The sequence below is a fragment of the Staurois parvus genome, unplaced genomic scaffold, assembly GCF_062004578.1.
Source record: "Staurois parvus isolate SC_StPar_1 unplaced genomic scaffold, SC_StPar_1.0 ptg000250l, whole genome shotgun sequence".
In the NCBI taxonomy this organism is placed as follows: Eukaryota; Metazoa; Chordata; class Amphibia; order Anura; family Ranidae; genus Staurois; species Staurois parvus.
This window is the reverse complement of record NW_028318046.1, coordinates 481512-710000: the sequence shown is the minus strand read 5'-3', so window position 1 is coordinate 710000 and position 228489 is coordinate 481512. Positions and strand designations below refer to the sequence as shown.

The window sequence follows — 228489 nt, the reverse complement described above, 5'->3', positions numbered from 1 at the left end:
GTTACATGTTACAAAAAGCAGCGATTTTGCTACAATAGAGTTGAAAGGAGAATCTGCTGAAATGTGTGGTAGTACGTTTTGCCCAGCAAAAAAAAAATTCCACTTTAAACAAAAAAAAGAAAAAAGTTGAACAAAATGCAAAATGCGTCAAAAATGCATGTAGGAAAACGCAAAATGAACTGCGAAAAGGAAACTGAAAAGGAGAATCTGCTGAAATGCCTGGTAGTGCAATTTACATTGTAGTGCGTTGCACTAAAAAACGCATCAGTGTGAACGGAGCCTTATTTTATCACATTTGATAGGTGGCTTGACATGCGTCTACATGCGGTTTTTGACGCATGTTTCCAATTCATTTTTTAATTTACAATTTGGAGTGGATGGGGTTAACAGCCATTTGGGCTTGTTAAAGGGGAACTCCCTGCGACTGCGTAGATGTGCGTGTCGCAGCATGTCTGGACCTGGGCACGGGGTTCCCATGCATGCGCACGGGGTTCCCTCTGCGAACTCCCAGAGAAAGCAGGATCTGCGCACATGTGCAGGGATTTCCTGCAACTTGGGAAGACATGCTTCAGGTTCTTTGTCAGGTTCCAAATACCTGGCATGAAGCGCAGTCATGTGTGCACATGCGCAGATGTCGCAGCACGGGCGTGCCCCTGTGTAGCACGCTGCCTCCTGGAATGTGGTGTGGGGGCTGCAGGTAATCCTCACCGAGGCAAAAATATTTAACATTCACCAATTTTGTAAGGCTGCGTTTACGCGTGCCCATTCGCTGAAAAGCGATCTGTGGGGGATCGCTTTTCAGAAGGAGGCTAAGCAGCTTTCAGGCGATCCGGCTGCCTCCTAAATGCCTGTTTGTTTGGGTTTTTTTTTTTTTTTTTTGCAATGGGATTGTGCCACATGTAGCAATAGCAGGGGCGGACTGACCATTTGGAAGTGGATGGGGCCCCCGGGCAATAGGGGATCATGGGGCCCGTGTCCTTGCCCAAACTCAAAAAAGCCTATGAAAAAGGTACCAGGGGCATCTCATGGGGCCCTCTACTGACCCCGGGCCCTCGGGCAGTGCCAGAGTTTCCAAATGGTCAGTCCGCCCCTGTTCCCGTGATATGTGTATTGATGCACTGCCATTGACTTCTATGGTCCTTCCCATGATATGCGTTTTGATGCACTGCCATTGACTTCTATGGGCCTTTCTATTATATGCGTTTGGATGCATTGTCATTGACTTCTATGGGCCTTCCCATGATATGCGTTTTGATGCACTGCCATTGACTTCTACGGTCCTTCCCATGATATGCATTTGGATGCACTGCCATTGACTTCTATGGTCCTTCCCATTATATGCGTTTTGATGCACTGCCATTGACTTCTGCGGTCCTTCCCATGATATGCATTTGGATGCACTGCCATTGACTTCTATGGTCCTTCCCATTATATGCGTTTTGATACACTGCCATTGACTTCTGTGGTCCTTCCCATTATATGCGTTTTGATAGACTGCCATTGACTTCTGTGGTCCTTCCCATGATATGCGTTTTGATACACTGCCATTGACCTCTATGGGCCTTCAAAATCATTTAAATGCAGAAAAAAGTAGTATTTTTCCAAAAAATGCAGCATTGAGATGGGAACACACTATTTTTATTATAGGAAGGTTGAACATATGCGTTTTACCATGTTGCATACAAGTGATAAAACACAAAGGTGTAAATTGGCCCCTGGAGGAAGAAATTGTAAGGTATGAGGACAGCTATTAGGACTTATGTAGATCTCTGCATGTGCGTAGATGTGCATTTTTCCCATGCCAGGCAGGTACGCTGACTTACATCAACGAGCATTTTCTTTGTGTGCTGACATGCATTTTGATGCAGGTTTTTAATGCGTTTTTTAATTTGGAATTTGTCTGTTGCCAATGCATGAAAGCACATGTCATATCCCACTACATCCATGAGTGCCTATTGGAATCCCACAGCAAAAAGGAACGTGAAAGGAGATTCACAAAGAAGCGGTTACATTATCGACAGAAAGAGATACTTAATAAAATTATGCTTTATTCAGGGGCGGACTGACAACTCATGGGGCCCCCGGGAAATAGGGGATCATGGGGCCCCTGTGTCCTTGCCCAAACTCAAAAAAGCCTATGAAAAAGGTACCAGGGGCATCTCATGGGGCCCCCTACTGACCCCGGGCCCTCGGCGGTGCCCGAGTTTCCAAATGGTCAGTCCGCTCCTGGCTTTATTACACAATACACATGTGGACATCTAAGGTAAATACCTCAGTTAGTCATCACCTCAGCGTGAGATAATACATCGAAATTGACCTAAAATCACCTAAAAACAGACGTCATGACGGGTCAAAGTAATGAAGTGCTGCAAATTTAGTGACAGTTGGTCTAATACATATGCAGCACTGACACAATGGTTACACGGCCATGCGGGGGTGTATCAAAAAATTGTTCCAAAAATGGCATAACAAACAACGCAGTATATGGCTGATCATAAGTACCAGATAATGGATATAGTTGCCCAAAAAAACCTAAACAGGTATATATAGATATATAAATATCACCCAAACCGTACACTCCGCCCCTCGCAAGATCTCTTACTCTCTAGCTCCCTTATCGCCTTCTCCCATGTTCGTCTCCAAGACTTCTCCAGGGCGTCTCCCATCCTCTGGAACTCCCTACCCCAATCTATCAGATTATCACCTACTCTACTTGCCTTTCGGCGTTCACTGAAAACCTTTCCCTTCAGGGAAGCCTATCCTGCCCTCTGCTAATTCTGGTATCCTCTACTCTTCCAGCCACTCCATCCCCCACGGTGACTACCTACTTTACCATTCACCCCTCCCTCCTAGATTGTAAGCTCCAAGGATCAGGGCCATCTAATCTCTCTTGTATTGAACTGTATTGTTGCTGTATTGTCTCCTGTTATATTGTAAAGCGCTCAGCAAACCGCTGGCGCCATAAATCCTGTATAATAATAATAATATAGACTGTAGAGAGATATATAAAGACAATCTGCCTCCACAACCAGGGGCGGACTGACCATTTGGAAACTCGGGCCCTGCCCAAGGGCCTGGGGTCAGTAGGGGCCCCTATGAGATGCCCCTGGTAACTTTTTCATAGGCTTTTTTGAGTTTGGGCAAGGAAACAGCGGCCCCATGATCCCCTATTGCCCGGGGGCCCCATGAGTTGTCAGTCCGCCCCTGTCCACAACCACTAACTGGGTAATAACCAGAACAGGTAGTAGTGATGGTAGGGTTAGTATGGCAAAAGTAGGTGGTGGGGTATCAAACAGCAGCAGTCATGTCCAGGATACGTGATAAGATGAACTTGATAGCCGTAGTATTGTCACCATGTGACTTCCACAGTGTTGTAGACAGGGGCGGACTGACAAATCATGGGGCCCCTGGGCAATAGGGGATCATGGGGCCCCTGTGTCCTCGCCCACACGCAAATCACACCCAGAAAAGCCTATGAAAGGTACCAGGGACATCTCATGTGGCCCCCTACTGACCCCGGACCCTTGGGCAGAGCCCGAGTTCCCCAATGGTCAGTCCACCCCTGGTTGTAGAAATGGCAGGGCCCTGCCGTAAAGGGATTCTTCACCGCCACGTGTGGGCTACACACCTCCTTCATAATAATACTGTTATGTTGAATACAGGAGCATCCGTGCCTTTTAGTAAACATAGTGTGCTGTGCGCCTTTAGATAGTGTAACACGGGTGGACTGACAACTCATGGGGCCCCCAGGCAATAGCGGATCATGGGGCCCCTGTGTCCTTGCCCACACTCAAAAAAGCCTATAGAAAAGGTACCAGGGGCATCTCATGGGGCCCCCTACTGACCTCGGGCAGTGCCCGAGTTTCCAAATGGTCAGTCCATCCCTGTGTTACATGATGTCCCCATCCTGAAATAAATAGGTGACATATGGGAAGTCAATAAGTGAGTCACTTAAAGTGGACAGGCAATGGCGTTTATATGCCGTATTCCCGTTTACATGTATTGCATATCACTCACCACCCATGCCTTAGGTGATATTCTTGCAGAGTTTCCCTCGTCAGGATAACCACCCATGGTCCTGGAGGAAGCCGCCACTATCGGGACTAGAAGCAGACGGGCTCCGTTCCCATCCTGGTACTCGTCCAGCCTGACACCGCTAAACGCCGGCGTGTATTACCGCCTCCCCTGAAGGACTACGTGGGTGGCGCTAAGGCGTCCGACTGGAAGTGACGTATCTGACGTATGACGTCAACGCGTTTCGCCGATGGGCATATCTTACTCAGCTTACTCAGGGCTAATGAGATCCTACCTTACATGCATTATTTATACTAGGCTTGTGACCTCCCATATACAGGTGAAACTCGAAAAATTAGAATATCGTGCAAAAGTTCATTTATTTCAGTGCAGCAACTTAAAAGGTGAAACTAATATATGAGATAGACTTATTACATGCAAAGCAAGATAGTTCAAGCCGTGATTTGTCATCATTGTGATGATTATGGCTTACAGCTCATGAAAACCCCAAATCCACAATCTCAGAAAATGAGAATATTGTGAAAAGGCGCAATATTCTCAACTCAAAGTGTCCCACTCTAATCAGCTGATTAGGCCAGAACACCTGCAAAGGGTTCCTGAGCCTTTAAATGGTCTCTCAGTTTGGTTCAGTAGGAATCACAATCATGGGAAAGACTGCTGACCTGACAGTTGTGCAGAAAACCATCATTGACACCCTCCATAAGGAGGGAAAGCCTCAAAAGGTAATTGCAAAAGAAGTTGGATGTTCCCAAAGTGCTGTATCAAAGCACATTAATAGAAAGTTATGTGGAAGGGAAAAGTGTGGAAGAAAAAGGTGCACAAGCAGCAGGGATGACCACAGCCTGGAGAGGATTGTCAGGAAAAGGCCATTCACAAGTGTTGTGGACTTTCACAAGGAGTGGACTGAGGCTGGAGTCAGTGCATCAAGAGCCACCACACACAGACGGATCCTGGACATGGGCTTCAAATGCCGTATTCCTCTTGTCAAGCAGCTCCTGAACAACAAACAAAGTCAGAAGCGTCTTACCTGGGCTAAAGAAAAACAGACCTGGTCTGTTGCTCAGTGGTCCAAAGTCCTCTTTTCTGATGACAGCAACTTTTGCATCTCATTTGGAAACCAAGGACCCAGAGTATGGAGGAAGAATGGAGAGGCCCAAGGACCCCGAGTATGGAGGAAGAATGGAGAGGCCCAAGGACCCCGAGTATGGAGGAAGAATGGAGAGGCCTAAGGACCCAGTGTATGGAGGAAGGATGGAGAGGCACACACTGCACAATGCTTGAAGTCCAATGTGAAGTTTCCACAGTCTGTGTTGATTTGGGGAGCCATGTCATCTGCTGGTGTTGGTCCACTGTGCTTCATTAAGTCCAGGGTCAATGCAGCCATCTACCAGGAGATTTTTGAGCACTTCATGCTTCCTTCTGCAGATGAGCTTTATGGGGATGCTGACTTCATTTTCCAGCAGGACCTGGCACCTGCCCACACTGCCAAAAGCACCAAAACCTGGTTCAATGACCGTGGGATTACTGTGCTTGATTGGCCAGCAAACTCGCCTGATCTGAACCCCATAGAGAATCTTTGGGGCATTGCCAAGAGAAATATGAGAGACATGAGACCGAACAATGCAGAAGAGCTGAAGGCCGCTATTGAAGCATCCTGGTCTTCCATAACACCTCAGCAGTGCCACAGGCTGATAGCTTCCATGCCATGCCGCATTGAGGCAATAATTGCTGCAAAAGGGGCCCAAACCAAGTACTGAGTACATATGCAGCTTCTACTTTTCAGAGGTCCGATATTGTTCTATGTACAATCCTTGTTTTATTGATTGCATGGAATATTCTCATTTTCTGAGATTGTGGATTTGGGGTTTTCATGAGCTGTAAGCCATAATCATCACAATGATGACAAATCACGGCTTGAACTATCTTGCTTTGCATGTAATGAGTCTATCTCATATATTAGTTTCACCTTTTAACCACTTGCCGTCCGCCTGCTGTTTATAAACAGCAGGGCGGTGGCACTCCAGTGGCGGGTTGCCGTTCATAAACGGCACCCACCTTTTCTAGCTGTGCGCGCTCCCTGGGAGCGCGCAGCACTGCGATCCGGTGCCCGCTGTGTCCTTCGGACACAGTGAAACACCGATCATCGGACGGGACCTCTGTGCGAGGTCCTGATGATGTGATCACTGATTGGCCAATCAGTGATCACATGCAAAGTAGTAAGCAAGATGTCACTTGTGACATCATTGCTTACTATGTGTGAAATCTGTGAATGATCACAGAGGTCACATGGTACAAGGCTATTCACAACAGCCTTGTACCATGTGACAAGGTTTGACCAATCACAGCTCACTCAGTATTTCTCAATGGCTGCAAGAATGCAGAGAGAAAGAGAAATTATTGCTTTTACATCCTATATGGGTGTAAAAGCAATCACTGTAAAAAAAAAAAAAAAAAAAATCTTCATCACCCCCCACAAGTAGTACAGTGTCACCATGGTGACACTGTACTGCTAGGGTGACAGTATTTAAAAAAAAACAAAAAACCCATAAATAATAATATAAAAAAAATAAAATAAAAATGTAAAAAAAAGTTTAAAAATTATAATTTTTGGTTATAAACTAATTTGGCTTATTTTTTTTTTTTACTAAAAATATAACGGAATACATTTTGGTCAAGATTTATGATAAAAGATTATTTATTTGCAAAATTTTATAAGAAAAACACTTTTTTTCAAAATTTTTGGACATTTTCATTTACATAGCAAAAAAAATAAAAATCCCAGCGGTGAATAAATACCACCAAAATAAAGCTTTATCTGTCTCAAAAAAATGGTAAAAAATTCATATGGGTACAGTGTTGCATGACCACGCAATTGTCATTCAAAGTGTGATAGCGCTGAAAGCTGAAAATTGCCCTGGAAAGGAAGGGGGTGAAAGTGTCCGGACTGGAAGTGGTTAAGTTGCATTAATGAAATAATTGAACTTTTGCACGATATTCTCATTTTTAGAGTTTCACCTGTATATGTAAATCAGCTGATGGCAATTACACTCAATGGGATAAGAACTAAAATAATTATCAAATAACTGGTCATAGAACACAGATAGATATACAGAAACCCGGCTACACAGTGGGAAGAGAATATTCTTAAGTTCACACAATGTCATTTATGTGGAGTTCTTAATAACTATCTTCATCACCTACAGGTGTCAGGGGACAGACGCTGCAAGTCTTCTGATTTTTGCACTTGGAGGTCAAATTCAACATTTAACCCTATAATCCCTATTGGAATCCCCCCTAAGGCTCCATTCACATTCTGCAAATGTGCGTGTTCATGGAGTGCGTTGAAAATGCATTCATTGTTATTAGCACTCCAAGGGCGGCCAGCTTGGTAAAACGCATGGTAAAAAAATGCACAAAGCTCAACATTCAGATAGGTAGAGGAGTGTCTGCTGTGCGGGTGCGGGCCCCCAAATGCAGACAGTGTGCGTTCGGGGTGCATGGCTGTCAGATTGAGAGCAGCAGCTGTGTCCATGCAGCTGATACATCTCCATTGAAATGAATGGGACTGCCTGCATGTGGATGCATGGAAAACCTGTGCGTTCCTGCGCGGGCAAACATGGCGTCCACATGGGCATACACTAAGGCTCAGTTCAGTGTTACGTTTTGTGGGGCTTGCGATTGTGCGGGAACAGCAGTCCATACATTTGAAGAGGCTGCTGTAGCTGCGGGAAAACGCAGGAAAAAGATCTCTGCACATTTTCAAAATCACAGCTGCTTTGAAATCGCGTGCTGCTTTTTTACCATGTGGTTTCATGCATCCGAAAACGCACTGTGCTCAGGTGTGTGTGGGTTAGGGATGAATGGCATCCTCTGTGTGTCTGCAAGAAGTAGGACGCTGTGGCAGCAGGTGCTTCTGGGAGCGGCAACATGTGCCATTACACGCTGCCCTGCAACCTCCTGAAACAGTGTCAACCTAGCCTTTAGTATGCCCATGTGAATGAAACATTACACCCAGCACAGCCCCCCCCCCCCCACCCTTACATCTAAGAGCACCTATCAGAGTCCCCCCTTACATCCAGGGGTGCCCAGCAGAGTCCCCCCCTTACATCCAGGAGTGCCCAGCAGAGTCCCCCCCTTACATCCAGGAGTGCCCAGCAGAGTCCCCCCCCTTACATCCAGGGGTGCCCAGCAGAGTCCCCCCCCTTACATCCAGGAGTGCCCAGCAGAATCCCCCCCCCCTTACATCCAGGAGTGCCCAGCAGAGTCCCCCCCCTTACATCCAGGAGTGCCCAGCAGAGTCCCCCACCTTACATCCAGGAGTTCCTAGCAGAGTTCCCCCCCCCTTACATCCAGGACTGCCCAGCAGAGTTCCCCCCCTTACATCCAGGAGTGCCCAGCAGAGTCCCCCCCCCCTTACATCCAGGAGTGCCCAGCAGAGTCCCTCCATCCTTACATCCAGGAGTGCCCAGCAGAGTCCCTCCCCCTTTACATCCAGGAGTGCCCAGCAGAGTCCCCCCCCCCTTACATCCAGGAGTGCCCAGCAGAGCCCCCCCCCTTACATCCAGGAGTGCCCAGCAGAGCCCCCCCCTTACATCCAGGAGTGCCCAGCAGAGTCCCCCCCCCTTACATCCAGGAGTGCCCAGCAGAGTCCCCCCCCCTTACATCCAGGAGTGCCCAGCAGAGTCCCCCCCCCTTACATCCAGGAGTGCCCAGCAGAGTCCCCCCCCCCCCTTACATCCAGGAGTGCCCAGCAGAGTCCCCCCCCCTTACATCCAGGAGTGCCCAGCAGAGTCCCCCCCCCCCCTTACATCCAGGAGTGCCCAGCAGAGTCCCCCCCCCCCCTTACATCCAGGAGTGCCCAGCAGAGTCCCCCCCCCCTTACATCCAGGAGTGCCCAGCAGAGTCCTCCCCCCCTTACATCCAGGAGTGCCCAGCAGAGTCCCCCCTCACATCCAGGGGTGCCCAGCCAGTCCCTCTTGACATCCAAGCATGCCCCCCCCCCCTTACATCCAGTATCATCCAGCACAGTATTCCCCTTACATGCAGGAGTCCCCCCCCTTACATCCAGGAGCAGCCAGCACAGGAGCATGACAGGATGTGGGGTGTTTGATGGAAGGAGGTTCTTATGGTTGTCTCCACACAGTGATTGGCGGAAGGAGGTCTTTATGGTTGTGACCACACAGTGTTTGGTGGAAGGAGGTCCCTATGGTTGTCACCACACAGTGTTTGGTGGAAGAAGGTCCCTATGGTTGTCACCACACAATGTTTAATGAAAGGAGATCTTTATGGTTGTCACCACACAGTGTTTGGTGGAAGGAGGTCCTTATGGTTGTCACTACACAGTGATTGATGGAAGGAGGTCCCTATGGTTGTCACCACACAGTGTTTGCTGGAAGGAGGTCCTTATGGTTGTCACCACACAGTGTTTGGTGGAAGGAGGTCCTTATGGTTGTCACCACACAGTGTTTGGTGGAAGGAGGTCCTTATGGTTGTCACCACACAGTGTTTGCTGGAAGGAGGTCCTTATGGTTGTCATCACACAGTGGTGGAAGGAGGTCTTTATGGTTGTCACCACACAGTGACTGGTGGAAGGAGGTACTTATGGTTGTCACCAGTGCTTGGTAGAAGGAGGTCCTTATGGTTGTCACCACACAGTGGTGGAAGGAGGTCTTTATGGCTGTCAGCACACAGTGATTGGTGGAAGGAGGTCCTTATGGTTGTCACCACACAATGATTGATGGAAGGAGGTTGTTATGGTTGTCACCACACAGTTATTGATGGAAAGAGGTCCTTATGGTTGTCACCACACAGTGTTTGCTGGAAAGAGGTCCTTATGGTTGTCACCACACAGTGTTTGGTAGAAGGAGGTCCTTATGGTTGTCACCACACATCCTGTTCTCCGGGTTGGTCTGATCCTGGAGGAATCACTTCTCCCATTTCTTGTATGAACTTGTATCATCTCCTTGTCATTCTGGAACAATGTGCCTGAGATCCTCCATGGACGGGGAATTCCGATCAGAACGCCTTCTCTGCCAAAATCACAGCTTTGTACTGCAGGTGCTCCGGGCAAAACTTTGATTTTGGACAAAGAGGGGGGGAGGGGTCGGAACTTCTGGCAAACTTTTTATTGTTATCGGAAGAGAAAATGTTTTTTTCGATCAAACTTTATTGTGTGCGTAGAATTGTATTCATTTTGCAAATTCATCCAAATAAATCCATTCATCATAGAATGCATGAAGGTAAAAAAGCCTTGAGCCTTTAGAAGCACTTTAGGGCCTGGTTCACACCAATGCGTTTTTTACTGCTTTTTGCAGAAACGCACTACATTCCATTTAACATGGTTTCCTGTAGGACACGTTCACATCTAGGCATTTTTGAACCGCTGCGTTTTTGGAAACGGTCAGGGACTTTTTAAAATGCAAAATTTTGTATTTTTGGTTCAATAGACTTTAATGGAGGTGCTGCAGAAAACACATGTAGTGCGTTTATGACGTGCTTTGGTGTTCTGCTTTTGTAATCTGCCCAGCAACAACCCCAACCCCCCCTCCCCAAAATAAAAAAAACCCAAAACGCATCAAAAAATGCCTGTGAAAAAAAACTGCAAAACCCACCACAAAAGCACTGCAAAATGGACAAACTTCAAACTACATTGGTGTGAACCAGGCCTAAGCCACAGACAAGCATGCAGCGCATGGAAGTCAGAATTTCATATCCCTATACTCACCGATCAGTGGCAGATCACATACAGTAAATTCACATAGGGAAACAGTTTCCAAATCAAGATAATAACAATAATAAAATATTTACATTGAAAAACACATATATTAATTTTATTATATATATAAAAAAAATTAAAAACAAATACACTGTATATAAAATAATGACATTGATAAATACACTCTTTTATTTTATAAATTATAAATTAGTTTGCAATGCCAATCAAACAAAAACTTTTATTTATTTTCTTTCTCAATGTATTTTGTGTTCATTATATATATATATATATATATATATATATATATATATATATATGTGTGTGTGTGTATGTATATATGTGTATATATATATATTCAAACTGGTATTGATAAATACGTATATATGTTTATATATATATATATATATATATATATATATATATATATATATAGTACATACACATCACAATGAACAAATGTACATGCAGTTTTGATGGAGGAACAACTATGTATATTTTCTTTATAAATGCGATCTCTACTCACTAGCGGAAATCCTGTTTATACCAATTACAATGTAACAAAATAAATATTTTTGTGTATGGTAATAGCAGACTTTTTTTAACTTTTTTTTTTTTTGTGGAAAAAGTTTTTTTTTTTAAAAAAGCTTTGTTTATTGATTTCTCCCCATAGAGGAGATTCGCCTTTTTTTTTTTTTGGTCCAGGTGATCGTTTTCACCCGGAGAGAAAGTAAAAGAAAATTCCAAAATGTCACCAGAACATATGGTACAGTGACGTCTTCCCATGAGCACACCGTTCTAACAGCAAGTGTCAGAGAGGCGATTTCTCACTATTATCCGTCTCCAAAACAGGAAGTGAGGGTAAATTCCACCAATGGGAGGCAGCAGAAAGAATAATTATACTTAAAAAAAAAATAACGGGTTTACCCATTCCCTGCTCTTTCCAAAACAACATACAAGCTTTGACTAGGCATGCTTTCCACAGATATCTCTCGCATTCATTAACATATTTGACATTTTCTATTGACAGATGCAAAGACAACAGATTGCTGGATTTTGTACTAATTTGTGTGATAAGGGCGCCACCTTCTGGTTAGAGTTGGAATTAATCTTTCTCCTTGTTTAAACTGTTACTAAACCCCCAACAGTACAATCAGTCTGTATCAGGGTTGGACTGACCATTCGGGCACTGCCCGAGGGTCCGGGGTCAGTAGAGGGCCTCATGAAATGCCCCTGGTACCTTTTATAGGCTTTTTTGGGTGTTCTTTGAGTGTGGGCAAGGACACAGGGGCCCCATGATGCCCTATTGCCTGGGGGCCCCATGAGTTGTCAGTCCGTCCCTGGTCTGTATATGCAGTAAAGCATGCTTGTTATACTCACTGTGGAACCTAAGCGGTTAATCATCTGCATTGGGTAAAAAGGCCATTGGATCCTGACGTCTCTGTTCCTCCCCTTGTTCAAGTGACCACCACTTATCTCCTGATAAGACAGATGGATCGTAGGCATTTTGCACATGCTCAGTTTGGTGTGTGTATGTACTCTCCAGCGCCTCAGGATATGCACAGCCAAAAGGGAAGCCAAGGGTACCAGGACAGCGACAACCAAAAGGAAATGTTCCAGGGGTGCAGCCCTCCTCAGACGGGGAAATCAGCCACTGGATAGAGAGAAAACACAGGTGGCGCACACACCTAGTGCATTATCCAAGGTTTATTGTAGGAATTAAATCATAAAAACATACTCACAGACGAAGCATGTATCTAAAAAGCATAGAAAAATGACAATGGCCACAACGGCGGGCAAGGTGTTCTCACAGTCAGTGCGGTCAAATGGCTGACGCGTTTCGGGGACGAATCCCTTTCCTCAGAGCTGATGACCAACCTCTGATGCTGATGCACGATGAATGGAAAGTAAAGTAAGAGCCTCGCTGTTGATGCCTCAACAGCGAGGCTCTTACTTTACTTTCCACTTTGGCCATTGTCATTTTTCTATGCTTTTTAGATACATGCTTCGTCTGTGAGTATGTTTTTATGATTTAAATATATTCAGATATAGTGAATGCAGGGTCCGGGGAGACCAGATATAGTGAATGCAGGGTCCGGGGAGACCGGATATGGTGAATGCAGGGTCCTGGGAGACCGGATATAGTGAATGCAGGTTCCAGGGAGACCGGATATAGTGAATGCGGGGTCCGGGGAGACCAGATATAGTGAATGCAGGGTCTGGGGAGACCAGATATAGTGAATGCAGGGTCCGGGGAGAGCGGATATAGTGAATGCAGGGTCTGGGGAGACCAGATGTAGTGAATGCAGGGTCCGGGAAGACCAGATATAGTGAATGCAGGGTCCTGTGAGAGCAGATATAGTGAATGCAGGGTCTGGGAAGACCGGATATAGTGAATGCAGGGTCCGGGGAGACCAGATATAGTGAATGCAGGGTCCGGGGAGACCGGATATAGTGAATGCAGGGTCTGGGAAGACCGGATATAGTGAATGCAGGGTCCGGGGAGACCGGATATAGTGAATACAGGGTCCGGGGAGACCGGATATAGTGAATGCAGGGTCCGGGGAGAGCGGATATAGTGAGTGCAGGGTCCGGGGAGACCGGATATAGTGAGTGCAGGGTCCGGGGAGACCAGATATAGTGAATGCAGGGTCCGGGGAGACCGGATATAGTGAATGCAGGGTCCTGGGAGACCAGATATAGTGAATGCAGGTTCCGGGGAGACCGGATATAGTGAATGCAGGTTCCGGGGAGACCGGATATAGTGAATGCAGGGTCCGGGGAGACCAGATATAGTGAATGCAGGGTCTGGGGAGACCAGATATAGTGAATGCAGGGTCCGGGGAGAGCAGATATAGTGAATGCAGGGTCCGGGGAGACCGGATATAGTGAATGCAGGGTCTGGGGAGACCAGATGTAGTGAATGCAGGGTCCGGGAAGACCAGATATAGTGAATGCAGGGTCCTGTGAGAGCAGATATAGTGAATGCAGGGTCTGGGAAGACCGGATATAGTGAATGCAGGGTCTGGGGAGACCAGATGTAGTGAATGCAGGGTCCGGGAAGACCAGATATAGTGAATGCAGGGTCCTGTGAGAGCAGATATAGTGAATGCAGGGTCTGGGAAGACCGGATATAGTGAATGCAGGGTCCGGGGAGACCAGATATAGTGAATGCAGGGTCCGGGGAGACCGGATATAGTGAATGCAGGGTCTGGGAAGACCGGATATAGTGAATGCAGGGTCCGGGGAGACCGGATATAGTGAATACAGGGTCCGGGGAGACCGGATATAGTGAATGCAGGGTCCGGGGTTTAGTAACACTTTAATGCTCTTTTTTATCTCCCCATTAAAAAAAAAAAAGTAGCAAATATTGGACCTCAGCCCATGGATTTATAGGAACCTCATCAAGCTATCTATAAAATTATACAATCTTTATTAATTAAAAATAAATTTACATGAGTTTGTACTTAGAACATAATAGCATCCTGCACCCTTGTGTTGATTGAGGAGGTGGCCATACACAATGGGTATAGAACAGCATCACCCCCCCCCTTTAAAATAATCACATTTTGTTGCTTTGAAATGAAGACAGACACAGTTTTTGTTTTATCCACCTGTATTTACTCTTATAACATCCAAGCGAAAGATATAACACCAAGAGAGAAAAAAAATGTGAGAGAAAGAAAAAACACACAATCCAAAAACGGAATCACTGAGTTGGAAAAAGGACCCCCCTCCCCTTGTGTCAGTATTTTGTGGAACCAACTTTTTCTTTAATTCCAGCCTTTAGGGCCAGTTCACACCACATGCAGTCCAGTGCATTTTTTTCTGCATGAAAAACCCATGGAAAGTAGGTGATATGGTTTGCAATGGTATAGTTCACACCAGTGTGGTCAGTTCCAGTATTTTCCAGTATCAGAAATAAAAAGTAGAACATGCTGCCTTTTTGTTTGTACTGAACTGGACTGGAATACAGTAAAATGCATCAAAAAAGCACCAAAAACGCACTGGAACGCACATGTCCTTATTTAAGTTGAAGAAAAAGAGAAGAGAAACATGAACAGGAATGCATCAAGAATGCACCGGAACACATCACAAATGTGGCAAAAATGTGCATACAGAGATGCATCAGAAACGCATCTGGACTGCGTTTCTAAGGACGGGTTCACAACATAGAAACACAATCCGGATGCGTTCCAGATGCAGTTTTGTATGTGCGTTTTTGATGTGTTCCTGTTCATTTTTTCCCCTCTCTTTTTCTTCAACTTAAATAAGGACATGTTAATTTTTGATGTGTTTTACTGAGTTCCAGTACAGTTCACTGTAGAAAAAATGCAGCATGTTCTACTTTTTTTTCTGGAATGCATTGGAACTGACTGCACTGGTGTGAACTATACCATTGGAAACCATGTAACCTACTATCAATGCATTTTTGATGCAGAAAGAAAACGCACTGGACTGCATGTGGTGTGAACTGGTCCTAAGTCTGATGGGATTTGTCTTTACTAACTGCACATCCAGACTTTGCAATATTTGCCCTCTCTGATATTATGTGGCTCTCATAGCACTCTCTCCGATAATGTTTGGCTCTCATAGCACTCTCTCTGATAATACATGGTTCTCATAGCACTCTCTCTGATATTATGTGGCTCTCATAGCACTCTCTCTGATAATATGAGCTCTCATAGCACTCTCTCTGATAATACGTGGTTCTCATAGCACTCTCTCTGATATTATGTGGCTCCCGTAGCATTCTCTCTGATAGTGTTTGGCTCTCATAGCACTCTCTCTGATATTATGTGGCTCCTGTAGTACTCTCTCTGATATTATGTGGCTCTCATAGCACTCTCTCTGATAATATGTGGTTCTCATAGCACTCTCTCTGATATTATGTGGCTCTCATAGCACTCTCTCTGATATTATGTGGCTCTCATAGCACTCTCTCTGATAATATGAGCTTTCATAGCACTCTCTCTGATAATATGAGCTCTCATAGCACTCTCTCTGATAATGTTTGGCTCTCATAGCACTCTCTCTGATAATATGAGCTCTCATAGCACTTTCTCTGATATTAGGTGGTTCTCGTAGCACTCTCTCTGATATTATGTGGTTCTTGTAGCACTCTCTCTGATATTATGTGGCTCTCATAGCACTCTCTCTGATAATATGAGCTCTCATACCACTTTCTCTGATATTATGTGGTTCTTGTAGCACTCTCTCTGATATTATGTGGTTCTCATAGCACTCTCTCTGATATTATGTGGCTCTCATAGCACTCTCTCTGATAATATGAGCTCTCATAGCACTCTCTCTGATAATGTTTGGCTCTCATAGCACTCTCTCTGATAATATGAGCTCTCATAGCACTCTCTCTGATATTATGTGGTTCTCATAGCACTCTCTCTGATAATATGAGCTCTCATAGCACTCTCTCTGATATTATGTGGCTCTCATAACACTCTCTCTGATAATATGAGCTCTCATAGCACTCTCTCTGATAATGTTTGGCTCTCATAGCACTCTCTCTGATAATATGAGCTCTCATAGCACTTTCTCTGATATTATGTGGTTCTCGTAGCACTCTCTCTGATATTATGTGGCTTTCATAGCACTCTCTCTGATATGAGCTCTCATTATGCTCTTTTCTGAGTAATTCTGAATCTGAAAACAAATAATATGTCAATATATATTGGTGTGTTGGGGGTTGATACTTATCTCAGGCTCCGTTCAGACCTGTGTGGCTGCGTTCTTCAAGTGGGGCAGCCAATTGATTTCAGTGTTCTGCCCTACCCGCAGAATCGCAGGGAAAAAAAGTCCTCAACCCTTTTTTTGAAATCGCTTCACACTGAGATGCATGGTGCTGCGGCACCATGCGGTTTGGCTTGTCTGCTAATGTGCAGCGTGTTTTCCTGCAGGTCGGGAACCTACTGTAAGATTACCTTCTTCACTCAATTAACAGGTAATATATATATTACTTGTTATATATTATATAGTAAATATTTCATTAAATAAAAAAAGGGAGGTAACAATCCGCTGACATTTGTACTGCTCCACATTGGCAGGGAGTGGTAAAGGCTTGTCTTAAGAACAATATAAATAGAAAGGCTACAGTGAGCGCTCCAAAATGTCAGCAGCTGAACATTCAAGGAAAACACATAGGAAGTCCCAAGATAAATGTAGAAATATAAAATGCAGCGCTGTGTGGTGTTGCCCTAATATAGGCAACAATAATGATATAGAAATAAAACCAAACATGAAATGATGGAATTTAAATCATAAATGAATGCAGTCCTGTAATAGTGCTCGCTGTTCTCCAGTGCAAATGATAGAAATGCACACTAACCAGAAGCGTATTGGTAATACGCATGTGTATAAAATATCCTGAAGAATCCCCTCTCTTTCTGGTCAGAAAATGGATAGGAGCTGGAAAATGTGGAGATGAAGCGCCCTCATGTGGTGAAGATGAAGTCCCACAGGCCAGAGATATCCTTGCAGAGATGTGTGGAGTAGGTAATTCCCCTTCTCTGGAGCTGGTACAAGGGTCACTCTGAGGCTTCCTCTCGGCCCTCCTTCAAATCCATCTTTACCGAATGAGGAGCAGAACGCAAGGCCCACACCAGCAGTCTTCTCTGCCAAACATGCCCCAAAGATGCTGCAAGCAGGAGTTTTAACACCGCACCGCAAGCGTAACGCCTCTATTTCTGTGATGTACACAACTTTCCAGAATCCGTCTGCGAAGCACGTTCTAGATAAGATCTCTCCACAGTGCGCCTGTGGAGTAGTAATGTTGGCAAACCAGAGAGCTCCGGACACGGACTTGAGGAATACAAGTGATTTATTAACAACAGAGCTGTTTTGACCCAACAGATGGCTCATGCTCTCATCTGCTAAGTGAGTTATAGAAAACTTCTTACAAGAGTATATACCAGGGCTTAAAATTTCAAGTCCTGAGCTACTAGCCAGGCCTTAAGAGTTACTCGCCACCAACAAACACACACAAACAGAGACACGTGTACACACACACAGACATGTACATACACGCCTGACTATTACCCAGGCTGCTGCTCAGCCTTTCTAATTAAAAAATAAATTAGCTAGCTCCCCCTAGCTAACTAGGAAGGTGCTTCCATACAGGTTCACTTTTCACATTGACACAGACAAACAGCTATTTCTTCAGGATAACAAAAGGTAGGACTTTAACCCCCGGTTCACATATGTGCGGCCGTGCGGGCAGCATTTTGCACAGGTACGAGAGCCCATTCATTTGAATGGACTCCCGTGCCCGTGACACGCAGGGAAGAAGTCCCTGCACTTCTTTTGAAAACACGGCCCGCACGGGGACCTCGATTCCCAGTACGGTTGCGTTTTCCAGTGCGGGCGGTGTGCCATTAGAACTAATGGCACCCGTCCGCGGGTCCGCATACCTCTGTGCGGGTGGTGCACGGATTTTCCTGCGGATCCGCATCGACTGCAATCTTTCTTGGTCTACCTGACCTTGGCTTGGTATCAAGAGATCCCCGAACTTTCCACATCTTAAAAGGTGCTTTAACAGTACTGATTGGCATATTCAAGGCTTTGGACATCTTTTTATGTCCTTTTCCATCTTTATAAAGTTCCATTACCTTGTTACGCAGGACTTTTGACAGTTCTTTTCTGATCCCCATGGCTCAGTATCTAGCCTAGTCAGTGCATTCACATAAGAGCTAACAAACTCATTGACTATTTATACACTGACACTAATTGCAATTTAAAAAGCCACAGATGTGGGACATTAACCTCTAACTGGCATTTTAACCCGAGTGTGTCACTTTGTGTGTCTGTACCAAGGCCAAACATTCCAGGTGGCGGAGACTTCTGATTCGGGCCATTTGGGGGATTTTTGTTATCATTATGATTTAAAAAGGAGCCAAACAACTATTTGATAATAAATGGCTTCATTTGATCATCATCCTTCAATAAAAGAACATTTTTTGGCACGATCAGTCATATTTTCAATATCAATGCCAAAATTTCACAATTTCTGCCAGGGTGTGCAAACTTTTGAGCACAACTGTACATAGATCACCCATAGGAGAAGGTTTTTTCTTTTTTCCAACAAAGGTGGAGTTACTCTTTAAGCCCATTCATTTCAATGGTCTGCCCTACACGCAAGAAATGAGAAAAAGAAGTCACTGTCTCCTTTCCAAAATACGACACACCGAACCGGAGAGTGATGCGGCATCATGCAGTTTGGCGTGCGCAAAAACGTGTGTTTGCAGATGTGTGTTGGAGCCGTTAACAATTAATAGCACCACCACATGTTTACTAAAGTGCAGCGCGTTTATCTGCATGTTGGGAAAGCGCGCAATTTTGCACGGCACTCATAAATGTGAACCTATGGGATTCCTATTTTTTGGACGCCATCGCTGTTCTTGTGAGTCCCCTGTATATAATCCAGCAGCTTCCATACCTCTAATAAAAGGGATTTCTTCCACTCGTCACGAGGAAGCGGTGTAGCGTCCTATGCTGAAGGCGTCAGACTGGTTTTATGGGGATTAGCTGGTGAGATCAGACTTTATAGAAGTATTTTTGGATGTTGATATAAAGCAACCCGGGGTTAGTTATATAAATTGGTATAATTATATTATTAAATAAAACACAATATGCGTAATTGGAAAGTAAGGTGACCGCGTGACGTAACCCTTTCCATACCAATAATGCTTCACAAGCAGCTGCGGTCTCATTCAGCTCTTGTAGAAAAAGGCTGTTTATATGACTTCAGGTTATAAAAAAATCAGATTGCCATACACACTGCAATCTCACCATACAATCTTTGTGCAATCAACTTTAGATTTATCAAAAACGATATAATATGATGGGCTACCTAAACCTGGCATATTAAGAGTCCCCAAATTTTTCAGTATGTGGGCCACGCTGTATATAATACAAAGATTTTATAAATTAATGATTGAACACATTCCAAGGAATATATTTACATTAGGAGCCCCCCCCCTTCACATTAGGAGTCATCTTTTCACATTAGGAGCCCCCCCCATCACATCAAGAGTCCTTTCTTTACAACAGAAATCTTCCCTTCACATCAGAAGCCCCCCATCACATCAGAAGCCCCCCATCACATCAGAACTCCCCCATCACATCAGAACTCCCCAATCACATCAGAAGCCCCCCATCACATCAGAAGTCCTCAATCACATCAGGCCTCCCCCATCACATCAGAAGCCCCCCATCACATCAGAAGTCCTCCATCACATCAGAAGTCCTCCATCACATCAGACGCTCCCCATCACATCAGAAGTTCCCCATCACATCAGAAGTCCTCCCTTTACAACAGAAATCCTCCCTTCACACCAGAAGCCCCCCCCTAATCACATCAGAAGCCCCCCATCACATCATAACCCCTCCCCCCCCATCACATCAGAAAATTTCTCCATCACATCAGAAGCCCTCTGTTACATCAGAAGCCCCCCATCACATCAGAAGTCCCCATCACATCAGAAGCCTCTCCATTACATCAGAAAATCTCTCCAATACATCAGAGGGCCCCCATCAAAGCAGAACTCCCTCATCACATCAAAAAATCTCTCCATCACATCAGAAGCCCCCCATTACATCAGAAAATCTCTCCATCACATCAGAAGCCCCCCATTACATCAGAAAATCTCTGCATCACATCAGAAGCCCCCCGCTACATCAGAAAATCTCTCTATCACATCAGAAGCCCCCATTACATCATTAAATCTCTCCATCACATCAGAAGCCCCCCATTACATCAAAAAACCTCTCCATCACATCAGAAGCCCCCCATTACATCATTAAATCTCTCCATCACATCAGTAGCCCCCCATTACATCATTAAATCTCTCCATCACATCAGAAGCCCCCCATTACATCATTAAATCTCTCCATCACATCAGTAGCCCCCCATTACATCAAAAAACCTCTCCATCACATCAGAAGCCCCCCATTACATCATTAAATCTCTCCATCACATCAGAAGCCCCCCATTACATCATTAAATCTCTCCATCACATCAGTAGCCCCCCATTACATCAAAAAAATCTCTCCATCACATCAGAAGCCCCACATTACATCAAAACATCTCTCCATCACATCAGAAGCCCCCATTACATCAAAACATCTCTCCATCATATCAGAAGCCCCCCATTACATCAGAAAATCTCTCCATCATATCAGAAGCCCCCCATTACATCAGAAAATCTCTCCATCACATCAGAAGCCCCCCATTACATCAACAAATCTCTCCATCACATCAGAAGTCCCCCATAACATCAGAAAATCTCTCCATCACATCAGAAGCCCCCATTACATCAAAACATCTCTCCATCACATCAGAAGCCCCCCATTACATCAAAAAATCTCTCCATCACATCAGAAGCCCCCCATTACATCAAAAAAATCTCTCCATCACATCAGAAGCCCCCCATTACATCAAAAAAATCTCTCCATCACATCAGAAGCCCCCCATTACATCAGAAAACCTTTCCATCACATCAGAGGCCCCTCATCACATCTGAACCCCCCATCCTATCAGAAGCCCCCCCATCACATCAGAAGTCCTGCATTAAATCAGAAGCCCTCTCTTTACATATCAGGGTCCTTACATCAAGGTCCCCATCCAGAGTAGAGACAAACTGATCTGAATCCTCAGTCTCTGCCACTATCTGTGGGCTGGGTAAAATCAGGCAGCGGGTCAGATGTTCTCCACTAGTAGTAGTTCTGGAGACTCCTGCCTTACATAGTTGTTGGAAGATGAAGTTGTTGGTGGCTCTGCAGGCTTCCATAGGTATAGATTGCATCTCCGCTTCCACCATGTCATCTCATAATCTGATTGTAAAACAATTGATAATATTCCGCTCTAGCCAATCAACTCAGTTTGATCGTATACAATGGTAAACAAGTGTAAATCGATCAAAAGGGATGGTATGGCTAATTGATAGTTTGTGGATTTGATCATTTTGATCAAATTGTTCATTGATCAGATACAAGAATTGAAGAAAAGAAGCTTATACAGTCAGATTGTAATATGTGTGTTGAGCTTAACCCCCGGTTCATATCTCTGTATTCCTGTGGGCCGCGTTTTGCACGGGCACGAGAGCCTATTCATTTGAATGGACTCCTGTGACCCGGGACACGCAGGGAAGAAGTCCCTGCACTTCTTCGGAAAATGCAGCCCACACGGGAGCCTCGGTTCCCAGTACGGTTGCAATTTCCAGTGCGGGCGACATGCCATTACAATTAATGGCACCCACACGCGGGTCCGCATTCTTCTTTGCAGGTGGTGCAGCTGAACAGATTTTTGTGTGGATCCGCAGTGGCACCACCCGCACAGATGTGAACCAGGGGTTAGGCTTGGTTCCCATATATGCATTTTGCATTTGATGCTTTCTTTAGTGCCTTTTGCAGTTTGTTTTGCATTTTTCTATACGTGTTTTAGATACTTTTTTATTTATTGCATTTTGTTCAGCTCTTTTTTTTTTTGTTAAAGTGGAGTTTTTGTGTTGCTGGGCAGAATAAAAATACAAAATTTAAAACACATCAAAAACGCACTACCATGCATTTCAGCAGCTTCTTCACTGAACTCTATTGTAGCAAAATTGCTGCTTTTTGCTTTTAAAAAAGTCCCTTACCTTTTCCAAAAACGCAGCAGCTTAAAAAAGCATAGAGGTGGACATGTTCCATAGGAAATGGTTAAACCGTGCAAATACCCAAACCCAATTGTGTACAAAGCAGCAAACACGTGTCACCCTACTCCGTGCTCAAAGAAGGCTTACCAGATATATTTGACCATCATATTATAGAGTGGTCAAAATGGGCACAAGGGCAATCAGCACTACCACTGAACACACTCTCCCGCCCAGCACTGGCAGGAGATCCCAGGAGTCCTAAGAGTTTTCTACCTTGGTGGGTTCCCTAACCTTCTCAGTCCATGGTGTGCAGGCAGTGAGGAGATGATGTGCTGTAACCTTCAGCAACCAATTACTGAGACATAATTAAGTGCTGTAACCTCTAGCGACCAATCAGTGAGTGATAAGAATGTGCAGTAACTTCTAGCAACCAATATGTGAGCAGTAATGATGTGCAGTAACCTCTAACAACCAATCAGTGAGCGGTAATAATGTGCAGTAGTGCTTTATAAATAGCCCCTAAGATTGGTGGCACTCTCATCCTTTGTCTACTCTTTATTTATTATGAGAAAGAGGACCCACTGCATCACATGCATGACCGGCCTGATGACTTCTGAAAAAAGGTAAGTACAGAAAAATTGACTACGAGTGAATAGTAGAAAATTACATAAGCAGAGATTACCGTAAATCACTTGTTCTACAATAAAGTCTAAAATAAAGAAGGTAATGAAAAGGAAAGGTTTTATTTAAAATTCATGAACATGTTTATGAGGGAGAGACAGAAACCGGGGAAGGAAAAATATAATGTTCATCACTTACCGAGAGGATCGCTTTACCTGAACATCGATCTCTCTGATTCCCGCCCCATAGAGACATTGTGTACAAATATACCAGAATCTTTTGGGAGCAGGGGCGGACTGACCATTTGGAAACTCGGGCACTGCCTGAGGGCCCGGGGTCAGTAGGGGGCCCCATGAGATGCCCCTGGTGCCTTTTTCATAGGCTTTTTTGAGTTTGGGCAAGGACACAGGGGCCCCATGATCCCCTATTGCCCGGGGGCCCCATGAGTTGTCAGTCCGCCCCTGTTTGGGAGCATTAAGGCCTCACTCACACGACTGTGACTATATGCATTACAGGGTTGATTTACTAAAGGCAAATAGACTGTGGACTTTGCAAGTGCAGTTGCTCCAAAACTTCACTTTGCAAAGAATACCCAATCACATGCAAGGAAAATAAAAAAAACAAAACAGCATTTTTGCTTGCACATGATTGGATGATGGAAGTCAGCAGAGCCTCCTCTCATTTACTAAGCTGTGGAGCAACTGCGCCTGCAGCATGCTTTGCAAAGTGCACAGTCTATTTGCCTTTAGTAAATCAACTCCTATGCGAGCTTATAGGACATTTCTAAATGCAGGTAATGATGTCAATGGTCTTTTGTACATTGAACGTTTACTTGTGTTCAAGTGCATTCAGTCTAGCTGCAGTAATAAAAAAATTAAAATTGCACATCCAGGGGCAGATTAGATACTCGGAAGATGTGTAAATGCATGTAAAGCCCAACTCCAAGCAATTTTTTTTTTCCCATGCAGTGGAGCTGTGCCTGCACTACCCAGGTCAACTGCACATTTTTTTGTGGGGTTGAGCAGAAAGCTTATACTTACCCGATCCCTCAATCCTCTTGAAAATGGTGCTCCCCCACGGTCCAGCAGTGGACTGTTCCTGGTCTAGGGAATCTGCTCTGGGCATGATGACATCAGGAGCAGTCCACTACTCAAGACTACTGGAGTGCAGGAGTGCCGGACCTGTACTGCACTGGGAGGATCAGGTAAGTATATCTGCACTCTCCTCTCCCACAAAAAGAAAATGAGCAGATAACCCGTGCAATGCGGGTACAGCCCCACTGCATAGGAAAACTTCTTTTTTGAGTTGGGCTCTAAATACAGGAGAAAGTACACCCAGATATTCCTATGGACCTGGGCCACATGCTTGTCACTGATTATGACAAAGCTGTCTGTGTTCCTTTTTACTTGTTTAAGTGATATGAAATACCAAAGGAAGATTTTCTTTAAACAACCTAATCGCAAAACTGCAACACTGAAATATATCTGGGTAGTCTAAGTCAGTGGTTCTCAACTAGCAGGCGATGGCATGCTGCCTCCCTCCTACCAGGTCTCTAGCCAGCTGCAGATCCCCTAACCTATCAGAGGGACTCTCAGCAACTATAGTGCCCACCAACCTCCCACAGTGGACCGCAGTGCCCTTCAGCACTCAAAGTGCTCACCAACCCTCCCACAGTGCCCCCAGTCCCCTGCAGATCCTCCAGCCTCCCACAGTCCCTCCAGCAATGTCTCACACTTCCCCCCCCCCAACCCTCACACAGTTCCCCCCAGCCCTTGCATCACCCTCCAATCTCTCACCATGCCCCTGTAAAGTCCCCGTGCTCCTGGAGAGATTCCCAGCTCATCCTGAGACCCCCAACTCCCACAGTTTCCTTCAACCCCCTCCAGAAATCTCATCCCCTAGAGGGCCACAAAGCCTGCTACAGAGACCCCTAACGCCCTCTTCCTGTCTCACAGTGACACTCAGTCCCGGCTAGAGCGTTCCATAATTTGAAGACATATTCTGTATTCCCATACTTTCATTTAGAGAGAATAAACATTATTTTTACAGTTGGGAATGTTTAGGAAGAATATATTGGGCTCTGGTCTCAATAAGGCTGAGAACCCCTAGACTAAAACATTAAATTTCCTGAGTATTGGTAAATTGTTAGTCTTCATTATAACCAAAAGATGAATATTTTGTACAGCAGATGTAAGAACATATAAATAGCCCCTGCAATGATATTTCATAACACTAGTAAAACCAGAACATCTGTTCTTAATGGAATTGGCAGAGCTAAGTTGGCTTATCCAAATCCCAGATTTTTCTAGTCCAGCATTCAACTCCACAACATGTTTTGAAATTCTTACAAAATACACCATGAGTGTTGCTAATGGGAGTTTTTGTTGGACGGCCCTGTAGGAAGGTGAAAGCTGTATTCATTGATTACAACAGTTGCATTCTTCAACATCTCATAAAACATGGACAAGGTTTTTTGGTAAAGGTCTCTGTTTAGAACAAATGATCGGAAAAGATTAAGAGGTTCTGCTGTGCGGAAGTGTGCCGGGAGACTGACTGTCTCTGGAAGTTTGGAGTTTCCAATCATAAAGTGGTGGAGTCTCTTCTCCAGCAGACATTTCTCCAGGCTCTTAAACATGTCCCGTAATCGGTCTTCTAGCATGATGTTACTCCAGTCATAATATGACTGTTTCAGTAGAAGATGCAAGAGGACTGTCTTTAGGTGGTAACTTGTCAGGCCGCTTGGGCCAGTTATGTGACATTGCTTGGAATGTAGAAAAGTCATAATTTGTAGGCAACTGAGGTGGCATGAATTTCCTGGGAGATGTTTGGCAATATCCTTGAGAAACCTCCTCTCGTAAACGGCAAAAGACAAGTTCCAGTGAACGCCGGAGACCAAGTTGGTTGCTCGGTCCATGCTGGGGAACTGTGAAATAAAATACAGATCAGAGTCTTCATACTGAATCACTGGGCTGATGTTGAAGCTGATAACTTTTCCTGATTTGAATTTGACTCTCAAAGCTCCTGGATAATCTAAGTGGTTGAAAGTGAGTTCAAACTCATACTTGTGTGATATCCTGCCCCAGGCTTTTGTTATGGCTGTTTGGAACCATTTCATGACCTGGTCTGTGTCTAGATAGTTGGATTCCTTTGAACATAATAAATTGACATCCTTGGTGACCTTCTTCTTGATGCTCGGGCTGTGAAGAAGACAAAGCATGTCTTCCCCAAGTTTCTTCCTGTCGCAGACACAACCTGATGAATCTTCAGGTCCACAAACAAGAATTGTTCCATAGCTTTGTTGGTTGGGAGCAATGGATTTGCTAGTAATCCATGGTTGGCCGCGGAAATAGTAGGGTTCTGGAGGAGCAAATGGTACCAGCAGGTCACATATCAGTGGTTTATTGACTCTCCAGTTTTCGTACATACTTCCCACACAGATGCTGTCCTCAACTTCCATGTCTGCATCACGGTTACAAACACTTCTTAGTGCTTCTAGCAAATCATCTGCAAAGCCCTCAACGAACTCCTTGGTCCGAGCCGCGTCATGGGTTGTTGTTCGAATATACTGGTCATGAAAAATAGCCAACATTGTCTTGCTTGGAAAAGGGACACCATGGCAGCTGCTTCCATTGAACACAAGGTCATCCTCCTCTTTGCTTTGCTCCTGTGAACTGTTATCTAGGAAATCTTGCCTCCACACTTCGATCATCAGGAAGATAATCATTGACATTACACTCCAGAAATCCCATAATGACTCATGTTCGGTGGGCTTGCTCTCGGTTTCAGTGTTGTCTTCTGGGGATGGCTCTCGGTGAGATAAAAGCTGCTCAAGTTCCAGCTGCTGGAGCTTCAGGTTCTCTTCTCTTTCCTTCAGTTTTTGGGCAATGAGGTCATCGGTGGCAGGAACAGCAGAATCGTTACTGGGGAAAAGAAGCGGGTGATTGACAATGGCCGTGATGACCACAAGGCACACCTTAAAAATCCCAGCTTGCATTTTGTTTCTGAAAGATAAAAGAGAAAAGCGCAATTAAAATGATTATGTTTGTATGCCTGCAAACGAGAGTTTTACCAACCTGGCTTGGAAAGATTTTTAGATAGTTGTTAGTTTTATATTGTATTTTATTTTTCACTTTTACAACTACAGATAAGTCTGGTGAAACAGCACAAGAGATCAAAAATAATCTGAACCTCTCTCACTATTCTGATTGCATTTATATATTTTATATAATGAACTCATGTGAAGGCTTTGGGTATATCTAAAGCCAAACATTTGTTTTTTGATAGTGTGAGGATTGGTTAGAATCACTATTGGGTTTTTATTACTGTTTGCGCCCTTTTTAGGGAGGTTCATCTTTCTCTTTTTGTCTTGGTGACTACTATCACCAGACATTGAAGGTGAGGAAAAATCCTCCATTTTTGGGTGTCAGCAGAAGAAGATTAAAGGGGAATTCTTCCAATTAAAAATAAAACATCCACCAGGGGTTTAAACCACTCCCTACTTGAACCAAAATTAAAACAAATGTAGATATATTTTATATGCTCATTTCGAATAAACATCATCTAGCTTCTCCAGGACCGCCATGGGATCCTCAGAAATCAAATACATGCATTGGGCCCAGCCATAAAGAACTGTGTTCATCCCAGGTGCCAAGACATTTAGGACAAAGCAACAGGTTGCTTCAGTTCTCCCCCTCAGCATATACTTACCTCTCCTTTTCTCTCCTGATGCTCCATTCAGCATAAGCCAAGCCCCTATTTGTGAGAGCCAGCTGTCATGGACACACCGCATGTGGATACAACATCATGTTGGTCTAGGTCAGTGTTTCTCAGCCAGGGTTTTGTGGAACTGTAGGGTTTCTCTAGAGCACATGTTTCAAACACATGGCTCACAGGTCAAATCTGGCCCATTAGGACATTTCATGTGGCACCTATCCTGCAGCTGTGGCCTCCCCCTTGTTCCTGCCCCCACCTTGTCTCAGCAGTTGGCAGCAGAAAGGAGGACAGAACTCCTTCACCAGATCCTGTGCTTCTCTGTAAAGCCGCAATGGGCTTGTCTCTGTCCCTTCCCTGTTTCAGCAGTCAGCAGAATACTGGAGGACTGAACTCCTCCTACAGATCCTGTGCCTCTCTGTGCAGCCGCAGCACCCCCTCATCTCCACCTCCCCTAGTCTCACCATTCAGCAGAATCCAGTAGCTGACTGCAGCCCTCCTCTGGTCCTCTTCCAGACCCTGCACTTTTGCTTTCCGGTCCCACCCCCAGCTTCTTCCCGGAATCAGCACAAGGTAAGAGGGGTGTGCTGTGAAGTAAGGGAGGGTAGGGGACTCTTGATTCTGATGGTGGGGGGCGGCTCTTGACATCTGAAGTAAAGGGGAGGTGCTCTGGACATATATTCTTACAAATACAACCGGCCCTTTGAGGGCAACCATATCGCTGATGTGAAATTGAGTTTGACACCTGTGCTCTAGAGGTTGCTAGGGGTTCCTTGAGCAAAGAGCAATTTTTGCCTCTCCGATATCTGACCACTTACACCAATGGTGTTTCTAGTCATCTCTAAGGAGGCCATTCTTCACACTGACCACCAATGTAAGAAGCATTTCTCCTACTGACCACCACATTAATGTACCGTGAGCTGTAAATATAATAATTATTGAATGGGTTGCCTGAGACCTTCACCTGAAAGTAATTTCAAGGTTCCTACATATTTAAAAAAATGTTGAGAAAGACTGGTTCACAGTACTATTACAATAAACTGCACTAATGCAAGGCCACCCACTGCTGCCTCCAGAGAAGATGAGGAAGGATCACCAGGCCAGCCAGAAGACTCTTGGGCTTCCAGGTTTCCTGCCTCCACCCCTTGAAGGTCCTCTGCCCCATTTATATTTCTTTGAATTTGTACATATGTCTTTTTTTATGGGTTTTTGGTCTTGTCATGTGCCGTCATTGGTTCTTCTTCTGTCTTGGGACGTGGGCAGGTCCTAAATGCTGCAGATCAGCGGCATTCCCCTGCAAACCATGTGTGGCCTGATAATGATTCCCCAGGCAGCTGGACCTTGTTGCCGGTTGTCATTCAACCCGGATGAGGGTAGACATCTGAGTAGTGAGTCTGCAGGGGACAACTCCAGAAAGGAGTGGAGTAGTGCATCAAGATCTGCTTTTGTATTATAACAAGGATAGAGCTATTTATTTTTTATACTTTTTTTTCGGATTTTTTTATATTTATATATTTTTTTAAATTTATAAGTGGAGTTGGACTTTAATCTTGTCTCCTGTCTCAGCAGCCTCAGGAAACCACTCTACACCCAGCGCTTCCTAAATGTCGGCTGTACACAAAACAACAAGTTCATGCCGTGTCTCCAGGAAGGGTGAGGCCTCGGCTCCTGCACCTGACACACAGAGAGGGGAGGGTGGCGGTAAGAAGACACGGATGAATGATATCTTTCCTGGCAGAGCTTAAATTTTTTTTCATATGCATGACAGCAATTGTTACCATTCAGACTGTCATTCTGTGCAACCATAGCTTAAAGGGAAACCATAATGGTTTCAAGTCAATTTTCTTTTTTGGTGATACATTTTTAAACTTTTTGCTTGCAGGCTGGGCTTCATTTTAGTTTTTTAAAACAGACCATCACCAGAAACAAACTTTAATTTTGTCCTGTCCCTTCCCCTTACTCTCACATTTTCATGTTTATTAATATATTCGTTTTGTGATGAATTGATTTTTTGTGCTGCAAAGCTGTATTTCTATCCTAGGTAAGAACGATGTTAGTGTCCCCTGCCCCCTCCTGAATTCTGAGCGTGCTCCGATGTGCTGCAGCGCTTTGGGTCCTGACAAAGCACTGTGGCAGATCTACACATGCGCGGCTTTCCCACACATCCGAGGCTTTCCCACACTTTAAAGCTTTCAAATACATGCACAAAAGATTGCTATTATAGACGTTCCAAAACCTTTCGTATTTTCTAATGTGTGGGAAATCCCCTGGATGTACACAGATGTGCTGAAGGACTCTGCAGGGACCTGAAGGCCAGGCAGATTTCTCCAACACATCTGCGCATGCGCCATAATAATGAAAGTGGTGGTGCTGGAATAGACAGAATTCCACAAAAGAGGGCTGAAGTTCCTCTATAAAGAGGATCTTAAACATTGCCCCCAGGCCCGGTGCTTCCACTAGGCAAACTAGGCGGCCACCTAGGGCACATTGCCACCTAGGAGCGCCCTAGGGGAGCCTAGGCACAGCACAGCACAGGCTGGCACTCTGTGTGGGAAGCATGGTCATGAATGATCCTTCAGCTGAGGGGAGGAAGAAAGGACAGAGGAAGATGCCGAGTGTCTGGGGCCAGTGCAGCAGCTGAGCTGCAGCTCCTGCCAGTGTTCCTCTCAGATTCAGTCCCATGCTGCAAGCCACCTGGTGGCTGCTGATCACTGTGGAGTTCCAGCCCCTCTCTTTCCATTCATCAGTGGAGGTGGAGCTGCGCCTACAGAGGAAGGTAATGTCCGACTGATGTCTCGTGTCTGTGTGAGTGTGACCCAGCCGGCCGGCCAGCCATCCATCACATGTGCAAAGTGTCAGTGAGTGCTGACATCATCACGATCTCACAGCCTGCTCTTCTAGTGCCTGCTGGGCCTGCTGATCTGTGTCGGTGTTGGAAGTGGTGTGTTGTGTCAGATCTGTCACTTTGTGCGATCACTCAGTTCAGGTGTTCTATGTGTGTGTGTGTGGGCTGGTCTGCCTGCTGTCACTGCATTTTATCTCCCCCCATTGCCTGGGGAATTGCAGCCTGGGATCTATCAGTGTGGATCCATCATCCTCCACTCACTGCAACTGTCACCCTGCCACTGCCAGCCACAGATACAGTCCGTTCATGACACAAATTTTGTCTTTAATGTTGGTGCTGGTGGCATCTTATGGCACTTCTTTTTGCAAATTAAAAGAAATTTAGCAGTTTCATGTTTTGTTGATTGAATACTTTCTACTGTTTTTAACAATTTGTATTTTTTTTGGGGGGGGTGCGCAAGTAGCTGGTCTTTCCTAGGGTGCAAAATAGTCTAGCACCGGCCGTGATTACCACCCATTTTTTTTTAACCCCTGCTTACTGGGGGTTGTCTTCTGCACAATCTAGATTTCTTTTTTTTCCCTCTCTTTTGTTGTTTGACGTGCGTCGCCCTTCCATGTGCTCCTTGCTGTGAAGGCCAGTTATAGGCTGGGGCAGCGGCCATTTTTTGTACTGTTGAATTGTTGGTCGAGGGGAGCACTGGACACCTTAGCTGCAATTGTGCTACATTCTGGGTGTCAAGTGTGCTCCTGTACCTTTAAGGAGGGGTCGGCTCCCTCAGGTCCATCTGCCCTTGGTCTATCAATTAAATACATGTGCCTCTACTATGGGGGCTCTCAAAAATTTGTAGAGTTAGGAACTACAGAATATCGGGGTGCCGTGACGAGGCTCTGTAGCTTACATATGTATTTGCAAAAGTGTGCTAACTAAACCCCTGTTTTTAACGCATATTATTAGACAGGTTATTTCGGTTTGTTTGCAGGTTGGTTGGCAAGTGGAGCTGGGAATTTTTCTCTTTTGTCGTTTTTTACATGCATCGCCCCTCCTTGTGCTCCTTGCTGTGAAGGCCAGTTATAGACTGGGGCAGCGGCCATTTTTTGTACAATTCAGATACTTACCTGCCTAGCAGATCCACCATTGTCCTACTGAGATCGTTTTCTGTTTTGCCATCGCTCGGTCCCGCGCCGCCGTGTTTTTCGGTGATGTCATTGGTAGGTGCCGGATTTTCTGAGTTCAGCTGGGGGGCCGATGACATGCCAATAGGCCCTCCCCCCACCTCTGACAATGACAATTCCACCTGGGATATGTGATGTGCATATCCCAGGAGGCAAAGGGCGCACAGTGCATGTCATTCGCCTAGGCAAATGATGTGCACCGGGGAAGGGGTGGCGGCCCAAACAAAAAATTAAAAAAAATTAAATAAATACACAGCATTATTTTATGAGAGGAGGGGTGTATAGGAGTGAAGATTGCCTCAAGGGTAAACATACACTTTAACTAGACACAGAGCTTAACACATAAATATAGAAGAGTGACATCGGAAAAAAAGACCAAGCACTCCATTGAGTCCTTCCTTTCCTTTTCCTTTTTTGAATCCACTTACTGTTGACTGACTGACATCTACTAGAATTCTCCACCAAGCATCACCTACTCTTCCAGCATCATCATACTTTCTAAGGTTTGTTTGGAACTTTCCTCCTACTATTCTGAAGTCAAACATTAATGGTGCCTTACTCAAGGACTCCAAGATTGAGCACTAACTCCTGTAGTTCCTTTCGCTGTTGCTGCACTCCTGAGAATTTGGGGACTTCCTGCTCCTACTGATACATCCTCCGCAATATAACATAAATGACTGGTACAGCAGGATGGAGTGGGACTCTCTATAACAGCCTTTCCTAACTTTTTTTTACTTGAAGAAACCCTTAAACTACATTTCAAGGCTCAAGGAACCTTGCTAATGATTGCTATATCTAAAACTCACAGTACATTAGTGTGATGGTCAGTGGGGAGAAAGATCTTTACGATGGTGGTCGTTGGAAAGAATTTTACCCCCTTACCAATAGCTAAAATGATCAGTGATGTCAGTGGGAACCTGTCTGAAAGGCAGAGATTGCTCATTGCTGAAGGAACCCCTAGCAACCTCTGGAGGAACCCTAGAGTTCCATGGAACCAGGGGCGGACTGATAACTCATGGGGCCACCGGGAAATAGGGGATTATGGGGCCCCTGTGTTCTTGCCCACACTCAAAAAAGCCTATAAAAAGATACCAGGGGCATTTCATGGGGCCCCCTACTGACCCCGGGCCCTTGGTCAGTCCGCCCCTGCATGGAACCCTGGTTAGGAAGCCCTGCTCTAAATGATTACAGCAGCTGTGCAGGATGGAGATGCTCCATGTACTGGAGAACCCAAAAACTTTCTGGACACAGTGGTTTAGTGGTTAACATCTCTGCCTTGCAGCACTAAGATCTTCGGTTCAGATCCTGGCTAAGTTACTGTCTTAATGGAGTTTGCATGTCCTCCCTGTGCTTGCTAGTGTTTTCTCCAACACTCCAAAGACTTGCTGGTAGGTTAATTGTCTCCTGTCTAAACTAGCCCTGGTATATGTGTGCATAAGAGATAGGGAGCTTAAATCAGCCTTTCTCAACCAGGGTTCCTCTAAAGGTTGCTAGGGGTTCCTTGACAAATGAGCAATTTCTGCCTCTTAGATGAGTTCCCACTGACACCATTGATCTTTTTAGCTATTTGTAAGAGGAAGTTTCTTCCCAATGACCACAAGTGTAAGGAGTATTCTTCCAACTGGCAATCACACTACTGTAGCCTGAGCTGTAGATATAGTAAATATTACAAGGGTTCCCTGAGGCCAGAAAGTTATTTGAAGGGTTCCATTGTGCAGCACTAAGATCTTCTGTTCAGATTGTGGCTAGGTTACTATCTTATTGGAGTTTGCATGTTCTCCCTGTGCTTGCTAGGGATTTCTCCAACACTCCAAAGACTTGCTGGTGGGTTAATTGTCTTCTGTCTAAACTAGCCCTGGTATATGTGTGCATAGGAGATAGCTTAGATCATTAAGGGAGCTTAGATCAGCCTTTCTCAACCAGGGTTCCTCTAAAGGTTGCTAGCCCTGGTATATAGCCCTGGTATATGTGTGCATAGGAGATAGGCGAGCTTAGATCATTAAGGGAGCTTAGATCAGCCTTTCTCAACCAGAGTTCCTCTAAAGGTTGCTAGGGGTTCCTTGAGCAATGAGCAATTTCTGCCTCTTAGATGAATTCCCACTGACACCATTGATCATTTTAGCTATTTTTAAGAGAGAGGTTCTTCCCAATGACCACAAGTGTAAGGAGCATTCTTCCAACTGACCATCACACTACTGTACCCTACGCTGTATATATAGTAATTATTACAAGGGTTTCCTGAGGCTGGAAAATTATTTTGAGGGTTCCTCTGTGCAGCACTAAGATCTTCAGTTCAGATCCTGGCTAGGTTACTATCTTAATGGAGTTTCCATGTCCTCCCTGTGCTTGCTAGGGTTTTCTCCAACACTCCAAAGACTTGCTGGTAGGTTAATTGTCTCCTGTCTAAACTAGCCCTGGTATATGTGTGCATAGGAGATAGGGAGCTTAGATCATTAAGGGAGCTTAGATCAGCTTTTCACAACCAGGGTTCCTCTAAAGGTTGCTAGCCCTGGTATATGTGTGCATAGGAAATAGGGAGTTTAGATCAGCCTTTCTCAACCAGGGTTCCTCTAAAAGTTGCTAGGGGTTCCTTGAGCAATGAGCAATTTCTGCCTCTTAGATGACTTCCCATTGACACCATTGATCTTTTTAGCTATTTGTAAGAGGGGGGTTCTTCCCAATGACCACAAGTGTAAGGAGCATTCTTCCAACTGACAGCCACACTACTGTACCCTGAGCTGTAGATATAGTAATTATTACAAGGGTTCCCTGAGGCCAGAAAGTTATTTTAAGGGTTCCTCTGTGTCAAAAAGGTTGAGAAAAGCTGCCTTAGATTGTAAGTTCCTTGAGGGAGGGGAGTGATGTAAATATACAGTACAATCTGTAAATTGTTATATAAATTGAAAGCAGTGTCTTCAATGAGATGGACAAAGGTCGGCTTCCACAGTGCAGGGCTGTTGTAGGCCACATGACTTAATGTCAGGATTGATTACATGACCTAGACCCAGAATGCCAAGGAGTCATAAAACGATCATACATTTTGGTCGCTGGCATCTAGCAAATGCAAAAACATACAGGAGTTTGGTTTCATGGCGGTATCCATTTAAAGTACCAGGCATAAAGCTGAACTCCAAGCAAACAGCTAAATACATAAAAGGTATGCAGCTAAACTATTTGCATGTCTCTCCATTCAGTTCTGAGATTTTCACAACTCTACCACAGAATGTAGCTCTGTCTGGCAGGGCAGGAGACCTCTGCTGCTGTTCAGTAACACTTACAGGTCTTGTTCCTCCCCCAGCCTGTGACTGGGCAGTGAAAGGAGAAGCAGCACAGTGATGAGCTCATCTCTTTGCTCTCTCCTACTATGAGCAGGCTCCTTGCACAGCGACACAGAAGACAGGCTCCTTGCGCTGCTTCTCCCTTCACCTTGTCTGAGCTCTGACTGCACAGGCCTGCAAGAGGCTGATACTAATTCAAATTCAGGAACTTACACGGTTGCATTTAAAAAATACAATTAATAATAATAATGGTATTAATGATTGCAGAGCTGCATTCGTGTGTGCCTTTGATGTTATTATTATTCAGGATTTATAGAGCACCTACAGACAGTAGCCAGAGGCAGGGGCGGACTGACAACTCATGGGGCCCCTGTGTCCTTATCCAAACCTAAAAAAACCTATGAAAAAGGTACCAGGGGCATCTCATGGGGCCCCCTACTGACCCCGGGCCCTCGGGCAGTGCCGGAGTTTCCAAATGGTCAGTCCGCCCCTGGCCAGAGGGGTCAAATTGTGGTCAGGGCTTAGAGACTCTGCAGGCCAGCCCTAAAATTTCCCTCTGCTCCGAGGCTTTCAGCAGAGGGCCTTGGAGGCAGTGGGTGGATCTTAGGAGTGGCTGCTTGCAATCTTGAGGGAACTCAGCCAATCCCCAACAGAAGGCTTGGCAAAGGGTTGGGACTCCCTTAAAAGTGCTAGGCAGCATGAGTGGATAGCAGGAGTGTGAGAGAGGAAGAGGTGAGGCCGTGAAGAAGGAGGATGCCAGGAGGTCTAGTGGGATGAGGCCTGCCTGCTACCATGGAGCTGGAGAGGAAGAAAACTCAGTACTCACTGGCCCCCTGAGTGAGGACCATCTGTATGGCAGGATAGGAGCGGCCCAGCTGATAGGCCTGGTAGCAGCAGCCAACCTGCAAGGGGTACAGGAGAGGATCTGAGTGAGAATACCTGCACCCCCTGAGTGAATAAGGGAAGGAGCACCCTGGTGGGAAACCGCATTAACCCCCTACTAGTGACTGTTCACCTCATTTAAAGGACAGGAGCCAGATCCCCTGCTCAGGATAAGTCCTCAGATTGCTGGGTGAAGAGGAGTATTTCATCTAGGGTCTGGGGTGGTAAAACTAGGAGACACTGGCTAGCTCTCCAACAGAGACTGTGTTGCTGAAGAGAAGCTTGTGAATAGTTCCAGGAAGTTTGTCCTCAGTTATCGGTTCCCTTGGGCATCCTATACCCCCCTTACCCTATCCCAGTTCTAAATCCCTTCAATAAACTACAAAACAAAAGCTCAAGGACTGATTTTCTGACTCCAGATGCAAGCTTGTGTAGAGAATGCAGATTGACTGTGCTGTGCAGGACTATAGGGGGACCCAAATTCATCAGCAATCCCTAAGGGGGTAGTGCTACATAGATAAATACATTTCACTACTGCAGTATCTGATAGACATAAGAGGGAAGTATGTTATTAAAAAGTATCCACCCATAACTAATATACCAGTTTAGGAGGACTGCCCCTTTAGGAAGGACAGGCAATCCTGCCGGCACTGTCCTGAGTCTCCAGCTGAGCTCCCTATTTCTTTTAATGTTCAATCTTACCTCCACCACGCTCGCTCCTCTGCAGAAAATCCACATTTGACATTCCGACTTCTCCTCAATGCAGAGCAATTATCAGGGTGGAGCCCTGTCACCTCCACCCAGATCCAAACATAATGTTCAGCCGATTTGGATCTGGTACATCCAGCTGAACACACCTTCCCAACCCCAGCCTGTGCTCTGCTGGAGAAAGTCATTTCTACTTTGCAGAAACAATGTCACTGTCCATTTATAGCATGAAGTGATCCTATACATTTTTTTCTATACTTATTTAAATGCATATACTGATAGGAACATTTTTATTATGTATTGGGGGGGGGGATGAAAGGGTTTTGATCCCCCCCCCCCAAAAAAAAATATATATATATAAATTATTTTTTATGTAATTATTCTGATTTTTTTTGCTATTCTATATTTATATGTGAATATCTATATTTATTTAATTTATTTGGTATTTAATATTTTGAATTAATATTTATATGTATTTATTTAAATGTTTATTTCACAATATTTTTATGATTGCATTACTGAGTGATGCAATCATTTGTTTCTGTATTCTCATGAGTAAATTGTATATACAAGCTTTTATTTTTATTATGTTTTATATGTACTTTGTAGCCCCGATGAAGGGTTGTTTGACCCACAAAATATATATCTTTTAATTTCTATGTTTTTATGGGGTTTTTTTTTTTGCTATTTTATATTCGTATTTGAATATTTAGACGTATTTATTTAAATATTTATTTCTGATACATTTTTATGAGTTATTGAGTGATGCAACCATTAGTTTCTATATTCATATATTTAAATGCAGATGAAAGTTTTTTGTTCAATATTTATTATATTTTATATTTATTTTGTAGCCTTGAGGAAGGGGGGGGGGGTTGAACCACAAAATGTATTGGCAGTTTTATATTTTCAATTAAAAGCGTCTTGCGCTCTCTCAACTTTTGCCCTCCATTCTACACTTTGGTGGTTTCACTCTATGTCATTGTGATAGTTCACAGCTTTCGGACCACCACTCTTTTTTTGTCAGTTCCCGTTTTAGTCTTTACCAGCATCAAAGTTGAGCTCCTTAAAGTAGAGCGCCACCCAAAATGTTTGCTCCCTCCCCCTTACAGGTTTTTTTTTTTTTTTGGGGGGGGGGGTGAGTTTTTATTGTTACCCACTCCCATTTCCATAATCCTCACCTAGGCAAGGATGGGGGCCCCTTCCTCTCCTGCAGCCTCCTGGGACATGTCACATATACCAGGAGGCTGCAGGACCATTCACAAGGTGCCTTACAGGCTCACCCATGCATAGTGGGGAGCCGGCTTTCTTTCCTTAGGAAGCTACAGCCAGCCCCCGTTTCCAAGATGGTGGCACCAGGGACCCATAGCAGTAAGAAGAACCGGCTGCCGGAAGACACCACTGGACTCCAGGCACTCGTAAGTAGCTGATTTTTAAAAGATTTTTAATTGTATCTTCTGACTTTTAAAAAAAGAAAAAGCAAACTGAAGTTCCTCCTTAAAGGGGATTTCCAACTCTCATCTATGCCATGTGGAGCCTGATCTACTTGTATCTGTTTAAAGTCCGACTCCAAAACCAACCTTTTGTCTATCAGATACAGCCAAGCCACCCTTTTTTTATTTTCAGTCTTAGTAGAGTAGAGATGGGTCAGGTTTTCAGTTTTTTATTGCTTACTATGTCCTTGTTACACTTCCTGTGTGGTCAATGAGACAGTAAGCGAGGGGAAATGAGTCACAGAACCAGAGAGTCTAACTTTTTCCTACTTTACAACTTTACTGAAAACGAAAAGAGATTTGGTTGGGCTGGGCTTTAAACCCAACTTTGGGCTATTTTTTGTTGTCCCTAGCTGGCTTAAAAGTTCTCAACCTGGAGCTGTCCTCTGCAATACTTCATTTTTGCCACCGGATGTCCTCAGTCTTCCAGGTTTATTGATGGTGGAAGGAAGACTGAGGACATCTGGTGAGTACGGATAATCTCGGATATGATTGGATCCTAGTAAGAACTGACCTGAACATGTCTGCCAGGAAGCTGTCACTTGTATAGGGCCAATCATCCGTGGGTGGGGTATTGCTTGCCCTGCATATACAAGGGTGTATTCATGCAGCCTGGGAATGCCTTGGCCCAGTACAGGTGACAGCTTCTTGGCAGGCTTGTGCAAGTGGGTTCTTACTAGGGTCCAATATAGGGTCCTTGTGGTGACACCTTACTAGGTGTCACCACAACTTCCTATATTCACAGGATGAAAAGAGCGATACTGATGGCACCAGGCTTCATTTAGACATGCGATTGATGGGGGGGGGGGGGGTAAAAATACACTATGTTTATGCTGCCCGCCAACCGCCCCCCTTAAGCTGCAATGGCAGCAGATGGGGATGTTTACATGCTGTAGTCGCGATGCTTTGTGTCTGCGGCAAAATCTGCCCAACACCTAGCTATCAACGAGTGGCTTGCTGGCCACACACTCAACCAAATGGGGGAGCACTCTAAACACCCCACAGCGACGTGCAATGCATATAGTTGCGGCACATCTGCCTGCAAAAAATGGGATTAAAACAGACAGTAAGGCGGCGTCACATTGCTTCCTCACCGCCTGTCAGTAGCCTCTGAAGTGTGATTTGAATGTGGATTGGGCTTCAGAGGAAAGGGAGATTTAGATGCATGTCTACATCTACCCTTAGGCTAGGTACACACATATGCAGGTTGCGTTTGAGCCGTTTCTGCATTGTGTTTTGCGTTTTGTTTTTGATGCATTTTGTGTTTTTTTCACTTTTTTGCTATTCTATATTTATATGTGAATATCTATATTTATTTTGTTTTTTGCAAAGCATACTAGCACATTACACCTTTACCTTGCAGGGTTTTTTAAATTCTTTTTTTTTTTTTTTGGATGAGGTTTTCTACCGCTTTAAAATGACACTAAACAATCTCCTTATATTCCAAAAATAATCCATAAACATCCACTACTTAATGGCCCTGTCATCTATTTTTCATTAAATTATTTCTCACTATATTTTTCTGCCTTCATTTAACTTCCTCTGTAAGCTCCAGAACCTCTCCTTTTCCCTCCTCACTTCCATTTAGTTACATAGTTCCATAGTTAGTCCAGTTCAACCATTAAAAAAAAAAAAAGTTATATTCCTACACCCATCATTGATCCAGAGGAAGGCAAAAAACCCAGCAAAGCATGATCCAATTTGCTCCTGCAAGAAAAAAAATTCCTTCCTGATCCCCTGAGAGGCAATCAGATATTCCCTGGATTAACTTTCCCTATAAATGTTATATCCAGTTATATTCTGTGTATCCAAGAAAGAATCCAGGACTTTCCTACAGCAATCCACTGAGCTGGTCAGAACCAACTCTTGAGGGAGTTGTTTTGGAACGAGCAGTACACGTTAGTTGTGGTCATGTACAGGGGCGGACTGACAACTTATGGGGCCCCCGGGCAATAGGGGATAATGGGGCCCCTGTGTCCTCACCCACACTGAAACCACACCCAAAAAAGCCTATGAAAGGTACTAGGGGCATCTCGTGGGGCCCCCTACTGACCCTGGGCCCTCAGGCAGTGCCCGAGTGCCCGAATGATCAGTTTGCCCCTGGTCATGTACACTGCTCTATGCACACTACTAATCCCATAGACCATAGTCCATCCCAAGAGTGAGCAAGAGAGGATGGCTACCTTCCTACATACAGTGGGAGCATGGAGAACCAACGTAGCCACCAACAACTGGGAAGTCGGATCACAACAGCAAAAAGGAATTTGGAGAATTGAAGGAGCTTGAGAGCAATAGAAGGAAGTAAGAAATACATACCTGAATAGAATTTTTTCTTTTCAAAGCAGAGATTGTGACACTAAAAAAATCCTAATACCTGAATGCAGTTTTGCAACTTTCGATATGTGTTATTAAAACTTCACATATCATTGCAACTACTTCATTGAAAAAACAACTTCCCAGCAACTACTACTATGTCGACCCAGCATGCCCCAATCGATGATGTATGGGCAGCACAGTGGCTGAATGGTTAGCACTTCCGCCTGGCAGTACTAGGGTCGCTGGTTTGAATCCCAACCACGGCACCGCCTGCCTGGAGTTTGCCTGTTCTCCCTGTGCCTGAGTGGGTTTGCTCCGGGTACTCCGGTTTCCTCCCACACTCCAAAGACATGCTGGTAGGTTAATTGGCTCCTGTCTAAATTGGCCCTAGTATGTGTATGTATGAATGTGAGTTAGGGACCTTAGATTGTACACCCCTTGAGGGTTAGGGACTGATGTGAATGTACAATATATATATAAAGCGCTGCGTAAATTGACAGTGCCTGAAATAAATAAATACATGTCACAAGGGGCCAGGGGTCATCTGGTGATGTCATCTGGGGGGCCCACCCCTTAGTTTATTTAGGAGCTGTCAGACAGCGGGAACCATCGTCAGGTGTAGAGCGCTTGGTTTTTTTTTTTTTTGGCGGCCGGAGTTCATTGAAATTTGAAATATAGCGCCAAGTTGGCACAGCACTGATCTTAGTCGCAAAATCATTTTCAGTGTCTGATGATGAATTTCCCCCACGAATCATTATCACTCAATTCTGCAAGTGGTTCTGATTTACTATCTCTGTTCTCTAGCCGGTCTAAAACCGCTTTTGACCTAAAGGGACGCTTTTTGGACGTTTCTCAGTTTCCAGGCAGAAAGAACAGTATAAATGCAGGCAGGGCGCCGGACAAAGCACTCGGGACAAAATGTATGTGAAATGGTTTGATACAGGAATGTTATACTATGTGATTTTAGTGTATTTAGTGAATGTCACTTTTTAGCATTTTCAAATTTCCCGCCAGGTTACGTTCCCCATACGTCCCGTACATCCGGACGCTCGCAGGGAACAGAACCCGAAAGACAAATGCCGGCATCGGCTGGAGAAGATGGCCGGGGACGCTGAAGGGGGGACATCGCGGGAGTGCAGGACAAGGTAAGTGCTGGAGGGATCCCAGAGCAACACTGCAGGGTAATCTCGAGTGTAGCTCGGGGTTATCGCTTTTGGTACTGAGAGTTTACCCCAAGCTACACTCGGGAATACAGCAAAGGGGAGTAAGGACACTAGCGAGCGCCCACTCCCTAACAACAAGCTAAAGTAACCCAAAAGGACAAAAATCAAAATGCATAAAAAACAGGTGTGAAAAAATGCAAAATGAACCCAGAAAATGCATCAACCACAATCTGCATAGATGTGCACCTAGCCATAAGAAGGAGAGAGCACAGGGGTGGGCTTTACCAAGTTATTCTTGTGGTAGCTAATCACAGCAATCATGTGATTGGGAGCTGGTCCTCCTGACCTTCTTTTTTAACTAATCTCAGAGCAGTACTTTCATGTTTCTCACCTGGACAAGAATTACGTTTCTCTCCTCCCTGTCCCGTGTGGGCTTAGGGTTCCATCTTTGCATGCGCAAAGTTTCCCGCACATGCGCAAAGCCATTTGTCAAAGAGGTCCCAGATCTTCCCCCACCTTTGCATATGTGCATAAAATCACCTGCGTGAAAGTCTCGGCTAAAGGCCAGGCAGAACCCTTTGGTGTATCTAACCATGTACCTTAATGGCGCAACTCAGGAGGGGGGCAGAGCTATTACAAAGCGGGACTAAAGTTAGTTCACCTTTACAGAAAAAAATGAAAAAGTGAATCACACACCCTCCCCATCCCCCCTGTACTTACCTCCATGGGTCAACTGTCAGTGCCCACACAGCCGGTCCAGCGAATCAGGGATCTGTCATTCTCGCTATTCTTCCCTTTCCCTGTGCAGGGCTTCTGGGATGAATCAGAGCGCATCTGATTGGTCAGCACCTGCACAGTAAATCATCCTGATCTGTCCTGGAAGAGACATAGGAACTGCTAGCTCATCACCCAGGGAGGTAAGTACAGCGGGGACCAGGGGGGATGTAGGGTGTTATGCTAAGGCACCATATTTGGGGGTGTTGTGCTGATCAGGAAACCCATGGATTTATATGCTGTTTATTGTGATCAATAGGGATATATTCCCATAGTGGAACCGATCGGGACTTGTATGGCCCTATATTCATACTGGGTTTTTATTTGAGTCCCCTGTTAATTACAGGCAACTTAATGTGTTGTCAATGCCATGAAGGCCTTAGTTTGTTTGGTGAGTCCATTTTCCAGAGTTCTGTCACTTGCCCATGTGGCTGAACACGGGTGTTCTCGATGTATGAGACTGTGGATATAATTGACTGCTTTGCTTTGGTTTTTGAGGACCCCACCATGTCAAAATAAGGTGATTCAGTGATGACAATAGCAACCATCTTTTGGCTCCCTAGTTAGGGAGAGGTAATAATATACTATATTTTTGATTTTAGTATTTGACTATTCTACAAAGCTGTTTTGATCCCCTTTGGATCTTTCCCATTTTTTGAAGTAGGACCCAATTGCAGTTGTGTGCAAAAAGATCCTCCATTTACAGTCTGTGATAGGTTGGGTAAACTATATTCTACATTTGAGTTTAGTTGGTTTAGGGTGGTTTAATTTCAATGGCATTTCCACTGGGTGAAGACATTAAGCAGGAAATTAGGACGACCTTTAGCCAGAATACCTGTGAACAAGATCCACCTGAGGGTGATATTATTAAAGTCCTCTTTAGAGAACATAGAAAATTAACGACTAAGTCACTGAATAGAAAATGGGATATTCTCTCCCTGGAATCCTATGTGGATCAAAAGATTATCCCTAGGGGCCTAAGGGAGAGGATAATACTAGCAACTCACTTACAGACTGATAGATTACTGGAGAAGTGGAAACAAATATGTATTAATCATGGATTGGAACTTATGCGCCTGATAGTTGATGAGAAAAAATAACAAATTACTTGACTTTCAGGTCCAGATTGAGGAAAGTAAAATCAAGTTAGAGCCATATAAGGATAAACCTGATTTTGTTAAGTTTAATGATCTACTTAAAAAAGAAATAGAAAAAGTCCAAAAAAATCTTAAAGTCACAAAACAATCCAAGTTTAAAAGAGACATTGAGGACTGGGCAAGGGGGAGAAATCTGATCTTACCCCTAAGGGTAGAAGTAGATCCAAAAGGAGGAAAAGTTGCTCAAGATCTAGATCTCAAGCGGGCGTTACCTAATCCGAAAGTGAAGGTGAAGAATTAAGATCAGTGGGTTTTTTAGACGTAACATCCACAATTGTGGAGGATTCACCAATACCAAAGGGAATTTTCAAAGGAGTAGCAACCCTAGGAATAGAAGGAGAAAGAGGAAGAGGGAGTTTGAAAGAAGTCAACAATATCAATTAGAGAGAACACGTACTCAGAGTCAAAGAGGCCTATAATGGTAAATATGATGGAGTCCCAATTGGGGCCACCACAAATGGATTTGAAAGTTAACAACCTCTCTGATTTTTTACTTGAAAAGAGACATTTGAATTTACTCAATAAAGTCCTTAGTTTTTCACCAGCTAATAAGATGGATCATTTTGAAGTTTACAAAGATCTTTGTCTGTTTCTGAGGAAGGTCTTCTTAAAATTAACTCATTTGGAGAAATCTAAAAGCACTGATCCAGAATTTAATCTGGGGACCAGGGGCGGACTGACAACTCATGGGGCCCCCGGGCAATAGGGGATCATAGGGCCCCTGTGTCCTTGCCCAAACTCAAAAAAGCCTATGAAAAAGGTACCAAGGGCATCTCATGGGGCCCCCTATTGACCCGGGCCCTCGGGCAGTGCTCGAGTTTCCAAATGGTCAGTCTACCCCTGCTGGGGACTGAAGATCAACAGACACTAGATAATCTGGTGTCTTTACTTGAGGAGAATATAGACAGCAGTGAAAATGAGGACACTTCCCAGGAAGGACACTGGAGGAGGAAGACCAATCTTAAAAGTAAATCCACCTATATGCCACAATTCAGGAAAAATAAATGGCTAGGTGTCTTCCTGGACTTAGTTCAGGAAGATCTCTCTAAGCTTGACTGGGATAGTCTTATCCCGGATAATCTTTCTACAGAGGAAAGAAAAGCTCTGAAAGAATTAAAAGAAGCCCCAAATTTAGTTATCAAGAAAAGTGACAAGGGTGGTAATTTGGTCCTTATGATAGAAATACTTTATGAGAAAGAGGTGCTTAGACAGTTGAATGATAGCTGTACAAGATTTTCATGTAATCCATTTCCACATCGTATAGCCTTACTAAATGAAAAGCTGTCCTTTGCATGTGAAGCAGGGTCATTTCTAACAAAGAGATGGAATTTTTGAGTGTGAAAGAATTTAATACCCCACCTTCTACATTATTCCAAAGATTCATAAAAAGGTAAAAGTAATGGTCCGCTGAGACATAGAAGTGCTGCTCTTTAAATTGGGACCACCCCCGGCCATTTCAATTGGTCTGTCCCGTTAAAAGACCGGGAGCACGTACATCCCGACGTCCTGACGAAGCTGCCGGTCACGTTGGTGAAACACGTTGACGTAGGCAGTGTCAGCTAGTCCCTGGGCCACGCCTACACAGGTGGTAACATGTGGATCCGCCTCACGCTGAGTTGAGCATGGCGGTAACCCACACACCACCTCCGCTACATTACTGAAGACTACCACTTTGAGCTCTTACAACCAGAGGGTCATCTACTTCAACCCGTCCAGGTTTTCGGAGGCTATCACGGTCTGCTCACTCGGATGAAAGTAAAGACATCACCTAATTTGCCAAACTATGTGAAGTTTGTTACATCGTCAGCAGATGCCTATATCGTTTGCAGTGGTGAGAGCCTGCGGGCATGTTCTATGCGGCAGCAATTGATTTCAATGCAGTTAGCTCTACACCCCTGTATGGTCTAAAGCTTCACTCCAATTCAACTTTCACGACATCTACAACTATTAAACTGGTTTTGGATGCCATTACTTGCTATGCATTTGTGATTAAGTTGGGCCGGTCTTATTTAGCTGTACTGGCTAATTAGCCTCCAAGCCTCATGATTATTAAGCTGTGAGCTTTTCACTTCACCTGAACTTTAATGACATTGACAGTATTTAACTGGCTTCAGATGCCATTATTCTTCATGTATCTGTGACCAAGCTTGGCCAGTCCTATTTGGCTGTATTGGCTAATCAGCCTTCAATCTTCATCACCACTAAGCTGCGAGCTTCTCTAAAACCGCCTATATTGAAGTACCTTTATCGTGATCAATAGGGATATATTCCCATAGTGCAGTGTTTCTCAACTCCAGTCCTCATGGACCCCCAACAGGTCATGTTTTCAGGATTTCCCTCAGATGAAACAGCTGTGGTAATTACTAAGGCAGTGAAACTGATCAAATCACCTGTGCAAAATAATGGAAATCCTGAAAACATGACCTGTTGGGGGTCCATGAGGACTGGAGTTGAGAAACACTGCCATAGTGGAACCGATCGGGACTTGTATGGTCCTATATTCTTACTGGGTTTTTATTTGAGTCCCCTGTTAATTACAGGCAACTTAATGTGTTGTTAATGCCACGAAGGTCTTGGTTTGTTTGGTGAGCCAATTTCCAGAGTTCTGTCACTTACCCATGTGGCTGAACACAGGTGTTCCGAATGTATGAGACTCTGGATATAATTGACTCATTAGCTTTGCTCGTATAAGACGGAGGGTAGCTGTATAGCACTTAATTCATGTTGTGTGTGACCCGGGTCATTATAAGGTGATGACGTTTTCATACCTCATTTTAATGTGAATAGAGGATCTATTGGCCTAATAGGTCTATTACCTTTTTGTGAATTTAATAAAGCTGTTGGTTTTATTCATACCGCTGTTGCTTCTCTTTTAAAACCTCTTTTTTGAGGGGGTCTCTTGGATCCCCCTATATCCTTTTGACTTTGCTTTGGTTTTTCAGGACCCCACCATGCCAAATAAGGTGAGTCGGTGATGACAATAGCAACCATCTTTTGGCTCCCTAGTTAGGGAGAGGTAATAATGTACAATATTTTTTATTTTATTATTTGACTATTCTACAGGGATGTAGGGTGCTATCCTAAGGCCCCATGTTTGGGGGTGTTGTGCTGCTCAGGAAACCCATGGATGCTTGTATGAGGTTTCTGGTCTGTGCTGATGGAGAAAGTAATATTTGATGCTGGATACTAAGAATGTCTCCCCTGCAGGGGCAGACTGACCATTTGGACACTTGGGCACTGCTCGAGGGCCAGGGGTCAGTAGGGGGCCCCATGAGATGCCCCTGGTACCTTTCATAGGCTTTTTTGGGAGTGGTTTGAGTGTGGGCAAGGACACAGGGGCCCAATGATCCCCTATTGTCTGGTGGGCCCCATGAGTTCTGGAGCCCTCCCACCCTTCCAGAAACTAGAGAATTTTCTGGAATAGGGGAGGAGGATGGGAGGAGGCCCAGATCTGCATGTGTAAGGGACCTTGGCAGGAGGCTGGGCATGGTGACCTGCCACCCCTATAAAATATGACAGAGCCTGGGGAGAGAGGGGAGTTGGGTGAAAGATGGACTGAGAGGAAGGCTGGAGTGTGGAGCCTGGGATGGGGGCCCAGGGACGGAAATCTACCTATAGGCTGGTTGCTGGACAGGCGGATCTCCACTGCCTAATGTCTCCCAAGGAGAACATCCTGAGCAGCAGGGAAGGAGCCAGCCCAGTGGAAGGCCTGAAGGCAGCCACCAACCCACCATGCTGGCAGGACAGGACAATGTGAGTACTTCTGCATCTTCCGGGCCAGATAAGTGGAGAGGGTGGTCAGGTGCAAGGCCCAACTAGTTCTCATCTGGGACTATCTAATTGTAAGCTCTTGGGTCAGGATTACCCTCAGTGCAGTTGAAGGAAGAGGAGGAATCATCCAGGGTCTGAGGAGGTACAGCGAAGGGGCATTAGTGCTCCTTAATAGAAACTGTTGCTAATCCACATTTTTGTACATAGTTGCTGAGAAGTTGTCTTCAAGTTCTACAGTTCCTTGGGCATCCCATATACCCCTAGACCCCATCCTAGTTCCTAACCCTTAATAGTAACTATAAAACCAAGTTTAAGGGATGTTTTATGATTCTGAAAGTGCAAGTGTGGAAAATGCATGTTGCCTGGCCGTGCAAAACTTGGGGAGACCCAATCAAATCCACCAGCCCTTACGAGGGTAATGTTACATATATAATAGAATGTCCTCTCAGTGGTACGTTTAAAGTCTCACCTTCTTCTCTCCTTCTTGCCACCCACTGTGGACCAGGGGAGACCTACTTTCTGTGGTGTACGGAGTTAGTTCACCTCACCAGAAAAAAATGAAAAGGTGAACTAACACTTTAAACATTCGAAATAAGGACACCATATTCTGAAAAACAGATCTTCTTCACCCATCCTTACTTTCTGAGTGTCTACAGTTCTTCAACTCCTTTCCTGCCAATAATTTCCCAGCAGGAAAGCGATCATCAATTATCAGTTTTTCCTTAGACACATCAATTCTTTTGTCATGAGAAGTAAAAATAAAAAAAGAGATGATTTAACTTAAAACGGAATCTGTTCACAAGTAAAGACTAGAAGATGTGCAGCAGATTGCCAATAGGATAAAGTATCGTGCTTCCGCTGCATCTGTCAGTATGTAACAATGTTACAACATGACACCGAGTTTCCTCTGCGTTTGGCCATAGCAGTGACCGGGGCTCTTAACCACATCCGCCTTTTTAGGTCAGAAATTAATACAAAATTACATAAATTATTATAATCAAATGCGTCTTCACTAACTTATGTTTTTTTTTTATTTTTATTTTTAATTTTTAAGTACCTTATTTTTTATTAAATCTGAACGCCAAGTACAAACAATTTACATTTAAATATACTGCTCACTAACTGCAAAGGTTGTAAATCCACTCTAAAGTGTTACTAAACCCCGGACCCTGCATTCACTATATCTGCTCTCCCCGGACCCTGCATTCACTATATCCGCTCTCCCCGGATCCTGCATTCACTATATCTTGTCTCCCATGACCCTGCATTCACTATATCCGGTCTCCCCGGACCCTGCATTCACTATATCCGGTCTCCCCGGACCCAGCATTCACTATATCCGGTCTCCCCGGACCCTGCATTCACTATATCCGGTCTCCCTGGACCCTGCATTCACTATATCCGGTCTCCCCATATCCTGCATTCACTATATTCGGTCTCCCCGGACCCTGCATTCACTATACCTGGTCTCCCCTGACCCTGCATTCACTATATCCAGTTTCCCCGGACCCTGCATTCACTATACCTGGTCTCCCCTGACCCTGCATTCACTATATCAAGTCTCCCCAGACCCTGCATTCACTATATCCGGTCTCCCCGGACCCTGCATTCACTATATCCGGTCTCCCCGGACCCTGCATTCACTATATCCGCTCTCCCCGGACCCCGCATTCACTATATCCGGTCTCCCCGGACCCTGCATTCACTATATCCGCTCTCCCCGGACCCTGCATTCACTATATCTGGTCTCTCCGGACCCAGCATTCACTATATCCAGTCTCCCCGGACCCTGCATTCACTATATCCGGTCTCCCCGCACCCTGCATTCACTATATCAGGTCTTCTCAGACCCTGCATTCACTATATCTGGTCTCCCAGGACCCTGCATTCACTATATCTGGTCTCCCCGGACCCTGCATTCACTATATCTGGTCTCCCCGGACCCTGCATTCACTATATCCGGTCTCCCAGGACTCTGCATTCACTATATCTTGTCTCCCACAGTACACACAACATGGAAATGCAATTATTTTAGTAAATGTAAACTGCTAAATATTTTTTCTCATCAGCAGTATCTAGCAGTCTTATGACTTTTATCAGTGTCCAGCAGAGCACTGGTTAAAGCTTGTAGGAGGAGTTTTCATTCTGCTCTGACTGTCCTATGAGGATCTTCAGTCCTCTCTACATCTGTTCAAAGTGTTCAATTTATAAAGCTTGTCTGAGAGTTCAGAAAAGAGGAGGAGGAGAGCTAAACTCTGCAGAGTTCAATGAGGAGAGTTCTGGGAGCTGATTGGAGGAACACCCCTCCCCTTTCACACATCGCACAGGAACAGAGCTGAGGATGTCACATCTGCTGGAGCTCTCCTCCCCCCCCCCCCCCCCCATCACCATTTTTCTCTTGGTGTTAGGAAAACTGTCTGAGAGTTAAAAAAGGGGGGCAGAGAGCTGAAACTACAGACTGCGGAGCTCAGTGAGAAGAGCTCTGAGAGCTATTTGGAGGAAAGAGATACAGCCCCTTCACACAGCTCACAGGAATAGAGCTGAGGATGTCACATCTGCTGGAGCTCTCCCACCCAATACCCACAACACTTAGTGCTCTGGACTGAGACAAGTGCACACTATAGAGGGGTATGCTTTGTTCATATTTCATAGTCTGAGGTTTGCAACCAACTTAAAGAGCACCTGGTGATCCTGCCCTGAAAGTCCGTTTTCAGACACTTCCTGTCATAGGGTGACAACCACCTCCTACATGTGCTACTGCATTGCCACCCTGTCACAAGCATCCTTGGTGAAGGCTTGGTGAATCCCAGCCACAGCATCACCTGCCTGGAGTTTGCATGTTCTCCCTGTGCCTGTGTGGGTTTCCTCCGGGTACTCTGGTTTCCTCCCACACTCCAAAGACATGCTGGTAGGTTAATTGGCTCCTGTCTAAATTGGCCCTAGTATGTGTATGTATGAATGTGAGTTAGGGACCTTAGATTGTACACCCCTTGAGGGTTAGGGACTGATGTGAATGTACAATATATATGTAAAGCGCGGTGTAAATTGACGGCGCAATATAAGTACCTGAAATAAAAAATAAATGGGCAGCACAGTGTCTAAATGGTTAGCACTTCCGCCTGGCAGTACTCGGGTCATTGGTTCAAATCCCAACCATGGCACCACCTGCCTGGAGTTTGCATGTTCTCCCTGTGCCTGTGTGGGTTTCCTCCGGGTACTCCAAAGACATGCTGGTAGGTGAATGGGCTCCTGTCTAAATTAGCTCTAGTATGTGTATGTATGAATGTGAGTTATGCAGGCCCAGGGGCAGACTGACAACTCATGGGGCCCCCGGGCAATAGGGGATCATGGGGCCCCTGTGTCCTTGCCCAAACTCAAAAAAGCCTATGAAAAAGGTACCAGGGGCATCTCATGGGGCCCCCTACTGACCCCTGGCCCTCAGGCAGTGCCCGAGTTTCCAAATGGTCAGTCCGCCCCTGTGCAGGCCATACATGGTTCGAATTCCAAACGATTTTTCGTCCGAAAATCGAAAATTTCATTCTTTCGGTAATCCGATGGTGCCATCACTGATTTCAAAAATCGGCCAACCAAGTCATAAAGTTCACCCCATATAACAGGCAAAACTTCTGTTCCTTCCAGACCACGGCTCATGCAAATATTCTTTTCAGAAACACAATCGTATAATTTGACCATCATTGAGTCGAAAATCAGTAGTTTTTCACAAATTTTCCAACATGCCCGATCACCAAAAAGGGGAGGAGCCACAAAAATTGGCCAGTGCCATTGACCCACTAACAGAGCGAAAATTGGCCGATTATTCTTAGGTCTGATTTTCGGATGAAAAATCGGTCGAATTTTGACCCATGTATGGCCAGCCTTAGGGACCTTAGACTGTACACCCCTTGAGGGTTAGGGACTGATGTGAATGTACAATATATATATGTAAAGCGCTGCGTAAATTGATGTCGCTGTAATAAATAAATGAATGGGTCATTGGTTCGAATCCCAGCCACGGCACCACCTGCCTGGAGTTTGCATGTTCTCCCTGTGCCTGCGTGGGTTTCCTCCAGGTACTCCGGTTTCCTCCCACACTCCATAGACATGCTGGTAGGTTAATTGGCTCCTGTCTAAATTGTCCCTAGTATGTGTATGTATGAATGTAAGTTAGGGACCTTAGATTGTACACCCCTTGAGGGTTAGGGACTGATGTGAATGTACAATATATATGTAAAGTGCTGAGTAAAGTGACGGCGCTATACAAGTACCTGAAATAAATAAATAAATAAAGGCTACAAGCGACCACGCCAGAACAGATTGAGCAGGCATGATCTGTCGTTGTCACTACCAAAGCAATGATGTGCAACCCACACTGGAGCGAGCGCATGGCTATAGGAAGTGGCTGAAAGAAGATGCAGGAGATCAGCAGCAGCAAACATGAAAAAATAGATGATTCTGACATTCACTGCGGGCAAATCTTCACGGTACATGTATTCTAAACAGTGATGAATTCACCACCACTGGTGAAAGTTCCATCAAAGTTGCATTCGCTGCTTTATAAATACTCCCCTAAATGTCAATAAATTCGATCTAAGAGTAAGAGCAAGCTCGGTGTTGTGTGGGTTCTCTCTGTCACACTGGGATCTTGCTGCACATGTGACACATGCAGTCTTTTAAAGAGACAGAATGTAGTTTGAAGACAGTAGAAGGTTAGTGATGGAAGGGGGTTCCCTTACCTGGGGAGGGTGTCCCTCCTGTCCCGGGGCTCAGTCCATGTCCCAGATGTTGGGTGGGAGCGGTGGCAGGGTGCTGGGTCCTGCACAGACTGGGTTCCCCTCTCCGCCCGCTCTCTCTCCGAATTCTTGCTGTTTCCTGGATGTCATCACTGATGAAAAAAAAAAAAAGTAGCTGAGCAGTCTGCCTGGTCCTTCTTAAGGTGGACCGGAGGAGATATCAATGTCATACTTTCCAATACTCTACGCCTGGACGCAGTTTTACAACTTTTATTAAATTGTACAACTACTTCTTGTGTCCAGGTGAATTACACCGCATTTTTTAAAAACTGCGTCTTCACTTGGTGGCAAATGTTGATGGTTATATTATGATTTTTGAATGTATGAATGTTGATTTTTATATTATCGAATAAAGACTGGCCCAAAATAGTTACTTTTTTTTTTTTTTTAATTAAAATTTTTTTTTTTAACTTTAGCTGTATATTTCTTGTCATTGCCCTGACCCACCTCCAAAATAAAAAATAAAACAAAATAAAATGAAAAATAAAAAAAAATCCTTCAGCTCCTGGTGAGGTGTTATCACATACAGTATGTGTATAATAGGGTCCAGAAACATCCAGCGTTTTCTTTTCTTTTTTTTTTTTTGTCTTACCTAAAACACACTGACACTAAATAAAAAAAGTTTTATTTTTAATCCTACCTAAAGAATACTGACACTGACCTTTGACCCTGACATTAACCTAGATCAAGCCAAAATCTAGCTTTTTTTAATCTTTATTTATTATTATTTTTATTGTTATTATTGTCTCCTGACATTACCTGGACTAAGCCCAGATTTAGCCATTTATCGTTATTTATTATTATTAATATTATTATTATTATCATCTTTATTTTTATTTCCTCACATTAACCTAGATCAAGCCCAGATCTAGCTACTTACATTTATTATTATTTCCTGAAATTAACCAAGATCAAGCCCAGATCTAGCTATTTATCTTAATTTATTATTATTATTATTATTATTATCATCATTATTATTATTTTCTCACATTAACTTAGATCAAGTCCAGATCTAGCTACTTATATTAATTATTATTTCCTGAAATTAACAAAGATCAATCCCAGATCTAGCTATTTATCTTTATTATTATTATTATTTCCATTATTAGTAATAATAATAATAATCTAATTCTTATTATTAGTATTATTATTTCCATTATTATTATCATTAATAATAATAATAATAATAATAATAATAATAATAATAATTATACTATTTTTTGCTAACATTAACCTAGATCAAGATTATTATTAATATTTCCTGACATTAACCTAGATCAAGCCCAGATCTAGCTATTTAACCTAATTTATTATTATTAATATTATTAGTATTATTATCATCATTATTATTTCCTCACATTAACTTAGATCAAGCCCAGATCTAGCTACTTATATTAATTATTATTTCCTGAAATTAACAAAGATCAAGCCCAGATCTAGCTATTTATCTTTATTATTATTATTATTTCCATTATTAGTAATAATAATAATAATCTAATTCTTATTATTAGTATTATTATTTCCATTATTATTATCATTAACAATAATAATCATACTATTTTTTGCTAACATTAACCTAGATCACGATTATTATTAATATTTCCTGACATTAACCTAAATCAAGCCCAGATCTAGCTATTTAACTTAATTTATTATTATTAATATTAATAATATTATTCTCATAATTATTATTTCCTCACATTAACTTAGATCAAGTCCAGATCTAGCTACTTATATTAATTATTATTTCCTGAAATTAACAAAGATCAAGCCCAGATCTAGCTATTTATCTTTATTATTATTATTTACATTATTAGTAATAATAATAATAATAATCTAATTCTTATTATTAGTATTATTATTTCCATTATTTTTATCATTATTAATAATAATAATAATAATAATAATAATCATACTATTTTTTGCTAACATTAACCTAGATCAAGATTATTATTAATATTTCCTGACATTAACCTAGATCAAGCCCAGATCTAGCTATTTATCTTAATTTATTATTATTATTATTAATATTATTATCATCATTATTATTATTTCCTCACATTAACTTAGATCAAGTCCAGATCTAGCTACTTATATTAACTATTATTTCCTGAAATTAACAAAGATCAAGCCCAGATCTAGCTATTTATCTTTATTATTATTATTTCCATTATTAGTAATAATAATAATCTAATTATTAATATTTTTATTTCCATTATTATTATCATTATTAATAATAATAATCATACTATTTTTCGCTAACATTAACCTAGATCAAGATTATTATTAATATTTCCTGACATTAACCTAGATCAAGCCCAGAACTAGCAATTTCATCTTTATTATTATTATTATTATAATTATTTCTATTATTATTATTCTTATATATTGATTATCATTATTATTCCTACTACTAATCTTATTATTACTATTACTGTTGTTATTAGTTTACATTCTTCCCCTCCGGCTTGATAAAATGTTTCCTTTTCTCTATTCTGAGGAGAGAGTAGAGGGGCAGGTTTTACTGTGCACTGTGTCCACCCTTCATATGATCGGAGCTGTCAGTGAAACCTCGGTTTCTTTGCTGGAAGTCCACTATGGATGTGCTTACAGCACAAACACTGGTGCACATATATGACGCTCCTCGGAAGAAGGCCCACCACCATGATGCAGCTTACACGTGACGCTGTTGTCAACAGATTAATCAACTTTTAACTCCTTAAGGAGGAAGGTCCAACTAAATCCTAATGCCTACAGGTCCTTGAAAAAGTATTCATACCCCATTTTCCACATTTTCTCATGTTACAACCAAAAATGTAAATGTATTTTATTGGGATTTTATGTGATAGACCAACACAAAGTGGCACATAATTGGGAAGTGAAAGGAAAATTATAAATGGTGTTCAAATTTTTTTTCCAATAAATATCTGAAAAGTTCGGTGTGCATTTGTATTCAGCTCCTCTATACTCTGATACCCCTAACTAAAATCTAGTGGAACCAATTGCCTTCAGAAGTCACCTAATTAGTAAATAGAGTCCACCTGTGTGTAATGTAATCTCAGTATAAATACAGCTGTTCTGTGAAGCCCTCAGAGGTTTGTTAGAGAACATTAGTGAACAAAAAACCTCAAGAAGGCTAAGGAACACACCAGACAGGTCACAGATAAAGTTGTGGGGAAGTATAAAGCAGGATTAGATTATCTAAAAAACATATCCCGAGCTTTGAACATCTCGCGGAGCACTGTTCAATCCATCATCCGAAAATGGAAAGAGTATGGCACATGTTCTGTCTCTCCAATCTAAGCAATGATAGTGTGATCTCTGTAACTTACAGTTGTGATGAGATAGCGATAACTCCAATCTTAGTTGAATTACACAGGCAGTGACTTGATCAGATGACACCTTGTAGATCTTGTGAAGTTTATTCCATAAACTGAGAGAATCTTACAACGATGAACATGGGATAGGTCAAAAATCATAATGTGATCTACTTCTTGAGACATGAGGCTTGAAGCTAAGGTGCATTACTGGGAACATGAACAAAAGGGGTGGAGCGATCTATACTGCATGAAGTAAACCAAAGGAAAGGGAGGAGTAGAGACAAAATACAAAGAACACTTAAAGGCATATGACGGTCATGTGAAACATGACAGCACAACTGCAAACCTACCAAGACATCAGCCAAGAGGCCCATGGGAACTCTGGAGGAGCTGCAGAGATCCCTAGCTCAGGTAGGAGAATCTGTCCACAGGACAACTATTAGTCGTGCATTCCACAAATCTGGCCTTTATGGAAGAGTGGCAAGAAGAAAGAAAACCATAAGACGTCCTGTTTGCAGTTTGCGAGAAGCCATATGGGGGACACAGCAAACATGTGGAAGAAGGGGCTCTGGTCAGATGAGACCAAAATTGAACCTTTTGGCCTAAAATAAAAACACTATTTGTGGCAGAAAACTAACACTGCACATCACCCTGAACACACCATCCCTACCGTGAAACATGGTGGTGGCGGCATCATGTGGTCGGGATGCTTTTCTTCAGCAGGGACAGGGAAGCTGGTCAGAGTGGATGGGAAGATGGATGGAGCCAAATACAGGGCAATCTTGGAAGTCTGAAAAAGAGACTTGAAACTGGCGGAGGTTCCCCTTCCAGCAGGACAACGACCCCAAACATCCAGCCAGAGCTACAATGGAATGCTTTACATCAAAGCATCTTCAGGTGTTAGAATGGCCCAGTCACAGTCCAGACCGAAATCCAATGGAGAATCTGTGGCAAGACTTGAAAATTGCTGTTCTCAGACGTTCTCCATCCAATCTGACAGAGCTTGAAGGTTCTGCAAAGAAGAATGGGCAGAAATGTCCCTCTCTAGATGTGCAAAGCTGGTGGTGACATCTCCAAAAAGACTTGCAGCTGAAATTGCAGCCAAAGAGGGTCCTACAAAGTATTGACTCCGGGGTGCCGAATACAAATGCCGCCACACTTTTCACAGATTTATTTGTAAAACATTTTGAAACCCATTTCTCATTTTCCTTCCACTTCACAATGATGTGCCACTTTGTGTCGGTCTATCACATCCAATTCCAATAAAATACATTGACGTTTTTGGCTGTAACGTGACAAAATGTGGAAAATTTCAAGGGGTGTGAAGACTTTTTCAAGGCACTGTGCATGCAGTTTTGCAACTTTGGCATGTGTTATTAAAACTGTACATTGCAACTACTAGTCTATCCAAGTGAATGATACTGTTTATTTTTCAGGATAAATTGGGCATTTATTTGGCGGTAAATGGAAATGGATATTTCTTGCTTTTTTCTTGTTTTTTTTTATATTATTATCAAAGGATAACTGGCCCAAAATAGTAAAAAAAATAATTTTTAAAACATTAAGCCGTATGTTTTCTTGCCATTAACATAACCACCACCAAACAAAACAACAAAATTATTTCTGACTCCTGCCGTTTGTGGTGATTGTATATATGATGAATGTATATTTCTTGTCATTGCCCTGACCCACCCCCAAAATAAAAAATAAAACAAAATAAAATAAAAAAAATCCTTCAACTCCTGGTGTTCACGATGATGCCACATACAGTAGGTGTATATTATTTGTTGTTTGTACCCATAGTAGGACCAGAAACACGGGTACTAAGGGGTCTAGTTATAATCATTTTGGTTAGCAATTTACTGTCAAAAGGTACATAAAACCAATGTTATTTGGACATTTCCTGTGCTGGACGAATGTTCATCATTGATTTAAAAGCTGAAAATATCGTAGGTGGCCACTAGGCAGCGCTAATTATCATAGGAAATTCATATGATTATTAGTGTCATCTAGTGGCCAAATTAGGTATTTTCTGTTTTTAAATCAATGAGAAACATTCGTCCAGCACAGGAAATGTCCAAATAACATTTGTTTTGTTTTGTTTCTTTTTGTCCCGTTCGCACACAATCAATGTACATGGAATTTAAGTGAATTGCTATGCAATTTTTTATAAATACATCCTGAAATAAAAAAGGTTTTTTTTTTAACCCACCAAAAAAATCCTGACCCTGACATTTGACCTCAACCATGATCTGCGACTCTGACACAAAGCTAGACCAAGCCATGATCTAGCTATTAATATTTGTTTTTTTTTTATTATTACATTTTCCCCTCTGATTAGATACAATGTATCTTTTTCTCCATTCTGGGGAGAAAGAGAGTATGGGGGCAAATTTTACAGAGTGATCACTGTAATAGCCAATCACAGGCTATCATACTGACATGTGATCTGGAGCCTGTATTCCTGACTCCGGATTGTTAGTACAAGACCTGGAACAGTTGGTGACAGCTCAGTCTCCGTTCTGGGAGTGCGCTTCCAGCACATATACAGATGTGCGCATATGCAGCACCTTGGGGGAGGTTTTACATAAATAAAGCTGAACATTGTAAGCACCCTGCCAGTGGTAAATGGTTTGTCTCTCTAAATCTATCTCTATAACTGCAAGAGAGCTTTTCTGTTAAAAAAACAACGGACCTACTGGCTGGATCACTAGATGAAAATAAAGGAAAGAAAGCCTAACAAAAGGAAACAAATGTAACCATTACATCTAAGAATCGGTAAGCTGCAATATAATGAATGTTTGCTTTCGGGTTTAATACGGCTTTAGGGCCTATTTACACTATAGAAACACAGTCTGGATGCGTTCCGGATGCGTTTTTGCATGTGCGCTTTCAACTCATTTTTGGGGCGTTCCAGTGTGCTTTTTATGCATTTATTAAGCATTCTAGTTCATCCCCCCCTCTCTTTATCTTCAATTTAAATAGAACATGTGCATTCCGGGGTGTTTTTGGTGTGTTTCAGTACACTTTTAATGCGTTTTTGACACGTTCCAGTGCGTTTATTATCATTTCATTTTTTTTAAATTTATCATATCATTTTTTTTCCCCTCTCTTTATCTTCAATTTAAATAGGGACATGTGCCTTCCAGTGCGTTTTTTACGTGTTCCGGAGCGTTTATTATTCCAGGTCATTTTCCCCCCTCTCTTTATCTTCAATTTAAATAGGGACATGTGCATTCCAGTGTGTTTTTGGTGAGTTTCAGTGCACTTGTAATGCGTTTTTGACACGTTCCAGTGCGTTTATTATGCATTCCAGTTCATTTGTTCCCCCCTCTCTTTCTCTTCAATATAGATAGGAACATGTGCATTCCAGTGTGTTTTTGGTGCGTTTCAGTGCACTTTTAATGCGTTTTTGACACGTTCCAGTGCGTTTATTATACATTCCAGGTCATTTTCCCCCCTCTCTTTATCTTCAATTTAAATAGGGACATGTGCGTTCCGGTGTGTTTTTGGTGAGTTTCAGTGCACTTTTGATGCGTTTTTGACACGTTCCGGTGCGTTTATTATGCATTCCAGTTAATTTTTTCCACCCTCTCTTAATCTTCAATTTAAATAGGAACATGTGCGTTCCGGTGCGTTTTTGGTGCATTTCAGTACACTTTTTATACGTTGTTGATGCATTCCAGTGCGTTTATTATGCATCCAGTTAATTTTTCCCCCCTCTCTTTTTTTCAATTTAAATAGGGACATGTGCATTCCAGTGCGTTTTTTGGTGCATTTCAGTGCATTTTCGATGCGTTTTATCATGTTCCAGTACAGTTCTGTGCAGAAAAAAATGCAGCCTGTTCTACTTTTTTTTCTGCATCCAGAACGCACTGGAACTGCAAGCACTGATGTGAACTATGACATTGACCACCATAGAACCTATTTTCTGCTTTTGATGCAGAAAAAAAAACAACTGAAATGCATGGAGTGTGAACCGGCCCTTAATGTTCATGATGACTATGAGCAGCCTTTTCTGTGACACAGTTCATGAAGATCTCATAGTCATTATTGAATTCAGGCACATAGGCGTCCCCGGGGTGATTCAGCAGCTGGCAGTAGTCTGGCGCCACCTTAACTGGCAACTCTCATAGCAACATCTGTATTTCTCTCCAAAAACAAGCAGAGCCTGTGCCCAGACAATCCTCCCTCTGTGCTCCCTTCAGCTGCACCCAACCATGAGAACCTCCTGGGTTCAGAGTCTGAAGAGTTAAAGCCGTATTAAACCCAAAAAATCAAACATTTTTTATATTGCAGCTTACTAATTCTTAAATGTGATGGCTGCTATTAGATTTCTTTTTTAGGCTTTCTTTCTTTTATTTTCATCTTTAGAGCCAGCCAGTAAGTCTGTTGTTTTTCAAAAGAAGAAGCTCTCCAGCAGAATGCATCACTTACTGAAATGAGAAAAACCATTTGCCACTGACAGGGGTGCTTACAGTGATCGGTTTTTATTATTTATGTAAAACCTTTATTCCCAAAAAGGAAAAACTGTTTGCTGTAATTATAAAGTGTGAGCTGGGGTTTGGATTCAATATGTTAGTGTATCTAAATACGCTAGCCCATCTAAGACTCCCCTCCCCCCAGAATGACAATGCTGCTGTCCAGTGGTGTCCCGAGGCAGGTGTGGGGGGTGCGCGCAGCACCGGGTGACACCTACCACACGGAGTGACACCGGACTGGCTCCACGAAAAGGTAAGTTGTAAAGTAAGCCGACGATCCCAGCAGGATACATTATGCTCAATCCGCAAATCCGAACCATCCTGCGGGGATCATCAGTAGAGATGAGCGAATTATTCAAAAATTCGATTCGGCTGATTCGCCGAATTCGCAGAATAAATTCGATTCGAGGCGAATATATTCGCTGCGAATTTAACTTATGAAAAGGGTGTTTCTAGGCTTCAGAGAGCCTTTATATTAGTGCAGAACACTGTACCTTTAATTTAAATGCCCTTGGAGTCTGCTGGGGAAGAGAACTAAGGGCTCGTTCACACTAGGCTGTTTTGCCAACGCTTGCCAAACGCCCCTATAGCGTTTGGCAAGCGTTGGTCCGGCGTTTGCCGAGCGTTATTAACGCTCGGCAAACGCTCGGCAAACGCCGCATGCGCGGTTTAGCGGAGGTTGCTAGGCGTTTGCCGAGCGTTAATAACGCCCCACAAACGCCTATAATGCAGTTTGAGTGGTGTTACCGCTCCGCAAACGCCCCGCAACCGCGTCACAACCGCACCGCAAACGCCGGCCGGGCGTTTGCGGAGCGGCACCATAGACAAGAATAGGAGGCTTCAAAGCCTCCTGACTCGTCCAGAGGCGTCCGTTTTGCCGAGACGCAACGCGACGCGACGCAAACGCTCCCGTTAGAACAGCACCATGTGCTGTAATGTGCAGAATTGGCAGAGGCATTTGGGAAGCGGTAAAAACGCTTACCAAACGCCTCTCTGCCGCCTGCACACAAGGCTAGTGTGAACGTAGCCTAATACTGTCAGTCAGTATGACATGCAGATGAGTGCCGTCGATCTTAGAATCACCGCACACTTCAGTCATTTGGGCAGTCACGGGGCCAAAACCAGAGTGTGGAGCCACAGTGTGGCGGTGGAGGCAGCAGCAATGGGAGGCCATACAGCACCCTATGACAAAATGGAACCCACCAGCAGTGTGAGGAGACCTGAAAGTGGCACATGGCAGAGTGTGGCGATGGAGACAGCAGCAATGGGAGGCCATACAGGGACCCATGACACACTCTGGACCTGGCAGCAGCATGAGGAGGCGGTACAGGGGCCCATGACAGATTACGGGCCTGGCAGCAGCAGTGGGCGGGCGGTGGATGCAGCAGTATTCGGAAGCCAAACACAGGCCTCGGTTAAAAAGCGGAAGCCGTCAGCAGCGTGAGCAGACGACAGAGGCACATGGCGCAGGGTGGCGGTGGAGGCAGCAGTATTCGGAATCCAAACACAGGCCTCGGTTAAAAAGCGGAAGCCGTCAGCAGCGTGAGCAGACGACAGAGGCACATGGCGCAGGGTGGCGGTGGAGGCAGCAGCAATGGAAGGCCATACAGCACCCTATCACAAAATGGAACCCACCAACAGTGTAAGGAGACCTGAAAGTGGCACATGGTGCAGGGTGGCGGTGGAGGCAGCAGTATTCGGAAGCCATACACAGGCCTAGGTTAAAAAGCGGAAGCCGTCAGCAGCGTGAGCAGACGACAGAGGCACATGACGCAGGGTGGCGGTGGAGGCAGCAGCAATGGAAGGCCATACAGCACCCTATCACAAAATGGAACCCACCAACAGTGTAAGGAGACCTGAAAGTGGCACATGGCGCAGGGTGGCGGTGGAGGCAGCAGTATTCGGAAGACATACCCAGGACTAGGTTAAAAAGCGGAAGCCGTCAGCAGCGTGAGCAGACGACAGAGGCACATGGCGCAGGGTGGCGGTGGATGCAGCAGTATTCGGAAGCCAAACACAGGCCTCGGTTAAAAAGCGGAAGCCGTCAGCAGCGTGGGGAGACGACTATCAAGAGTCCAATGGCAGAGTGGTGGAGCAGAAGCAGCTTCAATTGAAGGCCATACACAGGCCTAGGTTTAAAAGTCCCTCACAGTTAATTCCAATAACGAACTCTACTCCTCCGTGCAATCTACTTACGAGACCCTGGGCAGGTCTGGGTCCAATTTGTGGTAGAGACTGGTTTTGTTCAGCCATGCTTGAGCGAGTAATAACAGGTCTGTGCTGCCCTTTGGTGTCTGGCTTAATGCGCACAACACTGAACGTCCCAGCGTTTGTCAACGATTTGCCGTTAAGTGATGCAAACCCGCTGAACCACGTTCATGAGGAGCCGGTACAGGGGGCCATGAATCAGTATGGACCTGGCAGCAGCGTGAGCAGACGACAGAGGCACATGGCGCAGGGTGGCGGTGTAGGCAGCATTATTCTGAAGCCATACACAGGCCTAGGTTAAAAAGCGGAAGCCGTCAGCAGCGTGAGCAGACGACAGAGACACATGGCGCAGGGTGGCGGTGGATGCAGCAGTATTCGGAAGCCAAACACAGGCCTCGGTTAAAAAGCGGAAGCCGTCAGCAGCGTGAGCAGACGACAGAGGCACATGGCGCAGGGTGGCGGTGGAGGCAGCAGCAATGGAAGGCCATACAGCACCCTATCACAAAATGGAACCCACCAACAGTGTAAGGAGACCTGAAAGTGGCACATGGCAGAGTCTGGCGATGAAGTCAGCAGCCAGACACACTCTGGACCTGGCAGCAGCAAGAGGAGGCGGTACAACGGCCCATGGCAGAGTGGCGAAGCGTAAGCAGCTTAAATTGAAGGCCATACAGAGGCCTATGTTAAAAATAATAACATGTTTGGGGCATGATTCATGGCGGATTTAGTCAGTTGTGTCAGGAACTGGTGGTTTGAAATCCAGACTAATCCACGCCTGATTCATTTTCACAAACGTAAGTCTCTCCACACTTTGGGTGGACAGTCGTGTCCTCCGCGGAGTTACAATACCTCCTGCCGCACTAAACACGCGCTCTGATGCCACGCTACTGGCCGGGCATGACAGCCTTTCAAGGGCAAATTCAGCTAGTTGGGGCCAAAGGTCAAGTTTCGTTGCCCAGTAGTCAAGGGGATTGTCTACCTCGGTTGGCAGGGTGCTGTCCAAGTAGGCCCGAGCCTGTTGTTTGAGGTCCTGCTCCAGGTCCACCTGATGCTGCTGCTGCTGCGGCTGGTTAGTAGTTTCCTCACTGCGCTGGTGAAGAAAGCTACTCATCATCGACTGCAGACTGAGGCAGCCGCTGCTGGTGGAGCTGCCACTGCTCCTACCACCCCACCCCTCCCCTGCTGCCATGGCAGCGGAACGCGAGCGCACAGGGCCCACAGTGTCTGAGGATGGACGTTGGCGCAGAAAGGCAGAGACCAACTGACTACATAGGTGGTTTTTATAGTACTTTATTTTGGCCTCCCTCTCAGCAGGTGTGAAAAAGGCCACCATTTTTGAACGGTAGCGAGGGTCCAACAAGGTGGACAGCCAAAAGTCATCCCTCTGTCTGATGGTTATTATTCGGCTGTCGCTACGCAAGCAACCGAGCATGCTATGGGCCATTTGTGCCAAGGAATGCGAGGGACTCCCTGCCTCCATCTCCACAGCATACTGCCACGGTGCGTCTGGGTCCTCTGTCTCCTCCTCCTCCTCTACCAGATGCTCCTGCTCCTCCACTCCTGTCCGCTGAGTGGAAAAACCACCCATTTCACTCAATAATTCCTGAGCACCAATGTCCTCCTCTACCTCCTCCTCTTCTTCCTGTCCTGCCCCCACAGGGGTCATGTGGCGTTGAGATCTGTGCGCCACGTCTACCGCACCCTGACCAGCCATTGTTAACAGCATTTGTTCCAGGACGTGCAACAGAGGAATGACGTCGTTCATCCCATAGTCCTGCCGACTCACGAATAGCGTGGCCTCCTCAAAGGGCCTGAGCAAGCGGCAGGTGTCACGCATGAGCTGCCAATTGCTGACATCTAAGTTACACAGGGGAGTACCTTTATCCGCTTGTAACATCAGGAAATCGGTGATGGCCTTTCGCTGTTCGTAAAGGCGGTCTAACATATGTAGGGTTGAATTCCACCTTGTTGCAACGTCGCAGATCAGGCGATGCTGTGGAATTCCGTTCTGCCGCTGCAGCTCAAGGAGGGTGTGCTTTGCGGTGTAGGAATGGCTGAAATGCATGCAAAGTTTACGTGACATTTTAAGGATGTCTTGCAGTGGGATGGTGGATTTTAGGAACCGCTTGACAACCAGATTGAACACGTGAGCCATGCATGGCGCATGGCACAACCTTCCTTGACGCAGAGCAGACACCATGTTCTTTCCGTTGTCGGTCAACATGGTTCCGATTTTCAGTTTGCGCGGAGACAGCCATCTGTCGATTTCTCTGTTCATTACACTCAGAAGTTTCTCCCCTGTGTGACTACGTTCGCCAAGGCATACCAGGTGCAGCACAGCGTGACACCGTTGCGCCCTGCACATGTGATATGCCGGTCGGGTAATGGGACTTGGCACGGGGGTGGCGGCTGAGGACACGGCGGAAGAAGAGGTGGTAGAGGCGGACATCTTTGCTGGACCAAGGACGTGCAAACGTGGAGGCAAAAGCGGCGTGACCTGTCCAAGTTGCTGGTGCGGCTGTGCCGGCACCACGTTCACACAGTGGGCCGTAAATGACATGTACTGTCCCTGACCGTAGTTACAGCTCCACACGTCGGCGCTGCCGTGCACTTTGGCAGAGACCGACATGCTCAAAGACTGGCCCACCATCTCTTCTACATGTGAATGCAGGGCTGGCACTGCCTTTTTGGCGAAGAAATGCCGGCTTGGCACTCTCCACCGCGGCTCGGCACAAGCCATCATTTCTCGGAAAGGTGCTGAGTCCACCACTTGGAAAGGGAGGGACTGCAGCACCAGCAACTTGGACAGGAGGACGTTCAGCTTCTGCACCGTCGGGTGCGTGCTCGCAAACTGTTGTCTCTTGGAAACGGATTCCAAGAAAGACTGCTGACGGAATCCGTGAAGAGGAGTAGCAGGAGAAGGAGCATCTGAACGAGCGGAAGATGCCAACGAGCGACAACTCCCCTCAGCAGAGGTGTTGGAGCCTTGACTGGCTGATAGAGGGCGATTGACGTCGGGTGACGGAGCAAGTAACGGAGCGGGTGATGGAGCGGGGGCTGGGGCAGGCAGAACCGCCGTATCTTTATCACGGTTTTCCCAGGCCACCGAATGGCGACGCTGCATATGCTGACGCAACATTGTAGTCCCAACATGGGCCCCCTGGCCACGCTTGACTTTCTGGCCACATAGTCGACATACGGCTACGTTTACTTCCTCGGGCGGCTTGACGAAAAATTGCCACACCGCCGAGTAGGAAACTTTGCCCCCGCTACTCCTCACTGGCTGACTGCTACTTCCTCCGTGCACACCGGCACCACTACTGGCCGTGGTGGTGGGCTGCAGTGGAGCTGGTGCTCTACTCCGTGGCCGTTTGCCTCCACTGACACTGCTGCGACCCTGCTGCCTCCTGGGCAACCCACCGACTGTTTTGCTCGCTGGCAAGCTGGCACCCTCTTCTCCTGATGATGCGGAAGCAATAGCCTGATGACGACGAGGCTGCCAAGTGCGATCAGCCTCATCATCATCAATTAGGGTCTTCGCCTCACTACTAGCCCCCTCGGCTGCGTGTGGGTCAGGAGACAGACCTGTCTCTAGACCGGCTACCGAGCCACTCTCCTCGCCAGTACTTCTTCGCCTGGCTGCTGAAGAGGCGGATGTCTCCCCCCGTTCCTGACCGCCCTCTGTTAGCTCTTCCTCACTGTACAGTGGGGCTGAGCCCACAGCATGCGATACTTCGCTTGGTGAGGGAACACCAAAGGACAGGGGCAGGTAGAGGACACGTGATTTCAGTGGGCTTGCTCCCGGGAAATGCCAACTAACGGTTGTGTCTGACGTACCCACCGACCGTTGGCTGTAGGTGTCAGAGGTGACCTGGGAAGAGGAAGACGACCGAGTCAACCAATCGATGACGGCAGGGTTGTCGGTGGAGACACGACCGCTGGATGACACCGGGAGCACTGGCCTCTGGCTGCGACTAGTGCTGCCTCGACCCCTTCCTCTGCTGCCACGTCTGCTCGCTCCTGAAACATTGCCTCCTCTGCCACTCCTCTGCGTGTTGTCTGACATACTCTTTAATTCAATAAGCACCCCAAACATAAAACAGGATTTAACTCTTTGAATGTACAATAGTGGTTGTGAAGCAGAAAATAGCGATTCTGTGTCCCTGAGTAACAATTCTGTGTCCCTGAGTAACGATTCTGTGTCCCTGAGTAACAATTCTGTGTCCCTGAGTAACGATTCTGTGTCCCTGAGTAACGTTTCTGTGTCCCTGAGTAACGATTCTGTGTCCCTCAGTAACGATTCTGTGTCCCTGAGTAACGATTCTGTGTCCCTGAGTAACGATTCTGTGTCCCTCAGTAACGATTCTGTGTCCCTGAGTAACAATTCTGTGTCCCTGAGTAACAATTCTGTGTCCCTGAGTAACAATTCTGTGTCCCTGAGTAACGATTCTGTGTCCCTGATTAACAATTCTGTGTCTGTCCCTGAGTAACGATTCTGTGTCCCTGAGTAACGATTCTGTGTCCCTGAGTAACGATTCTGTGTCCCTGAGTAACAATTCTGTGTCCCTGAGTAACGATTCTGTGTCCCTCAATAACAATTCTGTGTCCCTGAGTAACAATTCTGTGTCCCTGAGTAACAATTCTGTGTCTCTGAGTAACGATTCTGTGTCCCTGAGTAACGATTCTGTGTCCCTGAGTAACAATTCTGTGTCTGTCCCTGAGTAACGATTCTGTGTCCCTGAGTAACAATTCTGTGTCCCTGAGTAATGATTCTGTGTCCCTGAGTAACGATTCTGTGTCCCTGAGTAACGATTCTGTGGCCCTAAAGTCTCTGTGGCCCTAACTCTGTCCCTAATACAGACAGGTCTGTCTCTCTTGAATGACCGGAGGCTAATGGAGAATTCTAAGATGGCCGCGATTTATAGCTCCACCATTACACAGTGCTGGCTGGCTAGCTGCTGATTGGCTATTGCGATCACATGTCATGAATGAATGCATTATGGGTCAGCGCGCCTTGTCTGCGCGCCTTCCCAGAGATCCCCGCTCCGTCGCCACACATGTCGCCGCCATTTTTGGGAAAATTCGATTCGTGCATCCGAAGTTTGCTAATTTTCGGATTCGGCGCGAATCAAATTTTTCCTAATCTTCGAAACGAATTCCACTTCGTCATGTTCGATTCGCTCATCTCTAATCATCAGCATGCAACCTATACGGGGTGACACCGGACCCGCTCGTCGAAATGGTAAGTTGTAAAGCAAGCCGACGATCCCCGCAGGATGGATCGAATCTGTGGATTGGGGAGCGTAATGGATTGGAGTCCGATCCATTATGCTCAATACACAGATCCGATCCATTCTGTGGGGATCGTCAGAGGGGGTGTCACCAAGTGTTATCCCACCGGGTGACACCAACCCTACGGACGACCCTACTGCTGTCCAAAGGTGCCCCTGTGCTCCTTCATCCAGAGTGGGGGCTCTACCATGAGATGCCCTTGGTACCTTTTTCATAGGCTTTTTTGAGTTTGGGCAAGGACACAGGGGCCCTATGATCCTCTATTGCCCGGGGGCCCCATGAGTTGTCAGTCCGCCCCTGATTATTATCATTATTATTATTTGTTTCCATTTTTCCCCTCTAGCCTGATACAATGTATCTTTTTCTCTATCCCAAAGATAGCATACAGGGACAGGTTTTACTGAGTGATCACTGTGATAGCCAACCTCCGGATCAACTGTGGGTATAGGATAACTATTTTTTTTTTTTAATAGTTGAACTGGATGAACTTTTGTCTTTTTTCAGCCAGACTAACTATCTAACTATGTAACCAGCAATCATTTGATTTGGAGACCTCCAGGAAAGGACTCCCCCCTCCATCAACATACTCACTAGACCAGATGCAGTTCAGTGCAGGAAGTCCTCCTGTTGTTTCTGTCATATGATCAGAGCAGGAAAGGAGGCTTCCCCTCACCTTGAACTGCTGCTGTCAGGCGATCGCTGGTTGCTGCCCACGTGCAACACATAAAAAGAATGTCAGGCGGCTGCTGCACTACAGAAAATTGGTGCCTAGTGAGGTCAGCACCCCCTGCAGCCCCCTTAGTACACCACCGGTGCTTTGTGTCCAGATCTGTGCAGTAATCCAGTGTGCGACTTTTCCTGTAATAAAGACCGCTCACTGCTGCTCACTCTCCTTGTGCAGGGTGACTGGTCTTGTCTCCGCCCCCTCCTGTAGTTTTCTGCAGGCAGCCTGTAGTGGGTGGAGCCTGTTGGGCCCCTCCCACAGCTCTGCTCTCTGCACATTCTATGTACAGCACAGTGATGACATCACGGCTACAAGGTAATATATGGATTTGCAAGCGTATTTGTTAAATACAAAGTGGATTTATGTCCCTTGTGGCCATCGCTTTTCTTTGGCATTTTTCCCCCTCTACTTTCACTGGGTAATCTGGCCAGTAACACACCTCCTGTATAGTGGGACACAATTCTGGATCAATGAGCACAGGAGACACAACATACAGCAGCATTATCAGCCTGGGGGGAGGGGAGTGTCAAATGTATCCAAATACTCAAACTCCAACTCATGCTTTATAATCTGTTACAGCAAACAGTTGTTTTCCTTTTGGGATAAAGGTTTTACAGGAATACATAAAAGCTGATCAATATAAGCACCCCTGTCAGTATTAAATGGTTTGTCTCATCCCTGTACACTGATACATTCCACTGGAGAGCAGAGATGGGCCGAACACCCCCCTGTTCTGTTCGCGGTCTAACATTCCAACCTAACAAAAGTTTGACCGCGAACTTCGAACCCAGGGAACAATTCACTAAGCGGAATCTTACCGCATCTGAGTACGCAGCAAGATACCGCACAGCTACTAAAATACTGCAGGAGCTATATTATTAAGTCATTCGGTATAAAAAAAGTGTGGGGTCCCCCCTTTCATTCATACCAAGCTCTTTGGGTCTGGTATGGATTTTGAGGGGAACCCCCATGCTAATTTAAAAAAAAAAAAAATGGCGTTGGGGTCCCCCTAAAATCCATACCAGACCCTTATCTGAGCATGCAGCCCAACAGGTCAGGAAAGGAGGGGTGAGTGAGCGCCCCCCCCACCTGAACCATACTAGGCCACATGCCCCCCCCAAAACACCTTGTCCCCATGTTGATGGCTACTAGTTGTGGGGTCTGCAGGCGGCATATTGGAATCTGGAAGCCCCCTTTAACAACGGAGCCCCCAGATCTCGCCCCCCCCATGTGAATGAGTATGCGGTACATGGTACCACTACTCATTCACAAAAAAAAAGTCTAGTGTAAAAAAAAAGTCTAGTGTAAAACAAGTCCTTTATTAACCCCTTGCCCTCCAGAGGATTTACCCCCCTTCCTGACCAGGCCATTTTTTGCGATACGGCGCTGCGTTATTTTAACTGACAATTGCGCGGTCACGCAATGCTGCACCCAAAGAAAATGTATGTCCTGTTTTTCCCCACAAATGGAGCTTTCTTTTGGTGGTATTTGATTGCTCGTGCGGTTTTATTTTCTGCGCTATAAGCAAAAAAAGACTGGCAATTTTGGAAAAAAAAACATTTTTTTTACTAGAAAACATATCGAGTAAAAAAAATTTTAAAAATCAACATTCGTCATAAATGTAGGCCAAAATGTATTCTGTGACATGTAAAAAAATCCCAATACGTGTAAATGAATTGGTTTTTGTGAAAGTTATAGCGTTTACAAATGGCGGTATAGATACTGGAGTGTTTATATATATATATATATATATATATATTATATATATATATACACTAGTAATGGCGGCGATCAGTGACTTATAGCGGGACTGCGGTGGGCATTCTGACACTGGGGGGGAACTGACTAACTGCCACTGACATCCCCAGTGATACTAATACAGTGATCAGTGCTAATAAAAAGCACCGACACTGTACTAATGGCACTGAGCAGGAAGAGGTTAACATCTGGGGCCATCAAAGGGTTAACTGTGTGCTGTTTTACTATATAAGCATGCTGCTTTGTATTGCTCTGCTATTCTGGAGCTGACGGGAGAGATATGTATTGTTTACATACAAACCTCTCCCCTGTCAGTGTTCCTTGGCGATCGCCGGGTGTCAGTGGGGAATCTCCAGGTGATCGACAACTGTAGCCGCCAATGGTGGCATGGGCACGGCGGTGCGCCCCCTACACAGTAATACAAAATCATGTATATATACGTGATTTTGCACAGCCCTACCGTTATGTAGCAGTAGTTCTGCTATAGGGCAGTCAGAAAGTGGTTAAAAACAAAAATAAAAAAAATGTTCCTCGAAGTAAAAAAAAAAAAAAAAGCACTCTGCTCTTGATGGTGACTCCCGCTGTCTGCCAGCTGTGCAGGAAAGACATTTTTTAAATACTGTGATGATCTCACAAGGGGGCGGGGTCATCATGCGCTGTGATTGGCCAAAGCATTGCACCTGACCTGTGCTCAGTAGCATTGCTTTGGCCAATCACAATGCACTGTCAGGGCGCAGTGCATTGTGGGGTATGGCCGGTGAACAGCCCGAACACCCTGTAGCAGTAGTTCTGTTATAGGGCAGTCGGGAAGCAGTTAAAAACAAAAATAAAAAAAAATGTCCCCCGAAGTAAAAGAAAAAAAAAACACTCCGCTCTCAACGGTGGCTCCTGCTGTCTGCTAGCTGTGCAGGAATGACGTTTTCTAAATACTGTGCTGACGTCACAAGGGAATGGGGTCATCATGCGCTCTGATTGGCCAAAGCATTGCACTGACCTATGCTCAGGAGCATTTCTTTGGCCAATCACAATGCACTGTCAGGGCGCAGTGAATTGTGGGGTACGGCGGGTGAACAGCCCAAACACCCTTACCACGAACGGCCGATGTTCAACTCAAACATCAAGCCCAACTCTACAGGAGAGCTTGTTCTTTAAAAAAAAAAAAAAACAACAGACTTACTGGCTGGATCACATGAAGTAAATAGAAGAAAGAAAACCTAACAAAAGGAAAACAGATGCAGCCATCCCATGTAAGAATTGGTAAGCTGCAATATAATGTTTGCTTTTTGGGTTTAATACTGCTTTCAATGACAGTTGTTGTGCCCGGAGTTCAGGTTTAAACAATTAATTTCCGTATGGGACCTTAAACTGGGATGAATGGCTCACGGATGGACTATGTTCCAGAATTGGACCTTATCTAGAAATGATCGTCTCACAAAGGAAGGTCCTGTGTACTGTAAGAGACAATGTTTTATACAGGCAGGAAACAAGATAAATAGCTGTGTATAAATATATATATATATCCTTCAGTGGGATTGGATGTCAGTATCTCCGGGTCCTTGTGACCTTCCTGAGACTCTGCTGTACAATACACCCAGCACTACTACGGAATGTCCTCCTATCACACAGCTATCTATGGAATGCCACCCGCAGACAAGTCAATGGAGAGCCCAGTCACATGGACATATATAGAAGTGTATACTGGATGTGTGTCCGTCCAATCACTGCTCCTCCCGGGTCACATCCCTGCGGGGGGGTTATAAAGTAAAACTAGACTGGATTTTCAGTATTTACATATTTAGAGTGTATGTATAGTCACTGCAGAGGAATGCGGAGGGATTAGAAGCCTTGTCAAGCTTTCAATGGGAAATGTGTCCTCTCTATGTCCTGGTATGAACAAGCTGCTAACCACTGTCACAGATATAGGGAGTATGAATACACTACAGGAGATGGTCAGAGACTGCAGACACACTACAGGAGATGGTCAGAGACTGCAGACACACTACAGGAGATGGTCAGAGACTGCAGACACACTACAGGAGATGGTCAGAGACTGCAGACACAGTACAGGAGATGACCAGAGACTGCAGACATGATACAGGAGATGGTCAGAGACTGCAGACATGATACAGGAGATGGTCAGAGACTGCAGACACACTACAGAAGATGGTCAGAGACTGCAGACATGATACAGGAGATGGTCAGAGACTGCAGACACACTACAGGAGATGGTCAGAGACTGCAGACATGATACAGGAGATGACCAGAGACTGCAGACATAGTACAGGAGATGGTCAGAGACTGCAGACATACTACAGGAGATGGTCAGAGACTGCAGGCATACTACATGAGATGATCAGAGACTGCAGGCATACTGCAGGAGATGGTCAGAGACTGCAGGCATACTGCAGGAGATGGTCAGAGACTGCAGACATGCTATAGGAGATGGTCAGAGACTGCAGGCATACTACAGGAGATGGTCAGAGACTGCAGATATACTACATGAGATGGTCAGGGACTGCAGACATACTACATGAGATGGTCAGAGACTGCAGACATATTACAGGAGATGGGCAGAGACTGCAGACATGATACAGGAGATGGGCAGAGACTGCAGACATGATACAGGAGATGGGCAGAGACTGCAGACATAGTACCTCTTCCTGTCCACCCATAGACTATAGACAGCGGATTGGAAGCTTTGCCGATGTGGGCTAACGTACCTGTACGTCAGCATGCATTAATGGCTCCTGCACGGCTCACAGACAGTACCCCCGGGAACCCAGCGATCCCAATGTAGCCTGGACACAGTGGATCACATTACTGCTGTGTGTGGGCGATCAAAAGGTGTTTTACCAGGTGACTGCTGTGACCAATCACAACACTCACATGGAAAACATTGAAAGTGAAAGTAAAGATCAGTTCTCTGTGCTTTCAGTGTGAAAGATTGTAAGCTCCCAGGATTAGTCCTTCCTAACCCTCTTGTATTGAACTGTATTGTTGCTGTATTGTCTCACTTTATATTGTAAAGCACTGAGCAAACTGTTGGCGCTGTATAAATCCTGTATAATAATAATAATAATATATCAGAGAGAAGTAATGCTGTAATGTGTGAGTGTACAGCAGCCTGTCAGTGTCCCTGATCAATGCCCATTTTAGTAAACATTTCAGCCAGCCCTGTCACCTGTCCCAATGCACACAATAACATGGCCATAAACCATACCAGCGTCCTGATCACTTCCATATCCCATACCAATGTCCTAATCACTACCATACCTCATACCAGCACCCGGATCACCGCCATACCCCATACCAGTGTCCTGATCACCACCATACCCCATACCAGCATCCTGATCACTGCCATACTCCATACTAGTGTCCTGATCGCCACCATACCCCATACTAGTGTCCTGATCACCACTATACCCCATACTAGTGTCCTGATCACCGCCATAAACCATATTAGTGTCCTAATCACCACCATACCCCATACCAGCGTCCTAATCACCACCATACCCCATACTAGTGTCCTGATCAGCACCATACCCCATACCAGCGTCCTAATCACCACCATACCCCATACCAGCGTCCTGATCACCACCATACCTCATACCAGCGTCCTGATCACCACCATACCCCATACTAGTGTCCTGATCACCACCATACCCCATACCAGCATCCTAATCACCACCATACCCCATACCAGCGTCCTGATCACCACCATACCCCATACTAGAGTCCTGATCACCGCCATACCCCATACCAGCATCCTGATCACCACCATACTTCATACCAGCATCTTGATCACTTCCATATCCCATACCAGCGTCCTGATCACCACCATACCCCATACCAGCGTCCTGATCACCGCCATACCCCATACCAGCGTCCTGATCACCACCATACCCCATACTAGTGTCCTGATCACCACCATACCCCATACTAGTGTCCTGATCACCACCATACCTTATACCGGCGTCCTGATCACCTCCATACCCCATACCAGCATCCTGATCACTGCCATACCCCAAAACAGCGTCCTGATCACCGCCATATGCCATATCTGTGTCCTGATCACGCCATACTTCATACCAGTGTCCTGATCAGCGCCATACTTCATACCAGCGTCCTGATCACCGCCATATGCCATATCAGTGTCCTGACCACCGCCATAACCCATAGCAGCACCCTTATCACCACCATATCCCATAGCAGCATCTTGATCACCACCCTACCCCATACCAGCATCCTGATCACCGCCATACCCCATACCAGCATCCTGATCACCGCCATACCCCATACCAGCATCCTGATCACCACCATACCCCATAGCAGCATCTTGATCACCACCATACCCCATACCAGCATCCTGATCACCGCCATACCCCATACCAGCATTCTGATCACTGCTCTACCCATACCAGTGTCCTGATCACTGCCATACCCCATACAAGCGTCCTGATCACTGCCATACCCCATACCAGTGTCCTGATCACTGCCATACCCCATACCAGCGTCCTGATCACCGCCATATCCCATAGCAGCGTCCTGATCACCGCCATATCCCATAGCAGTATCTTGATCACCACCATACCCCATACCAGCATCCTGATCACCGCCATACCCCATACCAGCGTCCTGATCACTGCTCTACCCATACCAGTGTCCTGATCACTGCCATACCCCATACCAGCGTCCTGATCACTGCCATACCCCATACCAGTGTCCTGATCACCGCCATACCCCATACCAGCGTCCTGATCACCACTATACCTCATACCAGCGTCCTGATCACTGCTCTACCCATATCAGCGTCCTGATCACCACCATACCCCATACCAGCGTCCTGATCACCACCATACCCCATACCAGCATCCTGATCACCACCATACCCAATACCAGTGTCCTGATCACAGCCATACCCCATACCGGCACCCTGATCACTGTCATGCCCCATATCAGCATCCTGATCACCACCATACCAGCGTCCTGATCACTGCCATATCCCATACCAGCGTCCTGATCACGCCATACCCCATACCTGTGTCCTGATTCCTGCCATGCCCCATATCAGTGCCCTGGTCACTGTCATACCCCGTACCAGTGTCCTGATCACCGCCATACCAGCGTCCTGATCACCGCCATATCCCATATCAGCGTCCTGATCACCAACATATGCCATACCAGTGTCCTGATCACTGTCATACCCCATACCAGCATCCTGATCACCGCCATGTCATACCAGCGTCCTGATCACCCCCATACCAGCGTCCTAATCAACGTCATACCCCATACCAGTTTCCTGATCACCGCCATATGTCATACCAGCGTCCTGATCAACGCCATACCCCATACCAGCGTCCTGATCAACGCCATACCCCATACCAGCGTCCTGATCACCTCCATAAGTCTTACCTGTGTCCATCATTTTAGGGTTTCAACTGATCAGTTTTCAAATATTTTTTTAGTTTTCATATATCCCATAGTTTGTAGACTCTATAGCTTTCACACAGACTAATTAATATACACTGTTTTGGGTTATTTTGCTCCACAAAATGCAGCAGAATACATTTTGGCTTACATTTATGAAGAAAATTTATTGATTTTCAAAATGTTATAACAAAAACTAAGCAAAAATTATTATTTTTTTAATTTTCTGTACTTTTTCATTTATATAGCAAAACATAACAAACCAAGTGGTGGTCAAATACCACCAAAAGAAAGCTCTATCTGTCTAAAAAAAAATGCTAAAACTTTCATATGACAATTGTCACTCAAAGTGTGATAGTGTTGAAAGCTGAAGATTAGCCTGGACTGGAGGGGGGTGAAAGTGTCCGGACTTGAAGTGGTTAATCCCTGGGATAAAGGTTCATTTTTTCTTGTGAAATAAATCAGTCCCCAAATAGAATCCTGGAGTCCTGGTCCTCTGGTTTGCGGGCACACCTCTAGCACTGGTGGAGTCCGTGACCTCTTGTTCTCACAGTCTGCCCTGGCTCTGCTGGTACCTCCCTCACTTCCCGCTCGTCACTTTGTCTTCCTGTGGTTAAGGCCTCCAGCCTGCAGAACACACTAAATATTTGTTCTTTCCTCTTTTGCTATTTCTGTCTTAACTCTGCAGATGGAAGCAGTTGCACATGCTCTAGTCCAGTGTTTCTCAATCTTTTTTCACTCAAGGCCTGCTTTAAAATTATGGACACTCCAGAGGAATCCTTTATAATTATGGACAGTCCCGAGGCACCCTTTAAAATTATGGACAGTCCCGAGGCACCCTCTAAAATCATGGACAGTCCCGAGGCACCCTTTATAATTATGGACAGTCCCGAGGAACCGTTTATAATTATGAACAGTTCCGAGGCACCCTCTAATATTATGGAAAGTCCCGAAGCACCCTTTAAAATTATGGACAGTCGCGAAGCACCCTTTATAATTACGGACAGTCCCGAGGCACCCTTTAAAATTATGGACAGTCGCGAAGCACCCTTTATAATTATGGACGGTCCCGAGGCACCCTTTATAATTATGGACGGTCCCGAGGAACCCTTTATAATTATGGACGGTCCCGAGGAACCCTTTATAATTATGGACGGTCCCGAGGAACCCTTTATAATTATGGACAGTCCCGAAGCACCCTTTATAATTATGGACAGTCCCGAGGCACCCTTTATAATTATGGACAGTCCCGAAGCACCCTTTATAATTATGGACAGTCCCGAGGCACCCTTTATAATTATGGACAGTCCCGAGGAACCCTTTAAAATTATGGACAGTCCCGAGGCACCCTTTATAATTATGGACAGTCCCGAGGCACCCTTTATAATTATGGACAGTCCCGAGGAACCCTTTAAAATTATGGACAGTCCCGAGGCACCCTTTATAATTATGGACAGTCCCGAGGAACCCTTTATAATTATGAACAGTTCCGAGGCACCCTCTAAAATTATGGAAAGTCCTGAGGCACCCTTTAAAATTATGGACAGTCGCGAAGCACCCTTTATAATTACGGACAGTCCCGAGGCACCCTTTATAATTATGGACAGTCCCGAGGCACCCTTTAAAATTATGGACAGTCGCGAAGCACCCTTTATAATTATGGACAGTCCCGAAGCACCCTTTATAATTATGGACAGTCCCGAGGCACCCTTTATAATTATGGACGGTCCCGAGGAACCCTTTATAATTATGGACGGTCCCGAAGAATCCTTTATAATTATGGACGGTCCCGAGGAACCCTTTATAATTATGGACAGTCCCGAGGCACCCTTTATAATTATGGACGGTCCCGAGGAACCCTTTATAATTATGGACGGTCCCGAGGAACCCTTTATAATTATGGACGGTCCCGAGGAACCCTTTATAATTATGGACGGTCCCGAGGAACCCTTTATAATTATGGACGGTCCCGAGGAACCCTTTATAATTATGGACAGTCCCGAAGCACCCTTTATAATTATGGACAGTCCCGAGGAATCCTTTAAAATTATGGACAGTCCCGAGGCACCCTTTATAATTATGGACATTTCCGAAGCACCCTTTATAATTATGGACAGTCCCGAGGCACTCTTTAAAATTATGGACAGTCCCGAAGCACCCTTTATAATTTTGGACAGTCCCGAAGCACCCTTTATAATTTTGGACAGTCCTGAGGCACCCTTTAAAATTATGGACAGTCCCGGGGAACCCTTTATAATTATGGACAGTCCCGAGGAACCCTTTAAAATTATGGGCAGTCCTGAGGAATCCTTTGAAATTATGGACAGTCCTGAGGAATCCTTTGAAATTATGGACAGTCCCTTGGAACAATTTAAAGATATGTACAGTCCCGAGGAACCCTTTATAGTTATGGACAGTCCCGAAGAACCCTTTAAAATTATGGACAGTCCCGAGGAACCCTTTAAAAGTATGGACAGTCCCGAGGAACCCTTTAAAATTTTGGACAGTCCCAAGGAACCCTTTAAAATTATGGACAGTCCCGAGGAACCCTATTCTAAAATGGGGTGCCTCAAGGCTGTCCATAATTTTTAAAAGGGCACCGCATTCTACATTGTGAAAAACTATTCTAATAGTTTTATATAATGCAGCAACATCCACACATGTAGGACACCCAACATTAGAGGTGATTTATTCTTCCAAAACAAATACACTTTCGCACACTGGGACTGACTAGTATTCCATTGTTTCTCTTCTCCCACAGTTTTTCTCCATCACTGAGCTAATATGACCCCAGCACTGATGGAGAGGGATAGGGGAGGGTCAAACTACGATGCTGTGCATCCTCCTTATCAGCTGATGATGTCATTGGTTGTCAGGACACCGGAAGCTAGAAGGTCATAATGGCGCACAATGAAAACCTGTGCCTTTGTGTAACTAAAAGGCAGGCTTGTTCCCACTGGCTTGTATACAAGTTTTGGGCAAATTTTAGACATTTTGCCAAGGTACCCCTGAAGACACCTCAAGGCACCCCAGGGTGTCTGGGCACCCTGGTTGAGAGTTCTTTCTGTCCCTTCCACCTCCACTTTTGTTCTTCTTTAGGAACAACACAGATAATAATGTATCTGTATAAGTAAACAATAACATATTATATTTTATTTAACCATCCAAAGCATTTGCTTTTAAAGTCCAGTCCAGTTTTCTCGTTTTTGATCAGATGGGGAAGATTTGGAACCTCCACCCGGTTTTACTGCAATCTAGTGCTCCATTAGCTACTGTTATGGTGACAACTGCTTGGACCTTGAAGAAAGGGTAAAAGTTCTGAAAGTTTGGATGCAAAAGTTCTGAAAGTTTGGATGCAAATTTAATTTAAAGTATGAAGGACACGTAGCACCCTCCTAGTTAGTGCAGGTAAATTTAATTTAGCTCCTCTGTAATGAGTGGAGCAGGGTTTGATTGTTCTGGCCTGCTAAGTATCTCACAGGCTTCTGCTCTGATTACTTCCCCTGTATTCTAGAGGATTCTAGACTCATAGTGGGAGGAACAACAGAGTAAGCAGCCTGAGTATTTATGGGGAATACAGACAATCCTTGGGGAGGTATGCCCAGAAGGTGGCTGGAGAGCTCATAAATAGTCTGAGGCCTGAGGCAGGGAGGGGAGTCCCTGGGTCCTGCCCTGCTGGAGGAAACCCCTGTGCAGGGGCTCTTCCCCTGGGGCAGGATTATTGGAGGAGCCACCTAGAAGACATTGAAGTCCCAACTGGAGCTAGGTGGGGGGGGGGGCCTGTCTGCAAATCTTAGTCCTTTGGGTCAGTTTGGGTCTGGAGAAGCTCACTGGAGAGAGCCAGGAAGAAGTTGGAGGGAAGGTGTCCAGCTGTTTTATTGTGGTGTGAGTCTGAATCTAATTTGCTGAAGAGTGCCCAGTGGAGGAAACCGATGATGTTGTAGCCATCAGGGGCGGACTGACCATTTGGAAACTCGGGTACTGCCCGAGGGCCCGGGGTCAGTAGGGGGCCACATGAGATGCCCCTGGTACCTTTTTCATAGGCTTTTTTGAGTTTGGGCAAGGACACAGGGGCCCCATGATCCCCTATTGAGGGCCCAGGGTCAGTAGGGGGCCCCATGAGATGTCCCTGGTACCTTTTTCATAGGCTTTTTTGAGTTTGGGCAAGGACACATGGGCCCCATGATCCTCTATTGCCCGGGGGCCCCATGAGTTGTCAGTCCGCCCCTGGTAGCCATGTGAGTAGATGACCTAAGTGCTGGATGTTAGTGACTGTTTTCAGCTGTTGGTCTTTTGGAAGATGCCATAGTCACTCATCAGCATTAGAGATTCTGTGGGACATTTTGTGCAGCTCAGAAAGATAGTAAAGAGTTCAGTTTCTCATTTTTGGGGTATCCCATGCTCCTTTCACCTCATCCAAGCTCACCATTAAAATAAAACCCTAAAAAGACACCCCTAGACTGTTCCGTCAAGCCAGAGAAACAGTGGGGAAAATGCTGTATGTCTGGCTGTGTGCACTTTAACTGGGGGAAAGTTCACCAGCAGCTCTTCAGGGGGTGCACTACAGATAATAATCAATTGTTCTGGTGACAACAAGGCAGAGCACAACAAAGAGAACCGAGGTTGTATTGTAGAGGTAGTGCTAGACCATAGCGGTGGTGGGTAGGCCTATGGCAGCACAACTCATGGAGGCTCCATAGAGTCGGTCCCATCGAGTATGTGAAGATTGTGGAGGTGGGTGAGGAGTGCCACACTTAGAAAACCTTGGAAACCCAAGCCGGTTGGAGAACAGTGATTATTTATTATTGTATGATGTAAAACAGAGCCAACACATGTTGGGGATTGGAGCTCCCCTTCATCAAGGCTTTGCTAGTCTTAGATCTATTGGTCATGGGCAATATAGCCTATATCATAATATGATAACTTTGTGGTAAAGGTTGGAGAAGGGAGAGAACGACAGATATGAGTAAAACGGGAGGAGAGCTCTCTTTGTCTTTGGTGGTGGTAGATATGCCGGATCTGTTTGTAGGCAGGTTGCAGTTAGCTAGTCTGCTACTAGGTGGCTCTGTCCCAAAATAGTGAGGTAATAAGGAATTATGTAATTGGGTGTTAGGTTCCCCTTTAGACAAAGCCTCCCTGTAGTGATGTAATGGGTCGAGCTAGCGCCCATAAAAATATCAGGGTGGCAGCTCAATTGCCTGAATGAGAGGGGGCATGGGAGCAGCACAGGGTGATGTGTTTAACACTCAGAAGAACCAGCTGTAGTCACCCTGACTTAATCGGTCTAAGTGGACTATGAGTTGGATGAAAAAGGCCTTTTAGGCCAGACTACGTGTTCTCTGACGTGATTACTGGTACACCCAAGAGTGAGAGTAACGTCTGGGAGCATACCCAACTGGGTAGAGCTATGGAATGGGACTGATATACTACAGAAATAATCTGACAGAGTAGGAGGCTTTACCTCGGTTTATCTGTTTGAATAGAGCAGAAGGCTACAGATTTAGTACATAGGGACACTTCTCTGCTCCCAAGAAGAGGAGAGAGGAGATGCCAAGAGAAGATGGCTTATGAGTGGTGTGCAATGTTCTGCTTTCACAAATGACTGCTACAGCCCGTCCACTTTTGTGTATGGCGATGGATGCTGAAGACACCTGTCAGTATGTCTGTGATGTAATGTGTCACTGCCATCTTTAAAGAACATCAGTAGAGTGCAGAAAATATATTTCTTGTGTGGACGCTCCTTTCTTCAAGAATATACAGGCTAATGCTCGGGGATGTCCTGGGAAGGCCTATGGCAAGGAGTGGGTACAATATGTTGTAGGCTTTTGGCTATAGCAATGAGTAGCTTTCCTTACATTTCGGTTGTAGGTACTGCAGTCTATGTCCTAATTTAATAACAGTATGGTAAAGACGGGAATAGGGAGATAGCTCTCCTTTCCTCCTACTTCTGCCTTTACCACACAATTATTATATTAGGACATACACTATACTGGCAAAAGTATTGGGACCAGGGGCGGACTGACCATTCGGGAACTCAGGCACTGCCCGAGGGCCCGGGATCAGTAGGGGGCCCCATGAGATGCCCCTGGTACCTTTCATAGGCTTTTTTGGGTATGCTTTGAGTGTGGGTGAGGGCACAGGGGCCCCATGATCCCCTATTGCCTGTGGTCCCCATGAGTTGTCAGTCCGCCCCTGATTGGGACGCCTGCCTTTACACGCATATGAACTTTAATGGCCTCCCAGTCTTAGTCCGTGGGGTTCAACAATTCTACAATTCATTAATAGGATAACCCAATGGTTCCTTCACCTTTCTCATGTAGCCGTGAGTGACACCGAGAGAACCAAGGGCTTGTTACACCGAAACAGGATTTAGCAGGTAGACAATGGCCAAATAACTAGTTGGAAGGGTTTTCTTGCAGAAACAAAATATTCTGAAATGTCACTTAACAGCTTCACAAAGGATACTGATGTCATCATGTACAGCTAATGGAACAATCATGGAAACCACAACTTGTTCACATACTTTTGCTGTGAGTCAGAGAGCAGTGCAGTATCATGGTGACTGGCTGCCACCCGCTGGACAATTTGCATATTGCAGCTTAGACAATGATACATTTACTGTAATGCAAAAAATGGTTATATGTGCCTATTATTATTATAATACAGGATTTATACAGCGCCAACAGTTTGCTCAGTGCTTTACCATATAACAGGAGACAATACAGCAACAATACAGTTCAATACAACAGGGTTAGGAGGGTCCTGCTCCTTGGAGCTTACAATCTAGGCGGGAGGGGCTAGTGGTACAAAAGTTAATAACTATGGGGGATGGACTGGTAGGAGGAATAGAAGATTCCATTATTAGCTGAGGACAGGATAGGCTTCCCTGAAGAGATAGGTTTTCAGAGACCGCCTAATAGTGAGCAGAGTAGGAGATCGTCTGATAAATTGGGGTAGAGAGTTCCAGAGGATGGGGGAAGCTCTGGAGAAGTCCTGTAGATGAGCATGGGAGGAGGAGACAAGGGAGCTAGAGAGCAAGAGGTCATGTGAGGAGCTGAGAGGACGGTTTGGGTGATATTTGGAGACAAGATTGGTGATGTAATTTGGGGCAGAGTTATAAATGGCTTTATATGTTATTGTTAATGTTTTGAATTTTATCTGTTGGGCAATGGGAAGCCAGTGGAGGGATTGGCAGAGAAGAATGGAGAACACTGAGTGGAGGGATTGGCAGAGAGGGTTGGATTACACTGAGTGGAGGCCAGTGGAGGGATTGGCAGAGAGAGGTGGAGGATACTGAGTGGAGGCCAGTGGAGGGATTGGCAGAGAGGGGTGGAGGACACTGAGTGGAGGCCAGTGGAGGGATTGGGAGAGAGGGGTGGAGGACACTGAGTGGAAGCCAGTGGAGGGATTGGCAGAGGGGGGTGGAGGACACTGAGTGGAAGCCAGTGGAGGGATTGGCAGAGAGGGGTGGAGGACACTGAATGGAGGCCAGTGAAGGGATTGGCAGAGAGGGGTGGAGGACACTGAGTGGAGGCCAGTGGAGGGATTGGCAGAGAGGGGTGGAGGACACTGAATGGAGGCCAGTGAAGGGATTGGCAGAGAGGGGTGGAGGACACTGAGTGGAGGCCAGTGGAGGGATTGGCAGAGAGGGATGGAGGACACTGAGTGGAGGCCAGTGGAGGGATTGGCAGAGAGGGGTGGAGGACACTGAGTGGAAGCCAGTGGAGGGATTGGCAGAGAGGGGTGGAGGACACTGAGTGGAGGCCAGTGGAGGGATTGGCAGAGAGGGGTGGAGGACACTGAGTGGAGGCCAGTGGAGGGATTGGCAGAGAGGGGTGGAGGACACTGAGTGGAGGCCAGTGGAGGGATTGGCAGAGAGGGGTGGAGGACACTGAGTGGAGGCCAGTGGAGGGATTGGCAGAGAGGGGTGGAGGACACTGAGTGGAAGCCAGTGGAGGGATTGGCAGAGAGGGGTAAATACAGTCATTAACTGGGCATTAGCCCTTGCCGTTACAGGTAGTGTCTGATTTTTTGGACTACTAGCTCATAGGTTTATCTCTTCAGTTTTGAGATCTCACTACCATAGTGTTGGTCAGGAGTCTCCTTTCTCCTGCTACAATTGGGTGTTTCATCTCCTCTGCTAACATTTTCCAAACCATAAAATAAATAAAAGAATCCAGCAGGGATGGGTCAAACCCCTTACTACGGGCCCCTGGTAAAAATTTGTCAGGTATCCGCCAAAAAACAAATATTAGTTCTGGGTGAACTGACACTTTAATTAACCACTTAAGCTCCGGAAGGCTTTACCCCCCTCATAACCAGGCCATGTTGTAATATTTAGCACTGCACTACTATAACTGCTAATTGAGCGGTCAGGGAATACTGCACCCAAATGAAATTTAAATCAATTTTTCACACAAATAGAGCTTTCTTTTGGTGATGTTTGATCATCACTGTTGTTTTTTTTTTATGTTTTGAGATATAAACTAAAAAAGACCGAAAAAAAAAAAAAAATTATTTACTTTCTGCAACAAAACATATCCAATTAAAAAAAATAAAATTTCTTCATAAATTTTGTCCAAAATGTATTCTGCTACATGTCTCTGAAAAAAATTCCCTATAAGTATACAGTATATTGATTTGGTTTGCGTGAAATGGGATACATACTGGAATTGTTTTTTGTACTACTAATGGTAGTGATCAGCGACTTAAAACGGGTCAGCCAAATTTCAATCCATCTGTGGCCAGCTTTACAATCTAAAAGGAAGGGGCAAGTGATGTCATAAGTATGTAGGGATGAGTTGATGGAGAAAGTGAAAGTTCATTTGTTAGGTGGAAGCAGGATAAGAAGATGGGTTTTCAGGGATTACCTAAAGGTGGATAGAATATGAGATAATTGGACAGATTGAGGTAGGGAGTCCAAGAGGATGGAAAAGGCTCTGGAGAGGTCCTGGAGGCTAGCACTGGAGGAGGTGACAAGGAGCTAGAGAGCAGGAGGCCTTCGGTGGAGCAAAGAGAACAGTTAGGGTGATATTTTGAGACAAGTATGGTGATGTAGTTGGGAATGCGTGAATTTAAAATTGAATTTAAAAGTGCCACACTATAATGCAGAAAGAAAGGGCCGCCGCACACCAAATCAATCACCAGCATCCAAGTTTATTGCACGAGACATCCACTAGCATGGCGGTCCAAGGAATGTTCCCTCTAATATGTTTCACCCAATGGATGCTAGTGATGTATACGATGTGTGGTGGTCCTTTCTTTCTGCACCTATGAGCATGGACGGCTCAGTTTGTCTCCAGTGCCTGATGTTCAAGTGGAGGTGGGGAGAAGTTGATGGAGCGGAGAATTTCTTGGTTTTATTGCTGTCTGTGCCCTCAGGGATAAGTGCGGCGGGCAATCTGGCACTACCTGCCAGTGACATTACCAGTGACAATACAGTGATCATTGATAATACACACTGTCACTGTAGTAATGATACTGGCTGGGAAGGGCTTAATATCTACGGTGATCAAGGGGTTAAATGTGTGTCTAACTATGTGTAAAGTGTGCTGCCTTTTACTACTGATCTCTTAGTTTTTCATCCCTCTGTACAGAGCCCTGTGTTGATTGTCAGCACAGAGCTCTGGGCTGTGATTGGATACAGACGATCAGCAGGTCCCACCCATGAATCATTGGCCGGGACTTGCTGACAGGCTTCCGCTATGTATAATCACAGTTAGTGCTGGCTGGGGTGCGTGCATGCGCGTGCCTGAAACCTGGACATAGGCAGCATTGCATGGTACGTCGCTTTGCCCACAGCGGCCGCCCGTCTGCAGTACATTGTAGACAGACAGTTCGCAAATGGTTAAGAAATACACTTAATATATGTTTCCTTGAGCTTTGGTCCAGTGACTTTTTTTAGACTGAGATGATGCTGTTGGTCTGCTGCAGGCAGGAGGAAATAGTTTTCCCCAAGTCATCAGACTGCAACATTGTAACAACTCACAATGCGAGAGGCTACTGCAAGGGGCTGATCTCTGTCAGACATTTGTTACCCAGGATGATGCCTTAACAAAGATGGTGCTGTCCTTCTGGAGCGGCAAACAACTGAAGGCATTGTCAATGTGAAAACTATAATCTCTATGAGAGTTAATAAATACCTGGAAGTGTTACAGTAATGCATTATCAAGCATGCTGCAATTAGCATGAAAAAATAAATCTGGTGACAGGTCCACTTTAAATTTGCAATAACCCTTTTTTATTTATTCCCTTTGCTATGCATGAAATGGTCACAAGGTGGTACAGCAGCATACATGTAATACGCTCACAACTTCATTCTAAACACAACAATCCTGGCACGGAGAAAGCGTGCCCCGGGGTCTGGCATTCAGTGGTGACTCAGATGTGACTCTATTAAGCGTGGGATTCCCCCACCCATCACTGATAGAAAGACGGGGGATAAAAAGTGATACCGAGCCATGAACACTGTTCTCATATTCCTCATGTGTCATCCCACCGCTAGTACTAGAGACAATCACCTACCTGCATCACTTCCAGAGCAAGACAAAAAACGCAGAGCGACTCACAGCCCCCCCCCCCCCCCGCACACACCGACATGTTCTATTGTAACCAGAAACGGCAATGTACAAATTTGCGCCCCCCCCTTTTTCCTAACCATATCCAGCCCCATGCCCACAACATGAGATAGGGTGGGGGGTATCTTGCCACAACCTTGGCCTGGTAGTTTATTTATTTATCTCAGGTACTTATATAGTGCTGTCAATTTACGCAGCACTTTACATATATATTGTACATTCACATCAGTCCCTAACCCCCAAGGGGCGTACAATCTAAGGTCCCTAATTCACACCTATACATACACATATATTATGGGGATCGGGGGCTTATTAGAATCCGGAAGCCCCCTTTAACAATAAGGAACTCCCCAAGATACTGCTACCCATGTGAATGTGTAAAGGGATGCACAATAACCCTACTCATTCACAAAAAAAAGTAAAAAATAAACAGTTTTTCACAAGTACTTTAACCCCTTGCCCTCCAGAGGATTTACCCCCCTCCTGACCAGGTCATTTTTTTGCGATACGGCGCTACGTTACTTTAACCCCTTAGCGCCGGCACCTCTGGGACCTTTAAGGGTTTCAGAAGCCAGGAGGCGGGGCGGAGTTTTAGGGTCATGTGACCGCCGTGATTCACCAGCATGACGGTCACATGATCAGGAAAGGTCCCGATCGAAAGAGGAGATAAGGACCTTTCCATGAGTACTGGACATGTGTCCTGGGAGGGCGCAGCTCAGCACATATGTTTTTCTTAATTGCACGCAAATGTTCGGCTGCTCGGTGTCAAGGCCCAGATGCCAGGAGGCCGCACATTTGCGTGTGGCCGAAACGAAGAGGTTAACTGACAATTGCGTGGTCATTTCATTTATGTCCTTTTTTCCCCACAAATGGGGCTTTCTTTCGGTGGTATTTGATCGCTTCTGCATTTTTATTTTTTGCGCTATAAACAAAAAAAATGACAATTTTGATAAAAAAAAACCCTCAACATTTTATACTTTTTGCTATAAAACATGTCCAGTAAAAAAATTTTTAAAAATCTAATTTTGTCATAAATTTAGGCCGATATGTATTCTGCTCCATGTCTTTGCTAAAAAAAAATTCCCAATACGTGTAAATTAATTGGTTTACGTGAAAGTTATAGCATTTACAAATGGCGGTATATATACTGGATTTTTATTTTTTAATACCAGTAATGGCAGCGGTCAGCGACTTATAGTGGGACTGCGGCGGGCATGCTGACACTGAGGTGAACTAACTGCCATGGACATCCCCAGTGACTCTAATACAGTGATACGTGGTAATAAAAATCACTGACACTGTACTAATGACATTGGGCAGGAAGGGGTTAACATCTGGGGTGATCAAAGGGTTAACTGTGTGTTGTACTGTGTAAGCATGCTGCTTTGTATTGCTCTGCTGTGCAGAGCAATACAAAGCAGTCTGCTGGTGCTGACCAGGGAGAGATCTGTATTGTTTACATACAGACCTCTCCCCTATCAGTGTTCCTCAGCGATCGCTGGGTGCTGACAGGGAACCTCCGGCCGGCCAATGGTTGTGCGCGTAGGGCGCATGCGCACCCCCTACTTGGGAATGCAAAATCACGTACTGTATATATACGTGATTTTGTGCTGCCCAGCCACCCTGTAGCAGTAGATCTGCTATAGGGTGGTCGGGAACCCGTTAATTTACGAAAAAAATTCCCTGCAATCTAAATCCACCATCAATCATGACGTCCAGTGATGCAAATCCAAGTCCATCACGACGAATGAAACCCGCTGACCCACCAAAAGAAAAAAACCCACCGACCACCAAAAACGTTTGATGCCATTGTTTCATGCACACCAAATGGCATCCGCTGGTCCCCAGCGCTATAAACAAAGGGCAAGGTGTCCCAGCTAAAGTCATTGAACCAATATAGACATGTCCATACCTGGTCAATGAAATCCATTTGCTGAACCTCCAAACGAGCAAAATCCAGTCATCCACAACAATGTCATGAGGATCCGTTTGCCTAACAATCTTAGTTCGGTCCAAACCTAGGTTCAGACAGAACCAGCATCTCATTCCTAATGACAAAGGACTCCCAGAGCACTATGGGCTGGTTCGAGTGACTGCACAGTACAAGATGCCTTAACATTTATTTCTTATTGAAACCACAGAAGGAGCCACCATCTTACAAGGAAGGAGTCACTACAATCAGACATTATCTTGTTTGTGTAAATTCCATCTTGAGCTACTGATGACATCTGTTGGTCCCCTTCTGCTAAGTATACAAAGGGGCGGGTTGTCCCAGGTGACGTCATTCGCCTAATATTGACACGTTCATATTTGTTCAATGATGTCACAAGGATTCGATTGCCAAACCTCCAAACAAGCAAAAATCAGTTCAAACCTAGTGTAGCACTACTCTGTTCGGAGTTGCAAGAGATTTGGGTTCCCCTGTAGTCCTGCACAGCCAGGCACAGCCAGGATCCAGTGCCTGCCACTGGAGTCTGAAACAGTCCTGGGTAAGATAGCAAATCCAGTTTCCCCACTAGAGTGTTCTTTTCCCCTTACTGGCCCAGGGGGTGCAGGTTTACTCACTCAGTTCTTCTCCTGTGCTGCCAGTGGGACGGTGGCTGCTACCAGGCCTTCTAGCTGGGCCGCTCCTTCCCTACAACACAGGTGGTCCTCGTTCAGGTGGCCGGTGAAGGCCAAGTTTGTCACCTTTCAAGGTCCTTCGCCTGCAGGTAAGCCCCCCTCAATTTGAGCCATGAACTTCACTCCACTTTAATGGCAAAGGATTTCCAGAGCATTAACCACTTGCCGCCCTGCCACTGTAGAAATACGGCGGCAGGGCGGCACTGGCAGGCAAAACCACGTTTTAAAACGTGTGTTTTGTAAACAGATAGGGGGCGCGCCCTATCTGTCCCGCCGATCACCGCCGCGGATGTCAGTCGCCGGGTCACAGCCGGTCCTTAGCGGCTGTTTCCCAACGATCGGCGGTAAACAGTGACAGAGAGCACAGCTGCAGTAGCTGTGCTGTCTGTCACTTCCTTGTCAGCTCGAGGACGAGCTGATCAAAACAGAAGAGTTTCTCTCTCTCGATCAGCCTTGTCCCGTCCAGCACACACCCCCGCCCCCTAGTAAAACACTCCCCCTCACTCAGATAACCCTTCCCTGCAAAATAAAGTTAACCCCTTCCTCCCCAGTGCCATTAGTACAGTGTCAGTGTTTTTCTTTTTGCACTGATCACTGTATTAGTGTTTTTGGGGATGTCAGTGACTCCAAGTCAGTACCCCCCAATGTCAGAATGTCCGCCGCAGTCCCGCAGTCCCGCCATAAGTCGCTGGTCGCTGCCATAAGTCACTGATCGCCGCCATAATTCACTGATCGCCACCATTATTAGTATAAAAAAAACCCTAAAAATCTCAGTATCTTTCCCGCCATTTGTAAACGCTATAACTTTCACGTAAACCAATTAATTTACACGTATTGGGTTTTTTTTTTTAGCAAAGACATGTCGCAGAATGCATTTTGGCAGAAATTTATGACTAAATTTGATTTTTGCATTTTTTTTTCCAAAATATTGTTTTTTTTTCTCAAAATTGTCTTTTTTTTTTATAGCGCAAAAAATAAAAACCGCACAGGCGATCAAATACCACCAAAAGAAAGCTCAATTTGTGGGGAAAAAAAGGATGTAAATTTCATTTATGTACCGTATTGCATGACCGCGCAATTGTCCGTTAAACTAGCGCAGCGCTGTATAGCAGAAAAATGGCGTAAATTGCAGTATTTATACCATAGTTTGTAGACGCTATAACTTCCACACAGAGCAATCAATATACACTCATTGGGATTTTTTTTACCAAAAACATGGAGCAGAATACATTTTGGCCTAAATTTATAACCAACTTTGAGTTTACTATATATTTTTTATAGCTGAAAGTAAAAAATATTGTTTTTCTTCAAAATTTTTGGCATTTTTTTGTTTATAGCGTGAAAAATAAAAAGCGCACAGATGATCAAATACCACCGAAAGAAAGCTCTATTTGTGTGAAAAAAAGGACGTAAATTTCGTTTGGGTGCAGCATTGCATGACCGCGCAATTATCAGTTGAATTAGTGCAGCGCCGAGTAGCAAAAAGAGGCCTGGTCATTAAGGGGGGTAAATCTTCAGGAGCTCAAGTGGTTAAACCCTGGCTAAAGTGACAGCACTTATTGAAACCACAGAAAATCCACTACAAGGAGCCATTTACTTGTTTGTGTAAATTCCAGCTTGAGCTACTGATGACATCTTTCAGTACCCTCCGTAAAGTAAACAAAGGGTGGGGTGTCCCGGGTGACATCATTGACCAAATATGGACATGTCCATAATAGGTCAATGGATTCTCGGAGATCTGTTTGCTGAATCTCCAACCAGCAAAAATTCGGTCTAAATTTAGGTTCAGACTGAACTGGCAGCTCATCCATAATGACAAAGGAATCCAAGAGCACTAAGGGCTAGCTAACATGACAGCACAGAACAAGCTGCCTTGAAGTTTGTCTTATTGAAACCACAGAAGGAGCCATCTTGTAAAGAAGGAGTCACTACAACAAGCTGATCACTATATTTGTGTAAATGTCTGGTACAATCATTTTTTATTGAGTAATAATAACAGGATTCAGATTAAACGCAGGGGACAGATTCAGAGCTGAAAAAAAAACAGGTGATAACAGGCAAGCCCATTTCAAAGAGTTCAAAAGGCAAGGGGAGCAATATCATCGAGCAACCAGTGCCGGAACCAGTGGCAGCATACAATCTAGGACTTGACAAAGTGGAGGGGGTGGGTATCCCCTTGCTTAGGTATGGTGGTGGTGGGGGGGAGTGTCTTATAAGGAAAGGGGGACAAAACAAAAAAAAATGGAAAGGGGGGGTTTGTGGCGGAGAGAAAGACGGTGGGAAAGGAAGATGGAAAGAAGAAAAGCGCAAAGTCAGATAGAAGAAGGTACCTTTAGGTGGAAACAGTTTGTGTAAATTTCAACTTGAGCTACTGAGGTCAGTAAACAGGCTTTTTACAGAGACAATGTCTCTGCCCCACCTGCTGGTTGGATTGAAGAACACCTATTATCCATATGCAACATTTGTGTTTATATGACTTTATCTTGATATATATATATATATATATATATATATATAGATCAGCACATTCCCCAAGGCTCACTTACGAAGAAGTGTTGCAGAAAGTTGGATTTTTTTTGCTGCTCAGTATTGAATGTATTGAACAAGAGCCGACAATTGTAATTCAGACGATAACACAAAGGATGACATGGAGGGTTAAACAATGGAGGACAGATGGTGCGGGGTGACTCACCGTCGCGGTTGCCGGATCGCAGCCCAACGCCAACATGTGCATTATGGTGGCATAGGATAATTATCCAAACGTTAACCTTGATTCTGCCAACAAAGCCATTCATGCAATATGGTGAAAAATGCACAATGAAAAGTTTGCAAGGTGTTAAAGTTGCTGAAAATCCTTCGACATCTCCTCTTTAGCTGCTGTAAAGTCATTGTGTGCTAGTTAAGCCCTGCTAATCAAATTAGCCCGATGATAAATAGTCAAATGGACTGTAGAGAGAGGATTACCTGAGCTAGTCATAGGACAAAGCTGTACAATCCCTCGGCCCGGCATAAAGAGAGTCACATGACCGTGATTAAAACCCCCAAGAGACATCTTTGTTTGGTGCAGCTGCCCACAAATCCACAACTCCCAACATCTGAGAATAATCTGAAGAGATGCTAGTCATTGAAATATGTGTAGCTGAGTTCATAAGTCTAAAAAATCGCTCAGCACTCAAATAAATTCCAGTAAAATGAATCATAATTTTTTTCTTTTTTTTAACTTAAAAGTGTTACTAAATCCAGGACCCTGCATTCACTATATCTGGTCTCCCCGGACCCTGCATTCACTATATCTGGTCTCCCCGGACCCTGCATTCACTATATCTGCTCTGCCCAGACCCTGCATTCACTATATCTGGTCTCCCTGGACCCTGCATTCACTATATCTGGTCTCCCTGGACCCTGCATTCACTATATACGGTCTCCCTGGACCCTGCATTCACTATATCTGCTCTGCCCAGACCCTGCATTCACTATATCTGGTCTCCCCGGACCCTGCATTCACTATATACGGTCTCCCTGGACCCTGCATTCACTATATCTGCTCTGCCCAGACCCTGCATTCACTATATCTGGTCTCCCCGGACCCTGCATTCACTATATCCGGTCTCCCTGGACCCTGCATTCACTATATCCGGTCTCCCCGGACCCTGCATTCACTCTATCTGGTCTCCCCGGACCCTGCATTCACTATATCCGGTCTCCCAGGACCCTGCATTCACTATATCCGGTCTCCCAGGACCCTGCATTCACTATATCCGGTCTCCCAGGACCCTGCATTCACTATATCCCGTCTCCCAGGACCCTGCATTCACTATATCGGGTCTCCAAGGACCCTGCACTCACTATATCTGGTCTCCCAGGACCCTGCATTCACTATATCTGGTCTCCCTGGACCCTGCATTCACTATATCTGGTCTCCCAGGACCCTGCATTCACTATATCCGGTCTCCCAGGACCCTGCATTCACTATATCCGGTCTCCCCGGACCCTGCATCCACTATATCCGGTCTCCCCGGACCCTGCATTCACTATATCCGGTCTCCCAGGACCCTGCATTCACTATATCCGGTCTCCTTGGACCCTGCATTCACTATATCGGGTCTCCCAGGACCCTGCATTCACTATATCTGCTCTCCCCGGACCCTGCATTCACTATATCCGGTCTCCCGGGACCCTGCATTCACTATATCTGGTCTCCCAGGACCCTGCATTCACTATATCCGGTCTCCCAGGACCCTGCACTCACTATATCTGGTCTCCCAGGACCCTGCATTCACTATATCCGGTCTCCCAGGACCCTGCACTCACTATATCTGGCCTCCCCGGACCCTGCATTTACTATATCCGCTCTCCCCAGACCCTGCATTCAGGGAGGAATAGTGCCCCATCATTGGTGTCAGTGGGAAGAATAGTGCCCCATCATTGGTGTCAGTGGGAGGAATAGTGCCCCATCATTGGTATCAGTGGGAGGAATAGTGCCCCATCATTGGTGTCAGTGGGAGGAATAGTGCCCCATCATTGGTGTCAGTGGGAGGAATAGTGTCCCATCATTGGTGTCAGTGGGAGGAATAGTGCCCCATCATTGGTATCAGTGGGAGGAATAGTGCCCCATCATTGGTGTCAGTGGGAGGAATAGTGCCCCATCATTGGTGTCAGTGGGAGGAATAGTGCCCCATCATTGGTGTCAGTGGGAGGAATAGTGCCACACCATTGGTGTCAGTGGGAGGAATAGTGCCCCACCATTGGTGTCAGTGGGAGGAATAGAGCCCCATCATTGGTATTAGTTTATTTATTTCAGGTACTTATATAGCGACGTCAATTTACGCAGCGCTTTACATATATATTATACATTCACATCAGTCCCTAACCCTCAAGGGGCGTACAATCTAAGGTCCCTAACTCACATTCATACACATACTAGAGACAATTTAGACAGGAGCCAATTAACCTACCAGCATGTCTTTGGAGTGTGGGAGGAAACCGGAGTACCCAGAGGAAACCCACGCAGGCACAGGGAGAACATGCAAACTCCAGGCAGGTGGTGCCGTGGTTGGGATTCGAACCAACAACCCTAGTACTGCCAGGCGGAAGTGCTAGTTGGAGGAATAGTGCCCCATCATTGGTGTCAGTGGGAGGAATAGTGCCCCATCATTGGTGTCAGTGGGAGGAATAGTGCCCCATCATTGGTATCAGTGGGAGGAATATGCCCCATCATTGGTGTCAGTGGAAGGAATAGTGCCCCATCATTGGTGTCAGTGGGAGGAATAGTGCCCCATCATTGGTATCAGTGGGAGGAATAGTGCCCCATCATTGGTGTCAGTGGGAGGAATAGTGTCCCATCATTGGTATCAGTGGGAGGAATAGTGCCCCATCATTGGTGTCAGTGGGAGGAATAGTGCCCCATCATTGGTGTCAGTGGGAGGAATAGTGCCCCATCATTGGTGTCAGTGGGAGGAATAGTGCCCCGTCATTGGTATTAGTGGGAGGAATAGTGCCCCATCATTGGTGTCAGTGGGAGGAATAGTGCCCCATCATTGGTGTCAGTGGGAGGAATAGTGCCCCATCATTGGTGTCAGTGGGGGGAATAGTGCCCCATCATTGGTGTCAGTGGGAGGAATAGTGCCCCATCATTGGTGTCAGTGGGAGGAATAGTGCCCCATCATTGGTGTCAGTGGGAGGAATAGCACCCCATCATTGGTATCAATGGGAGGAATAGTGCCCCATCATTGGTGTCAGTGGAAGAAATAGTGCTCCATCATTGGTATTTTGGTTTACAAATTTTTCGCAATATGAAAAGTCCCGCAGAACAAATTAAATTTGCAAACTGAGGTACGCCTGTAAATCATTAAATCCACTTTTTTATGCCTCTAAATGCAGTTCTATGTTAGCCTAAGAGCAGCATTTCGAAGCATAAAAAACGCAGCAAAGCTGCATTCAGAGGGGACAAATGCACAAATGCACGCCTGTGAGAGTAAATACATTCTGGACTACTGCAACTCTCTCCTCACCGGCTTACCTCATCACAGACTATCCTCGCTTCAGTCCATCCTGAACTCAGTGGCCAAACTCATCCACCTCACCAACCGCTCCGCATCTCCCACCCCCCCTGCCAATCCCTCCACTGGCTCCCGATCGCCCAACGCATTAAATTCAAACTACTAACACTGACATACAAAGCCATTCATAACGCTGCCCCAAACTACCTCACCGACCTGATACCCAAATACCACCCAACCCGTACTCTTTGCTCCTCACAAGACCTCCTACTTTCTAGCTCCCTGGTCCCTGGTCCTCCCACGCCCGACTGCAGGACTTCTCCAGGACTTCCCCCATCCTCTGGAACTCACTACCCCAATCCATCAGACTGTCACCTACCCTCCTCACCTTTAGGCGCACCCTGAAAACCCATCTCATCAGGGAAGCCTACTCCACCCTCACCTAACAGCTGATCTCCTCCACTCCTCCTACCACTCCATCCCCCACAGCCACTTCCTCCTGTACCACTATCCCCTCCCTCCTAGATTGTAAGCTCCAAAGAGTAGGGCCCTCGATCCCCTCATGTATTGTTTTGTTACTGTATTGTCTCATGTACTGTCCCCCACTATATTGTACAGCGCTGAGCAAACCTTTTGGCGCTATATAAATACTGTATAATAATAATAATAACAATAATAATACATTCTAATAACTAGAATAAATGAATATTCTGGCCAGTAGAGTGCATTTAAATGTAACGACATACTGTATGTGCATACATGTATAAATACACGTACATATGCAACATTAGAGGCTTTTTTTTCTGCCAAGTTCTGGCAGGAACAATCTGGCATATTTGGAGCATAAATTCACACGCCTGTGTGCATGAGGCCTAACAAGCAATATGCTCATGTCCCTCAACAGCTGTTCTCTTAGGCTCCATTCACACTCATGCAACTTCAAAATCATGCAATTCTCATTGCGACTTTGATGTGACTTTGGCACAACTTTGATGCGACTTTGGGTGAGTAAGACTTTGGCTTTGACTAAGGATGATTGTGCGGTACAAAGTCGCACGCATGTCGCATGTATAACATTCAGGTGCGACTTCCATGCAACTCTGGAGGGTTTACATTGAAGTCTATGGCACTCAAGTCACATAAAAGTTGCACCGAAGTAGTGCAGGAACTACCTTAAAGTCACTGAGCCTTGAAGTTGCACAGATATGAATGGTACCCACTGGGAAACATGGGGTGCATCTTATCAAGCAACTTTGGACCCCAAAGTTTCATAAGTGTGAATGGGCTCTAAAGCAGTGCTAAACTCAAAAGCTAATATTTATCATATTGCAGCTTACCAATTCGTAGATGTGATAGCTGCCTTCGTTTTCTTTTTTTAAGCACGTTTCCCTTTATTTTCACCTGGTGATCCTGCTAGTAAATCTGTTGTTTATCAACAAGCTCTCTTGCAGATGTAGCAAATACAGAGATGAGACAAATAATTTACCACTGGCAGGGGTGCTTATAATGATCAGTTTTAAAATGATTTATGAATTCAAAATAATTACAGTCAGGAAAAAAAATTGCTAAATTTACATACTAGAGGATGTGAGTGTCAATATCAAACAGTGTGCATGGAAAACGTTTTTTAATAAACATTTTGCATGTGTTAATCCTTATTTACTAGACTAAATCAACCCCAACACATCACATTCATGGAGGATGCCAGGATATTGTAGATGTCAATCAATCAGTCAATCAATCAATCAATCAATCAATCAGTCAATCAATCAGTCAATGACTAAGAACACAAAATTAAAATATTGTGATACCTACTGTATAATACAATATATATAGTGATGTGCTGCCATCTAGTGTACAATTATGCAATTGCTTCATCCCTAAAGGATAACTGCACTTTATAAAGCTAAAAGCAAAATAATTTTTTTAATTTATGATTTTTTTTGATAGGTGGTGATTGGCAGAGGTTCCACCTTAGATTGATGATCACTGGGAGACTGTTCACTGTAGATTGGTTGTCACTCTGAGAAGGTCCACCTTAGATGAATGGCTATTGACGGAAGGTCCACCTTAGATGGGTGACTATTGACAGAAGGTGCACCTTAGATTGGTGGCCATTGGTGGAAGGTCCACCTTAGATTATTGGCCATTGATCAAAGGTCCATCTTAGGTTAATGGCCATTGCGGAAGGTCCATCTTAGATTGGTGGCCATTGGTGGAAGGTCCACCTTAGATTATTGGCCATTGATCAAAGGTCCATCTTAGGTTAGTGGACATTGCGGAAGGTCCATCTTAGATTGGTGGCCATTGGCAGAATGTCCACCTTAGATTGATGGCCATTGACAGAAGGTCCACCTTGGATTGGTGGCCATTGATGGAAGGTCCACCTTAGATTTGTGGCCATTGACGGAAGTGTCACCTTAGTTTAGTGGCCACTGATGGAAGGTCCACCTTAGATTAATGGGCATTGGTGGAAGGTCCATCTTAGATTATTGGCCATTGACAGAAGGTCCACCGTAGATTAGTGGCCATTGATGGAAGGTCCACCTTAGATTGGCCATTGACGTGTAACCCATTGAAATGGTATTACTTACAATACATTAAAATAGACATTATATGGTGGTGGCCTGCCATTCAGGGTCACTCACATGGACAAAACAGCCCTCTGGAACTTGTATGCTGTATAGTAGGACTCCGCTGGTGAGAAGGGCAGTCAGAGACTACATTTCCCAAGAGAGGTAGCGTGTGGGCGGGGGCATATAGATATTAAAGCCCAGGAGATTGGGCAGGAGAGTGCGAGGAGAGACTGAAGGAGAATGAGGTGCGCTGATGGCTGAAGTAGGCCGTGGAGCCAGGGTTGGAGAGAGAGGAAGAGCAGAAAAAGCCTACTGACCACCTGGTCTGCCACGCTGCTCAGCAGGCCAATCTGACAACAGGAGACCAGATGGGATGCCAAATCTGAGCTGGAGTGTCGATGGACTGACCCTGTTGCAGAGAAAGACAAACTGCTATGATCTGCTAGATTACTTTGATCGGGTGAGAGAGGCCCACTCACCAAGTGAATACTGACAGTTTGCCACTTCAGTTATATACCTGCACATAGTTGTGAACATTACATATAGTTGCCTCAGTTTGCGGCCTAGTTCTCACAGCCGCCATCATTGAGATACATCTACATTACAGTTTATTGTACAAGCTGACCGCAGGATATACAGTTGCAGGCCAGGATATAGCAGTGCCAACTGAAACAACAAGTTTCTCTTCTTCAACAAAGTGGGACTCCCATTACTGTTTATTTTTGGCTTTTAATGTACAGAGGAAGCTGTCTTTGCCTATAGACATTTATGCCAAATGTTGCTATCCATTACTTTAAGCCTGCCCATTGGTTGGTGCTTTAAAGGGGACCCCGCCTTAATTCTCTACCACCTAATGGAAAAGTGTTAAGTCTCCCTTGTTCCTTCACAATCTTTGTGTCACCATTTTAAGGCACTATAATACGCACCTCAACTCTACTTCATACCAACTGGGCCCCAACGAGCGTGCAGAAGACACTGTAGTGTTCTTAAAGAGACAGTGCTCAATTTCAACTGAGAATTCTCTTTCCTGCACATCTAATCCTTGTCTTCTGGTTCTGAGGACCCACAGTGAGCTTACCTGTTTCTTGATAGTTGTTTTCTGCTCACTGGGGATTCAGCAGTCCTCCCAGATTGGAGGCAGTGGATTATTTCTGAAAACAGACCAAACAGTTATTGTTGCTTTATTGTGAATGTCGTTACTTTTGCTCACAATTACCAAGAGTGATTATATTTGCTACATATATCAATGTCATTTTGTTCTTTTTGACCAAGTTACGTTAAATTCCAATATAAAGTTCATATTGGTCTATACTCACCTGTATGTGAGTCCATTTTACAGTTGTGATTTACTTTGGTCACGGGAGCACGGTGGTGTCAGCAGAGGTTGGGCTTTCAACAAGAGGTTCAGATTGACAGGGAACCCAAAAATTACTAAGCAACCCTTGAGGAGGTAGTGCTACAAACGGAAGGTACACCTTAGATTGGTGGCGATTGATGAAAGGTCTACCTTAGATCGGTGATCATTGACGGAATGTCCACCTTAGATTGGTTGCCATTGCCTCGTATCCTCCTCCTTCAGGTCTTCATCTTGACGAGTAAACATCTTCAATTGCTGGCTTCTTCTTCCAGAAAAAAAACAAAACATTCATGTTCATGAAAAAAACAACTCTGGTTTCAACGATGGTTAATGCAGTGCCCCATTTCATGTTCAAAGGAGAGGATCCATCTTAGATAAATGGTCACTGGGATAAGGTCCACCTTAGATTGATGGTTATTAGGAGAAGGTTCACTTTAAATTGCTGGTCATTGGTAGAAGGCCCACCTTAGATTGGTGGTCGTTGAGAGAAAGTCCACTTTAGATTGGTGGTAACTGGGAGAAGGTCCTTCTTAGACTGATGATTTTACAGTTGTGATTTACTTTGGTCACAAGAGCACGGTGGTGTCAACAGAGGTTGAGCTTTCAACAAGAGGTTCAGATTGACAGGGAACCCAAAAATTACTAAGCAACCCTTGAGGAGGTAGTGCTACAAACGGAAGGCACACCTTAGATTGGTGAACATTGATGGTGGTCTACCTTAGATCGGTGATCATTGACAGAAGGTCCACCTTAGATTGGTCGCCATTGGTGGAAGGTCTGCCTTAGATTGGTGGCTCTTGGTGCAAGGTTCACTTTAGATTGGTCTCCATTGATGAAAGATCTGCCTTAGATTGGTGGCCATTGGCGGATGGTTCACTTTAGACTGGTCTCTATTGATAAAAGGTCTGCCTTAGATTGATGGCCATTAGCGGAAGGTTCACCTTAGACTGGTCTCCATTGATGAAAGGTCTGCCTTAGATTGGTGGCCATTGGCGGAAGGTTCACCTTAGATTGGTCTCCATTGATGAAAGGTCTGCCTTAGATTGATGGCCATTAGCGGAAGGTTCACCTTAGACTGGTCTCCATTGATGAAAGGTCTGCCTTAGATTGGTGGCCATTGGTGGAAGGTCCACTTCAGGTTGGTGGTCAGGGGTAAGAATGCTCTTTACATTGGGGTTGGTGGTAAGAATGTACCTCCTAGGCTAAGTTCACATTAGCTCACAGAAATCTGTGCTGAACTGCTTTTTCAGAGTGCAGCCAAGCAGCTGCTATTGGGCTTTTAAGAGACAATCTTGCTGCCTCTTCAATGCCTTTTTTTTTTGTTAGGTTTTACGTTCAGACTAGTGTGTTGCATCTGCAAGCAATGCATTTAGCTTGCTGTTGTGGTGCGGCCCTATTGATTCAGTTGGCTGTGGCAAAGGTTGACAGGTGGTGCAACATGTCAACTCGATGTGCCACGGTTAATTTGCCTTGCGCCTTGCGCACAGCCCGCTTTGGCTGTTTAGTAGACTTATGTTAGGTGGTCGGGGGGGGGGGGGGGGGTCCAGTAAAACTGCAGCTCGACCACCTCTTATTAATGCAACCTCTGAAGGAACCCTAGCCTTCAGAAAGAATGGGTCAGACCTGTTGTGACGTATTTTGTGCGGTCTGTGTCCCCATATGGGAAATTCAACAATATATTTGTCCTGGTGACCACTGTCACTGAGAGAGCAAGTGGTTAGAACTCCAAAGTGTTAGCTTTTCCACACTTTGGGAGACTTCTTGTGTCTCTGGGACAGGAACAGGGGCGGACTGACAACTCATGGGGCCCCCGGGCAATAGGGGATCATGGGGCCCCTGTGCCCTTGCCCAAACTCAAAAAAAGCCTATGAAAAAGGTACCAGGGGCATCTCATGGGGCCCCCTACTGACCCCGAGCCCTCGGGCAGTGCCCGAGTTTCCAAATGGTCAGTCCGCCCCTGGACAGGAAGTGAAATAAAATATACCCAACAGGACACAGACAGCAAAATATAACAAGGGTTCCAACCAGGGGCGGACTGACCATTTGGAAACTTGGGCACTGCCCGAGGGCCCGGGGTCAGTAGGGGGCCCCACAAGATGCCCCTGGTACCTTTTTCATAGGCTTTTTTGAGTGTGGGCAAGGACACAGGGGCCCCATGATCCCCTTTTGCCCGGGGGCCCCATGAGTTGTCAGTCCGCCCCTGGTTCCAACCCTTCCCTATTCTATCTGAAACTTAATCAAATGTTTTGTCTATACATACAACATAAACTAAAACCAGGCCACATAATACAATGGAGGGCAGGGTATTCTCTCTATTGTGGTAGGTTGGCTGTGTACAGTGATCCCGGAGTCAGATAGTTCCCTTCCCCATCTCCCTCCTCTATACAGCAATACACCTGTGTGAAAACCATCTCGTCTTCCTCACATTCACCCCAATACAACGTTTGCCCTCACTTTTGCCAATACTAAGCATGGCTGTCGCAAACTCGCGAGCGCTTCGGGCATGCGCCTAAGTGTCTGTGTCTTGTGTTTCCTGGCAACGGGAAGACGCGGAGCGGAGAAGTAGTGCTTACAGAGAAGGGAGGCATCCGGCGGAGTCCAGCGATTCTCGGGGTGTCGGTGGGGACAGAGAGCGGCATGGCGGAGGTGAGGCTCGGCGGAGGACACTTCACCAGCTGCTGAAGTCCCAGCATGGAGTCAGGGGAGACCCTTGTCTATTGAGGGGGGGGGGGGGTTACCTGTGTATTATGTACACAAAACACAATAATATTAATAATACCTTATAAACAAAAAGTAGTAATAATAATGACAATCATCATCATGGTAATATAATGTAAAAAAAAAAAAATAGAGAGAGCTATAATAATAAAGATTATTATTACAATTATTATTATTACTAATAACAATAAAACTAATATCATGGAAAAATCATATTAAATAATTATAATAAAATGTAAAAGAAAAAATACTAATTTATATTAAAAAAAATATCATGTAAAAAATAATAATAATAACAATCATCATCATGATCATTATAATATAATGTAAAAAATAATAAATTATATATAGAGAGAGATATAGTATAAGTATAATACTAATATCCTGTAAAAATCATAAAATGATCATAATACAGTAAAAAAAATGCTAATTTATATGTTCACAAAAATAATAATGTAAAAACATTATATACTGTATATATGTAGAGAGAGTATAATATTAATATAATGAAGAAATTATAATAAAATACTCCTAAAATGTAGAAAAAAATATAAAATACTAATCTATGATGTAAACAAAAATAACAATGTAAAAAATAGTAATAATAATCACCATCATACAATGTAAAATAAAGAAAATGCTAATGATATATACAAAAATATTAATATCATGAAATAATATAATGTATTATTTTTTTGTATTCATTTGATTTTAGAAACATACTGTAACATTATTATTATTATTATTATTGGTGGGTCAGTGATGGTCTGGGGAGGCATATCCATGGAGGGACACATAGACCTCTACAGGCTAGACAATGGCACCCTGACTGCCATTAGGTATTGGGATGAAATTCTTGGACCCATTGTCAGACTCCATGCTGGTGCAGTGGGTCCTGGGTTCCTCCTGGTGCAGAGGGTCCTGGGTTCCTCCTGGTGCAGTGGGTCCTGGGTTCCTCCTGGTGCAGTGGGTCCTGGGTTCCTCCTGGTGCAGTGGGTCCTGGGTTCCTCCTGGTGCAGTGGGTCCTGGGTTCCTACTGGTGCAGTGGGTCCTGGGTTCCTCCTGGTGCACGACAATGCTTGGTCTCATGTGGGGAGAGTATGCAGGCAGTGCCTCGAGGATGAAGGAATTGATACCATTGAATGGTCCCCACGCTCTCCTGACCTAAATCCAATAGAACACCTCTGGGATATCATGTTTTGGTCCATCCGACGCCACCAGGTTGCACCTCAGACTGTCCAGGAGCTCAGTGATGCCCTGGTCCAGATCTGGGAGGAAATCCCCCAGGACACCATCCGTCATATCATTAGGAGCCTCCCCTGACGTTGTCAGGCATGCATACAAGCACGTGGGGGCCATACAAACTACTGAGGACCATTCTGAGTTGCTGCAATGACATTTCAGCAAAATGGACTCGCCTTTTTTTTCCCTTTGATTTTTGGGGTGTCTTTGAATTCAGTCCTCTGTAGGTCGATCATTTTCATTTCCATCAAACAATGGGGCATCTTTACGTTCCTAACACATTACCCCGTCCAAATCAGTATAGAGATCCAGCAGGAGATTTTTCCCCATTGAGATCTGATGTGTTTTCAAAGTGTTCCTTCATTTTTTTTTTAGCAGTTTATGTATATATATATATATATATATATATATATATATATATATATATATAAAATCAGAATAATAATAATATAATAAAAAAGTATAAAATAATAATCATGTTGTAATGTAAAAATAAATCAGTCAAAAGACTGGGCCACACGCCAATGATATTTGAAAAGTGGTTTTAATGAGGAAGAAGAAAGGACAAAACGGCACACACAGGTCACTTCCCACCTAAGGCTAATACTAACGCATTTCACCGTTTACAGAACTTTGTCATCCCTATGACTAAGCCCTATATTACAGTGTAAAAATGAGAAAAAAACACAAAAACAAACAACATAAAACAGTCAAAGGATCAGGCCAGAAAGGAATGAAGGTTGAAATATCCAGTGGTTTTAATGAGCAATCAGAAAGGACAAAACCACACACACAGGTCATCTCCCACCTGAGGCCACACTCATGTGTTATACCCTTTACAGGGCTCAGTCATCTATGACCCAAGGCACTTGGCGTGTAGATGATGTGTGTGCAATATTTACCGTTTGCTTTTATCTGTACAATTTTAATAAAGGTATCACTGCATTATCACTTTTTTGTGCCCTTGTTTGCCCTCTTTTGTTTCAGGAGGTATGTAGCCTGACCCTATGGCAACCCTATTCACGTGGATTGGGTTGCGTTCGGCAGGCAGTATTGCCCGCCAAAAGAAACCAAAACCCAGCACTTGAATCTTCTTGCTGCACTGAGAACACGGAATCTAGCACTCGCTGAGGTGCCGTCCTTGATAGATTGGGGAATTTTGTAACTAGCAAAAAAGAGTGAAACAGGGCGCACTCTCCTCGTGCATTACCACGATAATAAGAAATTTATTATAAAATCACAAATGCATACTCACAAACCAAATAGGTCATAAAAACGGAGACAAGGAGTCAAAGATGCCAGTCGTGGACAGCAGAAGTCCTCGGGTAAAAGTTCTAACACGTTTCGGGAGTCGAACTCCCTTCCTCAGAACAATAGATAAAATAGTACCTGCCAATCGCAATAGGGGGCGATAATTCATGCTGCAGCTGCCATGGCTTTTACACCCCCATCCACTGCCTTTGTATCTTAGGACGGAGTGGTTGGGGGGTGGTCAATTTTTGTTTTTTTTTAATGGAGAAAAGTATAATGTAAGACATAAGACGTTATCCTGATTTATTTCTCCCCGTACAGGAAAAGGCGGAGAAAGGCCTGACGGATGAAAAAGCATTTGAAGTGCTGGAGAAAGATTTCCAGGAAGTGCTCAGCGAACTTACTGGTGACAAAAGCCTGGAAAAGTTTCGGGTGGAGTATGAAAAGCTGCACGCGGTATTGAAAAAATCCTATGAAAATGAAAAGCGTCTGATGGGCAAATGTCGGGAGCTGAACGCTGAGATCGTAGCCAATTCCACCAAAGTGGCCACAGCACTCAAGATTTCTCAAGAGGACCAGACTACCATCGCATCTTTGAAGAAGGTAAGATGCATCGTGCTGGTCACACACAGCCACACGTAGATCCAGGCCTTGTTCACATGGGGCGTGTCAATGAGCACACACATGGGATGCACAGGTGTTCCGTGCATGTGCATGCAGGCAGTCTCATTCATGTCATTTGGAATGCAGCGGCTAGTCCAATTTGACATCTGTGCAGGTGCTGGTGTGTATCCGTGAACACACTGGAGGAGATTTACTTGGTTCACACCTCTGCATGTTGCAATTGATGCATTTTTTGGTGCGTTTTGTCTTCTTAAACATGCCACGCTTTTGATGCGTTTTTTTTTTTTGCCAAAAGGAAAGTATTGACTTTGATGCCACTTTGATGTGACGTTGGATGGGTGCGATTTGGATGCAACTTTGGATAGGTGTGACTTTGATGTGAATTGGTTATGACTTTGATGCAACTTTGGATGGCTGCAACTTGGGTGTGACTTTAATGCTACATTGCATGGTGGTGTTTAGCTGTTTATCCTAAAAGGATAGATGTATATACTGTTGATCCTCAATTGCTTTGGATGGTTCCACGCTGTAACCTGCCAATCCTCCACCTGGTGTCTCTCCGCTGTATAATATCCTATGGTAATCTGAGGATGAATGGATGGATGGATTTTCCTCCTTCTCACCTCCAGGGGTCTATTCCTCCTTATATCCACTCCAAAAACTCCTCTGCTGCCACGTCCACCAACCTCTCCGATCTCCGACTTGGGTGTGACTTTGATGCTACTTTGCATGGTGGTGACTTGGGTGTGACTTTGATGCTACGTTGCATGGTGGTGACTTGGGTGTGACTTTGATGCTACTTTGCTAGGTGGCGACTTGGGTGTTGCTTTGATGCTACTTTGCATGGTGGTGACTTGGGTGTGACTTTGATGCTACTTTGCTATAGTGACTTGGGTGTGACTTTGATGCTACTTTGCATGGTGGTGACTTGGGTGTGACTTTGATGCTACTTTGCTAGGTGGCGACTTGGGTGTTGCTTTGATGCTACTTTGCATGGTGGTGACTTGGGTGTGACTTTGATGCTACTTTGCTATAGTGACTTGGGTGTGACTTTGATGCTACAGTATGTGCATGGTGGTGACTTGGGTGTGACTTTGATGCTACTTTGCATGGTGGTGACTTGGGTGTGACTTTGATGCTACTTTGCTACGTGGTGACTTGGGTGTGACTTTGATGCTATGTTGCATGGTGGTGACTTGGGTGTGACTTTGATGCTACTTTGCATGGTGGTGACTTGGGTGTGACTTTGATGCTACTTTGCATGGTGGTGACTTGGGTGTGACTTTGATGCTACTTTGCATGGTGGTGACTTTGGTGTGACTTTGATGCTACTTTGCATGGTGGTGACTTGGGTGTGACTTTGATGCTACTTTGCATGGTGGTGACTTGGGTGTGACTTTGATGCTACTTTGCATGGTGGTGACTTCGGTGTGACTTTGATGCTACGTTGCATGGTGGTGACTTGAGTGTGACTTTGATGCTACTTTGCTATGGTGACTTGAGTGTGACTTTGATGCTACGTTGCATGGTGGTGACTTGGGTGTGACTTTGATGCTACTTTGCATGGTGGTGACTTGGGTGTGACTTTGATGCTACGTTGCATGGTGGTGACTTGGGTGTGACTTTGATGCTACGTTGCATGGTGGTGACTTGGGTGTGACTTTGATGCTACTTTGCATGGTGGTGACTTGGGTGTGACTTTGATGCTTCGTTGCATGGTGGTGACTTGGGTGTAACTTTGATGCTACGTTGCATGGTGGTGACTTGGGTGTGACTTTGATGCTACTTTGCATGGTGGTGACTTGGGTGTTGCTTTGATGCTACGTTGCATGGTGGTGACTTGGGTGTGACTTTGATGCTACTTTGCATGGTGGTGACTTGGGTGTGACTTTGATGCTACTTTGCTAGGTGGTGACTTAGGTGTGACTTTGATGCTACTTTCCATGGTGGTGACTTGGGTGTTGCTTTGATGCTACTTTGCATGGTGGTGACTTGGGTGTGACTTTGATGCTACTTTGCATGGTGGTGACTTGGGTGTGACTTTGATGCTACTTTGCATGGTGGTGACTTGGGTGTGACTTTGTTGCTATGTTGCATGGTGGTGACTTGGGTGTGACTTTGATGCTACCTTGCATGGTGGTGACTTGGGTGTGACTTTGATGCTTCTGTGCATGGTGGTGACTTGGGTGTGACTTTGATGCTACTTTGCATGGTGGTGACTTGGGTGTGACTTTGATGCTACTTTGCATGGTGGTGACTTGGGTGTGACTTTGATGCTACTTTGCATGGTGGTGACTTGGGTGTGACTTTGATGCTACTTTGCTATGGTGACTTGAGTGTGACTTTGATGCTAGTTTGCATGGTGGTGATTTGGGTGTGACTTTGATGCTACTTTGCATGGTGGTAACTTGGGTGTGACTTTGTTGCTACTTCAATGCTGCTTTAGTGCCAGAGAGTGTAAAGTCACATCAAAGTCGCGCTACATAAGCAAAAAAAGTTGCATCAAAGTCACCTCAAAGTTGCATCAAAGGGGCATCAATATCAATACTTTCTTATTTGCAAAGAAAAAAAAAAAAAGACAACAAAACTCAAAACTCATCAAAAACTCACTACATGCGTTTCAGCCACTTGTCCATTGAGGTCTATTGAATCAAAAACAAACTGCGTAAAAACAAAAAACGTACCCAACCCTTTCCAAAAATGCAGCAGCTGAAAAATGCATAGATGTGAACGTGTCCCATAGGAAACCATGTTAAATGGACTGTAGTGCGTTTCTGCAAAATGCTCTAAAAAACGCATTGGTGTGAACCAGGACTAAAACTGGAGCCCTCAGAATCTGGTGTAGCAGTGCATGATAGCCAATCAGCTAACTTCAGTTTGTTTAATTAAGCTTTGACAATAAAACCTGGAAGCTGCACCAGATTTTGCACTATGCATGTTTAGTAAATACAGGCGTACCTCGGTTTATGAACGCCTCAGTTAACGTAATTTTCGGTTTACGAACGAAAATCCATTGAAAATAATGCTTTGGTTTACACATTTTTTTTGCCACAAGAACGGATTAATTGTTTTTCAATGCATTTACAAATGTTTTTTAATCATGTCCCTGTACAGTATTTATGCCTTTAAAGTGCACTTTATAAAGAGTTTTGAACAGATAAGACTTTTTTTTACTTTTTTCTGACCTCCGGAAGGGATTACCGTATTTTTTGCTCCATAATACGCACTTTTTCCCACCAAAAAAGGGGGGAAAGTGTCAGTGCGTCTTATGGAGCGAATATGGAGCAGCCGGTCCGGTATTTCCACCGCCATGTCAGAATACAGGGCTGGCCGCTCAGCTCTGCAGCGGGACCTTACCTGTTCCTCTATCCAGCGCCGTGCTGTCTTCCCGGCTTCTGTAGTGTGGGCGTTTGGCTTGACAGCCGGGTGCCCAGTGCGCATGTGCGGGAAGCGGTGCGCTTTGTGAATGGTAAGGTGGCACCTGGGACACATGACAGGTCCCAGAAGCTGCCGGACCAATCACAAAGTGCAGCGCTTCTCGCTCATGCGCACTGGGCACCCGGCTGTCATGCCAAACGCCCACACTACAGAAGCCGGGAAGACAGCGCGGCGCTGGATAGAGGAACAGGTAAGGTCCCGCTGCAGAGCTGACACTAACCAAAGAACAACTCCGCGGAAGTAAGAGCGGGTACCTGTCAAATTCAGGTACCCCCCCCCTCCCCAAAGGTCAGCAGTCATCTCCTGTACTGTCCGCAGTCTCTGGTCATCTCCTGTACTGTCCGCAGTCTCTGGTCATCTCCTGTACTGTCCGCAGTCTCTGGTCATCTCCTGTACTGTCCGCAGTCTCTGGTCATCCCCTGCACTGTATCCGCAGTCTCTGGTCATCCCCTGCACTGTCCACAGTCTCTGGTCATCCCCTGCACTGTCCGCAGTCTCTGGCCATCTCCTGTACTGTGTCCGCAGTCTCTGGTCATCTCCTGTACTGTCCGCAGTCTCTGGTCATCTCCTGTACTGTCCGCAGTCTCTGTTCATCTCTTGTACTGTCCGCAGTCTCTGGTCATCTCCTGTACTGTGTCCGCAGTCTCTGTTCATCTCTTGTACTGTCCGCAGTCTCTGGTCATCTCCTGTGCTGTCGCAGTCTCTGGTCACCTCCTGTACTGTGTCCGCAGTCTCTGTTCATCTCTTGTACTGTCCGCAGTCTCTGGTCACCTCCTGTACTATGTCTGCAGTCTCTGGTCATCTCCTGTACTGTGTCCGCAGTCTCTGTTCATCTCTTGTACTATGTCTGCAGTCTCTGGTCATCTCCTGTACTATGTCCGCAGTCTCTGGTCATCTCCTGTACTGTCCGCAGTCTCTGGTCATCCCCTGTACTGTGTCCGCAGTCTCTGGTCATCCCGTGTACTGTGTCCGCAGTCTCTGGTCATCTCCTGTACTGTGTCCGCAGTCTCTGTTCATCTCCTGTACTGTGTCCGCAGTCTCTGGTCATCTTCTGTACTGTGTCCGCAGTCTCTGGTCATCTCCTGTACTGTGTCCACAGTCTATGGTCATCTCCTGTACTGTGTCCGCAGTCTCTGGTCATCTCCTGTACTGTGTCCGCAGTCTCTGGTCATCTCCTGTACTGTGTTCGCAGTCTCTGGTCATCTCCTGTACTGTGTCCGCAGTCTCTGGTCATCTCCTGTACTGTGTCTGCAGTCTCTGGTCATCTCCTGTACTGTGTCCGCAGTCTCTGGTCATCTCCTGTACTGTGTCCGCAGTCTCTGGTCATCTCCTGTACTGTGTCCGCAGTCTCTGGTCATCTCCTGTACTGTGTCCGCAGTCTCTGGTCATCTCCTGTACTGTGTCCGCAGTCTCTGGTCATCTCCTGTACTGTGTCCGCAGTCTCTGGTCATCTCCTGTACTGTGTCCGCAGTCTCTGGTCATCTCCTGTACTGTGTCTGCAGTCTCTGGTCATCCCCTGTACTGTGTTCGCAGTCCATTGGTTTAGAATATTTTTTTTCCTGTTTTCTGCCTCTAAAACCTAGGTGAGTCTTATGGTCAGGTGCGTCTTACGGAGCGAAAAATACGGTAATTGGTTTTCAGTGCATTTAGAAATTTTTTTTTAATCATGTCCCTGTACAGTATTTATGCCTTTAAAGTGCACTTTATAAAGAGTTTTGAACAGATAAGACTTTTTTTGACTTTTTTCTGACCTCCGGAATGGATTAATTGGTTTTCATTAATTGGCATTTACGAAATTTTTTTTAATCATGTCCCTTTATGCCTTTAAAGTGCATTTTATAAAGAGTTTTGAACAGATAAAACTTTTTTTATAAAAACAACTCAATAAACAACATTAAATATACCCTATAGTGTTATTTATTCCCCTAAAAGGATAATGGACCCATCCATCCATCCATCCCTATAAATGGGGGACAATAATATAACTACCAATCAGATAAATCTGATTTTATCTGATTGGTAGTTTTGAGGGGAAATCCCCTTTGAAGTTGGATGTAAGGCAGCTCTTGTATATGGAGAAGGCTATGGAGAGGAAATTTCCCCTGGGAATTGGAGGATAATATTGTATCCATAAAGTGCATTTTATTCTTATCTCTGGTGAGTGCGGAATACATCATTATTCACAGGAAGGTGTGGATCCGTGGAGTCTTTTCTCTGTATTACACGTATCCTAAAATGTTTTTGGAGCACTATTTGCATGTTTGAAGGGGACTTTGTTTGTTTTTGGTTTCATCATTTTTGTATTTGGACACAAATTTTATATTTTCTTTTCATTTTGGTGGGTTTCAACATTCATTTTATAACCACAGAATTTATTATGATTTGTGTATAATTACTTTTGATTAATTTCATGTTTTGCGCTGTTTTATTGTTTCACAGATTTTTTGATTTTTATCAATCTTTTTGATTCTTATCAAGGCACAGCAGCATTCACTTTCAGATTTTTCACATAGTTCTTGTGGCGAAGGTTGTGTTTGTTTTAGTCTTATAGATACATCTGCCAGATACACTCCAGAAACCACAAAGCAACTCATCCACTCCCTTATCATATCTCATCTCTCGACTTGACTACTGCAACTCCCTCCTCGCTGGCCTACCCCAACACAGGCTATCCCCGCTTCAGTCTATCCTGAATTCTGCGGTCACACTCATCCACCTCACCAACCGCTCCGTATCCGCCACCCCCCTCTGCCAATCCCTCCACTGGCTTCCAATTGCCCAACGCATAAAATTCAAAATATTAACATTGACGTACAAAGCTGTTCATAACACTTCCCCAAACTACATCACCGAACTGATATCCATCTACCACCCAAAACGCACTCTCCGCTCCTCACAAGACCTCCTACTCTCCAGTTCCCTGGTCTCCTCCTCCCATGCCCGTCTCCAGGATTTCTCCAGGGCTTCCCCCATCCTCTGGAACTCGCTACCCCAATCCATCAGACTGTCACCTACCCTCCTCACCTTTAGGCGCCTGTAAATCATTAAATCCACTTTTTTATGCCTCTAAATGCAGTTCTATGTTAGCCTAAGAGCATCATTTTGAAGCATAAAAAACGCAGCAAAACTGCATTCAGAGGGGAGTATACAAGCATAATTTACACGCATAAATGTGCACAAATGCACGCCTGTGAGCGTAAATACATTCTGGACTACTGTCACTCCCTCCTCACCCGCTTACCTCATCACAGACTATCCCCGCTTCAGTCCATTCTGAACTCAGCGGCCAGACTCATCCACCTCACCAACCGCTCCGCATCTGCCACCCCCCTCTGTCATTCCCTCCACTGGCTTCTGATTGCCCAACGCATTAAATTCAAACTACTAACACTGACATACAAAGCCATTCATAACGCTGCCCCAAATTACCTCCCCGACCTGATACCCAAATACCACCCAACCCGTACTCTTCGCTCCTCACAAGACATCCTACTTTCTAGCTCCCTGGTCTCCTCCTCTCACGCCCGACTGCAGGACTTCTCCAGGACTTCCCCCATCCTCTGGAACTCGCTACCCCAATCCATCAGACTGTCACCTACCCTCCTCACCTTTAGGCGCACCCTGAAAACACATCTCTTCAGAGAAGCCTACCCCACCCTCACCTAATTGCTGATTCCTCCGCTTTTCCCACCACTCCATCCCCCACAGCTATTTCCTCCTGTACCACTCTACCCTCCATCCTAGATTGTAAGCTCCAAGGAGCAGGGCCCTCGAACCCCTCGCGTATCGCATTGTATTGTTACTGTACTGTCTCGCACTATAATGTACAGCGCTGAGCAAACTATTGGCTCTATATAAATACTGTATAATAATAATAATCTGGACCTTTGAGGGCAGCCATAATGCTGATGTGGCCCCCACGATCTAGGGTAAAAAGGTTGAGAAAGGCTGGGTTAAAATTTTGAAAAAAAACTGCGGGCAGTTCTTGCTGCTGTACTAAATGGTGCTCAGATGTGATCATACAGCAGTACTGTGAGCCCAAGGCAGCATGATGATGCACCCACATGGGGTGTGTTCCTGACACCCTGTGGTTGAATGTTGCCATCAGTAGTAGCAATGTGAGGAAGTAGTAAGCACCAATGGACAGCGCTGTGTTTCCACCCTCCAACACCTCCACAGTGCCCTGAGAGTTGGAGAAAGGAACCATGACGCATGTCGGGGACACTTCTGGAAGTGTCAATGTTGAGAAGTCTTGCAGTGCTAGAACAGAGGGAAGGTAGGAGACCCGGGCCACCTGAGAGGTGAGTATAATACCCTTCTCATTGCAGAGAACTTTCACTTTAATAACATTGTATTTTTCCCTGTCCACAATTTTCTGCATTACCGTCAGTGTAAAAGATCCGATAAGTCTCCTCCTCAGGTGATTCAGATGCTAATCTCCCTTTTTCTCTAATGAAGTCTTCAGTACATGAATAGTCAGCTTTATTTCCAGAAATGAGCTCTGATTCAGATGACACCGTGTTCCCTAATTTTATGTCACAGAATACTAATACTACGAAATCATCATTTTAATGGGGGGATCTCATTGTTCTACGTCGCGTTCGACTCCGGGAGTGGTAATTGCAGACATAATACTGTGTGGTGCTACAGGGAGGAAAATGACGAGGTAATCACTAGACAGATTACAATCAGGAATGGTCTTCAGAGTGACTTTGAAAGAACACATGTAAATGAGGAATGGGATTAGCTAGCAGGGTGGTAGATAGTTGCTGATGGGTACCTATATTTTTCACAGATTCTCTGGTCATTTTAAGGCTCATTCACATTGCCAAATAGGTAAAGGGAAGGCCTTCTCAGATCTTTTTTGAAGCAGAGTGCCCCCCCCCCCCATTGTCAATCACCCCCAACCCCCTCACCCCCATCATCTCATCATCCCTTGTCTGGCAATACAGCTTTAAAAATTGGTTCACAGCAATATCAAGGCACAGAGCCACTCTGACTCTTTTGATTTTTCCAGTGATCTGTACTGCCTGATAACAGCATGATCATGGGCAATGCAAACACATATGCTTTATACCCAAGAACATTTATAAATATGCTCTTAGAATGATAGATGCCCTGACCGGCTATTTCATAACTATGGAAGCTGTTCCCAAAAATGTGCATATGTAGGGATTCAGTAGTGTTGCCTGCGGTCTCTCTGCAGCTGATTTTTTTGCCCAGGACTGACTTACCATGCTTTTTTCTACACTGTGTCTCTGTATGGAGGGCATCATCCTTTTAGGGATCCCCCCATCCTGGTGGAGAAACAAGAAGTATCAGGAGAGGTGGAGGAAGCACAGACTGTTAGAATGAAATAAGTAGAAGCAGGGAGATCCTTGCACTGCAGATCGTCAGTTACAGCTTCCTCTCCAGCAAGGAGAACAGTAAATGGGCTAAATTCTAAATCTGGTAACTATAACAGTCAGAGCCAGCAGTGCCTTAGATTTCATACTGCAGATATACAAAAGTGGTTGTAAACCTCTGAAATGACCAAAAGAAGAAAGCATAACTCTGTATGGTGTGTAACTGCCTCAATCATAAGCATTGAGTATCATTTCTCTTTGTTTTCTCCTTGCTGTGCTATCTGCATGGGTCACTCCTCTCTGCATAAGCCACACCAGACAATCTTGGGAGAATGGTCACCCCCTGTCCAGCACACATTAGGTGATTGACAGTCTCAGCTGTCCATGTTCCCTATGAGAGTATTTAAGGGAGGGGGGGTTCCTTCCCTCCACTAAGGTCTCAGATTACACTCAGCAATCCTGCCTTTTCTGTGTAGTGCAATGCCAGATCCCTGCCCCCTGCCTTCTGGAACTAGAAAAAGGCTTTGATATGTGTGTTGTAGAAGGCTGTGGAGGAGAGAGGGCTGCAGATAAACAGGTACAGCTTATGTAGGAGGATTTGCTTTATTCCTTTGTATCACTTGAGGCTAGTCCCTTTAATGGGTATATGTAAGGGTTTAAAACCCTTATTCCCCAGTCTGACTGCCTATGGTCTTTTCCTTTCCTCTCCTTTCCTTTCCTCTCTTCTCCAGACCAACATCCACCCATCAAGGCATTTAGATATCTTATGAACGATTTGACCACAATTCTATCCTTTTGTTATGTTTTTGGTCACAGGAAATAGAAAAGGCATGGAAGATGGTGGACACAGCTTATGAGAAGGAGCAAAAAGCCAAAGAAACCATCAACTCACTGAAAGGCGAGATTAACAATTTGTCCAAGCTGGTGGAGCAAGGGTCTGGACTATCCATGGGGCAGGAGCACAGGTAAGAATTTACATTCAGCCAGAACTGGAAGTGAAGTCATGATGTTGCTCTGGTCCTCCTAGACCAGGGGTAGGCAACCTGCGGCTCTCTAGCTGTTGTGGAACATTTCCCATGAGGCATTGCAACATTACAAAACTGACAGTTACAGCTATAACTTGCAGAGGCATGATGGAACTTGTAGTCCTGCAACAGCTGGAGAGCCGCAGGTTGCCTACCCCTGTCCTAGGCCATAGGCAGCCATCTTTTCTCTGATCACTTCTGTGACCAGCCAGTGCCGGATCGGTTCTCGGGTTCACCGATTATACAGGTAAGGCTGGGAACCACTGGAAAGCAGATGACCCCTCCCGCCGCTTGTAAAAATGATGCAGCGGCGAATCCACCGCTTGGATCACTGTTATCAGAAAGATTGGTGCCTGAGGAACAATTTAATACCCAGTCACTTCACTGATGTAAGGGTTTACAACCTTTCACCCCAGACTGACTGCCTCTGGGCCACCCCTTTCATTCATTGGATTTCTTCTTTCTTGCTTTCTTTTTTTGTGGAGCAAGGATTGAGTTATCCATGGGGCAAGAGGTAAAAGGCCCAGATATATAAACAAAGATTCTTGGTGAACTGTTTGTACTGATCCATAATTAAGCTTTAATTAAAACCTACTTAATATGTTTTTTTTTAGCTTTAGGGAAGCTTCATACTGCCCCTCTATGCTTTGGCTAAAGCACACCAAAACTGTAGGACATAATAGAAGTCTATGGGAAAGTGCAGCTAACTGGCATGAAAACCTCTGGTTAGCTGCCATTTGGCCAAAGTGCAGCGAGGCAGTGTGAAAAGTTGAACCTGTAGTGAACCAGTGAAAATACGAATATAGGAACTGACACTCTAATTTGGTAATTAAACTACAGTAGATGTACATTCAATGTTTATGTAAGCTTTAACCACTTCCCGTGTGGCTCATGTAGACAAACGGCCGGGCAGGAGTGCTGCCGATGCGGGTGGACGTTTCTAAACATCCCCCCGCATCCATTGCCTGTGCGCTCTCCCTGGGAGTACGCTGTACTGTGATTGGTGCCCGCTGTGCCCAGAGGACACAGCGTAGCACAGATCGCTGTATGGGCCCTCTGTGTGAGGTCCCGATTTTTATCTGTCTCAAAAAAATGCTAAAAAATTCATATGGGTACAGTGTTGCATGACCGCGCAATTGTCATTCAAAGTGTGATAGCACTGAAAGTTGAAAATTGGCATGGACTGGAAGCGGGTGAAATTGTCTGGACTTGAAGTGGTTCAAGAAGAATTCCAGCTAAAGACTAACTAGGCTTAAAAATACTCCCCCGCCCCCCCACATCTGTACTAACCAGCCTGTTTATATAAATGATGTACTGTATATACTTACCTAGTTTCAGTCCACTCTTGTCCAGTCATGTGATCTGCCTCCCTGGTCAGCCAGCGGAGGCTGCAGAGGAAAGAAGGGACCGCTGACAATGGCTGCACCATGGGAGCCTATGGGTGACGTCATTGTGCCTGCCTTTCACCGCCGTTGTCTGGCTCTCTCTCCTCTCCCCTGCAGCTGCTGCTGGCAGTCACAGGGGATTACATGACTGAACAGGGTAGGTAGTATAGGTGATTTGGGGGAGGGGGGCATTAGGGGATTATTAAGGCTAGTTTAGATCTTAACTGGAAATCTAATTTATACCATAGACCCAACTCCTACCACCCGATGGTCGTCCCATTTTTTATTTCTCAGTATATACTTAACTGGAAATCAACATGTGTGACAGGCTAGTGCAGCAATGGGCAAACTACGGCCCGCGGGCCATATACGGCCCGGCGGACCTTTTAATCCGGCCCTCGGAGATAGGCTCCTCTCACAGTCCGCCCTGAAGACCGGTGCAGCATGAAAATCTGTCTCCTATGAGGATCTGTCCCCCTCGACGTATCTGCGCATGTGCCGGAGATCGCCGATCGGCTGCTAATGCCTGAAACTGGCACATGCGCAGATACGTTGAGGGGGACAGATCCTCATAGGAGACAGATTTTCATGCTACACCGGAACGGCGCGGGAACACGGCGAGAGGAACGCGCGGAGCAAAGGTAAGTGAATTGACACAATATGGGGAATGAATTACTATAGGGGGGATGAATTACTATGGGGGATGAATTACTATATAAGGGATGAATTACTATATGGGGAATGAATTACTATATGGGGGATGAATTACTATAGGGGGGATGAATTACTATAGGGGGGATGAATTACTATATGGGGGATGAATTACTATAGGGGGGATGAATTACTATAGGGGGGATGAATTACTATAGGGGGGGTGAATTACTATATGGGGGATGAATTACTATATGGGGGATGAATTACTATATGGGGGATGAATTACTATGGGGGATGAATTACTATATGGGGGATGAATTACTATGGGGGATGAATTACTATATGGGGGATGAATTACTATAGGGGGGATGAATTACTATAGGGGGGATGAATTACTATATGGGGGATGAATTACTATATGGGGGATGAATTACTATGGGGGATGAATTACTATATGGGGGATGAATTACTATGGGGGATGAATTACTATAGGGGGGATGAATTACTATGGGGGATGAATTACTATGGGGGATGAATTACTATATGGGGGATTAATTACTATGCTTACTATGGGGGAATATTACTATACTTACTATGGATGACACATACACATCATTCATCTACTCTTGGTCCGGCCCCCGGGTCCAATATATGAACCCATTGCGGCCCTCAAGTCAAAAGGTTTGCCCACCCCTGGGCTAGTGCTATGTTACATTGTAAAAATACAGTTTGATATGTGAGGATTCGCTCACCAGGGGTGAGACCTGGATCGCAGGATCAAGAAAGGTACTGGTGTCACCTAAGGTTCTCACCCATACAGGGCAAAGGTTCCAGGATATTTGTCTTTTAGAAAGAAAAACTTTCTCCACACATGGAAAATCATGGACTGGGGTCTTGGAGCCCGAAGGCTTTGTAGAGATTTGAGTAGGATGAAGCCTCCAACCCTAGGTCCACATTTTGGTGGAACCCTGCATCCAGTGACTGTGTAGCTGTGTGTGAGACTTGGGCGTGACTATGGGTCAGTGCTTCACCCACTAAACAGGTTGAGCCAGTGCGACTGAAGTAGCAGTGTGCATGTGTGCATGGAGTTTGATTGAACTGTCTGTGGAGTAACACTCAGAGACCCTAATCCTGAGGGTCCGTGCGGTGCTGCAACATATAGCCAGGAGGCTGAATGAGTACCTGTGGCAGAAAAATGATGAATAACCCCTGACAGAATAACTCTTAAATAAACTTTTATTTTGCTAAAAGTGGGCAAAACAACTCTAAAATGAGGATTTTGTGAGTAGACTTCCTCCATGGAAGCACTACATTGGAGATAATTCCCAAATGTGAATCTGATTGGACAGCTGGCAGGGGTTGGCCAGAAAACCCAGACCAATGTAAAAAAACAATAAAAAAGAAACACAAAATGAAATCCTAGATGGGCATAGAAATTTTTTTTTTCTGGCCTAAAAGTGGTAGAAGGCATCTGATTTCTGCCCTGGGGCAAAATTTAAAATGTAGCCAAAATCACAAACAGAAAAATCAGCACAAAGGACAGTCAGTAGGATGTGTCCTTTGTGCTGATTCTTTTTGTGTTTGTGAAAATCTTCCTCTGTTCTGCCCTACCCCTGCCGTCATGGCTATGCCCACCCATTTTGCCCAACCAGGGGTGGACTGACCATTTGGAAACTCGGGCACTGCCCGAGGGCCCGGGGTCAGTAGGGGGCCCCATGAGATGCATTCAAAAAAAGGGGATTTGTGAAAAGAAATTCACAGAAAAAGCGGCTACATTATGAACAGAACGTGACACTCAGAAAAATTTCCAAAAATTATGCTTTATTACACATATATAAATATGACATATGGGCATTCGCCCTGGTTTACCATCACCTCAGTATGAGACAATACACACAGACCTAAAACCATATAAAATGACACCAAAACCGGTCTAAATGCATGTGCAACAGAAAAAATGACTGCAGGAGTCTAATGTCCCTGTAGCACAGACACATAGGTGAACACTTCCCAAAAGAGGTGTATCCAAAAATTATACCATAGGCATACCATAATATTGAATATTATAAATAGAACAATACCATTATGGTGAATCCCAATCAGGGAATCCAAAAATTGTACTATGGATATAAATATCACATGTATGCAATGCAGCAAGCACATGGCATTTATACCGGGAGAGGAGGTAGAGTTGGAAATGCATCAAGCCTTTGTAGCAGAAGGCCCAAATCTATCCACTGAAGATGAGGATATTAAGATTAAGTTCAGGGAACATAAAAAGCTTGTTATTAAACGTCTTAATCGGAAATGGGATGTATGCTTCTTGGAAGCTTATATTAGACAGAGTATTATCCCACGTGGTTTGAGAAGTAAGGTAGTTCCAGCTGAACATTTACATAATGAAAGGTTTTTGGAGAAATGGAAAGTGCTGTGTATAGAACATGGGATTAATGGTATGAAACTCATTGTCGAGGAGGAAAAATTACAACTTGAAGAATTGGATCAGGCTATTAGTAAAAGTGCATTAGATTTAGATCCCTTCAAAAATCAGGAGAACTTTGAAAAATATAATGAACAACTGAAAAAGGAAGTTGAAAAAGTACAAAAAAATCTTAGAACTACTAAACAAACTAAATTTAGACGTGATCTAAAAGATTGGGAAACAGGTGAGATATTTGATCTCACTACAAAAAGAAGTAGAAGTCGATCTAAACGAAGAGTATTTCGTTCACATTCTAGATCAATGGGAGAAACCATGTCCAGTGAAAGTGATTCTGAAAATCTTGGAAAATCTGTCTCTTTTTTAGACCAACAAAATGGAGAACCTCCTCATATCCATCAATCACAGATGGGAAGAGGATCCAAAAAGAAAGTAGAGGAATCCTTAAAAAACAAACATCAGGAGGACAAGGGCAGAACAAGAAGTCAAAGGAGGTAGTAGAAGAGAATATCCATGACAATAAGGTAATCAATTTGGCTAATTTTCCACTCAGAAGGGAACATATTTCTTTATTGAACAAAGGTATGTCCTTCTCACCAGTGACCCCCATGGACGAGTTCGAGGTATTTAAAGATGTTAACTTATTTCTAAGAAAAGTTTTCTTGAGAATGATACATGGTAATCCCACTATTTTGGAGGATATGGCCTCTGACCCGTCCATTGAGGACCGCAAGATGCTAGATATGTTGATATCTCTCATAGAGGAAAATGAGGATGGTGATGAGAGTGTAATAGACCTGGACAATTCCAATAATATAAATAGGAAGGTTGATCTGAATATTAGATCGACAAAAATGCCGAAAATTCGCTCCAATATGAGGATCTCGACATTTCTAGATTTTGTTGCTGATGACCTTAAAAATCTTGAGTGGAAAATGCCAATTGGTGATAATCTTACCAAAAAAGAAAGAAAAGCTCTTAAAGAACTAAAAGAGACCAAAGATATTGTTATTAAGAGAAGTGATAAAGGGGGTAATGTAGTGATTTTGAATGAACAAAACTATGTCAGGGAGGTGAAGCGCTTATTGAGTGATTCATCCACATATAGGAAAGTGACTGCGAATCCTTTTCATATGGTGGTAAAAAAACGAAATTCCATCTTAATACTAGGAAAAGAAGTGGGTTTGTTAACTAAAAAAGAATATGACTATCTGAGAACCGAAGAATTTAATCACCCTACTTTTTACATTATCCCTAAAATACATAAAAATCAAGAAAATCCTCCAGGTAGACCTATTGTTTCAGCCATTAATGGTCCCCTAGATAAAACAGGGAAATATATAGATTTGTTCCTTAAAGATATGGTTCCTAATCTCCCCTCCTATGTAAGGGACACTAAAGATGTGTTGGCTAAGATTGAAAACATGATCATTAATGATAACTCCATTCTAGTGGGAATAGATGTGGAATCACTTTACACCTCTATCCCACATGAATGTGGTGTGAGATCAGTCTCCTATTTTCTTGATAAAACATACCCTACTTTGGGAGGACAGAACGAATTTATTAGTGAGTTATTGGAGTTTGCATTAAAACATAACTTTTTTCAATTTAACAATACCTTTTATCAACAAACTAGAGGTACCAGTATGGGAGCACCGTGGGCTCCAGCCTACGCATGTCTCCACTTGGGGTTTTGGGAGGAGCAGGTTGTCTTCAGATCATCAAGATTTCTTGCTAATGTCCAGATCTGGTTAAGATATATAGATGATGTGTTCCTTGTGTGGCGAGGAACATCTGAGGAATTAAAACTATTTTTGGGAGAGTTAAATCAGAACTCCTTCAACATTGGACTCACGTATATATTTGATGAAAGATGTATTTCTTTTCTGGATCTGGAGATTAGACTTGAGAATGGAAGACTCCTTACAAAGACATATAGAAAACCTACTGCTGCCAACACCCTACTAGAGGCAAGAAGCTATCATCCACGTTCACTGATTTCAGGGATTCCAGTGGGACAGTTTTTGAGATGTCGGAGAAATTGCTCAAACATCAATGACTTTAGAATGGAGGCTCAGGACCTCTATAGAAGATTTAGAGAAAGGGGATATTCCCACTCCCAAATTAGAAATGCTCGGAGACGGGCATATCAAACTGACCGCGAGGACTTATTATCTCCTAAAAAGGATGTAAAGGCTAAACCGAGTGATCAACCTGTTAGAATGATAACCCAATTTGGAGCTCAATGGCAAAATGTAAAATTGATATTAGAAAAACATTGGAAGATTCTAACTCAATGCCCTAGGTTGAGTAAGATTGTAGGTGAGCGCCCCCAGATGGTAGCAAGAAGAGCACCAAATCTTGGTGACCTCCTTATTCATTCAGATTATCAACCATTAAAACAAACAACATGGTTAAAATCACGTACCAAGGGGATGTTTAAATGTGGAAAATGTCAAATCTGCAAATATGTGGATCGTACGGATTCCTTTTATGACTCAGGAAATAACACTCATTATAAGATTCAGAGTCTCATAAACTGCTCCACAGTGAGAGTATTATATATCTTAACCTGTCCCTGTAAAAAGATGTATGTTGGTAAGACTAAAAGACAACTCAAAGTACGAATAGGTGAACATCTTAGAGATATTAGATCAAATGACCCTGACAGTAATCTTGCCCAACATTACGCCAAATATCATGGAGGTAAACTGGACGGTACAAAAGTAAAAGGTTTCTATGCACTGCACTTCCCACAAAGGAGAGGTGATTTTGACAGAGAACTGCTTAAAAAGGAGAAACATTGGATATATAAACTTGATACACTGTACCCTAAGGGGTTAAATGTGGAATGTGACCTCCAAGTGTTTTTGGAAAAATAGGTTTATAGGACTATGTACCTGTTTATTGCCATGCGGTGGGCAATTTACGGCATTCATTTTTTTGTCTTTATAAAGGGTTGGACTTTAGATTAAATAACCCCAAAATAAACCTATATATATTGGGAATATTAACAAAAGTATGGATGATCTTATGGTATGAGCTTTAATATAGCTCTAAAAAATGTAAAAGGATTGATTGTCTGGTTAATTGTCCCTTAGTACCTCCTCTTTTTGAATAATAACCACACCATAGGATGGATGCCTGAGAATTGGGGTATTTTTGTTGTAATGACCCTTGTGAGAACTCTCAGGTTATATTGCCATCTTGTGGTGTCTTTTGGTAATTTACATTGTCTCCTAAAAAACCTGATTCAATGAATAGAATTGTTGATTCTCTGATTTATATCGCCATCTTCTGGTTAAAATGTGATAAAAGCGTTAATTGACTGGTACAGTATATTTAATTCATGATCTTTTGATCAATATATGCATTGTTAAAATTGCTAAGCCTCTCCCCTCTCTGTTGTCTCCAGCCGTCTGTCTTTTTAATTATATTCAACAAAGACCAGCAGTTGTGCTAAGTATTTAGCCCCCTTTTTTTCTTCCATTAGGAACAATTGCAGGTTAGCTTTTTTGCATAAATGGGTGGGTCTTTACCCACTATAAATAGGAAATTGAAATGCAGTTGTTTCATTGGTCCTGACGAAGCTGAGTGAGATACGCCCATCGGCGAAACGCGTTGACGTCATACGTCAGATACGTCACTTCCGGTCATGCGCATTAGGTGGAACGCACGCTGACCCATAAGGAGGAAGCCATCTTCACATGCCATGAGGCAAGTGTGAGCAGCACAAGCGCCAAGAAGGGGCTGGAACCCGCGGTATATCGGCGGATGTCAGCGGTGGTTCCTTGGCCTCTGTGGCCGTGTATGGCAGTACCCATGAAGGACATCTCTTTCATTCCTAATACCCACAGCACAGGTGGTGAGTGGACTGTTACAGGACATTAGATATATGGTCCTCTGTGATCTATATGACCTATATATCTTATTGAGTGTAAACTCTGTCAGTGACTTCCCACATATCATTTGTCTCACTACAGGATGGGGACATCATGGTGCTTTGTATAGGATACAGGATATACCACATATATTTCAACAGGCAGAAGATCTTTTGGGATATGTCCTGTTTTCCCTACGAAAGGTGCTGTGTAGTCCACATATAGTGGTGAAGATACCATTTCAAGCAGAGTGCTGTTTTTTGCATCTTTTCTTCCACCCTGGGAATAAATGGGGCATATTTTCATTCAAGAGCTCTAGGATACAGCTGTTTATATTACAGATGAATGGGCCCCAACCACTTGTGCCGGCACAGGAATGTATTGCATCATATATTTGACATTTATGTCTCCCTCCATACAGGCCTTGGCTTGTTGTTCTCTTTTTGACGCATATTGTGCTTGCTGCATTGCATACATGTGATATTTATATCCATAGTACAATTTTTGGATTCCCTGATTGGGATTCACCATAATGGTATTGTTCTATTTATAATATTCAATATTATGGTATGCCTATGGTATAATTTTTGGATACACCTCTTTTGGGAAGTGTTCACCTATGTGTCTGTGCTACAGGGACATTAGACTCCTGCAGTCATTTTTTCTGTTGCACATGCATTTAGACCGGTTTTGGTGTCATTTTATATGGTTTTAGGTCTGTGTGTATTGTCTCATACTGAGGTGATGGTAAACCAGGGCGAATGCCCATATGTCATATTTATATATGTGTAATAAAGCATAATTTTTGGAAATTTTTCTGAGTGTCACGTTCTGTTCATAATGTAGCCGCTTTTTCTGTGAATTTCTTTTCACAAATCCCCTTTTTTTGAATGCCTCTTTTGGCTACTGAATGGAGACCAAATATTGGGTGACATGATAATTCATTTGACAACCTCTTAATAACTACCTTTAATACAGGCCCCATGAGATGCCCCTGGTACCTTTTTCATAGGCTTTTTTGAGTTTGGGCAAGGACACAGGGGCCCCATGATCCTCTATTGCCCGGGGGCCCCATGAGTTGTCAGTCCGCCCCTGTGCCCAACTCCTCCATTTATAGAAGCCTTACTACATCTTCTGTGAATGAATCAGTATCTAAGAATGGAGGATAATCGGATAGTTGATTGCTCCACTCTCTCCATTCATAGACCCTGTTCCATTCATAGAAGTTGTAGTGTGGCTTCTGAGAATGGCGGAGCTGGGTGGAAAGGGCGGGCATAGCCGGGCTCTCCTGAAGGTGGATGAGGATGAAGGAAGATGTTCACTTTACAGAAGAGGTATTGGCACAAGGTACATACTGACTATAAGTTATGTCCCTTGTGCTGATTTTTTCTCTTTGTGATTTTGGATGCAGCTTTAAAGTGGTTGTAAACCTTTACATATACCCAGTGAAGTGATTAGCTTCAGGTGATACACAGAGATGAAACAAATCCTCCTATTTACGTTGTACCTGTTTATCTGCAGAAAATCTCCTCTGCAGCCCTTCAAAGAGTATCATTTACACAGCATTTCTGAGTTTCAGAAGGCAGGGAGCAGGAATGTGATGTCACACACTGCACAGCATAGAGCAGGGAGTTGAGTGTATTCTTAGATCTGGGTGGAGTGAATGGACCCCCCCACACAGTCTCATAGGAAAACATGCACAGCTGAGGCCTTCAATAACAGAGTGTGTTCTGGAGCTCCTCTCTCTCACCTCCTGGATCCCTTGGAGTCCGCATAACCTGCCAGAATTGACTCATGCAGGTAGCAGAGGAAAAAGATGGCAGCTAGAGATCACAATAGGTGCTTTGGAACAGGGGTGCTCAAGCTTTTGAAGAGCGAGGGCCACTTGATTTGGTAACCAGTCGTGGGCCACAATAGAATTAAATGGTTTAGAATTTTTATTTTTAAATTTTGAATAGCATAATGAACATTTTCCTCCTGCAGCTGCTGAAAGCTGGCAGGAGGGAGACGAGGAAAAGCCGTCTTTCAGCGGTTGCAAGAGGAAAATGGAGATCGGTTCCTGTATATGCCACCCCCGGCATCCCTCCAGTCCAAGTGTAAAACAGAATGTGACAGGGAGGCCGCACGGGCCCCCTGGAGCATGGGTTGGGGCTGCCATCGCAACTCCCGACGCTACGCCAGTGGTTGGGAGTGTGTGTTGAAAACATGTCTCAACTATAGGGTTTTACCACCCCCCAAACAGCAAATGTAAATCACCTCTTACTGTCCTCAGCACCCTATAAGGCTGTCTTCATACTGATGCGCAGCGTAGTGCACCTGCGGCTTTCCCCTTGGTTAGCTGAACTTTGCCATAGACTTCTATTATATCTTACGTGTGTATAAAGTTCATTTTAGAAGATGTAGCCTTTCAATCCATTATACTGATTTTTTTTTTTAACAGAAAATTGATGTATGGTTTGAAGGGAAGCCGTGGAGGATCATATCTAAAAATTGGTCCTAATGTGTATGCGTGCTTCTACCTTAAACTATAGCTCTTTGAAATTCCTTTTACAAGTCTTTCATTTATGCAGCTTTTTATCATTTATTGTGCTTGGTTGGAGTACATGCCCGGTAATTAGTCGATGTATCTCTGCAGCTGCCAGTTTTAAATATTACAAATTCTTTTTGCAATATTGGAGCTGAGAAAATCTCATAGGCCCTAATTGAGTTTCATAGTTTTTATTTATTTTGTAAAACGTAGAAAAGATAAAACTGTTCCGGTCCAGTTCTTTACGCTGGAGACTAATAAGAAGTAAACAAATAAATACAAAAAGACTAATGAAGGGCAATAAGGATGAACTTGATTTAGGAGTGACCATGTTATGGGTCATGTAAAGTAGGTAAGTCGTGGATTATTAAAGTGATTGTAGTATAGTAAAAGGAAAAGTGAGCGCTCTCTAAATAGCAGCTGTAGCACTAAAAGGTAACCAATAATAAAAACCTCAATAATAGTCAAATAATAACACTGCCACCTCCCCCTCCCTCCCCCTCTCTGTCGGGGTCCCCCAAGGCTCTGTCCTCGGGCCCCTCCTCTTCTCCATCTATACCTCCCCCCTTGGCAAACTTATTCACTCCCGCGGCTTCAACTATCACCTCTATGCCGACGACACCCAAATTTATCTCTCCACCCCCCACCTCACCCCCTCACTCTCTGCCCGCATCGGCCACCTCCTAAACGACATATCAGACTGGATGTCGCTCCATTTCCTCAAACTTAACCTATCCAAAACCGAGCTCCTGGTCTTCCCCCTACCCTGTGCCCCCCCCTATCTTCTCCATCACTACTAACAACGCCACCATCTCTCCCACCCCACATGCCAAAGTCCTGGGTGTCACCCTGGACTCCCACCTCTCCTTCCTACCCCACATCCAACTGCTATCTAGATCTTGCAGGCTCCACCTCTGCAACATCTCCAAGATATGCACATTCCTCACTCCAGACACCACCAAACAACTCGTACACTCCCTCATCATCTCACGCCTGGACTACTGCAACTCCCTTCTCACTGGCCTACCCAAACGAACGCTATCCCCACTCCAGTCAATCCTAAACTCAGAGGCTAGACTCATCCACCTCACCAAGCGCTCCACATCTGCCTCCCCTCTCTGCCAATCCCTTCATTGGCTCCCGATTGCCCAACGCATCAAGTTCAAGCTGCTAACCCTGACCTACAAGGCCATTCACAATGCCGCCCCGAACTACATAACTGACCTGATACCCAGATACTACCCTACCCGTGCCCTCCGCTCCTCACAGGACCTCCTACTCTCTAGCTCTCTGGTCTCCTCCTCCCACGCCCAATTGCAGGACTTCTCCAGGACTTCCCCCATCCTCTGGAACTCCCTACCCCAATCCATCAGACTGTCACCTACCCTCCTCACCTTCAGGCGCACCCTGAAAACCCTCCTCTTCAGGGAAGCCTACCCCAACCTCACCTAACACCCGACCTCAGCTAACAACTAACCTCCTCCACTCCTCCCACCACTCCATCCCCCACAGCCATCTCCTCCTGTGCCACCTTCCCCTCCCTCCTAGATTGTAAGCTCGAAAGAGCAGGGCCCTCGAACCCCTCGTGTAGTGTATTGTTATTGTCTTGTCTCATGTTATGTCCCCCTTGCTACTGTACAGCGCTGAGCATACCCTTTGGCCCTATATAAATACTGTATAATAATAATAATAAGAAGAAAGTGCAGCGCTTAAAATTTAATCAATATATCATGAAAAATAGTCCACATAAGATAAATAAAATTATATTAAATTAATGCCAGCTAAATGGTAGTAGTCCATAAGTGACAATCTGTGCAGGTATATGGTGAATGGCAGCAATACTTCAGTGCTGGTGCTTCAAAATAGTGGAGTAAGAATACGCACTCACCAGATGCGTAATGGTAATACGCATTAAATCAATCAGTGGAGGTCCCCTTTAGGAATTGGATATGAGCCAGGCCAAGGATAATCCTCCCTCTGGAAAGTGGTGGCGCATCAGAAACTCCCGGGTAATATTTGATCCAGTCAGTCAGAGGTCCCCTTTAAGGGATGGGTGGGTGTAGAAGCCAGTGGGACAGGAACTCCCTCCTCTGGATACTGCGGTGGATCGGGTGGGCTCTATAAATCAATTGCTCCACATAGGGAGACATAAAAAGTGCCAATATTGTAGCAGGTAATTGTAAAAAGAATTTATTCCAGAATTTGCAAATCCACATAAAACCGATATAAAGTGACACAGTGTTTAAAAAACGGACTAACCATCCATAAGCAAGATGGCCGCCGGACCTTCACGAGGCTCCGGCGGCATGACGTCACGGCGTATTGGCTCCTCCTACATTGTAAACCCTGACCTTGTAAAACAACGCATTCAGTTTAACCCCTTTACTCCAACGGCACACAAATATGAGGCCTCACAGAACAGGGCTTTTTTCCGTGGGGCCGCATATTTGCATACCTGTCTTTGTTCTGGGAGTGCGCTACACAGCGTGCTCCCAGAACCAAGACCGGGGTGTCACTGAGATCCCCGAGTCCCGTTCTAACGATCGACCCGATTCCTGGTCACATGATCGCTGTGATACCCTCTGATTGGATCAGTCACTGAAGCCCGCCCCTTTTTCTGAATGTAGGAGAGAGATACATTGTATCTCCCTCTCTCCTTGCAGAGAGAAAAAAAAAACCTGGCACGCAATTATGCAGCTCAACGGAAAAAAGCCCAGTTCTGTGAGGTCGCATATTTGTGTGACGTCGGCATCAAGGGGTTAAACAAACCAACTATTTTCTTGGCTAATAATCACCTAATAGTAAAACAGTTCTGTAGATATTGTAGATATACAGTTGTGTTCAAAATATTAGCAGTGTATTGAAAAAAGTGAATAAAGCTCAAAATCCTTCTAATAGCTTTTATTTCCATCCACACAAATGCATTGGGAACACGACACATTCTATTCCAAATCAAAACATGAAGAAAAATACATCAAATTTGTGTTGTTCATCTAACAAAATTGAAGAAAAGTGAATATTAGACGGTTCAAAAAAATCGCAGTGTTTGTATTCTTCTTTACAAACTCAAACATTCACTATATAAACTGAGAAATGTTTGAAGATTTTGCTTTCCTTTGAATGACTTCATGAATATTTGGTTGTAGTCGCACTGTTTCTGAGAACTGCTGTACATCTGTGTTGCATGGAGTCACCCAACTTCTGGCCCCTGTGATCAGGTATTCCAGCCCAGGATGATTGGACTACATTCCACAGTTCTTCTCTATTTCTTGGTTTAGCCTCAGAAACGGCATTTTTGATGTCACCCCACAAGTTTTCTATTGGATTAAGATCCGGGGATCGGGCTGGCCACTCCATAACGTCAATCTTGTTGGTCTGGAACCAAGATGTTGCACGTTTACTGGTGTGTTTGGGGTCGTTGTCTTGTTGGAACACCCATTTCAAGGGCATTTCCTCTTCAGCATAAGGTAGCATGACCTCTTCAAGTATTCTGATGTATTCAAACTGATCCATGATCCCTGGTATGCGATAAATAGGCCCAACACCGTAGTATGAGAAACATCCCCATATCATGATGCTTGCACCACCATGCTTCACTGTCTTCACAGTGTACTGTGGCTTGAATTCAGTGTTTGGGGGTCGTCTGACAAACTGTCTCCGGCCACTAGACCCAAAAAGAACAATCTTACTTTCATCAGTCCACAAAATGTTGCGCCATTTCTCTTTAGGCCAGTCAATGTGCTCTTTGGCAAATTGTAACCTCTTCAGCACGTCTTTTTTCCAACAGTGGGACTTTGCGGGGACTTCTTGCAGATAGCTTGGCTTCACATAGGCGTCTTCTAATTGTAACAGTCCTCACAGGGAACGTCACACCTTCTTTCATCTTCCTGGAGCTGATTGTTGGCTGAGTCCGCGCCATTTTGGCTTTTCTTCTATCCATTCCATTGGTATTTTTTCGCTTTCTTCCACGTCTTTCAGGTTTTGGTTGCCATTTTAAAACATTTGCGATCATTTTAGCTGAGCAGCCTATCATTTTCTGCACTTCTTTATATGTTTTCCCCTCTCCAATCAACTTTTTAATCAAGGTACGCTGTTCTTCTGAACAATGTCTTGAACAACCCATTTTCCTCAGAATTTCAGAGAGAAATGCACTGTAACCAGCATGCACAACATTTGCTGCCTTCCTTCCTTAAATAAGGGCAATAATTGCCACCTGTTTTTCAAAGAATGAATGACCTCACTAATAGAACTCCACACTGCTATTATTTTGAACATGCTCCTTTCAATTAGTGATTCAATTACACAGAATCAGCAGCATGCATGTCATGACTGTTGGGTCTGTTGGATTTCTATTACTGTACTACACTGCTAGTAAATTATTTGCCGTGTAGAAATATCATTTCTACCAAAAACAGTGATTGATCCGGTTAGTGATGTCTGACTGCTATTATTTTGAACACAACTGTATGTGAAAATATCAAAATATCTAAAAACCTTCTCACCATGTGTAAGCAGAATATGAAAACTCATAGGCTTTAATATGAACACTCCACAGGAACACTGGTATTCTGCATTCATTTTATATACTCATTTTATATACTCTTTATATCACTTTATAGTTTAAATGAATTGCTGAGTGTCAAGGAGGAGCTGACCAAAGAGAGAGACCAGCTGCTATCTGAAGTAGTAAAGCTGCGTGAGAATCTAATGCAAGCTATCAATCAGCAGCAGGATGCAGAGAAACTTAAAGAGGAGGCGGAGCAGACCATGTCTCAGGTGAGACCACACCCCTGCATAGTCATGTTCTTCTACATAGGAGACGTAATTGGCATAGGTAAGCCATGAGCATTGCAGAACCAGAACCAATGATGACTTTTTCTTCACTTCCAAATTCCAGTATCAGCAGGAAATTCAGGTGCGTCAGAATGAGGCATCTCGGGAAGCTCGTAAGAAAGAGAAGCTGGAGAAGGACCTGAAAAATGTGCAGTCCGAGCTGGACAATAAGCAGTCCGAGATCAAATCTTTACAGCAAACGTTACAGAAGAACAAGGAGGAACTTCAGAAACTGGAACAGCAGCTCAAAGAAACAAAGGTGAATGTTCCTCACTCATACATAGCGGATTATTGTCATTACTGATTTATAGAGCGCTAACATTAAACACTTGCTGACCACCTACAGTACCTGGGAAAATATTTAATTGTAATGGTTGTGTGCATTAGACATGGAAGCTGTAGGCAACAGCCATCTTGTTCAGGTCTCAGCCCTTTTTTTTTCATGAGCCCAGTGATCTTACCCCCTCCCTCCTGAAATTTATGGAATTCATAGCCTTAACTTTTAACACACTTCAAAAGAGTCTGTTATCTCAACTTAGGGACAGCAGACACTAGCACACAGGCCTTGGTCAGAGCTGTAAACAGCTAATTGGGCCCTGGCAGGATGCCTGTTAATTTCTACTGACCATAAAAAACTCCTACAGCTTATCACTTTCCGGAGAAGATTGTAAGTGACCCTTCGTAAAACTATGAAAAATCCTTCAGGCAATTAAAGCACTAGGAACACATAGCATGCTATAAAATGTTTACACTGAAAGCAGCCAGGCAATGGGCGACCTCACCGAGACCTCTGCCCAATTCACAACTTAACCAAATCTACACACTATTCATAAAATCCAACAGGACCAAAACACATCAATATCAACTATATATTTGAATGGGGAATATCATACCGAATAAATCAAGGTCATACAATACTAAGCAAGCACATACGAAAAGGGAGAAAGCAGTCTCCTACGTCCTGAATGACAGACCCATCCGATATACTCTGTGTTTGGTATGCCTGGACATGAAATATAATGCTGAACAATAATCTACCAGTTTCCAGAATGCAGCCTATACATAGTGGAAGATATTAATATTAGTATAAAAAAATTTTGCTTGATTAATTGGACACTGATAAAACCAAGGACATTGCATATATTCATTGAAAATACTGCTACAGGGCGGCAGGGGTGAGCAAAATCACATATATATACACGCGATTTCACATTTCCAGGTAGGGGGCATGCGTGAGCTGCGAGCTACAAGCACCCTACCCGCGCCGCCAATTGTGGCTGTCAATCACTGGGTCCTGGCCAATGATTACTTGCCGTCACCCGGTGATCGCTGAGTATCTCTGACGGGGGAGATCTCTCCCCTATCAGCTCCTGCACACTGCTCTGTATGGCTCTGTGCATACAGGGAATCACACACACAGCACTCGTAGTAAAACAGCACACGGCACACAGTTAACCCTTTGGTCGCCTCAGATGTTAACCCCTTCCTGCTTAGTGCCATTAGTATAGTGTCAGCGCTTTTTATTAGCACTGATCACTGTATTGGTGTCACTGGGGATGTCAGTGGCAGTCAGTCAGTTCCCCCCAGTGTCAGAATGTCTGCTGCAGTCCAGCTTTAAGTCGCTGATCGCCGCCATTACTAGTGAAAATAAAATCCAGTATCTATAGCACCATTTTTAAACACTATAACTTTAACGTAAACCAATTAGCTCCCAGCACATATGTCCATGACTCACGGAAAGGTCCCGATCTCCCCTTGCGAATCTCGGCACTCACATGACCCTAAAACCCGCCCCGCCTCCCAGCTTAAACTCTTAATGGGCCGGAATGCATCGGAGCAAAGGGGTTAAACAGTTCATTGCTTAATTAAACTAGTGACGATCGTTCTCAGGCTGCTGGCACCTAGATTGTGGTCCCGCGTACTGGAAAATCTTTGTGCAGGGTGCAGCTGAGAGTGGTATTGTTATGTAAGTGAGAGCGCGGTGTGGGATTGGCGGGTCCTTTGTCACGAGTTGGTGAGAAGGGCAGGGCTCAGGCAATGCGCCCATCACAGTCATTAGTTAATATCGGGGTTATGGCTAAAGCTAGGTGCCATAACCCTGGTATTAAAATTTCACTCAGGTGCCACTTTCTGCTAAAAGTGATCTGAGTGACTGATTACCCGCCACTGGATCACTTTTAGAAGCTGCGAGAAGCGTCACCCCCCCCCCCCGCCTCTTTCCAGTGGTTCTCAGGCCTCCCTGGCTCCCAGAAACTCAGGAACCGATCTGGCGGCGGCTGGCCACAGAGATGAGCAGAGGAAAGATGGCCTTTGCTCATCTCTATGGCCTAGGACAGGGGTAGGCAACCTGCGGCTCTCTAGCTGTTGTGGAACTACATTTCCCATGAGGCATTGCAAAGATTACAAAACTGACAGTTACAGCTATGATTTGCAGAGGCATGATAGACCTTGTAGTCCTGCGGCTCTCAGGTTGCCTACTCCTGGCCTAGGAGGACTGGAGCAACGTCATGACGTCACTTCCGTTTCCAGCCTGATGTAAACAAGGCCAATTTTTTTTTAAAGCATTGGATCAATGCTCCTTTTGGGTAAAAAAGTTGAGAGGCTGCCTTTGGGTTTCGCTTTTCACTTGTGATGACTTTGGTGACACTGCATTCAGACCAAAGGTTGGTAGATACTGGTTTAGGCAAAATATTGAACAAAGTGAACACCAGACAGATAAAGTCAAGTAATGAAGTCAGTTTATTGATAAAATGTCTATTACCCATCCTACGCGTTTCAGGGGTTATAGGAAAGGCTCTTAATCAGAGCTTTAAACATTCAGGAGACAGGAATTTTTGGGACTATAATGTTCTTGAGAAGAGTTTTAGCTGACAGTGTGTTCACTCCAACTGCTGATTTAGTAGCTTTATCCAGCTGCTGGAGCAATCTTCATCTATGAAAGTGGGCCATTATTATGCATGAAACTCGATGGCCTGTTAAACTTTTTTCGAAAACCTGACTTTTTACTTGGACTTCACTATTGGTTGTGGTCTCACAGTTGACGTTAGATTGTAAGCTTCTCCTTCAGGGTTCTGTTCTTCTCCTGGTGGATATATATTTCTTATTTATTCATTAGGTATTTTGGTTCACATGTTTATTTTAATTTAAGTGAGTAGCGCTACATTGGTTCCACATGTTAATGATGGAGCATTGGTTACATCCCCTGACAGTGGGACATTTTCTACTCCCATTGAGCAAAGTCTGGCCTCCAAAAGTCCGTAGGACAGTAAACTGGTCCTTTGTTTGGAAAGATTGCAGACCCCTTGTTTAAGTGGTTGTAAACTTATGAAATGAAAAACGATGAGAGCATATCCCTCTATAGCATGGGTGTCAAACTGGCGGCCCTCCAGCTGTTGCCAAACTACAAGTCCCATGAAGCATTGCAAGATTGACAGTTACAAGCATGACTTCCAAAGACAGTCATAATGAGACTTGTGGTTTCACAACAGCTGGAGGGCCGCCAGTTTGACACCCCCTGCTCTATAGTGTGTGCTTACTTAAATCCAATGCAAAGCACTGAGTGTGTGTTCTGTCTCTTCTCTCTTCCATCTGCTATCTGTATTAGTCACTTGTGCCAGGTTATCCCTTCACTCAAGTCTCAGATTACACTCAGCTCCCTGCTCTATACTGTGCAGTCTGTGATATCAGATCCCCTCACCCTGCCTGCCGGAGCTGAGAAAAAGCCTTTGATCTGCGTGTTTTAATAGGATGTAGAGGAGAGACGGCTGCAGATAAACAGCTACAACTCATGTAGGAGGATTTTTTTCATCTCTGTCTATCACCTAAGTCCAGTCACTTCGCTGGGTATATGCAAGGATTTACAACCACTTGAGTTTCCTGACAGGATCACTTTAAGCCTTTTAAACTTGGAGAGAGATGGGAAGCAGATATTTTCTGGTGATAAAATGTTACAGAACAAATGTTAGCAATTAGTGTACTAATTATTACACACACGCTCCTAAAGATCACTAATTACAACCATATCTGCAAACTGTGAAGAGCACGCCGGTCGGACGTGCTGCTCCGCTTACAGCTGGCGAGGCACTTTACTGGTTTTACGCTCGTTTACAGTGATTACTGTGACACGCGGGCTCCACTTTGGCGAATGTACATTAAATATTTAGCTGCCAGCTGCTCCAAATCTCAGTTTTATTTTCTGAAAGGCACAGAAGAAATTATCTTTAATCTGGCAAAGGAACTGTTCTTGGAGAGCTATTGTGTAACTAAGGGTGCTGTGTATTTTTTTTTTATATTTATGACTTTGTGGTTATGTAATTTCCCAAAATATTATTATTAAACAGTATTTATAAAGCGCCAATAGTTCGCTCAGCGCTGTACATTACAAAGGGGGACAGAACATGTGACAGAACAGTACCAATACAATGCAAAACATGAGGGAATCGAGGGCCCTGCTCTTTGGAGCTTACAATCTAGGAGGGAGGGGATGGTGGCACAGGAGGAGATAGCTGTGGGGGATGGAGTGGTAGGAAGAGTGGAGGAGGTTGGCAAGTTAGCAGGGGGTGGGGTAGGCTTCCCTGAAGAGATGGGTTTTCAGGGTGCGCCTAAAGGAGAGGAGAGTAGGTGATAATCTGATGGGTTGGGGCAGGGAGTTCCAGAGGATGGGTGACACCCTGGAGAAGTCCTGGAGGCGGGCATGGGAGGAGGAGACCAGGGAACTAGAGAGAAGGAGGTCCTGTGAGGAGCGGAGTGTGCGTGCTGGGTGGTACTTGGATATTAGGTCAGTGATGTAGTTCGGGGCAGTATGGTGGACAGCTTTGTACGTCAGTGTTAGGATTTTGAATTTGATCCGTTGCGCAATCGGAAGCCAGTGGAGGGATTGGCAGAGGGGGGTGGCGGAGATGGAGCGAATATTGTTTCATTCAATCATATCTGACATGAGTAATTACTACATTAACATTTACCTATGACGGTAAACTCCAACTATTGTTTCTATTTAAATCAGCCAAATACAATCCAGGGGCATCAAAACAAAAAATGACACCTTCCAGTTACCGTACTGTTTGTTTTCTTTAGAAAGCAGCCACAGACTGAATAGAAAAGCCTATCCCCTGCCAGTCTCTTTCAGAGAAGGATGCTTGTGCTGTGTGTGGAAGCAGCAGCCTCTCTGCAGAGGTCTGGCATAACCATTCTAAATCAGAATTAGAGCTCTGCAACCAGGAAAACTCATACTGGCTGCTAATTGGTGTCTTTAATTATGATGTTTGGGGGGCATGTCAGACCTTTGCACAGAGGCCGCTGCTTCCACACAGGTTGCAGTGTTTTTTCTCTGCAGCATTCTGGAGTAATAAAGTCAGTCCCATGCCAGCTTACTGACAGACACTTGTTCTGTGTGTGGAAACAGTGGTCAGAGTCAGAGCCAGAGCTCTGCAGTCAGCAAAGTTCATACTCGCTGCTAATTGGAGGCTGTAGCTCTGACTCACAGGGTGAGTATCAGACCTTTGCACAGAGACCACTGCTTCTACAGAGGTTGTAGTGGTCCTTCTCTGCAGCAATCTGGAATATTAAAGTCAGCCCCATGCTAGCCTCCAGTGGAGAAGGACCCTTGCTCTGTATATAGAAACAGTGGTCTCTCTGCATAGGTCTGGCACACCCCTGCTGAATCAGAATTAGAGCCCTGCAACCAGGAAAACTCATACTGGCTGCTAATTGGTGGCTTTAATTCTGACATATAGTGGCATGTCAGATCTTTGCACAGACACCACTGCTTCCACAGAGGTTGCAGTGGTTCTTCTCTGTGGAATTCTGGAGTAATAAAGTCAGTCCCATGCCAGCGTGCTGGCAGACACTTGTTCTGTGTGCTGAAACAGTGGTCTATCTGCAGAGGTCTGATCTGCTCCCTGCTGAGTCAGAGCCAGAGCAGTCAGCAAAATTCATACTTGCTGCTAATTGGAAGCTGTAGCTCTGACTCACATGGAGCATGTCAGATCTTTGCACAGAGACCACTGCTTTCGCAGAGGTTGCAGTGGTCCTCCTCTGCAGCAATCTGGAATAATGAAGTCAGTCCCATTCCAGTTTCCAGCAGAGAAGGACCCTTGCTCTGTATGTAGAAACAGTGGTCTCTCTGCAGAGGTCTGATCCTCTCCCTGCTGAGTTAGAGCCAGAGCTCTGCAGCCAGCAAAGCTCATACTTGCTGCTAATTGGAGGCTGTAGCTCTGACTCCCAGGGGGTGTTTCAGACCTTTGCACAGAGACCACTGCTTCCGCAGAGGTTGTAGTGGTCCTTCTCTGCAGCAATCTGGAATAATAAAGTCAGTCCCATGCCAGCTTCCAGCAGAGAAGGACCCTTGCTCTGTATATAGAAACAGTGGTCTCTCTGCAGAGGTCTAACCAGCTCCTTGCTGAGTCAGAGCCAGAGCTCTGCAGTCAGCAAAGCTCATGCTCACTGAAAATTGTAAGCTCTAGCTATGCCTTTTAGGGGGCCTGTCTGACTTTTGCACAGAGACCACTGCTTCCACAGAGATTGCAGTGGTCCTTCTCTGCAGCATTCTGGAGTAATGAAATCAGTCCCATTACATCTTCCTGGAAGACCCCTTGTTCACTATGTAGAAACAGTGGTCTCTCTACAGAAGTATGACCTACTCCCTGCTGAGTCAGAGCCAGAGCTCTGCAGCCAGCAAAGCTCATACTCACTGGTAATTGGAAGCTCTAGCTCACAGGGGGCAACCTCTGCAGAGAGACCACTGCTTATACACAGACTGCAATAGTCCTTCTCTGCAGAAGATTGGGACAGGCCTTTCTACTCAAGCTGTGGCTGCTAAAGAAAATGAACTGTAAGATTGTTTTGATTGGATTGGTTTGATGTCCCTGGAATGTACTTAGCTGATTTAAACTGAACGTTCTAGGTGGGGGCCTAGTCTCAAAGCCCTTAGTAACCTTTATCAGAGTTGGCACAGAGGAGGGTTTGCTTTTATTCCTCGTATCAGGGAACTAGAAAAAGAAAAAAAACAAGCAAAGGCTTCAGACTGTCTTCGGCTACAAAACATTACTTGCATGGTGAATAAGTAAAACACCCACTCTTTAAACAACCAAACGAGAAAAAGCCACCTAATATGACACATATGGATATGTCATATTAATATCTCCGTCTCACTCATAATTAGTGTGGATTTATGAACCCAATATGTACCTAACAAAAAATAGCAGTGTGACAGATGCAGTACTGCTCAAACAAAAGTGGTTACTTGAAAACCCAAGCGGAGTAATATTATCATTCAAAAAACTTTATTCGATCACATGGATCATATAGAGCAGGCATGTCCAAAGTCCGGCCCGCGGGCCATTTACGGCCCGGGGGTCGGTTTAATACGGCCCTCCAACAGCCCTCCCTGCTCTGTGTAATGTGGCCCTCCCACGGCCCTCCCTTCTATGGCAGACAGTCTTCTGCTTGAGAGCAGAGGGCAGTGCGCATTCCTGACTGCGGCGCGTTCTCCCTGGTCTGTGTAAATGCGTCTGTCGCACGGCCCTCTCTTCTGTGGCAGACAGTCTTCTGCTTGAAAGCAGTGCGCATGCGTGACTGCGCCGCGCTGGGAGCGACAGAGGGCGGTGACGTCAGGGCCGGGCTTCCAGCGTGAAGTGTGTTTCTCTTCACCTCCCGGCTGCCGAGCAGAGACTTCAGCTCCAGCTACCTTTTTCACCCTTCACATTAGTGCAGGTAAGTTTTTTTTTTTTTTTAATTTATTTTCAATACATTGTGAAAACTCAGCTGTCAGTTGATCTTAATGTTATGAAATGAAAAGTATGTCGTTTGCAATTAACTTGGCATAAAATAATTTATTTGCATTTAATTGTAATGGTTCAAAGAATGTTCGGAAAAATGTTCGGCCCTCCACCATGTTCACTTCATCCAATCTGGCCCTCTTTGAAAAAAGTTTGGACACCCCTGATATAGAGGTTAGACATAGATATGGTAAACAGGTAATAATAAAATCACTTAAAAACATTCGGCGTCTCCAAATAAAGTGGTTGTTCGGCAATTGAGGATCCACATAAGGCAATAGAGTTCCTAACTACTAGATCAAAGAATTTTCCATATTTTCCATACAAAATCAGCATAGGGAGATCATTCTTCAAGAACCATTATGGTAATAATCACAGTAAGTAGAATGACTTCCTGAAATGGAAAAACCAAAAAAGAGAGATCATAGTAGGTGGAACTAAGATAGGGTAAATATACTGGGCAAATAGGTCAGCCCAGCAGACACATAAGTAGTGTATATTTAAATCATTACCTTCTCAAAAGCTTGACCATCATTGAAGGATGAATATATGGCCTTCCTGGGTAACCACCCCAGATGAAAGTGTATCCACATTAATAGATGATTCTAAAAAGGTGTATAAATGTGAGACATCAATGACAAAAAGCATATACCTGAATAAAAATAAATCGAGGTAAAAAAACGAAATATTACCATATAGAAGATCAAGAGGACTAAATCCCACTTGAAGTACGATCAGGTCTTGATGAAAAAAGTGAATGCAGGGTTGGGAAGCCAGGTGGTAAATATATACAGTCCAGACTGATATAGCTCAGTCTAAATATACTGTGAAATATATACCCAAAGCTGGGTTTCCAGTAAAACACCCACTCTACCTACTTACTTGTTTATGAATGCCTTCCCTAGATCCTGAATGAGAGAGTCACCAAAGAACTGGAGCAATTCCAGATCAGGAACACCAAGCTCCATCAGGAGAACGAGCAGCACGGCATCACCAATGAGCTGCTCACCCAGGAGAACCAGCAGAAGCAGCTAGAATTAAAGGTAAAGAGCTCACCAATGGCCACATGTTCCTGTATTCTACTATGTAACCACCGCAGAAAATAATAAAACATTTAGGAACCTAATGGGTCAGACTGCTAAGGTCTTAGCTCTTGCAAAATTGTTATTCCAGTTTGTGGGCGTTGGTGGGTGGAATCTCCTATTCGCTTTCTATGACACTCAAAAATTCAGGCAGCAAAATCAAACGAGATCCACCTAACCCAGAAAGGGTCCTTTTAATTATTTTTGAATTTCTAATTAAAAAAAAAAAAAATCTCAGTTATTACAGTTTCTCATTTGTCAATAAGCAAACACCATGGCAAGGTGACGCTAAGGTTTGGTCCACAAAAAAAGCCGGAACAATGGTGCGAATCAGCAGGATATAGGCTTTATTGTAGTAGCTGGTAAAATACTGCCAACAAATGTCAAGGCGTTTCAGCTGGCTTATTTCCTTTTCTGACTGCTGATTTGTTTTTTATTGGAACTAAGACTCCACAAGGATTTGGTTTGTGGTTAAGGCATGATCCTATTGGCTTGAATGGGTGAGTTTGACAGGCAGGGCTGCCTGTCAACAAGCCACATTACATTTGTGTACATGTGTCCAGCCCCTTCCAGCTGTATGGTAGGTTTTGGGTGGGCGGTTGGGGCAGCCGTAAAACCACGGCTCAGCTGCCTGTTTTAACAGCCCCATGATTGCCCATGTGAAAGAGGCTTTACATTGGTCTAGCTCGGCACAATGTAGTTGTGCATAACGCACACCTGAGGGGCTGCTTGGGAAGCTGACAATTATTGTGTGCTAGTACAGTGATAGCCAAGATCTTTCAAGTCTCTCGCTGAGCTGCTGCCCCACTGCACACTAGGATCGCTCGCTATTTACAGAAAGCCTTATATTTTTTTCAGTGAATACAAGGATCTTTCTGATTGGATGAGGGGGAGATTGCGACATCACCACCTTTCCTATCCACCTTGTCCAATCAGAGGACGTCTTGTATTCATTGAAAAAAATACAAGGCATTCTAAAAATGGCAAACGTGCTGAGTGAGCAACCTCCTGTGGTTAGTGTGCCGCTTGCCTAGAATCTGGTCCTAGAAGTTGGACCTGGGAGATTGCAGCTATCTCTTTAGTAGCAAGGACTACCAGAATGATTTCAGTGGCCCCACAAATTTAAAATATGCATGTTCACATTGTGCCAAACTGGACCAATGTAATGCAATAAAGATTATTCCTGGAGTTCAGCTTAAACTTGTGGGAAAACAAAAACTCATGATGTCTATTTCTGTGAATAAACTGAATAGGACCATATATGCAGAAGCACATAAGAAAGGGTGCATGACATCTATATATTATATATAACCAATGTATGGGGATAGCTGAGATCGCACCTACCATATGAAGAAAAGTAGGAGGACACCCCTCGGAATGAGGGAGTTCAGTTGTTTCCAGTGAAGGGTATTGATAATACTACAGCATACAAAGTCATTTTGGACATTTGTGCACCTTGTGGTAACAGTTTGGAGGAAGACCCAAACTGTTTGTTCCACCACGACTGTGCTCCTGTTCACTGTTCATGACTGTGCTCCTGTTCACTGTTCATGACTGTGCTCATCCATATAGACATGGTTTGATGAGTTTAGTGTGGAGGAGCTTGAGTGTCCTGCACAAAGCCCTGACCTCAACCCTACTGAACACCTTTGGAATGGACTGGAATGCCAAGCAAGGGACTATATTCCATCTACGGCACTCTCTGTAAATTAGATTTATTTATTACAGGTACTTATATGTCGCCGTCATTTTACGCAGCGCTTTACATACATATATTGTACATTCACATCAGTCCCTAACCCTCAAGGGGTGTACAATCTAAGGTCCCTAACTCACATTCATACATACACATACTAGGGCCAATTTAGACAGGAGCCAATTCACCTATCAGCAGGTCTTTGGAGTGTGGTAGGAAACTGGAGTACCCAGAGGAAACCCAGGCAGGCACAGGGAGGACATGCAAACTCCAGGCAGGTGGTGCTGTGGTTGGGATTCGAACCTACGACCATAGTACTGCCAGGCAGAAGTGCTAACCATTTAGCCACTCTGCTGCCCAGATGTGAGCAGAGTTGAGAATAGATAACCATTAGAAGCCAGCAGGAGAACCCCATCAGGACAACTTGCTGACTCCCATAGGCATTTTCGGCATTCTTTACTGGCAGCTCTGAGACCTTTTCTAGAAGGTGTCTGGTAAGCGCAGCTGGGTGCACCATCATGTTGGTGGGTTTTAAAATGTGTGAACTCTGCTGATAACAATTTTTATGTCTCATCATGATCTTTCTGATCAGTCTAGAGAAGATGAAGTCAGCCAGATGAGGCAGGAGATCTCCAAACTTTCCAGAGCCAGAGAGTCCATACAAAGGAAGTACAGACAGATGGAGGAACAGAAGATCGAGGTGGAGCAACAGAGGGAGACCCTGAAAAATCAAATTACTGGACTTGAAAGAGGTATAGTTATTCCATTTCTACATTCTCCTTGATGGATTGAGCAGGTAGATGGTAGTATGTAGCTGACTATGACAGATGCATGCAGGACACTTCCAAAGCTTTTCCTTTATTAAACTTTCTTTTTTAAAGTGGAACTTCACTCTTTCAATCACCGTTGACTATTTTGAATTCTTATGCTGCTAGCATTAGTAAATATTATTATTATACAGGATTTATGGCGCCAACAGTTTGCTCAGCGCTTTACAATATAACGGGAGACAATACAGCAACAATACAGTTCAATACAAGAGGGATAGGAGGGCCTGATCCTTGGAGCTTACAATCTAGGAGGGAGGGGCTAGTGGTACAAAAAGTAGTAACTGTGGGGGATGGACTGGTTGGAAGAGTAGAAGATTCCAGTATTATCTGAGGGCAGGATAGGCTTCCCTGAAGAGATAGGTTTTCAGAGTGCGCCTAAAAGTGAGCAGAAATAGATAGGAGAGTACAATATATTATATTTACTTGTGTTAAACTGTTTTCTACATTTCTTTAGTTACTTCCTAGTTTCCATGCCTAGACAAATTGTCATACATCCCAGGAGTCTTCAGGAGGGGAGGAGGGGCTTTCTCAGCTAAGCACACCTGCCTGTCAGCATGCCTGAGCTAAGGGCAGATGGATTCTAGGAAGTAAATGCTACATGAATCATTTGCCCTTACTCAGATGGCCATGGCCAGGAATGCTAGGGGCTGTTTTTCTAAGTGATTTCTCAGCAAAATAATGGATTGAGACGTGGATGGATGGGGGAGTTTGCTTAGAATTTTAAAAATGAATTTGGTTTGTGGTGCTCAGATACAGTGTAGATCCACTTTAACCTCCTTAGCGGTGTTCCCGAGTGTAGCTCGGGGTAAAATTTGAGTACCAAGTGCGGTAACCCCGAGCTACAATCGGACTTACCATGCGGCGTTGCTCAGGGAGTCCCTGCACCACTTACCTTGTCCTTCGCTCCCACGATGTGTCCCCTGCAGCGTCCCCGGCCATCTCCTCCGGCCGATGCCGGCATCCGGCTTCTGTGTTCCAGTCCCTGTAACGTTGGGACGTACGGGCGCGGGAACCGGCGGCAAATTTGAAATTTTTGCTGTCATTGCTGTTTCAATGCATTTCACATACATTTTGTCCCGAGTGCTTTGTCCTGTGCCCTGCCTGCATTTTGACTGTTTTTTCTGCCTGGAAACTTAGAAATGTCCATGGCGTCCAAAAAGCGTCCCTTTACGTCAAAAGCGGTTTTAGACCGGCTAGAGAACAGCGATAGTAAATTAGAACCACTTGCAGAATTGAGTGATAATGATTCGTGGGAGAAATTCGTCATCAGACACTGAAAACGATTTTGCGACTTTGCTCAGCGATGTGCAAATTTGCCTCTGTATTTCAAAATTTCAGTGTTTTTGGTTTGATTATATTATTGAATTAAATTTATTATTATTATATTATTATTTTTTATGATTATTTATTAAATTATAATTTAGGATTTTGTGTTTCAAATTTTATCATCCCCGGGATGTTTACTAGACTCTTGTTCATACAGATTTCAGTGAGTTATTCCTCAAAATTACAGCCTACAATAAAAAACTACATATTTCCATGCAAAAAAATGGTACCGCTTTCAGCACAAAAAATCGGAAATAATCATACCGCCGAGGAGGTTAAAGCGGTTGTAAAGGGTGAAGTTTTTTCACCTTAATGCATTCTCTGCATGAAGTTAAAAAACCTTCTGAGTGCAGCTTCCCCTATTTCCCCCCCCCAATACTTGCTTGAGCCTTGTCTTGTTCCAGAGATCCAGAGATCTGTGCCGAGAACAGTGCTGCGCTCTCTCTCCCTCCTCACTGGACTCAATGACAGCAATGGAAGCCATTTGCTCCTGCTGCTAGCAATTAAATCCAGTGATTAGGGAGTGCGGGGCAGGGCTGAGCTGCAATTTCTTTGTCTATAGACACACATAGTACAGCTCAAGATTGAGCACACTTGTGGGTCACCGTAAGAAACGGCTTCCTATGGTGGGACACAGAGAAGGGGAGGAGCCAGAAGCACCAGCGGGGGACCTGGTGCTTACCTGCACAGAGCAGATAAGTATGACATGTTTGCTTTTTAAAAATTAACTTACAATCACTTCAAAGTTTCTTCATTAAGGTTTAATAAAGTTTTTTTTTTTTAATATTGGAAAAAGCGGGGAAAGATTAGATCCCTATCAGGTTTTTAGGGTACACGCTTTTTTAAAGCACTCTTGAGTGCCAAAGCACCTGTCACTAATTGAAATGGTAAACTTACAGTCCTGTTCACACTGTTGTGTTGCTTTGCTTCAAAAATTATAACCCATGTTGCTTTCTTGGTGCTTCAGAGCGTCTCCAAAGCCTCCATAGAAATCTAGTCTCAAGGCCAGGCAAGTGGGTGGCTATCTTACCCCGGGAGGACACATCCCCTCTACATGATCTCACAGGGAAACATGCACAGCTGAAACTGTCTGTCAGGGATCCCCGCGGCGCTGTTCCCAGCGCAGGAGCGGTGCGCCACCATGTGCAGGGACGCGGGCAGTAGGTCCTGGCCGGCCGCAGCGTCCGGGTTCGCGCATGCGCACTAGGAGCCGCGGGCGCGTGCCTGGCACCAATGACGGCGCAGGTCCGCGATATTTAAACGGCCCTGAGCTGTCATTCAGTGCCTTCTGGTCTTACCTGCATTCCTGATCCTGTGAATCTGTATCCTGTAAGTTGCTGACCCGGATTGTACCTCACCACGCTGTATTCTCCTGCTCTGACCCTTGGCTTGCCTGACCTCTCTCCCGGATGCCCCCTATTGGATCTGACTTTCTGTTACTGACCTGGCGTGTGACCCAACTATTCTCTGCCCGCTGCTTTGTACCGCACCGTCCCCACGGCTTCCGACCCAGCTTGTCTGACCTTGCACCTGCTCAGCCATCCATCCATCCCATCGGGATCACCCGACCTCCTCATATCAGGCACTCCCCTGCGGGAGCCCCTGGCGAATACCCTTACCACTGACGGGCGTGCTCAGTAGTCACGACCTGGTCTCAGGGTACGTCAAGTCCATCCCCACCATCAGGGGCCCTGGTGAACAAGTGCCCTGGGGCTTAGATTCCGTGCTCTGGGAACGCCTGATCAGTGGAGCGCTAGTGGTACCACCGGGCGGTCCCTTACAGTGTCAGTCGCCTGCTGTATGCTGGAGTGGGGGATGAGGTTGTCTCCCAGGATTGTCTGGTGTCCACATAAACTGTCTAAAGTGACTCATGATTTGAGAGACTTCATGGAATTGAGAGAGCCGGCAGAAATTACACTTTGTGCTTTAAGTACACACTATAGAAGGATATGCTTTTGTTCATTTTTCATCTCAGAGGTTTACAACCACTTAAATGAAAGAAACCATTTTGGATTTCTTATCACTTTCTGTACAGAGACAAGGGTGATCAGGACTAACAGTTTGGGTGTATCTACCCCGTTGGGACATAGAGAGCAATAAAAAGCAGACAGAGGTTTTAACCCTTCCATGTTCTATCTGAAACTAGAAAAATATGTTTTGGCTTTATACACACTTGAACCTTCTATCAATAAGTAACACAATGGCCTCCTGCACATCAGCTTTGTGGGCTGTACAAAGTAAAATTTGGGCATATTCCCCAACCCGGGAGTCACCTGTAGAAATAAATGGCTGTTCCTGGGTATATACTAGGACTTGCACAAATGCGCATATGCATGCAGGCGTATGCTTCTGGAGCCAGGGTGGAAATGCGCCCACATTTTATGCTGTATGCGCCCAGGTGTCCATGTGCATGAGTCCTATGAGATGGTGCTGATCTTATGTTTCTATATATATATATATTGGACAAACTGGACACAGTGGTGTCATTGGTGTGGTTGTATTGACGGAGGGAGTGTGAGGGTTGATAATGAATTTGAAACTTGTGTTGTCAGTTCTCCTCTCTTAGCTGTATAATATGTCTTCATTTCTCCAGAGATGGAGTCTGCAAAAAAACAAGCTGAGCTAGATAAGAAGGCAGTGGACGAGCTGGTGAGAGAGAGGGACATGCTGAATAAGGTGAGCAACTGGTTACCATGGAAACACCAAGCCCAACCAACCTTCTCCAAGAATCATCATATTTGGAAAGATTGTTATTTTGACATTTTTATTTCCTTCCTGTTAGTCTTGTCTTTAGAATTCCTCCAGGCGGATTCTGGGACAGTTATTATAGTAAGAAAAAAAATCTTTTCTGTGTTAAAACACTGTATGTATGGTGATCCTAGTGCAGGACCAAGGAGTGGGAATAAGAGGCAGCCACCATGGTAGCTTCAGCAAGAGGGGGCCAGGTATGGTATATGCATGGTTACATTGGTCCAAGCTGGACTATACTTGGACCATACCATATCCATACCTGGAATTCTTCTTTAATGTGGAACTTTAGGGAAAAAAATAACGTGCAGCTCACTATACAAATTAGGCAACGCAAAATCTAAATAAACTACCGAGCATGCACTGGAGTGAAGTTTTCCCCGCCTGGCAAAAGACAGCGGCTGGCGATTGAAACTTGGAAGCTGGCCTCCTGAAGATGTCAGCAGCTGTTGGGGAGCTCCAGGACACCACATTGCTGGAGCCAAAGTAAGTAAATCAGGTGAGCAAAAATGGTTCCCAGATCATCAGATTATCAACTTCAGCAAGTGGGGACCAGGTATGACTTTAAGCATGATTACATTGATTCAAGCTGGACTATACTTGGACCATACCATATCCAAACCTAAAATTCTTTTGTTAAATCAGGTGAGCAAAAAGGGTTCCCAGATCATCAGATTATCAACTAAAGGAAGTAAGGTAGATTGATACATTTTATCTATGGTTGGAGGAAAACTGAAGCCTTGAGTAGGTAGGCTATGTAGATTGTACGTATGGTGATCCCAGGACCGGGCCATGGAGTAGCAGAAAAGACGGCCACTATGGGAGCTTCAGCAAGTGGGGACCAGGTATGTCTTTACGCATGATTACATTGATCCAAGCTGGACTATACTTGAACCATACCATATCCAAACCTAAAATTCTTTTGTTAAATCAGGTGAGCAAAAAGGGTTACCAGATCATCAGATTATCCATTAAAGGGAGTAAGGTAGATTGATACATTTTATCTATGCCTGGAGGAAAACTGAAGCCTTGAGTATGTCTTGGAAATTCGCTTTAACGAATTTCTCCTTACCGTGAGTACTCGCAGTTGGATGCGCAGAAATCCCCCATAAAGCTGTGCGAATCTCGCTTACCACGACTGCAGCCAAACTACACGATTCCTGCCCATCCAAATACTTTGGTTCTGTTGAATTTGTGGGTGATTGGAGCTCCGTTACCCTAGAATGATCACACGACACTCTAAGGCTGGTTGCAACTCACATAAGGCCGGCTTTAGGCTCAGCTCTCTGTTTTTATTAAGAATACACACATGCCCCCCACATGAATAAAGTCAATCCCTCCCACCGAACAATACAATGGGGATTGCCTATACAGAGGATATACATTCCAATTGGAGCATAGCCTTTGCTATTATCTATCACTGGTCCTCCCCCCATGAGTCTTCTGAGGTCAGCAGACTTCCTCCCCTTCCCCCCTATGAGCCATCTGAGGTCATATTTCCTGTCCTACTAGCTTCTATTGGTATGTAAAATTCTCTGCACAAGCACTCCCTAAAAATATCAGTCTGTACCTGGATGGGCCCGATACGATCTTTATTAAAACACATCCATCCAAGATACAGTTTCAAGTTGGTAATGGGTTGTAAGATATGCATAAGCCTACACGTGGAGTTCACACCGCTTGCGCATTGCGTTATGAAGCCCACGTGGTACCATGCTGCTGATATGTGGATACAGGCCCACGGTCTACTGACAGCAGCATTCGCATGGAATGCCGTGGTGGTATACACGCCGGTCTATAAGCGCAGATCTGCCATCTCATCCATTACCAAGCCGAGTACTGTAATACATACATTGTACATGCGCATGGCCCAATTGCAGCCTTCAGAGCTTTAATTAAGCCACACGAGAGACATATGAATAACACGAATATATGACACATTTAAAGTTCGACCAACAATACAAAATTTCCATGACAAGTAGGTAGGCTAAAAACATTGTACGTATAGTGATTCCGGGGCCGGGCCGAGGAGTAGACAAAAAGGCAGCCACCGTGGGAGTTTCAGCAAGTGGGGGACAGGTATGCCTTTATGCATGAATTCATTGGTCCAAGCTGGACCATACTTGGACCATACCATATCCGTACCTGGAATTCTTCTTTAAATCAGATGAGCAAAGAGGGTTATCAACTGAAGGGAGTAGGATGGTTTTGATACATTTTGTCTATGCCTGGAGGAAAACTGAAGCCTTGAGTAGGTAGGTTATATACTGAAGGTTTAAAGAGACTCTTTGTTTAAGATTATTTATACCTTCAATCCACTTATACTCATCTTCCCCACCACTCCTTCATCTGCTGCTGTCATGGCAAATGGTGTCAGAGCTTACACGGGGTGATAATGTCACACTCTCTGTAATGTGACAGTGTTCTAGCCTGGCAATTGGCCACTAAGCCGAAGCACTGCATCATGGGAAGGAGGTCCCCTGCGCACCCATACCCGTGAGAATCGGCTATTTTGCATCGGCTGGGAAGATTAGTGTAATTGGGCTTTAGAGACCCTGAATGGGCAAAGTGACTGTTTCTTCACCTTTTCATTTTGGCTGGAATGTATCGAACTGTCATGAGTGGTTTTTGCTCTTCCCTCTCTGCACATACAAGAACGGAGGTGAACCAAGCATTCTTTGATAAGAGTTAACATTTATTTTGGGATGTCCACCTACAAGACCTAAAAGCAGTAAACTGTCCAAATGTGACCATTTTCTAAATCTCTAAAATGCAGAATACTGATCATTAATTTCTTGTATGTAGAATCTTCTGAAAGCATCTGGTGCCACTCAGAAGCAGCTCAACTTAGTGAAACTCCACGAGCAATCCAAAAAAAACCTGGAGGAAGAAATCACTAATTATAAAGAAGAGGCCCAAAAACAGCGGAAGCTCATCTATCAGCTGGAGAAGGAGAGGGACCGCTACATCAATGAAGCCAGCGAGTTGACACAGAAGGTGAGGCCTAGGCTTCCTGTAGATCCAACACATCGATTGGCCAATTCCTTTCTTGTACAGCCATTTGATATAAAACCATTCATTTTTAAGTGCTGAACTTAAAGTGATACTAAACACACACTGTTTAATTTACAATGCCCCTTCTCTATCTGTATGTAGATGATGGCATGGTAATTATTTTAATATAAAAAAAATGTAATCAGTTTTTTCCTTAATTGATATACAGATGTCACATGACCCAGCTCTCTCCCAACCTTCCTGCAGGGAAACAGTGGCAGGAGGAGCTTCTAGTCCTCTGCTGCTGGTCACATTTAAAAAAAAACAAAACAGCCTTTGGATACAGAGTAAAAATAAATAATATCAACAAACTGTTTTAAATTGTAATACAAATACTGTATTTGAAATTAAATCTTTATTATTTTTTGGCAATAACATGGTGTGGGGGGATTTCTGCCAGTCGTAGGCTGTGTCATGCCTCTCCAGCCTTTGTCTTAGAATAACAGGGAGGTGACGCCTACATCAATCAAGATGTAATATCCCACTCCATTTTCTTTTGCTGGTTAGTGGGCATGGAGGAGGAGGAAGGGACTGGGATGTCATTTATCACGTGTATACGCCCACATGTGTGATTCTATAGTCACATGGGCTGCTCAGTTGTGATGGGGAGGAAAAGCTCAGGATAAAAGTACACTGAAAACTGAGCATGTGCAGTAGCTGTCAACACTACTGCAGAATCCCCAACTGCAGTGGGGACATGGACAGGAGAGGGAGATAGAGAACAGCAGGATCAGCCAGGTTTTTTGCAGAATACAGAAAATTAATCTCATAGTGACTGAGTGAGTATGAACAGCATGTAATACAGAATCTATTGATAGTTTTTATTGATGTGGCTTTCATGACACTTTAAGCTAAATTCGAGCCTTAACTTTTTCTCAAACGTATCCTCTTCTGTGCTGAAATGGAATTTTCTCAATTCCCTGAAAACTTGCACCTTCAAAATATAGCTTTTTGCAGTTGTAATAGCTCTCTTGAACCCATCTTTATTTCCTATCTGAACAACTTCAATCATCAATCCCCTCTCCTCCTTATTTTTACTGCCGTTGGACACCTCTCACAGCTATTATCTTTCTCTGCCATCAATCACTTTTGCTGTTGTCATGTATGGGTATGATCTTTAGGGGTGGCAGCATTCACTACACTGTTGTTCCTGAGCTTTGTATGAAAGAACACATCCTAGGCATCCCTTTAGATATGCATACTCCTCCCTGCTGGCCACAGGGTGCTGCAGACTTTACTTGTGCGATCTGTTGATCAGTTGCTTAATTTGTAATAACTGCCCACTACTCTACCATTTATGAACATACAATGATAGTAAAGTGTTAAAACAATTTAGACCTCACTTTTTAAAAGTTATTTGTTTTTCTCTGGATCAGCCAGTGTTTCTGAAAATGCAGTTTTTTTCTTTATAGACATTTTACTTCCTAACTCTCGTCTATGTATTCTACCATGTAACAGTGTGCCTGTAAAACAAAATTATTTTCTTTAACCTATTCTGTTGTCTTCCTCTCTCCTCGCAGGTTCTCCAGCACATGGAGGATATTAAAGTTCGGGAAATGCAGATCTTTGACTATAAAAAGAAGATAGCAGAGGCAGAAACTAAGTTGAAACAACAGCAGAACTTGTATGAAGCTGTGAGATCAGACCGCAATCTGTACAGCAAAAATCTCATTGAAGCTCAGGTATGAACCAAACTGTAGCAAATAACCAAATCCTGAGGGCTGTGGAGAGAAAAGGATGTAGGACTGGGCCCAAAGAAAGACTGGCAAACTTGACCATATCACCCATAATATCCAAAGCAGTGAGCAGAACAAAATTGAGGAAGTTTGGTCCACATCTGATAATGTGGGAATCAGGATGGATTGGAAAAGAAGGATTATAGGACCTAACGAGTAGCACGATATAGTATGATGGTCAGATAGTGGGGCTGACATATACAGCAGGTACAATAAGTATTGAACACGTCACCATTTTTCTCAGTAAATATAATTCTAAAGGTGCTATTGACATGAAATGTTCACCACATGTTGGAAACAACCAATGCAATCCATACTTACAAAGAAACCAAAACATATAAGCTCAGAAAGTAAGTTATATGTAATACAATGTTATGACATAGGGAAAAAGTATTGAACACACGAAGAAAGGGACACGCAAAAAGGCATGGAAAGCCAAGACGCCATCTGAAATCTATCAGTAATTAGAAAGCAATCCTGCCCCTTGTCAGTGCAAAATAATATCAGCTGGTTCAGTCTCAACTGATGGCGTATAAAAAGGTGTCTCATTACCAAGGTGTCACATCTCGTGATGGGTAAAAGCAAAGTGCTCTCTCAAGACCTTCACAACCTTATTGTTTGAAAACATACTGAAGGCATTGGTTACAAAAGGATTTCTAAGCTTCTGAATGTTCCAGTGAGCACTGTTGGGGCCATAATCTGGAAGCGGATTAACATCATTTCACCATAAACCGGCTATGACCAGGTGCTCCTCACAAGATTTCTGACAGAAGAGTGAAAAGAATTATCAGAAGTGTTGTCCAAGAGCCAAGAACCACTTGTGGAGAACTTCACAAAGACCTGGAATTAGCAGGTACAATTGTTTCAAAGAAAACAATAAGTAATGTACTCAGTCGCCATGGCCTGTATGCACGCTCACCATGCAAGACTCCATTGCTGAAGAAAAAGCATGTTAAAGCTCATTTAAAGGTTGCTGCACAACATTTAAACAAGCCTGTGAAATATTGGGAGAATAGTCTGGTCAGATGAGACCAAAATTGAACTCTTTGGATGCCATAATACAGACCATGTTTGGAGGTCAAATTGCACTGCACATCACCCCAAAAACACCATCCCAACAGTGAAGCATGGAGGTGGGAACATCATGGTGTGGGGCTGTTTTTAGATACAGTACTGGCAAACTTCATGTCTTTGAAGGAAGGATGAATGGAAAAATGTACCAAGACATTCTTGATAAAAATCTGTTGCCATCTACCAGGATGATGAAGATGAAACGAGGGCGGACATTTCAGCAAGACAATGATCCAAAACACAAAGCCAAGAAAACGCACAATTGGTTTCAAAGAAAATAAAGCTGCTAGAATGGCCCAGCCAATCACCTGACTTGAATTCAATAGAACATCTATGGAAAGAACTAAAGATCAGAGTTCATAGAACCTTCAAGATTTGAAGTCTGTTTGTGTGGAAGAATGGACCAAAATCCCACCTGAGCAACACATGCGACTAGTTTCTCCATACAGGAGGCGTCTTGAAGCTGTCATTACCAAGAAAGGGTTTTGTACGAAGTATTAAATAAATTTCAGTTACCGTGTTCAATACTTTTTCCCTGAGTCATCCCGTTTTATTACACATAACTTCATTTCTGAACTTGTTTGTTTTTGTTTCTTTGTATATATGGATTGCACGGGTTGCTACTGACGTGGTGAAAATTTTATGTGAACAGCGCCTTTAGAAATATATTTACTGAGAAAAATGGTGACTTGTTCAATACGTATGTTACCCGCTGTACATAGACATGCACGATGGAGCTGTTAACATTTTTCTAGGGGGAGTTGGTTGCTATGGGTAATTTAGACACATAGGGAGAGATTTACTAATATTGGAGAGTGCAAAATCTGGTGCAGCTGTGCATGGCAGCCAATCAGCTTCTAGCTACAGCTTGTTCACTTAAGCTTTAACAATAAAACCTGGAAGCTGATTGGTTTCTATGAAGAGCTGCACCAGATTTTTAAATTTTAGTAAATCTCCCCCTTTATATTTTCTGCAGTATTTATATATAAGGCCTCTGAAATGAGATTGCTTTAACCCCTTAATGACTATGGGCAGTAGATATACATTTTAACCCCCCTGGAGGTATTCCCGTGTGTAGCTTGGGGTAAAGTTTCAGCACCACAAGCGGTAACCTACCGCTACAATCGGGAATACCATGCGGCACTGCTCCGGGATCCCTTCTGCACTTACCTTGTCCCGCAGGATGTCCCTCCTCCAGTGTCCCTGGAAATGTCCTCTGGCCGATGCCGGCATCTGTGTCCCGGGTTCCGTTCCCTGCGACGTCAGGACATACGGGGATGGAACTGGCGGGAAATTTAAAAATGTCAAAAAGTGACATTCACTGAATACACTAAAATCACATAGTATAACATTCCTGTATCAAACCATTTCACATACATTTTGTCCCGAGTGCTTTGTCCGGCGCCCTGCCTGCATTGTTACTGTTCTTTCTGCCTGGAAACTGAGAAACGTCCATGGTGTCCAAAAAGCGTCCCTTTAGGTCAAAATCACTTTTAGACCGGCTAGAGAACAGCGATAGTAAATCAGAACCACTTGCAGAATTGAGTGATAATTATTCGTGGGGGAAATTCCTCATCAGACACTGAAAACGATTTTGCGACTTTGCTCAGTGATGTGCGAACTTGGCGTCTATTTCAGATTTAAGAGTTTTTGGTTTGATTATATTATTGAATAAAATTTATTATTATATTATTATTTTTTATGAATTTTTATTAAATTATAATTTATGATTTCGTGTTTCAAATTTTAACATACCCGGGATGTTTACTAGACTCTTGTTAGGACAGATTTCAGTGAGGTATTGCTACAAATTACAATAAAAAAGCTACATATTTCCATGCAAAAAAATGTACCGCATTGTGCACAGAAATACTGACATAATCAGACCGCTAGGGAGGTTAATTTGCACAGTATAGTCTATAAGATCTTGATCTGAATACCACTGGTTGTGTTAAGGGTAGCATTCTGGTGAGTGCATAGTGGCGGTGGAGTGTTCACTGGATCCCTTGGCACTGTTTTGGAGTTGGACACGTTGCTGTTTTGTGTCTTGCAGTACCACTGACACATATATGGATTATATTTTGTCGCATTTTTATTGTGATTTACACTAGCACCTATATTTTACACTGTACGGGCTTTATTCATTTATTGTTTCACCGATGTTTATGCTTTGTTTGCACTTACGTGTAAACTCTTGGAGTTTTTTATTATGTGATTTAGCGCTGTGCATTCTACACATGTGATGCTGTGGGATTTATTGTCATTGTCTCTTGTGCTAGCTGCATTTTGCTATACACAGCGCTCGCCATTTATTATCTTGAAATCACTGCGACTAGTTTCTCCATACAGGAGGCGTCTTGAAGCTGTCATTACCAAGAAAGGGTTTTGTACGAAGTATTAAATAAATTTCAGTTAGCGTATTCAATACTTTTTCCCTGTGTCATCCCATTTTATTACACATAACTTCATTTCTGAACTTATTACTATTACTGGTATATCCGTTTTTGGTAGATGCTAGAGAGCTAAACCATCTGAACAGCCTCTTCTATCTCTCAGGGACTCTGCCAGTTCCTAGTTCTGAATACCTACTGCTCTCATTTTAAAAGGTTCCCACCATCCTTGCTGGATTTTCTTTATTATCTTTATAGAGAATGTAGCAGCTGGCGCACACAAAGGAGGGCAGGAACAGCCACACCTCTCAGGTGGACAGGATCAGAGCTGGGAATTCTGGCAGGGTTATCTCACAGTATAGCTTAAAGCGGAACTTTAACCAAAAGAGGAAGTTCCGCTTGTCTGCATCAGCCCCGCCCCCTTCCACTGCTACATTTGACACTTTTTTGGGGAAGTAGGTACCTGGTTTTGACAAGTACCTTCTCCCACTTCCGGTCAGATGCGCCACGGCACTTTGAGCTGGACTTTTGGCTCCCTCCTTGCCCCGCAGCCTTCCTGGACACTTCACAGGTCCCAGAAGACTGTGACCCATTCAAGACTTCACTGTCAGTTTTCCTTACTCAAGATGCTGACCCCTGCACCTGAAGCCGATTGAAAAGTTGGCTCTGGTGAGGACATCACTGGATCCCTGGACAGGTTTGTGTCCTTTTATTAACCTTCTTAGCGGTGTTCCCGAGTATAGCTCGGGGTAGAATTTCTATACCAAAAGCGGTAACCCCGAGCTACACTCGGGCTTACCATGCGGCGTTCTCTGGGGGTCCCTGCAGCACCCCCCTTGTCCTTCGCTCCCGCGATCTGTCCCCTGCAGCGTCCCCGGCCATCTCCTCCGGCCGATGCCGGCATCCGGCTTCTGTGTTCCGGTCCCTGTGACGTCGGGACGTACAGGCGCCAAAACCGGCGGGACATTTGAATTTTTTTAAAAATTTCATTTTTGCTGTCATTGCTATTTCAATGCAGTTCACATACATTTTGTCCCGAGTGCTTTGTCCGGCGCCCTGCCTGCATTTTGAATGTTCTTTCTGCTTGGAAACTTAGAAAAGTCCATGGCGTCCAAAAAGCGTCCCTTTACGTCAAAAGCGGTTTTAGAACAGTGATAGTAAATCAGAACCACTTGCAGAATTGAGTGATAATGATTTGTGGGGAAATTCCTCATCAGACACTGAAAACGATTCTGCTACTTTGCTCAGCGATGTGCGAATTTGCCTCTGTATTTCAAATTTCAGTGTTTTTGGTTTGATTATATTATTGAATTAAATTTATTATTATTATATTATTATTTTTTATGATTATTTATTAAATTATAATTTATGATTTCGTGTTTCAAAATTTATCATATCCGGAATGTTTACTAGACTCTTGTTCGGACAGATTTCAGTGAGTTATTCCTAAAAATTACAGCCTACAATAAAAAACTACATATTTCCATGCAAAAAAATGGTACCGCTTTCAGCACAAAAAATTGGAAAGAATCATACCGCCAAGGAGGTTAAAAGTCAGCAACTACAGTATTTGAAGCTGCTGACTTTCAATTTTTTTTGGTTCCGCTTTAAATAGCCAGGAACTGACTGTACCCACCAGGTTTGAGCTGCATTATCAAATATAACTTTTGGGTGGACTGGCTCTTTAACAGTGAATTTTTTTTAATATGTTTTTTGCACCTCCCAATTTTCTTGTGCCCAAGCTGGCCTACTTTTGCTCTGCCGCGTCATCACCATAACATTTTTCAGAATACACCTCTTAGCCAAAGACACCGCCAAGCTACTAATTTACTCCCTGGTTACTTCTCGCCTTGGCTATTGCAGCTCCATTGTCATTGGTCTACCTCAACACAGGCTACCCTGTCCTTAGGTTTATCATGAATGTTGCTGCTATACTTATCCACTTTACCAACCATTCAGCTGAAGGACCTCCGCACTGGCCCCCGCTCCCCCAGCTCCCCAGCTTTGACAGCTAGCGGGGTATCTTATCTCTTCCTGCTAGCAGTCAAATTTTAAAAAAAAAAGGTGACCATGAACTCTTAAAGGATAAGTTCACCTTTGTGCCAAAAATTAAAAAATGCACATTTTTTTGCAGGTAAAAAAATTTGCATTTATTATTTTTGGTTGCAGGAGCCTAGAAACCATTGCACCATCGATCAGCAGATCTCTGATGCCATGCAGATGTCCTGCAGACCGGTCAGTATATATGCATGCCCATATGGGATGTATGGGCAAGCATATATACTGACAGGAGGATTCAGTGAACTACCACGGTGCTCCACAGCACTTTGGTAGTTCATTGAGAACTGCAAGCTGACAACCGTTAAGGACTTCTAGTTCATTCATTCACAGAACACTGTGAATGAATGACGTGGCCAGGGGCGGACTGATAACTCATGGGGCCCCCGGGCAATAGGGGATCATGGGGCCCCTGTGTCCTTGCCCAAACTCAAAAAAGCCTATGAGAAAGGTACCAGGGGCATCTCATGGGGCCCCCTACTGACCCCGGGCCCTCAGGCAGTGCCCGAGTTTCCAAATCGTCAGTCCGCCCCTGGACGTGGCCTTGTGGACGAAGCCCCACACGGCTGCTCCTATTTTAAAAAGTGAAAGCTAGTACGGGGAACATCTCCCTGTACTTCTGCCACGGGGGGGTGGGGGGGTGGTTGTGGTCAGTGGCTTCAGCATTGAGAACATGTTACATGTTCCACCTTAAAAACGGGTGGACCATGTAAGAGGTTCCCAAAGGTAAAGTTATCCTTTAAAATTAAATCAGGTCCAAATACAAATTCATTTCAATGATAGAGTGTTTGCAAATGGAATGTGTATTGGAGACTTTAATTCTTCCCCCCCCATCAGGGTCAGTCAAATCAGAAGCTTTTATTCTCTCTCATTTTCTGATGAATTGATCTAGTTGCTGCCTTGCAAAAATGGCTCTCACCATTTGAATCCCGCAACAGATATGACACATGTCTATGATGTTTGAACTTTCTTTCTTTTTCTTTTTTTTTTTACCTTCTTTCTATGTTGGCCAGCAAAACTTCACCTTCAATCATTCTTTCTATTACAGGACAGAGAAAAGTGGATAAAAAATTTGGTTGACCTTGATATGGGGGCAGAGTTGCAGATCCAAAACACATTGAGGTGGATTTACTAAAGGCAAATAGATTGTGTACTTTGCAAATGCAGTTGCACTCTGCAAGAACTTAGTAAATGAGGCAAAGCTTCACTTTGTAAAGTACACCCAATCACATGCAAGGAAAAAAAAAAACACAACAGCCTTTTTGTTTGCACATGATTGGATGATGGAAGTCAGCAGAACTTCATCTTAGTTACTAAGCTCTGGAGCATCTGAACTTGCAAGGTGCACAGTCTATTTGCCTTTAGCAAATCCACTCCCATGGATTTGCAAACAATCTATCATTGGAATAAATTTGTATTTGGACTTGAAAATTAAGGTGTGGCAGACATTAAAGTAGAACAATAGGCAAAACCTTCTTTTTCCATTTTGCATAGAGCAAGGGAGGGTTCTTTTTCGCCATGTGTGTCCTATTGCAGAGATTTCACTTCCTGTTCCATAGCCTAACAGGAAGTGAGCGAAAATCCCTGCAAATTAAGGGAATTCCTTGGGGACCCCCAGGTCACCAGAACTAGTGTCCCCACTGGAAGAATTCACGTCTATTACTTTTTTGGGAGCAACGCAAATGTTGGGATTTTCTTTTACTTTCACTTTCAAAGATAATAGTAAACAGGACAAATAGAGAAGGTGAATCTCCCTAATGGGGACACAGACAGCAATAACACCAAGAAATTCTCCGCTCCATCAACTTCTCCCCGCCTCCACTTGAACATCAGGCACTGGAGACAAATTGAGCCGTCCATGCTCATAGACTTGGTGCAGAAAGAAAGGGCCACCACACATCGTATACATCACTAGCATCCATTGGGTGAAACATATTAGAGGGACCATTCCTTGGACCGCCATGCTAGTGGATGTCTCGTGCAATAAACTTGGATGCTGGTGATTGATTTGGTGTGCGGCGGCCCTTTCTTTCTGCATTATAGTGTGGCACTTTTAAATTCAATTTTAAATTCACGCATTCCCAATTACATCACCATACTTGTCTCAAAATATCACCCAAACTTTTCTCTTTGCTCCACCTAAGGCCTCCTGCTCTCTAGCTCCTTGTCACCTCCTCCAGTGCTAGCCTCCAGGACCTCTCCAGAGCCTTTTCCATCCTCTTGGACTCCCTACCTCAATCTGTCCAATTATCTCATATTCTATCCACCTTTAGGTAATCCCTGAAATCTCATCTTCTTATCCTGCTTCCACCTAACAAATGAACTTTCACTTTTCTATCAACTCATCCCTACATACTTATTACATCACTTCCCCCTTCCTTTTAGATTGCAAAGCTGGCCACAGATGGATTGAAATTTGGTTGGTTCAAATTTCGATGTTTGTGTGTGACCGTCCGCGCTGGACAACTTTTGCTGCAGCCAATCAGCTGGCAAGTCCCGCTGTCAGCACAAGGTCCAGGCAGGATTCTTCATCCACCTGGTTTGTGTGGATGGAGGAACCTGCCTGAAGGAGCAATTGGCCCCTCTGGCTGAACTAAAAAAAAACAAAAAAAAACCTACCATCTATGGCCAGATTTAGCTTTTATGAGCAGGGACATCCAACCCCTTTGTACTGAATTGTGTTGTAACTGTCCTGTCTCCCTTTATATCAGCCTTTCCCAACATTTTTAATATGGAAAAACCCTTGAAATAATGTTCCAGTCTCAGGGAAGCCCTGCTTAAAAATATTGCATCTACAGTTAACTGTACATTAGTGTAATGGTCAAGGAGAAGAATGTTCCTTACATTTGTGGTCAGTGGGAATAATCCTCCTCTTATACATATCTAAAAAGATCATTGGCTTCAGTGGCAACTTGTTTGAACGTCAGAAACTGCTCCTCACTCAAGGAACCCCAAGCAACTTCTGGAGGAACCCTGGTTGAGAAAGCCTGCTTTATATTGTATAGTGCTGTGTAAACTGTTGGCAGTATATAAATCCTGTATAATGATAACAGTGATAACAAACACCTGCTTTGTCCTTAGGACGAGATTACGGAGATGAAGAGGAAACTGAAGATCATGAACCATCAGGTGGATCAACTGAAGGAAGAGATTTCCTCCAAAGAGTCTGCCCTTGTGAAGGTTCACCTCGACCATCAACGTATAGAGAAAGAAAAAGAGTCTCTGAAGGTCTGTCCTCTGCAAATTCACATGTGATGTTTGTATTTTTTATCAATGTTATCTCAGACAACACACTGACAGATCCGAACCCGTTATTTGCCTTGATTTCATCTAGGATATTAGACAAGAAAAAAAATTCCATGCAGAGTTTTAGTCACCTGTTTGACAGTCACTGGTTATTAAATGAGATGTTTGGGAATTTAAAAAACATAAACATATGTGCTCACCTAGGTGATTGCAGCATCGATCTGATGCTGCATCTGTCCCCCATCAGCTCTAAGACCCGAGAACTGGAAGATCAAAGACTGCTGATTGCTCAGTTCTCGGTCGTCAGTCTGCAGAGAGCTGATGACTTGCAGTCTCGAGCTCTCTGCTCTGCCCCTCCAGCACTCACTGGAGAGCTGAGCCGTGGAGGGGACAGGAGCAGGGGCGGACTGACCATTTGGAAACTCGGGAACTGCTCAAGGGCCGGGGTCAGTAGGGGGCCCCATGAGATGCCCCTGGTACCTCTTTCATAGGCTTTTTTGAGTTTGGGCAAGGACACAGGGGTCCCATGATCCCCTATTGCCCGGGGGCCCCATGAGTTGTCAGTTTGCCCCTGGACAGGAGCGGCTGGTTCAGGCTCTCAGTGGCTCACTGCCAGAGGCTGAGCCAGCTGGCAGTCCAGGCATCTGGGTGGATCCTGACTTTAAAGTCGGGATCTTTTCTGAGCCTGGACCGGCTGAGAATGGGTTACAGGTGTGCAGAACAAAGTGCACTCCAGTGACCCGTAAGACCCGTAGGAGAAGTATGGCCAAACTAGCTGTGGTCATACTTCTCCTTTAAGATTTGTCCCAGAAATGTAAAATGTAACTACACAAAGATCCATGTTTTTGTATGTCAGAGTAGAACTCAATACTGTTTAAATATGCTGCCTTGCACCTTTAAAATGTAAAAACCAAACAAACCATGCAATGCTCACATTATTCCCGGGGCTGTACACAAGCTTCTGGCCAAATGGTGGGCCATATGGTGTATTTAAAAAGGTAAATTTGTTTGGTGTGTGGAGAGGGGTTCTGAAGGAAGGGACTGACAGTGAAGATAAAGGTATACTCTTGCCTCCTATGTTCCTTTGTAACGTTCTCTCCAATGAAAGTGTGTGCCAGTCCAAAAAAAAAAAGTAACCTATTCATTGCATATGTGCACATTTTCCTTTAAAGTAGAGTTTCAAGATACAGCTTACTAATCTAAAAAAAAAGGAAATTGTTACCTATTTTTATGCTGTTCCAGTCCAGTCACGTGGTCAGTTCCCCTGTGTTAACTAGTGGTGGCTTCCAGGGAGGGGAGGTAGCGCCAACAACAAATGGGCCATAGTAACCCTATGGGTGATGTCACCGCTCCGCCATTACCAGCCATTGTCAAGTGCTCTCTCCTCTCCCCTGCAGCCAGAGGCGGCCTTGTGGCAACTTAATTTACCTAACTAACGCCAAGGCTTTTTTTTCTGGGCTGGCCTGGAGAGCGGCCATAAAGTGAGCTGGTGGTGTGCTGCTGCATAATTCGGCGATCAGCAATAGGGCGCAATAGTACCAGCTGCACTGCATCCTGGTAGAGTAGAAGGGAAGGTGGAGTGATATCAACCGCACTCCGCCTCTCCCTGCAGACCGGATGCTCCTTGGAGGCAGTCACATGAATGGTGCTGACCAATCAGATGCCGTCTAGCCCAAACTGTCATCGCTGCAAGGAGAGGAAAGAAAGCAGATGGGATTTCAAACCCCCACCGCTTTCTCTTTTCTCCTACCACTGAGACTCAACATGGGATGCTTGCAGGGAGGTTTCCTGAATCGCTCCTGTGTGAACTCGGGCCATGACAAGCCTGGGGGGATCACACAGGAGCAGTGGGGAAACCGCATGTGATTTGGACAGGAATCGCATTCTTTGCGGTGCAATTTGCGCCCATTAACGCAAATCGAAGCAAAGTATCGGTAATCGATATGGGTGAGTACTTGACCCAAAAGTATCAGTACTCATCGATACAGAAGTGGTATCGGTGCATCCCGAGTGATAATGTTATGGATGATCAGTGTATGATGCCTGTGGCTGAGAGTTTGCTTTCGTCCGGGTCAGTGATCTCTGAATTGTGTGCCATGCAAATGTGGCCTTCTGTTTGCCATTATCTGGCCCTTGGGGCACTGTTTTCCTCACTGATATGAGGCACTGTTCCTTTCAATGACACCATTAATGATGTACCACTCCTCCCATTGACACCATTGATGAGGCACCAATGCTTTGATTGACCCCAACAGTGGGGTGCTGTTCCTTTCACTGACACCAATGATAGGACACTATTCTCCCCTCTGATACCAGTGATGGGGCACTATTCCTCCCACTGACACAAATGATGGAGCACTATTCCTCCCAGTGACACCAATGATGGGGCACTGTTCCTCCCACTGACACAAATGATGGGGCACTATTCCTCCCACACTGAAATCAATGATGGGGCACTATTCCTCCCACTGACACCAATGATGGTCACTATTCCTCCCAATGATACCAATGATGGGCACTATTCCTCCCAATGATACCAATGATGGGGCACTAATCCTCCCACTGACACAAATGATGGGGCACTGTTCCTCCCACTGACACCAATGATAGGACACTATTCTCCCACACTGACATCAATGATGGGGCACTATTCCTCCCACTGACACCAATGATGGAGCACTATTCCTCTCACTGACACCAGTGATGGGGCACTATTCCTCCCAATGATACCAATGATGGGCACTATTCCTCCCACTGACACCAATGATGGGGCACTATTCCTTCCAACGATAACATTAATAGGGCACTATTCCTCCCACTGACACAAATGATGGGGCACTATTCCTCTCACTGACACCAGTGATAGGACACTATTCTTCCCACTAACACCAATGATGGGGCACTATTCCTCCCACTGATACCAATGATGGGCACTATCCCTCCCACTGACACCAATGATGGGACACTATTCCTTCTACTGACACAAGTGATGGAGCACTATTCCTCCCACTGACACCAATGATGGGGCACTATTCCTCCCAACGATACCAATGATGGGGCACTATTCCTCCCACTGATACCAATGATGGGGCACTATTCCTCCCACTGACACCAATGATGGGGCACTATTCCTCCCACTGACACCAATGATGGGGCACTATTCCTTTCACTGGCACCAATGATGGGGCACTATTCCTCCCACTGATACCAATGATGGGGCACTATTCCTCCCACTGACACCAATGATGGGGCACTATTCCTCCCAACGATAACAATGATGGGGCACTATTCCTCCCACTGACACCAATGATGGGGCACTATTCCTCCCACTGACACCAATGATGGGACACTATTCCCCCCACTGATACCAATGATGGGGCACTATTCCTTCCACTGATACCAATGATGGGGCACTATTCCTCCCACTGACACCAATGATGGGGCACTATTCCCCCCCACTGACACCAATGATGGGGCACTATTCCTTTCACTGGCACCAATGATGGGGCACTATTCCTCCCACTGATACCAATGATGGGGCACTATTCCTCACTGACACAAATGATGGGGCACTATTCCTCATTGACACAAATGATGGGGCACTATTCCTTCCACTGATACCAATGATGGGGCACTATTCCTCCCACTGACACCAATGATGGGGCACTATTCCCCCCAACGATACCAATGATGGGGCACTATTCCTCCCACTGACACAAATGATGGGGCACTATTCCTTTGCTTACTGGGAACAGGCATTATGTAATTTTTTTTATTCCACTGACCACCAAGCCTGAGTCATCGGGGTCGATTTACTAAAACAGGAGAGTGCAAAATCTGGTGCAGCTCTGCATAGAAGCCAGTCAGCTTTCAGTTTTTTTTTTTGTCAAAAATGAATTGAAGAAACTGAAGTTAGAAGCTGATTGGCTACCATGCACAGCTGCACCAAATTTTGCATTCTCTAGTTTAGGTAAATTCTACTCCATAGTCTATTCCTACTAACGCTGGTGCATTGTCTACTCCCGCTGACCACAGTTCGGCCCCCTTGAAGTCTGAACAACAGTAGATTGGCCGTTTGTTTAGAAAGTTTGGGCACCCCTGGTCTAGGTCGAGGAACTATGGGGAGATCTTGTACATGTACTACAATGATTGTGATGTCTTTGATGCTTCCTTTCATAAATCTGTGAAACTTGAAATTCTAGCTGTCTAGAGTGCTGCCTATTATTTATTTACAACTCTTCGACATTCCCCGTAACCTCTTCAACAATACTTTCGGAAACATTACGGCAAGACGTTAAAACTTTATTTACACTCCTGAAGATCTGCAAGCTTCCAATCAGCAGAATTCTGAGTTAAATATTGAACCTGGCAAATCAGATCTCCCATCTCTTAGTTTCCCTCTTTGTCCTCCTCCGCCCGTGCTTTGCCCTATCTCCAGCCCCTGTTGGCTGTTTCTTGTAAAAAATGCATGGTACCGTTGACGGATTGCTGATCGATCGGCAGACGAGAGGAACGATTGATGAGTTTAAGCTCATCTCCTCGTCATTCTTCACACCTGTCACAGTCAGTGAAAATCTACAGCGTCCTCTCCCAGCGTACATCTCGCTGGCGGCACACGCATCTCATTTACTCGGGCAGCTCAAGATTCAGCAGTTATCGGTCTGACACCGGCGCCTCTGCAGCTCAATTATTTAAGAGGGAAGGTGTCCGTAAATGAGGCACGTATTAGTCACAGCCCTGGGCAGCCCGGTCTGTCACCCAAGTTATTACTGCTTCCTTCTGCAGTGAGCATAGAACTAACTGTAAGGAGGCACGGTCTTCACAATGCAGGGAGCGCTCAGATGATTTCACCAGCTAGCCGGAGATAATGTTCTCATAGCCTGGATGTCACTTCCTAATAGGAGGCAATTCACAGATTTTTTTAACCACTTGCCCTCTAGAGGATTTCCCCCCTTCCTGATAAGGCCATTTTTTGCGTTACGGCGCTGCGTTACTTTAACTGACAATTGTGCGGTTATGCAACGCTGCACCCAAATAAAATGTAACCGTATTTTCCGGCGTATAAGGCGACTGGGTGTATAAGACGACCCCCTATTCTTCCAGTTAAAAACATAGGGTTTGGGCTATACTCGCCGTATAAGACTACCCCCCTTCCGAGGCAACACCATTTAAATACATCAGATTTTTTCATTGAAATGGTTATGACTTACCGGTACTTAAAATCCTTCAAAATCGTCATGTTCATCCTCTGACATCATAAGTTCATGAATGACATCTTGTGATACATTTGTAAGACATTCATCATATGGATCAAATTCCAAATCAGATGGTTACCGCTGGATGTGCGGTAATACGGTAGCTTCGGCTACATACAGTATACAGTATATATACAGCCCGCTGGATGTGCGGTAATACGGCAGCTTCGGTTACATACAGTATACAGTATATATACGGCCCGCTGGATGTGCAGTAATACGGCAGCTTCGGCTACATACAGTATACAGTATATATATACAGCCTGCTGGATGTGCAGTAATACGGCAGCTTCGGCTACATACAGTATACAGTATATATACAGCCCGCTGGATGTGCAGTAATGTACATACAGTATACCGCGCTGAGCCAAGCTGGCTCAAAACAAAAGTCCCTATGAGAGATTAATCTGTCAGCCCGCTGGATGTGCGGTATATACAGTATACTGCGCTGAGCCAAGCTGTTTCAAAACGTACCGGTACGTCTCTACTGTAATCAGCCCGCTGGATGTGTGTATGTACGGTAGCTGAGGCTACATACAGTATTTGCTGGGCCAATCACGGCAAGCGATGTATTCTACTAATGAATACAAAGCCTGCTCGGATTGGCTGAAGTTGTGACATCATCAGCCCACCTCTCTGACTCAGGACTAATTTAGCAGCCTCAGTATGCTTTGGTTAACATGATAATAATTTTGATATACTGCATATATATTTCTGTTTTGTTTTTCTCTTGTATCAATATTTGTTAATACTGTAATTATAATTGACAATTACAGTATTAAACAGATGAACATTTCCACCTTCAGACTGCAGACAGGAGACCAATTAAAGTGGTTGTAAAGGTTCAAGATGTTTTTTTACCTTCAGGAACTCTTTTATTATTATTATTATGCAGAATTTATATAGCGCCAACAGTTTGCGCAGCGCTTTACAATATAAAGGGAGACAGTACAATTACAATACATTTCAGTACAGAAGGAATAGGATGGCCCTGCTCATGGAGCTTACAATCTATGCATGAAGGTAAAAAACCTTCTGTGTGCAGCAGCACCCCCAGCCCCAGCCCTAATACTTTACTGAGCCCCATCTCAATTCAGTGATGTGCAGGAGAGCAACGGTTCTTTGAGGACTCTCCCGCCGCATTGTCTGAGACAGCAGCAGAAACCATTGGCTCCCGCTACTGTCAATCACAGTCAGGGAGGCAATGATGAGAGCAGGGAAGCCGCGCTCTGTGTTTGAATAGACAGACAGAGCAGTGGCTAGGGAGCCAGCCTGCTCAGATGCCCTCATAGCAAGGAGGGGGCAGGAGGGCCAGCAGGGGACCCGAAAAGAGGAGAAGCAGGGCTGCTCTGTACAAAACCATTACACAGAGCAGGTAAGTATGATATGTTTGTTATTTAAAAAAAAAAAAATCATCCTTTAATATCACTTTAAAGTAGAATTCTGGTCTCAACGTAACTAGTGTTAAAAATGTAGAATACTGTGAAAATCGTGCAACAAAACTTGCGAGCAGGAACGCTCATTCTCGCTACTTGATATGTGATATAATCAATGGGTGAACTAACATTTTACATGCTCCACCCCATTCCATTCTGTACTTAGCTTTGTGGGTGAGTGATGAGCTGTCGGTGCCCACGCAGCTTGTATATCAGTTCAGGGACTTGAAATCCTTCCTTTTCTCCCTCTTCTTTCTGGTGTTTCTAGGATGGATCAGAGCGTTGCTCTGTGTCGGCGCTGACCAATCAGAATCACTCTGATCCATCCTGGAATCCCTGCAGAAAGAAAAGGGAGAACAGTGGGCATTTCAAATCCCTGGACCACTACTGGCTGTGTGAGCATCGACAGCTCATCACCCATAGAGGTAAGTACAGCGGGGACCGGGGGTTGGGGAGCATGTACGGTGTTGTGTTAGTTCTTCATTTTTTTCTGAAAAGGTAAGTTTACATTTTACAGCAAAACTAATTCCATGAGCCTAAACGTAATGTATTGCAGCTTACCAGTCCTTCTGTGGTGGCTGCATTAGTTTTCTTTTTTTTCAGTCTAAATACATCTTCATCAGGTATAATGAATTGACTCAAGAATAATTTTTAATCAGTCAATATGCTTTATGAAGAAAAGAATCCCAGATCTAACTGCGATAATAAATGACTGGCACATTGATTTGGGCTTATTTAATGTTATATCTTTTTACTGACCATTTTTCTTCATCCATTTTCACCTCTCAGTGTTTTCAGAGTTCTGTTCTAAGAGCGAGATCTGCCCATTTCTCCCTTACATTGCTGACTCTGCAATTCACTGTATACTAATCTCCATCATGTTCCCACTAACAGACTGAACTGCAGAAATTGAAACTGCAAGCAACAGAGACACAGCAACTGATTGACAGCCAGAAGGCGGAAGAGAGGAGGCTCCTGAAAATTCTGTCCGATGCTGACGCAGAGAGACTTCGGCAGAGGAAAGAACTTGATCAGGTACTGTTATCTGTACCTACAACCAATCCACACATATATTGTGACATTAAAGGGCATCTCCACCCAAATTTGGTTTTCTGCGGTTGCTGGTAAGGTGAACTAACTTTTAAAACGTCATGAAGATAAAAAAGTCACAAATTAATGCAGCTCTGTATTCAGTAGTATATCATTAAATTTGGTATCTGCTTTTTGCAGTCTCCTGTACAGCAGAGCTTAGAGAGGTGTAGTGAGAAGCAGCAGAAAAAGACAATCGTGTGCTACAGTAAAAGGAGTATGCTGATAGGAGAAGAGAACAGAGAGATGAGCTCATCCAATTGCGGCTTCTCCTTCTACTGTCCAGTCCCAGAATGGGGAAGGGGTCTGTATGTGAAATGGAAAGTACAGCAGTGAACGAACAGGCCCCTTCCCTTGAAGACAGGGCTGTTGTGTGGGGAAAAACATTAAATCTGATCTTTGTGCAAACAGAAAAATACACATATGAAATGCAAATATGGGAGCTATTTTTAGAGTCAAAGGATTTGTATTTCTGTCCATTAATTCTTAAGATACACAGCTGTGCCCTACAGCACCACTATAGAACATCTCCTTCTCCTTCTCTCCTCTCCTTCTCCTTCTCTCCTCTCCTTCTCCTCTACTTCTCCTCTCCTTCTCTTCTTCTCCTTTCCTTCTCTTCTTCTCCTTTCCTTCTCCTCTCCTCACTCTCCCTCTCCCTCTCCTCTCCTTCTCCTCTTCTCCTTTCCTTCTCCTCTCCTCACTCTCCCTCTCCTTTCCTTCTCCTCTCCTCACTCTCCCTCTCCCTTTCCTTCTCCTCTCCTCACTCTCCCTCTCCCTTTCCTTCTCCTCTCCTTCTCTTCTCCTTTCCTTCTCCTCTCCTCACTCACCCTCTTCCTTTCCTTCTCCTTCTCCTCCTCCTCTCCTCCTTTCCTTCTCCTCTCCTCACTTTCCCTCTCCTCATTCTCCCTCTCATCTCCTCTCTTCTCCTTCTGCCTCTCCTCTTTTTCTCCTGTCATTCTTCTTCTCTCCTTCTTCTCTCCTTTCCTTCCCCTCACTTTCACTCTCACTTTCCTCCTCTCCTCTTCCTCTCCTTCTGCTCACCTGTTTTCTCCTTCCCCTTTCCCCACTCTTACTCTCTTCTCCTTTCTTTTCTCCTCTCCACACTCTCACCCTCCCCTATCCTTCTCCCTCTCCTTCTCCTCTCCTTTCATTATCCATCTCCTTCTCCTCTCTTCACTCTCACTTTCCTCCTCTCCTCTTCTCTCCTCTTCCTCTCCTTCTGCTCACCTGTCTTCTCCTTCCCCTCTCCCCACTCTCACTCTCTTCTCCTTTCTCATCTCCTCTCCCCACTCTCACTCTCTTCCTCTCCCTCTCCTTCTCCTCTCCTTTCATTATCCATCTCCGTTACCTCTCTTCTTCTCTTCTCTTCACTCTCACTTTCCTCCTCTCCTCTCCTCTTCTCTCCTCTTCCTCTCCTTCTGCTCACCTTTCTTCTCCTTCCCCTCTCCCCACTCTCACTGTCTTCTCCTTTCTCTTCTCCTCTTCCCACTCTCACTCTCACCCACTCCTTCTCCTCTCCTTTCACTATCCATCTCCTTTTCCTCTCTCCTTCTCCTCTTCTTCTCCTCACCTATCTTCTCCTTCTCCTCACCTATCTTCTCCTTCTCCTTTACTCTCCCTCTCCTTCACCTCTCCTCACTCTTCTCTCCTCTCCTCTCCTTTCCGCTCCTCTCCTATAGAAATAGTAAACAAAGAATAATAAGAAAATATTCTCATCCAAGTTGCTGGTTATCTCACTGATAAAAAATGATGCAAAATGACCCTAGAGGTTTAGTTTCTGTCTCTGGAGCAGAATAACTGATGTCTTGCAGGGGATGGCCATGGGTGTGTTTTCAGCCCCGTTAACTTTGTACCTATGGTTGTCTTTGTACCCAGGTGATTAGCGAGAGGGACATTTTGGGTACCCAGCTGGTCCGCAGGAATGATGAATTGGCTCTGCTGTATGAGAAGATTAAAATCCAGCAATCTATCTTGAATAAAGGAGAGAGTCAGTACAAGCAAAGAGTGGAGGACATCAGACTGCTCAAACTTGAGATCAAAAAGCTGAGGAGAGAGAAAGGAATCCTCACCAAGACTGTGGCCAATGTAGATGACCTCAGGTAAGGAGATCCTCACTGTGACAGGGTGGTGAGGGTCAACTTCTGAAGAATAGGGGGCCCCAACTGTGGCCTGTGACATTGCCAAACTTTTATTAGACCAGAACAATGACAGACTACTGCATGGGTTATGTAGTAGAGTTATGCCTCCAAGCACTTGTAATTGTTAGATATTGATTCATGAATGGGTCACTTGAGCAAAAACTGCCAATTCAGAAACTGGCCATAAATTGCATATTTTCACTAAGATCGAATACCTTTTTTTTGCCTCTTTTATCTTCTGGTTAAGTGATGTATCCCTTGTATCTTCACACCTCACTGTCCAATAGTGGAGCAGAAAGCAGGTTCAATGTTTGACAAAATGTTGAGCCCCAGCATTATATAAAAGAACACACCCCTAAAATCCCTTTAGATGTGCATGATCCATCCCTGGTGGCCACTGGTTGATGCATGTTTTAGCAGTACAATCTGCTGATCAGTTGCTTGATTACACTTTATCAGACCTACTTCAGGAACGTATTAAACAGATAATTTCTGCAAAACTCAGTCTCCATCAGAGAGGAACATGTATGTTTAAAGGGATGCCGAGGTTGTGTTATTTGATATAAAGCTCGGGTTCAGAGCAGAGCTCGGGTGGAAAACTGAAGAATACGCAGCGAATGTGGCAACACCGAAGAATGAAGATTTTCTGGAATAGCGTTGCCACTTTGAATAAGGAAGAAAGAGATGTTGGATACAGAGTAAGCACATTTCATTTGACAGACAATGAAACAAAATTTAATTTTAATGACATTTTAAAGGTTTTTTTGGGGAACAAAAAGAATCAGGACAGACAGACAGAGTTTCCTAAAAACCCACCGTCACCCAGTTATGCTTTTTTGTGCTTCTTCAGCGCTCTATCAGAGCTGCTGCTAAATACCTGGTGCCCTGGGGTATCTGGGAGCATGTGATCCCTTTCCACGATGCACTGCTGGGGTTTCAAGGGTAGGCTAGTTGAAACTATACTGTAGTATATTCTGTAGCACATGCATATGTCGGAAATAAAGTTTCACAATTTTTTTTTCCTGTTTGATACAATAGGAGCAATCAAGAATGTAATCCATGGATCAGGCAGGCTGCTCCAGCAGACATAAATTCTTTTGTAAACCTGACCTCTAGCACTACCCTGTCCTCTAATCTGGTATTAAAGGATCCTTGTGCTGCTGTTCAGTAATACCTATAAATCTTGTCCCTTCCCCACCCTGTGACTGGACCGTGAAAAGATGAGTAGCAGACTGATGATCTCATCTCACTGTCACTCTCTGCTCTCCTCCTGTCACCATGTCCCTTATTAGCACATGAGTACTGCACAGCTAATTGGCTCCTTGTGCTACTTTTTTCCCTCCCACTCTCTGCATTTATCTGACACTGAGGTGTCAAACTGGCGGCCCTCCAGCTGTTGCGGAACTACAAGCCCCACCATGCCTTTTCCTTTGGGAGTCATGCTTGTAAGGGTCAATCTTGCAGTGCCTCATGGGACTTGTAGTTTGGTAACAGCTGAAGGGCCGCCAGTTTGACACTCGTGCTATAGAGGTACCTTAAAAGGAAACTGACTGGCTCAAGCCTACAAACTGTTTTGTAAACTTGATCTCTACCACTGTCCCATCTTTTAATCTGGTATTCAAATCTTTCAAATACCTCCCGATCCCTTCACGCTCCCTCCAGTCTCATGGTCACTATCAAGCTACGTTCACACCTAAAGGAGCAAATTGAATTATGCTTTGCTGGGTTTTTTTGTCTTCCTCTGGATCAACTGTGGGTATAGGATTATAACTTTTTTTTTTTTTAATGGTTGAACTGGATGGACTTTTGTCTTTCTTCAGCCAGACTAACTATGTAAGTGCGCTCATTCCTGTGTGTCGTGTAGGATAGCCCATTAATTTCAAAAGGCTGACCTACACTTGAGAAATTATTATTACTATAGCGCTGTTAATGTACGCAGTGCTTTACATATATATTGTACATTCTCACCAGTCCCTAACCCTCAAGGGGTGTACAATCTAAGGTCCCTAACTCACATTCATACACACACATACTAGGGCCATTTTAGACAGGAACGTATTAGTCTACCAGCATGTCTTTGGAGTGTGGGAGGAAATCGGAGTACTGAGAGGAAACCCACGCAGGCACAGGAAGCACATGCAAACTCCAGGCAGGTAGTGTTGTGGTTAGGATTCAAACCAACAACCCTAGTGCTGCCAGGCGGAAGTGCTAACCACTTAGCTTCAATGCCCCTCCCATGTTACCTCCCCTTACCTTTATTGCTGAGTGATCCCCAAACACACATATACCCAGCAAATCCAGTGGTGTTCTGTAGGGATCTGCTGTTGCATACCTGGTCCCACCATGCCATCTTCTTCTGTGATGTCATGGGGTTCCTGGAACTGGCCCTCTGGTGATGTGCATGTAGGATCAGGGGGGCGGCTGCAAAAACCAGGAGGAGACAGCCAGCCTCCTGATGACATGTTGCAATGTATGTGCTTTTGGTCTCTCAAGATTTTGACCTGTATCGATTTTTCCTGAATCCTGGCCTGACAGTACCAGGTAAAAATAATAATATTAATAATAATAATAATGATGATAATAATATTAATATTAAAGTAAAATGATAATACTCCTGGCCCGACAGTATACAGATTGATGAAGGCAGCAGTGAACACAAGAAATTTGATGGGATAGTAATGTTGAGCTTTGCCCTAACAATGATCTCTCCTATTATCCTATTAGAACAGTGGAAATCAGATGACATCAATTCAAATAAATACAATAATAATAGTAACAATAATACAAAACAATAATAATTTTAATAAATAAAATACATTATTATACATTTATAAAATACAATTTAATTTAATAAATTAAAATACTAATAATGAATCAGAATAATAATAAGTTTGCATGTTCTCCCTGTGCTTGCATAGGTTTCCTCTGGGTACTTTGGTTTCCTCCCTCACTCCAAAGACATTCTGGTAGGATAATTGGCTCCTGTCTAAAGTGGTCCTAGTATGTGTATGTATGAATGTGAGTTAGGAATCTTAGATTGTTAGCTCCTTGAGGGCAGGGACTGTATCGACTTTTCCTTAATCCTGGCTTGACAGTACCAGGTAAAAATAATAATATTAATAATGATGATGATGATGATAATAATATTAATATTAAAGTATAATGATAATACTCCTGGCCCAACAGTATACAGATTGATGAAGGCAGCAGTGAACACAAGAAATTTAATGGGACAGTAATGTTGAGCTTTGCCCTAACAATGATCTCTCCTATTATCCTATTAGAAGAACAGTGGAAATCAGATGACATCAATTAAAATAGATACAATAATAACAGTAATAATAATACAAAACAATAATCATTTTAATAAATAAAATACATTATTATACATTTATAAAATACTATTTAATTTAATAAATTAAAATACTAATAATGAATTAGAATAATAATAAGTTTGCATGTTCTCCCTGTGCTTGCATAGGATTCCTCTGGGTACTTTGGTTTCTTCCCTCACTCAAAAGACATTCTGGTAGGATAATTGGCTGCTGTCTAAAGTGGCCCTAGTATGTGTATGTATGAATGTGAGTTAGGAATCTTAGATTGTTAGCTCCTTGAGGGCAGGGACTGATGTGAATGTACAATATATCTATCTATCCATTCAGTCGTATGTGACCCTTGGCGATTGCATGGACCGTCACTCGCAAGCGACTTTTTCCATGAATTCTCTTAGCAATTATTTTTACAGGGTAGGTTGCCAGGTCTTTCCCCAACCCCTACCATGCAGGAGATCCCACATGGCCAGGGATGAAACTAGGACAATTTAGACAGGAGCCAATTAACGTACCAGCATGTCTTTGGAGGTGGGAGGAAACCGGAGTACCTGGAGGAAACATACGCAAGCACAGGGAGAACATGCAAACTCCATGCAGGAGGCACCATGGTCAGGAATCGAACCCATGACCATTTACTGCACGGCAGACGTGCTAAGCAACTGTGCAGCCCATACAATGTGTGTATATATATATATATATATATATATGTATATATATATACAGTGGGGATCGAAAGTTTGGGCACCCCAGCTAAAAATTTGTATTAATGTGCATAAAGAAGCCAAGGAAAGATGGAAAAATCTCCAAAAGGCATCAAATTACAGATTAGACATTCTTATAATATGTCAACAAAAGTTAGATTTTATTTCCATCATTTACACTTTCAAAATAACAGAAAACAAAAAAATGGCGTCTGCAAAAGTTTGGGCACCCTGCAGAGTTAATATCTTGTACTGCCCCCTTTGACAAGTATCACAGCTTGTAAACGCTTTTTGTAGCCAGCCAAGAGTCTTTCAATTCTTGTTTGAGGTATCTTTGCCCATTCTTCCTTAAAAAAGTCTTCCAGTTCTTTGAGATTTCTGGGCTGTCTGTCACGCACTGCTCTTTTAAGGTCTATCCATAGATTTTCAATTATGTTGAGGTCAGGAGATTGTGAAGGCCATGGCAAAATCTTCAGTTTACGCCTCTTGATGTAATCCCCCGTGGATTTCGAGGTGTGTTTAGGATCATTATCCATTTGTAGAAGCCATCCTCTCTTTAACTTCAGCTTTTTCACAGATGGCATCAAGTTACCATCCAAAATTTGCTGAAATTTTATTGAATCCATTTTTCCTTCTACTCATGAGATGTTCCCTGTGCCACTGGCTGCAACACAACCCCAAAGCATGATTGATCCAACCCCATGCTTAACAGTTGGACAGAGGTTCTTTTCATTAAATTCTGTGTCCCTTCTCTCCAAACGTACCTTTGCTCATTCCTGCCAAAAAGTTCAATTTTAACCTCATCAGTCCACAGAACTTGTTTCCAAAATGCATCAGGCTTGTCTATATGTTCATTTGCAAAGTTCAAACGATGATTTTTGTGGTGAGGACGTAGAAGAGGTTTTCTTCTGATGACTCTTCCATGAAGACCATATTTGTACAAGTGTCTCTTTATAGTGGAATAGTGTACCACAACTCCAGTGTCTGCCAGATCTTTCTGGAGGGATCGTGCAGTCAAACGTGGGTTTTGAATTGTTTTTCTCACAATCCTGCAAGCTGTTCTGTCTGATATTTTTCTTGGTCTTCCAGATCTTGCTTTAACTTCCACTGTTCCTGATGACTGCCATTTCTTAATTACATTCCGAACAGAGGATATTGACATCTGAAAACGCTTTGCTATCTTCTTATAGCCTTCTCCAGCTTTGTGAGCGTCAACTATTTTCAGTTTCAGTTTTCTAGACAACTGCTTAGAAGAACCCATGGTGCTGATTGTTGGGGCAAGGTCAGATGAGTCTGGGCATTTAAAACCTTTGAGATTGACATCACCTGGTCTTCCCAGACGATGATTGAGAACAATCCATGACACTGGCAGGTCTCAGCTTGGCAAAGGGGGCAGTGCATGCTATAAATTCTGCAGGGTGCCCAAACTTTTGCAGACGCCATTTTTTTGTTTTCTGTTATTTTGAAAGTGTAAATGATGGAAATAAAATCTAACTTTTGTTGACATATTATAAGAATGTCTAATCTGTAATTTGATGCCTTTTGGAGATTTTTCCATCTTTCCTTGGCTTCTTTATGCACATTAATACAAATTTTTAGCTGGGGTGCCCAAACTTTTGATCCCCACTGTATATGTACGGTATGTATATATATATATATATATATATATATATATATGTATGTATGTATATATATATATATATATATATATATATGTGTAAAGTGCTATACTGAATAATGTACCTGTAATTAATAAATAAAATAATACAAAATGAAATAATAAAATTATAGTAATTGTGCAATAGTGATGGAGTGGGGGGGGGGTTAATGTCCGCTTTAGATTTTGGCCTCTCAAAGTCACGACCTGTATCAATTTTCCCTGAATCCTGGTCTGACAGTATACAGGACCAGAGTGATGAAGCAACCACAAGAGATTTGAAGGGGCCGTGATGCTGAGTTGTGCCCTAATTATCCCTATTATCCTGTAGCAGAATAGTGGAAATAGGATGCCATCTCTTGTACTGTATATTACCCCCATATCCTTTCAGCTGTTCATTTGCAGATGACTGACATGATAACCTGAGGCTGCACCCCGCTTTCTAAGACTGCGGTGGGAAGTTTGAAAAGCGTCAGAGTCAAACGCTTGTCCTTTTAAATGATTCATCTGAGTAACAAAAGCAGCATTTGCAAAGTCAACCGCTCCACGGAGGAATAATTGGCTGCTCCCATCCAATTAAAATTCCCATCGCCGGCAGGCAGCGTGCAGTTTCACCTTACCTGCAAGACCTTCTTCAAGCGGAGTGACTGGCAGCCTTTTAAAGCGATAAATGCAAAATGATTTGAGCGTTTGCCAGGTTTACATAGTTACCCTTTGTCCTTTTGCAGCATCTCAGCCTGACAGCAAACAAGTTTGACATGTGAACCTTAACTCAATTTTTTAGTCTAGATAGACATTCTGCCAGCTGTTGCATTTATAGCAGATCTCTTTAAAGAGAACCAGCCACAGGCAGGCTATTGCGCAAATCAAAATATTCTATAGAGACAAGCAGTTAAATACACAGATTTAAATACATACTGTATATGGGAGTTGTTTTATCTGCTAAAAAAAAAAAAGGGTTTGGATTTATGTCCATCCAGTCTTTAGTTTTACACAGCTCTGCCACACAGCACGGCCCTGTCTGGCAGGGCAGGATACCTGATTTTTGTCTGCTACACTAAATAACACATAGGGAAGATTTAGACGTGTGTCTAAATCTCTCTTTCCTCTGAAGCCCGATCCGTGCTCATATTGCTTTTCAGAGGCTACTGGCAGGCGGTAAGGAAGCATTGTGATGCCTCCTCATTGCCTGTTTTGATCTCATTTTTACTAACAATCTCGCTGCAACTTCCCCATTTGCTTGACTGTGTAGTGTTCAGCGGGCTTGTCAATCCATTGTGCCAGTGGCATATAGACACTCCCGTCAGCTGCCTGTTGCAGCTTAAGGGGGGGTCGGTTGGTGGCCGCCATTTTTGCTGCCCCCCAACCACAAGTCTAAACAAAGTCTTACTGTTCTGGTACCTCCCCCAGCTAGGGTTGCTATCTCATCCCTTTAAAATCAAACACATTAATTACACAGTTTCTGAGGTTAATTCAATGCAGATAAGGCACCAAGTGAGTTTAATTACCACCTAAATCAGCCCCAGAACCTGTGTAATTAATATGTGTTTGGGGTTAAAGGGATGAGGTGGCAACCCTACCCCCAACCTGTGATTGGACAGTGAAAGGAGAAGCAGCAGATTTCATCCTCCTGTCAGCGTGTCCCTTATTAGCACATGAGAACTGCAGCACAACCAACTGACTCCTTGTGCTGCTTGCCCTTCTCCCAGTCTGTGCTATGCCATGCAGGGGATTGCAAGAGGCTGAGACCAGGACAGATTCAGGTATTGGTACTACCCACAATACCCTGTTGCCACCCCTGTAACACATATGATATTTCCATGTTGAGATCGCGCTCACTGTGCACTCCCAGCACAGAGACCAAACTGCCAAAGACGGCTCTCGGTCCAAACTAATGATCACTAGATGGAGAGACCAGCTCCCTCCACCCAATCGCAGAGGTCACATGGTTGCTGGGAGTTCAGAACTGTTTAAAGGGACACTGTCAGTGCTGGCACTGGACACAGTGAGCAGGAAGGGGTTAAAAGATACATTCAATCTTTTGCCAATGATATATTTGGCAGCAAGAAAAACGAGCTTTAGCACCCAGCCACTGCACATACACCATATTGCCATAAGTGTTGGACCAGCCCTCCAAATCATGTGATTTAGGCGTCCCAACCATGCCACCACCTGCCTGGAGTTTGCATGTTCTCCCTGTGCCTGTGTGGGTTTCCTCTGGGTACTCCGGTTTCCTCCCACACTCCAAAGACATGCAGGCAGGTTAATTGACTCCTGTCTAAATTGTCCCTAGTATGTATATGTATGAATGTGAGTTAGGGACCTTAGATTGTACACCCCTTGAGGGTTAGGGACTGATGTGAATTTACTATATATATATATAAAGTGCTGCGTAAATTGACAGCGATGTATAAGTACCTGAAATAAATAAATAAATAAATATATGTGTCAATGGTAGCATGAGGTTGTGAGCTGAGAGCAGTTTCATTGCATGCTCCCAGCACACTGATTGAGATGTCACTATCTGCTCTTGGTCAAGGCTTCGGATCGGGAGGCAGCAGGATGAGTTGAGATTCAATCACAGGGGTCACATGACACAGAAGCCATTTAACTGCCAGGTCTGCTTTAACCCCTTGCCCCCCAGAGGATTTACCCCCCCCTTCCTGACCAGGTCATTTTTCCAATACGACGCTGCGTTACTTTGACTTACAATCGCGCTGTCATGCAACACTGCACCCAAATTAAATTTACGTCCTTTTTTCCCACAAGTAGAGCTTTGTTTCAGTGATATTTGATCGCCTCTGCGTTTTAAATTTTTTGCACTATAAAACTACAATTTTGAAAGAAAAAAAATATTTTTGACTTTTTGCTATTAAACATGCCCAATACAAAAAAACAAAAAATCGAATTTCGTCACAAATTTAGGCCAAAATATATTCTGCACTATGTCTTTGCTAAAAAAATCCCAATACGTGTAAATGACTTGGTTTATGTGAAAGTTATAGCATTTACAAATGGCGGTATAGATACTGAAATTTTTTTTTTTATTACTAGTAATGGCGGCGATCAGCGACTTATAGCGGGACTGCGGCGGGCATTCTGACACTGGGGGGGAACTGACTAACTGCCACTGACATCCCCAGTGACACCAATACAGTAGTCAGTGCTAATAAAAAGCACTTTAACTTTAACTGACGATTGCGCGGTCATGCAACGATGCACCCAAACAAAATGTACGTCCTTTTTTCCCCACAAATAGAGCTTTCTTTCGGTGGTGTTTGATCACCTGTGCATTTTTAATGTTTTGCGCTATAAAAAAAAAAGACTGACAATTTTGGGGAAAAAACTATATTTTTGACTTTTTGCTATTAAACATGTCCAGTAAAAAGTTTAAAAAATCTGATTTTGTCATAAATTTAGACCAAAATGTATTCTACTCCATGTCTTTGCTAAAAAAAATCCCAATATGTGTAAATTAATTGGTTTACGTGAAAGTTATAGCTTCTACAAATGGCGGTATAGATACTGGAATTTTTATTTTTTACTAGTAATGGCAGCATTCAGCGACTTATAGCGGGACTGCGGCGGGCATTCTGACACTGGGGGGGAATTGACTAACTGCCACTGACATCCCCAGTGACACCAATACAGTAGTCAGTGCTAATAAAAAGCACTGACACTGTACTAATGGCACTGGGCAGGAAGGGGTTAACATTTGGGGCGATCAAAGGGTTAACTGTGTGTTGTTTTACTGTGCGCTCTGTGTGTGCTTTACACTGTAAGCACACTGCTTTGTATGGCTCTGCTATGCAGAGCCATACAAAGCAGTGTGCAGGAGCTGACAGGGGAGAGATCTGTATTGTTTACATACAGGTCTCTCCCCCGTCAGTGATACTTGGTGATCGCCGGGTGTCAGTGGGGAATCTCCGGCCGGGTCCCGGTGATCGACAGCTGTGGCCGCCATTGGTGTGATTTTACGCAGCCGTGCCGTCCTGTAGCAGTATTTCCGCGGAATCGGTTAATAAGCCTCTTTAAGGCCTGCATCAGTAAATACAGAACAGAAGCAAATTTGCAGCTACAGATTGCTACATTTCTTGTGTATAGTTTAGCTGGATTTCTTCTTACATTGATATGTGTGATGCTTTACAGGCGGGAGCTCTATCACATGCAGCGGGAGCTGCTGAAAGAACGGACGCGGTGCAGAGCCTTGGAGGAAGAGCTGGAGAACCCTATGAATGTTCACAGGTGGAGAAAACTAGAGGTATAGAAAATTGGGTTTATTAAAGAGGTGTTGACGTGTATGCCCAGGCAAATGCAAACAATTGACAGTGCCACTGTTAAAGTTCAAATTTTAGCTTTTAAAAAAGTTGGTTTTAAAGGCTAAAAGTTTTTTTTTTCTAACCTTAATGTACAAAAAAAAACATCTGTGTGAACCCCCCCAGCCCCCCCCCCCCCTTATACTTACCTGAGCTCGATCTCAATCCAGCTGTGTGGCCAGGAGCAGCGGCCTCTCAGCTCTCTCCCTCCTTATTGGCTCAGAGACAGCAGCAGAAGCCATTGGCTCCTGCTGCTGTTAATCACAGCCAGTGAGAAGGGAGCTGGGCCAAGTAGCAATCTGTGTGTCAATGGACACACAGAGTGCGGCTCAGGAGCGAGCCGGCACGAGTGCCCTCATAGCATGCGGCTTTCTATGGTGGACACTTGACAGAGGGGCGGAGCCAGGAGCACTGGCAGGGGGAAGGAGCCAGGAGTGTCGGCAGGGGACCCGAGAAAAGGAGGATCTGGGCTGCTATTTTGCACAAAGCACATACAGTTGTGTTCAAAATAATAGCAGTGTGTTGAAAAAAGTGAATAAAGCTCAAAATCCTTCTAATAGCTTTTATTTCCATCCACACAAATGCATTGGGAACACGACACATTCTATTCCAAATCAAAACATGAAGAAAAATAGATCAAATTTGTGTTGTTCCTCTAAAAAAACTAAGAAAAGTGAATATTAGACTGTTCAAAAAAATCGCAGTGTTTGTATTCTTCTTTACAAACTCAAACATTCACTATATAAACTGAGAAATGTTTGAAGATTTTGCTTTCCTTTGAATGACTTCATGAATATTTGGTTGTAGTCGCACTGTTTCTGAGAACTGCTGTACATCTGTGTTGCATGGAGTCACCCAACTTCTGGCCCCTGTGATCAGGTATTCCAGCCCAGGATGATTGAACGACATTCCACAGTTCTTCTCCATTTCTTGGTTTTGCCTCAGAAACGGCATTTTTGATGTCACCCCACAAGTTTTCTATTGGATTAAGATCCGGGGATTGGGTTGGCCACTCCATAATGTCAATCTTGTTGGTCTGGAACCAAGATGTTGCACGTTTACTGGTGTGTTTGGGGTCGTTGTCTTGTTGGAACACCCATTTCAAGGGCATTTCCTCTTCAGCATAAGGCAGCATGATCTCTTCAAGTATTCTGATGTATTCAAACTGATCCATGATCCCTGGTATGCAATAAATAGGCCCAACACCGTAGTATGAGAAACATCCCCATATCATGATGCTTGCACCACCATGCTTCACTGTCTTCACAGTGTACTGTGGCTTGAATTCAGTGTTTGGGGGTCGTCTGACAAACTGTCTCCGGCCACTAGACCCAAAAAGAACAATCTTACCGTATTTGCCGGCGTATAAGACGACTTTTTGACCCTTGAAAATCTTCTCAAAAGTCGGGGGTCGTCTTATACGCCGGTACACATGTTAGGGGGGCTGCGGCATTAAGTACAGGGGTTTGCAGGGGCTGACGTCTCTTACCTGGATCCAGTCCCACGACGATCCGGTCCAGGAAGCGCGGCGTCTCCTTCAGTTCGGCCACTGGATGTTCGTGCGGCTGCGCGGCTCCGCCTCCTCACCGGTGATTGGCCGCCAGAACTGTAGCTCAGGAAAGGCACACAGGCGGCCAATCACCGGCGAGGGGGCGGAGCCGAGCGGCCCCGCGAAAATTGAGTGCCGGAGCAGCAGGTAAGTGCTGTGTGTAGAGGTGCTGCTGCAACCACATATGCTGGCTGCAGCAGCACTGTACTAGAACAGGGTCAGCAAGTGTCAGTGGGAGGAATAGTGCCCCATCATTGGTGTCACTGATACCAATGATGGGGCACTATTCCTCCCACTGATACCAACGATGGGGCACTATTCCTCCCACTGACACCAACGATGGGGCACTATTCCTCCCACTGACACCAATGATGGGGCACTATTCCTCCCACTGACACCAACGATGGGGCACTATTCCTCCCCCCCACTGACACCAACGATGGGGCACTATTCCCCCCCCCACTGACACCAATGATGGGGCACTATTCCTCCCCCCACTGACACCAATGATGGGGCACTATTCCACCCCTCACTGACACCAATGATGGGACACCATTCCTCCCACTGACACCAATGATGGGGCACTATTCCTGCCACTGATACCAATGATGGGGCACCTATTCCCCCCACTGATACCAATGATGGGGCACTATTCCTCCCACTGATGCCAATGATGGGGCACCATTCCTGCCACTGATACCAATGATGGGGCACCTATTCCCCCCACTGATACCAATGATGGGGCACTATTCCTCCCACTGATACCAATGATGGGGCACTATTCCTCCCACTGACATCAATGATGGGGCACTATTCCTCCCACTGACATCAATGATGGGGCACTATTCCTCCCACTGGTGTGCATTGGAAGAGGGGTAGTCTTATACGGCGAGTATAGCCCAAACACTACATTTTGGCAGGAAAAGTAGGGGGGTCGTCTTATACGCCCAGTCGTCTTATACGCCGGCAAATACGGTACTTTCATCAGTCCACAAAATGTTGCACCATTTCTCTTTAGGCCAGTCAATGTGCTCTTGGGCAAATTGTAACCTCTTCAGCACATGTCTTTTTTCCAACAGTGGTACTTTGCGGGGACTTCTTGCAGATAGCTTGGCTTCACATAGGCGTCTTCTAATTGTAACAGTCCTCACAGGGAACGTCACACCTTCTTTCATCTTCCTGGAGCTGATTGTTGGCTGAGTCCGCGCCATTTTGGCTATTCTTCTATCCATTCCAATGGTAGTTTTTCGCTTTCTTCCACGTCTTTCAGGTTTTGGTTGCCATTTTAAAGCATCTGCGATCATTTTAGCTGAGCAGCCAATCATTTTCTGCACTTCTTTATATGTTTTCCCCTCTCCAATCAACTTTTTAATCAAGGTACGCTGTTCTTCTGAACAATGTCTGGAACGACCCATTTTCCTCAGAATTTCAGAGAGAAATGCACTGTAACCAGCATGTCCAACATTTGCTGCCTTCCTTCCTTAAATAAGGGCAATAATTGCCACCTGTTTTTCAAAGAATGAATGACCTCACTAATAGAACTCCACACTGCTATTATTTTGAACATGCCCCTTTCAATGAGTGATTCAATTACACAGAATCAGCAGCATGCATGTCATGACTGTTGGGTCTGTTGGATTTCTATTACTCTACTACACCTGCTAGGAAATGATTTGCCATGTAGAAATATCATTTCTACCAAAAACAGTGATTGATGCGGTTAGAGATGTCTGACTGCTATTATTTTGAACACAACTGTAAAAAAAAAAATCAAAAAAAAATATATATATATGGGTTTAGAGTCACTTTATTCTGGCTATTTGTAGCCTTTCCAGGTTTTTCCTTCTCATCAACATGCTACAGACATTTTAAAATAAAATATTTCAGTTTCATTACATACCCTATTTTAGACCCAGTGATCTGATCACTATGTCCCTGTGCAATACAGGCAGATCATGGCTGGTGGAAGGAGATGGCAGGGTGCTGTACATAGCTTCCGGAAACAAAACATCTCAGCACCCGGCCTCAGTACTCCTCTCAAGAGCCCTCAGTCCTGATGCAAGCGGTGGGCTGGCTCTGCGATAAGTTATGCAAATATTAGAATTCCTTGTTGGGTGGATGTCAGTGTGCAGGAGAAGGCGTTCTTAGGAAGGCTGCATTTGCATGCGGACCGCTCTAAGTAGCACCCGCATGGGATGCTGAGTATGATATAAATAAGTGAAATCTAATACATGAAAAGGGTGAGCCAGGAAAAGTCAGGCTTGGGAGGAAAGTGCTGGATGATGCCAGTGGTTCTCCAGCCAGGAAATGAGACAGTTTGGGGTTTATTTACTAAAGCGGAAGAGTCCAAAATCAGACTCACTTCTGCATAGAAACCAAACAGCTTCCAGGTTTCATTGCCAAAGCTTCATTGAACAAGCTGAGGTTAGAAGCTGATTGGTTTCCATGCAGAAGGGAGTCTGATTTTGGACTCTCCAGCTTTAGTAAATAAACCCCTTTATGTCTGAATAGCAGAATCTAATGCACGTTATGAAAAGCTCACAGTGTACAGTGAAATCAGTGGAAGCCATTTCAGTCCAGCAGAGAAGCCAGTATAACTGTCCAAGACTGAAGGGAAGGCTGGAGGTCAGATTTAAGGGTTGATAGGTTGCTGTACCACCCTTCTACTCTCTCTCACTTCCCTCCTGCATGTCTATTGATCCTGCCAGTAAAGATGGTGAAGGGTCACTTCCTACCAAAGGTGACAACACTCTAGGCTGGCTGCTGAATTTCTTACAGCATTATCACCCAGTACTTCTGTGCATCTCCGCTGAACTAGAGGAGTGCTTAGGTGCACTGTGACCCCCGGCATTATCAAAGAGCAGCATATAAAATTCAGAGATGGTCATATACTGCAAAGACACTACAGGAGATGTTTAGAGACTGCAGCCATGTTACAGGAGATGGTCAGAGACTACAGACATACTACAGGAGATGTTCAGAGATTGCAGACATGATACAGGAGATGGTCAGAGACTGCAAACATGATACAGGAGATGGTCAGAGACTGCAGACATGATACAGGAGATGATCAGAGACTGCAGACATGATACAGGAGATGGTCAGAGACTGCAGATATGATACAGGAGATGGTCAGAGACTGCAGACATGATACAGGAGATGGTCAGAGACTGCAGACATGATAAAGGAGATGGTCAGAGACTGCAGACATGATACAGGAGATGGTCAGAGACTGCAGATATGATACAGGAGATGGTCAGAGGCTGCAGACATGGAACAGGAGATGGTCAGAGACTGCAAACACGATACAAGAGATGGTCATACCTCTGACAGGGGTGCTTATAATAATCGTTTTTTATTCATTTATACAAAACCTTTATCCCCCCCCCCCAAAAAAAAAAAAAAAAACACCTGTGCTGTAAATGCTGAAAAAGTGTTAGCTGGAGTTCAGCTTTAATTTGTTAACCAAGTCCATCTAAATCTGCCATTTCATCTAACACTCTCCTCCCCCCAGACTGACAATGCTGCTGTCCAAAGGTGTCTCCATTGCTCCCCCATCCAGAGTGGAGACACCCTGCGACAGGAAGTGTGTCACTAGCTGGATCACTAGGTGAAAATAAAGGAAAAAAGCCTAAAATAGGAAATGAATGCAGCCATGACATCTAAGGATCAGTAAGCTGCAATAGATTACATTTTTGGGGGGACAATACCGCTGTAAAGGTGCATTTAATGAAGCATAAAATTAGTAATAATCTCACCAACGTGAACAGTGGCGCAGTGTATGAGATTATAGCGACTGGGTTTCCATCCACTTTCATTTGAGCGATAGCTCTATCTATTCACAGAATAAGGGTCCTCTTCATAGACAGAGGAAGATTTCTAGCAATGGTCACCATAAGCGGGATGCGGCCGAGCGATGGATGAATAATGCGCTGCCATTTTAATTAAGCCTGACGATATGTTTTCCTTACCAGGCCAGCGACCCCAGCACCTATGAGCTCATCCAGAAGATACACACTCTGCAGAAACGTCTCATTAGCAAAACCGAGGAGGTGGTGGAGAAGGAGCTGCTGCTACAGGTAAGACAGTTGTTATACTCGGCCGATTAGCCCCTTTTGTCCTCTCTGTCTGGATCAAGCAGTCATGGCTGAATGCTGCTCATCACCAGCATTGGGGGTCAAGGGCTTTGGGTCTCCTAGTTGAGTTACATTGATACCTCTCAGCTCTGGTAGTGGCCCTGTGTCCGCCATCGCTGTGCTCCGTCATGGATTCAATAAAGATTTCTTACCTCGATGGTAGACAGAGGTCTGAAAACCTTTGAGGTTATGAGCTCCAGCAGTTAAATATTTCAGATTTTGGAAAATGGTGGAGAAAGCACCTAACAGTTCCTTGGATCTCTCAGAGATTCTGCTCCATTTTATATTTTTAAAAGTTAAAATCCTTCCTGAGAGCAGCACTGCAAGATGCATCCTATGGCTCAATGTTTGTGGATACCTGACCTTAGCACCTTCTGATATGGACTTTGGTTCCAGTGTCAGCCCAGGCCAGGCTGCCACCCGTCTTTGCCCAACCTTATCTGGTATCCAGTGGTGAGCTTACCATCTAGTATAGTGGCCTGCAGGCTGGGTGTGGCCATTTGCTTGCTTTTATCTGGCTCTTGGGGCACTTTTCTTCCTAGTATTACAAGGCACAATTCCTTCCACTGACACCAACAATGGAGCACTATTCCTCCCACTGACACCAACAATGGAGCACTATTCCTCCCACTGACATCAACAGTGAAACACAATTTCTTCCACTGACACCAACAATGGGGTACTATTCCTCCTACTTACATAGATGATGTAGTTCCTCCCACCAATGCTAACAATGGGGCAATTGTCCTCCCACCAACACCAATAATAGGGCACTTTTCCCTTACTGTCACCAATGATGGGGCACTATTCCTCCCACTAATTTCAATGATGGGGCACTATTCCTCCCACTAATACCAATGATGGGACACTATTCCTCCCACTGATACCAATGATGGGGCACTATTCCCCACACTGACATCAATGATGGGGCACTATTCCCCACACTGACATCAATGATGGGGCACTATTCCCCCCACTGATACCAATGATGGGGCACTATTCCTCCCACTAATACCAATGATGGGACACTATTCCTCCCACTGATACCAATGATGGGGCACTATTCCCCACACTGACATCAATGATGGGGCACTATTCCCCCCACTAATACCAATGATGGGACACTATTCCTCCCACTGATACCAATGATGGGGCACTATTCCTCCCACTGACACCAATGATGAGGCACTATTCCTTCCACAAATACCAATGATGGGGCACTATTCCCCCTACTGACACCAATGATAGGACACTAATCCTCCCATTAATACCAATGATGGGGCACTATTCCTCCCACTAATTCCAATGATGGGGCACTATTCCTCCCACTAATTCCAATGATGGGGCACTATTCCTCCCACTAATTCCAATGATGGGGCACTATGTCTCCCACTAATTTCAATGATGGATCACTTTTCCTCCCACGAAAACCAATGATGGGGCACTATTCTACTACTGACACCAATGATGGGGCATTATTCCTTCCACTAATAGCAATGATGGGGCATTATTCCCCCCACTAATACCAATGATGGGACACTATTCCTCCCACTAATTCCAATGTTGGGGCACTATTCCTCCCACTGATACCAATGATCGGGCACTATTCCTTCCACTAATTTCAATGATGGGGCACTATTGTTCTCACTGACACCAATAATGGGACACTATTACTCCCACTAATACAAATGATGGGGCATTATTCCCCCTAGTGACACCAATGATGGGGCATTATTCTTACCATTAATACCACTGATGGGGCACTATTCCCCCTACTGACACCAATGATGGGGCACTATTCCTCCCACTAATACCAATGTTGGGGCAGTATTCCTCCCACTAATTTCAATGATGGGGCACTATTGTTCTCACTGACACCAATGATGGGGCACTATTCCCCCCACTAATACCAATGATGGGACACTATTCCTCCCACTGATACCAATGATGGGGCACTATTCCCCACACTGACACCAATGATGGGGCACTATTCCTCCCACTGATACCAATGATGGGGCACTATTCCTCCCACTGACACCAATGATGGGGCACTATTCCCCCCACTGACACCAATGAAGGAGCACTATTGCCCCTACTGACACCAATGATGGGGCACTATTCCCCCTACTGACACCAATGGTGGGGCACTATTCCCCTTACTGACACCAAGGGCAGGGCACTATTCCTCCCACTAATACCAATGATAGGGCACTATTCCTCCCACTAATACCAATGATGGGGCACTATTACATCCACTGGTACCAATGATTGGGCACTATTCCTCCCACTGATACCAATGAAGGGGCACTATTGCCCCTACTGACACCAATGATGGGGCACTATTCCCCCTACTGACACCAATGATGGGGCACTATTCCCCTTACTGACACCAAGGACGGGGCACTATTCCTCCCACTGACACCAATGATGGGGCACTATTCCTCCCACTAATACCAATGATGGGGCACTATTACTCCCACTGGTACCAATGATTGGGCACTATTCCTCCCACTAACACCAATGATTCCTTCTGCTGACCACAAGCACTATGTAATTTTTTTGCTCCCAATGACCACCAAGCCTAGGGTATTGTTTACTCCCACTGACGTTAGGACATTTTCTGCTCCCTTTGGCCACAGTTTTCTCCCCTAAATTCTGAAGAACAGTAAACTGGCTTTTTGTTTAGAACGTTTGGAGACCCCGATCGAGTATGTCACCATCACTGCAAGGTACGTCACTCCTTCGCTTGTACATGGGTACTGTCATAACATTCAACAGCCGGAGAAAGCATCTTTGCGTTTTAAATCCCAACTCCGGGCAACTAAAAGATATCCTCTGCAGTGGGGCTGCACATGCACTGCAAGAGTTAATTACTCATTTAGGTCTTTGCTTACCTGATCCTCCACCAGTCCTTGCTGCTAGATTGGTTCCTGCAGCCTCTTCTAGCAGTATGGGGTCCTGACGTCCTCAACACCAAGGCAAGGCCCATAGCCCTGCATTTGATATGTTGACATCAAGGGACAGTCCACCACTGGAGTGTAAGAGAACGCCGTCTGCTGGAGGAGCCCAGAGTCAGTTAAGTAAAGCTCTTTCTCCTCTCCCCTAGACAAAATGATCTACTAACCCTAGAAGTGCAGGCACTGCCCCTCTGCAGGGGATAATGTAACATTTTCCCAAAGGTGGGCGTTATATCCTGGGGGGGCCAAGTACCGGTAGGTCTTTTGACCTTAAAGTGTTACTAAACCCACAACAGTACAATCAGTCTGTATATTCAGTAAAGCATGCTTGTTATACTCGCTGTGGAACCTAAGGGGTTAATCCTCTGCATTGTGTAAAAAGGCTGTTTGATCCTGTCTTCTCAGATCCTCCCCTTCCTCTACTGTCCCCAGTCCATCTGCTAATAGAACAGAGCCTTGGAGGCAAGCTGCACATACTCAGTTTGGTGTGTATTCCTAGAGAGTTTTTTTTTTCTTGGGAGCGTGCATGTGATTAGCACAGGGCCAGTTAGCACTGTCCAGACAGAGGGTCAGGGGTCATGCAGCCTCATAGGACAGTCAGAGAAAAATGAAAACTCCTGCAAGCTTTAACCAGTGCTCAGCTGGACACTGATAGAAGTCACAAGACTGCTATATACTGCTGATGAGAAAAGGTATTTAGCAGTTTATATTTACTCAAATAATTGCATTTCCATGTTCTGTGTACTATGGGAGACCAGATATAGTGAATGCAGGGTCCGGGGAGACCGTATACAGTAAATGCTGGGTCCGGGGAGACCAGATATAGTGAATGCAGGGTCCGGGGAGACCGGATATGGTGAATGCAGCTTCTGGGGAGACCAGATATAGTGATTGCATGGTCCGGGGAGAGCGGATATAGTGAATGCAGGGTCAGGGGAAACCAGATATAGTGAATGCAGGGTCCTGGGAGAGAGGATATAGTGAATACAGGGTCCAGGGAGACCAGATATAGTGAATGCAGGGTCCGGGGAGAGCGGATATAGTGAATGCAGGGTCCGGGGAGAGAGGATATAGTGAATGCAGGGTCTGGGGAGAGCGGGTATAGTGAATGCAGGGTCCGGGGAGACCGGATATAGTGAATGCAGGGTCCGGGGAGACCAGATACAGTGAATGCAGGGTCCGGGGAGACCGGATATAGTGAATGCAGGGTCCGGGGAGACCGGATATAGTGAATGCAGGGTCCGGGGAGACCAGATACAGTGAATGCAGGGTCCGGGGAGAGCGGATATAGTGCATGCAGGGTCCGGGGAGACCGGATACAGTGAATGCAGGGTCCGGGGTTTAGTAACACTTTAAGGGAAATGGGGTTTTGATGAGTGAACTTACACTAGCCCACTATTTACTCTAACTGAGGTGTCTGTGTCTCAATCTCACACTTTCAAATACATAATCATTAGCAAGAGAGTCACTACCAATGTTGTATTCTCAGGACTTAAATATGAATTCTGCTCGAGTTTGAGTTGTCTATTTTGAACTTGAATCTCTCCAGTTGCAGCTGTCTCAGACAACCTCATGGCAGGTGACTGAATTCCTAGTATGTACTAACAGTAAGTGCCAGGTTCCAGGGTTAAAATTAAGGGTATAATGAAAAAACATCCTTAAAACTGAACATATGTTCAAAGGCAAAATCCACACAGTGCAAGAGCAGCAGTTTCTCGGCCTGGCAGGTAATTGCCGTCTCGCACTCAGAAATTCCTTTTGAAGCTCTTGATCTTTTCAGGTCTACAGGATGCAGTTTACTAACATAGCAGTAGGTGGCGATAGAGTTTAATAGATGAAGCCTCCTTGGCGCGGAGTTCTTCTGTACAGAGCTGGCAGACTTTGAAATGAGATATCAGTGCACTCTATCAATTCTTATGCAAACCCTTCCAAGGCTGGCACTCCGGCAGACTTAATTGTACCATTTGAGTCAGCGGGGATGTTGGCGAATGGTATTTTTGTTGTCTGTGTTTATTGATGTTCTATTTGCCACTTAAAGATAATATTAAATGATTTGCTTTTTTTTGTGGTCTGACTAGGAAGAGATGGAGGGGGGGGGGGGAGATCTGCAGATGTTCTTATCTAGAGGACAATGTCTTTTTGCAAATAAAAATGACACGTTGCTCAATATAAACTGAGCTCGCTGAAAGCAGAATCATTTTTAAGGTCCTGGTTTTTAAGTGCTGCTGTCACTTGTGCTGGTGGCCATATTGCTCACAGAACCATTAGTCATGACAGTTCGCTCTCGGCACTTAGCAGGAGTCAGATGTAGACTAAAACAAACCTGAGCAATGCCGGGGGATTCAGGGAATTGTACCTGGACTTTGCATCATTGACATAATGGGTGCTTGGGACAGCCAAGCAAGGACTGATACCTATGTAAGGACATACGTGCTGCATCAGTAGCATACTTTAAAGTGAAACATGTTGCACAGTTGTACAGGCTTCCGTCCTGGATGGAAATTAAAGCAGAACTCTAGTCAGACCTTTTAAGTTTTTATTTTTGTATGGCCTTAATGAGTAGATCCATCCACAGTATTGGACTTGCAACATTTTCACCGGCCGCGAGGGCAGTCTCATTTGGGTTTGTTCCTCCCTGCCATATCCAAGTCCAGACTAAAGAGAAAGCTGCACCTCTGCTTCTTCTTTTTTTACTTTGTATCCAAAAAGATTTATTGCAACTAGAACATATTCCTTAATCCAGACTGGAGCACATCTCTCTCCACCAGACCGTCTCTGGCGACTTGTAGTTAGGGCCAGATTTAGACCTGGGGGGGCCCAGGGCACGTGAGGTTCTGGGGGCCCCTCATACACAGAGTTGGTTTACATACTCATTGACAGTCACACATTTTTAAAATGTATGACACAATGTCATTCTGAGGTCATGCATCTATCTATCTATCTATCTATCTATCTATCTATCTATCTCCTATCTATCTATCTGTCTGTCTGTCTGTCTATCTCCTATCTATCTATCTCCTGTCTGTCTGTCTGTCTGTCTGTCTGTCTGTCTCCTATCTATCTCCTGTCTGTCTGTCTGTCTGTCTGTCTCCTATCTATCTATCTCCTGTCTGTCTGTCTGTCTGTCTCCTATCTATATATCTATCTCCTATCTATCTATCTATCTATCTATCTATCTATCTATCTATCTATCTATCTATCTATCTATCTCCTGTCTGTCTGTCTGTCTGCCTGTCTGTCTCCTATCTATCTATCTCCTATCTATCTATCTTCTGTCTGTCTGTCTCCTATCTATCTATCTCCTATCTATCTATCTATCTATCTATCTATCTATCTATCTATCTATCTATCTATCTATCTATCTATCTATCTATCTCCTGTCTGTCTGTCTGTCTGTCTCCTATCTATCTCCTATCTATCTATCTCCTGTCTGTCTGTCTGTGTGTCTCTCTCTCTCTCTGTATACATATACAGTATATCTCTACAGTGAAGGAAATGCGTATTTGATCCCCTGCTGATTTTGAATGTTTGCACGCTCACAAAGAAATGATCGGTCTAAAAATCGAATGTTCGGTGTATTGTAACACTGAGAGACAGAATAGCAACAACAAATTCAGCAGAAATGCATGTCTAACAAATGATGGACTGATTTGCATGTTCATGAGGGAAATAAGTATTTGATCCCCTTCACGAAACGGACTTAGTACTTGGTGGCAAATCCCTTGTTGGCAATCACAGAGGTCAGACGTTTCCTGGAGTTGGCCCCCAGGTATGCACACATCTCAGAAGGGATTTTGACCCACTCCTCTTGGCAGATCCTCTCCAAGTCAGTAAGGTTTGGAGGCTGACATTTGGCAACTCGAACTTTCAGCTCCCTCCACAGATTTTCAATCAGATTAAGGTCTGGAGACTGGCTAGGCCACTCCAGGACCTTAATATGCTTCTTCTTGAGCCACTCCTTTGTTGCCTTGGCCGTGTGTTTTGGGTCATTGTCATGCTGGAACCCCCCTCCACAACCCATTTTCAGTGCCCTGGCTGAGGGAAGAAGGTTCTCACCCAAGATTTGATGGTACATTGCCCCGTCCATCGTCCCTTTGATGCGGTGCAGTTGTGTTGTCCCCTTAGCAGAAAAATACCCCCAAAGCAGAATTTTTCCACCACCATGTTTGACAGTTGGGATGGTGTTCTTGGGGTCATAGGCAGCATTCCTCCTCCTCCAAACAGGGCGAGTTGAGTTGATGCCAAAAAGCTGGATTTTGGTCTCATCTGACCACAACACTTTCAACCAGTCCTCCTCTGCATCATTCAGATGTTCAGTGGCAAACATCCGACGGGCCTGGGCATGTGCTTTCTTGAGCAGAGGGACCTTGTGGGCACTGCAGGATTTCAATCCTTGTCGGTGTAGTGTGTTACCAATTGTTTTCTTGGTGACTGTGGTCCCAGCTGCCTGGAGATAATTGGCAAGATCCTCAAGTGTAGTTCTGGGATGATTCCTCTCTGTTCTCATGATCATTGACACTCCACGAGGTGAGATCTTGCATGGTGCCCCAGACCTAGGCAGACTGACAGTTGTTTTGTGTTTCTTCCATTTGCGAAGAATGCACCAACTGTTCTCACCTTCTCACCGAGCTGCTTGGCGATAGTTTAGTAGCCCAGTCCAGCCTTGTGGAGGTCTACAATCTTGTCCCTGACATCCTTGGACAGCTCTTTGGTCTTTGCCATGGTGGAGAGTTTGGAATCTGATAGTTTGATTGCTCCTGTGGACAGGTGTCTTTTATACAGGTAACAAAATGAGATTAGCAGCACTCCCTTTAAGAGACTGCTTCTAATATCAGCTAGTTACCTGTATGAAAGACACCTGGTAGCCAGAAATCCTACTGAATGATAGGGGATCAAATACTTATTTCCCTCATGAACATGCAAATCAGTCATCATTTATTAGACATGAATTTCTGCTGAATTTTTGTTGCTATTCTGTCTCTCAGTGTTACAATACACCGAACATTCGATTTTTAGACCGATCATTTCTTTGTGAGTGGGCAAACATTCAAAATCAGCAGGGGATGAAATACTTATTTCCTTCGCTGTATATATCTATATGTGTGTATATATATATATATATATATATATATATATATATATATATATACACACACACACACACACAGTCCTAGCGCTCTGTGTGTGGTATGCCTTAGCTGCCGAACTTAGTTTGTAACTGCTAGGAAGGGTGATATCTTGGTCATTGCTGCAGCCGCTGTACCAGTGTTTCCAGCCAGCGATTCTGAAGCCGGTAAATGTAAGCAGCTACACAGGTATTATATTGTGGTTTTTGTTCATTAAAATTAAAGTGTATCTTTCCAAAAGATTTGCATTTGAAAAACGCTGCGCACATGCCATGGGACATAAAAATATGCAACACACTATCTATCTGTATGTATGTATGTATGTATCTATCTATCTATCTATCTATCTATCTATCTATCTATCTATCTATCTTTAAAATGTTTGGGAGTTCTAAGTAGTTTTCTAGCATAAAAATGATGTTTTATACATATAGGAGGGGAATGTCAGAATTGGCCCAGACTTGAAGTATGGAAAACTTTTACAGATGATGGCCAGCAAAATATTACCTCACGAGATACATTTAATAAATTATTTTTTTATTAGATTTTATATTACTTTTTTTAATTATTATTATTTTATATTTTTTTTTATATTGTTTTAGATTATTTTTGTATAGAGGGGGGCCCCTTCTGTCAGGGGGCCCAGGGCAGTTGTTCTTTTTGCTCCCTTATAAATCCGGCACTGGCTGTGGTAATGGTTAAGGATGAGGGAACTGAGCACTGACAGCATTCCTAGGTGGAGTGTTGCATGGACGCATTTTGCGCTTTCTCCCACAATTTAGCCTAGAAAAAGCATCATCCTGCTAGTGAAGCACATAATGGATCATCCAGTCACTGCCAGCGACCTGCAATCCCCATCAGCTTCACCTGCTGGGTTTATGGGCTCATGAGGCCTCGTCTCGTTTTGAGCCTACCGGTAATTGTTTTCTGCTATGTGGTGCAACATGTCTTTTCAAAGATGCAGAGAGAAAACTCAAGCTGCAAAGGGTGACCTCAGCTCATACAGCACTCTACTAGATTAATGACATTAGTTCCAGCTGGAGATACCGAGAAATGGCACCTAGACATAGTAGGTGAGTGCTGTATGAACTGAGGCCACCCACTGCATACATTTAGAGATATAGCCCAGAAGGGTCATAGTTAGACTCTGCTGGGCATGGCGTAGGAGTGCACTTAGACCCTCTGCAAGCAGATTGCTTTATTACTTGTGCACAAGCTGACAAAACGTCTGAGGTGGACATAAGGGGCCTTGTGGACATAGGAAAGGTCTCAGACTCAACTAACAGAGATGAAGAAGACACTGATGAGGATGATCCAATAACAATAGGAGGTATAAAGATCTTGATTAAGGATATTAGTTCTATGTGGGGATACCAAGAAATGGCACCTAGACATAGTAGATCTTTATACCTCCTATTGTTATTGGATCATCCTCGACAGTTTCTTCTTCAGTTCTGTTGATTGAGTCTGAGACCTTTCCTGTGTCCACAAGGCCCCTTATGTCCACTTCAAATGTTTTGTCAGTCTGTGCATAAGTAATGAAGCAATCTGCTTGCAGAGGGTCTAAACGTGCCCTGACGTCATCCCCAGCAGAGTCTCACTGACCCTTCTGGGTCTACATCTCTAACTATACCTGAGGCACCTATTTCTCTAAATGTATGCAGTGGGTGGCTTCAACTCATACAGCACTCACTTCCTATGTCTAGGTGCAATTTTTCGGCATCTCCAGAAGGAACTAACATCTTTAATCCAGATTGTTTTACCTCCTATTGCTTTTGGATCATCAAGACCCCTAATAACATCTTTGATTCAGATTCTTCACAGTCTACTCCTGGAGAGGCTGTTTTTTCATTAGCCACCATAGCCTCCATATGGCTCACAAAAACATTGCAAAAGGTTGTTTCTATCCTGAATGATGCAGTGCATAATGTTCCAATTCAGATTACTTAATAATACCAGCAGGATACCACCCTACATTTTGAGGACTGGCCTGCTGTTTTTGACCTAGGGTCTTCTGGAGCTCTTATTATTATACAGTATTTATAAAGCGCCAATAGTTCGCTCAGCGCTGTACATTACAAAGGGGGACAGAACATGTGACAGAACAATACCAATACAATGCAGAACATGAGGGGATTGAGGGCCCTGCTCTTTCGAGTTTACAATCTAGGAGGGAGGGGATGGTGGCACAGGAGGAGATAGCTGTGGGGGATGGAGTGGTAGGAGGAGTGGAGGAGGTCGGCAAGTTAGCAGGGGGTGGGGTAGGCTTCCCTGAAGAGATGGGTTTTCAGGGTGCGCCTAAAGGAGAGGAGAGTAGGTGATAATCTGATGGATTGGGGCAGGGAGTTCCAGAGGATGGGTGACACCCTGGAGAAGTCCTGGAGGCGGGCATGGGAGGAGGAGACCAGGGAACTAGAGAGAAGGAGGTCTTGTGAGGAGCGGAGTGTGCGTGTTGGGTGGTACTTGGATATTAGGTCAATGATGTAGTTCGGGGCAGTATGGTGGACGGCTTTGTACGTCAGTGTTAGGATTTTGAATTTGATCCGTTGGCAATCGGAAGTCAGTGGAGGGATTGGCAGAGGGGGGTGGCGGAGACGGAGCGGTTGGTAAGGTGAATGAGTCTGGAAGCCGTATTCAGGATCCACTGAAGCGGGGATAGCCAGCGGCAAGGCAGGCCAGTAAGGAGGGAGTTGCAGTAATCGAGTCGTGATTTGATGAGGGAGTGGATGAGCTGTTTAGTGGTTTTTGGGGTTAGGAACGTGCGGATTTTGGCGATGTTGCGGAGGTGGAGTCTGCACGAGCTTGTTAAAGATTGGACTTGGGGCTGGAAGGATAGGTTGGAGTCCAGAATGACACCAAGTACTCTGGCCTGCGGGGCGGGTATGGCTGTGTAAAGCATACAAGCAAACAAATTAATGGTATTCTCACATTTCACGATTTCAATGACAGTCAGGGAGGACTCCCCTAATGGACATATCCTCTTGCCTAACCCCTGAGTCTGGCTTTCCAGAACAGACAGTTTCAGAGTCATCCCTCTGTTGATGGGTCTGCTGACTTGAGCTCTACTGGACAACACATCACCTTCACTTCCAGAAAGGATTGGGAGCACCCCCTGCTACAGATTGGGTTACCTACTCCCTACACTGGAAAGCGTTGAGTGTGTCGTGTGACCGTACTGCCTTTACTAGAGTCAAGGTATTGCCTTCTGGATCTCCTCAACTGATGATCTCCACTTTGATGAGTGAAGGTTTTATGCAAAAGTGTCTCTCCTTCCCTTCTTGGAAGTTAGTATCTATTGCTGAAAGGTTCTTTTGTGCCATCCCCTTCATCATCACAATTTCCATATTGGTTAGGCTCGTTCTTCATCTTCCATTGATTTAGGTGTTGATCCCTTCAGATGCTCCTGTAGTATGATCTCTACTTCTACTGGATCTCTCAGTGTCTGTTGCCCAAACCTCAGCTGGACAACTTTTAGACATCCTGACTGTTTAAGAACTCCTAAACTCTTGTGTCCTTTAGTGGATGATAAGGAAAATAGGGTTTTTGTACTTACAAAAAATCTTTTTCTTGACATCCATTGAGGTACACAGGTTCAATCCCCTCTGTGTTATTGGCTCTTTGTACTGCTTGCTCAAAAAAAAAAACCTGAGACATGATGGTTAGAGGAGGGGCTATGGGGGGGGTGGGCGTTTTTTTTTCGCCTGTGTCCCATCCTCCTGCAGTTGGCAGTATAACCCAACTGTTTAAGAATTCTTAAACTCCGTTATCCCTGGGATACAAAAATCTTGCTGCAAGTACAATTTTTTTTTTCATAATTTACTGCTTTCAGCTTTTTATTCATTCTTTGTTGCATTTCAGTGCTGATAATCTTTTGCAGCCTCTTTTCAGTCACTTCTTGTCTTCATGCACTCCAGCAGTTGCTGCATGGCATTTCTCATGGCAGGTTTGGTGATGATGACAGCAGTGGACCATACCTGTGTATTGTTTGTTGAACCAGTCACCTGTTGTGGCCATTGGAACCTTTGGCAGGATGACAGCACACCTGGAAAAAAGGGTTCAAACCGCCGAGCACCAGTACAGCCCAGGTGCAAAGACCGTAAACCCGGCTTCAACCTGGTTCCATCCGGGCTACGCCCTGTAATGCGTTTTGTCCTGCTGGACTCCATGTCTAATCCCTTTGGACAGGGCAAACCACATTGGGGGCGTGGCCTCGATGGAGCCGGGTTAAAGCTGAGTTTACTGATTTTGCACCTGTGCTGTTTTGGTGTGGTTTGAACCCTTTTTTTTTCTAGGAGTGTTTGTATAGAGTTGGGACAAGCTCTTTTTTCTCCACCTGCACTGGCAATGAGAGTCACTGGACTTTTTGATTTTTGCCTGGAGCGGTGCCCCAAGCTCATGTACGGTCACAGGGTGACAGCACAGAAGCACAATTTGATGATGGGGCAGAGCGTTGTCACTTTATAAAAGGAAGTGCTTAAACATGGACCTTTCTGGCATGATCACCAGGGATTATGCCAGAATAGAGCCTCCTGGTATCCAGGTGTGAATACATTACCCGCAGTGCTTGGTGCTTAAGCCTTGGTGCAAATGAAGACAAATGGAGTGTAAACCCCTCCTGGAGAGTTTTGACTTAGGCCGGCCATACATGGGTCGAAATTGACTGATTTTTCACCTGAATATCAGAGCTAAGAATAATCGGCCGATTTTCGCTCTGTTGGTGGGTCAATGACACCGGCTGATTTTCCTGGTTCCTCCTCTTTTCGGTGATCGGGCATGTTGGAAAATTCATGAAAAACGACCGATTTTTGACTCAATGATGGTCAAATCGTACGATCGTTTTTCTGAAAAAGCATATGTGCATGAGCCATGACCTGGAAGGAACAGACGTTTCACCTGTTATATGGGGTGAACTTTATGACTTGTTTGGCCGATTTTCAAAATCATTGATGGCACCATCGGATTAGCGAGCAAATGGCGTTTTCGATTTTGGGACGAAAAATCATTCGGAATTCGAACCATGTATGGCCTGCATTAGGGCTCATTCACCCATGTATGGCCTGCATTAGGGCTCATTCACCCATGTATGGCCTGCAATTAGGGCTCATTCACCCATGTATGGCCTGCAATTAGGGCTCATTCACCCATGTATGACCTGCAATTAGGGCTCATTCACCCATGTATGGCCTGCATTAGGGCTCATTCACCCATGTATGGCCTGGAATTAGGGCTCATTCACCCATGTAAGGCCTGCAATTAGGGTTCATTCACCCATGTAAGGCCTGCAATTAGGGCTCATTCACCCATGTATGACCTGCAATTAGGGCTCATTCACCAATGTATGGCCTGCAATTAGGGCTCATTCACCCATGTATGGCCTGAAATTAGGGCTCATTCACCCATGTATGGTCTGCATTAGGGCTCATTCACCCATGTAAGACCTGCAATTAGAGCTCATTCACCCATGTATGGCCTGCAATTAGGGCTCATTCACCCATATAAGGCCTGCAATTAGGGCTCATTCACCCATGTATGGCCTGCATTAGGGCTCATTCACCCATGTATGGCCTGCAATTAGGGCTCATTCACCCATGTACGGCCTGCATTAGGGCTCATTCACCCATGTATGACCTGCATTAGGGCTCATTCACCCATGTATGGCCTGCAATTAGGGCTCATTCACCCATGTAAGGCCTGAAATTAGGGCTCATTCACCCATGTATGACCTGCAATTAGGGCTCATTCACCCATGTATGGCCTGCATTAGGGCTCATTCACCCATGTATGGCCTGCATTAGGGCTCATTCACCCATGTATGGCCTGCATTAGGGCTCATTCACCCATGTATGGCCTGCAATTAGGGCTCATTCACCCATATAAGGCCTGCAATTAGGGCTCATTCACCCATGTATGACCTGCAATTAGGGCTCATTCACCCATGTATGACCTGCAATTAGGGCTCATTCACCCATGTATGGCCTGCAATTAGGGCTCATTCACCCATGTATGGCCTGCATTAGGGCTCATTCACCCATGTATGGCCTGCAATTAGGGCTCATTCACCCATGTATGGCCTGCATTAGGGTTAATTCACATGTAAAGTTGGGGGGGGGGTGTTAGACTGCCCCCAATCCTGCATTACACTGAGCCATCTCGTTAGCAGGGGAACAAAAGTGATATATAGATCATTGCTTGATCATCTCATTTTTATGGGGCCTATTCACCAAAAGTCGACATGTGGGAGTATTTTGACCGGTTAAATGAGTCTAACGATTGACTCGCCTTCCTCTGGACCAAAACTGCTGAAGTTAATGAGCGGCTGAACTTGGTGGAAGTGTGTTTCTTCAACCTAGTTAGCCATGTCACCGTGTAATCACAAAACCCAGGCGACGATTGCCCCGTCACAGCTCACCTGTCTGAATCAATCCTCCAGATGTTCTATTGTGTCCCAACAAGCAACACACCAAATCCATGTTTTGTCCTTGCACCCTCCAACACATCGTACAAAAACATCCTTTAAATGAAATGCCCGCAGTGACCTATTGAGTGCTTATCAGCGCAGAGTGTGCTGTAACAGCCGAGCGGGTGCCGAGATGTGTGCTCGCCGCCCGCACTCAACTGCTGGCAAGGGAGCACTTGCGGGCTTTAATTCTTCTGCCTGTTTGTTGGCCTGCCGCAGTGTTAGAATGAAACGCAGCTCCTGGGGCCTACTCTGTAAACACCGACTATTGTATTTCACCGTCCCCATTCCCAATCCGCCCAGCAAGGATTGTATTAAACAACTTGGCACCGTCCCGATGCCCTTTAAACAAAAAAAAAAAAAAAAAACGGCATCCCCTTGCCAACTCATTTTGTTATGCTGTTTCTGCACCACAGTGGATACTACGGCAAGGAGCTGCTTTTCTCTATTCTGCTAATACTACCCATAATTATTTGGATTTTTGTGAAAAAGCCATCGGATTCAGCACTCTTTGTCTTTCTGGACAATTACTGGCAGCCTAAAATGCAATCTCACTGTAAGTGCCCAGTCATTGCCAAGCCTTTCCTTGCTCCAACATTGTCATGTCTTTTATGACACAGGCACGCTCTATAGATTTCTGTATTTTTTTTTTCAGCCCGATAATCAATGTCATATTCCTGTCACACTCTCTGAATAACAACTCCAGACAATTATTTAAAAAACACTTGAAGTTTTACGGAAGTCAATCTAGCAAGTGTACACTAGGGGTGCAGAGACTGGCCTCAGGTGATACACAGAGATGAAACAAGTCCTCCTCCAAACGTTGCACCTGTTTATCTACAGCCAGCCATATTTCCTCTATATCAGCAGCGTATTTACCGCAAGGCATTTGTCTGGGGCGGCAATTTTCAGGGGGGGCGTCAACACCCCCGGAAAAAGGGACATAAGTGGCGAGGATGGGGACCTGGTCAGCACCGCCATGAGATCTGAGGAGGCTGTGTGCTGCTGGAGGGTGCGGGGATGGCTTCCAGTCAAGGCCTGGACTGAGTGAAGTATAAGGGAAGGCCAGCATGACTGGGGCGTGCAGACGAGGCGGAGAGTGTAATTTGGGTAGAGTATAGGGAAGGAAAAAGGGGATGGGGGGTGGTTACTTACTTGATTGGTGTACGCAGCATTGTGGGTGGTCTTGCAGGATTTGAAATGGGGGGTTGGGTCTTGTCGGAGTCAGTCGGAGCTTGTGCCATCACGGAGGTGGTTTCTCCCGCCCTCCTGCCCTGAAGTTGGTTTGTATTCTGTTTGTTGTGTTGGTTATAGTTTTGTCATTGTGTTTGTTCCGGTGTTGTTTTGCTGTTTGTTGGGTTGTTTGTGGTGTTTGTTTTATGTGGGTTCATGGCGTTTGTTCAGGGTTCAGGACAGCTGTTGTGTCCCGAAGTGTTTGTTCGTTTGTCATGGCAGCCGGCAGGGGTTGATGGGTCTTTGAAGGCGGTGGTGGAGTGACAAGTTGATGAATTATGAGTTGGGCCCATCGTAGGTATGGGTGTCCCTTCCCAATAAAAGGTCATGTTGGTAATGTGGGAGTTCATTTGGCTGTATCTGGGTTAAGTAACGGTAGTATTGTCCCCGAGGCGGTGTAGTAGCAGCTGGGGGCCTTTCATTGGGTATCAGATACAGCCGAGTTGGTGATGGGAGTAATGGTGCCTTCAGAGACCTTGGACCCGGGTGGTATTTTACTGTCAGGTATCAATTGAGTTACTGTAAGAAATTTATGTTTGAGTTATGTTAAATAAATGGTTGCTATGGCCAGTTTTACACCAAAAAGAGAGTTGCGTGTTTATTTGGGTGGAAAGGTTTTGAAGGGGTGGTGGTGTTTTTAAGGGGGGTAGGTAAGTATTAGCCTCGGGGATTCTGCAAGTCCAACAGTCATGCTTCTTTCATTCTGGAGGTTAAGTTTAATGCATGAATTGGGTGGTTACGGCAGGGAAGTGTGTTGTTCGGTGGTGGTGGGTGGGGATGGGGGGTGGGATTGCGTCAATGAGCTGGGCTGGCGGAGGATGGTGTCAGCGGGGGGGATACTGGTGGGGTGGGTGCCCGATTTTAGTGTTGCCTGGGGCAGCACATGAACTAAATACACCACTGCCCTACATCCATCAAAGTGCATAATAGCCCCAATAGTTCCGACGCGTTGCGTTCATTCCAATCCAAGATCTTTTTCAGGGGGCATTGAAAAGGAATCTCTAAATAAATACACAATAATGTAGTGTAATGTCACATTTGATTTCAAATAGTAATAGCTAATGTGCAGCGCATGAGTGTGAAAGCAGCCTTATAGGGGGATCAGGACAGTAAGGGCTTGTTTATATTTGTGGTTTGGGGGGGGGGGTAAAACCTCATAGTTGAGATGTGTTTTTATCACACAAACCCAACCACTGGTGTACCGTCAGGGGTCGCAATGGCAATCCTGCCCCAGGCTCCAGGGGCCCATGTGGCTTCCCTATCACATTCTGTTTTACACTCGGACAGGAGGGGTGGCATATTTCTCTAGCCAGCGCTGAAAGCCTGCTTATTCTCTGCCTCTTCCTGCTGGTATTCAGTGGCTGCAGGCAGAAAATGTTCATTTTGCTATTCACAATTTAAAAAACAAAATTCTGAATCTTTCCTTGCATTACGGTAAAAAATGTTTAGGCATTGGTATCGCCCCCTCACCCCCCCTTATACTTACCAATGTCCCCATTTGATCCACCGCTGTGCATGTCTGCAACTCCTCTCTCCCCTCACTCACTGGCTTTGCTGAGGCAGCAAGAGCCATTGACCCGAGAAGAGTAGGTTCAGGGCCGCTGTGTACAATTCATTTGCACAGAGCAGGTAAGTATAACCCAGTTTGGTGATATTTAGGAAGCAGGGGGCAGGGCCGAGTCCCGCTGTCTGTGTCAATAGACCTAGACAGCAAGGCTTTGGAGCAATCCCAATTTCTATAGAGGCACTCTGCGGAGTGGAGGACTCAGGAGCGCCAGCGACGACCCAAGAAGAGTAGGTTCAGGGCCGCTGTGTGCAATTCAGTTGTACAAAGCAGGTAAGTATAAACCTGTTTGATGTTATTTAGGGAGCAGGAGGCAGGGCCGAGTCCCGTTGTCTGTGTCAATAGACCTAGACAGCGAAGCTTTGGAGCAAGCCCACTTTCTATAGAGGCACTCTGCTGAGTGGAGGACTCAGGAGCACCAGCGAGGACCCGAGAAGAGTAGGTTCAGGGCCGCTGTGTGCAATTCAATTGTGCAAAGCAGGTAAGTATAAACCTGTTTGATGTTTTTTTTTTTTAAACAACAAAGTGTTTACAATCACTTTAAGAACAGAAACCGTTAGGAATGTTCCCAGGAGCTTAGTTAATGAAGTGAAGTTCTGCGGATTTCCAACATCCAATCCCATGCAAGCAAAACTTGTGTTTTTCTTTTAATCTTTCGTTTTCCATGCTCATGATTGGGTATCCTTGAACTTTCACCACATTCACTAAGCTCTGGGGAAATTTCCTAATGCCTTGCAAAGTGAACGGCAAACTTCGCTTTAGTAAATCGAACCCTGTGTGTCAATCTCAATAATACAGCATTTGTTTTTTGTATATGCGCTAGTAAGGAAAGTACAAGGGAGAAGCTAGGGAAGGGTATTTTCCTGATGAAGTTAGTGCTATAATTGCATCAGATATAGAAATATCAAGGTAAATAAAATGTACTTGTATAAAATACAAGTATATAAAATACTTAGAAATTTAAATAATTACCTTTGGGTTTTAAATGAAGAGATTACGTTTTTTTTGTTGTATATTTCTTTAACTGTAAATTCCAGTTGTAGACCCCAAGGGAGAGGAGGCAATGTGCTGGCTATGCAGGAATGGAGGAATGTAGTCTGCTTGATAAATTGTTCTGAGATGGAAGTCAGCAGGTGGTGGACAATATTGAGTGTTTATGTACAGATAATGTTCTCAGCATTTCCCATTTTAAAGCCAGTTTTGATAGTAGAGCAGCTGTGTCTTGTAGAGAGCTACTACAGGTTGCGGATGTATGGTCTTTTATTTTCGAGCCATGCAACCAATCCAAATATGTAGAGCATGGATTACCACCAATGTCATACGACACATCTACTTTATAGCAGAAAAAAGTTGATCAAGTTTCATGTTGTCACAACTTATTTCATAATATAATGCAACGTTTAAGCAAACCACAGATTATATGCACAGAGTGAATACTAAAACCTCCTTCCTATTGGCTTTCTCCAAAACTTTCGTTTGGCCGGACTCATTTGAAAGTTGGCCATCACATATATTTCATGTAGATCTAAACCAGGGGTGGGCAGTTAATATTCCCAAGGAGTCACATGATTAACTGGGACTGTTGTGGAGAGTCAAACCAATAGGATGGGTATTTATATATTCCAAAGGCAGTATGCAAAAGACAGAGCAAAGGCTCTGGAGTTAGTAAAACCATACACTATGGACATGTTTGCATTCAAGGAATACTGCGTAAGCTGTACACACAACAGTGCACATTATTTTTATTCACTATACTATTTATATATTCCCTCCACTGTTATACACACCTCCGGCATGTTTTGTCACTTCCACAACAAGGTGAAAATTAAGGACAACTAGTGGGGTTTTAGGCTTCACCCCTTACCTGTGGGGTGGAGAGCAGGACCTGGCAACACCTCTCGGCATGCCTTTACCTGCATCATATCCTTGCTGCCCACCTTCCATGGTCCTTCCTGTCAGGAATGGACTTGCCAATAGTGGTGGGACTCACCTGCCTTGTGGGCTGCAGTACCAGGGCTGGCCAGCGGGTGCTCTCAACAACCAGAAGTTCACTTCGGCAATTAGCCATCACCTGGGGCTGATTGCAGGTGGTGTATTTAAGGGATGGCCAGACCTGCAGTCTGTGCCTTGGTGTGTGTTTTTCCATGGGCCCCTGTATCTTGTAACCTGCATTCCTGTTCCTGTTTCTGCCTGACTTGTTGCCGACCCTGCCTGATCCTGACCTCTGCTGACTTCTCCTGTTTGATCCCTGGCTTGTGACCCTGACCATTCTCTCCGACTGCTCCTCCTGTACCTACCTGTCCGATAGTTATCGACCCGGCCTGCCTGACTACGTTGTGCTCTATATGTGTATGTACCTGTGTATCTATATCAGTTTAGGTTTGGGTTTGTTTCACCTTGTTGTATGTATTTGTGTTAGCTTGGGGTTTGGTGCACCGCGTTTATATTTGTATTGTTAGTCTCAATAAATTATATTATTTACTATATCTGAAGCCTACGTTTCCCTGTGTCAGTCCACACACTTCTGGTCACACCCGCATCCCTGACACTTCCTAATCACATGAAGGGTGGCACTGCCCCTCCTACTTGGCCAAAGCCATTTGGAAAGAATGGAAGTGTGCCCACCACCATCTTGGCAACCAGGGACCAACAATGGCAGAAGCAACACCATCTTCTATACTGGATGGCCTGGAGTTGGGGACACTCCTCCCCAAGAACAATGGAGTAGTGTCACACAGCCTTGGGGGGAGAAGCAGGGGCGGAAATTGGGTGCCGTCATCTCTTGTAGATACCTATTCTCCAACACATTACTGCAAAGGTGCGTAGGCAAGCATGCACCTATGTAAATTGGAAAAAAATAGCAGTCACCTTAAAAATAAAAGCAATGCAAGTGTATTGTACGCATACAATTTTAATTTTCAGTTGACCTCATGTAAGCTGGACAGAGACAGCCAAAATGCTGGATGTGGCCTGGGGGTTGTAAAATGCCCAGGTCTGTTCTAAACCTTAACTGAATGCAATGAATTTGGTAACACACTATATATTCCAAACTATTGTCATATTTTGTTTAATAAAATACTTGCTATTACCTTTTTCATGCTTACCATTAATACGGGATGTATACAGCACCAGCAGTTTGCACAACATTTTACAAAATTTCAGGCAATAGTAAAGGGGTTGGGAAGGGGAGGCAAGTGATAGAAAAGGTAATACCAGTGTGGGGATGAGTTTTTTAATGAGTTTTTAGGTACAGGCGGGATAGTCTTGCCTGAAGAGATGAGTTTTCAGGGATTGCCAAAAGGCAAGCTGAGTAGGAGATATCTGGACAGATTGGCATAGGAAGGCCTATTGACTGTATTAGGCATTTTTACATTTAAGTTAGCTGTAAACCCAGTCACTAAAATCTCATGTATTCACTTTTAATTGGCTCCTGCCTATTTACACACTCTTCTAATACCTCTCGGTCTTGTAGTGAGTACAGGTTCCTGCCTATACAATTGCCGTAATACATCTCTCAGGCAGGGGCGGACTGACCATTTGGAAACTCGGGCACTGCCCGAGGGCCCGGGGTCAGTAGGGGGCTCCATGAGATGCCCCTGGTATCTTTTTTCATAGGCGTTTTTGAGTTTGGGCAAGGACACAAGGGCCCCATGATCCCCTATTGTCCGGGGGCCCCATGAGTTGTCAGTCCGCCCCTGCTCTCAGATGATAGCCTGGTCAGAGTTCCTCTTCTTGAGGCCAGTACAGACACATTTCAGAAGGAGCCCAGAACCATCCTCAGCCCCTGTATGAAGTCGGGTGTCCACACCTGCATGTGGTTGTCTGCAAAACATGGATCCAGAATTGAAGACTTCATCTCTTCTAAGACTCTATGGAGCCTCTAGGCTCAAGGTTCAAGACTGGGCTTTACCAGTCTCTGAGTAAACTGGAAATCCAGTTCACTCTGTATGTGTCAGGGACCATCGCGACGCATGGGTCTACACAGGCGTAGGTGTCTGCCAAGATGTGTAGGTGGCAGGGCACTAGGACCCAGGCGCACCCGTCGTCTTGACAGTACTAGGCAGGCACTAGGACCTAGGCTGCGCCTGTCAGGTGCAGGGCGGGCTATTTAAACCAGCTCTGCACAAACACTTGTTGCCGAATGGTCTTTGTATGCTGTTACCTGTGTTGTGAGTATCTTGATCTGGATTGTTTGACCTTGCTGCCTTCTCCTGTCCTGACCCTTGGCCTGCCTAACTCTGCTCCTGGATGTTCCCCTTTAAATCTGATCTTTTGGTATTGACCCTGCGTGTGACCCGACTATCCTTTGCCTACCGTTTTGTACCTCACCGACCCGCTAGTTACCGACCCGGCCTGTATGACTCTGATTTAGCTCATCCATCCATCCCGTAGGGATCACTAGGCTCCCTCACATCAGACTCTTAGCCCCCTGGAGCTCCTGTCAGACTTCTCTACCCCTGTTGGAGATACCTAGCAGCTGCGACCTGGTACCAGAGCACTCCAAGTCCATCCCCACCATCAGGGGCCCTGGTGAACAAGTGCTCCGGTGCTTAGACTCCGCACTCTGGGGAGGCTCTGCCAGGGGATTGATAGAGGTGCTGTCAGGCGGTCCTTTACAGTATGACACAAACACCCTGTAGCCCTTCGACCTCTCTGGGTGGCATTGGGTACGCTGCAATATATTAATTTTTGGTCCTTGGGTCTCTAGTCTCTGCAAAACCTCCAGGCTCCAGGACACAGGCAGGGTTTTACTAATCTCTGAGGAAGCTGAAAATCCAGTTCCCACTGTATGAAAAAAGCACCCTGGAGCCCTTTAACCCTCCTGGATGGCACTTGGTATGCTGTAACATATTTATTTTGGTTCTTAGGTCTCTAATCTCTAGGAAGCCTCCAGACTCTAGGACCCAGACACGGTTTTACTAATCTTTAAGGAAACTGAAAATCCAGTTCACTTTGTATAACACAAGAACCCTGGAGCCCTTCAACCTTCATGGGTGGCACTGGATATGTGGCAATATATACATTTTTGGTTCTTAGGTCTGTAATCTCTATGAATCCTCCAGAGTCCAGGACTCAGCCAGTGTTTTACTAATCTTTAAGGAGACTGAAAATCCAGTTTCCTCTGTATGACAGAAGCACCATTTAACCCTCCTGGATGGCACTGGGTATGCTGCAACATATTCATTTTTGGTTCTTAGGCCTCTAATCTCTACAAAGCCTCCAGACTCTAGGACCCAGGCAGGGTTTTACTAACCTCTAAAGAAACTGAAAATCCAGTACACTTTGTATGACACAAGCACCCTGGGGCCCTTCAACCCTCCCGGGTGGCACTGGGTACGCTGCAATATATTCCTTTTTTGGTTCTTAGGTGTCTAAAGTAGAGACAACGCCTCCTGGCTCCAGGACCCAATGGGATTTTATTAAGCTCTGAGGATACTGAAAATACAGTTCACTCTGTATGTTACAAGCACCCTGGAGACCTTCAACCTACCTGGGTGGCACTGGGGTACGCTGCAATATATACATTTTTGGTTCCAGGGTGTCTAGTCTCTACAAAACCTCCAGTCTCTACAAGGCCTCCAAGCTCCAGGACCCAGAGAGTTTTATTAATCCTTTAGGAAATTGAAAATCTAGTTTCCTCTGTAAGACACAGGCACCTTGGAGCCCCTCAACCTGCTTGGGTGGCGCTTCTCACACCATCACAGAGCACCAAACAGTCGGAACAGGTATAGTCTCGTAGTTTTTGACTTATATATACATATATAATATATATACATATACATATATACAATATATACATTTTTGGTTCTTAGGTCTGTAATCTCTATGAATCCTCCAGAGTCTAGGACTCAGCCAGGGTTTTACTAATCTCTAAGGAGACTGAAAATCCAGTTTTCTCTGTATGACAGAAGCACCCTTTAACCCTCCTGGATGGCACTGGGTATGCTGCAACATATTCATTTTTGGTTCTTAGGCCTCTAATCTCTACAAAGCCTCCAGACTCTAGGACCCAAGCAGGGTTTTACTAACCTCTAAAGAAACTGAAAATCCAGTTCACTCTGTATGACACAAGCACCCTGGGGCCCTTCAACCCTCCCGGGTGGCACTGGGTACGCTGCAATATGTACATTTTTGGTTCTTAGGTCTCTGAAGTAGAGACAAAGCCTCCTGGCTCCAGGACCCAGGTGGGATTTTATTAATCTCTGAGGATACTGAAAATACAGTTCACTCTGTATGTTACAAAACCTCCAGTCTCTACAAGGCCTCCAAGCTCTAGGACCCAGACAGGGTTTTATTAATCCTTTAGGAAATTGAAAATCCAGTGTCCTCTGTAAGACACAGGCACCTTGGAGCCCCTCAACCTGCCTGGGTGGCGCTTCTCACACCATCACAAAGCACCAAACAGTCAGAACAGGTATAGTCTCGTAGTTTTTGACTTTTAAAGGTGGTTGCACACAGCACCCTTGGGCTCCCTGTTAGGAAAATACACTGAAATTAACTCTGTACATCTAGATACAGCTGCATGCATGAGTCCAAATATTCCATTGTATACCGTAGAACTAACAGACCCCTTTACTGCAAACACCTGAACTCAGTCATTTTTATCTATCAGAATCATATGGTGTATTTCTCTTGTGTGTTTTCCATGTAAAGACAAGAACGTGGATTCCATTACACCCCACCTTCCATGCCTTTATTCCCTTGGTTGTCAGAACTTTGCGCAGAGCTGATGAAACAAATGCAGCCAGTGTTTTGCTCCTGTACAGGAAGAAGAGAGAATAATGGAGGCTTTATAAAAGTGGTTTTGTCAGCAATGACTTATTTAGAAGAGAGGAGGTTTTATAGATTTTCCAGCCCGATCTTAACAAAGATTTTTTCACATTTACTCTTTTCTACCTGAATTGCATTCACTCTGCATTCCTCTTCCTCATCTTCTCATTCGGAGCTTGTAATAGAAAATGCGTCTTCAAATTCCAGCACCTAAAGCAGACTTCTAACTATATACTCTCAATACTGATCATATACTTAACCAAAGTCTGGAAATACACCTATGCTTGGCAGTGACATATGATAAACAGGGGCGTATTTTGCACGAGGCAAACGAGGCCTTTGCCTAGGGTGGCACTTTTCAGGGGGGGCGTCGCTTCGCCCCCTTCCCACACAAGTGATACTTAGGACAGGGGCTGTTATGTAGCTATTATGTGTCCCACTTCGATCTGATCCACGAAGGCACTGCTGGAGGAGGGGCAGAGAGAGTGTCTCGTGTCCTACTCATATCCCGGGTGGATGATGGATCACAGATGCCGCAATGTGGGCAGGAATTTATCTTCTCCTGGGTGACATACCAACCTGCGCCTCTTATCTGGCCACACCCCCGAGATCACTGGGTGGCCAATGGCAGCCTGTCCCTCCCCCTGCAAGATCTGCCTCCTTGCCGGTGGTTGGCTGCCGGATCTGTAGGCAGCACGAGTAAGCTGATCGGTGTGTGGGAGTGGTTGGAGCTGGTGAAGAGGAGGAGAGTGGCTGGAGAAGGAAGGCAGCTGATCAGTAAGTGTCTGTGCCGCATGGCCGGGATCTGGGGAGAGCAGAGGGTGCTGCTGCAGGTATGCTGGCTGTGGATGGGAGAAGGAGGGACCTGGCCTGGAGGAGGGGTCAGCAATGTAATGTAGTGCCCCATCATTGGTGTCAGAGGGAGTAATAGTGCCCCATCATTGGTGTCAGTGTAGGAGGAATAGTGCCCCATCATTGGTGTCAGTGTAGGAGGAATAGTGCGCGCAAAAAGGAGAATTTGTGAAAAGAAATTCACAGAAAAGCAGCTACATTATGAACAGAATGTGACACTCAGAAAAATTTCCAAAAATTATGCTTTATTACACTTATAAATATGACATATGGGCAGTCGCCCTGGTTTACCATCACCTCAGTATGAGACAATACACACAGACCTAAAACCATTAAAATAACACCAAGACCGGTCTAAATGCATGTGCAACAGAGAAAATGACTACAAGAGTCTAATGTCCCTGAGACACAGACACATAGGTGAACACTTCCCAAGGAGGTGTATCCAAAAATTATACCATAGGTATACCATAATACATGTTATGATATTAGAATTCGGCAATTGCCATAATGGTTATATCCCAAACAGGGAATCCAAAAATTATACTATGGATATGGATATCACATGTATGCAATTCAGCAAGCACAATATGCGTCAAAAGGAGAACAATATGCCACAGGCCTGTATGAAAAAAGACAAAAATGTCATATGTATAATGCAATACATTCCTGTGCCGGCACAAGTGGTTGGGGCCCATTCATCTGTATAAACAGCTGTTTCTTAGAGCTCTTAGATGAGAATATGCGCCATTTATTCCCAGGATGGAAGAAAGGATGCAAAATGCAGCACTCTGCTTGAAATGGTTTCTTCACCACTACATGTGGACTACACACCACTTTCTGTAAGAAAAACAAGACACATCCCAAAAGATCTTCTGCCTGTTGAAATGCATGTGGTATGTCTTGTTTCCCATAAAAAGCACCATGATGTCCCCATCCTGTAGTAAAACAGACAATATGTGGAAGAGTCACTGACAGAGCTTACACTCTATGTAGGATATATAGGTCATATAATGACAGAGGACCATATATCTAATGTCCTGTAACAGTCCACTCACCACCTGTGCACTGGATAATAGGAACGGAAAGGATGTCCTTCATAGGTATTGCCATACAAGGCCAAAGAGGCCAAGGATTTACCGCTGACATCCGCCGATATACGGCGGGTTCCAGCCCCTTCTTGGCGCCTGTGCTGCTTAGGCTTGCCTCATGGCATGTGAAGATGGCTTCCTCCTAATGGGTCAGCGTGCGTTCCACCTAGTGCGCATGACCGGAAGTGACGTATCTGACGTATGACGTCATACGTCAGATACGTCACTTCCGGTCATGCGCACTAGGTGGAACGCACGCTGACCCATTAGGAGGAAGCCATCTTCACATGCCATGAGGCAAGCCTAAGCAGCACAGGCGCCAAGAAGGGGCTGGAACCCGCCGTATATCGGCGGATGTCAGCGGTGGTTCCTTGGCCTCTTTGGCCTTGTATGGCAATACCTATGAAGGACATCCTTTCCGTTCCTATTATCCAGTGCACAGGTGGTGAGTGGACTGTTACAGGACATTAGATATATGGTCCTCTGTCATTATATGACCTATATATCCTACATAGAGTGTAAGCTCTGTCAGTGACTCTTCCACATATTGTCTGTTTTACTACAGGATGGGGACATCATGGTGCTTTTTATGGGAAACAAGACATACCACATGCATTTCAACAGGCAGAAGATATTTTGGGATGTGTCTTGTTTTTCTTACAGAAAGTGGTGTGTAGTCCACATGTAGTGGTGAAGAAACCATTTCAAGCAGAGTGCTGCATTTTGCATCCTTTCTTCCATCCTGGGAATAAATGGCGCATATTCTCATCTAAGAGCTCTAAGAAACAGCTGTTTATACAGATGAATGGGCCCCAACCACTTGTGCCGGCACAGGAATGTATTGCATTATACATATGACATTTTTGTCTTTTTTCATACAGGCCTGTGGCATATTGTTCTCCTTTTGACGCATATTGTGCTTGCTGAATTGCATACATGTGATATCCATATCCATAGTATAATTTTTGGATTCCCTGTTTGGGATATAACCATTATGGCAATTGCCGAATTCTAATATCATAACATGTATTATGGTATACCTATGGTATAATTTTTGGATACACCTCCTTGGGAAGTGTTCACCTATGTGTCTGTGTCTCAGGGACATTAGACTCTTGTAGTCATTTTCTCTGTTGCACATGCATTTAGACCGGTCTTGGTGTTATTTTAATGGTTTTAGGTCTGTGTGTATTGTCTCATACTGAGGTGATGGTAAACCAGGGCGACTGCCCATATGTCATATTTATAAGTGTAATAAAGCATAATTTTTGGAAATTTTTCTGAGTGTCACATTCTGTTCATAATGTAGCCGCTTTTCTGTGAATTTCTTTTCACAAATTCTCCTTTTTGCATGCCTTTTTGGCTACTGAATGGAGACCAAATATTGGGTGATACGATAATTTAATTTATTTTATAACCTCTCAATAATTATCTTTAGCATAGGAGGAATAGTGCCCTATCATTGGTGTCACTGACACCAATGATGGGGCACTATTCCTCCCACTGACACCTATGATGGGGCACTATTCCTCCCACACTGACAATAATGATGGGGCACTCTTACTCCCACACTAGCACCAATGATGGGGCACTATTCCTCCCACTGACACCAATGATGGGGCACTATTCCTCCCACTGATACCAATGATGGGGCACTATTACTCCCATACTAGCACCAATGATGGGGCACTATTCCTCCCACTGACACCAATGATGGGGCATTATTCCTCCCACTGACACCAATGATGGGGCACTATTCCTCCCACTGACACCAATGATGGGGCACTATTCCTCCTACTGATTCCTCCTACTGACACCAATGATGGGGCACTATTCCTTCCACACTGACACTAATGATGGGGCACTATTACGCCCATACTAACACCAATGATGGGGCACTATTCCTCCCACTGACACCAATGATGGGGCATTATTCCTCCCACTGACACCAATGATGGGGCACTATTCCTCCCACTGACACCAATGATGGGGCACTATTCCTCCTATTGATTCCTCCTACTGACACCAATGATGGGGCACTATTCCTTCCACGCTGACACTAATGATGGGGCACTATTACGCCCATACTAACACCAATGATGGGGCACTATTCCTCCCACTGACACCAAAGATGGGGGAAATATATGCACTCATTATCCACTTTTAATGTACAGAGAAGAAGAGGTGGGGCTCTAATAGGAAGAGGTGGAGCCTAAAGAGGAAAGGGGTGGAGTTTACAAATAAAGGAATGGATCTTAAGCAGGAATGGGTGGGCAAAATTTAGATAAGGGGGGGGGGTGTATGTGTGTGTCCGATATTAGTCTTGCCTAGGGCAGCACAAAACCAAAATCCACCACTGATGATAAATTGTGTATTTTACCGCACAACAGCATAACAGATGACTCACAGAGCTTTGTGTGACTCTATGCAGGCCAGTCAAGTTCCTCCACCCCAAACTCACTCATCCATGTGTTTATGGACCTTGCTTTGTGCACTGGTGCGCAGTCATGTTGGAACAGGAAGGGGCCATCCCCAAACTCTTCCCACAAGGTTGGGAACATGAAATTGTCCAAAATGTCTTGGTATGCTGAGGCCTTAAGATTTCCCTTCACTGGAACTAGGGGGCCAAGCCCAACCCCTGAAAAACATCCCCACACCAGAATCCCCCCTCCACCAAACTTTACACTTGGCACAATGCAGTCAGGCAAGTACTGTTCTTCTGGCAACCGCCAAACCCAGACACATCCATCGGATTGCCAAACAGAGAAGCGTGATTGATCACTCCAGAGAACACTTCTCCACTGCTCTAGAGTCCAGTGGCGGCGTACTTTACACCACGGCATCCGACGCTTTGCATTGCACTTGGTGATGTAAGGCTTGGATGCAGCTGCTCGGCCATGGAAACCCATTCCATGAAGCTCTCTACGCACCATTGTTGTGCTAATCTGAAGGCCATACCAAGTTTGGAGGTCTTTAGCTATTGACTCTGCAGACAGTTGGCGACTTCTGCGCACTGTGCGCTTCACTATATGCTGACCCCGCCCTGTCATGTGACGTGGCCTACCACTTGGTGGCTGAGTGGCTGTTGTTCCCAGTTGCTTCCACTTTGTTATAATCCCACTAACAGTTGAGCGTGGAATATTTAGTAGCCAGGAAATGTCACGGATGGACTTATTGCCCAGGTGGCAACCTATCACGGGACCACGCTTGGAGTCACTGAGCTCCTGAGAGCGACCCATTCTTTCACCAATGTTTGTAGAAGCTGTCTGCATGTCTAGGGGCTTGATTTTATTCACCTGTGTCCATGGAGGGGATTGGAACACCTGAATCCAATGATTTTGTGGGCTGGCCCAATACTTTTGGCAATATAGTGTATATATGCATATGCTGTGTAATGCAGGCCATAGATGGGGAGAAAAACGGCCGATTTTTCGTCCGAAAATAAAACCGGCCGATTATCTTATCGTTAGTGGACGATTTTGTCGGCCGTTTTTCGTGTATTTTGGACTTTCAGATTATCGGTGATGTTGGAAAATTTTCGAAAAACGCCCGACTTTATCCTCATTGATGGTCAAAAACGAACGATCGTTTTCCGAAAAAGGATCACAAAGGTCACAAAATGACATCATTTCCCGTTATAGGTTACTCATTAATCGGCCGATTTTCGTAATAATTGGTGGTCAGGTAAGTTTTTTAGACCGACCGATAGTTCGTTAATCGGCCGAAAATCTGCCGTTTTTCTCCCCATCTATGGCCTGCATAAGTATATGTGTATTGACTGTGTTAATTTTTATGGTTCTTTTGTAGCCCTGATGAAGAAAATGCAGATCCCTGAAATGTTTGGTTTGTTTTCTTTTATAAGTTTGATTCATAATCGACAACATTATACCTGAATCCTTATCATTAGGCGGGAGTAGCCATTCAAATTAAGTGTTGCACCTAATTTGTTCACTGCTAATAACTAGTCTGAGCTGACCATTTAGCTTTTATGGTGGCCAACCCATGCACAGGGCAAGGCAAGGTCTGGCTTGCTCATTGGAATTTTCTTGCTGCCCCTGCATGTTTATTTAAAATTATGAAAAAGCGATGATAATTTGTCATTCTTTTTATCTTCTAGGAGAAAGAAAAGCTCTATGTGGAGCTGAAGCTCATATTAGCACGACAACCAGGACCAGAAGCTGCTGAGCAACTGCAAATCTATCAGCAGACACTACGAGAAAAGACAAAACAACTAAAGGCAAGGAGTCGCTAGCATGTGCATGCCTATGTGTTACACCCCCTCACATGTATGGCTGTCAATTTTTCAGCTGCAAAAAATTGGAATACAAAATCCAGGTTTCAGTTGCAAAACAGCCACCGTGTGGTCCTTAACCACTTCCAGTCCGGACACTTTTACCCCCTTCCTGTCCGGGCCAATTTCAGCTTTCAGTGCTGTTGCACTTTGAATGACAATTGCGCGGTCATGCAACACTGTACCCATATGAATTTTTTAGCATTTTTTTTAGACAGATAAAACTTTATTTTGGTGGTATTTATTCACCACTGGGATTTTTATTTTTTTTTGCTATATAAATGAAAAAGTCCAAAAATTTGGAAAAAGTGTTTTTCTTATAACATTTTGCAAATAAATAATCTTTCTTCATAAATATTGGCCAAAATTTATTCAGCTATCTTTTTAGTAAAAAAAAATAACCCAAATTAGTTTATAACCAAAAATTATAATTTTTTACAATTTTGTTTTTACATTTTTATTTTATTTTTTTATATTATTATGTATGTTTTTTTGTTTTTTTTACATTCTGTTACCCTAGCAGTACAGTGTCACCATAGTGACACTGTATTACTTGTGGGGGGCAATGAAGATTTTTTATTTTTTACATTGATTGCTTTTACACCCATATAGGCTGTAAAAGCAATCATTTCTCCTTCTCTCTGGCTGCATTCTTCTAGTCATTGAGAAAAACTGTGTGAGCTGTGATTGGTCACAGCTTGTCACATGGTACATGGCTGTTGTGAATAGCCTTGTACCATTCGACCGCTGTGATCATTCACAGATTTCACACGTAGTAAGCAATGATGTCAGAGGTCCAGTACAGCAATTGGTGTTCCTCTGTGTCCGGAGGACACAGCGGGCACCGGATCGCGGTGCTGCGCTCTCCCAGGGAACGCGCACAGTCCAAAATTCTCTTTTGTTCCAGCATAACTGTGACCCTGTGTACAAAGTCAGCTCCATAAACACATGGTTTAATGAGAATGGTGTGAAAGAACTTGGGTGGACCTGCACCCTACCAGGTCTCCTCAATTAACATCAGTACTTGACTGCACAAATGTCCTTTTGGCTAAATGGGTAGATATTCCCACAGACACACTGAAATCTTGCGGAAAGCCTTCCCAGAAGAGTGGTGAAAAGGGAGACGATTCCATATTATTGCCCATGGTTTTGGAAGGGAATATCCAACAATCTCTTGTATGTGTGCTGGTCAGGTGTCTCCTACATTGGCTTTATAGTGGATTTAACTGTGAAGAGGGGTAAAAATTACAAACAGTGTTTGTTAATGTGAATACAAAAAGGATAACAGGCGCATGGTGTGTCAGTCCATGTACAGTCAGGTCCATAAATATTGGGACATCGACACAATTCTAACATTTTTGGCTCTATACACCACCACAATGGATTTGAAATGAAAAGAACAAGATGTGCTTTAACTGCAGACTGTCAGCTTTAATTTGAAGATATTTACATCCAAATCAGGTGAACGGTGTAGGAATTACAACAGTTTGCATATGTGCCTCCCACTTGTTAAGGGACCAAAAGTAATGGGACAATTGGCTTCTCAGCTGTTCCATGGCCAGGTGTGTGTTATTCCTTCATTATCCCAATTACAATGAGCAGATAAAAGGGCCAAAGTTCATTTCAAGTGTGCTATTTGCATTTGGAATCTGTTGCTGTCAACTCTCAAGATGAGATCCAAAGAGCTGGCACTATCAGTGAAGCAAGCCATCATTAGGCTGAAAAAACAAAACAAACCCATCAGAGAGATAGCAAAAACATTAGGCGTGGCCAAAACAACTGTTTGGAACATTCTCAAAAAGAAGGAACGCACCGGTGAGCTCAGCAACACCAAAACACCCGGAAGACCACGGAAAACAACTGTGTTGGATGACCGAAGAATTCTTTCCCTGGTGAAGAAAACACCCTTCACAACAGTTGGCCAGATCAAGAACACTCTCCAGGAGGTAGGTGTATGTGAGTCAAAGTCAACAATCAAGAGAAGACTTCACCAGAGTGAATACAGAGGGTTCACCACAAGATGTAAACCATTGGTGAGCCTCAAAAACAGGAAGGCCAGATTAGAGTTTGCCAAACGACATCTAAAAAAGCCTTCACAGTTCTGGAACAACATCCTATGGACAGATGAGACCAAGATCAACTTGTACCAGAGTGATGGGAAGAGAAGAGTATGGAGAAGGAAAGGAACTGCTCATGATCCTAAGCATACCACCTCATCAGTGAAGCATGGTGGTGGTAGTGTCATGGCGTGGGCATGTATGGCTGCCAATGGAACTGGTTCTCTTGTATTTATTGATTATGTGACTGCTGACAAAAGCAGCAGGATGAATTCTGAAGTGTTTCGGGCAATATTATCTGCTCCTATTCAGCCAAATGCTTCAGAACTCATTGGACGCTTCACAGTGCAGATGGACAATGACCCAAAGCATACTGCAAAAGCAACCAAAGAGTTTTTTAAGGGAAAGAAGTGGAATGTTATGCAATGACCAAGTCAATCACCTGACCTGAATCCGATTGAGCATGCATTTCACTTGCTGAAGACAAAACTGAAGGGAAAATGCCCCAAGAACAAGCAGGAACTGAAGACAGTTGCAGTAGAGGCCTGGCAGAGCATCACCAGGGATGAAACCCAGCGTCTGGTGATGTCTATGCGTTCCACACTTCAGGCTGTAATTGACTGCAAAGGATTTGCAACCAAGTATTAAAAAGTGAAAGTTTGATTTATGATTATTATTCTGTCCCATTACTTTTGGTCTCTTAACAAGTGGGAGGCACATATGCAAACTGTTGTAATTCCTACACCGTTCACCTGATTTGGATATAAATGCCCTCAAATTAAAGCTGACAGTCTGCAGTTAAAGCACATCTTGTTTGTTTCATTTCAAATCCATTGTGGTGGTGTATAGAGCCAAAAATGTTAGAATTGTGTTGATGTCCCAATATTTATGGACCTGACTGTATGTTTGATGAGTTCCAAATGGGCAGGGGTGAAGGTAGTCCAGTAGGCACTAAGGGCAAGCTGCGTAGGAGTGAAGCATAACTCTGCAGAAGGGAAACAAAGAAACACAGAGCCTCTAAGTGTGTACTGTGAAGGTATTTAAAAGAAAGATAAATAGTAACTCACATCTTAGAATTTAAAAACAGGCTCATGGTTAAAAGGGTGAGATGTCTGTAGCCAGATGTAGTTGTGTGTCTGATTCAGAGGGGAGATCGATTGAGTCCGTCAGCCTGCCTGATGAAAGAGCGCGCCTGGACTCATCTCGTCCAGCACATGATCAGAAACGCGTCGCATTTTGATGATGTCAGACGCCACATGTGCTGATCCCAGACATCTTGGAGACTCTGCCAGGCTCCACCATCCATGCTGCATATGCACAGCACCATCTGCTGGCAGACACCTTGGAGATTCCACCAGGCTTACCATCCATGTTGCACATGCACAGTACGACCTGCTGACAGACTCAATCGATCTCCCCTCTGGATCAGACACACAACTACATCTGGCTACAGACGTCTCACCCTCTTACCCATGAGCCTCTTTTTAAATTCTAAGATGTGAGTTACTATTTATCTTTCTTTTAAATACCTTCACAGTACACACTTATAGGCGCTGTATTTCTTTGTTTGTTAATGTGAAGCCTTCTTTACCCCACGTGTTGCGTCTTCATGGAGACCTATAATGATTTAGTGGCACCCTTCCTGTATAGTTACGGCCATCGAACTCACAAAGACTTTTCTCCTTTTTTACTTGCTTGTAGGCTCTGTCGTCAGAAGTGAACATGTACGAATCTCAGAGACAGGAATATAAGTATGAGATTGAAAGACTGGCCAATGAGCTGCAGAACGTGAAGAAGAAATATCTTGCCCAAAAACGCAAAGAGCAACAAGCCAGGTTATTTATTTATTTATTACAGGTTCTTATATAAAGCTGTCAATTTACATAGCACTTTACACATATATATTGTACATTCACATCAGCCCCTGACCTCAAGGAGCTTACAATCCAAGGTCCCTAACTCACATTCATACATACAGATACTAGGGTCAATTTAGACAGGAGTCAATCAACCTACTAGCCAGTCTTTGAAGCGTGGGAGTACCTGGAGGACACCCACGCAGGCACAGGGTGAACATGCAAACTCCAGGCAGGTAGTGTTGTATTTGGGATTCGAACCGACAATTCAAGTGCTGCTAGACGGGAGTGCTAACCACTTAGCGACTGTGCTGCTCATTGAGTCTCGTACTGTTCCCTTTATGAATACAACCTGCACTACTGGGAGATCACAAAGTGACAGGCTGAATCAAGGCTTTTCACACTAGATAATCCTCTCAAGTGGACCTATGCTTTGCCCAAGCAGGGGGAAGTAACAAGGTCACTTAAAGCAGAAACCTCTTTACACGTCCTTGTTGCTGATTTCCTACCTTCACTGAATATGTTATCCATCTTCTGGTCTACTTCACTCAGTAGTTGCTCTGAAATAGCCTATTCATTTTCAAATCAAACCATTAATTCTCTTTGGTTCCCTGTTTGTAAGACCAGTGGCTGCTATGTCTCCTATTCCCCCAGCCACCGGTCTTGGCAAATCTCTTCTGTAGTTCTTTCTCCAGGAAGCAGGGATGTCATTCAGCTCCACTTGCAGTGGTGGGCAGTCCGAGACTCTCAGACACATTCAACATGTACAGGCCTAGTGTGCCCGCCCACATTCACTACAATCTCCTGTGCTTGATGGGAACTGTAGTTTCCTTTTACTGCAGAGAGGGAGGAGAGGATATGATGTAATTCCTGCTGTTACACCTCCTCCTTGGCAGAACAGATGCTGTCTTGAATTGCAGAGACGAGTTTATGAAAATTCAATTAGACTTTTCTCCTAAATGGTAAGGATTTTCAAAATGTTATTAACCGTGTAGTGTTTTGTGTAGAGGGGTGTACTACGGGTTGATTTTTCGCCTATCCCAGAGTTCTTCTTTAAATGCTCTCCTACTCTCTTGCATTTCATCACTTTCCCTTTGCTGCCTGACCAGCCCTGGGGATCATGTGATTCACTCTTTCTTGTCATGCTTTGAAATTATGGGTGGAAGTTGGTTGAGATCTTGAGAATGTGAAAGATAGGGGTGTAGAGTGCGCTGACTTTTGCTTAGCAGCTTTCTGTTTGAGAAATTGTGTTCAAGTTTCCAAATGTTTCATACATAACCTATGTTAGGATGGATTTACATGGAAAAGTAATAGACAATATACAAGAGGCAATAACCTTTGAGCTATGGGCAGGTAGACGTGGCTGAGTTACAATCACCTGCCTGTAGCATCTATACTGTGCTTAGTGGCTTTCTTAATAGAAAGAGAACATCACACCATCAGTACAGAGTCTAAGATGATTTAATTACAGCAATGCAGCAACCCAGCGGGTATCAGGGATTATAAATGGTTGTCATTATAATTTATATTCTTTTAGCCCTGATGAAGGGGGCCCTTAGAACCCCCAAAAACATCTTGGATTGTTATGGTGAAATAAGCTTACTGGGACATTTCACCAACAACGCGACGCTCTCTTTCTACTGGACTCTTGGGGCTTGGCTTGATGCAGTCACATGGGGAGGGGGGCAGTAAAATAGTCATCAGTCCTAGGTACGTTCCACATAGCGTGAGCTTACACAGGACTTTCTCTCCTCCCTGTTGATGGCTGAGTGGTGCAAATATATTGACATATATTTGAAATGCTACAATTTTGGCCATATTCAATATATTTCTAAATATATTTCAATGTATATATATATATATATACACACACTGCATGTTGAAATGTGTTTTTATATATTACAAATTATATGAAAAATATTTTTAAAAATACATTTCAAATATACTGTATGTCTTTAAAAATACTAATCTACATTTTTGGAATGCATTTACAAATATATTTAAAAATATATGTTATATATATTTTGAAATCTATAAAAAATGCATTTCAACATGCAGTGTATATATATATATATATATATATATATATATATATATATCAATCAGGGGCGGACTGACAACTCATGGGGCCCTCGGGCAATAGGGGATCATGGGGCCCCTGTGTCCTTGCCCAAACTCAAAAAAGCCTATGAAAAAGGTACCAGGGGCATCTCATGGGGCCCCCTACTGACCCCGGGCCCTCGGGCAGTGCCCGAGCTTCCAAATGGTCAGTCCGCCCCTGATTTATATATATAAATCGCCAGGATTTCACACAAGGGTCACACTGCTAGTATGCATGTAGGGATGCCAAGCTGTGATTTCAGTGCTTCTTTTATAAAGTTTGAGGACTGATTATTCCATGGTGCCTGGGGCTACAGAGGTCAGTGAAGGCTTGTTATATATCTCATTTACTGCTTGATACAAATATGTAAATATCTGACTATCTGTAGCCTGGGCACAGGTTTACTTTAAGGCTAAGGAGGAGATTGATAATGAGCAGGAAACCTCTGTGTGACAGAGCCAGACTTTTCATTGAAAGAAGAAAGGAAATAACGGTCTACATACACATCTCTTTTTTTCTACCAATTTTGAAGACTCTTATTTTTTTTTTCATTAATATTTTATTAATTTTCCAATTTGAATTATTTCAACAACAATAAAAACAAGGTTCCTTGCCATTAAATATCATTTTCAGCATTTAAATACATATCCAAAATATACTTTTTATCCTTTCCCCCAACACATCCCAACATCCCTCCTCCATCTTATACGTCTGGTCTACCTTTTCTATCCAGTCCTTCATCTTTGGAATTGAAGACTCTTATTCTAGTAGGGAGGAAAATGTGCAATAGAGGTTGGGCAGATGTCTCCTTGACTATGATTTCAGGGAGAATTCTGCCAGTCAATGGTCACCTGTAGGCCAGTTATACATGGTCCAACAAAAGCAAGCAGTACATCTGATTTTACCCTTCGTTGAAAAAATTGGATTTCTTAGTAGTGTCATAACAGGAACTTTTAATAGGCAAAGCTGATTGAAATCACAAAAGGAGAATTTTTCTTTAAGAGTAATATAGGTGGTTTTGCCCCAGTTATGAATTAAAGTGGGTAACAGAGGTGGTTTTGCCCCAGTTATAAATTAAAGTGGGTAACAGAGGTGGTTTGCCCCAGTTATGAATTAAAGTGGGTAACAGAGATGGTTTTGCCCCAGTTATGAATTAAAGTGGGTAACAGAGATGGTTTTGCCCCAGTTATGAATTAAAGTGGGTAACAGAGGTGGATTTGCCCCAGTTATGAATTAAAGTGGGTAACAGAGGTGGTTTTGCCCCAGTTATGAATTAAAGTGGGTAATAGATGTGGTTTTGGTCCAGTAATGAATTAAAGTGGGTAACAGAGGTGGTTTTGCCCCGGTAATGAGTTATAGTGGGTAATAGAGGTGGTTTTGCCCCAGTAATGAATTAAAGTGGATAACAAAGGTGGTTTTGCCCCAGTTATGAATTAAAGTGGGTAACAGAAGTGGTTTGCCCCAGTTATGAATTAAAGTGGGTAATAGAGGTGGTTTTGTCCCAGTATGAAGTAAAGTGGAAGTCCAGGGTTCAAATACAAAAATAATGCCAATCTTCACTTACCATCTCTACGCTCCTGTGTGGTCCCTGACTTCCTGGGTGGGCCAACATTGACTTCAGGACAATGCTGTCCACTTCCTGGGAGCCCAGCCTGTCTTCTGAAGACCTCCCCAGGGGTGTGTCATCACCGACTGGGCTCACAGTACTCCAGGACTGAGTGGCGCTAACACATCATTACACGAGTGCCTCTCAGTCCCAGAAGTATGCTTGCTCACCACCACCGAAAGCAGGAGAAGAAGCTGCCATGACGTCACCAGACTGGCAAGAAAAAAGGTACTGTATGTGTTGGGTTTTAAAAAATTCAGCTTTAAGCAAGATCAAATTCACTCTGAGTCTTTTGTACTAACAAAACACACTTTTAACAATCGATGTTAAATAAATCCATTTCCCTGCCTCAACAGCAGTGAAACATCTGTTTACAAGAATCTTTGAATGCATAATTAGCGGAGATTAATGAACCTAAGGAAGCATATTGATAATGGGGCAAGTGTATTACGTCGCTGCAAGTGGGAGAAGTGGCTGCGGGGTAATGTCATTTATTCTTCTACTACAATGTAGAAGACATTTATGCTGTAATGGGTCAGGTTTGCTACACAAAACTGTAGTAAACGGGGTAACTGATCAGGGGCGTTTCTTCATTGTTACAATTTATGTTTCACTTCATCATATAAAAATCAAATCTCAAGGATGCAAGTCTAAGGGCTCATGTACACTGCAGCTGATAAACTCACGTTTAGGAGCTGTTCAGCGTTTTTTTCAGCAGCCCCTGAACTCTCCCTAATGTTTTCCTATGTGTCCATGTACACATCGTCGTTTACACTCCTTTACAGCAAGTTGAGTTTACAGTCGTTTTTTGAACGCAGAAAACATGCGTTCAGCAGTCGATTTTATCAGCGTTTCAAACGCTTGTAAATGTGGCAAAACGTGGCAAATCGCGTTTATAAGCGTTTGCGGTCGAAATTTGTTTTTTAACTCTTCCAGTTCCCGATGCTGTCCAGAGCCTTTTTTCATCATGAAAAATGCATGCAAAGCATTTCAGGGTACTCAAATGGACAAAACACTGAACACAGGATGTTCCTACTAAGCTTGTCACACATTGTAATGACCAATTCACACCTCAGACCTCTCCCACCCTTGGAAACAAAAGATATGTTAATGACCATTCACACCTCAAATTCCTCATGAAGACTCCCTGCCAGGTGACCTTAATGACTCCCTCCGCCAGACACCTTTCCCACCCTTGGAAACAAAAGAAATGTTAATGAGCAACTCAGACCTAATTAGCTCAACATATACTGCTGTCTCTGCTTCTACTCTCTGTATTTCTCTGAAACAGTCTGAAATAGTTAATAATTTACCACTTTTCAGTGCATTCTGTGCATTTGGGAGGTTCTCCTGTGCTTATCTTTCAAAAATGCTTCTAAACGCAAACGCGCATAAACGCGTTATGCAAACACGGCTAAACAGACGTTTTTTAACCTACGTTTTCCAGAGGTCAGTTTCCATCGTTCAGAAGTGTCCCGTGTACATGGGGCCTAAGGGCTAGTTCACACTGGTGTTGCTCTCTGAAGAACATTTGGCAGGTGGTGAGGAGGTGTCATATCTCCTCCTTACTGCCTGCTTTAACCCCTTGAGCCCCACACTTGTGTGCTGCAACCACATACATTACACATGGTTGCTGTGCGATTGTGGGAGGCCCCTATTCAGTTGAACTAGTGCCACCTGCTGAACATGACCAGCAGTGATCATTCTGGTTGCACCGCGATGCAAAGCTCTTGCAAATCTGAGAACTAGATTGTTCCCCTTTAATATGAATGTGTGGATGCACTTGTTTATTTGGGGTATTAACTCCGGTATCTTGTCTTGTTTAGGGAGAAGGAGAGAAGTATGATGGACACAGACACACAGTATCTTCAGCCACAAAGAACGGATGTGCCCCGCTTTACAGGAGGGGGTTTCCCGCTCAGCCACGCCCCCAGGGTTTCATCCTAAACTACCTTTTTCTGTTCTACATGTATTTTACTGTGTTCTTAAGAGCAATAAATATGATTAGTGTGGTAACTGTATATACATCTCACTTATATAGCCAAATACACTGCAGCAAAGGGTCTTCAAACTGTGGCCCTTTGCATGCCTTTATCCCTTGGGGCACTATTTCTTGCACTGACATTAACAATGGGGCATAATTCCTGCCACTGACACCAACAATGGGGCATAATTCCTGCCACTGACACCAACAATGGAGCATAAGTCCTTCCACTTTCACTAACTGTGGGGCTCTATACCTGCCACTGACACAAACAGTGGGGCACTATTTCTTCCACTGACAGCAACACTGGGGCACTATTCCTCCCACTGACACCAGTAGTGGAGCACTATTTCTCCTACTGACACCAACAATGGAGCATAAGTCCTTCCACTCTCACTAACTGTGGGGCTCTATACCTGCAACTGACACCAACGCTGGGACACTATTCCTCCCACTGACACCAGTAGTGGAGCACTATTTCTCCCACTGACCCCAACGCTGGGGCACTATTCCTCCCACTGACCCCAAAGATGGGACACTATTCCTGTCACTGACACCAATAATGGTACACTACTCCTCCCACTGATACCAATAATTGGATACTATTCTTCCCACTGACACCAACCATGGGACACTATTCCTCCCACTAACACCAATAATGGGACACTATTCCTCCCACTGACACCAATAATGGGACACTATTCCTCCCACTGACACCAACAATGGGACACTATTCCTCTCACCGACACCAATAATAGTACACTATTCCTCCCATTGACGCCAATGATGGGGCATTGTTACCAACACCAGGGCATTTTCTACTCCCACTGACTACAGCCCGGCCCTTCAGAAATCTGAAGAATAGTAAACCAGCCCCTTATTTAGAAAGTTTGGAGACCCCTGCACTACAGGATATAGTCAAATATTTGACTATCACGATCATGGACATCCGACCTTCACCATCAGGGACATCCCAATCCAAAACCAGGTATATAAAATCAAGCACCGCTCCACTAACAAACATTAGCATACAAAGACATTTTAGACAATTGTGCTCTTCCAGTTTAGGGTTTTCTGTCCCCTGTGCACAAAGCCAGCTCCATAAAGACTAGTGCGAGCTTGGGTTTGGTTTCAACCTAGAAGTTAACTGTCATTGATGGGCCAATGAGCTGCAGGTGGGAGATTCCAAGCCCAAAGCTGGCATACACAAAGGGACAGGGTAACTTGTGAGGGTTTTGACCTTATATAGGCACATGGCCATGATAGGTCATTGTTATTGGCCAAAATGGGGCCATGTGAATATATTTGGTCAATAATGTTATGAGCAGCACCGACCATTTGTATGCGTGAAGCTTCAGGAAGTTGGATCTCTCTCGCTTTTTGGCCCAGCAATGACAGCTAACTACTGAATTTAGACCCAAGCTCAAGACATGGTTTGACCAGTCTAAAGTGGAAGAACTTGAATGTCCTGCACAGATCCTTGCCTTCAACCCTACTAAACACCTTTGGGATGACTTGGAAAGCCAGTTGTGAACCAGGTCTTCTCATCCAGCATCAGAAATCACAAACCACTTGGGCGCTGGTAACCATAATAAGGCAATGTAGCTTGTTGAGGCTATGACCACAGCTGCTCAATTAACCATTGGACCGCTAGAACCAAACAGAATAGCACTAATAGTAACAATGTTGTCCAAGATAAAAAAGTATTATTATTGCTATACAGGATTTATATGGCGCCAACAGTTTGCTCAGCACTTTACAATATAACGGGAGACAATACAGCAACAATACAGTTCAATACAAGAGTGATAGGAGGGCCCTGCTCCTTGGAGCTTACAATCTAAGAGGGAGGGGCTAGTGGTACAAAAGGTAGTAACTGTTGGGGATGGACTGGTAGGAGGAGTAGAAGATTCCATTATTAGCTGAGGGCAGGATAGGCTTCCCTGAAGAGATAGGTTTTCAGAGATCGCCTAAAAGTGAGCAGAGTAGGCGATAGTCTGATAAATTGGGGTAGAGAGTTCCAGAGGATGGGGGAAGCTCTGGAGAAGTCCTGGAGATGAGCATGGGAGGAGGAAACAAGGGAGCTAGAGAGCAGGAGGTCATGGGAGGAGCGGAGAGGCCGGTTTGGGTGATATTTGAAGACAAGATTGGTGATGTAATTTGGGGCAGAGCATTTTATTATCCACTTAAAAGTTCATAAAAACATAAACCGATGTTCTGTATCCAATGCAGATCAAAGACAAAGTAAGTGGTATAGCCCATGTGTCATGTTGCTGGCAATAAAATTGGTTTACTACTGGAGATACAGAATGTGCTGGACCAGGGTACAGGAGGTGATGGAGACATCTTGTGGACCACTGTACATGGTGTGTAGGGTCACCAGCTGTGAGATGGTGGTGACACTCACTGTGACAGGATGCAGCCTCTGAGTGTCCCTGGAACTCCAACACCGGAAATGATGTCAGCGCTCACTGGAAGTGACGTCAAAGAAACACAGAAGCTGGAAGAGAATCGCTGATCATCTGACAGAAGAGCTAGGAGGCATGGGGCTGGACACAACTGGGTTTATTTACTAAAGCTGGAGAGTCCAAAATCAGACTCCCTTCTGCATAGAAACCAATCAGCTTCCAGGTTTCATTGCCAAAGCTTCATTGAACAAGCTGAGGTTAGAAGCTGATTGGTTTCTATGCAGAAGGGAGTCTGATTTTGGACTCTCCAGCTTTAGCAAATAAACCCCAACAGGTCCTGGTTGCTATGACATTGGTGTGTTTAATTCCTGCCTGTATGGTGGCTATGTTGGCTTTCAGGGTCTCCATGGAGGCCTAGCATAGTCACCCCGATGTGTGGGCTCCTGGTCAGGACTTCATCTTTACATGCCTAAATTATTAGATTATAAAAAAGGTTTTTCTCAACCAGGTTCTTAATATAAGTTAATGTAATAATCCATCTAAACAAAACTATAACTAAAAAAAACAGACTCAGACCACTACCCCACTAGTGAAGCCTAAATAGTCATGACACGTCAGATAGGGCGACCTAAGATCACATATTTTATTGAAAAACAACTCATAGTAAAATCTTTGGCCAAGGAATAATAATAATAAACTGGCCACAATGCCTCGTATATAGTAATACCAAATAATATGATAGGCTAATCAGTGGATCTGCTGAACAATTTAGCATCCATATGTAGTTTCAAGTGAAGGGTATAGAACATAATCTTCAATCAGACTATAAGCCTGTCAAGCAGGCCTCATGTACTGTGCAACTGCTAAACTGACATGTCTATATTTCCTGCATGTGCACTATAGACTTTCATTCTTTGCAATGGCTTACTACGTATTATTACAGTTGGGCTGAATTGTACAATATATTGCCATAAGTATTGGGCCAGCCCTCCAAATCATGTGATTCAGGTGTTCCAATCCCCTCCATGGCCACAGGTGTATAAAATCATCCCTTAGGCATGCAGACGGCTTCTACAAAAATTGGTGAAAGAATGGGTCACTCTCAGGAGCTCAGTGACTCCAAGCGTGGCCCCATGATAGGTGGCCACCTGAGCAATAAGTCCATCCGTGACATTTCCTGGCTACTAAATATTCCACGGTCAACTGTTAGTGGGATTATAACAAAGTGGATGCAACTGGGAACAGCAGCAACTCAGCCACCAAGTGGTAGGCCACGTCACATGACAGGGCGGGGTCAGCGCATGCTGAAGCACACAGTGAACAGAAGTCACCAACTGTCTGCAGAGTCAAAGACCTCCAAACTTCGTGTGTCCTTCAGATTAGCACAACAACAGTGTGTAGAGATCTTCATGGAATGGGTTTCCATGGCTGAGCAGCTGCATCCAAGCCTTCCATCACCAAGTGCAATGCAAAGGTACATATTCAGTGGTGTAAAGCAAAAAAAGGAAAATTGCCATCCAAGTTGATACGATAACCGTATCTAGATAGTATCTCCGACTCACTTTGAATATGTGTGGATTATAAACCTAAATATACTGGAACACAGAAAAAATGGCAGTTGACTAGTGCAAAACTGCCTAAAAAAGTGGTTAATTGAAATCCTATGCAGAGTAATATATCACTACAAAAGTGGATGCGATCACATAGATTGTGGAAAAGGTTGACATTGACAGGG

At 44.5% G+C, this 228489-nt stretch overlaps 2 protein-coding genes across 2 annotated transcripts; one reads left to right on the top strand and one right to left on the bottom strand.

The window, feature by feature from the left end:
- Positions 1-23116: 23116 nt before the first annotated feature.
- On the bottom strand, positions 23117-52150 carry ITPRIP (inositol 1,4,5-trisphosphate receptor interacting protein). Its single transcript, XM_089680827.1, has 2 exons — positions 52016-52150; positions 23117-27014 (listed from the first exon to the last, which is right to left on the bottom strand). The coding sequence occupies exon 2, from the start codon at positions 27005-27007 to the stop codon at positions 25382-25384; it is 1626 nt and encodes a 541-aa protein (XP_089536953.1). The 5' UTR covers positions 27008-27014; positions 52016-52150; the 3' UTR covers positions 23117-25381.
- A 48809-nt stretch (positions 52151-100959) lies between these two features.
- On the top strand, positions 100960-224383 carry CFAP58 (cilia and flagella associated protein 58). The gene is made up of 18 exons (XM_089680826.1): positions 100960-101059; positions 103946-104227; positions 113848-113996; positions 129566-129722; positions 129844-130038; positions 138460-138597; positions 140925-141084; positions 145082-145164; positions 148042-148233; positions 149811-149972; positions 158627-158773; positions 166377-166517; positions 168447-168670; positions 178549-178660; positions 184239-184343; positions 214569-214688; positions 218501-218634; positions 224189-224383. Exons 1-18 carry the CDS (start codon positions 101051-101053, stop codon positions 224307-224309), a joined length of 2631 nt encoding a protein of 876 aa, XP_089536952.1. The 5' UTR covers positions 100960-101050; the 3' UTR covers positions 224310-224383.
- Positions 224384-228489: the final 4106 nt, after the last annotated feature.

Excerpts from the sequence above, each read along its gene's own strand:
- ITPRIP (XM_089680827.1), bottom strand. The coding sequence starts at position 27,007 with ATGCAAGCTGGGATTTTTAAGGTGTGCCTTGTGGTCATCACGGCCATT.
- CFAP58 (XM_089680826.1), top strand. Across the intron at positions 130,039-138,459 it reads AGCAGCTCAAAGAAACAAAG|ATCCTGAATGAGAGAGTCAC; the intron begins GTGAATGTTCCT and ends TGCCTTCCCTAG. Across the intron at positions 145,165-148,041 it reads AGAGGGACATGCTGAATAAG|AATCTTCTGAAAGCATCTGG; the intron begins GTGAGCAACTGG and ends TCTTGTATGTAG.